Source organism: Cervus canadensis, chromosome 30 (assembly GCF_019320065.1).
Source record: "Cervus canadensis isolate Bull #8, Minnesota chromosome 30, ASM1932006v1, whole genome shotgun sequence".
Classification (NCBI taxonomy): Eukaryota; Metazoa; Chordata; class Mammalia; order Artiodactyla; family Cervidae; genus Cervus; species Cervus canadensis.
The window spans coordinates 21,462,366-21,750,723 of record NC_057415.1 but is presented as its reverse complement, the minus strand read 5'-3'; the positions used below and the strand labels follow the sequence as shown (position 1 = coordinate 21,750,723).

The window sequence follows — 288,358 nt, the reverse complement described above, 5'->3', positions numbered from 1 at the left end:
GACTTTCCCATTCTATTGTTTTCCTCTATTTCTTTGCACTGATCATTGAGAAAGGCTTTCTTATCTGTCCTTGCTATTCTTTGGAACTCTGCATTCAAATGGGTATATCTTTCCTTTTCTCGTTTGCCTTTAACATCTCTTCTTTCCTCAACTATTTGTAAGGCCTCCTCAGACAGCCATTTTGCCTTTTTGCCTCTCTTTTTCTTGGGGATAGTCTTGATCACTGCCTCCTGTACAATGTCACAAACCTCTGTCCATAGTTCTTCAGGCACTCTATCAGATCTAATGCCTTGAATCTGTTTCTCACTTCCACTGTTTAATCGTAAGGGATTTGATTTAGGTCATACCTGAATGGTCTAGTGGTTTTCCCTACTTTCTTTAATTTAAGTCTCAATTTGGCAATAAGAAGTTCATGATCTGATTCACAGCCAGCTCCTGGTCTTGTGTTTGCTGACTGTATAGAGCTTGTCCATCTTTGGCTGCAAAGAATATAATCAATCTGATTTTGGTATTGACCATCTGGTGATGTCCACATGTAGAGTCTTCTCTTGTGTTGTTGGAAGAGGGTGTTTGCTATGACCAGTGCGTTCTCTTGGCAAAACTCTATTAGCCTTTTCCCTGCTTCATTCTGTACTCCAAGGCCAAATTTGCCTGTTACTCCAGGTATTTCTTGACTTCCTACTTGGCTTCCTACATTCCAGTCCCCTATAATGAAAAGGACATCTTTTTTGGGTGTTAGTTTTAGAAGGTCTTGTAGGTCTTCATAGAACCATTCAACTTCACCTTTTTCAGCGTTACTGGTCGGAACATAGACTTGGATTATTGTAATAATACATAAGCATCTGTTAAATGACATACCTCCCAGTGCCATGAAGCTCCAAGGTTGACCATAAAAGGCCAAAAAGTGGGCAGTTGCCCAATGCCTGGGAAATTTCTGCCCTTTCCCCAAAATAATTGGAATAATCCTCCCTCTCAGCCTATGAAATTATCCAGCCTATAAAAACTAACCACGCCATATTTTGGAGCCTCTTACCTTCTCAGATGGCCTACACTGTCCCTGTGGAGAGTGTTTTTCTCTAAATAATCCACTTATTACCTATCACTTTGTCTCTCACTGGAATCTTTCTGCCATTAGACATGAAGAACCTGAGCTTCATTAAGTCCTGAGATGAGGTTGCTGCTGCTGCTAAGTCACTTCAGTCATGTCCAACTCTGTGCGACCCCATAGACAGCAGGCTACCAGGCTCCGCCGTCCCTGGGATTCTCCAGGCAAGAACACTGGAGTGGGCTGCCATTTCCTTCCCCAATGCATGAAAGGGAAAAGTGAAAGTGAAGTAGCTCAGTCATGTCCGACTCTTCGCGACCCCGTGGACTGCAGCCTACCAGGCTCCTCTGCCCATGGGATTTTCCAGGCAAGAGTACTGGAGTGCGTTGCCACTGCCTTCTCCGGAGATGAGGTGTGTAATCTCAATTAACAGACAGTGAGTTCTGGCTGGGTTCAAGTCCCGGCCTGTGGATTCAAGCTCCGTCTGAGTTACGCAGCTTCAGCAGGACATGTCATATTTCTTAGTAAGTATCTTTTGGGGGGGGGGGGTTGTTTGTTTGCCACACTACACAGCTTGTGGGATCTTAGTCCCCCAACACAGATTGAACCCAGACAGTGAATGTGCAGAGTCCTAACCATTGGACTGGCAGGGAATTCTCAGTATCTTTAATACTGGATTCAATAAAGATACTCTCCTTTTTTCTACCTTCCATGCTATCTGTTAGCTTTTTTGTTTTTCCTGTTTTATTTGCTTCTTCAAAAGTTACTGATGAGAAAAACCCACATTTAAAGATAACACCTTTCTAGCTCCCCTGTCCTGAGACGGGCCAGTCTTCGCCCTGAGCCCCAGCCCACTGCCTGCACCCTACAAGCAACCACGTGCTGCAAGTGACCCCGTGTCAGCTTTTAGGGATCCGGTGAGCCTGCTGCCAAACAGTTGGAGCTTGAAACCTGGCACTGGGGGAGGATTTACACTGAGAAAATAGCGGCAAATGCTGCTAGCCCCTGGAGTCGGTTGTTAACAGTTATTAACACTTACAGTACCATTGCCTACAAACCTACAGCAAAAAAAGAAAGGAAGGAGGGAAGGAAGAAGGGAGGGGCAGAAAGAAGAAAGGAAGGAAGGGAAGAAAGAAGAGAGCTTAGGAGGGAGGGAGGGAGAGAGAGGGACGAAGGTAAAAAGAAAGAAGGGGAAAAAAGGAAGGAAAGGGAATGAAGGAAAGAGGAAGGGAAAAAAGGAAGGAAGGAAGGAAAAAAGAAGAAAAAAAGGGAGGGAGAGAGAGGGAAGAAGAAAAAAGAAGGAAGAGTATCTCTGAAGCCAAGGTTTATAAACATGAGGAGCAGCAAGCCCTCTTGTGGTTGTTGCCAGAATTGCAGAGGATGAGGGGCCATGGCAGCATGGTCGATTTCATCCGGAACACATTTTACATTAGGCTTCAGAAGGAGAGTGCTGATCGTTTAGTTCAATGTCATCTGTCTCTGAGCAGACTTCTCTGAGCAGACTCCTCAAACCACCCGAGGACGTCACTTAAATATTCCTTTCTCAAGAGCTGGAAATACCTTCTTATGAAGAGTCAGCTTTCCTCTGTGTTAGTATAGAAGGACTACATTACTTCTTTTTAAGAATATGAATTCTCTGTTGTTTACTGTTGGCATGTAGCAGCAAAGCAGTATGCCCTGAAATTGTCTCTGACCTTAGCTATCCAGTGAATCCACGTGAGGAAAGCAAACCCCACCAGGCCACCCCCTAAGCAATCAGTTCAGTTCAGTCTCCAGTAGTGTCCGACTCTTTGTGACCCCATCAACTGCAGCAAGCCAGGCTTCCCGACTGGTGAGTCCATTACCGACTCCCAGAGCTCGCTTAAACTCATGTCCACCAAGTCAGTGATGCCATCTAACCATCTCATCCTCTGTCATCCCTTCTTCTCCTGCCTTCAATCTTTCACAGCATCAGGGTCTTTTCTAATAAGTCAGTTCTTCACATCAGGGGGCCAAAGTATTGGAGCATCAGTCCTTCCAATGAATATTCAAGGTTGATTTCCTTTAAGATTGACTGGTTTGATCTCTTTGCAGTCCTAGAGGGACTCTTAAGAGTCTTCTCCAATTCCCCAATGGTTTCCTGCTGTATCTAAAATAAAGCCCTAATTCCTCACCAAGCCCTGCAACTCTGGGTCCCATAATGCCGGGCCTGCCGGCTAGATGAACAGGTCAAGGACGCAATCACCAGTGCACCTGAGAAATAAAAGACTAAGAAAGATGGGGTTGAGAGGGACGGAGTCAGCTTGTGACTGATTCCGACGACTTTATTGAGGGGTAACATACATATATATACTAACAGGATTCACCAAATTTTAGATCAAAGACTTGCATACGTGCAGAACTGTAGATACTAGTTTTAGGAGTTTTATCTTAACCCCAGCAGAGCATGGCACCAGCGTCTTACAATCAGGTAAAGACTACCTAGACATAAGCCATTCACAGGAGCTTATTCACAGATAATCTTATCTGAGTCAGGAAAATGGGCAAATGGTGGCTGCAGCGATTTCCTTGAGGGAGGTGAGGAAGGCCAATTTGCACTTTAACAAATCAGGGGTGGCGGGACAGAGAGGGACCTTTTGATCTCTCTCAGGGCCAAGAAGGGGCCTGAGCAGTCAGGCCGGCTCCCCGCACCATAAATTCTGCTGGTGCTCATCTCCTACCCTCCCTGCCCACCCCTCCCCTACCCTGCACTCTCCTATTCACTAGGCAGGTGTCTATTCCAAGGCCACTTCTCAGTGGGGTGAGGACCTGCTTTTTTCTGGGGATCTGCTGTAAGCAGTGCCCACCCACCATCTGTCCCTCAGTCACATCACCAGGTTAGTTATCCTCTATCTGTCTCTATCTGGAATCACCCTGATTGTTTCTGCGTTTAACTGTCTGACCACCCAGCAGAATGGAAGCTGGAAGCTCCGTGTGAATAATGCCTTTGTCTGTCTCACTAGCAATGTTTCCCATATGAAAGGCCCTGGCATTGAGGAGGCAACAGATGTTCACAGACAAAGGAACTGGAAACCCTGCAGGCACCCAGCCTCCCACCTGGGTGGGTGTAGAGTAACCAGCTTTCCCAGCTTGCTTGTAGCTGTCCCTGTTTTCACTTGGAAAGCCCTTATCCTGGGCAACGTCTCAGCCACAGTCATCCTCTAGCTGGGTTATATATTTATCTAGAATTACCTTCTGGAGTGATTGTGAAAAGTAACTTAAAAGACACTTATATATATTTTTTATATAAAAGCTTCCTCGGAAAACAGAATTTAACTTGCAGATTATCCTTTAATACTCTGTGAAAAGAAAAGTTATTCAAATTAATACAATTAACCTATCTTAGTATATTCATTTGTATTTGCCTTAGCACTTAAAATATAAATGCACCATACTGTTTTTTAAAAAGGATCATATTGCATTTCCCAGGTAGTGTTTTTAATTTTAAATGTCACTGCAGAAATAATGTGTTACAAACACTGCACGCATGACTCACGGCTGGTAGGATTTGAAATTTCCCACTTGAAGTCACTTACATTCTTAAAATAAGTTTATTCCTATGTTTCTTTTACATTCTATCTTCCTGATAAGAACCCAAAATATTGCATTCTTTCCCATTTAATTTTCCAAAGAAATATGCTTTGGCGTTTCTATTTCTCCTTGAAACTGAAAGGAAGAAGTGATGGTCTTCAGAGACAGAAGTGATTACACGGAAGACACTGGCTAAGCTATCAAAGTTATCTAAGTTGGGAAAGGATTTGTTGGCCTTCTGCTTATGTTTATCAGAATGATGCACTGAAGGCGCCAAACTTTTCAAATGGTAAATTTAAAATCTCTAGTGAATTAAAATGCAACCATGTGCAATCTGAGACTGCTCAAAGTGTGCAGAAGAGCTGTGATCTCTACCACGTTGCTGAAAATGTGTTAGAGGCCAGAAAAAATATATCTGACTGTTGTTTGTATCAACCAGTAGATGAGGAGACATCTACTGGTGAGCAGGTGAAGAGAGATCAGAGACCAAGGGCCACTGAGGACATCGGGGATAAACATCACCCTCCCTGCTCTTTCCAGTCCTCACCCTCACCCTTGTCAGTCTGTCCACCTGCCCTCTGAAAGCAGGAAGAGCCAACAGGTGGGGAGGGAGCGCAGAGGCAGTTTGTGATCTGCTCCAGTCTACATCGACCTTTAATCTTGCAGAAGGAACTGTCTCTCCCATGTCCCTCCCCTACTGCTGGTCATATTCCAAGGCCAACAAGAGACTTCCTAAGAGACAGTCTTAAGTGACTTACTAGACAAATCTGTGAAGTTACCGCCTTAGTCTACACCCATGGAGTTTCTTACGTGCAATCCAGTGAGCACCCACACCCTGAAATCACAGAGGAGCTTTTTAAGAACACAGGTTCCTGGGCTCCACTGAATCAGAATCCCTGGGAGGGTCCCCGGGAACCTGTATTTGTAACATGATGGTTCTGGTACACACTAAGGTTGAGCCTCAGTGATCCTTGATCTTTAGAGCAGAGCTAAGTTTCATAAATCCCTCTCCCCAAAGACATCTGCCATCCCAGCCCTGCCCATGGACAGCTCCCTTCCGACCGCCTTCTCTGTGGGATATACCCCTGGGTCCTGAGGATCTGAAATGAAATGCACACAAAAGTGCTTCTCTGGCCTCATCTCCTGAAAAGAAGAGCCTGTTTCCTGAGTCAATGTCACATATAAAATAGCACACATGTCAGTCTTCTCTATAGGACTTGGGCTTCACTCAGACTTGAAGAGGTCAACTCAGTGTTTGCCTGTCCTTGAGCCTGGTTTCTCTGGCAGACAGACCATGAGCCACTTGACAGGAGGGACTGTCTCTGTCTCTTGCACAAAACCCAGACTCACAAGCCAAACTCAAAGCTGCCTGGGATGGTGCCGCTCTCACACTCCTGCTGACATTCTTTAGTTTGGTAGGACCCTGATAAGTATTTTTGAAAGTAAAGCTTCATTGGACACTGAGAAAAAGTAAATATTAAAGCATAACTAAGTTTAGCAATAACTAATTTATTATATGTAACTATGGCACAGAATGATGTCAGATACATTAACATATTATATAGCAGCAGACTTTAAAACACACACAAAAAAATGGATTTAGATAGAAGCACTGCCTAAGTGCAAATAGGGCTTCTCTGATAGCTCAGCTGGTAAAAAAAATCTGCCTGCAATGCAGGAGACCCTGGTTCAATTCCTGAGTAAGGAAGATCTGCTGGAGAAGGGATACGCTACCCACTCCAGTATTCTTGGGCTTTCCTTGTGGCTCAACTGGTAAAGAATCCACCTACAATGCAGGAGACCTGGGTTGGATCCCTGGGTTGGGAAGATGCCCTGTTGAAGAGAAAGGCTACCCACTCCAGTATTCTGGCCTGGAGAATTCCATAGACTGTATAGTCCAAGGGGTCGCAGAGTTGGACATGACTGAGTGACTTTCACTTTCAAGTGCAAATAAGTTTTAAAATGTGTGCAATTTAAACTACTATATGGTGATTACAAATAGGAATTAGATTGTTGTCTTTATAAATGTTCCTAATTACTTTTCTGGTTACCAGAATCAAATTTTGGACCAGCTTATTTTGGACTATCTCTAAATGCTTCCCTGGTGGCTCAGCAGTAAAGAATCTGTCTGCAACGCAGGAGCCGCAGGAGACACAGATTCAATCCCTGGGTCAGGAAGCTCCCCTGGAGGAGGGCATGGCAGCCCACTCCAGTATTCTTGCCTGGAGAATCCCTGTGAACAGAAGAGCCTGGTGGGCCATGGTCCACAGCGTCTCAAAGAGTTGGACATGACTGAAGTGACTTCGCACACATGCACGAAATGCCACAGCTGCTGTCAGAAAAGCACCAAGAACTGTAACAATAAAAACAGTGAACAGGGATTTCTCTGGTGGCTCGGTGGTTAAGACTCTGTGCTTCCATCCCTGTAGGGGCCACGGGTTCCATCCATGGTCAGGGAACTGAAATCCCACATGCTTCAAGGCATGGCCAAAAAAATTAATTAATTAAACAGTAAAACAATGAACACTGTCTGGGATAAAAGAAGGCCCTCAGCTGACATCAAGGGCTGCCCACCCGCCTCCATGACACTTAGATGATGGATTTCCCATTGATACTACCTGGGAAAGGGCATTGATCTTCAAAGTTGGCTCCAAAGAGATGACCATCCTCCCCACAGGGCACCTCTCCCACCTGGCTGCTCATTACAAAGCCCAAACCAGCTCTCTCCAGTTTGAGAGCAGCCCCAGCAACTCTCCACACTCCCAGAAGGTTCTAGACTGGCAAATCCCAACTAAGCAGCAAGCTGGTAGAAACTCAGAGTAAAAGGCATCATCTGGACTGTGAAAATAAATAGTACGAAATTCTTGTACTTAATTCATCAGAGTCCCTCACAGCCTTCCTCAGGGCACACTGACTATTCTCACTTAAATTTGTGTAGCCATTTCTGATCACAAATAGTGTTAGAAGGAAACGTATAGATGGGGACCAAGGAAACTGCTTAAATAATAAAAATAAATTCGTCAGTGATCAGGCAAAGAAAAAAACAGGAGATATTCAGTACCTACTACAAACCAAGCATGGTGTTGGCCCTGGAGATACAACTGAGCCGATGAAGTCGTCACAGGATAGAACCTCACACATGTTCTCCGCCTGCGTTTTGTCTGTAGAAAAACTTAAGTCAAGGAATGAATTTAATCATAGAAGTGAGAAAAGGCAGAAAGAAAGGAAAACTGTCAAGCATGACAAAATAATAATACTCTAGGCATTAAACAAAGTCAAGGACTTTTAGTTCTGCCTTGAGGACTGTGGGTAATATTCTGAGACGTTCTGTGAACAGTTTTGCAGATACAGACACTCCCACCAGGTGGGAGGAGTTAACTGTGTGCTGCCCACAAGCACGAAGGCTCCAGACCAGTTAGAACCAGAAGGTTGGAGATGCTGGCTCCCAATTACCTCAGTTCAGTTCAGTCCAGTTGCTCAGTCATGTCCAGCTCTTTGCGACCCCATTAGCTTTAGCACACCAGTCTTTCCTGTCCATCACCAACTCCCAGAGCTTACTCAAACTCATCCACCACGTTGGTGATGCCATCCAACCATCTCACCCTCTGTCGTCCCCTTCTCCTTCCACCTTCAATCTTTCCCAGCATCAGGGGCTTTCCCAATGAGTCAGTTCTTCACATCAGGTGGCCAAAGTATTGGAGCTTCAGCTTCAGCATCAGTCCTTCCAATGAACATTCAGAACTGATTTCCTTTAGGATGGACTGTTTGGATCTCCTTGCAGTCCAAGGGACTCTCAAGAGTCTTCTCCAACACCACAGGTCAAAAGCATCGATTCTTCAGCCTCACCTTTCTTTATAGTCCAACTCTCACATCCATACATGACCACTGGAAAAACCATAGTCTTGACTAGACGGACCTTTGTTGGCAAAATAATGTCTCTGCTTTTTAATATGCAGTCTAGGTTGGTCATAGCTTTCCTTCCAAGGAGCAAGCATCTTTTAATTTCATGGCTATAGTCACCATCTGCAGTGACTTTGGAGCCCAGAAAAATAAAGTCTGTCTACTTCACCCAAAATTCTGTCTCTGAGATTTAACCTAGCACTAGCACACAGAGGCCAGATTTCGGCAACAGAGAGACAAAAATGAGTAAGGCCTTGTTCGTGCCCTCATCTTAGATACAATCTGCATGTTAAGACCAACACACAAATGATTAACTGTAAGGATGTATATACTCAACTTGCTCCTGTCTTATAAGAATGTCTTCAGTCAGCGGGTGGTGGGTGCTCACTGGTGCTGAAGAAAGTCTTTAACCTCTGTTTGGTCTCTTAATTCATTCCCCCCCCCCCCCAAGAATAGGTCTAGGTCTAAAGCTCAGACCATCTTGTTTTGCAGGCTCAGTGGATATTGAGATGTTCTACTCAAACATTGCCTATTTGGAAAACATTTGTTCGTCTCTGTTATCCATCAGAGCTGCCTAAAAGGGATGCAGTGCTTCAGTTGTGCATTTCTCTTAAGTGCAGCCATATCCTTATACCGTATTGCTTTATTTTTCATTTATGATTCTCCGTCAGTCTGTCACAGGACCATATGCTTTATATGTTCAGACTGAGAGAGAAAGAGTGGAAATTCAGGCAATCTAAGAGGTCTAAGAGGGGGATCAGGATGATCCCATGTCTTCCAGAAGCTTCCTTCTGTTTTCAGGGACTCAGCAGGCCCAGCTTAATATTGACCACCTCCATGTGATGCTGCAGTGTTGCTGGAAGAGGTCATCGAGAGGTCATGGCTTCTGACTGATGTGAGAGCAGGACCCTGGCAATCAGAGCTTCCTTACCCCTTCCCTGTCCTTGGAATGTACGTACACTCCACCCACCATTCCCACGGTTGGAGCTGTTTCAGAGACTTAGCCTTGAGAAAGCAATGTGTTGTCAAGACCATCTGGACTAAATATGAGGCTGAACCCAGATAAGGCTCCTCTACAAACTCTTAAGATTCTTGTGGGCAGGTTGAAGCCCTACTGCTCTGTGGCCACGTGACAGCATCCTATGTAAGTTTCACTGATTATTAAGGCTGTCAACTACCAATCTGGAATGGTCTGCCTCTTTCTTTGGTCTTTCCTTGCCCTCTCTGTATGGGGTCCACTTTGCAAGCCAACAAATGTTTCTGGGCACCATATGGCCAGGTGAATCAGCTGAGCTCAAGTAAGGATGGTAGCTTGGAGCCCTGGGATTCATGATCAGAGGGGAACTCCATCCTGACAACAGGTCCGTGTCTGTACGTTATTATTCTGACCTTTTACATTCCTTCCTATATATTTTATGCCAGGATTTCTGGCCCTGTAATGTCCCTTTGTTTGAGCCAGCATTTGGTCTAGGCTTATGTTAGCCAACACAGGAAATTATTGCAATCGTAACCAGCTGCAAGCCAGCAGTTGAAAGCAGAACTCCTGGTAAGAGCATCCATATAAGCAATGTCAGTACTATCCAAAATTAAGTTTTGCCCTTCTTAGCCTCCCACCCTTGAAATTTCTTTCCTCAAGTATAAATTAGTAAACTCCTGCAACTCCTCCTCTTTCTTACTCTGGTTCTGTGACACACATACCCACACACCACACCATTTACCACACCCTCATCACACACACAAAACACAACATACTCACACTCCAGGCAGGTGAAGTATGAATCCTGGGAAGCTAAGAGCAGGAGGATACTGTTTTTCTGTAGGAGAGGCAGCTTCTGCAAGCTAGAGAAGCACAGGGCAAGGTCGTACCTGAGAGGACTTGGGGTCCTCTGAGTCTTCCAACTAAGTCCTGATGACACCAGTACTAATTTGGGGAACCCACCCTTTCCAAATTAATGCTATAACTGTCAAGGAAGAAACGCAGTGAGATAGCAGATTCAACTGGCACTTCAGTTCAGGAACCTATAAAACCCAACCCTGAGGTTTGGTTTCTCAGAGATATCAAAACCAAAGCATCAAGGATGCTTCCAGGATCCAAAGAAAGACCCCCAGGTTTATCTCCTGCCTCACCGGGGAACTGAGATTCACAGTGTGCTTTTCTCATTTTAAATCAGTGCCTGAGTCCAAAACAATCCTGGAGCCCTGTGATCTTGGCAGTTCCCTTCTCCTTTCATGGGTCTCAAGTTCCATCTGGAAACCCAGAGCCTCGGAGAGCTGCAGGCAAAGGCTCAACAGGCCAGCTTTCCACTGTGCACTGCCATAATAAGTAAGGGTCAGCTTCACAGAACAGGAGCCAGGGCAGAGACCCGCCTCAGGTAGCTATCAATTCTGATGTCTCATATTTCCTCCACGCTCCCACAGACCTGTAGTGCACTCCAGCCAAAGCCCCCCCTTTTTTTTTTAAATTAAAAAGTCTTCATGGTTGTTTGGAGCCTAAATCTATAAAACTAAATGACTGCCAGGTCCCTCGCAGGATCCAATAGCAGGAATGGGGCAACCAGCGGTTTGGGGAAAGACACCCAGCCTCCACAGTGGGGACATCACCACTGGACAACTTGCTTCACCGGTGTTCCGTCCTGCTCAACATCCAGAGTCCAGGAGACAGGATGACTTGCTCGCGTAGGGCCATGTGCTCTTCAGGCAGTTGAGGGGTGGGGTTCTAGGTTCTGTAGCCACAAATACAAGTTGTGATGGGACTAGTGGGAGAGAATTAATAGAAAGGTCTATGGATACAGAAAGAAAAGACTACACTGATCCCACTTGGCTTAGAGAGAGGAGTGGGAAATTGCCAAACAGGAAGGAAATTGGGACAAACACCTTCCTCAAGAAACTCAAGTAATAATCCTGAGACCATGGGTAATAAACCAGTCAGCCCGAAGCGAGTGATCAGAACCACTATGAATATGGGGAAGGGCACACTCCCCACGTTGGTGTGTCCCATGGGTGGGTGTGGGCTATAGACTCGAGCAGCCCGGGACATGGAGTTGACAAGTTTTCAGTCAGAGCTGCTCCCTTAGCCTGGCCTGGATCAGACACTCTGGCAGCTCCCTTGGGGACGCCCTAGCAGGGTCAGAGCGCAAGATGACAGATAACATGTCAGGGGGTCACTAAGGATCCACAGAGGGGTTCTCCTACATACAGGGAAGGGGGGGAGGCTGAGATCATTCTGTCCTGTGGCTTCCTCATTTCTTCTTAGATTTATTGTCATTTATTGTCATCCCACTGGTGACAGAAGTCAGGGTCTGCAGACCCAGAGCCTGTCCAGGGAAGCCAAGTGCTTCCATATTAAATCTCCAAAATCAATGCTAGCTTTTTGGTTTTTGTTTTTAGCTGTTCCATGTCTTAGTTGCAGCATATGGGATCTTTAGTTATAGCAGACAAACTCATACTTGCAGCATGTAGGATCTAGTTCCCTGACCAAGAATCAAACCCAGGCCTTCTGCATTGGGAGCATGGAATCTTAGCCACCAGACCACTGGGGAAGTCCCTATGCTAGTTTTAACTTAGGAACTTCTAGGGTCACATACAGTGACTTTTATTTTTTATAAAACCATGCTCAAATGTATAATTCATTCTGATTTTTAAGAATGTTTTACCTTAAAATAACTTCAAATTTACAGGAAAATTGCAAGAATAATATAAAAAAACTCCCCTATTCCCTATATCCCCAATTCATTATTTTTAATTACCCCAAATCACAATTTTTCACATTCAATCATATTTGTTTTATCATTTTCTTTCTCTTTCTTTATACACTCACAGACTTATTAAAGAACGTCCTCATACTAAGGAAATTACTGTGTTCATATGTATACACTTACAGTGTTTTATATACAAAATATACATAGCATGTAAGATATGTAGATAGAGTATGACAGTACATGCCTATTTAAAATTTTTTTTATTTATTTCTTTGGCTGCACCAGGTCTTAGTTGAAGTATGTGGGATCTTCAGTTCTGTCTTGCAGGACCAAGTTTTCTCAACAGGGGTCGAACCTGGGCCCCCTGCATTGGGAGCATGGAGTCTCAGCCTCTGGACCACCAGGGAAGTCCCAGTACATGCCTAATTTTGAACCATTTGAGAGTAGGTTGAGGACATGCTCCTTTATCTTTAACTGAAGTATGTATTTCTTAAGAGTGAGGATACAATTTACCTAACCATAGTGAAGTGAAGTGGAGTGAAAGCTGCTCAGTCATGTCCTACTCTTTGCGATCCCATGGACTATGCAGTCTATGGAATTCTCCAGGCCAGAATACTGGAGTGAGTAGCCATTCCCTTCTCCAGGGGATATTCCCAACCCAGGGATCGAACCCAGGTCTCCCACATTACAGGCAGATTCTTTACCATAGTAAAAAATATTCTAACCACAGTATACTTATCAAATTCAGAAACTTTAACATCAACACTTTTTATGATCTACCATCCTTCAAAAGTCTCAAAAACGTCTTTTGCAGTCTTTTTTCTTTTTCCTGATTCAGGATCACATACTGCATTTAGTTGTCATATTCTTTTGGCTTCTTTAACGTGGAACTGTTCCTCAAACATTGTCTTTCATATCAACATTGTAAAAAAAATTTTTGGGGGGTTTATTTTTGGCTGTGCTGGGTCTTCACTGATGCATGGTCTTGTCTCTAGTTGCAGCAGGCAGGAGCCACTCTCTAGTCTCAGTGTGTGAGCTTCACTGCAGTGGCTTCTCTGGTGGAGCATTTACTCTAGAGTTCAGGCTCAGTACTTGTGGCACACGGTCTCAGTTGCCCCACAGCATATGGGACCTTCCCCATCCAGGGATCAAACCCATGTTTCCTGCATCGGCAGGTGCATTCTTTACCACTGTGCCGCCAGGGAAACTCCATATTAACTATTTTTGATACTGTTGTTCATTTATTTTAAAGACTACCCTTCCATTTCCTTTTGATGTTTCCTCCCTGGGAGATTTAGGCTGTGTATTTTTGGCTTAAGTGGTGGCGTGACCTTCTAGGGGTCGCACATCTGAAGACATGTAATTTCCGTCTGCTCTGTATGGGTGATGCACCTTTGATCACTTGGTTAAGGTGTTGTCCAGTCTCTTCACAAGTAGAATTTCCATCTTCATAAGTAGAATTTCCCCATTTGAAATTAGTTAAGTAACTTATATGGAAAATTGTCACACATTTTACCAAACTGTCAGAACAGATAAAGAAAAACTTTTTGCATATGACTCGGTATGCAAAAATGACTTCCCGAAATACCTAAGAGATTAAGAAATGGGGACATCACTGCATCCAGGTCGTGGATTCCCAGAGGCACAACTGTAGCTCTCAGTGCTGTCCAGAACCTTGTAACGCTCAGATAAATGAACAATCACCCCAGTCGTCATCCTCCTCTTCTTTTTAAAGGTCTTCACAGTAACATGACTGAGGTCTGTTGCTCATGACCCCAGGATTATTGGGTCTTTTGCATTTTCTGAGGAGAATGTTGGTCCAGAATTTTCTTCCACTTAGCAAATCCCCACTCCTCACCTTGGAAGCAGCAGACATCACTTTCTCCCTGAAGTTTACCTGAGGCAGTCCCCCCTCGACTCCAGGTAAGATAAATTTACTCCTCCTTCCTCCCCACCTCCAAATCAAAACCTATGTGACCATGCAGTACAATATTTCAGCTGGGAACTAATAGAAAAATCTGTTTAACTGAGGGCACTTCTCAGCCTTCATATGTGAAATTTTTCTGTCTTGAGGGAAGATTTGCATGAGTTAACATAAGATACATCCAGTACCTGTGCACACAGCCTAGCAGTCTGCATGCAACCAAGTTCCAGGAGGCTCTGCCCACATAGAGCCTGTGCAGCTCCTGGGCATGGAAGCCTTTCTGTTTCCTCATTTCTTGTTTATAGGGAATAGACTCCATCCTCCACGACCTTCCCTGAATCCCAAAGGGTGAATTAGAACAGTTGCTAATCAGGGAAGGGAAGGGATGCAGAGACAATGGTGGGGCAGCCAAGAAACAATAGTGCAACTCTGGGGCAGGGTCCTGGTTCTACCTCAGTTCAGTTCAGTCACTCAGTTGTGTCCGACTCTTGCGACCCCATGGACTGCAGTACACCAGGCTTCCCTGTCACCAGCTTCCGGAGCTTACTCAAACTCATGTCCATCGAGTCAGTGATGCCATCCAACCATATGTCATCCCCTTCTCCTCCTGCCTTCAATCTTTCCCAGCATCAGGGTCTTTTCCAATGAGCCAGTTCTTCGAATCAGGTGGCCATAGTATTGGAGTTTTAGCTTCAGCATCAGTCCTTCCAATGAACATTCAGGACTGATTTCCTTTACAATGGACTGGTTTGACCTCCTTGCAGTCCAAGGGACTCTCAAGAATCTTCTCTAACACCACAGCTCAAAAGCATCAATTCTTTGGCCTCAACTTTCTTTATAGCCCAACTCTCACATCCATACATGACTACTGGAAAAACCATAGCTTTGACTAGAGCGACCTTTGTTGGCAAAATAATGTCTCTGTTTTTAATATGCTATCTAGGTTGGTCATAGCTTTTCTTCCAAGGAGTGTTTTTTAATTTCATGGCTGTGGTCACCATCTGCAGTGGTTTTGGAGCCCAAGAAAATAAAGTCAGCCACTGTTTCCATTGTTGCCCCATCTATTTGCCATCAAGTGATGGAACTGGATGCCATGATCTTAGTTTTCTGAATATTGAGTTTTAAGCCAACTTTTCCACTCTCCTCTCAAGGGATACATATAACAATATATTTGAGTTCTTTATAGAACGAAAGGGGCTTTCCTGGTGGCTCAGATAGTAAAGAATTCATCTGCAATTCAGGAGACCAGGTTTGATCCCTGAGTTGGGAAGATCCTCTGCAGAAGAGAATGGCTACCCACTTGCCTGGAGAATTCCATGGACAGAGGAGCCTGGAGGGCTACAGTCCATAGGGTTGCAAAGAGTCAGACATGACTGAAGTGATTTAGCCTGCAGCCCAACACAGAACTAAGAGCTCCACAAGTAAAAGATGTTAGCACTACAGAGAAGACCACCTGAGGCCAGATTAAAGGAGTGCAGGCTCTTCACACAGCCGAATCCTTATCAGCACCTCCTTCCTTGAATGATTGCTTTGAAATTTCTCACTAAATCCTCCTGGGTTGGTACACACAGTTTTTCAGGGCACAAGTCTGTGTCCCCCCCTTTGCCTGGTAAAGCAATAAAGGTATTCTTTTTCACTTCACCCAAAACTCTGTCTCCAAGATTTGATTTGGCATCAGTGAACTTAGACTTGTGGTCGAGTTTTTGTCATCAAGACCGTGAGGGAAAGGGTGTCCAGGAGCTGTGCCTCATGGCTGACCACAATGAGATAGCTCTACATTCTAGTAGAGATTTTTCAAATGTAAGACATGTACAGATCCTATTTGAAAGTAAATAAATCCCTCTGACTACCAGTGTTAACTTTACATCCATTATACTAGGGAAAAAAAAAAACAACAACACTTTTATTATAATGTTACTTAAATACACACAATAGAATAAAGATTAGAAGTTTTATACAAATAAAACAAAATATTAAATGCAAACTAAACTAACTTCAGTTTAAATACAAATTAAATTGACTTAAAAATGTGATAATGTTTTGCTGAAACCAATCATCACTTCAATACACTATGATAGTACTTAAGATGGGTTTTTTTTTTTTTCAGGCCAGCATGATTTACCAATCCCATTGGGCTTTTAATACTTCATATTGTGATACTGTGATTTATGAAAGCAATACTTATTTGATCTTTGACCCTATTCCTGGCACAGATCTCCTAAAACCCTAGTACTTGCCATGAGAACCTCATGAAGTGTATAAAAGGCCAAAAAGCTATGACACCAAAAGATGAGTACCCCAAGTCTGAAGGGGTCTGATATGCTACTGGGGAAGAGTGGAGGATAATCACTAGTAGCCCCAAAATGAATGAAGGAATTGGGCCAGAGTGAATACAATGCTCAGTGTAGATTTGTCTGGTGAAGAAAGTAAAATCCAATACTGCAAAGAACAGTATTGTATAGGAACCTAGAATGTTAGGTTCATGAATCAAGGGAAATTGGACATGGTCAAGCAGGAGATGGTAGGAAGAAGCATCCTAGAAATCAGCAAACTAAAATGGATCGGATGGGTGAAATTAATTCAGATGACCATTATATCAATTACTATGAGTAAGAATCCCATAGAAGAAATGAAATAATCCTCATAATTAACAAGAGTCTGAAATACAGTACTCGGGTGCAACCTCAAAAATGACAGAATGATCTTGGTTTATTTCCAAGGTAAGCCATTCAACATTACAGTAATCCAAGTCTATGCCCCTACCACCGATGCTGAAGAAGCAGAAGTTGATCAGTTCTTTGAAGACCTAGAAGACCTCCTAGAACTAACACTTAAAAAAGATGTCCTATTCATCATCAGGGATTGGAATGCAGAAGTAGGAAGTCAAGATACACCTGGAGTAACAGGCAAGTTTGGGTTTGGAGAACAAAAGGAAGTAGGGCAAAGGTTAATTGAATTTTGCCAAGAGAATGCACTAGTCATAGCAAATAACTTTTTTCAATAACACAAGAGATGACTTTACACATGGACATCACCAAATGGTCAATACCGAAATCAAATTGATTACATTCTTTGTAGCCAAAGATGGAGAAGCTGTATACAGTCAGCAAAAACAAGGCTTGGAGCTGACTGGGGCTCAGATCATCAGCTTCTCATAGCAAAATTCAGATTTAAACTAAAGAAAACTGGGAAAAACAATAGGGCAGCCAGGTATGACTTTAATCAAGTCCCATATGAATTTGCAGTAGAGGTAATGAAAGGATTCAAGGGACTACACCTAGTTAACAGCGTGCCTGAAGAACTATGGACAGAGGTCCATAATATTGTAAGGGAGGTGGAGAAGAAAACCATCCCCCCAAAAACAAAAAGCAAGAAGGCAAAGTGATTATCTGAGAAGGCCTTACAAATAGCAGAAGAATGAAGAGAAGCAAAAAGCAAGGAAAAGAAGGAAAGGTATATCCAATTTAACAGAGTTCCAAAAAATGGCTGGAAGACACAAGAAGGTCTTCTTTAATGAACAGTGCTTAATAATAGAAGAAAACAAAAAAAGGGGGAAAGACTAGAGATCTCTTCAGGAAAACTGTATATGTCAAGGGAGCATTCCACCTAAAGATGGGCACAATAAAGGATAAAAGTGGTAGAGACCTAGTAGACGCTGAAGAGATCAAGAAGAGATGGAAAGAATACATGGAAGAACTGTATAAAAAAGATCTTAGTGAACCAGATTACTATGATGTTGTGATTAGTTAGCCAGAGCCAGACATTCTGGGGTGCAAAGTCAAGTGGCCCTTAAAAAGCACTGCTGTTAATAAAGCTAGTGGATCCAATGAAATTCCAACAGAACTATTCAAATCCCTAAAGGAGGATGCCATCAAGGTTTTGCATTCATTATGTCAGCAAATCTTGAAGAACCAGCAGTGGCCACAGGACTAGAAACGGTCAATGCTCATTCCAATTCCCAAGAAGGGCAGAACCAAAGAATGTGCTAACCATCGGATAATTGCACTCATCTCCCAGGCTAGTAAGGTCAGTATAAGTTCAGTTCAGTCGCTCAGTCGTGTCTGACTCTTTGCGACCCCATCGACTGCAGCACGCCAGGCCTCCCTGTCCATCACCAGCTCCTGGAGTATACTCAAATTCATGTCCACTGAGTCAATGATGCCATCCAACCATCTTATCCTCTGTTATTGCCTTCTCCTCCTAATTTCAATCTTTCCCAGCATCAGGGTCTTTTCAAATGAGTCAGCTCTTTGCATCAGGTGACCAAAGTATTGGAGTTTCAGCTTCAACATCAGTCCTTCCAATGAATATTCAGGACTGATTTCCTTTAGGATGGACTGGTTGGGTCTCCTTGCAGTCCAAGGGACTCTCAAACGTCTTCTCCAACACCACAGTTCAAAAGCATCAATTCTTCAGCACTTAGCTTTCTTTATACTACAACTCTCACATCCATACATGACCACTGGAAAAACCATAGCCTTGACTAGATGGACCATTGTTGGCAAAGTAATGTCTCTGTTTTTTAATATGCTGTCTAGGTTGGTCATAACTTTTCTTCCAAGGAGTAGCGTCTTTTAATTTCAAGGCTGCAATCACCATCTGCAGTGATTTTGGAGCCCCCCAAAATAAAGTCTGACACTGTTTCCACTGTTTCTCCAACTATTTGCTATGAAGTGATGGGACCGGATGCCATGATCTTTGTTTTCTGAATGTTGAGCTTTAAGCCAACTTTGTTACTCTCCTCTTTCACTTTCATCAAGAGGCTCTTTAGTTCTTTTTCACTTTCTGCCATAAGTGTGGTGTCATCTCCATATCTGAGGTTATTGATATTTCTCCCAGCAATTTTGATTCCAGCTTGTGCTTCATCCAGCGTTTCTCATGATGTACTCTGCATATAAATTAAATAAGTAGGGTCACAATATACATCTTTGACTTACTTCTTTTCCTATTTGGAACCAGTCTATTGTTACATGTCCAGTTCTAACTGTACCTTCCTTACCTGCATACGGATTTCTCAGGAGGCAGGTCAGGTGGAATGGGTGGATTTAACTCAGATGACCATTATATCTACCACTGTTGGCAAGAATCCCTTAGAAGAAATGGAGTAGCCACCATAGTCAACAAAAGAGTCAGAAATGCAGTACTCGGATGCAGTCTCAAAAATGATAGAATGATCTCTGATGGTTTCCAAGGCAAACCATTCAATATCACAGTAATCCAAGTCTATGCTCTGACTAGTAATGCTGAAGAAGCTGAAGATGAATGGTTCTATGAAGTCCTACAAGACCTTCTAGAACTAACACCCAAAAAAGATGTCCTTTTCATTATAGGGGACTGGAATGCTAAAGTAGGAAGTCAAGAAACACCTGGAGTAACAGGCAAATTTAGCCTTGGAGTACAGAATGAAGCAGGGCAAAGGCTAATACAGTTTTGCCAAGAGAACACACTGGTCATAGCAAACACCCTCTTTTAACAAAACAAGAGGACTCTACACATGATAGTAAGGTCATGCTTAAAAATCTTTCATGCTAGGCTTCAGCATTATGTGAAGCAAGAACTTCTAGATGTCTAATCTGGGTTTAGGAAAGGAAGAGGAACTAGAGATCAAATTGCCAACATTTGCTGGATTATAGAGAAAGCAAGGGAATTTCAGAAAAACATCTATCTCTGTTTCATTGACTACACTAAAGCCTTTGACTGTGCGGATCATGACAAACTGTGGAAAGCTCTTAGAGAGATGGGAATACCAGATCATCTTACCTGCCTCCTGAGAAGCCTGTATGTGGGTCAAGAAGAAACAGTTAGAACCCTGTGTGGAACAACTGGTTGGTTCAAGATTGAGAAAGGAGTATGGCAGCGTTGTCTGCTGTCACCCTGTTTGTTTAACCTATATGCTGAGACATATTAAGAGAAATGCTTGGCTGGGTGAATTACAAGCTGAAATCAACATAGACGGGAGAAACATCAACAACCTCAGATATGTGGATGATACCACTCTAAAGGCTGAAAGCCAAGAGGAAATAAAGAGCTTCTTGATGAGGGTGAAGGAGGAAGAGTGAAAAAGCCAGCTTAAGACTAAATATTTAAAAATCTAAAATCGTGGCATCTGGCCCCATGACTGCATGGCAAATAGAAGGGGAAAAGGTGGAAGTAGTGACAGATTTCCTTTTCTTGGGCTCCAAAGTCACTGTGGATGGTTACTGTGGCCATGAAATCAGAAGACGATTACTTCTTGGCAGGAAACCTTGACAGTGTGTTGAAAAGAAGAGACATTACTCTGCCACAAAGGTCTGTATAGTCAAGGCTATGGTCTTCCCAGTGGTCACATACAGTTGTGAGAGCTGGACCGTAAAGAAGGCAGAACACCAAAGCATTGATGCCTTCAAACTGTGGTGCTGGAGAAGACTACTGAAAGTCCCTTGGACGGCAAGGAGATCAAACCAGTCAACCTTAAGGGAGATCAACTCTGAATATTCACTGGAAGGACTGATGCTGAAGCTGAAGTTCCAGGATTTTGGTCATCTGATGTGAACAGACAACTCATTGGAAAAGTCCCTGATGCTGGGAAAGATTGGGAGCAGAAGGAGAAGAGGGCGTCGGAGGATGAGATGGCTGGATGGCATCATTGATGCTATGAACATGAATTTGGGCAAACTCCAGGAGATGGTGAGGGACAGGGAGGCCTGGTGAGCTGCAGTCCATGGGGTCGCAAAGAGCCAGGCACGACTAGGCAACTGAACAACGACATTGTGATACTGTGATTTTTGAAAGCAATGCTTATTTGGTCTTTGACCCTGTTATGGAACAGAGATCCTAAAACCCTAGTAAATTACAAAAAGTGGTGAGCAATAAAGATGTCTTATGTTAACAAGATGCCTTTGGAATACACCTAAAGATGGGGGTTGGTGACCAGTATAACTGGACATCTAACTAGAGGGTTGGAAATTTCAGTCCCACTTACTGATCTCTGGGAAGAGGAGAGGGACTGGAGGTTGAATCAGTTGCCAATGGTCAATGATTTAGTCAATCATGCCTGTGTGATGAAGTCTCCATAAGAACCTGAAAAAGATGGGGTGTGGAGAACTTCTGGTGGGTGAATGTGTGGAGGTTTGGTGAGAGCTCTGAGAGGGCATGGAAGCTCTGTCCCTTCCCTATGCCTTGCTCTGTGCATCTCTTCCATTTGGATGTTCCTGTGCGGTGAGTGCAAGCTTGCTAAGTCACTTCTGTCATGTCCTACTCTGTGTGACCCTATGGACTGTAGCCCACCAGGCTCTGCTGCCCATGGGATTCTCCAGGCAAGAATACTGGAGTAGATTTCCCTGCCCTCCTCCAGGGGATCCTCCTGACCCAGGGATCAAACCTGCATCTCTTTACATGTCTCCTGCATTGGCAGGTGGGTTCTTTACAACTAGCACCACCTGGGAAGCCATCTTGAGTTGAATCCTTTTATAATTAACCAGTAATCTAGTATGTGAGATATGTATACATGTACTAAGTAGGGCTTCCCAGGTGACTCAGTGGTAAAGAATCAGCTTACAATGCAGGAGATCTGGGATTGATCCCTGGGTTGGGGAGATCCCCCGGAGAAGGAAATGCAACCCACTCCAATATTCTTGCCTGGGAAATCCCATGGACAGAGGAGCCTGGCAGACTACAGACTATGGAGTCATGAAGAGTTGGACATGATTGAGCACACAGGCATGTCTGTACAAATCTATTAATAGTAAAACATTTCTGAGTTCTGCGTGGCATTCTAGCAAATCAACTGAATCTGAGGAGAGGGTTGTGGCAACCTCTGATCCATAGCTGTTTGGGCAGAAGTACAGGTGATAACCTGGACCTGCAGTTGGCATTCTGAGTTGGAGGTAGTCATAGGAATCTCTAGTTTGTATTTGGCCAATCAAAAGCATGGGTAACAAAACTGGGCTTGCAACTTGTGTTTGAAGTGTGTGTGTCTGTCTGTCTGTCTGAGCGGTGGGGCTGGCAGGAGCAGTCTTGTACAAAGGAGACTTAACCTGTGGGATCTGATCCTATCTCCTCATAGACAGTGTCAGAACTATGCTAAAGTGCAGAACACCCAGCTGGTGTAAGAGACCTGCTTGCTAGTGCTGGTAAGAGGAGACCCTCCACTCACCCACCCCCAATACTCAGGAATTTGTGATCAGGAACAAACGACAAATAAATCTTTTATTAATTTAACAACTGTAAAACCTTCCTAAATTTCAACTTTTGTTTCCCATCTAATTCTGTTAGTTTCTCATTGGTCCACAACTAAAGGAAGACTAATTGGAACATTAAAACTCAACAGAAAACTAAGATCATGGCATCTAGTCCCATCACTTCATGGTAAGTAGATGGGGAAACAATGGAAACAGTGACAGACTTTATTTTGGGGGGCTCCAAAATCACTGCAGATGGTGACTACAGCCCTGAAATTAAGACACTTGCTCCTTGAAAGAAAAGCTAAGCAATCTAGACAGCATATTAAAAAGCAGAGACATTACTTTGCCAACAAAGATCTGTCTAGTCAAAGCTATGGTTTTTCCAGTGGTCATGTATGGATGTGAGAGTTGGACTATAAAGAAAGGTGAGGCTGAAGAATCGATGCTTTTGAACTGAGGTGTTGGAGAAGACTCTTGAGAGTCCCTTGGACTGCAAGGAGATCCAAACAGTCCATCCTAAAGGAAATCAGTCCTGAATATTCATTGGAAGGACTGATGCTGAAGCTGAAGCTCCAATACTTTGGCCACCTGATGCGAAGTACTGACTCACTGGAAAAGACCCTGATGCTGGGAAAGATTGAGAGGAGGAGAAGAGGACAACAGAGGATGAGATGGTTGGATGGCATCACTGATGTGATAGACATGAGTTTGAGCAAGCTCTGGGAGTTGGTGACAGATGAGGAAGACTGGAGTGCTGCAGTCCATGGAGTTGCAAAGAGTCGGACATTACTGAGCGACTGAACTGAACAGGAACATTAAAAACAACAACAAAAAATCCATGCTTGGGCTTTGAAATTAAGAAGTCATAGAGTGAGACAGAATGAATTTGCCCTTGGATTTAAAATTCAAAATTTAAACATTCTGGCAGGGAACTTGAGGGTCCTTCCAATCTATAGAATCTAACTAAAAAAAAAGGAAAACTGCTCTTAAAAGCTACTTCTTTCACAGCTCATTCTCTTCTTCATTCACATCCTTTGGTAATCTTTAAAAGAAACATTCCACAGTAATAAGTGACAAAAATCTTGAGCAGAACCCATTTTTTCACCTATGAAAAAGTGACAAAATGTTTCAATAAGAATAGTTACAGTATTAGGTAAACTCACACTTTGCTTTCTTAGGCAGCAATAAATGCATTAAGTTACTTTGTTTTGTGTGTGTGCCTGCTCAGTCTTGTCAGACGACTCCATGGGCTGTAACCTCCAGCTTCCTCTGTCCATGGTATTCTCCAGGCAAGAACACTAGAGTGGGTTGCCATTTCCTTTGCTTTATTTCCAATATATAAATTGCCTTGAATTTAATTGTACTCTTTCATTCAGTACTCTGTGAACAGTAATCCATTTTCTTCTTGAATCCAGTGCTGCTTTTGAGATTGCTGCTGTCAGTGTACTCTTGTTGCTTTATAGCTTGGCTACAAAGATCTGCAGCTTGGTTGCTTCTTCTCCCTGGAAACTGTCCTTTGTCTTTGATATTCTTAAATTGCACTACAATCTTTCTCCCTGGTTATGTTTTTCTTAAGCATATTATTTGGCACTTTATAAGCCCTTGCAACCTGAAGTCTTTTTTATCTTTCCTTGAAACTCGGAGGTTCACATCCATTATATTTTTGTATTTCCTCTTCTGTTTATTTTTTCTCTCACTTTGAGACTCTTCTAGTATCAAATGTTGTCACTTCTCCGTTAGTCTCCAGGTCGTTTTACTTCATATTTTCCATCTGTGTATCCCTAACTGACGGTTTCTGGGACTGTTACCCTGCCTTCTGGGTCACTGATTTGTTCTTTATTAGTATCCACAATGCTTTGTTTACCTATCTAATATTTTAACCATTTAGTTTTTGATAATATTGCCATTTCACTCTTCCTTAAGACTGTACTTACTAATACCCTTTAATCTCTTATGACATTTACAACTAACATATAGTCATAACTTCAAAAAAAATTAATCAAATGTAAAAAAGTTTTACAGTATTTGGTGAACTGCAATGTCAATTTATGATAAAAAAAAAAGTTAGCAAACTAGGAATAAAAAGTGTACATACATCCTCAAAATGAAAGAGTATATAGAATTTTGACAAAACTGCAGTGAACATTACACTGGGCTGGTTATTAATATTACATCTCAAAGTCAGTTTGTGTGTCCAGTTATCTTAATTTTTATAAGCCACTGCAACACTGTCTGAATTACTATCAGTTAAGTTCAGTTCTGTTGCTCAGCCATGTCCGACTCTCTGCAGCCCCATGGACTGCAGCACACCAGGCTTCCCTGTCCATCACCAATGCCCAGAGCTTAATCAAACTCATGTCCATTGTGTCAGTGATGCCATCCAACCATCTCATCTTCTGTCGTCCCCTTCTCCCGCCTTTAATCTTTCCCAGCATCAGGGTCTTTTCAAATAAGTCAGTACTTTGCATCAGGTGCCCAAAGTACTGGACTTTCAGCTTCAGCATCAGCCCTTCCAAAGAATATTCAGGACTGATTTCCTTTAGGATGGACTGTTTGGATCTCCTTGCAGTCCAAGGGACTCTCAAGAGTCTTCTCCAACACCACAGTTCAAAAGCATCAATTCTTCAGCACTCAGCTTTCTTTATACTACAACTCTCACATCCATACGTGACTACTGGAAAAACCATAGCTTTGACTAGACAGATCTTTGTTGGCAAAGTAATGTCTCTGCTTTTTAATATGCTGTCTAGGTTGCTTAGCTTTTCTTTCAAGGAGCAAGTGTCTTTTAACTTCAGGGCTGTAGTCACCATCTGCAGTGATTTTGGAGCCCCTCCCAAAATAAAGTTTGTCACTGTTTCCATTGTTTCCCCATCTACTTGCCATAAAGTGATGGGACCAGATACCATGATCTTAGTTTTCTGAATATTGAGTTTTAAGCCAACTTTGTTAGTCTCCTCTTTCACTTTCATCAAGAGGCTCTTTAGCTCTTTCTCACTTTCTGCCATAAGGGTGGTGTCATCTGCAGATCTGAGGTTATTGATATTTCTCCTGGCAATCTTGATTCCAGCTTGTGCTTCATCCAGCCCAGCATTTCTCATGATGTACTCTGCATATATGTTAAATAAGCAGGGTGACAATATACAGTCTTGACATACTCCTTTTCTTATTTGGAACCAGTCCATGTCCAGTTCTAACTGTTGCTTCTTGAGCTGCATACAGATTTCTCAGGAGGCAGGTCAGGTGGTCTGGTATTCCCATCTCTTGAAGAATTTTCCACAGTTTATTGTGATCCACACCAGTCAAAGGCTTTGGCATAGTCAATAAAGCACATGTTTTTCTGGTATTCTCTCGCTTTTTCGATGATACAGAGGATGTTGACAAATTGATCTGGTTCCTCTGGCTTTTCTAAATCCAGCTTGAACATCTGGAAGTTCTTGGTTCACGTACGTTGAAGCCTGGCTGCAGAATTTTGTCCATTACTTTGCTAGCATTTGAGATGAGTGCAATTGTGTGGTAGTTTGAACATTCTTTGGCATTGCCTTTCTTTGGGATTGGAATGAAAACTGACCTTTTCCAGTCCTGTGGCCACTGCTGAGTTTTTCAACTCTGCTGGCAAAATGAGTACAGTACTTTAACAGCATCATCTTTTAGGATGTGAAATAGCTCAGCTGGAATCCCATCACCTCCACTAGCTTTGTTCATAGTGGATTACTATAGGCTCTTAATAAATCATGATCTGCTAAGAGTCCATTACGTGTCTTTGCTATTCTTAGCCATTTCCTTATTCATATTGTTTTGGAGTCAAGTAAGTCCTTTGAAAGTGGTACTTTCATTGGAATTAGACTAACTCTACAATCAATTTGGAGATAATTTATATCTTAACCATACTGAGCCTTCCTAAGCATGAACACAGTATATTTGCCCATTTATTCAAGACTTCATTTATGTTTCTCAAAGTTTCATAATTTTGCATATCCTTTGTTAGGCTTATTCCTAGGTGGATGACATTTGATGCTGATAAATTACATTTAAATAGGTTTTCTAGATGCTGTTTCTGGTGTACAGGAATGCCAATAGACCTTGGATATTAATCTTACACATACAGATGATTACATCAGTTGCAAACAATTTTTGTTTCTCTCTTACCAATTAATTTGTCTTAAACCTCTCTTAACTGTGCTGATTTTCAAACACTGTTCAATCTAGTTGGAGATAGAACATTTTAAAGAGAATGCACCCAATGTTTTCTCATAAGAATTATGTTTTTTATAGGTAGCTTTACAAGGTTAACAAAGCTTCCTCTTACTTCTAATTGCTAAGAGTGGTATCACCAGTGAGTGGTAGGTTTACTAAGAGTTTGTATTATAGGAGTAGTTAATTTGAGCAATTTTTTTTTCTGCATCCATTGTTGTTGAGTCTTTAACTCCTGTCCGACTCTTTTGCGACCCCTTGGACTGTCAATGGGATTTTCCACGCAAGAATACTGGAAAGGATTGTCATTTCCTTCTTCAGGGGTTCTCCACACAGGAATTGAACCTGAGGCTCCTGCTGCACTGCAGGTTATAGGAGCATTGAATTTTAGCAAATGTTTTTTCCTGCATCCATTGGGAGGATCATTTTTTCTCCTTTACACAGTCAATGTGGTGAGTTTGATTAACAGATTTTCTAATATTAAACTATTTTTACATTTGGAGATAGTAAAATCATCCTTTTAAGAAACACAATAGGATTCAACTGGCCATTGCCTAATAAATTCTTATAGAGTGGAAGTTTATTCTATGAAATAAACTCTTGGTAAAACTTGGAAGCTTGGTAAAACTTTTCTGTAAAGTCATATACGTCCAGCGTTTGTTTTTTTTTTTCTTGAAAACTTACATTTGAGCTGAAATATTCATGTACCATACATACAGCTCACCCTCTCAAAGTATATGGTTCAATGCTTTTTCCTGTTCGCCCTTATGCAGCTGTTATCATACAGCTGGACTTTCAATCACTGCTCTAGATTAATTGACATAGGACTCTTCAGTCTTTCTCTGACTTCTTGAGCCAGTACAGGAAGACAGGCAGGGGGAAGCAGATGAAGGAAAGATATACCAAGTAGAAAACAACTATTAGAGACAAAAGAGGAATCACAAGTGTAGAAATGACATGGTGCTAAAATATTTTTAAAATTTTCCTCGAGAGTCTATACCGTGTACAGATATATACAAGAATGTATTATTTCAGACTGAAATGACATTTGGGCTCTCTTTAAAGATATTATAGGGAAAAGGGAAAGAGATGAAACAAGATGGGCCAAATGTTAACAGCTGAAGGTGAGCAACTAGTCTATGGAAGCTGATTTTATTACTATTCTGCTTTTCTGAGAGTTTTCACAGCAGGCTCTTACATATCTCTTTGTAAGATTTTCTTTCCTAAGTTCTGCCTTGGGATTTCCTTAACCAACTCTCATAACGGTTTATTTACATCTTTTTTGGGGGGGGCGGGGTTGATGTTTGGCATGGGTAGGATCTTAACTCCCCCACCAGGGATCCAACTCCTATCCCCTATAGCAGCAGCTCAGAATCTTAATCATTGGATCGCCAGGGAAACCTCTTCTCACCTTCACTATTACGGCACATTATTATGTCTAATTATTTAGGCATACATTACTTGAAAAGTAATTGTTACTTCAGAATTAGGGAGTGGAGCACAAGGAACCGTTACATGCTGGGTACAAAGTGGTGAACAAAACATACATGCCTACTACGCTGGTTTATTGGAGGATATGTTATAGCGCAGGTGGGGGCACAGTACACGACCGAGCTTGCAACTGCTGGGCAAGGACGGAGAGGAATGGGGAAGGTGGGGATTTCCTCCGAATAGGTGATGAAAACGACTTTCAGAACAGGGAATCCTTAGGCTGAGAGTCAAAGGACAAAGTGACCATCCTGTGGCAGGGAGGCAGTGGCAGGACAGTGAAGCTCTTACCGATATCGTGCTGCACTACAAAAAAAACCACAAAAAACAAAAAACCCCACACGCTCATTGTGGAAAAAGTGAAAAACACTTTCTTCTTGGCCACGGGGCTTGCGAGATCTTAGTTCCCTACCAGGGATCTAGCTAGGGTCCACGACATTGAAAGCGCACAGGCCTAACCACTGGACCACCAGGGAACCCCCTACAAGTACCTTAATTTTAAATTAGGATTCAAGGCTAACAAGCCAAAGGAATTTTTACAAATCACTATTAATACCGTTGTCCTCTACCAAACATCATTATTTTAGTCATTTTTATTTTCCCATACGCACGCACACACGCCTATCTATAGAGTTGTCAGAATGTGCGAACGGCGCGGGAAGACAATTTTCTCCTAACAGAGGTCTCTGGGCAACGGCCTAGCACCACCACCCCCGCAGCACTCTGTGGCGAGGTTCCGGGATGCTCCATGCAGCCTCGCCGCGGTGGGGTATTCTGACGTCTTCCTCAAGTCCTGGCACAACTTTGGCTTTCCGGATACCTACTCCACAAAAAGGCTGGGCGCGCCCCGGGTAAGACTTCCCAGGCCAGGATTTCCCTCAGTCTAGGGCTGCCGGCCTTCCTCACCTCCCACGTACTTCAGACACGCAGCACCTGCGGCGGACGGTGAGCCGACAAACTGACGACAGTTCTACAGGCAACACCCTCCCACTCCCGGGCCTCGCCAAACCTCGCGATACCGTACCCCTCCCGCAGGTTCGCAGTCCAAACGGCTCAGCGGACCTGGAACCTTCTAAACTCCTGCGCACGCGCTCTATGGCCCTTAACGTCCCGGTTCCGCCCTTCCCTGGCCACGCCCTTCTCGTTAGGGAGCTCCCCGCCCACACGCCACGCCAATCATCACTTCTTTCCTGGGGCGACCTCGCAACAGGCCTCTGATTGGCTGATCTTGTGCGAACGCCGCAGAAAGGCGGTGACGATAGGCTGGGAGCCGGTTGCAGCCTTCCCGCAGGATGCGCGGAAGGTGATTGGTCGACACCGTTACCCAATCAGCGGCGGACTGTCGGATTCAAACCTGGCTCGTTCGGCTTACTGTCGGTTGGTCTCAGTTGAGTCGTTGCCTTCACCTGACGCAGACGTGCGCTCACCTGCGCCCTGTCTTCGCGCCGCGTCGCTCTAGTCGGCTGCTGCCCACCGCCAACCAGCAGGATGGCCCATAAGCAGATCTACTACTCGGACAAGTACTTCGATGAACACTACGAATACCGGTGAGCAGGCCTGACAGCCTACCTCTGCCGCGGCCCCGGGCGAGCCTGAGCTGGAACTCCGGCCAGGGGAGAGAATCTAGGACCCAGAGTCGGGGTCGAAGCGCCTCGGGCTGGGGTTGGGGACGGGGTCCGGAGGTCAGGTCAGGGGCCAGCCGGGAATCGCTGTTGTGTTGGGATCGGGCCGCCGGGGTGGGAGCGCGCGCGCCTCTCCTCGTCTGGCGGGCCGCCGCGGCCCGCTTCCGCTCTTTGTTCCCGTCTGTGATGGGTACGAAGCTGGAGCGCAGAAGGGGCCGCTTCTGGTGCAGAGTTGCCGCCTTAAAAGGAAGGGGCCGAGGGCCTAAACGGCCCCGGCGTGGCCGAAGCCTGACGCGGAGGGTCCGAAGCCTGTACAAAAGCGCAGCTGTTCCTAAAAGCTTCGGCCTACCTGGCATTCAGGCAAACGCCCCCCACACCCACCCCCAGTCACAGCGGGCGAGGGGGTGGTGATTTTGGTCAGGTAACGTCGCCAGAGACACACTTCTCTTTTGAAGTTAATGGCACTAAAAATTACTTTGTGGGGGAATCCCCCCAAAACGAGCTTGCTTGGGATTTGAATGTGTAGTGGGTATGGCGACTTTGAGCGGGTGCTGGTGCGTGGTAACCCTCTTGGGTTAATAATTGAAGGGGCTTCCTTTTGAGACTAAATTGAGAACTCGAACGGAGTTGGGGCATTTTTTTTCTGATAGTTTATATCGGCCAAATAATTTTTTGCTTTGAGGCATTTTTTTGGCTTCTGCATCATTATGAGATGGGACTAGAGAGTAGTTCCTAAATGTGTTAGATTAGCAAATTGGATTGAGAGAGGGAAGGAACTCTTGTAACACTTATTAGCCTTAACGCTTGCCGGAAACTTAACTAGGGTGTGGCTTCAAACACCAGCTCCGCCCTGTCCTCCTGGGTGGTGACTAGGACGCTGCATCCTGGGAAACTCCTGACGTGTAGGCGGGCCCAGTGAGCTTTTCTGTCTGCAATCCTTTTAGATTTCCAAGAAAGCTATTTGAGTTAGAAAGCTTACATTCAGTAACAGTGGGTGGGTCTCCTTTTATCCCCTCCCCCTAAATGTCGTGTAAATCTGTATTCTCTGGAGAAAAATTGATGATTTCTCTGGGCAGCCTTGCAGATTAGTAATACCTAATTGCATTGGAAAAGTCTCTTTGAAGTCAATTGTCTTATCTTTACATACTACACAGTTCTAATCCTGTAATGTGTTGATAATAATGTTCAATTATGTGATGCTGACCAAGAATTCGGCTGGGGATATGCAGTAATGGACAGAATATAACCACAATCTTACTAAAATCTGGATTAATATCTAATCCAGTATTAATTAGAGCTGTTGTTTCTTGACCAAGCCACTTAACTTTTATGAAACAGGGCAGTAATCTCCAGAGAAGGGAAATTTAATTGTATCCTGCAGTGTTATCTTAGTAGCTCCTTTGTTGTTTGTACTGTTAATGCCTTCTTTACCTCTTCACCCTCCTTGAAAAGCACTTGGTACTGAAATGTTAACTTTGGGGAATAATTCTCCTTATATGTAGTTAGAAATATATATAGTTTTGAAAGTGTTAGTCGTTCAGTCCGTGTCCAACTCTTTTTGACCCCATGGACTGTAGGCCACCAGGCTCCTCTGTCCATGGGGTTCTCCAGGCAAGAATACTGGAGTGGTTGCCATTCCCTTCTGGAGGGGATCTTCCTGACCCAAAGATCAAACCTGGGTCTTCCACATTGCATGTAGATTCTTTACCTTCTGAGCCAGCAGGGAAGCCCAATATAGAGTTACACCCATGCAGGGGGGGAAAAAAAAGTCATGTAGACTCTCCATCTGAGATTGAAGCTACTTATAAAGTTTTCCCTTGTAATCAAACCTTGATGATGGCTAGCCTGTTTCCATGGTTTATGGAGAAGGTAGGGATGTGACTTCCATTTAAACATAAAATATTGCTTAATTTTGTAGGGTATACATGAATACAAAAGCACTGTACATTTCTCTTGAGACTAATCAACAATTAGGTAGAAGACAGAAATCAGGTAACAGGTTATTTGCAGCTCTTACAATCAGGGACCATTCTCAATTTATAATCACTTCTGTAGTCTTAGTGGAGAAGGAAATGGCAACCCACTCCAGTACTCTTGCCTGGAAAATCCCAGGGATGGGGGAGCCTGGTGGGCTGCTGTCTATGGCGTGGCAGAGTCTACACAACTGAAGCGACTTAGCAGCAGCAGCTGTGGTCTTAGATGACTTCTCTTGCTCCCGTATCACATCAATCTGCTTCATAACCAACAGGAAGGAGAAAAACAGAAACTGGGATTCTTTTCAGGATGCTTTCCCTAAGTTGCATATTTTCTGCTTTTATCCTATTGGTCGATTTAGTCATGTGACCAGAGATAGCTGCAGGAGAGGCTGGGGTGTTTTGGATAACCATATGTCCCACTTAAGTTTTTGAGGTTCTATTTCTGAAGATGAGCAAGCAGTCTCTATTAGGGAAAAATGTTAATCGTAAATAAAATGCTTTCTACTTTCGGACTACATATTCTAATCTCTAATTTGAACACAGGCCATCAAAAATCAGAATTAAAGGTGGTAGAACTACTTAAGTAGTTCTTAAAATTGATGCCAGTGATAACTAACAGGGTTGCTTTTTTAAGTGTCCTAAAGATGCATGTGTAAAGTGACCATAATTGTGGGAAAGCCATATTCACATATAGTACTGATATTTGGGTATATTTTTTTTTAAACAGACATGTCATGTTACCCAGAGAACTTTCCAAACAAGTACCCAAAACCCATCTGATGTCTGAAGAGGAGTGGAGGAGACTTGGTGTCCAACAGAGTCTAGGCTGGGTTCATTACATGATTCATGAACCAGGTAAGTTTTGCTATTTAGAGAAGCATTAATTGACTGAAAATAGTGGTTGTTGAGAACGTGTGTGTAATACTGATGTTTCAATGATGTCCCTAAGTTAAGTGATAAGCTTGACTATTTTTGAATGACTTTTCCTTCCTAGAGCGGGTTCTAATTTTGTAGTAAACAAAAGTTTACCATAGTGAAAATAATGCATTCTTCTATCTGCAAAAATAACCTATGAAGTAAAAAGAAAAAAAAAAAACCAGGTTATTCTGTTTTATTTTAAAATGTGTGTCATTGCTAGTAGTATCTTGAAGTATTTTGCCATAAATATATTTAGAATTATGGTGTCTATTTGAAAACTAACTTAAGATTGTGTGTCTGGAAGTTCTGTGTATAGAAACCGATACAATTTGAAGTGATTTGAACAGTTCTCTAGATTATTGGTAAACTACTAGTAAACTAGACTAAGAAACTCTGTGGTGTTTTGGGGTTATCAATAAATCTAACTTAAAGGATTTATATTGCTTTGAACAAAATTTGAAGGCACAGAAGCTGAGTTAGGTGTGGTAGTTTAGTCACTCAGTCATGTCTGATTCTTTGCAATCCCGTGAACTGTAGAGTGCCAGGCTCCTCTGTTCATGGGATTTCCCAGGCAAGAATACTGGAGTGGGTTGCCATTTCCTTCTCCAGGGAATCCTCCTGACCCAGGTCAGGAATTGAACCCAGATCTCCTGCACTGCAAGCAGATCTTTTCCAACTGAGTCATACCTTAATGATATAAATTAGGTAAAGCTAAAGCTATCTTGATTTATACTTTAAAAGAAAAGCATTGGCAGCAAAAACTCAAACTTGTAACTATCTTGGGATCAGAGCATGTAATTATATTAAAAAGGTCTTTCTCCAGATAATACAAAGCAACTGAGGACCTTACCTGTAGGTTCCTACTCAGTCCTCCACCTTCTGAAACAGAATCTACCAGGAGGGCCCCTGGGACCTGTTTTTTAAATGAGGTGTTAACTGTCTTTTCCCCACAACAGATAACCTTTTTCTTTACTTTTCATTGGAATTGAGATTCTAAAGATAGAAACCCTTCTCCTCAAACAACTTCTTTACTTTTTCTCCAGAGTGTGTAAAATTAACTGGGGGGATATTCTCATTGTTATGTTGATTATTTATTATGTTTATTATTGATAGTGACTTAAAAGCAAAATTTCAGATACCTTAGTAAGTAACATCAGTTGACTGTGGATTTATTTTATTTTGGTTCAATTGCGAATCTCTTAATTTTTTGTTGAATGAAAATTAACCATATTAAAATAACATAAAACATTTTGTTTCCACAGAACCACACATCCTTCTCTTTAGACGGCCTCTTCCAAAAGATCAACAAAAATGAAGCTTATCTGGGGATCATCAATTAAATCTTTCTCAAATTTAATGTATATGTGTATATAAGGTAGTATTCAGTGAATACTTGAAAAATGTACAAATTGTTCATCCATACCTGTGCATGAGCTGTATTCTTCACAGCAACAGAGCTCAGTTAAATGCAACTGCAAGTAGGTTACTGTAAGGTGTTTTAAGATAAAAATTTCTTCTAGTCAGTTTTTCTTTTAATATAAGTGCCTGTTTGACTTTATCTGTTACTTTTGTTAAATAAAGTTTGTATGTTGCATTTATTACTCTGAAGTTAGTGAGGTTTGTTTTCTTAAGGTTAACTTGTGACTGTTGAGGATGTTGGATGATTTCAGTTTTATAGTCCTGAGGAAATAAAATCACTTCAAAGAAATAAAATGTTAAGTGGGTTTAAACCTATCAGCTTGGTGTGATTCAGGGTACAATTTAAATTCACTTACGAAGATACTAGGAACCAGGGATAAGTTTAATAGAGCCAAGGTAGATTTTATAGTTCTGTTTAGTTCCTAGAGAATTATCTAGAATCTCCAACTGAACAAAAAAGAAACCCAACTTAAATAAGTGAAGTAACCCAGAGTATTATGTAAGTACTGCCTTGGGAGAAACCACTTAACCCTATTTCTGTTCTCCATGTGCCAAAGGGGGATACAGTTTTGTATAAACTATCACAGCATTTTTAAAACTTCTAACATGGTGTGCATTTTGTGTCAAATTGCTTTAACTGCTAAGGAAATAGTTAATGCAAACACAGGCTTTTTATCATCATTGCTAATGCTGAAGAAACCTTTTAGCTAATCTGCCAATAAGCATAAGACCCCTCAGTATGCTGGTCCTCTGTATGCTCCTCTCTTTGAAAAAGGTAATGCTTTCACATAATAAGCACAATAAATATTGAGGGCGGTGTGGTGATCGGCAAGAGCCTAGAACTTACCCCTATCCCCATGGGTCCATTGGCTATAGGTTCAGGGTTAGGCCAACAGAAAGACGTCAGAATTGTTAAGTAAACTTGATTGTATTTAGCACAAACCAGCATACTGCATACTGCTCAAATCTCCAGCACTGCTTACTGTGAGATCCCAAGCCTCATTCCACTCTGGAGGTTTAGATGTGTTTAATTGACCTGTGGGAGGCGCACAGAACACCAGGAGATGAGCTGGAATTGCCTCCATTTACTGCTTGAAATACCTGGTAGTCACTCAACAGAGGAAACCTACAATTAGCCTCCAGTTTAGGATGTTCAATCTTATTAACCTCTACTGGTCAAACAGCTCCCATTTTACACCAAGTAAGCAAGAGTTCTAGGATCTGCGCTCCCCCTCCCTCACTCCGTCTCCCAGGCACTGCCCTCCATTTCCCATTCTACCTAACACCACTGCCCTAGGATTGCTTACTTCCACCCTGCTTTTCCATCTCTTCCTCTCCCAGCACATTTCCTAGTGGTCAGCAGCCCTTTGTCGAACTGAGCAGTTTTGAAATTCTTTTTCGTTAACTGCTCTAGGTTCCTGGAAATGTAAGATGCCAGATGTTGTTGACTTGCTCCCTTTGTAGATCCACAAGGTGTGCGGTTTCCTTAAGGCCCCCAACTCCCCACAGACCCTTCTCCAGGTGCCCGCCACCCCGTGCACCTACCCCTCGTGCGGGCCTGTCTAACCACATCCCGCGTTTTGTCCGCTATCTTTGCGGAGAAAGTCTCATGTCAACTCCAAACTACACGCGCGAGGATACAGCTTCTCCAAGTACTCACCACGCCGGGTACCTCGCGCAGGCGCAGAGCCGCCGCCCCGTGCATTTCCGACCGGAAACAAGGCGGGCCGAGGCGCGTTTTTGTGACGCACTTCCTGGCGTCCTCTCCGAAGGTGGAAAGGCGGGGAGGAGGACTGTCGCCCTTCGGTCCCGCCAGCCGACGGGGCGGCTACTGGCCTCCCCAGCCGGACCTCTTCCCAGCCGCCCGCCATGGCATCGGAGGGGCGGCGGGAGCCCGCGGCCGAGGTGAGGATGGCGGCCCTGGGCCTCCCAGAGTGTTGGCCTTGCGCGGATGGGGTGGGAACTGGATTGGCGTGGGCGGGAGGCTGGTTGGGGACAGGGCGGGGGGCGGCGGGCCGGGCGGCCGTGACCTCCAGCCCCGGGTGCGTCCCCACGGCCGCAAATGAGGAAGGACTCCGTCGACGGGAAACTGCCGCTAGTCCCAAGGCTGCGGAGGAGCTGAGCGACCGTGTCTGCTTACGGCACTCGTGAGCAGGAACCACTTGTTTAAAGCTTGTGAATACGTTTTCTGAAGCGGAAGTCTCTGCTCGACTAGCTAAGAGTTACCTCTAGCAGGAGCCCTGACAATCGCAAAAACTGGCTTTCACAGGAATGAAAAAACATGATTATAAGTTGCTCGTGAAAGTAAATTTCTCAATACAGATCTAAAAACGGAAATAAAAACCAAACAAATAATTTAGATTCATATTTCAAGGGCTCGTGGCGATACAAAGATTTTCTGGCAAAGCTTACTTTTGATTTTTAACAAAACAGCCTTTATTGGTTTGCTGAGTGAAAAACAGCTGTTCTAAGTTCTTTGAGAAATTTAATAGAACCATAAAGGCTAAGGAGCATGTGCGTTTTGAGTGCTACAGTTAAGTTTGATAGTTTGTTATCCTTTCACTCAGCTGAGAGGTAAACTACTGTATTCTACGTTAAAGATAAGGAAAGGTCACTTGTAGTTCTAACTCTACAGTCTGGGTTGACTTTTATTCTCACTTTAAGTGGTTGTCCTTATTTTCCATTTTTAATATTTGATAGGCTGGTTTTTCTAGTGAAAGGGGGTCTGGGGAGATATTGCTAACAAATTCTTGTCTTTGCTGGGCAGATATATTTGAACTGCAGCACTGGGATGAGCATTTCTGGGGCTTTGAGATGGGAGGGACTCTTTTTGTTGTTTTTTTCCCCAGTTGGTTGATCTTAGAAAGTTTGTAGCCATAACCCCCTTTTTCTCCTCAGGGCATCAAGTTGTCAGCAGATGTCAAACCATTTGTCCCCAAATTTGCTGGGCTCGATGTGGGATGGTCAGAATCTTCAGAAGCACGGGCTTTCCCCAGCTGTGCAGCCACCCGGTACTATCCATGTGTCCAGGAGCTAGCAGTGCCTGAGTATGTATTCCCATCATCTTGCCTTAACATGGGGACCTTGTTGCTTGGCTTTAATGGTAATTAGAGTTGAAATATTCTGCAGCTATCAGGTTAACGTTTCCAGAGCAACTAGAGAAGATGCTCCTCATCCAAGAAGGAAATGTACAGCACAGCTTAGCTGTGTAGCACACCAAAAACTGAAGATTCAGCTCTCCTTTTTTATCTCCATATTCATTTGGTTATTTGGGGCAGAGAAAGTATGGAGATTCCATTGCATTTATTAGTGGGGAGTGCAAGTCTATTATGCCTACAGTTTAAAACTGCATCATGTATTAATGGGTGATGAAATGGCAGGAACAAGTGGGTCAGAGCAAATGGGGCAAAGAAAAGCCCAAATAAATAAATAAAAATGCTCCTCAGTTTTAGGGTGTAACACTGAAAAACGCTGCCCAGTGATGGAGTGGGGCTAGCAACTAGGGCTGCCTCTTTGTGCAGATAAGTGTTTGGAAATTGCTGAGGTTTGCTTTTAACCGTTTTACTTTATAATTGTCCTGTGGAGATGGATCCTACAAATTTTTGGTTATAAATTATTCTAGATTTGAGCTGAAAGGCTTATTTTGTCCTTTAAATGTTGTTTTTCCTCCACAGGATTTATTCTCTAGGTAGTTGCAAAATGGTTTCCATTTATTAGCTGAAGTTAGAAAAATAAGTGTTAAGCCTTTCACATGATTGTATGGATTACTTGTAGATTTATTTTTAAGGCATGAATCACCTTTATGCTTACGTGAAAATCCTTATCTTTATGTTCTGTTTTGGGTCAGACTTGTTACCTTTTCCCCCCACACCTGCATAGTGTGCTTGAAAATAGTTTATACTTCATATAAATTCTAGAGGTTTGTTCACAAAAATAAAAGTTGGAATAAATAAGAAAATCATTGGTTTGTCTGGTGTATTTAGGAAATAAGAAAAGTTATATTTTTTAACTGAAATTGAAGTCCTGACAAAATGTGCTTGAAGGTCTTTGGTAGGAATGCCAAGGTTTCCATTGTAATTTCTTCCTTTGTATTAGGAAGGTTGCCATGGGTCTCAGTTAAGTCATTTCCTACCTTGAGTGGGCTCACATGATAAAATACAAGCTATATCTCACTCTGTGATAAAAACTCTTAAGCCATCTGCTTGGTGAAATTCTAGTGACCTAAAATAAAGGTGGAAAACAGTCATACAGCTAAAGCAGCATTCTAGCTGTAACACGTTGAGACTAATCAGAGGCTTAAGGACGCTCAATGCTGAATTTTTAAATTATGCTTTTTTAACCTCTTAGTCCCTTATAGCTTTGATTTTTTTAAATATTTATAACCACTGAAAAGGTTGACTGACAGTATTCCTGCCTGACAAGAAAATGATTAAGGACAATGGAGTCAGGAAACCAAAGAACAAGCTTAGAAAAGAATGAGAGCCTTTAAAGTGGGGATGAAGTGGTGAGACTTTACACAGTGAAAAAGTGATTATCTAGTTAATTCTAATATAAGTTAAGAATTGTTTTGCTGTTATCAGATTTTGTTTCAATGGAGATCTCTTGCTGCCTTGAAAAAAGGACTGAAATTTTCTATAACAAACATGTCATCTTTTCTACTTCTTCCCCTATAGCAACCTAGTTCTCTGTGTCCTTAAAGGAAGTGAGTGACCTTTTGCTGAATGTCCACCTCTAGTACTTCTAGCAGTGCATGCCAAAGGATCTATTCATTTGGAGTTCATTAGCTAAAGGCTACTGTATGGAAAAGCACTAGTTCCTAAGTTGGGGAAGGCCTGTCTCATGAGCTAAGGTGAAGATGGAAGAAAACATACTCCCAATCTCCTTCAAGTTTATGTTATAGGCAGTACAAATATCAGTAGAAGTATCCTAGTATGTAGAATGGCCCTGTTTGGGAAGTACTGAGTATTTACTGGTATAATGAACAAATAAAGGTATGCAAACAAAGTAAGTTCTCTGTTGCCAGTCATCCTCCCCAGAAAATGATTTTGTTGATTGTCATAGTATGTGCTTTGTGACAAATCCTGTGTGACAGAGGGGTGAAGAAGTGTGTGTTTTATTTGGGAATTACTGAATACATTCATTTCATGCTTGCCAAAATCCATGAGTTTGGCAGGGAGATGTAGTGTTATTACTACGCAAGAGAAACTGAGGCTACAAATGCTTGTCCAGGATTTCTCCAGGAGGTAGCACCAGCACCAGACTTAGCATTCAGTTCTTCTGACCTGAGTTCAGCTGCTCTTGCTGTTGATATCTTGTAGTATACTGTGAAAATTACAGTGCCAGTGGTTGCTTGTAGGTTAAAATTCTCATTTGTGAGAATTGGGGCTTCCCTGGTGGCTCAGTGGTAAAGGATCTGCCTGCAATTCAGGAGACCTGGGTTCAGTCCCTGGGTCAGGAAGATCTCCTGGAGTAGGGAATGGCAAGCCACTCCAGTATTCTTGCCTGGAAAATCCCATGGACAGAAGAGCATTGTGGGTTCCATGGAGTCTCAAGAGTCAGACCCGAGTGAGCAACTAAGTACGCACATACACTGTGTGAATTAGTAGTTCTCCACAGAGTGTGGCTCATGTTGGGTGGGTGGGTGGAGGAGTGACTGGATTCCTGACAGGTCAGAGGGGACCAGATGCAAGAGATGTTGGGGAGACAGTAGAGAAGTAAGGTCCCATTGCTGGAGATAGCCACTAGTCAACTGGCCTAACTGGCCTACGTGGTACAGCTGAAACGTTAGGTTTGTTGGGTAGGAAATAGAGAACTTTGGGAGTGTTTTGGGAGGGATCATGATAATCACACCTGGTTTCTGGCTCAGCTTTAAAGGAGAGGGACTTGAAGGTTTTGATTGGGGGGGTGGTGGTGGTGGTGGTTGTTTAGTCCCCAAGTCGTGTCCGACTCTTGTGACCCCATGGACTGTAGCCTGCCAGGCTCCTCTCTCCATGGGATTCTCCAGGCAAGAATACTGGAATGGGTTACCATGCCCTTCTCTACTAAACAGGGCTTAATGGCGACCTCACTGGGCTGTTAAGGGGCTCAAGAGAGACAGAGACTCCTAAAATTCTCGACACAAGGCTTGGTACCCAGGAAGCTTTCCACACGCAGTAAGTTCACTGTGAGCAATGATCAGGAACACTTGGGGGCCTGCAGGATTCCGATTGAGTTAGGCACTGGAAATAGAGAAGAAAATACAGGGAGACCTTCTGCAGGAGGAAAGGGTTCATACGGGTTTTGGTGGGAAAGATCCTAGGTAGTTCCAGTTGAATACATGGAAAGATTTGGGATCGTTTGTGAGAGCATAAGTTGGCAGTGGGGCTAGTTTGGGGATCATATGTCATGTTTTGGATCTGTACGTACTGCTGCTCCTGCTGCTACGTCACTTCAGTTGTGTCCGACTCTGTGTGACCCCCGTCCCTGGGATTCTCCAGGCAAGAACACTGGAGTGGGTTGCCATTTCCTTCTCCAGTGCATTAAGGTGAAAAGTGAAAGTGAAGTCGCTCAGTCATGTCTGACTCTTGGCGACCCCACGGACTGCAGCCTACCAGGCTCCTCCGTCCATGGCATTTTCCAGGCAAGAGTACTGGAGTGGGGTGCCACTGCCTTCTCCCTGTACGTACTAGATGGGTGGAAATGACCTATAAGTTGGAGATAGAGGCCTACTGGTGGTAAAAGTGCTGGAATTCAAGTATGTTGAAGTGAAGTCCTGAGCAAAATGAGGAGAGGTTCTGTCTCAGAGTGGGTCTGACCGGTGAGATGGGGGAGTGTAGTGGGGACCATGCCACAGAGGGACCTTTGGGAGATGGGTGAGGGCAGGAGAGGGCAGAGGCTGTCACGTCCTGGTTAGAGGGGCTTTTCAAGCGGTGAGACAGATGTGGGCGCCACGTAGCAGAGGTCAGGGAGACTGCCAGGAAGGAGGGCACGGGAGATGTGGCAGCCGTCAGTGTGGTACAGGCCTAGCCTGTTTGTAGTGACTCCTTTCCTTCTTCGTTGCAGACTCTTACTTGTAGCAGAGTAGAAACAAAAATTCTGGTAGTTGGTGCCTATGCTTGTATCTCCTGACATTCGAACAACTGGAAGATCACATGTGGTGTTATCCTTAGCTTTGACTCTTCCTGCCTTTCAGTGGACCCTACACTTCAGGATTCCACTGATCTGCTGCAAGATAATTCAAAGTCCTGGAAAGTCATGGAAACACCTGCTGGTGCTTATTTGTGGGAATGAGAATACTGTGATTTGTATTAAGTCAGTTGCTTAGCATTTATCATTGTCTCAACCTTCATTGCAGAATGGTTGAAACCTCTGGCCTTATACTAAATTTGCTTAAAAAAAAAAAAACAGTGTTAAATTATAGTTCGCTCTACCCTCGCGACTTGAGCAAGTTGAGTCAGTGGCCGTGTTCACAGACAGTTCCATCTTATTAGCAGGACATGTCGTTCCTGCACCACGTTCTGCATGGTGTTCCCAGCCCCCTGAGGCAGTAGAGCGCAGGATGTGGCGGTGGGCTTGGAACAGGAAAGGGGCTGGGCAGGCTGTCTGGGGGCGCCCAGAGCCCTCAGGGAGCAGGCCCTGGAGGTTGTCAGGGTGGAATTTGGATGGGCAGTGGGGGCTCTATAAAAGCCCTCTCTGCCGAGAGAGTGGTCTAGATGGCTTAAATTTTGGTCAGGGTTGCTGCGTGAGGCATTTCCGGATATTTGACAGCATGAGAGTGGAAACCTGCTGGAGCATCCTTGGGCTTTTCTAATATTCCTTATCATAGGATCCTGTTATGGAGGTTCCAGCTGCGTAATGAAAAAAATGGAACTAGGTCAGCATCTTTCTTTGCTGGTTAAGAAGTGCTCAGAGGTTTTATTTGGTTTTTAATTAGAGGTATTTCAGTGCTAGAATGAATGACCTCAAAAATAGTATGTTTAAGTTTATTATAAAATATTAATCATCTTGGTTTGTGGTATGAAATCTTCAACTAAAATTTACCATTTTTATTTAGACAGAAACTCTATACTGACGAATTGGCTTTTGGAGCTTCAGCTTTTCCGTCTCAGTATTTCTCTGCTGAGATCCCTCTTCATCCATATGCCTACTCTCCCTACACCCTGCAGTCACCACAAAATGTTTGCCCAGTGCCTGGCTCCCCATATGATGACAACCAACCCAGTTGTTTTGGAGGTTTTCAAACAGTGAAGCCACGAAGTGAGCATACGTGCCCTCTCCCACAAGACACAAAAGCTGTGTTTAAGGTCTGTAAATGCCTTGATGTTGTTGGTCACTTTAGCGTTTAAAACATAAAGAACAGGCCAGTTCTTGCATGTTATTTAAGGTATTTAAAATTTGATATGGTCTACTCTAACCTTTTAAAAAAATGATTGAGTTGTAATTATGAATTTGCAAATTCAAGCCTTTTTTATAGTGATTGTGTTCTTAGAATAAAAATGTTATTTTTTAATGTTTCCTGCAGAAGAAAACCTATGGTGAACAAAAGTTTGACAGTAAGAAGGCTGATGGACCTCTATCATCTGATTTAAAATCAGTCAAAAGTTCACCTCGTGTGTCCATTCATGCTGAGGATAGTTTGAAATCAGGTAAAAATAACACGCTCTGTATATTATATTTTTCTACCCTGTCTACTCCCAGAAACATTTCTGTTCTGTAAACTGTTTTTGTGGGCTTATTCATCATGAAAAACTGAGGCCATCAAGTTTCCTTTGGGATCCTGGAGTTTATCCAAAGATGATATTACATTGTCTTATGCAAGAACTTCTGTAAAATCACATAGCAAGTAGGTGACAATCACCCACCTCAAAACATTTGTTAAATAGTGAATTACAGCCATGTCCTTGTACTGTATTTGATCGTGTTGATCCCTAAAATAGCTTCTCTGGTTTTCTGTTGGGACACTTTTCAGTAAGGGAGAGAGTTGACTACAGTTGAAATCCCATCCTGAACAATACCAAACCCAGGGCAGGATGGTTATTCAAAGGACATGTCTCTTGTGGGCTTAAGAACTGCTGTTCCAGTCTCTGGTTGAAAGTTAGTGATTATACATGATACCTTGGTTTTTTTTCCTGTAAATTATTTATTGCACCTTGATCACAGCCATCATCTATTTATGTAATAACTTAAAACCTCTGTAATAGTGTACTTGGAATGATTTGTCATTTTATTTACATGTGTAATTTACTGTTATTTGATACATAACATTTTCTCTTTGTGTTGACGTCGTTTATAAACCTTCTGGTACATGGTAATGTGAAAGAAGAGTTGAACAGTTAACTGGAATAACTCTAGCCTTGTAATTAAACAATTTTTAAAATGCTGGGGCTTTATGGCATTGTAACCTATGGCATCATTCATTTGCATTTGAAGGAGAAAGGTGGGAGAGAGGTTATAAGTTTAATTCTATTAATACTTGTTTTCCTCTAGTTTGTTCCAGCAAACTAAAATATGGAAAATTTATTATTTAAAGGAAATTCGCAAGAGTCCCCTTAATCTCACAAAACTGTAAAGTGTGTTTTGAGAATAATTGAAATGCCCAGCTGCACAATCAGGTTAAGGTAACTATTTCATCCAGTTGAGAATTACTCCTAAGATTTGCAGCATGTTGCTTTTTTCTGCTTGGTGACCCCCATGGTCATTTATGTTTTCCACTGTTTCAGAGGTTAACAACGCTACCAAAAATTAGGCTGTTTGGACAATAATATGTTGTTGCATCAGTAGCAATAGACTTTCTACACTGCAACTGAATTGTGAGTACAGGTCATCCAATAACCTCTAAATTTTTACCCTTACTTTTAATTCTGTAAATGCAGATGGTTATTATAAACGAACAGACAGGAAATCCAGAATCATTGAAAAGAGTGGATCTGCCTCCAAACCTGAGTTTGGATTTACCAGGTTGGATTTTCCTGAACTGCAGAGTCCGGAGAACAGTGAGATATCAGAGATACAAAAGCAGCCCAAGTGGGGGCCTTTACGCTCCGCCCCTACTGACATTGCTCTTCTCAGAGAAGTGGGGACACCCTCTGCAGTGTTATCAGGGGTGAGTGCAGCCTCCTGCTCTTTGTTCCCCTCTTCTCTTTCTTCTTTTCTCCTCAGTGATGGACAGTTACGCAAGGACATCACCTGGAACACTACATACACTTCACATCGTGGGGTGGCAGGGGCCTCTTTATGTGCTTAGGTGACTTTCTCTGTCATTGGAGCTGTTTATGGTCAGACTGTAACACCTGGTGTTGCTCTTTCCAGAAAATCACTCAGCAAGTGTCTTCATGTCTGGTGGCTAGAAAGCATTGCCATGCCTCAGGAGGAGAAGATTCTAGCGTTGGTTCAACTAAATTCCATAGCCCATTGTGAAAATGTTGTTTCTACCATTGCATTCTGATAACACTGTTTTCAATACAGAGAAAAGTATTTTTTAAAATCAAATAGTAATGTTAGAACTGCACAGTGTAACTTCTGATTTTCCCAGGCAGTTTATCTGCACCTCTGTCCTGTCAATGATACAGAAAATCTCACTGCAATCAGTGTTAAATTGCACTGTATTCAGTATTTGATCTCAAGTTTTAGTCCATCAGATTGAAGCATTTTCCTCTCAGACAGATTTTGAGACTTCCAGGAAAAAGTTTTGTTGGGTTATAGTTGCTAAAATGGCTTGTGATAAATTGAGGCCCATCCCGGTGTAGAGGCAAGGAGAAAGAAGAAACAATGAGGAAAACAGAGCTTACCAGTTCATATACCTTTTGAATGGAGAAAGGATTTACATTTCCTGTCCTAGTGCTTCTTTTGGGTGCCTGGATATTGAAGCCTCTGAAGGCTTGGTGGTAGTGGCTTATATAATGTGTAGTGGCTTATGTGCTAAAAATAAGTCATTCCCAACATGTTGAGCCTTAGCCTGTCACACCTGGGTGTTTTCCTTTTACATGGTGGTGGTAAGTAAGGCTGATTGACTGATGTAGAAAAATCACAGTTTCATTTAGCTGTTGAGTGACTTTTCTGGGCCCTGGCTGGGTGTATGGAATAGCTGAGTAGTTGAGGGGCTCCATGCCTTCGTCGTGGGTGGTCAGTGGATAATTCCAAGCCTGTGAGCTCTCACAAAAGTAGTGCAGGGTACAGAGGGTCCAGGGTGGGCAGGGGCATGACTGACACTTTGTGTCATTGCTCACTTGTGTATGAGTACTGCGTATGTGGACAAGTAGGACACTTCATGCTGTGTGGGGAGATTTGCACACTCAGTGCCTTATGTATTCACACTCTGGAATTACATGTGGAGTTGTTTTGTTTTGTTTTTCTTCAACTTTCCCATAAAAAGAAACTTTTTTTCCTCATGATGTTAGTAACATAACACCAGAAAAGTATTAAGAAAAATAAACTGTCTAAAGTTGTACAACCAAGAGCAAACCATGTTTGGCACTTAGTCTTTTTTTAATATTACATTGTGGGAATTGAGGGGCATTCCCTTCAATTAAGAATACATATGTATAACTTTGTGTTTGAATTATTTAAAACTTTTATGGTAATCTTCCCATGTCATTAAAATAGTTTTTGGACATATAACTTGCGTTGAATCTTTGATATCGATACATGTAATTTACTTAATCATTCTTGAATAGGTAAGCCATTTCTAGTGTTTCATTGACTTTCGTGAGGATAAAAGTTATGTTTACTCAAAGAACAGGCTGCATTTTAATTGTTTATTTTCTCATTTGACGGATTTTTTTTTTTTACTTGTTTACTTGACATGTTTATATACTGTGTCTGTCTGGAATCTCCTAGAGAACACAGCAGTCTACAGATGGGGCCAGAAGAGAATTTGTTGCTCAGGGTATAGCCACTTCCACAAAGCTGTGCTGATGCCACATCACCTCCTCCAGAACTAGCCCAGTGTTTTGGAAGCTGAGAAAAGTGCCAATAGAAGGGAGAAGGGCATCTTTCTCTTTGCCTAACTCCGTACCTCCCCATGCCTTTGGAGTTTCCAGAAATGCATCATTTGAAAGTAAAAATTCACTTCCCTAGTGGCCATTGTCTTGCATTTATTTGAGGTAGCTTGCTGAAATTATCGAGATCCTATTCAGAGGTGGGGCCTCAGGCCTCCAGCAGATTGAAGCAAACAGCTCCACACTCCCTGGAAGGGACAAGCGCTCTTAGGTGACACCTCCTGCAAGGTTTGTATGCTGTGTCGGGCAGTGATTTGGAATTTGCAGGTTAGCAAGTGACACCTGCCAACACAGGAAACCATGGTTGCTCTCTGGAGGGAAGTGGTGGGTCCTTGCCTGGGGAAGCCCTGGGGCAGGAGGGCCCAGGGCGATGTAGGCATTTCCAGGCTCTTAAGTGAGCTCTGCAGTGGGGCCAGGAATCAGCGGATGTCCCTTGGAGGATTTTGCTTTATTTTTGTTTTTAACGAAAGTGGTGGCTTTCCGTCCTAGTTACGGAGCATGTTCTTTCCATGGTTCTGAAGCAGCTCTTTGAGGTTGCCAGGTTTCTACTACCTAGGTAGAGAAATGGCCCAAGGCATATTCAGCAGTCAGCAGTTTAAGCTTCTGCACAATTTGTTTTTTTAACTAAACTTAGATGAAATGGTAAAATGGGTACATTTTTGAAGCATATGAACTTCAGAATTTATTTTAAAGCCACTTAGTTTGAGTTTATCAGTTTCCTTTCACCTTGGGTGCTGCTGGTCACTTTGAGGTCTCTCTTAATGTAGTCTCTTGTTCCCGAGTGTCATTTGGTTCCTCTTGTTCCATGCATGATGCAGCTTTATGTCTATAAAAAGAAGTACACATTAGAAGACTTGTTTTTGTGGACATTTTCAGGAATTTTTGTTTGAGCTTTGGTGTGGGGGTGTAATGGAAAGAGCTTTTCCTTTCACAGCAGGCACTTTGGCTTTTAAGAATCTTTGCTGACTTGGAAATTATTGTTACGTGATACTATGTGTAGTGTGATCCCATTATTGAGATCCATTTAAAATGATACACAGATGTTTATCTCTGAAGCCATGAAACACTAAAATGCTAGTAGCTAAGCTGTAGATGGGTGGTTTTTCCTCTGGGGAATGAGATTTGGCAAAAGAAAGTAATTTAACTTTGCATGTTATATACTTACATGTTTGGAATTTTTAATTAGCATATATTTTGCAGATTTTAAGAATGGTGAAGGAGGCTATATGTTTTTAAAATAATGATTATTTTTAGTTTGAACTAGTAAGAAAACAACTGGTTTGCTTTTTAGGGTGAAATAGTGGTGAAAAATAATAATCGGACTGAGTCTGTAACCGATAATGCTGTTACCAATCCCTCTTCATGTATGAGAGGTAAGAGTGGCTACCAAATACTATTTTAGAAAATCAGTTGTCTGTTTTCTTGGTTTATTTTCAGGTTAGTGCTCTTGAAATGTTTCTGTTTTAAAGCCTTCTTTAAGGCAGTTGATGGGTTGTTGATAAACTGGCATTGTTGTTAGAAGATTGAAGTAAGTGGGTAAGATCCCACTTCCTTGCAGAAGGAATGTAAACTACATACAAGTAAGGAATTCTCAATGAAATGTTCATCGGGCTAAGGGAGACGTTTTATGAACTCAGGAATGACCACTTTCTTAAGCATTTCATATACCAGTGGTTCTCATAGTTTTTGGTCTCAGGACCCCTTAATACCCTTTGAAACCCCTAAGAGTGTCTGTTTATTTGGATAATTGTCAATGTTTGTAACACAAAGTCTGAGGGTTAAAACTGAGAAATACTAAAATACTTATTAATTTACTTAAAAGTAACAATAAACTTATTACAGGTTAACATAGCACATTTTAATTTAAAAAGGTAGCCATTTCCCAAAGTTAAAGTCAGGAGAGGAGAGTAGCCTTTACATTTTAGCAACTCTTTAACACCCAGTTCAGGAGATCTGCTTCAGCATTCAGCTCTTTGACTGTTCTCTGTCACAATGTCTTAAGCCCCACTGTACTGTACCTCTCTGAGCAAGAGAGTGGGGAAGGCAGATTACACATTCCTATTATCAGGAAAACAGTTTTGACGGTGGACCCCTGAAAGGGTCCTGGGAGTCTCAGAACTTTGAGAACTGCTGGTCTGTCCTGGCCTGGTGCAGAAGTGAGATATTCAGAATGCGTTCAGTAGGTTCTGCTTTTGAAATTTTTGTGGGTAACTTGTCCTAACAGAAGATCTTTTTACACAATTACTCTAGATTGATGCACAGCTGTGTTTCCTATGGTGTTAGCATGTTTGGTACATACATGATTCAATACAAGATCCTCACTTGAGGAACTGCTGTGAAGATATGTAGCTCTGTGGTGACAAGAACAGTCTGTCTCCTCACTGTGGGGTGGCCGCAGGCTGCTGACGTGACCTGCCTGTGTCCTGATGGATGTCCTTTTGTTTTGTCTGTGTATAGAGTTTCACGGGCACCTAAGGAGTAGTGTTGCTGTACTTAAGCCTGTGTTCTAAAACGAAATAAATTACCAGTTACTTTGGTAGCTGAAGTCTAGTGATCTTTGACTTCTGATGTTTAAAAGTACACATCAAGGTTAGTAGGGCCACAGTTTGATCTTCAGCTCATTATTTCTGTGTGTTTGCCATGTGGATGTATTGTGGATTATTATTGTTTAATGGAAATTATTATTTGTTTACTGCCTGCACCCCCAAGTTAAAAAGAGCAGATCCTAGGATAGTCAGTCCCCCTTTCAAGTTAATTCAGCCTGCATGTTCCAAGAAGAAAAGTAAATTTAGTGGAAACTGTAGTTTCCTAGAGTGTTCTGAACAGTACCTTAATTTAACTGTGCTCTTGAGTACTTCATGTAGTGCATGCTTGGAATTTCTAAGGAATTTCCTTTTTACTGTTGGGATTGTTCAACAATTTTGGTTATCTTTGAGCAGAATTATCTTGGACACCAATGGGTTATGTTGTTCGGCAGACATTATCTACAGAACTGTCACCAGCCCCTAAAAATGTTACTTCCATGATAAACCTAAAGATGATTGCTTCACCAGCAGATCCTAAAAATGATAGTATGTCATCTTCTGAAGTTTTATCTTTGGAGCCTTCCTACAAAGAGAAACACGTTGTCCACCTTACTGAAAAGGTATGCGTCACACTTTGTTCATGTTGCTCTCCTCTGCCACTGGATAGTCTTTCTCTCTCAAAGCCTCACTGAAGGTGTTTCATTCGGTACTATAGGCACTAATCTGAGTTGGTTGTACTTGAGGTCTTATTCTTTTTTCAAGAGGGACACAAGTATTTGAGGGGCACGAGTGATCCCTAACATGAGTGAGGATGTATGTTTTAGACCTGTGGTCTTAAAATGTCAGTGACCATTTTGAATTCTTTAAAAGAGAGATGCTGGAAGAAACTTACGCTTTGGTATTTAAAATACTGCAGTCTTTTGTCTGTTCAATTTACGTTGCTACAAATACTGATAGCAAAATAATTTTATGCCCCATTTTGCAGTCATCTAGTATGCTAATTGATTCTTGGTTACTTGCAGCTTACTTACTGTAAGATAGCATTTCAGAATTCATTTTTTCCTTTCAGTTCAAATAATTTTAAGGTGTTAGTTTTCAATCTCTAGATTTGTTTCTTGAAGAGCGTTTTGTAGGGGAGGCTAGATTTTGTTCTTGATTTTCTTACTATACTGATACATTATTTTAGATTGAAATATGGGGTAGTATTTGTTTTGTACTGGTTTCCTATTATTTTTAGTATTGGGATACTTTTCCATATCCAAAGTGTCTTAGACAGTCCCACACAGAAAAGAACTGTATGTTTATACTTGGTTGATTGAGGGAATCTGCGCTGGTGATAATTAATGGTGAACTTAGACTGGCGTGCCTGTTCCCTGCAGCTTCATGCGCATACTTCAGGAACACAGGAGGCGGTGGTGAGACCCACTCCAAGTAGACAGAGACTGGCCACCTCCGAGGCCCCATCGACATTTGGGCGCAGGTTACACAGCAGGCCACCACTGTACCATCTAAACCAGCATTTAGCACTCTAAGAGTTAACAGATTCTGTTTTCATTTTCCTAGCATCTTTAAAAATTTTTTTTTTAATTTTTTTTTTATTCTTTTAATTATGAAATTATGTTAACACGTTTACAAGAGACTAGGAAAATACAGAACAAAGTTACATGTGGTTCCCACTATATATTGCAATTGTTTGTTTTAAGTAGATAAATTAAGATTTTTAGTTGGAGTTTCAATATCAGACTCTCAGAAATTAATGGAATGAATGTACAGAGAAATAAGAGAATATGCTAGACCTGAGTAAAAATTATTTTTTAATTAAAGGTGTAAGAGAAGTTTACTGTTCAGAAGTTCCAAAATAAAGATTAGAAAATGAAGATCTCTGGTAATCTTATGACCCAGATCACTTTGCGTTGTGGTCATAATGTTTTGATTGTTTTTTCCCCTTCCCTCTAAAACTTTGTGTTGTGACTTTCTATTACTGAAAAAGCACATGTAATATTACAAAGATCTAGTTATGGAAAAGGTCCTTGTCCTATAGTCCTGTGGTCCCCACCCCTCCATGAGCCTTCGTTAACAGCCTGCTGTCTGTCCCACTTTTGTTGTGTTGTGGTCGCGTCTGATTCTTCACGACCCCACAGACTGTAGCCCACGATGCTCCTCGGTCCATGCGATCTTCCCAACAAGAATACTGGAGTGGGTAGCCATTTCCTCCTCTGGGGAATCTTTCTGATCCAGGGATGGAACTTTCATCTCCTGCAGTGCATGCAGATTCTTTACTGCTGAGTCAGCTGGGCAACCTTCTATTCCACCTTAGGCTCTTGAAAACATAAATAAATAAAGAAGTTTATTTGGTGTTTTTTTTTTTTTTAAGAACAGAAATGGGATAATTCTATACATATTACATATGAAAGTTGCCTTTTTCACTTAACAGGCTACCATGGTTGGCCCCTCCGGGTTAGTAGATAAATATTCTTTTTAATAGCCATTGACACTTCTTACCTCTGAAGGGTGAGGTCTTATTGGAGCAAAGCAGCATCTCAGACATTGAAAATGTCCCATCCTCTTAGAGCCGCTATTCTCATGGAGAGAGACTAGCTGTCTACAGACCAAGACAGAGTTTGTCAGATGGGGATTAGTGCTCCAAAGAGGATGGAGAGTGAGAGGTTAGACAGAGGTGGGATGACTCTTGAGCTCAAATGAGGAAGTGGATGGGAGTCTAGATCCAACTATGTGAGTGTTCAGTGCAAAGGGCCTGAAGCTAAAGCGCACTTGACCTGACTGAGGAAAGGCCAGGGGGCTGAGCAGAGCGTGACGGTGGTGAGGTCAGATTCTGCAGGTCTGGGATGAGCCCAGACAGAGGTCCGATTCACCGGCTGCATTGGTGATCCTGCGGTACAGTCAGGTTTAGCAGCCGTTGGGCTGTGGTGATGGAAGTGGCTCACCTGGACTTATGAAAGGACTTCAGGTTGAATCAGTAGAATCATTATCATGACCTTCTCAAGCTGAAAGCTTATGTCCAAATCCACCTGTTTCAAAGCAGTTGGATGTGGCATCTGCTTTAATGGATTTTTTCCTTCAGAATCATTCTACCAAATGCTGGCTCTTTGGAAAATAGGGAGTAAATCTGAGTAAGGTTGCCATGTGGTTGTACAACTTGATATCTTAATTTTATTCTGATGCATGGAATTAAAATGTGATTGAATTCTCTAAAAACCGTAATTTTTACTTTGTTTTTTTTTGTTTTTGTTTTGTTGTTGTTGTTCTAGTCCAAAGCATCACACGGTGGCAATGCTGAGCAAAATGAAGCCTCAAGAAAGAATAAGAAAAAGAAAGAAAAGTCTAAATCAAAATATGAAGTCCTGACAGTTCAAGAGCCACCAAGGATTGAAGTACATTTATATTTATTACTCACCTTGTATGATATAATAAATCGGTCTTCCTTAATAGAAATAGAGGTTCATACTGGTTACCCAAGTAAAAAGTCTCTAACATTTTTTAAAAATAATTGTTTTCCTAGTACTAAAGAAAATAGCTGTCAGCCACTTCTTCAATTTGGTGTCTCCAGCACAGTGCCCATCTCAGAGCAGGCACTCAGTAAATATCTGAAAAGAATGAATAAATGGTCTAGAGACAAAACAGCTTATATTGAAATTTAGTGGTGTATATGCCATACTACTAATATATACCACATCCCCTCAGTGTCTTCTGACCTGTTTTTCCTTTGCTTTGGCATGCTTGCTTCTGCAGGGCCTCCTTTTCTATCTAGATGTCTTGCTATAATGTGCTCCACTATAGAGAGAAACTTATAATACCATAAATCTGTTGTGGGCCCTGGGCAAGAAGAGAATATCATGAGCTTCCAAAAGTGTGCTTTAAATTATTGTTCTGTGATAACTCTTAAGAATGTCCTTGTTCTCCAAGGAGCCATCCTGGATTCTGATTATGTTTCTCCTGGGTCAGGAAGTACCAGACTCAGCAGCCTGGTGCTGACAGGAAGGGTCTCAGCAGTGCTCCCTAGGCCATCAGCTTAGGGTCAAGCCTGAGGTGTTCCCACAAATTTGAGTGGCTCCCAGGGCTTTTGAAACATTCCCTTGAGAATAATGGGATTGCCTGTTTGAAAACCTGCGACTGTATTAGAGCATTATTGTTTGGGCCAACAAATAATTCATGTTTCCGCCCCTCATTTTTCACATAATTTCTTCAGGGTGCCTAAAATATTGACAAAAGTACATAAAACATTTTTACATGATTTAAACATTGTTTAGAGACTTCTTTTTTCTAGCCTAGGGTCAGCACACAGGACCGGATGCTTAAATCTCCTGTGTCCAAGTTGATGGTTTCCCTAAAGAAAACATAGTTGAAGGATGTGCTTGAATACTCTTGTGTCAGGATGGTTAGAGGCAGTTCGTAGACTGCTTGGTGAACCCATCCTTGAGGCCCCACACTCTCTGGGGGCAGGGGCATTCAAACTGTGGTCTTTAAGTTTGTTCTAAAAATGAAATAAAGCCAAAGCAGGTACATTAGTTGTTTTTTTTTTTTTTTTTAAATAATACCTTTGAGCACTTCTATAGGAGATTTTTATAGAAAGAAAATATGAGCGAGGGAAAGATTGTAGTTGGGCTTATTTGATTCTTGTGATGTGTGAAGAGCTAAAGGGTATGTGGTTTACTTAGGATGCCGAGGAATTTCCCAATCTGGCAGTTGCATCTGAAAGAAGAGACAGAGTAGAGTCACCGAAATTTCAGTCTAAGCAGCAGCCACAGGTAATCTTTAGATTGAAACCACAATTGCTTTAGGCTTAACTTTTCTTGCTAAACTAAACTCTCAAGAAAACCTCCTTTCCAGACTTCTTCCTTTATGGGCACAGGTAGTTTTGTTTTGATTCATTTCTTCATTGCAGAACCGCATCCAGTATGTTGAAACAAATTTGCCCTTAAGCCAGAACTACTTTGTCACTTTTGAAATTAGATGACTGATAACTGCTGTTGCTATATCAGAAAGGAGGGGACCACATACTGCTCATCTAAGTTTGATTTAAAGAAAAAACATTGACTTACTGTATTCAGGAAATTGAAGAATCCTTTTGTGAGGCAGTTATGTCTGACAGAAGCATTGTCAAGTAGTCAGGGTCAGAGAAAGAGATGAATCTCCTTGTATCTCAGCCCCCACTGTGGATTCAGGAATGAGTTTGTAGTTCATAATCTAGATGGGGAACTTGCATACTTTGGGCATTTTCATTGTCCCTTTGCCTTTCAAAGTGGGGTGATTATTTTCACATTTATGAAGAGTAAGATTCTTAACCCTGTAACTTAGCATTCCTATGTTGTAATTTGGCCATCTTCCATCCCTGCAGAGGTCTCTGTGGGCGCCGGTGCTGTGCTTAGCATTCCCCTCTTGCTGTGAGCCCTCACCCAGTGTGACTCTGGCATTAGGGAAGAGAAAAGTGGCTGGAGGGCAGGAGTGGAGGCACTAAAGCACAGGAGACGGCATGCCATCCAGCCTTTATAGTCTCAAGACCCGTATCACGGTTATTTCAGGAATAGCGTTTGTTTAGAGGATATCTGACCTTGTGCCTAAATTTAGTACTTTGGACTTGTGTACATTTTTGATGTGCCCCCATGATTTCATGGTTGTTAGTTTTGCTCACTTAGGCAGTTGGAGAGCAAAAGGTGCTAATGAGGCAGTAGTACGAACCAGCTAGCCTCACACAGACTTTGTAGCCAGGGACTTTATTCCAGCCTTTGTTCCTTATCTGTAGATGTATGCTGTTATTTATTCATAATGGAGATGCAAACAGACATGTAAGTGGTTTAATTAAACGAGTGTAATGAAAGGAGAAGAAGGAAATAAGCAACCTTGGTGGTAATATTGGCAGATGATTTGAAATTGATGGGGCTTTTCTTTAATTACTTTTAATTTCAAGATTTTTAGTCTCTGTATCTGTCTTTTTTTATCCTTAATTATATGGCTTTTTGTTATTAAATGAAAAGTACAGTTTGTAAAATAAAGTATTATGAGTAAACTTCTGATTTTTAACTTTTTAGAATAATTTTAAAAGTAGTAGAAAGAAAAGCCAGATTCCAGTACAGTTGGATTTGGGAGGAATGCTAACTGCACTGGAAAAGAAGCAGCACTCCTCGAATGCAAAGCAGTCCTCCAGACCCGTGGTATTCTCAGGTAAGAGAGCTCGTTCATTTCAGATGAATGATTGATGTCACTGTTTTGTGACAGTCTTCTTCGGTAATCAAAAGTGGAGTGAGGGAGAGTCGCTCAGTTGTGTCCAACTCTTTGCAACCCTGTGGACTATAGCCTGCCAGGCTCCTCTGTCCATGGAATTCTCCAGGCCAGAATACTGGAGTGGGTAGCTGTTTCCTTTTCCAGGGGATCTTCCTAACCCAGGGATCAAACCCAGGTCTCCCGCATTGCAGACGTATTCTTTACCATCTGAGCCACGAGGGAAGCCCAATCAAAAGTTATTGATATGTAATCAAAATAGTGTAGTGCTGGAATAAGGATAGATGTAGACCAGTGGAATAGAATTGAGAATCCAGAAATAAACACACATATCTGTGGCCAGTGAATTTTTGATTAGGAGTGTTGAGTTTATTAAAAGGACAAAGAACAATCACTTAAAAAAATGGTACTGGGACAACTGTTTTAGCATTTCCACATGCTAAAACAATAAAGTAGTACTGTTAACCTCACACCATATACAAAAATTAACTCAAAATGGATCACATTTTAAATATGAGCTAAAATCTTGAAACTCTTAGAATAAATAAAACAGGATAAATCTTCATGACCTTGGATTAGACGGTGAAGTTTCAGATAGGACTCCAAAAGCACAAACGACAAAAGCAAAAATAGGTAAATTGGATTTCATAAAAATTAAAAACTTGTGTACCAAATGATGTTATCAAGACAGTGAGAAAACAATTTACAGAATGGGAGAAAATATTTTATAAGCATTTAATTTACAAATATATAAGAATTCTTAAAATTCAGTTAACTTTCTACAAAATGGGCAAAGTTCTTGAAAGACATTTCCCCATTAGAAGATATACATATGGCCAGTAATACATGACAAGATGCTCAACACCATTAGAGAAATACAAGTTAAAACTACATGGAGGTAATTCTTCAAACTTCCTATGATAACTAATCAGAAATGTGGAAAATAACAAGTGTTGGTGGGGATTTTGAGAAATTGCATCTTGCTGATGAAAACATTAAATGGTGTACTTGGAAAATAGTTTGGTGGTTCTAGAACGCAAAGTAGAGTTGTCACGTGACCTAGCAGGTGCACTCATCTGAATGTATCCGAAAGAATTAAAAACAGAAACTCAGTCACTTGCACACCAGTGTTCATAGCAGCATTATTTGTAGTAGCCCAAAGGTGTAAGCAGCCCAAATGTGTATCAACAAATGAATGGGTATATACATTCAGAACAGAAGGTGGTATATACATATAATGGAATACTCAACCTTAAAAAGGCAGGAAATTCTATCATAGAAAGAAGGTAGATTAGAGGCTACCAGGGGTTGAGGGGAGTAGGAAATGAGGAGTTACTGTTTAATGAGGACAGATTTTTATTTCGGGGCATGAAAAAGCTTTGGAAATGGGTAGTGGTGATGGTTGCAACAACGTTTTGAACGTAATTGATGCCACTGAATTGTGAAGTGAAGAATGGTGAAAATAGTGGTTTTTATGTTACATGTATTTTACCACAAAAATTTTAAAGTTAATTAAGTGTGATGGTTTTAAGAAATAGGTCTTATTAAAAAATGGGTTTTCCAGTTGATGTGATGACCTGCTGAAAATCTTATGATGTATAAATGCCCTGTGCAGGTTATAAAGCTGCATTTGGTAGAAATGAATTACATGCTTGTCCATGGGAACACAGCAGGTGGCAGTGTTAGCTCCTTAGTGATGTAGTCATTTTCTCTGAAACATGCCTGAGAGCCAAGACAGTTAAAATTGGTAATATGTCATACAAAGAAATAATGCTCATTTGCCACCATAGTCTTGTAGATATGTTTCCCTCTGAGGTGATTTAAAAGTGAAAAATAGGATCCAAGAAAATGATGAAGGTTACTTTTTTTTTTCCTGAAGCATTTTAAAGCAATTCATGGACATCATGTAATTTTACTTATAAACCCCTCAGTCTGGTGATAATTTTGTTGTGGCATCAATCCTAGAAAGGATAAACATAATTTGTTTCCTCAAGGGAAGGGAAATGGAATATTTGTTTTTTCTGAAAATTTTCAAGCATCTGGAAAAGCTAAATAAAATCCTTCAGTGAATACCCATGTACTCACTACCTAGATTGTACAGTTGTTCCTAATTTTTTTCAGTCACATAACTTTTCCAGAGGTCAGCCAATTATATCCTGCTGGCTCTGAGTGTGTATGTGTGCTCAGTTGTGTCTGACTCTTTGCACACATACGAAGAGTATGGGTGTGTGCACTGTAAGCTCATCAGGCTCCTCTGTCCATGGAATTTTCCAGGCAAGAATACTGGATTGGATTGCCATTTCCTACTTCAGGGGATCTTCCCGACCCAGGGGTCAAACCCATGTCTCTTGGGTCCCCTGCATTGGAAGGTGGATTCTTTACCCCCACACCACCTGGGAAGCAACCTGGATGCTTGTAAAGTTTTATTAGAACACAGCCAACACACGTTTATTTAAGTATTGTCTGTAACTGCTTTTGAACTAGAATGGCATTTGAGTGTTGGCAATACGTGGAAGCTCATTAGCTTAAAATATTTACTCTCTGGCCCTTTTTAAGGAAGTTTGCTGACCCCAATCTATCTGTCAATTTATCCAATACCAATTTATTTGTATTCATTTTTGCTGCATTTCAAAGTAACTTGCAGACATCAGTATATTTTACCCCCAAGCATCCATATCATTAACTAGAGTTCAGTATTTGTGATTCTTATTTTCCTTTGGTGGCAAAATATGCATTTCATGACATGCACAGATCTTAAATGTATCACTTTAGGAGTTCTGGCAGATATATAACTTTGTAACCCAGACTTCTGGCAGTGTAGAACATCAGCAGCACCTCTGAAGTCCCAGCCCCTTCCCGTCCCAGTCGGTCCCTGCTGCTACTTGCAGGCAACCAAGGGTCTGATTTTTTTTTCCTGCCATAGACTGTTTTTTCCTGTTCTAGAACTTAATATAAATGAAATCTTGTTTGTTGGTGGAGGTGGGAGTTTTTTGAAGCTGAAAATTCTAAATGCTGTTTCTCATGTGGATTGTTTTATATGGGCTGCTGAATGGTATAGTCAGCAGTTTCCTAAATAGCCTTCTCATAGGTATCGCAGAAGTAAGTCTTAGTGAGTTTCATAGTGACCTTAATTAAAAGCCCAGAGTACAAATTTAAAATGTGTGAATGCAGTTAATTTAGTCCAAGTATACAGTGACTGAGGCACCAGTTGATAACTTGTCCCTGAACCCAGTATTTCTTTTTCATGCAGTATCCCCAGGACTGCCAGCAATGGCACTGCTGGGAGCAAGCTGAAAGTGCAGGTTCTGGGAACGCCTCTGATGTGGTACACTTAGAACCACTTGGTATGGGATGGGCGATAGGTGTTTTTAACAAGCACACAGTGGGACTTTTGGTTTTGTTTTGTCCTTGTTTTTCACTTTTCATGGTGGAACATTTAAAACAGAGTCAAAAGCAAAATATGATGAAGACTGCCACCATATGCCCATTACCCAGCTCCGTCATTTACCAACATTTTGCCAGTCCTGTTGCATCTGGAACTCTGTTTTTTTTCCCCTAAAGTACTTGTAGATATCATGTCATTTAACGTGTAAATACATCAGTCAGTATCTCTAATTGATGGTGATTTTATTTTTAATTGATCCATTCTGCCATTCTCCCTTCTAATAATAATAAAGATTATTTTTTTGTTAGCATCTTGTATCCAGTCTGTATTTAAATTTCTTCTCAATGATTTTGGTAATTGTTTTCATTTCAGGATCATACATCACATGTATGAGTAATTCTTAAATGTATCAAAGCTTAGGATCACGGCCTTCTTAGGTATTCCTCCTTCAATGTTACTTTGCTCAGCATCTGTTTGGGAAAGGTCTACAGTGTTGGCTTTTCCAGAAAAATCAAGAAAGTGCTTGGCCAACCTCTGATTGTGAAAAATGTAGCTTCTTGGGGAGCCTGCAGGGAAGCATGTGAGCTACTAACTGAATGTTCTAGACCTCCAGCCAAAGGTAAAAGCAAGAAAAATGAGGGAACTACCTCTGAGGCTATATATATAAGGTGGCTCTTTTGCAGCTAGATTCAAGTTGGACCTTTTAGATGGAATTGTATATGAAGTCCGAGACAATTAGGCAAGAAGTAGGGGCCCTCAATCAGATGATATTTTTAAGTAGCTTGAGGTTGTTAGATTGTAAGGTTGGTTGTTGGATTTTGGTAGTATCGAAAGGATGTTTTGGCCACAGATCCCAGTAATGCCCAGATACTGACATGTCCATTATCTTCCTTTTTGACATCAGTAATGGAACCATTCTTACTAGAAAAAGTAAAAATTAGCTAAGAGGAATTCAGAATTTCTCTCTATTTTTAGATTAGCGAGTACCAAATACTCCTACAAGGGACTTTCTTGCCAGAACACAACTTAAAGGCCTTTGGTGACTTATATCTATTCTGGAGCCCAGGTTTGGCCTTCCCAACTGGCTGATCAGATTAATGAGGAGGTGAATGCTTTTACCAGCAGCATAAGGAAGAGTAGCCTTGGCCACCTACTGGTGTCTTTAAGATGTGTTTCTGGTAGACAGCTTATTGTTGGAGCTTTCTGTTTAATCCAGGCTAAAATTCTCTTCCTTGTTGAGTGGGGTGCTTTGTTCATTCAGGTTTAATGCTATTGTTACTGTGGTTGAATTTACTGCTGTTAGTTTTTTTTTTTTCTGATTCTTTCATGTCTTAATTTATTCCTCTGTTCCTCTTTAGCTGTTTTCTTTTATGTTAAATAAATATATGGTACCATTCCTTTGATTTTTTTTCCTTTATTTTAAAAAAAATTAATCTTCTTAAAAGTAAGAAAGTAGTTGCTTATAAATAAATCAATCAAGCAACAAATTCAGTCCTTGTTTACCTAGAAACATCTATATTTTCGATTTGTTTTTTGAAGGATAGTTTCACTGGATATAGAATTCTTGATTGACAGGTTTTCCCCCTCACTTCTTTGAATGTCATTCCATTGCCCTCCTGCCTCCATTGTTACCAGTGAGATGTCAAATATTACTTGTCTTGTTGATGCACTTTCTGTGATGAGTTGTTTTTCACTTGCTGTTTTTGTTTTGACCTTCAGCTGTTTGACTATGATGTGTCTATGTGGGAATCTCTGTATACGTCCGTCCTACCTTTGGTTGAGTGACATTTATCTTATTTTGAGTTTGTCAATTGAAATATTCATTGAATTTGGGAAGTTTAAGGTCATTATTTATTCAAAATATTTTGTCTTTTCTCTTTCCTCTCCTGGCACTCACATTATATATATAGTGGTACATTTGTTGTTGCTCCACAGGTCTCTGGAGGCTCTTTTAAAATCTTTTCTTTAAGTCGAATGGTTTCTGTTGATTTATTTTCAAGTTCATTGATTTTTCTACCATCTCAAATCTTCTGTTGAGCCTCTCTCCTTTATAATTTGTATTTATTGAAATTCTGGGTTTATTTCTAGTCTCACAGTTGCCTTCATTTCTTGGTCAGCTGGGGGCACTCAAAGACAGTTTCTGTAACTTCCTGTTTTCTTTAGGGTGGGTTACACTTTCTTGTTTCTTTGAAAGTGTCACAATTTTTTGGTGAATATTGACTTTTAGTTAATACATTGTAGCAACTGGGTATTTTGTTTTTTCCTTCTGAAAGTAGTGATTGTGATGGGGTGTTTTTTGTTTTGTTTTGTTGAAGGAACTGCCTGGTCTGAATCTGGTGGCTGCCTTCCCCACAGTGTGTGGTTGCTGATTTCTTAGCTTAGTTGTTTTTTTTTTCTTTTTGGGTTGACTTTCCAGGAGTCACTCCTGTGTCTATGCAGTACTTTAAAAACATGTACCAAAATTAAGGAGGGTGGGTAAAATATATTTGGAAAAATACTGATGGTTGTTGAAGCCGGACAGTGAATACATGGGTTTGTTGTTCTACATTCTCTTTATTTGGTGTGTGTTTAGAAGTTTTCCTAATTAAAAAGTTGGGGGAAAGTAAGTACAAATTAACTATTCCCTTGGAACAGGAACAAGGTGGGAAGTTGAACAGAACCACAGGGTGCAGTGGAAGTATTAGGACCAGTGATGGTGATCATGTATTTACTGTCTGCAGGGAATTTAGGAATGTATGTCTAGAAAACTCAAGAGAATCAACTCGAAATATTGCTAGGATCTTATATGCCTTTTAAGATAGTGAGGTAGAAGGTATACCTGTATATACATGAGGTAGAAGGAACCCAGTGGCCAACTTCTGCAAAGGCAGGGTCAGCTGAAAATGGTGGAGTAAAAGGGGCATCTTAAGTACAAGCTACCCGGAAAAGCTCTTCATCAAAAAATGAGACCCAAACACATCATCAGACTTAGCTGGAAAATACAGGAGGTTTGATTATGGGGATGGGAACCTGGTTCCCTCAGGGACAGTTTGATGGGGACGAGGACGGTTGTGGGGATGGGTGGGCAGCATAGGGAGCCCCTGAGATATGCAGCAAGCCTGCCTCTGGAGCCTGGCAGGCGGCGGGTGGCAGCCTGAGCCCTGTGTCCCTACTGTGTTGCAGTTGGGGCAGTGCCCGTCCTCTCCAAAGACTCCATGTCAGGGAAGAAGGGCCCCCGCCTTGCCCAGGTGAAGACCCCACACAACCCGCTAGACTCCACTTCCCCCATGATGAAGAAAGGGAAGCAGAGGGAGGTCCCCAAGGCCAAGAAGCCGACCCCGTTGAAGAAGGTGTGTGGCGTTTCGTTTGAAATCGGGCATGAGTGAACTTGTAGACTGCTGCATCCGTTCTGCTTTCGACTCGTAGGGTTTTAGAGTTTTAACATTTACCCTCATTTGAACCTGCTCTTAATCAAGATGCATGCACGCTTCTCTGAAAGATGATCCCTCGCTCTCCCTTCATGGTCTACAGAGCACCTCAGCTGCTGGAGGGGGGAGGCCTTATTTATTTATTCATTCCATACTTTGGAGTGACATGGACAGAAATCCAGAAATGGGGGGAGTCTGTTCTCATTTACATTTTTTACCCTCATTCTACCCCGAGGCATTGTGTCTGATGCTCTGATGTGGTAAATATTGGACACTTCCTGCCACATGTGTTTGATTTAACTCTGAGAGCAGCCTGTGGGGTATGGTGAGGCTCAGAGGGAGGAAGGCATGTCTTGCCTGGGGCCAGATTGAGCTGCACGGTGGCACCAGAGCCCAGGTCTCTCATGCACTGCTCTGTTTCCCCAGGGGGCCTGCTCTTCCTGGGCCATGGGTGAGAGGGTTGGGCTGCCCACAGGGTGGGGGCAGGCGGCGGGGGATAAGGGCACAAACAGGTACAGTGCCAGCCAGCTGAATGGGGGGGCTTACTTCACAGAAGAGCTTGTTCTCAGATGCGAGTGTTGAGGTGTTTTAATCATTGATTTAACTTTAAAGATTATTTTGAAAGAACGGCAAGAGAGAAAGCAGCAGCGTCTCCAAGAAAATGCTCTGAGCCCAGCTTTTCCCAGTGACGATGTGCAGGATGTGCAGGATGAAGAGAGCGGCGGTGACGACCAGGTCCTCAGGCCACCTGACGTCTTAGGTATTGAGTTCCGTTGGTTTGCTTCTCAAGGAATCCCTCAGCGAGAGGAGCCGTGTACAAAGGCCATTTGTCTGGTCCCTATGTAGTAAAAGCAGGTAGGCCTTGGGCCTTGGGAATGCAGATAATTTTCAGTGTCCTAACTTGACAGTAAGAGGACATCCCTGTGAACAAGTGGAGCTTCTGGTGCCTCTGCTTCTCGGGGGTGGGAGACACAAAGGGCTGAAGCCCCTGAACTTGATGTGTGTGATACTGGATGGTCCTTGCAGTTTGAAATGGCCATGAGAATTAACACCGTTAACTGCAAAGTGGCTTGCCCACAAGTGTGTGAGACATGGTGTCATTCCAGAAAATGGGTTAAGTTAGCTTTTTATTGAATCACTCTTTTGGAACAGTGCACAGATCATACCCAGTTCAGAAGCAGAACAGCCCCCAGCCCCCGTGATTCTGGTCCAAGGCCTCACCCCTTTCTGCAGTTCACCCATGAGCTTTCAGGCTGCATTCCAGGGGAATCTTGTGTGGTCTGGCCAGCAGTATGTCTGTGGCCTGTGAAAGTAGTTCTGACTGTCAGTGCAGCGTAGCATTGAGGTGTACAAACATGCCAGGCGGCACGTGGGTGTTACCGGAGTTTCCACATGGCCTCAGTTAGAAGCAGAGATGCTGTGGCAGCTTGGGGTGTATGTAAGAAAAGTGAGCACACTTCGTGCTTGCATTTCCCCCTGGTGCATCTACAGCCTACAGCCTACAGGCCCCTGCCACACAGGCTGCCCAGGGTTTTAGGAGCTACACCCATGGGTGGCAGAGGGGCCAGCCACTGAGTCTGGGTGCTCGGGCGACGCTGTCGCATTTCCTGCCCCAGGCCCCTCCGTCTGTGCACCGAGCCCTGCAGGGGCCCTGCTGTGACTTCTTACTCTGAAACTCCAGGGGAAACGAAAGAGTCTGTGTCCTGTGTTCCTGTGGCGGAGAGCAAGTCAGAGGAGCAGCTGGGAGCTGAGCCCCAGAAGGAGACGGAGGCTTGCCCCAAGATCCACAGCCGGCGGTTCAGGGAGTGAGTGCGCTGGGGCGTTGGGCTCACTGTGGGACCTGGGGCGCTGTGCTCACTCTGACCTTGGGCCTCGAGTTCTCTGCCCGTCGTGCTCGGCACAGTAAAGCGGCCAGGCTGGGCCGTGGTGATTGTTTCCTCCTGGTGGAAGGTGGCTGGGACCTGGTCCTAACACATGCCAGGGCTACATAGCCTGCTCGTGAGAGGTCTCTGTCCTTGTTCGTGATCCCAGAGGGGCCCTTGAATCCACGTTTGTGACTGGGAACGGGCAGTAAGGTGACAGCTCATGGTCTGAGGCCCCGTTCTGTGTGTAGTTTCCTAGGGCGCTCCGCCGCTTTCCCTCCCCCTTTTCTTCAGGGTAGACTGCAGATGTTTGTCTTCATGAGGAGAGGTGCCCAGGAGTGTCTGCCCTGGGGATGTGGGGCCCACAAGTCTTTGTCCCTTGTGGTTGGGGGTGGGGAGGATGCCTCCATCCATATCTTTTAAATTCTGTCAGTCAGGAATCCTACCTTCTGACTGGCATTACTCATCAAAGCATGATTTGCCCACACCTCATCTGAGGTGTGCCAGGAGCAGCATGCCAGAGTGTCGCAGCCAGAGGAAAGGTGACCGTGTCTAATGTTCCTTTCAGCTACTGCAGCCAAATGCTCAGTAAAGAAGTTGACGCCTGTGTTACGGACCTGCTGAAAGAGCTGGTTCGTTTCCAAGATCGTATGTACCAGAAAGATCCAGTCAAGGCTAAGGCCAAACGCCGACTTGTATTGGGGCTGAGGGAAGTCCTCAAACATCTGAAGCTCAGAAAGTTGAAATGCATCATCATCTCTCCAAACTGTGAGAAGATACAGTCGAAAGGTAAGGGTGCCGTGTGGTCCCTGCTGTGTGGCTCCTGCAGTGCACGCCCTCTGGCCACCACACACACGTCAGCCACTGGGGGTTGGGGGCCTTGGAAGTGCAGTTCGTTTCATTTTCTTTTAGTTGAGTTTTTTTTTTTTTTATAATTTATTTTTAATTGGAGGATAATTGCTTTACAGTTTTGTGTCACACATCAACATGAGTCAGCCATAGGTATACGTATGTCCCCTCCCTCCCACCCCCCACCCCACCCACCCCACCCCTCCCACCACTCTGGGCTGTCACAGAGCACCAGGTGGAGCTCCCTGCGTCACACAACAAATCCCCACTGGCTCTCTGTTCTACATATTTGTTTTCAAAGTTTGTTGGATCACCAGGTGATCACTCTGAGCAGCTGGGCCCCTGCGGTCCTCATGACATGATTCAGGCTGGTCCACGCGGACCAGAGGGGGTGTGTCACCCTCGTGTAGCAGGCGGGGTGCAGAGCCGCTTTCCTCTGGAGCTTTGGGGGGTGGTCCTTCATACCACAGATTTCATGACCGGCAGCTAGGCAGTCCCTGCATTGGGCTTTTCCTCAGTGTGTGACTGACTCGCCTGTCCACTTACGAAAGGTGTGGGTTTGTCCAAGCCCTTGGCCATCTTACTGATGCTGGAAGGTTGGTTCTCTCTTTCAGCATGTGATGTGCTGGGTAAGGTGACCAACAGACGGATGTCTGACGTCTCCCTGACCCTCAGCTGACCCACTCTGTGGGCCGCAGAGCCCAAGTCCTCCTTGGGCTGCACAGTAGGGGGCTGTTAGGAGCAGGATGTCGTCACTCAGACGGCAGTCCTCCGTCTCATCTTGACATTCAGACTCCTCCTCTGGTCCCGTTGTTCTCTCTCATGGTGTAGAGTTCCACTTGGCTGGAACAGCGCTTTCAGGGAACTGGTCCAGATCCCCGTACTGAATCTTTCCGGTTGCTGTTTGCAGTCTGAACACTTGAGGTTTCCTGACTTGTCTGCAGCATCCAGGGGCCCTTGGGCAGCAGCTGGATCTGCTCATGGCCAGCCCCGTGGACTCATCCCTGTCCTAGCTGGAGGCAGATCCAGTCCCTGCCATCGGAAAGGGCTCTCAGGTTTGTCCCTTTGGTTGTGCGCTGCAGTGTCCCGACCACAATCCCATGGCAGATGCTGGGCTTTACACGAATCACCCCTCAGGCTCTCAGCCAGCTGCCTGAACCCCCCCTTAAAGTAGTGGTTGCTTCAGATGTTCTGCAGCTCCTCCTCTGGGGCCATTCTAGCCCTGTGCCTCCCATGCAGCTGTCATCCCGGGGATGTGTCTTCTGGTGGGCTGTGGTGGTCGTTGGCTCTCCCATACTCCTTTGTCTTGGGGCGTGTGCATCCCCCTGTCAGTGGCTTATGAGAAAAAACTGCGGGACATCTAGAAGATGGTGCTTGAGATCCAGTCTTTCCAATTTCTCACCTTTCTTTCTCTTCTCCCTTCTCTCTGGAAGCTTGTGGGAACTTCCCTGTGCCCAGGGTTCTGGGAGGTGGGATGGCTTACAGGCAGTGTGCTCAGTTCTGGGACATGCTGCTGAGTTTGTGCTCTGAATCTCTCTCCTGTTGGCCCTCTCTCGGCTCCCCCTAGAACCGTGTTGCTCGGATGCTGGGTCTCCTGCACCGTCATCCACCTGTCAGTTTTCTTCTTTTCAGCTCTTCAGTTCTGTTTTCTGTAAGGATTCTTCAGTTATGCTTCTTAATATTTCATTTCTGCTGTTATTTTTTATTTCTGGGAGCTATTTTTTTTTGTTCTCCAAAAGTTCCTGTGTTTGTAGCAGTTGCTTCGTGGATGTGTTTCCTCCCTGAGAACCATAGTGATGTGAGGGTCCTTTCTCCCTGCACAGCCTCCCTGCCCAGGTGGTTTGCTTTTTGGGCTCATGGTGGAGGTTTCTGCAGATGCCCAGGTCTGCTTGTCTGTCTTTAGCAGCCGCTAAAGCTGACTAGGGACTTCACTGGTGGCTGAGTGAATCTCCCTACCAGTGCTGAAGACTTGGGTTCGATTCCTGGGTCGGGAAGATCCCCTGGAGTAGGAAATGGCAACCCACTCTAGTATCTTGCCTGGGGAATCCCATGGACAGAGGAGCCCGGTGGGCTACAGTCCAGTGGGTCACAAAGAGTTGGACTCAACAAGTGACCAAGCAACAACAAAGCTGACTAGAATTCTGGGGGTGAGGCTAGCACTTAAAGGCTTTGAGCTGCATTTGAGAGCAGTGGTTCTCCAACTGCAGTGAGCATCAGAGTCACCTGAGAAGCTGATGAAAACATAGATTTCAGAGTTCCTCCCTGAGCAGGTCCAGCGGACCCCCAAATTTGTATTTCTCGTAAGTTCTTAGTTGCTGCTGCCACTTCAAGGACCCAAGGCTAGAACCTCTGCTGTGGGATGGCAGCTGGGCTGCTGCTCTGTTGGAAAGCACCGTACGGGGTGGGTGCATCTCTGATGCCACGTTTCCGGGGGAAGAACTCTTACTTTCTGCGGGGAGTCTGGGGTGAAGGGTGGAGGCCCTGACCTCTACCCTATGACCATGACCTTATCCTGACATTCACAGTTGGAAGTGTGGGCCCAGTGTCCTGCAGACCCACTGCCCTGCTGCACCACAGGCCCAGCACCGGGTGTTGGTTGAGTGAAGCAGTTCCGGACACCAGCTTGCTATCGCCTCGTCTGATCTCCACACTGCCTCTCAAATGCCCGGCACTGCCTGTTAGCTGCCAAGCTCTGGGGGAAGAATTCTAGGGTATAGATGTGTTCCCACTGTTGCTTCTGGGTATTTCCCGCTGGTGGCTTAGGGCAGCTGACTCACCTGTTTGTGTTTCAGCTTCCAAAATCTTTTACTTGTCTAAGAGTGTCCTGTGGATTTTCGTCTTTAAAAGGCAAACCGGGAATATGTATATTCAGTTGGTGGTCCGCCTTGCTCTTTCTCTAAGCCCCCACTCCTCTGATCATGCCAGAGAATGGAGCTGAGAGGGCATCTTAAGGATTTGTTAATGCATTTAAAATCCGTTGTTTACTTATTTGTTCCTGCCTTTTTTGTTTGTTTTTTGCCTTGAGGCAGAAGGAACTTGATTACATGTTCTAGGAATGTTTCTTCCTTGGTAAAGACAGCCAATAGATTGTGGTCATTTTAAAGGTAAAATTGAGTATTATGGCCTGGGATTATGTTGAAATACTATTATTTGCTCAGAGTGGCATTTTGCCTAATAATTCTGAACTTAAACTTTAAATGGGAATTGTTGATCGGATATAGCATTTACTTGTTTGGTCTCGCTGTGAAATTTTGAGAAGCTGGCACTTGGAGATATTTTTCAGCTCTCACAAGTGACGTTGGCTGGGAACAGGGCTGAGCAAAATCATTGAGACTTGGCTGCTGCGTCAGGGAAAGCGGTGCACACCTGCAACATCCTCTCTGGGGGGAGTCAGATAGGACAGGCTGAATTCACCAAAACGAGATGCAGTGACACGTGTAAAGTGTCATGTCATCTACCAGGGAAGCTCAATTGAGATGAGCACTCAGGATTTTTATTGGGGCTGATCACAAGGACACCCTCTGCCAGGCAGGTCCCCACATTCCAGACTTATAGAAGGAAAGCCAGTGTTGAGTGTAATCTGCATATGCATTTTGGGAACAGGAGTCACTCTTACCAGATGGGGTCACAGGGGCACCCCCAAAGCCCAAGTTCAGGCACCAGCCAAAGGTCAGCCAAGTAAGTAAGCTGGCCTTTTTTAGGAGAGCAGCCATCTGGCCAGTCTTATAACTCTTTTCTGCACACTGCTCAAATACCCTCTGTGATCAGTTCCTGAGCTGGGGTGGACACAAAGCCGAGTCACCCTTGAGTGAGAGACCACGGAGCTGACGTTTAGGAGAGTCGTCAGTCTCCCGTTGGAAACATCTCGCTGTAAGTAACGCAGATATCACCTGTCCTGCCTCCCCCTTTCCCCCACCTGCCTAGGAGTGAATTTTCTTTAAAGTTCATATCCCCAAAGTTGCTTCCTCATCACCTTTGATCTCTGCGGGTAGATCGGGGGAGGGGATGGACAGATTAAAATGATGTGGGGCTTAACCATTAATTCCCTATTAAATCAGCTGTGGAATGAATTCCCAGTTCCCTCAAAAGCAGTTGTTGTTCAGTCATTAAATCATGTCCAGCTCTTTGTGACCCCATGGACTGCAGCACGCCAGGCTTCCCGGTCCTTCACCATCTCCCAGAGTTTGCTCAAACTCGTGTCCATTGAGTCAGTGATGCCATCCAACTGTTTCATCCTCTGTTGCCCTCTTCCCCTCCTGCCCTCAGTCTTTCCCAGCATCAGGGTCTTTTCCAATGAGTCAGCTTGTCATAATCAGGTGGCCAGAGGATTGGAGCTTTAGCATCAGTCCTTTCAATGAATATTCAGGGTTGATTTCCTTTAGAGTTGACTGGTTTGACCTCCTTGTTCTCAAGGGACTCTAAAGAATCTTCTCCAGCACCATAGTTCGAAAGCATCGATTCTTCAGTACTCAGCCTTCTTTATGGTCCAACTTTCTGGATAGTTAAACTCTCACATCCATACATGACTACTGGAAAAGCCATGGCATAGCTTTGACTCTATGGACCTTTGTAGGCAGAATGATGTCTCTGCGATTCTTAGTACACTGTTTAGGTTTGTCATAGCTTTTCTTCCAAGGAGTAAGTGTTTTTTAATTTCTTGGCTGCAGTCACCATCCACAGTGATTTTGGAGCCCAAGAAAATAAAAATCTGCCACCTTTTCCACTTTTTCCCCCTATCTATTTGCCATGAAGTGATGGGACCGGATGCCATGATCTTAGTTTTCTGAATGTTGAATTTTAAGCCAGCTGTTCTACTCTCCTCTTTTCACCCTCATCAAGAGGCTCTTTAGTTCCTGTTCGCTTCTGCCATTAGAGTTGATACCATCTGCATATCCAAGGTTGGGTGTGCATTTGAGAAGTTGTTCTTTTGAAAGAAAATTAGGTAATCATATGTAATTAGGTACCAGGTGATAAGAGATCTTAGGAGATTTTTTCTTTCTCCTGTAGATGTTGTGTGTTCCCTCAGGAATGGTCAGTTTGCAGAGGAACTGGGGTGGGCCACCCTGCCTCTAGGGGACACCGCAGCCCCCACAGACGGGCATGCTGCCTCCTCCCGGCCTCCCCCGGTCTTCAGGTGATTCTGTTAGCATTCTCTGTGAGGCGAGGCTGAGCATCTTTCCACTTGTTTAAGGGCTTGGTATTTTCTGCGAATTGTTGATTATTTGCCCATTTGTCTTTCAGGATGTCAGTCTTCTATATTCACATATACTTTTTTTTTTTTTTTAATAATAGCCACTTTGGTTAAGAATTGTGAATGTTTTTCCAGTTTGTCATGTGCCTGTTTTTCTTTAAGTCTCAGAGATTGGGTGTGTATGTGGATATTTTTTATTCGTGTTTTTATTACATCTAGGTTTTATGTTATTCTTCAACCTTCTTACTCCAGGGTTATTAATTTTTTTTTTAATTCAGTTTTTTTCCTTGTTCTTCTATGGTTTCATTTTTATTTAGGTAGAATGCATTTCAGTCTGAAATGGATTTTTGCAGAGGCTGACCCCGCTGTCTCTTTGCACCTTCTGTGCTTCAGGGGACTCTTGCCAACCTGCTTAAGTGCCACACATTCGGGTGATTTCTGGGCTTTCATTCTGTCACCCTGTATCCCATAATTTACGTTCTTACAGTTCTATAACAAGCTTTAATATCTGCAAATGCTAACCTGACACTAATTTCCTTTTTCAAAAGACCATTCTCATTTTGTGTATTTTGTATTTCTCAAAAAATGTCCCACTTAGAGTAAGTTACAGTATAAAAAGTTTTAGGTTAACATAGCATTGACATATGATCATATTGGCTCGTTCCATCCAAGAGCATAGATGCCTTTGGCTTAGATTTTGTGTTTCACTAGCATGTTGAGGCTGCTTTGTAAATTGCTCATGTTTCTTGCTACATTTATCCTCACCTGTTGTAGCCTTCGGTTGCACTTGCACGTGGAATCACCTCTCCCGTTCTGCGTTCTAGCTGGCTGATGTTTGCACGTGTATGGGTGGTTTCTATGTTACTCACGCACAGATGCCCGGATGTGATTCTCTTGTCGGTAGCAGCTTGTCAGTGTTGCTGGGTTTCCGACTGCGTGAGCATCACTCACACACACAGCTTCTTCACCCTCTCTGCTTGTGGTGCCACCCCTACCCTTCCACCCTCCTCCTACCAGGCTGGTGTCTCACTGGGAGGCAGGGTAGGATCACTCCGTGACCTCCCTGGACTCCGGGTTTCCATCTTTTTGAGTGGGTACCACCTCCCTTCTCAGGGTTTTGTGAGGATATAGGAGCCAATCCACCCGAAGCCATTAGACCCAGACTGGCACACAGTATTCAGTGAACATGGCTAAGGCTACCTTGTCCTGTTTCACACGGCTCCAGCTGCTGACTTGATGTGGACGTATTTTATAGTGATTTATTGCTTTAGACGTGTCTCTTGAACAGTTGATTTCTTCCGTTGGCCGAGGGTAACAGTGTACTTGCACTGCAGTGACTGGCTTTCCCAGTGAAACCCAGCCTGGGACGCTGGCTCGAGTGAGGAAGTAGCCAGGAGTGTCACCATCCATCGGGAAAAGCTCTTGGCAGCTAGTGTCGCCAGCGCGCTCCTGGGATGCCCTCCCCTGTCATTTTCCTTGTCCTCCAAGCAGGTGGGCTAGACGACACCCTGCGCACCATCATTGACTACGCCTGTGACCAGAACATCCCCTTCGTGTTTGCTCTCAACCGCAAAGCTCTGGGGCGCAGCCTGAACAAGGCTGTTCCCGTCAGCGTGGTGGGCATCTTCAGCTACGACGGGGCCCAGGTGAGGCGGGAGTAGGGTGCTGGCCTGTCTGCTCTGGGAGTGAGTCACGGGGGACGGTGGTTGTCTGCGCTTCACTGGCAGAGTAGCCCTGAGCCCCAGGGGCCCCAGTCTTGAAAGCAGTAGCCTCGGGGGCCTGGTTTCCTTAAAAACCCAGAAGTGTGATTCCAATTTAGCTCTGGGCTCACTGGTGCCACAGAGGAGCCTCAGGAAGGCCTGAGGGCAACACCCCTGGTACACAGGCGGGCATCCCCCATTTCCCGGTAGTGGGTGTCTTCACCAGCTTGCAGGGGACCTCATTTGTACTATGGTTTCTGCTCAAGGACCAGTTCCACAGGATGGTGGAGCTGACGATGGCGGCCCGGCAGGCCTATAGGACTATGCTGGAGAGTGCACGCCAGGAGCCGCTGGGCGAGCTCGGCCCCTGCACCCCCGCCAGCCCACCCAGTCAGGGCCCCAGCTGCCCTGCGGAGGACAGCCCCCTGGCCCCCACTGCAAAAGAGGAGCCACACTACAGTGAGTGCTGGGGGCAGTGGGGTTGGGGCCCATCGTCCTCTAGGTCTTCATTGATGCTGATTGAACAGGGCGCACAGGAGAGCGGCATGGCCACTGTGGCCAAACGAGCTGCAGAAGGCCCTGTTAAGCCCTGGCCCTTGTTTAAGAGGTGGTCTCAGATGCGGGAGGGGAGGGCTGGTCAGTGGGTGTCTCAGACAGACCTTCCTTGGGTCACATGGCACCCAGAGGGCAGCCGTGAGGACAACTGTATCCCTGGCGGGTGGTTGTCAAGGCTGGCATGCACCGACCTGTTTGATCCTGTTCACGAGGGGAGGTTGCATTTGGGGATTTTTGCTTGAGTCCTTTCCAGGCCCCACTCAGGGAGCCAGGTTGCTGGGCAGGCTGTGTGCTGCTTGTTTTCCAAGAGACTTCCCTGACTGTGGTGGCTCAGATGCTAAACAATCCGCCTGCAATTCAGGAGACCTGGGTTTGATCCTGGGTTGGGAATCTTCCCAACCCAGAAGGAGATGGCAACACACTCCAGTATTCTTGCCTGGAGAATCCCATGGGCAGAGGAGCCTGGTGGGCTACAGTCCATGGGATCGAAAAGAGTCGGACACAACTGAGCGACTGACACTTTGCCTGGCTGACACTGCCTGTCTGTTAGTGGTGTGCTTTCTTGTTTCCAGTTGAAGTCTGGAGAAACCATCTGGAAGTGTACAGCCAGTGTGCCCTGGAGCTGGAGGAATCGCTGGAGGCTTCAACCTCTCAGATGATGAACTTGAATTTATAAGAAGAGTTTGTTCCTGTGTGTTTGTGTATTTGAGGTGGGGGTGGGGGGGTTGAAAGACTTTGGGGCCTTTTTCTTCTCATTTTTTTGTTGACCTACTTGTGTTGTGTATGGTTGTTCAACTGGGGAAGTAACCAGCAGTGTTTGTAGCTGTCCAAGAGCTGCGAGTCCTGCAGAGGGGCACTCGGTAAGCTGGCGGAGACCCTCTCACAAAGCCTTGGGATGCAGCCTTGGCTCTCTGAGTACTGTGTGAGTCTGGAAGATGCTGGACAAGGTGGTACTCGGAGTACTCTGCTGCTGAGGAACATCTCTCCACTGCAGGACAGCTGAGCCAAGTTAGTTTGTGGAAAGCAGCTGCGGGCTGAGGCGATGTGGCTCGGAAGGCGGGGTAGTTCACCGCGTGTTCCCAGCCCCGGTGACCCGCACAGCCCTGCAGAAGCCGTGGGGGTGGGGGTATGGGGAATACCTTTCTCAGGATATGGCTTTCTAGCCAGAAGATTTGGGGATACTTGGAGGGTCTGCTAAAATGAGCCTCAGAAGGAAAATCAGTTCTCTAACCTGTGACCTTTTGACATGAATATTCCTTTTATTGTTTATTTTTCAAAGAAACGATTTTGAAGTTCCTAAATCTCAGTTTTGATAATTTAAGAATATTTTCTTCTTTTGTAAATGAACATATTGCGAATGTGGTTTCTTAGAGGCCAGAAGGATAGAAGTTTACTTTCGTATTTTCCTGTAAGTAAGAGGGCTTATTTATTTTGAATAAAGAGTGATTATTTAATTTCACTGGAGACTGTGGTCACCTTCCTACATCCTGATCTGTATTTTGGGGGCACTCTTCTTTGAGCTGAAGGGGACCGAGCAGGAAGAGGTTTGCTGCGCTCATATCTCTTGGATCTCGAAGGTAGTGACTGTGAAATCCCCAGCCCTTAGAGATCCTGTTGCTGGACCTACCTTGGTCCAGCCTGCTGGTGAGCTGGTCACATGAGAAATGGCAGGATCAGACTTGCACTGCTTTGCGTTTGTCAAGCAAGCAAGGTATCTTGTGGGCTTTGCAAGTGCTGTTAGTTGAATTCAGTCATGGTAGATGTACTTTGGTGAGTGAGTGGCCTGTGGGAAGCAAAATAACGTGAAGTAATGAGTTGGAAGGGCTTCCTGCATGGCTCAGTGGTAGAGAATCCACTTGTGATGCAAGAGATGCAGGAGATACGGACTCAGTCCCTGGGCTGGGAAGTTCCCCAGGAGGAGGAAATGGCACCCTACTCTAGTATTCTTGTGTGAAAAATCCCATGGACAGAGGAGCCTGGTGGGCTACAGGCTGTGGGGTCAAAAAGAGTCAGACATGACCGGGGTTTGAGCACAGCACGGTGAGTTGGAAAGAGCCTGCTGTGGCCAGGGCTGGCGGCGAGGTGGAGGCTGTCTGTGTAAAGTACTAGTCTGTCTTTTTATCTGTTGTTCCCAGTGAGTGCCCTGCTTTCCCTTTAACTTTCTGAGCTGTTTCAGTGAGGAACATGCGATTTGGTCCAGCAAGCCCTCCATCCTGTCACAGGTTTCTCCCTCAGGGCCACCAGAAGGAACAGCAGCAGGGAGGGTCCTCGCCCCACCATCCCCATCAACTGTGGTAGGTTTGAAAATAGATTATTTGAGAGTAAAGTTTCCATAATGAACTTACAGGCAAAGTTAACTTGTCAGCTGTATTTAGCAGTCTAGAACTATAAAACTGATACATAAAAAAAAACAAAAACCCACATTAAAAAGTCTCTGCTAGAGATGCAGGTTGTCTGTCTAGAGCCCCCGAGGCCCCTGGGTCTGTGGTGGTCAGATTAGCTGAACAAAGTAGGTGGGTTTTAACATCACATTCAGCTGCTGAGAGGGTTCGCTTCTCGTGTGACTTAACGCTGGGTTGCCCTGGCAGCCAGGGCATGGTGTCACTTTCCTGGCAGAGGCCACTGCCGCAGGTGACACAGTGACCTACTCTATGCTGATGGCACCGCGGGAAGCAGGCAGGTGTCCCGAGTACAGACACTCTTCATGGAGCAAACGTTTCAATGGAACTCTTTTATTTTTTTCCCCACAGTTCAGAGAATCAGATCTCATCCTCATAACTACCTTTCCCACCAGAACCCTGCATGCTGATGTTACAGTAACTGCAAGTGTCTGTTCTGATCCTAGCACCAAGGAGAAGGCCCTGCCCATAGAGCAGAGCAGCCACCCCACAAGAGAGCCACAGTGAGAGTGGATGGATGTTGTACCAAAGGTCTTGTCACAGTGCATCGTGGGTGACCTGTGAGCCAGCTCGGCCTCTGTTGACAAGGTGGATTGGCAGCTCGGGGGCAACCAGGATGACTTTGACCCCGAAACCAGCCATCCTCGGAAGCCTTGTTCACAGTGGATCCTGGAGGTGACTGGCTGGAAACGTGTGCTGCTCTTGAACAAAGGCAATCAGCTTCAGAACAAGGAGTCTGGAAACAGGCTGTGGTCATTAGGCTGAGGAGACGTCCATTTGCTAGGGTCATGGGAAGTACCACTTAATTTAACAGAGATTTTGGTTTTATGATAGATGAGCATTCCACTAAAAGCAGTCATTCTGCAAACAGTGCCTATAAGGTTCCAAGCTGAAGAGCCTCGGCCGCCACATTACACACACGGCAGTCTGCAGGTGCAGCGTGAGTAACTTGGACAAATGGACAGAGTAGCCTCATTAGACCCGTACCGCCGTGAGCAGAGTGACCGGGACCCGGGAGATGCTGATCTGCTGGCTTTTCCATCAGACAGGCTCGACACCTGGGCCATGGCTGCGAGTGGACAGGTGCGCACTTGGAGCTTTAGGAAACAGGCTCTGACATTAGTGAGGAATAACACAAAGTCTCCCATCCGAGTCAGCGCCTGAGTTTGGACCTCAGCACTGAAGGTTAAAGGCAAATTCTGGTCACCTGGAGCCTTGTCCTTCCTGCCTTGTCTCTTAGAGTTGAGCAGCTGAGTGTGAAGGGGGCTCCAGAGCAGTAAAACCAGCAGTCACAAGAGCTAACACGGCTGTGTGAAGGACGACCCGTTGCATGACATGAAATTAACTCAGACCTGTGGAGTGTAACAGCAGTGCTTGTGGAAGAGGACCCGGCACGCACACTACTGTCTTAACCAGAGTTGTGTCTAGCCTGTTAACCTCCGTTTCCTGCTTCTGCCAGACAGGCCGTTCTGTCCCATCTAAGTTCCTGAGTAAAACAAGTTCTGGCTACTGTCGCAGGCCCTTCAGGGCTCCGTGTTCTCCGCTAAGCAACCCAAAGAGCTGTGTCCAGCGAACAGGGAGACAGCCCACTGCTCTGAGGCCTCTGGGACTGCGTGGCGGTGGCAGCACGGTCAGCCTGGTCAGCACGGCTTCCTGTGGCTAGAACACGTCCTGGTTACAGCTTTCCTGAAAGAACACCGTGGACTTCAGTTCTTAGCAGAACAGAAAAGCCTGGAACCTGCTTCCCATGTGCTCCCCGGGGGGTCCAGGGTCCTGAAGGAGGGAAGCCTGGGCCTACTAAGCTCTGGGCTAAGGGTCAGAGTAACTGTGGGGGGCTTGTTGGAAGCAGCTGGCCCCACCTAACTTTGGGTTCCTGTAAGAGCCCCTTTTCCCTCCCCGCAGGCTGGAGGGCAACAGGTAGAAGGGGTGTGGGTTTCAGAAAGCACAACTGATGGGTGGGCCAGGAGAAAGCACATGGGGCCCCCTGGCAGGATGGGCCCCCAAGAGGGACAGCTGTCATCCCAGACCCCTGCCCTCTTTCGGGCCCGGCCACGTACCCACGCCTTCTTCCAGTTCTGCATCATGCGGTCGTGCTCCCCAACCACGGCCCTCCAGCTGGCGAGCTCTCTGGTCCACCTCTCCTGCTGGGTCGCCTCTGCAAGGTAGAGGGGGCGCTCCAGATCTCAGTTTCCAGGCCTTCATGGCCCCCGGAGTGGGGGGCCCCCTCCATCCACAGAGGCTGTGCTGTGAGCCGAGTGAAACCTCTCTGCTGGGCTGAGCCGAGTGGGCTGGGGTGAGGTGTTTACTCCTCAGGCCTTCACTTCCTGGCTGGGGGGGGGCCTCCCCAGTCATGTCCCCTGTCTGCCATCCCCAGGCCCACCAGCTCCTATGGCAGCTGCTCCCCAAGGCCACACTGGCCCTGTCCCCCACATCTCACTGGCACCTTCGGTGCAGCCAGGAGAGGGGCTAATTCCCCACACCTCACGGGGCACTGCACTCATCGTGGTGGGCAGGGGCCGTTGCCACCTCCCTCAAGGGAGACTGGTCACCAAGGCTCCGAGACCATTCAGTCCCGTTACATCACCTGCCACTCGCGCTGCACCTCCTTGCGTGTGTTTGATCATTTGACTTACAGATACAAGGTCACAATTTGTAAGGCACTTACTTTCAGTTGCAAAGTCTGACTCTTCGCAACCCCATGGACTTTCATGCCAGGCTGCTCGTCCTCCACTATCTCCCAGAGTTTTCTCAAATTCATGTCCATTGAGCCAGTGATGCTATCTAACCATCTCAGCCTCTCACAAGATAATTCATCTTATCTTGACCAAGGGCATTTTACAGAAATGAATGGAAGTTATAGGTGGGAGAGAGTATCTGTAATTTCCTTTTCTCTGGTAATTCCCACTCAAAAGGACAAAGGACCTTTTAAAATATGCACATTTACATATAAACTCCATCTTGAAAATGGATGGAGAACAGGAGAGAAAACTGAAAACCTGGGAGTTGAGAAGCAGAGGGGCCAGTGGAAACAGCCTCGGTAGAACCAGCAGACCCAAGCAAGCATGCAGGGTCCCAGGCCGGCAGTGGGGAGGCGGTTGGGACCTTGGGGGCTGAGACGGTAGGCTCGCAGGCCGCTTACAGGCTGTGCAGAAGGAGTGCACAGCCCCCAGGCCCTAACTGCTCTGCACAGCCAAGATGCTGCCCTGTGTCTGCCCCTGAAGACTGGTGGTCTTGGAGAGCCCAGGACCAGGGGCCTGGGAAGTACCTGCACTGAAGGCAGACCAAATGCTGGGCTATGGACTAAATGATGAGGCCCCAGCCTCTTGCCACCTGGTGTTCTCACTGATAACCCAACCTGAGCCATGTGGGCTTAGCTAGGGCCCCTCCATGCAGCAGTGGAGGGGTGCAGGGCAGACCAACTCCCTAGTGCACGTAGGAACTGCCTGGAGAACTTGAGATGCCCCCAGGACTTGGGAGCGGCTCTGCATTTCTAAGGAGCTCCCAGGTAGATGCTGCCCATCCAAAGGCCACACCTTGGGTAAATAACTGACCATCAAGGGTCCCAAGACTTGGGAGAGAAACAGAACGATCAAAAAAGGGGCAGCTGAGAGGGAAAAGAACTGGAAAATCCTCTCAATAACCTTAGAAAGGGGAGAAGATACTACATCCATGAGACGAGAAGAGAATGCAGTCATGACAACAGAATGAAAACCTCTGAGTAGTGATGGTGTGATAGTGGGACAAAAATTCACCAACAGGTGAGAAAGTTGAGAAAAGCTAACAAGTAGAGGTGACAGGATAGAGAAGATGGACAGAGGGCCAGGCCAAGTAGCCCAGGATCTAGGAGAACAGTTTCATGGAGACAGGAAATGAGAAAAGTGCTGAATACTTCTGATAGTTGAAGGGCAGAGGCTACCATGTGTAAGGGGTCTGGCCAGGCACTGATTGACACAGTGCTCAGAAAGACGGTGGTCACATGGGGTCACAGGGAGACCCTCAGGAGCAGAAGACAGAGCCAGCATCACACACTAGGGAATCGTTTTCACATCAGAATTGTCCACCCAGCTGGATTCAAGTGTTAAGATGGAGAAAAGACATAGGCTCTCAAAATGCTCTCCCCCTGCCCCCTACCAGACACCCTGAGTGTGCCAGAAGAGACACTTAAGAGAAAAACGGAGAAAGTCAAAGGAACACCAGAAACAGGTCATGAGACCCAATACCAGGGGAACGGAATCGCCAGCCTCAGCAGGAAGGGCTGGTCCCCAGGAGGCACATGGCTCCTGGTGCAGCGGGTCTGGGGAGCTGACAATAGGATCCAGTATGTCTGTGCTGATCAGGGATTTCACTGCAGAGTCTGGGTGGCAGTAATGACAAGTATGAACCAAGCAAAACAACAACCAGGAACAACGGACTGATTCAAAACCAGGAAAGGAGTACGTCAAGGCTGTATTGTCAGCTTGCTTATTTAACAACTTTGCAGAATACCCTGATAGCTCAGTTGGTAAAGAATCTGCCTGCAATGCAGGAGACCCCGGGTTGATCCTAGGTTGGGAAGATCTGCTGGAGAAGGGGAAGAGCTACCCACTCCCCTATTCTGGCCTGAAGGTCCATGGGGTCCCAAAGAGTTGGACAGGACTGAGCGACTTTCACTTTCATTTGGGATTCCCTGGTGGCTCAGACAGTAAAAGAGTCTGCCTGCAATGGAGGAGACTCGTTTGATCCCTGGGTTGGGAAGATCCCCTGAAGAAGGAAGTGGCATCCCATTCCAGTATTCTTGCCTGGAAAATCCCATGAAGGAGGAGCCTGGGGGGCTACAGTCCGTGGGGTCACAAAGAGTCGGGCAACAACTGAGCAACTTCACTTTGCAGAGTACATCACATGAAATGCTGGGCTGCATGACTCACAAGCCGGAATCAAGACTGCCTGGAGAAATTTCAGTTACCTCAGATATGCAGATGATACCACCCTAAGGGCAGAAAGGAAAGAGGAACTAAAGAGCCTCTTGAAGGTGAGAGGAGAGTTAAAAAGCTGGCTTAAAACTCAGTATTTAAAAAACTTAAGATCATGGCATCTGGGCCCATCATTTCTGACAAATAGGTGCGAAAAAAGCAGAAGCAGTGACAGGTTTTATTTTCTTGGGCTCCAAAACCAATGGATGATGACCACAGCCATGAAATTAAAAGACACTTGCCCCTTGGAAGAAAAGCTATGACAAATCTAGATACCGTATTATAAAGCAGAACCACCCCTTGCTGACAAAGGTCTGTATATTTAAAGCTATGGTTTTTCCAGTAGTCATATATGGATGTGAGAGTTGCTCCATAAAGCTGAGCAAAGAATTGATGCTTTTGAACTGCGGTGCTGTAGAAGACTTGTGAGAGTCTTTGGACAGCAAGGAGATCAAACCAGTCAATCCTAAAGGAAATCAGTCCTGAATATTCATTGGAAGGACGGATACCGAGGTTGAAGCTCCAGTACTTTGGCCACCTGATGAGAGTGGGACTGAGTCATTGGAAAAGACCCTGATGCTGGAAAAGACTGAAGGCAAAAGGAGAAAGGGGCAGCAGAGGGTGAGATGTTTAAATCACTGACTCACTGGACGTGAATCTGAGCAAATTTCAGGAAATACTGAAGGAGCAGGGAGCCTAGCCTGCTGCAGTCCATGGGGTCATAAAGAGCCAGATACGACTTAGCGAGTGAACAAGAAAAACAACAATGAACCAAGCAAACGGGTGGGCACAGTGGTCGGTTATGTGGGAAACAGAAGTACAGAAGGGGAAATCACAACAGCGTTGTTATCTGGCCCTACAGAGTTGGCCATCCGAATAACGTAACAGAGTCTAATGTTGGGAGGACGGGATGGGCAGCCACCATGTGTGCTCATGGGCAAAGGTGTGTTTGTGTGCAGGTAGGCACACACAGGCATGCAGCTGGGAGATAAGACGGTGAAAAAGTAACTTTCTGTCTTCGTGAAAGCCGATAGGTAATCCCCAGACTGAAGCGTCCCCATACAAGCCTGCTTGCTGCTCAAGGGACAAGGGTAAACAGTGAAGCTCACTTACCGAGCCTGGTCACGGTGACCCGCGCCCTGGAGGTCTTGTTCCCGGCCCAGGAGAGCGCAGAGCAGCAGTACTCGGCGCTCTCCTGGAGGGTGTCTCGCAGCCAGCTGAGCACGAGGGCCCTGCCGTCGGGCAGTGCGTGGGTCTGCGTGGGCACACACACCTCCAGCTCGCGCCCGTTCTTCTCCCAGAGGAAGTGAACGTCTGCAGGACCTGGGGATACACAGACCATCTTCACCCCTGGGTGAAGGTCATGAGAACTAGGGGTCATGAGAACTACTCTGGTATGGGAGGCAGGGTGTGGGGGCTTCCCAGATTAGGGGCCTCGTCCCAGCTGGTCCCAAAGTGACAGGACAGCTTCCTCCTAAGTCTCTGTCCTTTCCCTGGAGGTGGTTCCCCACTGTGGTCCCCAGTGACCCCTGGGAGCAAAGGGGTACAAACACTTCACCACCTCGTGCTTCGTGGCTCCCTGCTCCTTGACCTTGCTTGGGCGCCTTTTTCAAAGCACCCTTGCATGGCCGTGTCCCCAGGACACACACACGGGGACGTCAGAGTGAACCTCCTTTTCCTATCTTGCTGGGCTGTGCACCCCTGTGAAGTGCTCTGGAGAGGGTGTCTATTCCGCACAGAGGGTCTGGGCCTGGGAAACTCATATGCCCACTGGCCCTGCTGCCCCCACCTTTGGCCTAAAGCTCTGCCCCTGCAAGCCTGCTCCCTCTCCTTGGGGCATCAGGAGGTCAGAGCTGCCTGCCCCTTGGGGCCTGGCAGGGCCTTCACGCCCAGGGGTGGGACTGCCGCCAGGAGCCCCAGGCGCACCGGGGTGCTGAGAAGGGCTGACAGCCTGTCTTACAGAATAACGACTTGGAGGACAGCGGACTGGAGGCGGAAAAGGGCCCAGGCCGAAGCCCCCTTCCTGAAGTATGCCAGGGCTCCATGCACCATCACCCCCAGATCCCATGCTCATTAGAGAGAGGCCGGGGGGTGCGGGCCTTGGGGACCAGTGTGTGGAGAGCGTGGGGCAAAACTGGGCTCTGGCCCCAAGGCTGGAATCAGCCTCACTCAGCACGGCACCTCCTTGATGGGGCCCCCGTCCCCCTGCACAACGTGCGGCTGATGAGTCCGGGGTTTCAGGCTTCACCCCGGGCCCCAAGGGCTGTGCTGAGTCAGGCCCACCTCCCGTCTCTACTAAAGAACAAACAAGCCGGGGCATCTCCCCGGCATCTGATAAGACACCGGCTTCCACTCTAATGTGGGCCAAAGGCAGGACAAGTCACAACTGAAACACCCAGCAACACCCCGGCTCCTTCCTGGGGTGTGCACAGCCCCTGTGGCTGAGCTGAGCTGTGACGGAGCACAGGACAGTCCAGGCGTTACAGCAGCCGCCGCCCACCCCAGGCACCCGAGGGGTTCAGAGCCGGGCAGGAGGGGGAGGCAGGCCCTGCTCCCTGAGGGCTCTGGGGGACACCCACGCCCTCTGTTCCGCTGCTCCCAGTAATGGAGCAGGGGGCCGTGCTGGGGCTGTTCCCCCCACTGCCTGTGCCAGCTGAGCACCCCAACCATGTGGACCAGGGGGTCCTAGCTCCCTGACAAATGCCTGCAATTCCGTGTTGACTGGACCACCCTGGGCAGCAGGCGGGCAGGTCAGTCTGACCTAGACCAGAGCAGCCCTGCCTGAGAATCAGCTTTCAAGAGCTCAATTCCCTCTGAGATGCCCACCAGCCTGGGAAGGACATAATGAAACATTTCACACAGGATGCTCAGGGGTACCGGGACTACGTCTATCTGTGGCTGGAGTTCACCGAGCAGCCGATGATAGAGCCGAAGGATTAAAACACCTGCACGGAAACAACAGGCATCTGGCTGTGCTTGTGAGTGGGGACATGTGTACACGGTCAGGTGCAGGCGGCTGGCTGAGATGTTTCTCTGCCACATGCTGGGCTTTTTACAAGGGGAGAGACGTCTAGTTTAGATAAAATTACCTTTGACGGACTCCTAGCGAGTCAGGTCCCCGTGTGACCCGCTGGGGCCTATTCACCTTTGACCCACCACGTTCAGGATCCTCAAAGATGTGATTTGATTCTGCTCTTTATACTTCCCTAAAGTTTCAAATTCACTACAAGAAGCAAATATTGCTTCTACAACAAAACAGTGCTATGTGGAAGAAAGACATGAGCCACAGGCTCTGGAGGGAATTCTGAAAGGTGTTCAGAAGTAATTCACAACGGCAGCTCCCTGCCGTACTGGTCCCATGGGGACCGTGGGGTCTGTTCACTTGTTTTCTGGGTGGGATTGTTGGTGTTTTATTCTGTCACCCTTGTATGTGTGCTCAGTCATGTCTGACACTTTGTGACCCCACGGACTGTAGCACGCCAGGCTACTCTGTTCAGGGGATTCTCCAGTCCAAGAATACTGGAGTGGGTTGCCATGCCCTTCTCCAGGAGATCTTCCTGACCCAGGGATCGAACCTGCGTCTCTTGTATCTCCTGCATTGGCAGGCGGGTTCTTAACCACTGAGCCAACCGGGAAACCATACTTTGGTACAAGGTACATTTTTGTATACAGAACATTTTGTACCCTGCCCACAGATAACTCCACTCTTATTTTCAGATATGCATGCTTATACATATATGCAGATCCACACCTACAGGTACACACACCCATGTCTGTGACACCTGCTGGGTGCCTGCCTCACTTTAACTGAAGGCTCTTCATGACATCGTGCCCCATTTAGTCATTCCCCGGCTGGTGGGCAACTCAGGGCGGTCAACTCTAAAAGCTGCTACTCATAAGCCGACTGGTCAAAATGCAAAGGCTTCTCAGAACAGACAGTAAGGTCGGTTCTCATCTTCTCGCCCTGCCCACTGATGACACGCATCGAATCCCCAGGACGGGAGCCTCAAACATGGGTCACTGGAGCCTCAGATAGGTTCTCCTGACCGACACCGAGACAAAGAACCCAAGTGGCCCGAGCTGGGGACGATTCGTCACCCTGAACCATACAGGCCAGGACCTCTCAGGAGCCAAATTCTCCTTAGACCCACAGTCGTTGGGGCACAAACAACATGAAAACCACTCCCGCATGCACCTTTACCGTGAGTATAGCATGAAGCACCATTAAATGTTCTCTAAATGGGGATCTAACCGTGTCAAGTATGAAAAATGTTAAAATACTTACGTTCCATTTATTCTTTTTAAAAAACTATCCAACTCATTCTGAATGCAGAAGAGATTAAAGAGAGAGGGAAAGGAAGTTAAAAGTTAAAACCAGTCAGCAGGGCCAGTACACGATGTCAGTGGGGACCTAGGGCAGCAAGCCAAACCCACCTGCCCTGTCTCCCAGGGGCCTGCTACCTGGAAATTTGGGGTGCTGGGCCCACCCCTCACAGCCACCGTGGGCTGGGGCTGCCGGCAGTCTCGGGCCCCAGCCCCCACTTCAGGTTTGTGGGACTGTTGGCTCCACCCTGACCCCACCCTGTCCAAGGAAACCGCTAGGCAGAGTTGACTATGTGTTTTAGTTGCTCAGTTGTGTCCAACTCTTTGTGACCCCATGGACTGTAGCCCGCCAGGCTCCTCTGTCCATGGGGTTTCTCCAGCAAGAATACTGGAGTGGGTTTCCAATTTCCTTCTCCAGCATACTCCACTGTGTGACAAAACCAGAACTCCTCTGAGCAACGGCCCCTTCTTGAGGAAAGCCGACCCATCCTAGAGGCGAAGGGCCTGAGAGCCCCCAGCTGGAGGGGGGTGCAAGAGACCACCCCAAGTCATCGGGCCATGTCCCATGCAGCTCCAGGCATCCCCCTCCCTGTGCTCAGCTCCCATACTCACGCAGAGTTCTGCAAGCTACTGGACGGCCAGGTGCCCCCATAGGGGTGCAGTTCTGGTCTCTGAGCACCCAGAGGCTCGGAGTACGCACCAAGGACACTCACTCCGGATTCCCCCACATGGCTCAGAGTCCGCATGTGTGTGTGCGCTTAGTCTCTCAGTCGTGTCTTTGGGACTCTTTGGGACCCTTTGCACTGTAACCCACCAGTCTCCTCTGTCCATGGGATTCTCCAGACAAGAATACTGGAGTGGGTTGCCATGCCCTCCTCCAGGGGATCTTCCTGACTGAGGGATCAAACCCACTGTCTCCTGCATTGGCAGGTGGATTCTTTACCACTGAGCCACCTGGGAAGCTGTCCAGAGTCCACAAGAATCCCATGGACAGAGAAGCCTGGCGGGCTACAGTCCACGGGGTGGCAAAGAGTCAGACACAACTGAGCAACTAAACAGCAAAACTTTCTGTGTGTATACACATGCATGTGCAACCACATGATCTGCACAGACATGCACACGGACATATCACCAATCGCTGTGATCTACACAAGCTTGCTTTGTTTGATTGTGCTTTGCTATATTGCACTTTGCAGAGATTATGTTTTTTATAAATCAAAGGTGTGTGGCAACCCTGTATTGAGCAAGTTGATTGCTGCCATTTTTTCCAACAGCATTTGCTCACTTTCCGTCTGTGTATCACACTTTGGTAATTCTCACTGTACTTTGAACTTTTTCATTATCATTAATACAATAATTCTATGGTGACCATGACTGGTGATCTTTGTTGTAAGTGCCTCAGCTTGCTGAAGGCTCAGATGACCATTAGCATTTTTAAATTAAGGTACATAACGCTTATGCCATTCTTATGTAAGTTTTAAATGTACTGGGAAAGGAAAAAATTCATGCAACTCACTTCATTACAATAGTTGCTTTATTGCAATGGGTCTGAATCTGAACTTGCCACACCTCTGAGATGTCCCATATCTTTATATTTACAGGCAAAATAAAGTGTGCTCACATGCACATAGTGGAAGATCTCTTTGCTTATCTGTTCTAATTTTGCCACAAGAGCATGGATTTTTTTCAGAAAAGAAGAACACGACTACATGCCTTCATGATTTCTCCAGCTCAGAACCCCTTTTCTCCATTTATCGGTATTTTCCTAACTCCTAACTTTCAAATGGAAGACAGCCAGCAGGTTGGAGAACCACCCCCAAACCCAGAATTCATCCTACCCACACTCAAGTCTCAAGGCCTTTGAATAGAAGCATGGCCACAAGGCACAGTTGTGCAGAGTGCTCTGCACCAAATAGAAACACATTCACACACACGGGTGTCTGCATACATATTCATGCAAGAACACACAGACATAGAGGCACACGTGTGCACACAGATAGGTCAGTACACAAAGCACATACATGTACCTATGTACACATACACGTATCGACATACAGACACCCAAGCACACACACATTCCACCAGCATAATCTGGAGATGCAGAGAAGCCCCTCAGAGTCACTCAGCTGCAAGGCTGTCCCCACTGTGAGAAGCTGACCTGGCCTTAGCTGGGCCAGTGCTCTAGCCACCGTGGGACAGTTTGGTAAGCCCAGCTCCGCAGTGACACCCAGGCCAAGGCCAGGTGGGAGCAGCCTGGACAGGGAGGTGCCCGCAGGTGGAGGCAGGAGCTGACACCTATGCAGAGCCAGAGCCTGCACTGGCTGATGGAGCTCCGGCGCCTGCCACCACCTGGGGGAGGAGCTGTCCAGGGCTGCTGCCTTCTTAAACACCGTGCACTCGAACACCCGCACTGCGCAGGGACCCAGTGTGGGCTCATGGGCTAGATTTAGGAGAAAAGGGCAACACCAGCCTAGATCTGGATGTATCATGGGGGGTACCCAACCCAGCCACCTGCGGCAGGAAAAGCCTGGGGACAGGCCCCCAGCACGGCCTCAGCAGAGGAGAGGTGCTCTCGTTCACTCCGCCCCTCACCAGCAGGTTGCCCTCGGGAAGGGGAGGTCCCTGAGTGGAGACGGAGTGAAACTGCTCCATCGAGGGGTGGGCCCTCACAGGCCATCTGTGGGGATCCTGAGGCCTGCGTCTGTCAGCAGGGAGCCTGGAGACACCAGTACCAAGTGTCTCCGCCTTCCCACTGCTGAGTGATTTCCCCAGCGTGGCTGTGAAGGATGCTGCCACTGCGGGCCGGGCCAGGGAGGGCTGAAGCACTTCCCCAGTGCCTGCCCAAGGAGTCAGGGCTAAGAGCAGCACCCAGGTGACCTGGGGCCACATGGACCCAACCCTCGCAGGTCTGTTTGCAAGCATCTCCTTCATAGACAACTTCCCTGTCCAATGCTTGGGGCCCAGGCGGAGCCACCAGTGGCTACAAGTGCAGGGTCACAGTGGACATGAAGGCTCGTGAGTCAACCCACAGGGAAGTGGGTAGCAGTTTAACACTTCCCACAGCTTGCTTAAATTCTCCAAACAGTGAAAAAAAAAAAAAGAGATTTGCTTTTCCTCCTAAGCTTATTCTTGAGCAGGCCTGGAGCATGCTGTGTGTTTGCAGCTACTAATGAGTTAGAAGATGGCAGCAGGGAGACCAGGCTGCCGAGTACTGCCCAGAGCCCCCATGGGACATGCTCAGCACAGAGGCATGGCTGACACCCCATCTCGGTGTTGTCCAGCATCGAGCCAACACTGCCTATGGCTGAGGGCACACTAGACTTGACACCTTTTCTGCATTTAAACATCTCAAAGCAAATTGTTAAAACAATTGAGCCTTCTGGAGGCTCTAAAGTTCATTTTTAAATCTCCAGATGCCAAGTCTATTAAACCCAAATTGTTAGCCAACACAGAAGTAACCTTATATACCAGTAACTGGCAAGCTGCAGCTCGAGTGTGCAAATAAATTTGGGTGCATGGCCACACCCACCCATTGGCAGCTTTCAGGTTACAAAAGAAGAGCCAAGTAGCTGCAACAGAAACCATGGCTTGCAAAGTCCGAGTTTGGTCCTTCATGGAAAACACTGGTTGACCCCTACTGTCCACAGGAACAGCTCTGGGGTCACGGTTAAGCATCGCTGGAGATTACTGGAGGGATGCAGTAAGGAAGGCAGTGCTCCTGGAGGAAGTCCCCCCCACCCCCACCTGGACAGGTGCCCTGCTCACCTGTGGCCTGGCAGAAGAGATGGAAGGTTCCCAGGGCATGCACGTGCTGGGCCTGGTCGCTGAGGAAGGGCGGCAGCAAGGTGACCTGCAGGCGGCTGTCAGGCCCTGGGCCCGAGGCCGGCCAGGGGCTTCGGGGAGAGGAAGATGAGTCAGGGCCCAGACAGGACAGGGAAGAGGACCCCGGAGGAGGGAAGGGCAGAGGAGATGAGGCTGCGAGACAGAGGACAGAAAAGAGAGAGGGCTCTGAGGAGAAGTCATCAGGAGTGCACCGCATGCCGGGGGAGGAGAATGAAGCAGAGGAGAGAAAAGGGGCCCAGGCCACGCGGGGAGGCGGCGGAGGAGCCGCAGAGAACCACGGGCCCGCATCAAGGATATAAGCTTCTGTTTATTCGGTTACTTTCCAAATGTATACAATTCAAAGTAGAAAAATAAAAACAAAGTAAATCTTATAAAACACAAATGTTTACACCAGAACGGTCAAATCCTATCATGCTGGAAGATGACATCGGCCACACAGGCACACACGCTCAGAGTTTATTGCTCTTTGCCACGGAAAGAAAGCCTCCTCTTGTGGGCGTCTGGAAAGCAGGAGGTGGAGTGTGACGTCGGTGATGGTAGGACCGTGCAGCCCACGTGCACCTTGACAGATGGCGCCAGGCTTGGCAGGTCTGCGGCAGCAGCATGTGGGGGCTGGGGGGCTGTGGTCACTGGCCTGGCTGCCCCCTGGCCACCCAGCTCTTTTCCAGTTGTGGACAGCTCAATTAGGCCAAACAGAGAGTCTGGGCAGGCGGAGAGCATGAGATGGAAGCAAAATGGAAAAGGAGATGTTCAGATGACCAAGACATCCTGGAGAACATTCTGCCTGAACAAGAGGTTTTCACCAGTGGCCATGGGCATTAGATTGTAACACGCTTGTCCTCTCAGCTCTGGGCTAGCCCAGCTCCATCCAGAGCATGCTGGGGCCCGTCCCTCCCTCCAAACTCTGCCCAGTGTCATGGGATGGTCCCCCACAGCCTTTTCCTTGAAAGAGTTAAGACAAGAGTAAAAAGGTACAGAAAGAAAAATCTCTGAAAACGATGCTTCCCTCAAGGAACAAAATTTTAAGAATAATTAAAAAAAGAAGTGCGATCAAGAGATGATTCTGTCTACATTTCTAAAAGCGGAAAAGAATGCATTTAGCAAAAGTAAGTTTATCCCTGAGAATCTTAAGCAACGTAAGCCATACCTTTATCCTAATATACAACAAAATTCAGAAGATGTACACCTTCCAAATATTAAAACATCTGCTTTAGTAATTAAAAAAATAAAATGACCCAACACGCCAACATAATTAAAGCAAAATCCTACAAAGTAATGACGTGGAAGGAAAGGTCCGTGCCAACCTGGACAACAGGTGATAAGTTACCAATCTGATAAACTAAAATGTCATTTCCAATCTGGAATTAAATTATCTTTCAGTGGCTGCTACGAGGAGGGGACGTTCACAGACCTTCTTCTCAGGCCAGTGGCAGTCTGGCCGTCTCTCCGCCGCAGAGCGGCCATGGGTGAGCCTGCGGGCCCGACTCCAAACGCCCCACCGACCAGGGAGGCCGGACTCGATGCTCGCTGTTTTCCAAAAGGACAAAGAGAAACCAAGTCACAAGCGCGACCCAAGAGAAAAGACACAGAAGACGGAGGTTTGCTGACGACGGCTACCTACGCAGCACTGGATGGGGCGCTGAGGTGGCAACACAAGGGACCTGTGGGCGGCCGGGGCCTCAGTCCCCGTCCGCGTCCGAGTCGGCGAACTTCAGCTCGCACTTGACGTCGAACGGCCGGTCCCTGCCCGGGAGCTCGTCGATCTTCTGCGAGTCCTCCCGGTCCGTGGGCAGCCGGCTGGCCATGGTGTCCTGCTCTGTCTCGTAGCCGGTGTCCAGGGCCGGCTTGGGCTGTCCCCCATTCTGCTGGGAGAAGCTGCCCTGCTCCACCAGCGTCTCCTTCACACTCTGCTCAAAGTCTGAGAAGTCTGACGTGGGCTTCTTCTTCCCGAGGAGCATGGCCGAGCGGAATTTCAAGCACTGTCCGGGCAGGTAGCCCTTATAGCAATTGTAGGAGATGAGGCAGAGGAAGAGGGCGAAGAAGAAGAGGAAAAGAAACATGAGGAGGCGGTTGTCACTGGACTTGAGATACAGTGTCTTCTCCGAGTGGACTTGCGGGACCGTGTTAATGACGATCTTTGGTTCGCAGGACGTACTGGTGGGTGCCACGGGGCTGGATGGTGGGGGTTCAGCACCCGGCGTGGTGACCCGCACAGCTGGGGTCTGGGGAAAGGAGACTGGGGTGGGCCCCACTGACACTCTAGGGGTGATCCGACTGCCTTCTGTCCGTGTGGCCGGCGAGGTAGAGGCCACTGTGGTTCGCGGGACTGTCTTGACCTCCAGAACATGCTTGGCCACCACCTGCAAGATTGTCTTGTTCTTGACCCTCTCCTCCGACAGGCACTGATACACCCCGCTGTCTCCTTCTGACAGGTTGAAGATGAGCAGGTTCTTTCTGCCTACCAGGCTGTACTTGGGGCTTTCGGCCTTGAGCACGCCATTCTGGAACTTCCATACCACCCGGGCCAGGTTGGACTTTTGGGAACATTTGAGTTCTGCTGTGCCGCCATGCTTGAAAAAATGCTGCAGGTAACTTTCTTTAATTTTATCTGGAACATTAAAATAAATGTGCACAGCATCAACAACCCCGCTCAACACGTCTCTCGAAAATAGGTCAACATGTACAAAGAGGACACAAGAATTTCACCCAGTGGAGCAACATGGAATCTTCCAGAACAGCTAAGGAGATAAAGACATGCGTGACCAAAAAGCAAAGATGAGCTCCCAGTGGCAGCCCCGGGGGACGGGGAGAACTCCCCAGGCCAGGGAGGCCGCAGAGAAGCCAGCTGTGCCTTCTGGTGGCGGTGCCAAGGCAAACACATCAGACTTCTGCTAGCAGCTTGGCGGGCCTTGCCACCCTCCTCCTAAACCTGTCTTAACTGATGACATCTGTCAGGTTAGTGATGGGAGCCCAGGGCACACCTGCCTTCAGCTGAGACATGCCTGACCTCCTGGCAGGGGTGGGATGACCTAAGGGGAATGGGAACTAATGTCTCCTGAGTACCTCCCTCCGGCTCACAAGAGGTGTGTATGCGTGTGTGCTCAGCTGTGCCCGACTCTTTGTGACCCCGTGGACTATACCCCGCCAGGCTCCTCTGTCCATGGGATTCTCCAGGCAAGAATACTGGAGTGGGTTGCCATGCCCTCTTCCAGGGGAGCTTCCCAACTCGGGGATCAAACCCATGTCTCCTGCATCTCCTGTATCGCAGGTGGATTCTTTATCCACTGAGCCACTGGGGAAGCCCCACAAGAGGTGTAGCCCCAAGCTAAGCGGAAGAGAGAGGCGTGTCAAGAGTGGACATCACAGTTTGGGATGAGAGTGCCTCCCAGTAAACACACTCTGCATGGCTTCAGCATCCTGTTTTGTGATACAAGGGACAAAGAAACATCACGGGGGTCTGCCACGAGATACTCGACCTCTGTTCCGAGAAAGAAAAACAAAACGTGCGAAATGCTACAACAGCAAAGCGTCATGAAATGGTTAAGGAGACCCGGCCGCCCCTAAAGGGGGGGTGGCGGGGATGGGCAACTTACCAGGGCAAGTGGATGCGTCCCCGTTCATTTCCTGAATCAGGCCCCTGCAAGATAACGGGGCATGGGTTACAGGGTGCACACGCGTCAGGCCATGGGGCTGGGCAGGGCGCCCACATGCCGCGCACGCTACCTGCTGGGGCCGTCAGTCTGGTGCAGGGCGACACAGGAGGCCATGGCCGGGCTCCAGGCGCAGTAGGGGTCCCGGGCGAGCACGCAGTCCTCGCAGGTGCCATGCTTCCCGCAGAAGGCCACAGGGGCCTGCACCACGCCCGAGTTGGAGCCGGCGTAGACAAACTTCCTGCCCTGTGGGTGTGAAACAGACGAGAGCGGTGGGCACGGGGTGGGGCAGCCTTCAAGGGCTGGCTGCCTCTCTAGCTCACAGGGAGGAATGGTGACAAGGCATCTCCCCAAGCTTCTGGAGGAGGAAGTGGTACAAGGCCAGGTTAGATCCTAGACAGATCTGCATAGCAGCACTGTGACATCATGGGCAGCGCGTGGTTTTGCGGGCTGGGGGGAGCCCACAGACTAACTCAGAGTACACTGGGCCTTGCTCCAAACCCCCCCCTCCCCTTCCAAGCGCCCACCCTCATCCTACTTGCCAGCAGTGCTTCTCTGCACCTCCTCTGCCCACTCCGTGTGCAGGAAGGTGCGCTAGCCTGACACTCCCGGCTGCCCTCCCAGCCTCACTAGGCCAGAGACCACAGCCTCCAAAACCCATCTCGTGTTCCCACACATGGACACCAGCACATAGACGACAGTGTGTGAATCCAGCGAGGCCGCAGGGAATGCTGGAGGAGAGCAAACAGAGTTTTACTAAACAGAGGAAGACAAGTGAGGAGGCAGTCACTGCTCTCGCATCTACAAGAAATGAACACAGCTAGGGAAATGGAGAGCCACGCGCAGGGTGTCTGTGAGTGTTAGTCGCTCTGTCGTATCTGACTCTTTTGTGACCCCGTGGACTGTAGCTCGCCAGGCTCCTCTCTCAATGGGATTCTCCAGGCAAGAATACTGGAGTGGGTAGTCATTCCCTTCTCCAGGAGGTCTTCCCGACCCAGGGATTGGACCTGGGTCTCCTGCAGACCCAGGGATTGGACCTGGGTCTCCTGCACTGCAGGCAGATTCTTTACCATCTGAGCCACCAGGGAAAGTAGCAGAGAGCAGAGCAGGCTCCTCCATGCTCCGCAACACTGGGCCTGGGACATCTCCCTCTCAGGCCGATGGCCCCAGAGCCCGCAGCACAGAAGGAAAACTGGGTGCAGAGGCCATCGGGACAGGCTGATTGTTCTCACTGAGCTCAGCTAGAATGAAGGCTGCCCTTCGGCGTCCACCGGAAGCCCACGAGCAGACTCAGGGCTGGCCATTCAGAAGCTCAGCGTTTTCTCTCTCCCTTGCTGGTGAGTCACTCTCACCTTGACATTCTAGAAAGGGCTTTATTTAATGTCAAAAGATTGCCAAATTTACACGGCGCTTCCTATTTGAGACTCAGATGAGACACAGCCCCTGTCCTCGGAAACCCGTTTTCAAGTAACCTGTCTGGCTGGAGTGCAAAGTCCCCGTGTGACCCCAGATCCCCTGGCCTGTGATGCCTCGAAGGCCCAGGGGTCACAGACCCTCCGTGTGTGAGCATAGCCGAGAGAGAGGGCAGCGCGCCTGCGACGGCGTCATACTGTGAAGGCAAGTGACAGAGCGTCAGGCCCAGTGCTGGCCTGTCCGCGTAGGCAGAGACCTGGGCACTGAGGCCAGGAGCACCCTGTATTCATAAGAAGGAATTAGGACGACATCTCAGATCACAGTTGGGATCATGTGACTCGGAAGAGAGAAAAAGTTTCCTGGGGTGATTGGCCCAGTGGGCAACTTCAGCAGGATCCTATAGAAGGGCCCTGGCGAGGGTGCGGACACTCATGTAGAGCGGAGCAGGTGGCCTGGGTTGGGGAGGGGGGCAGCCTGTCCCAGGCTGGCTCCATCCCCCCGCCCTACAGCCCACTCAGCCTCCAGCCCTTGCTCCCCAACAGGGCAGGGCTGAGCCCCCATGACTGCACCTGACCCACTCCAATGAATGTGGAACAGTAAAGTGGCCTGAGACCTCATAGCAGTGACCGCAGCAGGCAAGGCCCACGGGTGGACACAGAAGTCAGTGGGCAAGACGGAACCGTGTGTCTATTTAGCCTCAGAGCATTAGTCGCTCAGTCATGTCTGATTCTTTGTGACCCCATGGACTGTAGCCCACCAGGCTCCTCTGTTTATGGAATCCTCCAGGCAAGGATCCTGGAGTGGGTTGCCATTCCCTTCTCCAGGGGGTCTTCCTGACCTAGGGATCAAACCCAGGTCTCCTGCATTGAGGGCAGCTTCTTTACCATCTGAGCCACCAGGGAAGCCCATGGTTGCCCATAACTAAGTGTCAGCCACTGCAGGGGCTGAATGTGGCCCCCAAATTCTTCAACCCCTCCTCGAGGAGCTGGGGCTTGGCTCCTGGCCCCCTGGGGTGGGCTGCTCCCACTGACCACAGAGTGTGGGGATAACACGGTGGTCCAGTGGCTAAGACTACATACTCCCAATGCTCCTGGGTTTGAGCCTTGGTCAGGGAACTATATCCTGCATGCCACAATGAAGATCCCACATGCTAAAAGTAAAATTGGACGCAGCCAAAAAAAAAAAAACCAAGAGGTCACACTGACTCCACATTCCTGAGACAGAGGTCATCTCCCCAAAATGCTCAACCCCTATCTAAACACAACACCAGGTATGCCCAAAACTCAATCAAGGGCATTCCACGAAACACTGACCAGTGCTCTCCAAAAGTGTCAAGGTCACCAAGACGAGGGCAGATGGGGAGCCCTCCAGACCGGGGGGACTGAGGAGAGGTGCCAAGGCCATGTGTGGCCCTGGAGTCAGAAAGCAGGTTGTGGGAACGTGGGCATCGGGCGTGTGGAGGGGAGTTAGGGTGCTGTTGCCAGGAGACCTGCTCGGGTTCGATAGGAGCATGGGGGAAGGGCTGCAGGACCACCACCATCTCAACTCTTGCATGAGAGAAGACAATCTGGCCGGGTACCACCTGGCTCCTGAGAGATGTGCTGAGTATGCACACGCTCAGGCCCCCACCCTCTGGGGGACTGTGCCCTCAGCTGCAGCACTGGACTCTCCATGTCCGGGTCCACGGGTGGGTGGTCGTGGGTGGACGCGGCCAGAGCTGGAGGGGCTCCCGCCTTTGCTGCACAGGTGGCATCTCACCATTACAGAACTTCCGCAGAAAAACCACACTTAGCCTGGCCCCGGGACCCAGAGCACGCCTGCCACATAGGGCTCCCCATCTGCCCTCGTCTTGGTGTCCTTGACACTTTTGGAGAGCACTGGTCAGCATTTCGTGGAATGCCCTTGAGTTTTGGGCATACCTGGTGTTTCTTGTGTGGGCACGAGAGATGAGAGCAGGCCTGTTCATGCAGCAGGGGAGAGACAACCCCAGTGTCTACCAGGGGGTGAATAAAGCAGATGTGGGGTATGCACACGATGGAATGCGACTCAGCCCCAAACAGGAAGGAGATCCTGTCAGCTGCTACAACACGGATGAGCCTTTAGGACATGATGCTAAGGGAAATAGGCTCGTCTCAAAAGGACGAATGTTGTCGGATTCCAATGACATGAGGTTCTTCTTAGAGTAGTCAAAGACACAGAGGTGGGACGCAGAGGGGTGGGTGCTAGGGGCTGAGGAATGGGAGGAAGGGGGACTTAGTGGTTAATGGGTATGGGGTTTTAGTGGTGTAAGACAAGATGTTCTGGGGATGGATGGGGAGGAGGGTTTCACAGTGTGAATGTATTTAATGCTTCTAAGGTGTACACACAAAAATAATTAAAACGGTACAATTTATGAAGTGCATTTACCACAATGCCCTTGCTGTGAGGGGACGGGAGGTAGTGACAAGGAGCTCTGCTCCCTGGTGGAGGCTGTGTACCGGCCGTTCTGTGCTCCCCCAGCCCTGTGGTGCCTGCTCATTCGCTTTCTGCAGTGAGGACCAGGCATGGCTGACCCAGAAGGGCCTGCCGCTGGGGAGCGGGGAGGGAGGAACTGGTGTCTTTTTACCCCAAAGAGCCGCTTCCTGCTGCCATGGCAGCATAGCCAGCATTCCAAAGCCACCCTGAGCCCACCAGCCCAGGAGGTGTGGGACCCCATGATTGCACAAAGCACTTCCACCTGTCCTAGGCAAATGAGCCAGGCCCCAGCGCAGTGCGGGCTCCTGTAGGGAAAGGTGATTCCCTCCCCGGGGCGCCAGGCTCCCTCCCTGGCCGCTTGACCATTCCTGATGGCAGGGAGTGAGCAAAGGACTGACCTGTGAGACCTTCCAATGGGCGATCCTGCCCCCTCCCTTCTCCCCTCCCTCCCCCATCCCTCCCGTGGGATCAGTGCCCATGAAGACTTGGGTCAGGATGGCAGGGCCAGCTGGGTCCAGCAATGACGTCGTGGAGCAGAGCTGAGCCCTGTTCTCACCACATGTCCACACTGGGGGCCCGGCCTTGGTTCTGATGAGTATTTGACCATCTGGAGGCCTTACGCATGCTTGTCCCAGCTTGGCTGAAGTATCCGAGCAACATGGCGGTGGCCAGAAGGGCCCCTGGGTTTCCTTATTTCAACAAACTGTTCAGGAGGGCATGGCGAAGGGTGGCCAAAAGCACCTGCTCGAGAGGCACAGATCTAAGTCTGTGAGCCTAACTCCACCAGGCTATTCTGTCTTCCTTCCCTTTCAGACCTGGAGGGAGAAGACACGCACTGCAGGGGCCGAGAGGGGCGGGGACCCTGCAACAGGAGACTGAAAACCAGACGCAAGTCCTCAAGTTCCTGATGAAGGGGAGAGGGTGAAAGCCCACGTGCAGCATTTGCAAATACAAGCATGACTGAGACATCGCCTTCTTTTCTTTCTCACATGCCTATCAGGGGCCCAATCCTGGCTGCCCACAGCCCTGGGGCTGAGGAAGGACTGAGCCTGGGCCCTACAAGCCAGGTGTAGCTCCCACCAGGACCCAGGGCAGGGAGGATGTTCTGGGAGGCCAGATGAACAATCTCTTTCCAGCATGAAGGGAGGAAAGCTCAGGAGGCCAGTGGGTCCAGAGCGAAAATCTCAACAGGGCGACGCCTTATGAAGTGGGGACAGGCCAGCCTGGTGCCCCTAAGCCAGGCTTTACAAATGGGGTACAGGTGGGAGAGGCTGAATGATGGGGGGCTGCGGCAGAGGGGAATGTGACGTGTGGCCAGGTGGCCAATTTCTGGTGCTGACCAGAGTCTATCAGCCCAGGGGCCACAGCATGGGGGGCGTCACAGCACAGGGCCAGGACCCTGCCAGCGGCTGCCAAACTTCACTGCACAGAGGAGGAAATAGAGGCAGGACTGGCCTGCCCAGGCTCACAGTCACGCACCTGGAGCCAGATGTGGACAAGGTCACATGAAGCCCGCCCCATGCTCCGCTCCTCACTCTCCACCCTAGCGGTAACCCAGGAGGCACATTTCCCAAAGGCCACTTGGGATGTACAGCTGAGGACAGCCTGTGGACTGCAGGGCAGATCCAACCCGCTTGCTGCTTCTAGGCAGCCCACCCACTAATAACAATTTTCACATAATTCAAATGGTTGAAGAAGAATCAAAAGACTAACATTTTGTGACATTTGAAAATTTCGCAGACTTCCTTGTGGTCCAGTGGTTAAGAATCCTCCTGGCAATGCAGGGGACGTGGGTTTGATCCCTGGTCAGGGAACTCAGGTCCCACAAGCCATGGGGCAACTAAGCCCACGCATCGCAACTACTAAGACCGTGTGCTGCAACTAGAGCCCGTGCGCTGTAATAAAAGATCATGCATAAAAGATCTTTTTATGCACAACAAAGATCCTGTCTGCCACAACTAAGCCCTGATGCAGCCAAATAATTAAGAATATAAAAGTAGAAAAGAAAGAAAATGTGAACTGCAAAGCTTGGGGCCCATAAATAAGGCTTTGCTAGGGCCTAACAGGACTCACTTGCTTCTGGACTGTCCATGGCTGCTCTCAAGCTACAACAGCACAGCCTTCAGAGCCTCCAGCGTTCACTCTCAGCCCTTTATGGAAGAACCATGCTGCCCTCGGTGAGGAGACAGCACCCTGTCTAAGGGGACTTTTCAGCATGTCATCACTTAAGAGGACGGTTTTCTGTGCAAATGAGGGAGCTGCATGGATGGCACCCGAGGATGAGGTCTCAGCCTCACCAAGTTCCCACACGAGGATGTGTTTCCATGGCCCAGCGAGCCCCTGACAGCACTGTACATCAGTCCCAACAAGTCAGGGAGGTTCTTCAACTTTTAGGACACAGTTTGCCTTCCCTAGTGGTTCAGATGGTAAAGAATCTGCCTGCAATGCGGGAGACTCAGGTTCAATCCTGGGGTTGGGAAGATCCCTTGGAGAAGGGAATGGCAACCCACTCCAGTATTCTTGCCTGGAGAATCCTCATGGACAGAGGAGCCTGGTGAGCTATAGTCCATGGGATTGCAAAGAGTTGTACACGACTGAGTGACTAACATTTTCACTTTCTTTGCCTTCCCTGTACCCCAGAGCTCACGGAAGAACTTTCTGTAAGAGCCTGAAGGTAGGTTCATCTGGGCCAGATGGAAGACAGGGCCTGTCTGGCCCAGCCGGGGCTGTGGTCACTGAAATGTGGGGCTGCCCTGCCAGCCCCCTGGGGACTTACCTTCTTGGAAGACAGCAGCAGGCTCTGGATGGGCTCGAAGTCCTGGAAGAGCTGAGTCTCCTCAATGATGTGGATGTCATTCTCGAGGCTGATGGCTTTGTGCAGGGCACCCCGGTCTGCAAGGTCAAAGCTGCAGGTCAGTCCTCAGGAGGAGAGGACGATGCTGGCTGGCTGTTGGCCACAGCAGCAAACAGTCACCCTTCTGCCTCCCACTCCTTCCCCAAACAGGAGGCTTAGAAACAGATGATGTTTTTGCATTAGACCCACAAAGGGAAGAGTCATCGGCAGAATAAACAACTGGACACCCAGCTGGCATGGGTCATCCCCATCTTTTTCTGAAAAATAAACAGCTCTTTGTTAAGTCCAATACTCCTCATCAGAATGGTCGACACTGTGTCATCCAAATAAATGTGACGTGGTTCTTAGGCACCACAGGCCTCTGGGGGTGCCAGCCCACCAGGAGCCCCAGGCAGGGGAAGCCAGAGGCTGGGTAGCACCCAGGACTGACCACAGGGCCTGCCCGCTGCTGCTGCTCCTTTGCCTGATCACCACCTCCGTTCCAGGAAGCTTGTGTTGGCGTCTACAGGCCACCAGGAGAGGTGTGCCTCCCGTGGCAGGTCAGGACAGGTCTCGAGACCAGTTGTTCACTCAGGGAGGCAGGACGTGCCTGTCTGCAGCTTTCAGCTCGCCTCCACGGCACCACCTGGCCTCCCTCTGCACCAGCCCTGACCCATCAGACCTGAATTTCTAGATCCGGGTTAGGACCTGCATTTTTAACTGGTGCCCCAGGTGTTCTGATGGTCACAGAGATCTGAAGCCACCCAGGTGTGGGGACTTCTCAGAAATCCTCCCACACACGAACAAATCCTCCCACCACGTGGGCACCTGGGCGAGACGCTGGCTCCATGTGGCAGAGATTAGCTGGACTTTATTTTTGTTTGGCTGCTCAAGTCGTGTCTGACTTTTTGCAACCCTATAAACTGTAGCCCACCAGGCTCCTCTGTCCATGGGATTCTCCAGGCAAGAATACTGGAGTGGGTTGCCCTTCCCTTCTCCAAGGGATCTTCCCGACCCAGGCATCAAACCTGTGTCTCTTGCATTGGCAGGCGGATTCTTTACCATTGAGCCACCAAAGAAGCCCTGGTTGGACGTACCCATGTTCTAACCCAGGGACCCACCTGTGCTGACAAACATGACATCATGGATGGTTCCATCCAGGGCCCGGGTCCTGTCCACCACAATCTGCGTGTAGTTCACGTCACCTTTGATCAGCCGGGGCCTGCTGTCTATCGGGGTCACGGACTCATCCATCAGAGGGTGGTCTTTGACAAACTGCAGGGTCTTGTCCGGCAGGTTGAGGGAGCTAGAGAAGTTGGCCGCCCGTGCCTCCCGGTTGATGCACTGCAGGAAACAGATCAGCCATCACCATGGGCACTTGGGCACACAGCACGCGCTCACACAAGAGTCGAGGCTTCCCCGACGTGTAGAACTTGGGAGTACACTGTGGATTTCTTGCCAAGACGGAAACACTGAGTTGACCTTTCCCCAGGAATCTAAAGACACAGTTATAAAGCAGGTAGGAAATGCAACTGTCTTCTTTTTCCACAGGACACAATGGTGTCTCATGATATGTAGTCAATGAAGTCATTTTCATCAACTCATAAATGAAAAAAATCGTGTCAGACGTCTGGAACTGAAAACCACACATTTCTCTTTTGCTAGCTCTCCCAGAAGAGAAGCCTGGAAAAATGGCTAAAAACAGTCCAGTTATAAATATAAACAGCATAAAGGTCGAGAGCATGAAGGTTCTTTTTTCTGTCCTAGCTCCTAATGTGTGTACACCAAAATTCACGCCCACAGGTAAACACCTTTTGCTTAATGACATGCAGGAAAAGAGCTGACCCGTCAGCAAAGGTGCACCCACAGAGGGGATAGTCCTGGGAGGGAGCTCCAAGCCTCAGGCCACTCTCCCAGGTCACAGTCCCACCCATGGACCATGTACACGGCCCGGCTGACCAGGCCCATCATAAATGGATGCTGCCACATCAGCCTAGATACCCACACCGATTTCTAGATCAAATTTACCACTTTAAGGGAAATAAAAAATGTGACTCATATTAACGAATGGAGAGAAGCGCTCATCTCTCTGCCAAGAAATCATGTTTCTCTGCAAGCACAGAAAACGAAACAGATCTAATTCTATTGTGCAATGTTAATCCCACAAAACATCCGGTGCCAGCCAGAACACCTTCTCGTTCGGGCAGTTGACAGCAATGGCTGTGACACAGCACGCTGATGGGAAAGGACCCAGGAAGCGGACAGCGTGCCCCCAGCACCCCCGCTCCCAGGGGGAAGCCCGCGCCCACTCACCGCCCCAGGCCGCGGCGTGGGCACAGCCCCGTTGTAGCGCACCCACTTGGTGTGGGACTGTTCCACCGTGGCGCTCTGCATGTACTTCCCACGGGAGAAGACCGCCTCGGCCGTGGACAGGTTGTAGGCGCACACGGCCGACAGCCCCACGTTGTTCCTGGGGAGGAGGGGGTGATGTGACTGCCCTGAGGTGGGGGGCAGGGTGCGGGGGGGGCGGTGGGGAAGGAGCCTGCGGTGCAAACACCCCACCCCCGCCCGCCTGGAGCACTCACAGCTGCGGGGTGAAGACCCCGTAGAACACGGGCTCCTTCAGGTCCGGAGACCTGAGGACGAAGACGTCCCGCAGCACATTGAAGACGAGGTTGCTATCCGGCCGGGAGCAGATGAGCCTGGCCTTCAGGAAGGAGGTCCACTTCTTCTGTAAGGTCCTCAGGCCGCCTTGGTCTCCCTGGAACCCCAAAGACAGGTGAGGTAGGGGGAAGGCAGGCCGCCCTGGTCCTGCTGGAACCCCAAAGACGTGTGCAGTGAGAGGAGGGGAGGCTCCCCACAAAGAAGAGCCAGTGATGAGGGATGTACTCCAGCCCCGAACAGCTCTGCCTCAGTGAAAGGAAGCTGAGGCCAAAAAGGAAAGCCAGCTGCAGACCACCAGTGACCCCAGCAACCCCTTCCCTGCCAGCTCAGGTTACGGATTAAAGCACAAATCCCAACCCACAACAATAGCTCCACGAGCAGTCACCCAACTGCAGACAGAACAACTGTTGGACTCTGCCCACCCTCGGCGTCACAAAGCAGATGCCCCATTGTCCTCCTGCGCGGTCACCGCTTTAGCCCTTTGGCTCACATCCACCTCCAGACTCAAGACCCATCTGTGAGTGACCAGCAGAGCCGGGGTCTGGAGGACACACAGGCTCTCCAGTCTGTCTCTGGCCAGTGTGGCATAGACGAGGTCTCCCCTAAAAGGCATTCCTCAAGGAGATCAGATTTTTACTTCCTTCCAGCTCTTGAGTTATCTGCCGAGATGCTCTGGACCTTTCAGGTTCCCCAAAGCACTTTTTAGTGAACAGAGCACTAAGCAACAATCATGGAACACTCCTAACATGACTGGGTCTGGACAGAAGCACTGAAACTCTGAGAACTGGACACAGAAGATCATGAAACTGAAGTGTCTGTACTCATTCTGGACACATTAACCACCCCCCCACCCCTTATGTTGGAATGGAAAAACCCCTGATTACAATGTGAAAGTGAAAGCGTTAGTCATTCAGTCACATCCAACTCTTTGTGACCCAAGGGACTGTAGCCTGTCAGGCACCTCCGTCCATGGAATTCTCCAGGCAAGAATACTGGAGTGGCTGCCATTCCCTTCTCCAGGGGATCTTCCCGACCCAGGGATTGAACCTGAGTCTCCCGCATTGCAGGAGGATTCTTTACCGTCTTGAGCCACCAGGGACAGATTTTGGTCAATACAGTGCAGGAAAACTAACTTCCCATAAACTGGGAGAGGTTTAAGGAATGTGTTAAGAACAGAGCCCTGAGGACAGAAAGCCGGTCACTCTCACACACGGGCCGGTGCTCCTGTGGTCCCCAAGGTGACCTGCAGGAAGGATGAAGGCCGGGCCCGCCAGCCCATCCACACCGCTGTCTGTGGCGTGGAAGAATAAGCGGTAGGGGACGGGCACCTCAGAGGAAGCGTGGAGCCAGGTGACGTGCTCTCCCCAAGTGCAGGGACCAAAGAGAACAGCGGGCGTGGGCTCACCTTGCAGACCCTCGCTATCCGGGGGATCATCAGCTTGAAGACAAACTCGTACTCCACAGACACCTCCGTGAAGAAGAAGTACACCCTGTCGTCCCCGAGGTCCTCGCCCTCCGGGCTCTCTCGTACCACGTCAGCAAACACGAAGCTGGGCTCTGCAGGGACGGACGCTCTGATTAGCCCCAGAGGGCCCGGGTACCCCCTGTCAGGACGTGGGAGGGTGCCTGAGCCACACCTCACACAGACTCCAGGGCCCAGGAATGATGACGGGGCCCATCTTGCCCTCCTCGGGCTAAGGAGATGCTGGAGGTGGGGCTTCTGACACATAGCCTCCCAGTCCAGCCCAAGAACTGAGGTCTGGATCTCTAAATTGGCAGGCAGCCTGGAGGCAACAGAGAGCCAGACGCCACCATCCCTAGAGACTCACTGGGGAATACGCATTCGCTGGTTTAAACAGCCCATCCCTAAGAGACAAACTCCTGACCACCAGATCCGGGTGCCCCAAGGCTCTGGCAGGCTGGCCAGTGCCCAGGAGAAAAGTCTCCAGTGAGTAGCCATGAGCCATCTGATTGTGAATCCAATGTGGACACGTGACATGCAGAGATAACGGTATAACGTCACGTGCTGATCTAACGAGCCCGAGTTTGTCAATCTGAGCCCCCCAGATCTATTTTCAAGGAGGGTAAAGGCAAGGTTAAACCAGCTCACAAGTGGCACTAGTGGTAAAGAACCTGCCTGCCAATGCAGGAGACATAAGAGACACAGGTTCAGTCTCTTGGGTTGGGAAGATCTCCTGGAGGAGGGCATGGCAATCTACTCCCATATTCTGGCCTGGAGAATCGCATGGACAGAGGAGCCTGGTGGGCTACAGTCCAGAGGGTTGAAAAGAGTCAGACGTGACTTAGCACACAACCAGCTTACTTAGCAGAGAAGAAAACAAGCCCCCAGATGCTGGCGGTGGAGCCCCGAGTGGTTCCAGGAGAACCCCCACCTCACTGGGCCTGACGTGAACCCCACGACACAGGAAGGTGAGGCACGGACGCCTTCCCATGAGGCTGGGAGTCGGCAGAGGGCGAACTAGAGCGGGGGCTCTGGCAGAGAGGGAGCCACCCCGAGCACAAACACGCCTTCCACCATGCGGCCCGCTTCTTACCGTTAAGCCAAGGAATCGCATATTCTGTCCTCAGAGGACTGTGGGTGGAATTTCGGGAGATGATAGGTTCACTTCCCAAAAAGTTATACGACGTCCCGGAATAAAGCTCTCCATCTTCAGTGATGCAGGAAGAAAGAGGAAAAGGGGATGAACACTAGTGTTGGTGACACGCTGATGCCCCAGCACCACTTTTCCTCCCAACTGGACACAAGCCCTCCCAGGAAACAGAGAGACCACCATCCTGCTTCTGGGTGCGTGTTTCTGTTTCCTGAGTCTCCTGTTTTATTTCTGGACATGGGGGGATTTTGTGCTCTGTGCTAAACTGTCTGGGGCCAAGAGCAACACAAGCAATTCCTGCATCCAGTAAAATGACAAACACAACAGTGGGTGCACACGGGGCTCCTGGCTTGCTTGCCTTGGGTGTGCAAGAGCATTTCAAGGCAGGCCACGGCTCAGTCACAAACATCCCTTGAACAAAAAGCATTCCCTCAACCTGACCGACTCATCCAGGTGATTTGCACAGACGACAGATACAAAATAATCTTGTCCCCAAATCTAACTCAAAGACTGCGGAGGTGGCCATTTATCCTACTGAACGACGAATCCAAGAGCTCTATAGAGAGACTCCTGGACCTTCTGTGAGGACGGTGAATATGGGTACTAAGCAGAGGGGATCACCGCAGAGGAGGAGGAACGGGGCCGCCTGGGTCCAGTGGGGCCAAGCCGGGAACAGACACCAAGAGCAGGACTCACCGACCATGACAGACGTGTAACTCTGTGCTGGGTCAAAGGGACACCTTCCTTTGCCATCTTCATTTTTCCCCAGAAATTTGAAGGATGTTAAGTTCTATAATTGAGCAGAAAGGAAGAGTATTATAAAATGTCTGAAATCCTGCAGTCATCCTGATCATGCATCTTTGTTGGATCGTTTAATTTCCAGACTTGCTCTTCTGGGGAGATGGAGGGGATAGCACATATGCTGTTACCAGCTGGTCCCAGGTCTGGAGGCCAGCACCTTGGCACCTTCTATCACCCTGGCACCCTCTGACACCCTTGAGAGCACCTCGAGGTCCTGGAGCCTCAGTTGACTCCCCTGTAAGACCAAGATGGTCAATGCTGATGTCTCTAGGGTCACAGAACAGCCAGGGCAAACCAAACACAGGATGTGCTCCGGAAGGAACCGGAAGGCCACACACAGACTTTTAACATCAATAAAGATGCCTTCAAAGCTGTGGGGGAGCAGGCTATCCAATGAACAGATAACAGAAAAAAGGAGCAGAACCTCCACCTCATCCTACCCACCAAGATACACTCCAGATGGATTGGTGATCAGAGTATTAAAGATGGAAGCATGCTGCACTAGTGAAGTATGGATGACCATTTCAATCTTGGGACCATCTCTCTGCACCTGGCGAGAGAGCTCAAAGCCAAGAAAGGGGAAAAACAGACAGGTCCAGCACACAGAGGACTGGACGGGGTCTGTCCACTGAAAGAAGGAGACAGATCAATAGTGACCAAGTGGGGGACACGAGAGCAAAATGACAGACAAGGTATGTCCATCCCTGAATATGTGAGAAGTCTATACAAATGAGTAAGAAAGCATCTCAGGAGGAAAATGGTCAAAACATAGCAAGCTGGAGAAGAAAAAACCCATCAGGCACTGCAGACCAGAAAGGGTATGTGTACTGCCGGCAACCCAGGAAGCACACGGCAATGAAAGGGTTCCATTTTCCACCTGACAGCCTGGAGATTAAGAAGATGGACATCCCAACTGTGATGGGTGGATTAGCGGCCTCGATGTCTGTCAGAGCCAGGGAAACAATCACAGTCACAGAGAAGAAAGGGCTGGGGGCATGGAAAAAACTGTAGTTACATTTCTAACAGGCTGGTGGAAGCAGTATTCAGATTTGCCACCTCCCAGGTCAGGAGCTGTGAACGGGGGAGACAGTGCATTCAGTGTGATTCACTGACTGCATTTCAGCAGGACGGCTGGGGAATCTGAATGCGGACTGGAGGTTAGATCATGTTCGGGAGACAGCACTCAGGGATCACGGGTCACAACTCAGCATGTCCACACATGTGCACGTACATGGATGCTCCCAACTGTACAGTCTACTGTATGCATGATCAACTTTTCCGTTGGCTTGAAATTTATTTTAAACACGGGAAAAATATGTCTAAGTTGTTTTTTTTAAAGTTTATTTATTATTTATTTGGCTGAGTTGGGTCTTAGTTGCAGCACAAGGGATCTTCATTGCTTCACAAAGCAGCATGCAGGCTACAGAGTACATGGGTTTCAGTAGTTGCGGAGTACAGGCTTAGTTGCTCTGAGGCATGTCGGACCAACCGGGGATTGAACCCAAGTGTCCAGCATTGCAAGCTAAATTTTTATTCACTGGACCAGCAGTGAAGTCCCTAGGTCTAGGTTTAAGTGAAATACATGATTCCCCCACCTCCACAACCAACATGTTTATGGAATTTTTTATACTTTGAGCATCTGCCCACTCCAGTATCCTTGCCTGGAAAATCTCATGGACACAGGAGCCTGGTAGGCTGCAGTCCATGGGGTCGCAAAGAGTTGGGCATGACTGAGTGACTAACACTTAACTTGAGCATCTGACTAGCAGAGTTGAGCCATGAAATCCTTCATATGCAAAATGTTTCTGACTAGTAAGACTTAAGCAAAAAGAAACCAAGTTTGTCTCTGAGGAGTGAAGATCTCAACACCGTGGAACACCCCTCCACCCCAGATCCCAATCCTAGTTGCCAGAGTCTGTGGACACAGGCAGTGAGGCAAACCCATGCCACGTGTGGACCCCTCCCCAGGGGTCTGTGTACTAATGCAAGGTTTTCTAAGCAGGTCCTTACCTTGCCTAGACTTTGTCCTGTCATTCATCTCTGACTCAAGTTTGGAAAACATGGGCGATCGGGATGGGGAACACATGTAAATCCATGGCTGATTCATGTCAATGTATGGCAAAAACTACTACAATATTGTAAAGTAATTAGTCTCCAACTAATAAAAATAAATGGAAAAAAAAATGAAATAATAATTCTTATCTTCAAAAAAAAAAGGACAAGGAATTTAACATAACAAAATAATTATAACTACAGAATGGGGAATAGAACAGAAAACATATTTTAAATTTCAATGAATTTAGGGTTCTAGCAAACAGTTTTCTACTCTAGCATACTTTATACTTGACAGGTACTCACTAAATCAGGAACAAACACTAGAAAATGTGCTTCATTTTCTAATCTGAAGTGCATTGAAAACACTCCTCTCCCCTCTCTGTGGTTGTTCCAAATGACTCATCAGATCATCTGAGTAAAAAAGAGTGTCTCTCGTGAGTCGCTGCTGCCCAGTCTGCCCTCTCCTTCCCGTTTATTGTCAGCAAGCAGGTCAGGAGTGGTAGGAGGGCAGCGGGAGAGTGGGGGCCCCTCTCCCAAGGACCCTAACACAGCAGAAGGTGACTGACGAGACTCAGGGAGAGGCAAGGAAGGACATGACGTGGGTGAGGGAGAGATGGGTCCTGCTTTTAAAGCTGCTCACCCAACTGGCATCATGTTGTCACTGCCTGGAGGGGCAGACTCCAGAAAAGAGGATCAGGGAACAACTTGCACCTCGACAGCCAACACTGGATGGTGGTACCCCAAGACCACAGTGGCAGACGTGCTGTCCCAGTGAGCCCGGGCCGCCATGAAGACCGCAGACCAGGGGTGGGGCTGCAACCACACACATTCGTGCCTCATGGATCTCAGGCTGCAAGTCTGAGATCAGGGTGATGTTGGCAAGGAGGGTTCCTGGTGAGGAACCTCCTCCTGGCTTGCAGACAGCTGCCTTCTCACTGTTCCTCATGTGGTGAGAGAAAGAGAGAGATTCTGGTGCCTCTGTCTCTTCTTCAAAGGCCATCATCCTATCGGATTAGGACCCCATCCTCATGACATGATTTAACCTTAATTACCTCCTCACTGGCTGCATCTCCAAATACCATCACATTCAGAGAATTAGGGCTTCGACATTTGGATTTGGGGAGACACAAACATTCAGCCCGTAACATACATGAACCTAGCACACAGGAGCGAAAGTCCTGACTGTTCCGCCTGACCACGGCCCCTGTCATACATGCTTCCTCACAAAATGCAAAATGCGTCAATGAGAAATAGGCAAGATGCTGGATCAGGGCATGATGGTGCTTCTCCTCGTCAACACTGGCCTCCCCAGAAGGTCACCCCACAGCCAGCCCCACACTACGGCCCAGCGGCCCCATGAGTCCTGCCCCATCCACGCCTTCAGTCATGGCGGTTTATAGACAGGAAGGCTTAGAGGAGGCTGCTGAGGGGGTGGAGGCCTTGTGGGGAGCCACAGCTGCCCCCATTCCCACATGGGTGGCAGGAGGAAAATCCTCCCCGATTGCAGAATAGAGACCACTCAGCGCTGCTTCGAGCCCCACTCCACTTCAACCACCGACCAGGGCGCCCGCATGTCTCACCAGGTGGTCACAGGCTGGCTGGAACGCGTTGGTCCCGCACACGTAAAGGGCGCTGGTGCTGAGCGGCTGAAGCACACGGATGTAGTTGAGGCATTCTGTCTACAGGGAAGAGAAGCGCACGGGTCAAGCACTGAGCAGGTTCTACCGGACGCCCTCCACGACCCCAACGGCTCACCCTGCTCACTCTAGAACAGGGACCACGCCTGACAGCAGCTCCTCACAGCTCGCTGACCACCTCGGGCCTCAGACGCTTTCCATCTCCACAGGCCGGCCCTGCTCTGCCCGGCATGGTGGGGACAGGCTCCCTGAGATCTGATCCCAGACCTGGGCAATCCTACATGTGCAGCTGGCCTGCATGCTTCAGTTTCTACAGGGTTCACGGGCTGCTACCTCAGTCACTGATCTATACTCAGCAAAGACATGCCGGCCAGAAAGCAAGGAGAGCTGACCCTGAATCTCAGTGGACAGCCAGCACAGGAAAAAATGCGTTTGCTCTCAGGAGCAACACAAACCATTCATTGTGTTGGCAGACCCACGTGGGGGTGTGCTGTGCAGAATTCCCTCTGCTTTCCTTTTTCTCTGGGGGACCCTACCCTTGACACCCTAATGCATGCAACTGGAAACAGTGCTGCTGAGGAGAGGGGTGTGCCCAGCCCGCCCAGCTCAGGGGAGAGGCAGGACTAAGGAGGGGCTCCCAGCCTGGCTGCACATCAGAGAGGCCCATCAGGAAAACCAGATGCCACTGAGGAACCCACTGGCTATTCTAGGCTGCAGTGTACTGGGATTATATGTGTTAACATCTGAAATTATCTCCATTCAGGAAAGGCTTCTTTGGCCATAACTGTTTTTAAACTGGTTGGAAGTAATTCATACTCCGTGAAAGAACTGGGAGGGACCCTTGTCCGCTGTACGACCTCCACGTGGGCCCAGCCCAAGTGCCTGTTGTAACTTAGGTCTAAGATAACTCCCTGCGACACCTCTTATTACATTGCAATGCCTGCATTTTCCCTCATTTCCAGTTTAGTGACTTTTGTGACAGTGCTTAGTATTTTGCTAAAAAAAAAAGGTTAGCCAAAATTTCTGTTTTTGTTTAAATTTTAATTGTTTTGAAATTAGCCACCAGCTACTGAAACTGACCATAACTGAGCTGTCTTAACCAACGACCAAGGAAGATGAGGCTTTTATACTCTGAGACTCTGACGTTGGTTCAGCGGGTGGGGGTAACCCAGAATTCTGGAGGGAGATGGACATTCAGCCCAATGTTCCCCAGATGGATCAGGCTGTGCTGAGTAGCTCAACTGTGTCCAACTCTTTGTGACCCCATGGACTATAGCCCACCAAGCTCCTTTCCATGTGATTCTTCAGGCAAGAATACTGGAGTGGGTTGTCATGCCCTCCTCCAGGGGAATCTTCCCGACCAAGGGATTGAACCTGCATCTTCAGAGTCTCCTGCACCGCAGGCAGATTCTTTACCCACTGAGCCTCGGGGAAGCCCCATGCTGAGGTGCCCAGTATCTCCTAGAGAAGGAGCAGAATCTCCAGGAATGGGTAGATGTTGTCAAAAATCCTGTAGCAACCCCTCCAGGCCATTGCTGTTTAGGAGAAGCACAAGGCCTCCCTGCGTTTTACACCTTTAGCCGGCAAGCATCAGACATCATTTTCTACAGTCAAAGTTTCAGGCCATTTGGACCAATTAAACTCAGATCAACTTTAAAGTAATTTTCAAAAGCCGCGTATGTTTGGCACTGGCATTGAGAGCCCCAAGCTCACCACTTGGGAACAGAGAGGTGACCTGCAGGATAAGCAGCAATGAACACTCCGGGGGCTACTTAGCATAAGTCGGGGTACTGGGGAGAGTAAAACAAGTAAGCCGTTCCCCGAGTGGTCTTTGAAGCTTGCAAAATAAATTACCTGTTTTGATTTCCCCTTTTCTGCACATCTTGCTTTCTTATCTTCTGAGGCCTTCCAATAAGCCTGTGAGGAAGAAGGAAAGAGTCCATTTCAGTGCATGTTCCCCCTTTAATAAAAAGGACAGACTGGTATATAAACACACAGTTTACAAAGCACACATTGGTATTTGAAACACAGGTATTCCCCGAGGCATTAAGATCTCAGATTACAAAGTGAGGCTCAGAGCAGACACTGCTGCATGTGAGCAACAGGGGCTTCAAGAGTGTTCTGTGATCCTCACCCCGCACAGCCCGAAAGGGGGCCTGGAAGAAAGATGACCACTACTCACTGCAAAACAACTTCAGAAACAAAACAACCGGAAGTGGAGAGAATTAGTCATCAAAACCTAAACTGTAGGCATTCTCTCTCTTTTTTGGGGGAGCGAGGCGTGCACCACACAGCATGGAGGAGCTCAGTTCAGCGACCAGGGATGGAACTCCCGCCCCCTGCAACGGAAGCGCAAAGTCCTAGCCACAGGACAGTTGGGAAGTTCCTAAATAAACTGGAGGCACTTTCAAACATCGAGTGGGTTTTTTCAACCATTCAAAAGTGATTTTCGAGTCCAGTAAAAAGTCTAGATATTTACTTGCTCAGCGGAACAGCAGGGTTACGATGCTTTACATTTTATGTGATGGCAGCAGATGAAAGAGATGGAGCCACATGGCTTCCTCAGGTCGAGCGTCTTTCCGCTGAGACCTGGGTTCCTGCTCCTTCCACACTAGGTGGACGGGCAGTCAGGCCGGCAGGTGCCTTGGCCCCTCACCCCCCAGGGAAGCAACAGTCTTGCCTCACTGAAGGCTCCCACACTCCCGCCTCACCGTCCCCAGACGCCATATCTGCCCATGTGATAGTCCATCTCTGACACCAAAATACATTTCCCCCCAGAGAACCGAAGTCGGCTTCAGGCACTCGGGGGTCAGGAAGCAGCAGGAGGAGCTTCTCCACAGCAGTGACCTGAACCCCCCCAGTGACATGTCTTTAGAGAAATGGGGGCCCTCATCAGGACCAGGACGCGTGAAAGCAGAACAAAGTCCCATTCCAAACAGTAACTTTCTTTTGCAATTAAAATGTACACAATTTCGTCATCTACAGGCAATGCCTGAGGACTCGGGAACATGAACTCTGACAGGCCCTTAACCACGTTCTCGGGGGTTTCACTGAGGCTTGGCCTGGGGTCCTTTCACTTTTTCTTCTCTTTCACATCAATAGGGCCCAAGCTTCTTGGTCAGTTTGAAGGGCCACAGTCAGGGAATTAACAGAACAATGCAGGCTCTGACTGAGCATCTATGTGCCTGGTGGAACCAGGGAGCTCCCAGCATGAGATTCTGAAAGACAGTGTTGGCCCGAGTTGTCGAGGAGACTGGGGTTTGACCAACACCGGGAGCAGGGGCTGAGAGGGAATCAGGCTGTGAGCACCCCTCTGCTCTAAGCGCCTTACAATTTTAAACACTTTATTTTCACAGCATAATGACTGCAATCTCATTTATGTGAAACAGAAACTAAGTACTATGCCTGCCTCTGGAGATGAAGACAAAAACAAGAAAATAAGAGAGGTCTGGGGCAGAAAATGCATGAGATGAGTGTGGGCCAGCTTGATTTCAGAAAACAAGAAAATTACACCAACCACTTGTGCGGTGTTTAAGGACTCAGGAGCCAAGGAGAGACTGCCAGAGGCTAGGAGGGGACAGTCTGAGCACTGAGGGAGGGTCTGGCTGCAATGGCTTGAGACACTTCAAACGTTTGAATCCATGAGTCACGGTCATACTAAAAACAGTCTCCACACCTACTGTTTCCCTTCGGAGTGAACTTACCCATTATTTTGCAAACTAGTAAAGAAAGGCAAAGATTTTAAGCTCTGATCCTGCCATTTCCACAGGAACTAGCCTTGGGAGATGTGAATAGCTGGTGATGGGCAGTCCCCCTTCACAGATAATATTCCAGCACACAGATGGAGAAAGTAGAGGCAAAACGTCCCATTCGGCAATTCTTGGTGTGCTCTAGGCTGTAATGGTCAACAGCAAGGAGAATGCCCACCTGGGAGGAGGGTCCTGCCTTTCACAGGAGCCAGCCCAACACTGGGGGCCTGACAGGACTGAGAGCAGCTTTCCCAGCAAGCGGACCGAGGGCAGCTTCTAGAAATGGAGATTCGATGGCAGAGTGCCCGGCCACATAGACAGTCTGATTTCAACCCAAGCAAACTGAATAGTTAAACATCATTAATGTGAGAGTCCATGAAATTTGAACACTATTTGATGACATTAATTGTTAGAATGCAATAATGATATTTCGGAAAAAAAGAAAATAGGAGTCCTACCTTTAGGAGATGCTCTGGGAAACTTTTGGGGATGAAGAACGTGTGGTTGGGACTTGCTCCCACCGGGAGCAGAGGACAAGGACAGGGATGAGAGGATAGGGGTGAAGCCTTGTCCTGCAGGAGCCTCGAGGGGGTACTGCTGCTGCTGCTGCTAAGTCGCTTCAGTCGTGTCCGACTCTGTGCGACCCCTTAGACGGCAGCCCACCAGGCTCCGCCGTCCCTGGGATTCTCCAGGCAAGAACACTGGAGTGGGCTGCCATTTCCTTCTCCAATGCATGAAAGTGAAAAGTGAAAGTCAAGTCGCTCAGTCATGTCCGACTCTTCGAGACCCCACGGACTGCAGCCCACCAGGCTCCTCCGTCCATGGGATTTTCCAGGCAAGAGTACTGGAGTGGGTTGCCATTGCCTTCTCCGTGAGGGGGTACAGGGGTCATCATATCACTCCCTCTGCTCCCGTGTGTGCCTGAGATTTTCCGTAATAAAACAGTCAATAATCCAAGATAAAAAGAGGGTGATCCCCGGGTGAGCTGCCAGCCTCGGGAGGACGGAGGCTGCCAGGGCAAACACCCGGAGATGGGGCTCGTGGACATAGGGCAGGAGGGGAGCTTCTGGATAACAGTGCCCTAGGCCCTGGTGGGCAGGGAGGCTGCTCGCTGGATGTGCAGGACGGCCCGTGGGACCGGCCACTGGGGTGAGGCTGCACAGCCAAGAAAGGGACCGCCACCCCAGGAAGAGCCCAGCGCATGGACTTGAGGAGGAAATGCTGGAAAGAAAAAGACAGCAGGGGCACAGGGAGCCCACACCATACCTCATGCTGCTTCTTGGAGATGTTGTGTGCGTTTAAGGCAAACACGGCTTCCCGGGCACCCACGAACAAGGTGTCCTCGTCCTCACTCAGCAGCAGGGCCGAGTAGTTGAAGATGCCCGGCTCGTGAAACTGCACCAGCTGTACCTCTGGGGAGGGCAGGGCAAGAGGAGAAAGTGTTAGGTATTTCTGAGCCTGGACATAGCCGGAGCACCCAGTCTCCCTCTAGCGCACTGCCGACCCACCAGGGCCATGCCTGGGGTCTGCTGCCACGGTGGCCAGGCCCAGGCCAAAGCCAGAACTCAGGCACCTTTGGGTGCAACAGACCCGCTGAGGCCACCACCAAGTGTGAGGCCACCATGGACACATTTCGCTTGACCAGTGTTGTGGCATAACGTCCCTTCCTGCTCCCTCCAGCCCAGCTGAATTCCAAACCCGGCAGTGTGACCTCCCAGGATCGTGACTTCCCAGGAATGTGACCTTGTAGGAACACGACCTTGAGGCAGTATGACCTTATGAGCTCCCAGGGACCTCAGGCCAGATACCTTAAACTGCTGACAACTGGGGTTCCCTCTGCATCCCATCAAACTCTTATCTCTTGTGTATTTAATCACCCACAGATGAGGTTTATAAAGAATAAAACTATTTAAGATTTTCTTATTCAGGAAAAAATCATTTACCTCAAAGTCTTATACAAAAAATCTATTGCAGCATTTTCTAAGGATAACCACCACAAACTTACAAAGCAGAGTAACAGGTGACTTTTTCACTTACTAGGTAATTGCATCAATAGCTATTTAGGAATATGAGGAATTTAAGGACTAGCTATTTAGAAATAATATAAATGTACTGACACTCTTTCCTAGGGAGCTGTTTCTTCTTTTTGACCATCCCAGCATCAATTTTAAACTTGGCTTTCCATGGATCACCAAGTTCTGATTTTATTGAAGCATTAGGTGTTCTCACTTTCTCCTCTTCTAATTTTCCCGTGTTGAAGAAAGATGTGCTAGGGCAGAGGCTCTCCCGGCACACAGTGCCGGGAATTCTGCACAAGACAGCTGAGTCTTGCAAGCACAGCTCACTCAGGACCACGGAGTCAGAAAGACTGGGGCGTCCCGAGGCAGAGCTCCCAAGACAGAAAATGACAGAGAAACCAATAAACAGCAAATGGAAACAATTAGCCTGAAGCTCAGCTCCACATTCTGCCTACTACAAACACTACTGTGGTTTGTGTCCGGGCAGTGTGCACCAGAGGTCATCAGGCACAAAGAAGATAAACTTCCTTCACGCGTGCCCCCTGACTTAGAAACCAAATCAGAGGGCCAAGAAGAAGCCCTGCGAGTGTCTCCAGGTATCGGAGCATCTCCCCAAAGCGGCAGTGCAGGCCCTCTGTCCACACACAAGGGCCAAGAATACGGACCCAGCAGCCAAGGGCACCCATGCTTCTCCACACCAGAGCAGGGTGCAGCGTGCCCATCCCCGTCAGGTACTGCCAGCACCTGCCACCGTTCTGCCCTCACCTCTGTGCTCCCAGGTGATCCTAGGTACGGGAGCAAACGCCACGGCCGTCCCAAACACCACGGCGAGGGCGGTGAGCAGCCCCCCAACAGGGGCACACATCCTCATCAGTCAGGGCTTCAGCGGGGGCTTCAGCAGCAAATGCTGGCGGGCAGCGGAGCCCACAGCGGGCGTCACGGTGGGGTGGTAGCCGCTCAGAGCCGCAGCACAGCCCGGAGCTGGTGGGCGGCACCAGCCCGCAGGCCCCGCATTTCTCAGCGCTCACTCTGGGTGAGGTCTGCCGCTCTCACCAGGGCAAATGTGAAAGGCCACCTGGTTCTCAAACAGCGCGCTGCTCTACGGCCTTCTGAAGAAATTCTGGAAGAAAGTGCAAAGGAAAGGATGCAAGTCAGGATGTGTGGCAATAACGCCTGCTTTCTGTTCTCTCGACATCACCCCCGTCCCCGCCCAAGGCTCTGCTTTCACCACAGCCTCAGCCACGGACTCTTCTGCGGAGGAACAGAGAGTGGGGAGACGTAAGGGGCCTCCTGAGGGGGACAGCCCCACACAGACACTGCACCCCAGAAGCTGCTACAGGGTCAGGGCTTCCTGCTCCTCAGACTGGCCTGGAACACAGGACAGACAGGGACCCGACCAGCGGGACAAACGCACGCCTGGCTGCCCAGCTTCTTCCCTGTGTGGGCACTGTGTGCAGCTGGTAAAGTGATGGGAAGGAAGGGAACAGAACTGGGGTTTCAGTTTCCCGTGGAGACTCTGGCTTCCCAGTTCCTGTAATACTCATCAAGGATGATGGCCAGAGCTAAGACCAGAGAGCTAGGTGGAGGCTGAAATGTGTAAGCACACTCACCCGTGCAAGCACACATGTGTGCTTAAGTACAGACATGTACACACACACCACATCCATACACGCAGGGCCAGGTCGTGCAGGAACAGCTGATTGCCTGCAAGGGACAGGGCCACCCTGATGCCACCTCATGGCAAGAACAGGCCAGTGCTTAACAGAGAAACTTGGGGCTGGGGGTCCCCAGGTCTCCTGGCGCCCACCCTCTGTCCCTGCCCCATGACCACCTGAGTCCGGCTGCTACCTGCTCAGACTGTGCACCATATGTGAGGTGAATATATGATGAATATACCCGCAGGTGAACCTGTGGATATCAGTGGATTGGAGCAATTATCGGTAACACTGGGGTCTGCCTCTGACCCAAGGCCCCACCAGGAACCCAGTGAACCTCTGAGATGGACTCATTCCCGGCTTCTCAGGAAAGGTTTAAATGAAAACACTGGCCTGAGCAGAGGCAGGACCCTTGCCAACCACACGTGGGGAAGAGAGTGCAGCGGGACCCCTGCATTCTCTACACGCTGCCCCCAGGGCCCCCCAACGCAGTCCACAGGTGCTCAGTCTCCTCCTCACGCTGAGTACCCTCTTCTGCAAAATGGGGGAGCAGCTGCCTCTCCCCTCCCCCACGCGTCAGTCATCCTCACCTCCTCCTCTTCCTTCCACCCCCACCAAGCCAGCCCATTTCCACGTCTACCAGTCCAACTGACACCCCGAAGCCCTCCCTTTCTAGAACTTTCACCTTGCCCCCATCACTGTCAGCCTCCTGACCACCACTCTTCAGGGTGTCCAAGGGACAGCCAGCTCCTCACTCCCTCTCCAGCGGTCCTCTTCCGGCTCAGCCTCCCCAGACCTCCCTCAGCTTGCCCCAGGCCAGTGCCTGACCAACTGTGCTCTGACATATCAGAGCAGACCAAACCACTCAAGAGGGTCTGGGGAGACGTTTTGGCTTCCTGTTGCCCTGGTTAAGTCACCGCCTCCAGGAAGCGCTCCTGGCTCCTTCCTCATTTTGCCTGGGAAGTTATCTCTCATACCCCTGGTGGGCTTGTCTGGCTCTACAAAGCCTCGCAGGGAGCACAGCTCACCCTCCACAGTACTCTGGGTGGGGGAGGGTCTTTTTTTAATTGCATTTGCTTTTTATGTGTAATAAGGGGCACTACCACCCCGGCTCCACTTCACTAAGGAAGGAATCACAGGGGACTTCACGGTGAGCACCTGCCACCTGGGGGATGTTGGGCAAGGGCCAGACACCAGGAGCCAGGCCACATCTGCCCGCCCAGCTTCCCTGCTCGGGCCCCACTCTGCACCTCCTCCTCCAGCCCGAAGGCTGCCTGGCCAGGCTCCCTGCCTCCACCCAGTGTCTGTTCTCCATCCCGACGTACCTATTAATCAAGGAGTACACCGAGTCTGTTTCCTCCAGGGACTGGCCCATCCTAGGTGGAGGCGGCACCTCTTGTCAACAAACAGCTTAAAAGGGCATTATTTTCAGCTTTTTGATTCCTGGAGCCTCTGTCCCAGGTCCTCGAGCCTGGCAGAGTAGCTCGAAAGCAGCCAGAGCTGACGCATGAATGGAGCATGGCTTTGCGCCAACACAGCTATCAGAGGACGGGCCCTGGGCTACAGGCCAAGCCCACGGGGATGTAGCCCAGACACCCAGCGACAAGGGCGCAAGCCACACTGAACGCAACATCAGATACACCAGGAGGCTGAGGAGGCTAGGAGGGGAAGAAGAGAGGGCTGCCTCACGAGGAGCCAAGTCTTGGAGAGGCCCATCACGTGGGTCACATGTCACCCTCAGCCTGGGCCCAGGGTGGGGTCCCTGCTCTCCAGCCTTTAGTAGGGAAGTGAGGTACAGGTGGGTCCAGAAGCCCAGGCCAGGTGAGAGGCTCCGAATGGGACTCATTCAGCAATCCCAGAGTGTCCAGTGAACACTAAATATACCCACAGAAATCCTACGCAGCTGTAGGATACCCAGGCCCTGGGGGAGAGCTGTCAGCGTGGATGATGCTACCGGCTGGGGATGCACCAGATGCAGGCTGAGCTCATTCCCAAGTCCATGTCCACCACTACTGGTCCAATAAAAGCAACGCTCATCCCCCCACCCTGAACTCTCCACAGCCTCCCACGCCCTCACTTTTGCTTCTGTTCTTGCTTCCTGGGGTAGAGACTGCTGGCTTCCTGTCCCAGCACCCATGTCCCTCCATTCTCACTAATAGTATTTTGATTTTACATAGGAATGGCAGTTTGGCCAGTTTTCCTGGTGGCAGTTCTGAACAAAGAACTGTGAATAGAAGTTAGAGAAGGTAGGAATTCCAGGAAAGTTTTTTTTTTTTTTTTTGTCATACATTGATATGAATCAGCCATAGATTTACACGTATTCCCCATCCCGATCCCCCCTCCCACCTCCCTCTCCACCCGATTCCTCTGGGTCCTCCCAGTGCACCAGGCCCGAGCACTTGTCTCATGCATCCCACCTGGGCTGGTGATCTGTTTCACCATAGATAGTATACATGCTGTTCTTTTGAAATATCCCACCCCTCAAAAAACTTTCCTGGATGCCCATCAGCAGATGAATGGATAAGGAAGCTGTGGTACATATACACCATGGAATATTACTCAGCCGTTAAAAAGAATTCATTTGAACCAGTCCTAATGAGATGGATGAAACTGGAGCCCCCTTATACAGAGTGAAGTAAGCCAGAAAGATAAAGAACATTACAGCATACTAACACATATATATGGAATTTAGAAAGATGGTAACGATAACCCTATATGCAAAACGGAAAAAGAGACACAGAAATTCAGAACAGACTTTTGAACTCTGTGGGAGAATGTGAGGGAGGAAAGTTTTTTAAAGGAGGCTGACTCAGCTTTATTTTGGTTTTTTTTGGTTTTTTTTTTTTTTGGCTTCAGCCTTTCCTCTTTTTGCTGCCTGGAACTCAAACTTGATGGCTGGAACTCTGCCAGCCACCTTGTGAACATGAAGGTACATGAAGATAAGAATCTCATTCTAAGAACAGCCAAGTAGAATTCCAGAAAAACTGAGGACCCTCACAACATACTAAAGACTTTACACCTGCTTTCTTCTGCCTACCTCTAGACTCGATAATAAATTATTTAGCTTTTTAAATTACTGTTTTTTTCTTCTAGATCTGTTGCCAGCAGTTGTATATAATTACAAACAGACACAACCTCTTTGTAACACATTTACCAAACAGAAGCAGCAGCCAGAATAATGTTTTTAATGTAAATCGGAGCATATCATTTCCCTACGTGGAATGTTTCTCCCTCAGATTAAACCCAAGCACATGGACTTGGCTGACCTTCTATCCAGCCTCTGCCATTTCATTTTCCCTTCACCTTTTGGTCCTAGCCATTTCTGGATATATGGAGCTGCAAAGAGTTGGAAATGACTGAGCGACTCACAACAACAACAAGGGCCACCTGCCTTGTGTCCCCAGATGGCCTTTAAAAAAACCCACATGAACAGCCAAAGGTCAGGAGGGTCCACGTCACACAGAGTTGACTCCTCTTGGGGGAGGGAGTGTGGGGGCCAAATGTTTTACTTTATGATTTGAAAGGGTTTGATGTTTGCTCTTTTTCAACAAGCATGCATTGTTCTGTATAATTTTTAAGTGCTAAGCAAAGCACAGGGCACACACACACAGACACACAGCCACGGTGCACTCAACCAGGGACACGGACTCTGAGACTGCTAACAGGATGCTGCATTAAGAATCAAAGCCTTAATGTTCAAATGGATACAACTGGACCAAGCGCCCATCCTGCCGGCTTCCATGGGTGTTTCTGCTGGGAGCCGAGGCTCTGGAGTGCACACTTGGCCTCCCCCATGTCAAAGTGTCACACTGAGACAGGAGCCCATTAGAAAGACAAGGTCAACACAATGTCACATCCATTACCTGCACATAATTGTGCTGCTGCAGCCGGAGTACACGACCCCACTTTAAATGTCAGGAGAATGGAACCCCAAGGGGTCTCTGAGCCCATCCCTCAGGGGCCTGTCAGTGTCTGTCACACAGCAGCCTTCCACCCGAGTGACTGTGAATCATGTCAGCGGGTGGGACAGAGAAAAACAGGCTAAGGGCTGTTTCAGGAAATCATGCACACGTCTGTGCATGTGTGTGTGTGTGTGCATACATGCATACATGTGCACGTGTGTATCAGCGTATGTATGTGCTGTGTGCACATCTGTAAGTGTATGCGCTCCATGTACTGTGTACATACATGTACCTATATTTATTCAGGTTCATTCATGCATCTATATACCTTTAGGTATGTGCATGTGTGTCCATGTGTGTACATGCATGCCTACGCAGTATGTGCAGCACACAAGTCCTGATCTAGCACTGTGTTCCCAGATGTGCCTAGTGACTGAAGGCTAGGATCCTACCAGGAAGGAACTGTGGGCCAAGGGTGTTGTCTGAGGTCTGTCCTGCCCACACCGCACCTCGCACGCCCGTGGGGGGAGGGACCAACCACCTGTGCAACACCATTCTACACTTCACATGTGGACTGTCTCTTTGGAAGGTGTGCGGTGCCCAAGCATAGCATGTGCACCTGTCTCTGAGCCCAGATAGTTTAACGCTGGCTAAAAGAAGATAACCCCCACCCCTGGCCTGACTTTACTGGTCGGCCTGCCTCTGGGGAGGAATGTGTGTCCTTCAGGGTTGCTGACACCATGGGGAGCTCGGCACAAGATATGCTCCTAGGCTTGTTTCCCCAAGGGTCAAAGGATGCTGTGTGCACTGGGAGATATTTGAAATGCCACTAAATCTGGTGTTTCAGTCCTCACTTAGACCTACAGAGAGAGCAAACTTAGATAAATGACACTGTTGAAAAGTTCTGCCTTAAAACGTAATTTATTTGCATTCTTAATTTTCTCCTAATCATATAAGACTTTCCTACCTTCAAAAGTAACTCCAAGGGTTCTTAACTCTACTAATAAAGAAATGTAACTTAAATAAAACACCTAAACATTTCCCCATGAGGCAGAGAGAAATTACTTCAAAAGATTGCAGTTAGAGGGTGCTGGTGGGGCTTCCCTGGTGGCTCAGATGGTAAAGAATCTGCCTGCAATGCGGGACACCCGGGTTCGATCTCTGGGTTGGGAAGATCCCCTGAAGAAGACCATGGCAACCCATTCCAGTATTCTTGACTGGAGAATCCCATGGACAGAGGAACCTGGCAGGCGACAGTCCATGGGGTCGTGAACAGTGGGACACGACTAAACAACTAATGCTTTCAGTTTTCAGGGGTGCTGGTGAGGTGGAGGATTTCTGACGGCAATTCTGAATTTCCAGACGGCTCCGACTTCCTAGTGATTCTTGGGCAGCAATCCTATGGACCAACCCAGTGTGCAGAGCTACATGGACGAGGACAGGCCCGTCACACTGAGGGCACAAGGGCATCTGGAGGGATGCGCCTCCGTGGGGGCTGGTTAAGAGACACGTGCAGGGCACTGAGGCGGCTCCGTCGGAACTGCCAGAAAGCACATGGCATCTCGACCGTGTGGAAAGACAGGCATAGAGCAGCAGGCCAGGGAGATCCGTATGTGTCCAGGCAGGAAGCACCGGTCTACTCACACACACACAGATACGCACAAAAGACACACACAAAAGGACACACACAGGGACAGAGGTGCCCAGTCTGTGCCGGGCTGTGCTGAGTCGCTCAGTCGTGTCCGACTCTTTGCGACCCCGTGGGCTGTAGCCAGGCAGCTCCTCTGTCCATGGGGACTCTCCAGGCAAGAGTACTGGAGTGCGTTGCCATGCCCTCCTCCAGGGACAGGTACCCACGGAAACATACAAAAGGACGCAGGCATGGCCACAGACACACAGGTGCACATACACTCATATGGACACAGACACACGTCCAAGAGTTAACACTGATTATCTCTGGGGAGGGGGAACGGCCAGGGGACTCACATTTTATGTTTGCTTTCAAAACAATGAATTACACTTTATACTGCTTTGCAAAAACTTAATATATTAAATTTTTATGTCTCCTCTATACTATATTCAAGTCAGTGAGAATATATTATATCGAGAACATTAACCTGTGGAGCTGTGTGTAATGTTCCACAACCCAGCCCATTTCTTGGTGTTTACTCTTGCCAATTTTTTTGCCCTTTTTTGCACTTACATAAAAATGAGAAGTGGCTTCTTCTCTTGCATGCTTTTTATGACCACAAGGTAAAAGTAACAGGAATCTACTCCTGCCATTCCTTTGACCTTTTTACATTTACATAAAATGAGAAGTGACTTCTTTTTCCTGCATATACTTCGTGCTATTATTATAATAGATCACAAGGTAAAAGTAACAAGAGACTCCACCCTCTTAGGCCTTTACATTGGAATTCTCCAACAACTCAATGTAGTACTGAACAGAGGAAACACTCTTACTTTCAATTTTCCTGTGTCTCAAAATCTTTCTTTAAAACAAAGTGTCCAGCAAACAAAAGACAATCTATGGGAAAATACTTGGAAAAAAATACTTATAATATAAATGCCTGGGACTAGAATTCCTAATAAGTGCAATTATTCCTAGTAACTGGGCTTCCCAGATAGCTCAGTGGTGGATTCTTTAATCCACCTGACAATGCAGCAGCCACAGGAGATGCAGGTTTGATCTCTGGGTTGGGCAGATCCCCCAGAGGAGGAAACGGTAACCCACTCCTGTATTCCTGCCTGGGAAATCCCATGAACAGAGGAGTCTGATGGGCTACAGACCATGGGGTCACGAAAAGTCAGACACAAGTGAGCACACACTGAATACAAACACACACTCCTAACAACTACAGAAAGAAAAACTCAAACTACAGAGCTCTGGCCCAATAGAGCAAATAATTTAAAATGTGCACATACATAACCAGTCAATACACACAGAAAGTGCAAAGTGTCCCTAGAAGTGAAGCTGTGTTCATTAAAACTGGCGCCCAAGCTGGCACAACTGGTTCTCGCGATTGCCACGCATGGCAGATACCAAGGACCATCCTGGCAGCAGGTGTATCGAAAAGCCAGAGGAAATGACAACCCTACTTGCTCATCCACAATACATGAATAGCATAACAGGAAGAAAGGGATGTGAGGGCTTGCCTTTTGTTTTTACCAATTAAACTGGCATATCTCTGTCCTCTAAAGCTAGAGGTACATGGCTGACCATGTATTTACCAACAAAAATTAAGACTGATCACAAAATGACTCGATTTCACAGCAGATGACACAGACAGTGCTCTTTTCACACCAGACCTCATGATGACCCCCACGTGGGTGTGTACTCAATTGTGTCTGACTTTGCGACCCCGTGGACTGTAGCCCGCTAGGCTCCTCTGTCCATGGGATTCTCCAGGCAAGAATACTGGAGTGGTTGCCATTTCCTTCTCCATGGGATCTTTCTTGACCCAGGGATGGAACCCACATTCCTGCATGGCAGGCAGATTCTTTACCACGGAGATACCAGGGAAGCCTCCCTGTACTCCCAAAAAAAGAAGATGGGGCCTTTCAATGCCTAGACCAGGGGACTGCATTTCAGAAAGGGGGCAGGGGAAGGCGCACAGGGTGGAAAGGCGGCTGGGGCAGGGGGAGGAGAGAAAAGAGAGGCAGTGCCCCTACTGCCCTGGGGGCTTCCCCTTAAGCCAGCCCCAAGGGGCAGTGGCCAAGTCCAGATCTTTGCCCCTAACATCTCACAGGAGGACCAACCTCCAGCTGGATCCCACTGAGGCTTCTATAAGGTGTTAACTCGGCTAAACTGCAAGATACATTGAGAAACAAAGGGGATTTTACCTGTATCTTGTGCCTTCTCGAAACTTCCCAATGGTTTCTAGAAGTCTTCAGAAATCTTGGCTCTGAAAATAATGGGAAACAAGAATATTTAAACACTTCAACTATCCACATAAACTCAACAGTATTTCTGAAAAGGCCCCAAAAAGAAACTCCTGCCTTCACTTCCGGACCCCCGCAGCTAATTCTCTGACCCAGGACGGCTTGGCATTTGTGCACTGTGCTGGCAGGAGGGAGGGAGTGTGCAGTCACTCGCCCATGAACAAAGGAAGTACAGCCTCTCAGTCACCCATGTTCAGATCTGGTCCCCAGCCACTGACCACCACCATTTCCCTGCAGAACAAGCCATTCAAATATGAGCCAGAGTCACTGTCAGCTGAGAGTCCATCAATCAAAAGGGTATTATCTATTGTCTACTGACTTCAGATATGTATTCTTTAGAACTCACCTTCATTGAAATCCAAAGGCACCAGGCAATGAAGGAAAAACAGATACAGAGAACATATTTACAAGAAAATGATTTCCTAAAGGATCCCTTTAATTCATTTTTTTCTTTGCTTTTCATTGTTTTTAAGCCAAAACAGCAGAATTTCCACAGCTGTGTAGCCAGTCTCTATATTATACATTACCCCTTCCCAGTGTAGGATGGAGCCCTCAAAATAGGAATCCTCAAATCCAATAAGATCACTGACTCTCAGATAAAGAGAATCAGAATTGCAAAACCAAAGGTCACCGTGTAGGATTAAAGAAGGTTTAGAGGCTGGTTACATGGATGCTGACCCCTCTATGACTGCAAACGATCCAACATATTTTTTAAACCTCAGAATCAAACCCTAGCAATGTGTATGGTGGGAATTATTTTTTTCTTTTGCTTTAAGGGTTGATACAATTCCTGCCATTTTTCTTAAGACAGCTGAGAAGTCAGAGATGCTCCCTGGAAACGCGGTTACTGTCTCATCTCTCCCACACAGCCCCCGGGGAGTGGGACCATCAAGTCTGCAGCACAGAGATCAGTTTGTATCCCTCTCTTACATATCCACCCAGGACACATGATTTCCAGGGCCACCCAGGGCCCCCTCTGGTGCTCAACAGCTTGGGTCAGCAGATGAGACCTCAAAGTGACAAGCAGAGATGATTGGGATTCACCCAGCCCCACTGTGCTCTGCTGCCTACCACTGGGTCTGGGTCTTTCCTATACCAGCGGCTGCTTCTGATGGCCGATTTACAAGCAAAAATATCTTCAGATGAGCTAGCAGGGAAGTACCCCTGGACACAGTTATATCCATCCAAGACAGGGAACCTACATCCCCTGTTTAAATGCTGGGGGAGGGGCTGGCACAACTGATGGACAGGTGGTGGGCAAACGCAATGAACCGTGGGATTTACCTGTTCACACGGGGCTTTCCTATCACGAGGGCAGGCGGGGCATAGCAGCCACCTGGGGACCGCTGAAGACACTTCAGGGAACAAGAAAGCGAGTCACCCGTAAGTAAGAGGTTTAGGTAAACAACGTGAATACCAAGAATTATAAAACCGAAAAACTTCTCTCTTCTAGAATTCAGTAAGTCTTTGTCATTTCAGTAAACAGAAGCCCAGAGGTGCTCGTTCTGTGGTTGGAGGACAAGTCGCGTATCATATTCACTCTAATTTCACAGTATTGAGCAACAGATGAAAGAAAGCAGGCGAGGGTAGGTGTGGGTGGGTGTGTGTGTCTTAATCACCTCACACAATGCACTTGGATGCCGGCACCCTCATTTTCCACCTTCAGGCCAAGTCTCCCTATCTCCCCTCTGTCAAACAGCTTCTAGCCCCCATGTTCCTGAGTGAAAACACTCACTAACGGCCCAGTCAACTGCGAGGCCCCATGGGGCCCCCGTCGTCTGCACCCTTTACCACAGCAATTTTTCTCTTCTCCCAACATAAAACCCACAGGCTATAATTAATTATCACCACACTGAAGAAGGCAAAAGACAAGCTCTATATGCAATTACTAACCACATCATTCTTGTCCTCCCCCAAACTTGAAACTTTTTACTTTGTATTGGGGTGTAGCTGATTAACAATGTTGTGGGTTCAGGTGAAGAGCAAAGGGACTCAGCCATACATACACATGTCTCCATTCTCCCCCAAACTCCCTCTCATCCAGGCTGACACATAATCCTGAGCAGAGTTCCATGCGCTATACAGTAGGTCCTTGTTGGTTATCCATTTTAAATACAGCAAACTCCCTAACTGTCCCTTCCCCCTGGCAACCATAAGTTCATTTTCTAAGTCTGTGAGTCTCTTTCTCTAACCATTATCATTCTAATTATGCATCTCCTCTGACTATGCATGTGTGTGCCTGCTCAGTCACTTCAGTGTCTGACTCTGTGGGACCCCGTGGACTGTAGCCGGCCAGGCTCCCCTGGCCACGGGATTCTCCAGGCAAGAATACTGGAGTGTGTTGCCACCCACTTCCCGACCCAGGGATCGACCCTGTGTCTTCAATGTCTCCTGCACTGCAGGTGTATTCTTTACCGCTGAGCCACCGGGGAAATCCCCCTGACTCTGCATATGTGCTTATAATTCACATAATGCACAGTCCATTTGCAGAAGAGAGGAATGAAATAAATCAGGAGAGAAATGTTTCCCTCTCACACTGGCAGGAGAAACTTGACCTTCAACTCCCCCCCAACACCACACCTCCAACCCTGTAGGAGGGTGTGGGAGCCCCAGTGACCATGCCCTGAAGGCAGCTGTTTCAAGACTGTTCATAACAATAGCACAGAGCCCCGGTGAAGGGGGTCTTTGTCTTGCATGCATCTTGCCTACATTCTGCCAACATGATCTCACCTGAAGGCCCCTTGCCTCAGCAGTAACCCAGTGTTCTCTTTAGCGCATGGAGAAGACACAGGTACATCCCAGGCATAGGACTCTATGGTGAAAATGGCCTTGTTCCAGGTCTGGCGTCTCCATTTCCCAGCTGTATGTCCTTGGGGAAGTTACTGGACTTTTCTGTGCTTCTGTTTCCTCATCCAGAAAGTAGGTCTAATAATAGTACCTATCTCATTTGGTTGTTGTGAAAATCCACGAGTAATCTATATGAAGAGCCTGAAACAGTGTCTAGCGGCCAGGAAACTGTGAAACTATCAGGTAGGACTCTCCCTACCTGTGAAGCAGAGCCAATTATTCCTAACTTGTTAATTACCTACCTTGTGAGATATATATTGGGTAGGCCAAAAAGTTTATTTGGGTTTTTCTGTAACATTTTATGCAAAAATCCGAACGAACTTTTGGGACAACCACAAAAATATTAGGGTTTGGCCCCCAGCATGTGTAAGCACATTCCCCACACCCCCTCAATCAGGGCTCTGACAGCCTCCTCCTGTCACGGGAAATTGAGAGCTCAGTGCCTGGGTGTGCCTGGGGCCACGGCCACACTCTCCCGGGAGCAGGACCCCTGCTTCTGATGGTTGTGGACGGGGACGAGCCTCGAGCCTCATCTGCTGAACGTCCTCACTTCAGCCCAGAAGCCCACCCTGGAGGTGCCCAGGCACTTCACTCACACGCCGTCTCTAGGGGCAGCGTTCACACGCAATGGGGCCACGGGGTGACACCCGCCAAGATTCCAGGTCCAGACCCTCTGACCCAGCAGTTTTCTACCTGGAATTCAGCTGGGCACACCCTCACATGTACAAGATGCCCAAGTATGAGACTGCTGACAGGAAAACTCTAGAAATACCCAGAAGTCCATGGTCCATCTGTTCATGTGCATGTGTGCATATATGTATGTGTTTGTATGTATAAACGTGTATTATGTGCTACATATGTGTAAGCTGATTTGTGTATGAGCTATGGCACATCTACAGGGTGTGCAGCTATTAAAAAATAAAGAGGTCACTGAGATGAAACGATGTTCATGATACTTAGTTCAGTAAAAATTAAGGTTCCCAACAGTGTTATAGTATGCCTCCTGCATTGGGAGTGCAGAGTCTTAGCCACTGGACCACCAGGGAAGTTCTGGGTGTATTTCATTTTTGATGATGTGTATTCTTCAGTACTATTTGAATTCCTACCACATGCTTTCCTAATTAAAATATTTAAAATCTGATATTAAAAGCAAAATGTATTAAATGTGAAAAACTTGGAAAATAAAAAGTCGAAGAAGAAAACATTCGTGGCAATTTCAAAACACAAGTTATTATAACTATTAAAAACATGAGTCCCTTTTTGAAATTTACTACATGCACTTCATCAAAATGGAAGTTTTCAAGAACAGTAGCAGACCTGACATCATCTCCAGCCTCTCCAACATTTTGGACATTTTGTTGGCAATGTTTATCCTAAGAAAACTCAGATAGAGGAAAGCATTTCGCTGCAGGTGAGTGCCCCAGATCCCAGCCTCAGCTGAAGGACCCTGGGAAGTGGGAGGGGGAGGCTGGCAGCCATGCGCAAGAGGAACAGAGAATGGAACTCAAGAAAGAACAAGGGACCTGTGGGCGGTCGGGCTGCCAGGTGGGAGGAGGAGAGGGGAGAGGAGGGAGGAGGGAAGGGGGGAGGGGAGGAGAGAGCGGCCCAGCAGGAACTGTGCCCCATCCTACCTGTCGCAGGCTTCCCCAGCACTGTTGCATGTTGCATAGTTAAATATGATAATGCTGGACATTCAGATCGTTTGTCAACTTCCCACATAAAATTCACTTTTAAAGACTGATTTTCTTGTTTAATTTTTAAAAGACTGATTTTTAACAACCAGCAAAACTTAAGCAAGAAGGCTTTCTTTCTAGAAGGCAGCATCTATCTGCAGAGGTCAGGGGCCACACGGAGAACACCGGGAAAAGACTCAGCCCTTAACCTATACGGCGGAGGGGGCCAGTGGGGGTGGGGCAGGAAACAGGCTCAGAACTTATTCACCACGTTTGTTTCCTTCTACTGGGAAATATTGCACGTAACTTGCATGACTTATATTCATTTGATTTGACTCACTTCTCAGTTTTCTATTAGTTAAGCTGTTTTTGAAAAGGTGTGTTTTCTATGCTATTAAACACAGTCAACATCTAGAGCATTTTTTGTACTGCTTTCAAGGCAACTAAATGCCTTAATTCAGCTCATGTTTATTCTCCCCCTAACGCGGAAGGCTGCAAAGTGTGGGGGCCAGAGTCTAGACTCTGAGGCCAGCCTGCCCAGGTTCAGGCCTGGTGCTGCCACTTCGCAGCTGGGTGACCTAGAAAAGTCACTACCCCGCTTCTCAGCTACTCCCCCAGCCTCTCCACTCCCCTCAGCTACTCCCCCAGCCTCTCCACTCCCCTCAGCTACTCCCCCAGCCTCTCCACTCCCCTCAGCTACTCCCCAGCTACTCCCCCAGCCTCTCCACTCCCCTCAGCTACTCCCCCAGCCTCTCCACTCCCCTCAGCTACTCCCCCAGCCTCTCCACTCCCCTCAGCTACTCCCCCAGCCTCTCCACTCCCCTCAGCTACTCCCCCAGCCTCTCCACTCCCCTCAGCTACTCCCCCAGCCTCTCCACTCCCCTCAGCTACTCCCCCAGCCTCTTCCACTCCCCTCAGCTACTCCCCCAGCCTCTCCACTCCCCTCAGCTACTCCCCCAGCCTCTCCACTCCCCTCAGCTACTCCCCAGCCTCTCCACTCCCTCAGCTACTCCCCCAGCCTCTCCACTCCCTCAGCTACTCCCCAGCAGCTACTCCCCCAGCCTCTCCACTCCCCTCAGCTCTCCCCCCTCCCCCTCCACTCCCCTCAGCTACTCCCCAGCCTCTCCCTCCCCTCAGCTACTTCCCCCAGCCTCTCTCCCTCCCCAGCCTCTCCAGCTACTCCCCCAGCCCCGCCACCTCACTCCCCCATCCCCACTACTCCCTCAGTTCCCCACCTCCTCACCTACTCCTTTAACAACCCCTCCCCCCCAACCCCTCAGCTACTCTGCTGAGGAAGCTGCATGAATGAGGAATTTAACACGTGCCCACCACAGGAGTATACTGTAGTATATACAGTGCATGCTACACCGAATCAATGTTAACACAGAAACAAAACAACACTGCACTGTTGTGATACAAGTGGGGACACCCCTCAGTGGGGGCAGAGATCCACCAGAACCTCACAGCCACACACAGTCACCCTGTAGCAGAAACAAGTGTCGGGGCGAAGCGGGTTCCTCAAGCCAACACCAATCCCCACAGTGGTCTACTCTGTGATCTAGCCGGCCCAGACTGAAAGCTTCTCTTTCTAAAACACACTGTCGTGACATCAGCTTTTACTACCAACCCCTCGTCCATGAACCTGAAAAGCTCTAAACTCTAACTCCAAACTCCATCACGTCCTTTCTGCCGAGGTCCATGCGCGGGGCTGGAAAGAATTTCCAGACATGAGGCAGAATGAGAAGAGAATAGAGTTCATTAGTGCTGTTAGAACATCGGGCTGGCTCAAGGGAGAGCCGACCCCCTTTGAAGGCTAGTAGCCAATTTTTATAGCCTCACTCCCCACCCCAAAATTCTCTGGAATTTTCCAGAGAAAATTCCTACTGGAATGGCGGCATTAGATGATTGGTTAGGATGCTCCAGGGTGGGGCAACAGCATCAGTATTTTACCTAATACAGGGTAAACTGGTAGTTTACCTGGGAGGCTCAGAGCAACAGCTGCTATGGGGTTTGGTCAGTTCCAGAGATTTTGTCCAGTGACCTTGGAAAGGGCTCCACACTCTCTTTCAGAATTGGACTTGGCTGCCCCAGAGTGACCTCTACCCTCTGTTCACAAGATATGCCATGGCGCCACCCAGGGCCCCCTTCAGGCCGCACCCCTCCCACCCTCCTTCAGGGCTTAGAGAGCGCACAGTCCAGAACCGCCCCAGACATTCTGGCTGGAGCTCCCTGTGTCCCCAGAGTCTGCGTGATTTCAGGGGCTGAGAACCAGCAGAAACGCCACCACACTGCCTGCCTTCCCCAGGGTGATCCTGCCTTTCTGCTCCACACATCCCAGCTGCACCCCACTGGAAGCATCTCCACCACACTCATCCCCCCAAATCCCGGTGGTCACTGCAGTTTGGCTCATGGGCCAGGGCAGCCTGAAAAGTGCCCTCAGAGAGATGGATGGCTGGATTTGGCTGAGATTCACTTACTGGGTGTTGTGAAGAATTATAAGCAATAGGAATAATGAACATCCTACCAAAAGGCCAAGGTGAGATGGTGGTCAGAAGAGCAGTACAGGCACTCCTGACAGATTCTGCCAGCATTGCTCACAGTGGAGATTTCTACTGCGCTTTGCTGGGAGTGCGCTGTGAGTAACCCAGGGCATTAGACCCTCACCACTGTGAGTGAGTCAGGGAACCACGTCCCCCGTGGGCAACTCCGTGGAGTGTGCACATGCCTGATCATAAACACTGGCCACCTAGAGGGGCCTGTGGGGCAAGAGACTTGGCATTGGACGAGGGACACCACCAGCCGCGTGGCCTCCTGCTGTCTCTGGGAGTGGCAGTGACCTAGTCCCCAGCGAACCCTGGGGAGACAGGCTTTGTGTTGCTGCTGTGGAGGAGAAACAGACTCAAAAAAATGCAATAACTGGTCTGGAGCCACGATCAGAGCTGGGACTCCCTCCCTCCAGGATCTCGCAGCACCCAGAGGCCTTGTCAGCACCTCCTGGGCTCTGGGAGGGTGTGTCAGAGCAGGGCAGAAACCGCTCTGGGGAAGCCCTGTGTCTCCAGCTGGAAATGATGCCCCTTCTGCCCTGGAGCCAGCAGCTCCCACCCTTCCTTCTCCAGGAACTCGAGGCAGAGACGAGGGGCCATCCCAGCCCCACAGCGAGCACTTCAGAAACAGTGGTTCCTTCCCTTCACCATTCGGTGAAGATGTCACAGAACCTGCCCAGAAAGAATCATCTGGAATCTGGGGTAGGTGGAGGACTGCATGCAGGGCAGGGCTGCATGCAGGGCTGACCCCCAGGTGGTCACAGCCCCCTCCAAGTGTCCCCAAGGAAGGAAGCACCTGTGGTTGCACCAGGAGACTGGACTCCTCTCGTCCTGCATGGGGCCCCCAGACCCAACCTGGCTGCAGAAGGACAAGAAGGTCTCTGACGAGGCAAGAGGAACTGGCTTGGGAGCCTCACCAAGCCCAGGCCCAAATGGGGATTTCTTTTTTAAGTCCAAAACCACAAAATGCCACTCTCTTTGCTTCATATCTAGTGATTCCTTAAAAATATATAGCAGAAGTACGAAGTGAGGCCAGCTTGACCACAGGCCATCATCCAGATTGAATGGGCAAGGGCTGGAGCCAACATGAGGCTCTGTCCTTTCAGCCTTGCTGCCTCCCTGGACTTGGCCATCCCTCCCGGCTTGGCAAACCCATCAGGGAACCCACATTCTTCTGCAAAAGCTCCGTGAAGGCCCAGGTCACCTCACCCTGGCAGGACACAAAGGAACAGTCATCACCCCATCATCTCAGGTCCAATTCCACCTCAGGAATTTGTGCACACACCATCTGCACAGACCTCTGAGTCTGATTCGCTGGCTTCCACACCCCTTCAAGGAGACTTCCAGGAACGTCAACTCGGCCCTGGACTCAGCTGAGCACCTTGTCGTAAAGCTTGTTATTTTGAGACTCTGCTGCTTTTGAACCACGTTCAAACCACACCAGCTACAGCCAGGCAATGGTGGACCAAGGGGCCTCTGTCTGTCTGAACGCAAGGTGCTTTGGAAACTGCCAGGAAGGTCAGAAGGGTATGGAGCCCAGCTAGATGGCCAGATTAGAAAAGGCCTGTGTCCCTCCGGACGGCAGGAAGGTGCCTGGGAGTCACCTCTGCTAGAATTCCCAGCGTGAGCTTGAGTCCAAGTCACAGTGAGGATTTGACTCTGCCGCCGCCACGGGGAACAGACCATCACAAGCCACTGCTGGCCGGACCCCAGTTCTGTTAACCTTCAACCTGCCCAGAGCCCAGCCTAGTGGCCCCCGGGGCCCGCAAAGGCCCTGTTTTTCCAGCAGATGGAATTCCACAGTGGGCGGGGCATCCCTTTCTGAACCCTGAGTCACGTTCCAGATGATTCAGAGCTTGTGAGACGCGGAGAAGTGGCAGCTGGTGCGTCACCATCAGGCTGTCACCTTCCAGGTGGAAAACCCCAGCTGAGGGGTTAATCTGCCTCACTCTGTCCTGCAGCCCCCAGGAGGCACCTCTGCCCTGAGACCACAGCTAGGGGGGAGGTTAGAAATGAAGCAGGAACAGAGGCTGAGAGAGGGGTCTCTAGCCAGGAGGTCTATCCTCCCAATCCATGCGAACCAAAATTAACTGAAAAATCTAAAAGACATTTGGCTGTTGTTGTTTAGTCGCTCAATCGTGTCCGACTGTTGCGACTCCATGGACTCCATCGGGCTCCTCTGTCCGTGGGATTCTCCAGGCAAGAATACTGAAGTGGGTGGCCATTTCCGCCTCCAGAGGATCCTCCTGACTCAGGGGTTAAACTTGCTTGTCTCCTGCCTTGGCTGGTGGATTCTTTACCACGGAGCCACCCGGGAAGCCCCAGAGATATTCTAGGACATTCTTAAACCACACAAGGTGGGCCGCCAGTTCCGCCCCCTCTAGGGTTCTGCCACCCTATCTCTGGGGAGGACAGCATCTTGGCCCAGAATGACTGGGCCCAGGGGCAGGGCACCTTCCTCAGCATGGGCCATGGTTATGCCAGGCCGTGGTTAAGCCAGGCCCCTGGTCAGGGAATGGCCTCTGGGCACTGCCCACACTCGCTACCTCACACAGGCTGAGCGTCCTCATCCAGAGACACAGGATGCGGAGACAGGATGCAGGGATGGAAGGAAGCGGCCCCCAAATATGGGTCTGGAACAGCGCCGGCCGGAGGAAAGGGCTCAGTTTTCTCACATTTCAGAATCCTTGGGTAAGATGCATGTGGTTTTAAGGGCTGAGTCAGTGTGAATAATCGTGCTTCACTAATCTCTTTTCTGACCGTCCGACTTGCTCAGCTGATAGAAAGCAGGGCTGTGAGCACACATCAAACATCCCCGTTCTGTGGAAGGTGACACAGCTGGGAGGCCTCACTTCCTGCAGAACTGGCCCTGGTTTGTGGCCAGCTGGCCGTGCCTTCCGCCACAGAACATCCTCCTCGGGCACCCCCTGCTAAGACCGACCCGAGGCCTGGGCAAGGTGCTGGGCTCCCCGTGAGCATGAGGGATGCAGGGTCTGGCCTTTCTCGTCCAGTGGGGACCCCTGATGACCATCGCCCCCAAGGAGGTCCACCTGACTCCTGCTCTCCTCACGCTGTGGGACATGGAGCAGGAACTCTAAGGGGGCAAATGTTCACCGTGGAGGGTCCGACAGGTGGACCCACTGGGTCCCTCGGGGTGGGCTGCTGCCCCCTGGGGTGGGAGAGTGTGCCTGGTGGGCTGACCTCAGACAGAAATGGCATGATCCCTGGTCCTAGGAACGGGTTCTTCCCTCGTCTGCAAAGCTGGCTGCGGGCCAGCCTCACCCAGGCACTTCTGCTTTCCCCGTGACCACACAGGAGGACGTGGTCTAGACAGATGGCCCTGGGCAGTGTGGGTGCCACTTCCCACAGAGGCACTTCCTTACAATCCCAGCCGTCACAGGCTCAGGACGCTGCCGCCCCCAGGGCCACAGCTTCCCTCTGGGCCCCAGGCCCACTGCCACCATCAGGTCTCTGCTGGGGAATCCTGAGTCATTGCATGCCAGACACAGCGAGGGGCTCAGGCTAGCTTGTGAGCACCTTCTGAGGGCCAAGTCTGGGCACCGTTATGGGCGTTAGCCACACCTGCAGGTGCCCAGGTGGGCACTGGGCAGCAGAGGAGAGGGTGGGGATCCTGGGCTCTCGGAGCTGCGCAAATGTCAACCCGGTGTATCCTCCGAGTTTCCGAGACTCTGGCCCTTCATTCCAGACAGGAGGGAACTGAGGCACTGACCGCTCTCAGTCCAGGCTGGCTCCCCCTCCACCAGGACCGTGCTCCCCCTGCACTGGGACCCTGACAGCACTCACGCCAGCCCTGCCTCCAGGTGTGGGGTGATGGGAGCCCCCAGGGAGGAAGTGCTCCCGGAACAGCAGAAAACCTCCAACCACAGGCTTCCTGTGGGGGCCCAGGAAAAGCAGAATTCTTGTCCTGAACCTTGACCCTGTCAGCAGCCAATGCGGCTTCCCTTAGGGCTGGTTTGGCCCTGCCCTGCCTACCTTCCATCAGTCTCTCAGCATCCTTCTCAGCCTCAGGGTCCCTTCCAGCCCCTCAAAGTTCTGGGTCTGGAAATTGATAGGGAGGGACCCAGGGGTGAAGTCATCCATCGCAGGCCCAGTAAGCAGTGACTCCCAAGGTACCAACAGTCAGGGTGGCCCCAGCTCCCAGGGACCAGACCACCTGATGCAGGCCTGCAGGCAGCTCCCCCCACCCCACCAGAGCCACCCCCTGTCCCTCTGGTTACCTGTAGCCTCAGCCTCACTCGAGTCACTTGTGAGAAGCCAAGCAGACGCACAGCGGAGCACTGACTTCCCCATCATCACTGCTTGCACCTTCTGGGGGTGGGGCCAATAAGGGAGTGAGTCAGGCCGCCTATGACCCCAGGAATGTACCAACATCTCACGGGGATTCCTCTTTCCAGCAACCACAATCATCATCAGATATTCGCGGATAAGAACACCAACGAGGCACATCAGTGTCGACCAGTGGGGTCAAGTGTCCGAATCCCACTGTCTGACCCTAGGGCTGCTCCCCACATCCCCTTGCAACTCCTCAGGGCTGCAAAGTGCAAATTTCCCCACTCCAAGTTGCAGCATCTGACCCAGGTGGACCACAGGGCATTAGCAAACACCTCTGGGCCTAGCTGGGCTCATTTAAATACAGTTTCTTATCAAAACCTCAACTCATTCCAAGTCAGGAGTCCAGCACACTTTGGAAAAGATGGTTTGGGCTGAGGACGCCTGCATCTGAATCTCCAGGCCATTCACTTATCCCTGCCTCCGGGTGATGCCTTTCCCCAGGGAAGTCGAGGAAGCAAGTCCTTTCCAAATAAATGCTCTCTGCTAACTAGGCCAAGCAGGAGTGCACACTACCCATTTTCTCTTGCTAGCTTAAGAGAAAGGCATAAGAGTGAAACGAAATAATTTACATAAACTGCAGTCTGCAGAGTGAATGAAGAGTGACATTAGTTTTATGCTCAAAAGAATGTGGTTTCTGTTCAATGTCAAGTTGTCTCAGGACATTCTGAAGACTCAACTGATGATACAACCTCATTAAAAACTTCGAAATTACAAAAGCTTGGGAAAGTTGCTGCTTCACCCCGTGCTCAGAGGGGAGCCCCCAGTGGGTAGCTCTGCATGGGGAAATAGTCTTGCCTGGCTGCCCAGGACAGGTTCCAGGCTTGGGCGGCAGCCACATCTAAAGCATCCACAGGTGATGGAAGTTTCTAGAAACATTTCAGCCACAGGGCCGGGGATTACTCAGACGCCAGGACACACGTAACAAGGCTCTCCCAACTTGCAGGCTGGAAACTTGCAGCACCTGCTCCAGCTTGTCCAGCCCACCCCTTCTTCCCAGCCCTCTACCCTGCCAGGTCCCTGGGGCATCTCTCTTCGATCTCAAAAAGCCAAGAAGAGCCACACTGGGTAACCCCCACTTCCCTTCCACCCCACACTGCTGCAGGGAACCCACTGTCAGTGCAATACAAGCCCCTCAGTCTCTAGTGGGAAACAATTTACTGCCTCCCTGGTGGTTCCTATTGCCAGGCTGCAAAGCCTCCTCCACACCCCCCATCCCAACCCTGGCAAGAGCTGGCACCTGGCCAGCAGCCCGGCCGACGGATCATTATCATCCCAGGCCAGGGGATCCACAACAGTTATCACTCACTGGTGAGGGCGGAGCTGGGCCTGGCTTTCTGGAGGAGTCTGACAAGCTCTGCCACACGGGTTTCCTTGGACTCAGCAATCCTACAAGTTCAAAAGGATGCCAGCCCAGGAGTGTTTATCTCCACATCGCTTTAACGAAAGTAAAAATTCAGAATCTAAATGTACACTCATCAGGAACTGGCTAAATAAATAAATACTACAGCAGCTCTGCAGGCAGCACAAACCATCAAGTTAACGCTTGTTGACAAGTACAGATAAACACAATATATCATTAAATGCAAAAGAGAGATGATAAAACAGCACTTAAATGTAAGCTTATTCATGTAAAGAAATTGCCAGGAAGGCTCACACCCAGAAGGGTGTGAGCATCGTGGCTCCAAGCACAGGCTGTAGTTCACTCCCTGATCCCAACAGGGAAGCCTTACCTGTCTCCACAGGTGAGCTCACTGGGGCCAAGCACCTGATCTTGGGCCATGACCTAAGATCATGGGGCCTAGCATGTTGGCCATGACCACCTGCTGCAGGCAGAGGAGGGGCACCAGGTACGGGCAGTATGCAGTTCAGGGGCATCTTTAATTTTCTTCTTCGGAGTATTCTGCATCTTCTAATTTTTCTACATTAGGAAATGCACTTTTCAGTCCTTTTCTTACAAAACAATCATGTCATTTCCAAACAACAACCGTTTCTCCAGATTCTTTCAGTCTTTTTGCCCCCAGGCCACTCCACATTAAAGGAGAGGTAGCCCCAAGGGCCCCCAGGAGTGCAGTCCTGCCATCCTTGGGGTGGCTTTCCAGCACTTCCTGTCCTCAGCCAGACTAGAATCTGAACTTTCAAGTCCCCAGTCCGACCCTGGTTACTCGTGTCTCCATCTCTGAGTGTCACACCGCATCAACCACCCCCCGCCCCACCTGTGCTGCCCCATCAAGCTGGCCCCATCCATTTACCCACCAGGAGAGACATAAATCAGTCTGGGTGCTGGGCCCAGCTGCCTGGGTTTGAGCTCTGGTCCCCTTGCCAGCTGTGTGACCCCAGGCCAGCCACTTAACCCCTCAGCCCCTCAGAGTCTGCAGATGCAGCTGGCCTAAAAGTACGTGGATTATTGTCACACATATTATTGTGGATTATTGGCATGATAGATGATACCCACTCACATTAGAGATGACATTAATATCTACCACGGAATGCCCGGAGCCATTCACTAAGCCTTTAACGAGATCATTCGTAGCAGTGAAGCTGCCTAATCCTGCCAGGGGCAACAGCTGCAAGAAAAACAACTCTTGGCCAAGTTTCATATTTTGCTCTTTCTACAACAATTTTTCCCAAAGAAACTGATCAGAGGGAAAGAGCTTTGTCCTTAAAGTCTGCGGAAATCCACCACTTCTACACACCTCCGAGCTGCTCTGGTCTTGGCCTGTGACTCTGACACCCTGTCCTAAAAGATGTCAACCTGCGGGGTTGCACCAGCTTACCCGAGGACATCTGGGGATAGGTGTTAGTGATGTGAGCAATTGCCTCCTTCAGCAGCCAAACGTTCATATTCCAACATAAAGAATAAGAAGATCCAAAAAAAAAACCAAAAAAAAGAATAAGAAGATCCATGGAAGGGAGGGGGAGGGCAGTCAGGGTTGCCCACAGCCAGCCTGTGAAATCCAAGCAAGGACAGGCAGCCTGTGGCCCTGCCCATGCATGGGAGTGAGGCCCACGCAGGGACAGCGGGAGCAGTGCCCAGAGCCGCCAGGTGCCTTGGACACCTGCAGTGGCTCAGTAATCACTGATTTAACTCTAAAACATTCAGTCACTGGGATGAGTCAGCTGCAGTTTTCAGCGAGAACGCTCTCAGAGAAGATAAATCAAACAGCCCTCTCCAATCTTGGAGGTGGCTGCCACGGGATCACCCAGGTCTTCAGTGGTTGCAGTAAGAGCCCCTGAAGAGATGAAGAGCCATTAGCGTCCATAATGGGAGAAGGGCTGGCACAGAGCCGTCCCCGACAGCCAGGAACAGGGCCACGTGAAGCTGCCACCACATCTTTCTCCGTTCCTCTACCCCCACGTGTGAGGCTGACCCAACCCACAGCCCCGATCCCATAACACTGTGGTCCAGGGGGAACAGAGCCCTGCTCGGCGGTCACCCAAGGACCCAGACGCACATGCCCATGGACTCTGTGCAAACAAGACAGAATCAGAGGGCAGGGCCAGCTGAGTGCGGTCAGTGCCAACCAGGCAGCCCCCCATGCTGCTCTGGGTACTGTTTCCCGCACCTGGAGAGCCAGGCGGGGACCCCGGGGGCACTTGGGGGCCCAGACCTGAGGACCTGCAGTCACGCCACCTTAGTGAGAGCCCTGGAACACTTAAATATGCAAGTGAACACCCTCCAGTGTCCTCTCCCGTAACAAGAATGTGCAACCAAGAGAAAGAGGGCTGAGCGGTGCACCCCAGGACAGGTAAGCCCAGAAGCGAGATGACTGGAGCATACACACCCACCAGGCCAAGTCAGCCCTGAGACCATGGCTACCAGCTTCCTCTCTTCAGGTCCTGCCTGCTCCACGGTTCAGCTTCCCACGTCCCCGGCCAGCTCTGCCCCCTTCACCTGTTAGGGGAAGCACGCTGATTGAAACCACCCACCCTGGCCAGGCACCATGGTAACCATTTGCATGAGTTGCTTTATGACAGGAGGTCCTGGTAAGGAACAGGGAACTAGTAAGCCTCCACCAACCAGAAGAGTTCGAGAAAGGTCAAAAAGAGACACCACCTGTTCAACTACCTCCCAGAATCCTTCTCTCTGGTACCCATCTTGGCTAAACAAGACGTGCACCACCAGGAAGGACTCTGAGTCAGAATTATTGGCTAAGAACAACCCGGACACTAATCCCATCACCATAAAACCCGAGGCTGCAAGCCATGTGACAGAGCAGTTCTCCTGGGCTCCCTTACCCTCCTGCTCTCCGCCTGGGTGCCCTTTCCCAATAAAATCCCTTGCTTTGTCAGCACATGTGTCTCCTCGGACAATTTATTTCCGAGTGTTAGACAAGAGCCCAATTTCGGGCCCTGGAAGGGGTCACCCTTTCTGCAACACACCTAGGAGCCCTGGCCATGCCCCTGCACAGCCAGGCGGCCCCCTCAGGGTGCCCATGCTGTTTCCTGCCCTGAGAATTCTCCAGCAGCCGTAAGGAGCAGCAGGGGGCCTCTGCTCACAGCTCAGACCTTACCTCTGCAGTTCCTTAGTCTCCCAAGGACAGTTCATTCCCACGGGAACTCTGCTGCCAGGGTGAAGATGAGGAGCTTGAGTCCTTCTCAGATGAGAGAAGGACCTCAGGAAATAGGGTGCTGTCCCCTCTCTACCGGATCTCCAGCAGCTTGCAGAGCCTGTCCCCTCAACCCACCCCCAGGGGGCTCTGAGCAGCCTCCCAGGCAAGAGCTTGCAAACACCCTGCACAGAGCTCCCGCCAAAGCTGTCTGCCCATCCACAGGGGACTCCAAAAACAACATGAGGCCACAGACACGGATTCAAAAGGACCAGACACACACGTGCACACAGCACATCATACCTGCCCACGTGCAGCAGAGACCGCGGAAGTGGGTGAGAGTGGGGGCCAAGGCGGGCAGAGCCCCCACGGGCGCCACGCTCCTGCCTCACATCAGGGCTGCTGAAGGCAGCACATGGGCAATGAGCGGTCCTGGCAAGAGTGAAGCTCCAGTCCTGGAGGTTCAGCCTGATTTTCTCAACCTGAAAGGCCCCAGAACTGTCAGCTGAGTGTTCTTTTCAACCATGCCCTGGAGCACAGTCCCCAGCCAGCCCATGCTGCTGCTGCTGCTGCTAAGTCGCTTCAGTCATGTCCAACTCTGTGCAACCCCATAGACGGCAGCCCACCAGGCTCCCCCATCCCTGGGGTTCTCCAGGCAAGAACACTGGAGTGGGTTGCTATTTCTTTCTCCAGTGCATGAAAGTGAAAAGTGAAAGTGAAGTTGCTCAGTCGTCTCCCATTCTTAGCGACCTCTTGGACTGCAGCCTCCCAGGCTCCTCCGTCCATGGGATTTTCCAGGCAAGAGTACTGGAGTGGGGTGCCATTGCCTTCTCCAGCCAGCCCATGGCCAGGTCCAAATGTTAACTGAGTCCAAGCTTGCCATGCTCACCACACAACAAGCCAATGAATCCAAGAGAGGTGTTGAGGCAAGGAATATGACTTTATTCGGAAGGTCGGCAGACCAAGAAGGCAAACTAATATCTCAAGATAACCATCTTATGGGCTTTGGGCACCAGGTTCTTTTATAGAACACAGGGCGGGTGGGGGTGGTGAGGAAATGTAAAAGAGGCAGAATAGAGAGGCAGAGGTAGTGAGGAAGTAATAGTAGAAAGGGCCCTCAGTCTTGCAAAACATCTCTGAGAACGCCTGTGGAAGGGATGTGTTAATTTCTTCTTTCCTGCAGCCATTCATGGGTGGGCTGGGTTGGATTATCTCCCTGTGAGCTGAACAAAGGTACTTTAGTTTAACGGTTAAGCCGAGGGGCAGGGTTCTCCAAGGCAGGCCATTAGGGTATGATCATAACAAAAGCAAGGAAAAGCAAATCAAAGAAACAGTTCCAACAGGGAGTCAAAATTGGTTCTCCTCTGCAACACAACCCCGTGCAGGGCAAAACGGGGCCACACTGGCCTCACACCCACCACTGTGCCCTGGCCTCTGGCTCTCCTTCCTCTTTGTACTCCCCCTGAGATGCCCTCTGGGGATTCGTAGGGCCTGAAGAATAGAGGTGGATTTGGTGTTGCAGAATGATACTTAGTAACCACGCGAAAATTAGGTGAGTTTCCAAATTGAGCCTTTAATTAAAGCAAAGACATACTCCTTAGGATGGTTACAATAAAAACAGAAAACAGGCATGGGTGAGAAAGTGGAGAAACGAGCCCTGGGGCCCTGTTGGTGGGAATGTGAAACCGCACAGCTGCTATAGGAAAGAGGGTGGAGGGTCCTCAAAAATTAAATACAGAATTGCCATAATCTCTTAATTCTACTTCCATTTACACACCCAAATGTACAGAGAGTGAGGTCTCAAACAGGTTTTTTGCACACCCACATTCAGGGCAGCATCATTCACAAGCCAAAGGAGGGCAGCACCCGAAACATCTACTGATGAAGCAGGTGTGAGATACCCATACACACAGTGCAATTATATTCCACAGCAGGGAAGAGGGCTTTCAGTGAATATGCCTCAGACACCCCCAACCTGCCGCCCTCCAAGATGGCCCAGCCAGTGACACCATCACCACCCAGCACTGCAACTGCACCCAGGGGTGCCGTGAGCCAACAACGCAGTCACTCAAAGGTGTACAGAGCTGGAACTGTCAAGAAAACACCAGCATCTAGGGCTACTCAGCGCTCAACCATTCACGGCTCTTCTCTCCAGGACCTGAGAGAGACAGGAGAATCAGAAGAGCGCCCCTGCACAAGGAGAGTGGTGAGGCTCAGGGGCATCTGGGAGCACCTGAGACAGCGTGGGAGCACCAGGAGCCCCCTCCCCTTCTAGAACCTCTGCCCTCACTGACTCGGCCCTTCCTCCAGGCTCACCCCACTGGAACAGACATACGCAGGTGGAGAACTCACATAGCACTGCCATGCATGATCACCACGGGAGCCGTCTCTAACTGTCTGAGCTCCAAGACCTTGGCCAGGAGACATAATGACCCTTCCAAAAAGTGGGCTCTGATAGCCTGCACAGCCAGCCGGGCCTGTCCCAAGTCCACTGGTTCCCAAGCCACGGCTACCCCATCCCCACCACAGGCTGGGGAAGCCGAGTTCCAGGCAGGGTCAGGGGCCACGGTCCTGGTGACAGCCAGGCTCCTGGAGACTTCAAGAAGTGAGGATGTCCACAGGAAGTTTCTGGTCATCTTGTGGACTGAGGCGCATTCTCCCCACCAAGAACTCCCAGCCACACACGCCAGGTTGACAGAGACCCACGGTCAACTGGAATACACGTCTGTGTGTGAGTGGTATGTGTAGTGTGTGGGGGTTTAGGGGTGTACATCTGTTTATATGTTCTGAAATAAAGTAAGAGATGATTGAGAACCCTGGAGATCAGGGTCAGAGCTGACAATTGTGTTAGACCAGGTCACAGTTCTCGTGGTTTGTTGGGAAAAATATTCCCCTCAGGGTAAAGTCCTGGATGGTTCAGACAGTAAAGGATCTGCCTACAATGCAGGAGACCCCAGGTCTGGTTCCTGGGTAAGGAAGATCCTCTGGAGAAGGGAATGGCAACCTACTCCAATAATTTTGCCTGGAAAATCCCACGGACAGAAGAGCCTGTCAGGCTACACAGTCTATGAGGTCGCAAAGAGTCGGACACAACTGATCAACTAACAAGGTCTAGAAAAATTTCTAAGGCAATTTTCACATGAAATGGGACAATGTCAGCAGTACGTCTGGTGGAAAGTATAACCATTTCCGAAAGCTTGTTCCTGCATTAAACCCACCTCTCTCATACAAACAGCTAAGAGGATAGTCAAATTCCAACCCAGAGAGGGCACTTCTACCAAAACCCAAGTTCACCAAGTCCAGAAGTATAGCATATGCAGACCCAATCCAGTAAGAACAGGTAGGATATGAAGGGGGAGTGGGCAAAATACTCAGAGCGTCTAACTTTCAGGAACTATCATAGAACCAGCTAAAAGCATCCATAGAGGAAATAAATCCGTTGGTCTTGCTTACACAAAGCTAAACTAGAGCTGCACAGATGCTTCTCAAGACCCATGGCCCCACTGTGGGCCTACGATGCTGAACCCAGTGGAAATACATAAGCTGGAATAGATGTGCCCCGAAGTCCTGAGCCACAGCAGAAGAAGGAGCTCAGATCTCAAGTCCAAGAGGGACAGTCCATTGAATTAAAAGGTCAGTTGGCCATGCAGAAGTTCAACTGCGTTGAGGGCAAGGGCACACAGGAGACCCGTGACAGGACATAATGCAACCAGAGACAAGGCCGGGACCAGGAACTTGGGGGTGTGGGGTTGGGGGAGTGGCTAGTCCAGAGCCAGGCTGTGGGGCTCCTGAAACCAGCAGCCACCCAGCGAGCAGCGAGGCACGGGGAAGCCACGCCTCCTGGCCTGTTCACACTGTCCTCTGTCCTCTCTGAATCGCGAGCCCAGAGCTCATGGCCGCTCACCTGGCCCCGAACGCATGTGTGCCTCATGCATAGCGCATGCCCAGTCAGGCCCCTGGGAAGGAAGGGATGCTGGACAGGAGATGACCGCTCCTGCCCTCCCGGTGTAGCTCAGGCCCGGCAGAGCACCAGCACATTCCTGCTCCCACCTTACCAGTCCCCAGACACACCACCTCCTCTTCCCTCCTGTTGTTAAATCCTACCATCCTCTGCAAAGGGCTTCCCTGGTAGCTCAGTGGTAAAGAACCCACCTGCCAATGCAGGAGACATAAGACACGCGGGTTCCATCCCTGGATCAGGAAGATCCCCTGGAGGAGGGCATGGCAACCCACTCCAGTATTCTTGCCTGGGAAACCCCATGGACAGAGGAGCCTGGCAGGTTACAGTCCACAGGGTCACAAAGACTCGGACACAACTACTTAGTGACTTAGCATGCACGCATGTATCCTTTGCAAGCCAGCGACTGCCACTCCCTTCTGAGCTCCTCTAAACTCCTGCAGCAGCCGTGGTCTAGAACGTGATGCAAAGTTCCATGCCAGGCCAGCAGGAGTACCAGCAGAGTCCTGTCCTCTGGGCACATTCTCAGCCCTCCACAGCCCTCTGAGTTTGTACAAGCTATATCTACTTAGGCCCTCCAGGTGATCCTTACCTGAAGTTTGAGTATCACTGGCCCACATGATGCAGTTTCACACTAAATCTTACACTTTCTTTGCTGCTTGGTGATGGTTTCATTTATCTTGTCTCTGTAAGTGATTATGAAACTCCTCTTGTCATCGAGTCCAAGCTCGTTCGCTGACCACACAACAGGCCAGTGAATCTGAGGGACGAGGTGCTAAAGCAAGGAAAACAACTTTATTCAGAAAGTCAGCTGGCCGAGAAGATGGCAGACGAGTGTCTCAGAGTAACCATCTTGTCCGAGTCTGGATTACCAGGTTCTTTAGTAGAGTCAGAGAGAAAGAAGCAATAAGGAAGTGAAGTCAAAAGGCAGAATAAAGAGGGAGAGGCAGTGGGAAGTGAAGTGAAAGGGTTGTCAGTCTTGCAAAACATCTCCAAGGGAAAGGCCAGCCTTTGGAAGGGGTGTGTTAATCTCTTCTTTTTGGTGTAGCTATTCACAGGTGGGCATAGTCAGATTATCTATGAGCTGAACAAAGGCACTTTAGTTTACAGTCAGGCAGAGGGGCAGGGTCCTCTGAGGCAGGCCATTATGTATGACTGTAATAACAAAGGCAATGAAAATCAAGTCAAACAAACAGTTCCAACATGGAGTCAGAACTGGCTTCTTCTCTGCAACACTCTGAGCACAAAACCACATCTTAAGTGACCTACATTGGTTTTCTATGGCTGCCGTAAAGTGTCACTACAAATTTGGTGGCTTAGAACACCATAAATTTGTTATTACAACTGTTGGTCAGAAGTCGGACATGAGACTTACTGGGCTAAAATGGAAGAGCTGGATGCATGCCTTCAGAAGGCTCAGTGGAAAACTGTGAGCATTTTCCAGCTTCCACAGGCCTCCTGCATTCCTTGGCTCCAGGCTCATTCCTGTACTGTAAAGACAGTAGCACAGGACAAAGAGGCCAGCTGGGCATAAGGATTCTTTTGAGCTGAAGGCAACTGAGAACAGCAGATGCAAGAAGAGTTCCCTGCCCTCCTCCATTTGCCTAAAAGCAGGACATAAATTCTCTCTGTAAAAGTAAGTGTAACAGAGATGACACTGAGTCTGCTTACTAAGCATCCTATATATGCTTCCTAGTCATCTTCCCACAATTTACTGTCCCCAGGAGCCCAACCCCCCTTTCTTTAGTCTTGTCACTTCAAAATTGGCTGCCCTTTGTTAAAATGATACATAAGCCCCAAGCCTACTGTGGTGACCCAAGGACAAAGAGCAGATAAAACCAAGAGGGTCTTGGTAAGCAGGAATGGAAAAACCAGGCCCTTACTGACCTTCCCTCCCCCACGTTGTAACTATTAATGGAACACTATAACCTGTCTCCCCGCTCAGAAGGAGAAGGTATTTGCCCTACTCTTCCCCGACCCAATATACATGCCTCATCCGATCAGCAAATGACCCACAAGACCCCGATCCCACTCTTTGTTCCTTGGGTACAAAAATGGACTAAGAAAAAAAGAAAAATTAAAGAAAAAGGAAAAAAAAAATGGACTAAGGACCTCTGTTCAATGTCAGTTTTCCCTTGAGCTGGCCGGCTGTTCTAACAGCGTCTCCCACTCTAAGAAACTTTATTCTCCTCTCTTTTTGCCTCATGTCTGGAAATTCTTTTCCAACCTGCACCCGGACCACAACGTTTTTGGTGGCCTGTTTGGGAAACTTGGGGTCTCTTCCCCACCTCCTCACTTCTCCCTTCTCCTAGAGACCCTCTGCGAACAGGCAAGTGCTGTGGAAGCAACTGAGGAACTCTGGCCAGGGTTACCCTCTGGTGTGTTTCAAAGGCCCCACTGCTCACGGCGTCCCAGTAGCTGCCTCCCGAACACGCGAGGGTCTCTCCTGTGTCTTCTTTCCAACTGAGGACTAGGCCAACGGATATTGTCTGGGCACAGGTCAGGCACTTAAAAGCCATTAGGGTGCCATGAAGACTCCCGTGTGAGGATAAGGGGGACACAGAATGGATCAGGCCACCAGGGCATCTGCCCCTAGCAAGATAACTTCTGTGTACCGTGTCAGACACATAGTGGTTGAAGCAAAACAGAGACCATTGTCCCCTGGCCACCGCCTCCCCGAAATGATTGTACGGCGGATTCCTCAGCCTTCTTGCCTGTCACTTTCACTTTTTCCTTTCGGTCCAGGTTGATTTACAGGAGCCTAGGTGTTGCCCTGAGCCTTCAAGAGTGCCTTCCATAGTTCAGGGAATCACCAAATGGTGAGTCACCCGGTTGCTCCCGGAATCTCTGTCATTCTCTGCCTGGATCACATGGTGCCTTAGCCACACGGTTCTCAGAGGTCACCTCTCACTGTCGGACATGGCTGTTGGGACAGTTGGCCATTTTTGTGCCATTATGAGCACAGAGGGATCACTGGGACCAACGGGACACCTTTCTGTCAGCCGGTGACTCTCAGTACCCCCATTCTACAGCAGGTAGGCTACGAGTGGGTTCTGGTACGTCCTGGGAGCTTCTCTCAGACTCACCCCTTGGCTATATTCTCAGAAACTGGAAAATTCTGACCCTGCAAAAGGCCTGGCCTCAATACAAACTGGGGGACCTAAAAACAAAACTGGCCTCTGAATGGCACCCTAGCCTTTGTCAAAGGCAGGGCAAGTGCTCAGAAGTTCCTTACGTTCAGTCCTTCGTGGCCCTCAGTCAGAATCCAGATTTGAGGGGCTCATGCTGCTCATGTCTTTCTGTTGCCTCCCTATCTCCTGTCCCCCTCTGTCTCTCTCCACCAGATTTCCTAGACGACCCCTACTCGACCTTTCATATCCACATGATCTCTAGGAAAGGATTCTGAGGTGCCCTTTGGTCCAGGTCTTTCTCCTATATTCAAAAGCCTGAAGGATCAAAAACTCTCCTAACATTCTAAAGAATCCCCTTCTAACTACACTTTAATCTCAGGTGGGGAGGGAACCAAGCTTCCCCCACTCCTGCAAATTCCCTTCACCCTTCAGATTCTTCTGATGGGACAAAGATCTCACTTCCCACTACAGGGACAACCCAATACTTTTATCAGCTGATCTGCCCCTGATATCAGAGTCAATTTGAGCACTATTTGGTCTGTAATTTAGGTATAAAACTATGAGTACAGAAAGGAAAGATGACTTTTTTGACACAGTTTGGCCATGATATTCTTTTTTTTTTTTTTTTGCTCTTAAGACAACTTTATTCAAAGCACGTCTGCCAATGCCAACTCCTACACCAAGCTCCAGTGATGGCTATGATCCTTAGGTTTTGTGTTCAAGACTGCCACTTTTTTTTTTTTTTTAGTTCTACCACTTTATTGCTACCAACCCATCTCCCTCCACCCTCGTGCACAAATGCTCAGTCATGTGACCCCATGGACTGCAGCCCGCCAGGCTCCTCTGTCCATGGACTTTTCCAGGCAAGAATATTGGAGTGGGTTGCCATTTCCTTCTTCAAGCATGATATTCTTTAGACCCCAGAGAAAACTAGTTAAAATGAAATTTTTTTACTGGAAACTGCAAAACTAGTTCCTTTTACAGATGCAATCAAACAACAACTAGCTTGTTAAAAAGCCTGCCTAGGAAAAAGTTTGGAGTTAACCCTTTTCATGTCCCTGAAATACACCGTCCACATTGCCTGAGATCTCAGCCTTGAGCAAATTAGAACTTCAAAACAAAAGAAGAAAAAGTGGGGTGGGTCAAAGAGAAATTTTAAATCTCAAGCGGAAAACTATCTGTCTGTATGGATTTATGTATGTCTCAGTGTGTGTCTTTTGTTATTTTTTTTTTTTAATAATACTGCTGAAATTGTAAATGAGTTCTAATTTACTTGGCTTAAAGAAAAGTAGTCAATAAAGCAGAAGTAGATGTTTTGCTGGAACTCTCTTGCTTTTTCAATGATCCAGCAGATGTTGGCAATTTAATCTCTGGTTCCTCTGCCTTTTCTAAATCCAGCTTGAACATCTGGAAGTTCATGGTTCATGTATTGCTGAAGCCTGGCTTGGAGAATTTTGAGCATTACTTTGCTACCCTGTGAGATGAGTGCAATTGTGCAGTAGTTTGAGCATTCCTTGGCATTGCCTTTCTTTGGGATTGGAATGAAAACAGCCTTTTCCAGTCCTGTGGCCACTGCTGAGTTTTCCAAATTTGCTGGCATACTGCGTGCAGCACTTTCACAGCATTATCTTTTAGGATTTGAAATAGCTCAACTGGAATTCCATCACCTTCACTAGTTTTGTTTGTAGTGATGCTTCCTAAGGCCCAGTTGACTTTACATTCTAGGATGTCTGGCTCTAGGTGAGTGATAACACCATGGTAGTTATCTGGGTCATGAAGATCTTTTTTTGTATACTTCTGTGTATTCTTGCCACCTCTTCTTAATATCTTCTGTTTCTGTTAGAACCATACCATTTCTGTCCTTTATTGTGCCTATCTTTGCATGAAATGTTCCCTTACTTCTGCCTAATTGACTATGCCAAAGCCTCTGGCTGTGTGGATCACAACAAACTGTGGAAAATTTTTCAAGAGATGGGAATACCAGACCACCTGACCTGCCTCCTGAGAAATCTGTAACGCAGGTCAAGAAGCAACAATTACAACTGGGCATGGAACAACGACTGGTTCCAAATTGGGAAAGGAGTATGTTAAAGTTGTATATTGTCACCCTGCTTATTTAACATATATGCAGAGTACATCATGAGAAATGCTGGGCTGGATGAAGCACAAGCTGGAATCAAGATTGCTGGGAGAAATATCAATAACCTCAGATATGCAGATGACACCACCCTTATGGCAGAAAGTGAAGAACTAAAGAACCTCTTGATGAAAGTGAAAGAGGAGAGTGAAAAAGTTGGCTTAAAGCTCAACATTCAGAAAACTAAGATCATGGCATCTGGTCCCATCACTTCATGGCAAATAGATGGGGAAACAGTGGAAACAGTGGCTGATTTTATTTTTCTGTGCTCCAAAATCACTGCAGGCGGTGAGTGCAGCCATGAAATTAAAAGACGCTTACTCCTTGGAAGGAAAATTATGACCAACCTAGACAGCATATTAAAAAGCAGAGACATTATTTTGCCAACAAAGGTCCGTCTAGTCAAGGCAATGGTTTTTCCAGTGGTCATGTATGGATGTGAGAGCTGGACTGTGAAGAAGGCTGAGCACCGAAGAATTGATGCTTTTGAACTGTGGTGTTGGAGAAGACTCTTGAGAGTCCCTTGGACTGCAAGGAGATCCAACCAGTCCATCCTAAAGATCAGTGCTGGGTGTTCATTGGTAGGACTGATGTTGAAGCTGAAACTCCAGTACTTTGGCCACCTGATGCAAAGAGCTGACTCATTTGAAAAGACCCTGATGCTGGGAAAGATTGAGGACAGAAGGAGAAGGGGACAACAGAGGATGAGATGGTTGGATAGCATCACTGACTCGATGGACATGGGTTTGGGTGGACTCCTGGAGTTGGTGATGGACAGGGAGGCCTGGCTTGCTGTGGTTCACGGGGTTGCAGCCAGTCGGACACGACTGAGCGACTGATCTGAACTGAAGAGTCATTAACACTAAGCATAGTATTTTCACTGTGCCTAGGTTTATTATAAGTTAAATATTGTTATATCTGTTGCAAGTTTGTCAGCAAGGAAAGTACCTGAAGTGAAGAAATTAAAAAAAAAAAAAATGTAAATGAGATATGAGCTTTTAGATAAACTCTATTAAGAATAATTATACTTTAGAAATGTCTGTCTGAAACAGTCTCTCTAGATTTTGGTAACCTGAATTTCAAGGGTTGTGCTAAACTAAGTGACAAAAGTTTATTGAATAGCTAGGACATTTCCAAATAAAGTAAGATTCTGAAACATTCATTACTGAACACTAACTTCCTCTTACAGAGAAACTAGATATTTTAGACTACTAATGAATAATGTTTGATGCCATCCTGAGATGTTCTCTAGAATTTTTTTTAGAAATTGTCACTGATATGTATGCTAACCAATCTATAGACTGCTAATATAAAGGTCAGTTCTTGGTTGCTTAAGGAAAGCATGATGTGTGTTTTCAGTAAAGAAGGTATGAGGAATGAAACTACATTTTATGAAGGGAAAAGGAAGTAGGTCTGACTTACAGGTGGCTGTTTCAGGATGGGAGAACAAAGTAATGGGTACAGAACGTGATAAGAAGGTTTTATGGAAAGTGGACCCCAAGGGAAGAATTTTGTGTATAAATACAAGTTTTCTTGAGATGTCAAACTGCCTTTGATAATGGATTTTATATCTACCTCTGAAGTGATCTGTTCTATGTTTACCTTTGAAATCTTCTTTGTTACTTTGGCTAAGTGAATATATTGTTTTACAGTGATCTACATGATTTTATCTGACTGAGTATTATAAACCCTTTCAATGTTTATCAACAAAATTTCCTAAATAACTTGACTTCTAGCTGACTTTGGGATGCTTCAGAGGGCCCCTGAAACATCCCAAAGAGCTATTAAACTACCTGAGTTCATTTGACATGTTAAATTACATGGGAAGTATTTTTAGAGGAGTGATGAATCTTATCAGGTTGTACTGTATAGTTGATGTTACTAATATAGATATCCTAGAAATTATGTGAAATTCATCAAAATCTGATATGTCCTGGTAAAATGTTGTCAGTTATATGTTAAAGTGTTATAAGTCATAACAATGACCAGGTTACTTTGTCAATTGCAGTTTAGTTAGATTTTAAACAGCCCTCTATGGTTTCACTCTGATGCCTTTGCAAGAATACTGCTACTTCAAGATTTATGGAAAAAACTTCTAAGATTAAGCGATAAACAAATTTTGTTTGTTCATTATCTGGTAAACAGGTAACAGACTGGAATTTAATCTACTCTGTATGTTAAGAGAACAAAGTTTTCTTAGAATGAAGCTTTCAATAACAGATTATGAATTTCTTTGCCTTTAAGTGATTTATATTTGTTTTTAAAATCTTTCGTTACTTTGGTAAAGTATTATTTAAGATTATGGTACATATAAAAGCTCATTCTGCTTCTACAAAAAAATAACCCCTCACTGTTAGATTTTTGCCATTCTGATGTCCTTAAAACATAGCAACAGTCTACTCCTAAATCGGGGAGTTAAAAATGGGTGAATGATAGCTGTAAATCAAAGAGTCAGGGGTATGGGAAATCCAAAACGGCCAGTTGGTTTTTCCTGGCTCCCTAACAAACCTCACTTTTATTTTATGTGTTAAAGCCTTCCCTGGCTACAGGGTTAATGCCCTCATAATGAAAAAAATCATGTTTCACTGAATATTAAGTTTTGTTAATTGTTAAACTAAGTTTCTAGTATTGTTAACTAAGGTCTAGTGTTTACTCAGAGGAGAAGGCAATGGCACCCCACTCCAGTATTCTTGCCTGGAAAACCCCATGGACAGAGGAGCCTGGTAGGCTGCAGTCCATGGGGTCGCGAAGAGTCAGACACGACTGAGCGACTTTACTTTCACTTTTCACTTTCATGCATTGGAGAAGGAAATGGCAACCCACTCCAAGTTCTTGCCTGGAGAATCCCAGGGACGTTAGAGCCTGGTGGGTTGCCGTCTATGGGGTCGCACAGGGTCAGACACGACTGAAGCGACTTAGCAGCAGCAGCAGCAGCAGTGTTTACTAAGACTCACTTCTGAAATAGTTCCTTGTTAAGTTATATTGCTAAAAGATTTAATTAAGTTATTAAAAAGGACACTCTAAGTTTGTTTCTGAAGCTTATCTCAGTAACCAATCTTTGGATAAAGATCAGATGCTCCATGATGTACAACCAGGAGATTAACACCAGGCTATAGTCATTTAACAAACCAAAGTCAGATGACCTGGGGTATACTGGGCTCTACCTAATGAACGTTCTTGACTTATAATTCTTACTTGTGACCTCACTAATAACTGCTAGCTGTATTATTCTCTGTGTCACTTGTTTCAGAAGATTGTTTCTTATGTTACCAAATGTGTGACTGAGCCTGTGATAAAATGCTGATATGCAGTTCCATATGAGATCAATGATTGTAATAATGTAACTCTAGAAATGGGAAGAAGCAACAAGAGGGAATATTTTCTTGGACCAAGAGGCAAGTAATACAGGTATGGTCCAGAGACTTTTGCTACTCACAAGGCCTGATCCAATAACAGCAAACTGAGTGACCTATCAATGGAATTTTCGTTAAACCTGGGCATGAGCCTGCCCAGCACCGTGGGACACAATGGCCATGAAATGCCCCCAAAGCACGGTCAAATATGTGGCTATGAACGGATCCTGCTGACTGGAAGTTGGCACCTGCCAGCTGCCTCTACAAAGATTACATCATGACCACTACAAGCTGCCGACCTTCAACAACTTCTGAAAGGAGTTCAGGGCGAAGGTCAGAAATAGGGCACTCTGTGCTCTGGGAAAAACTCAGAAGAACCAGCCTTCAGATAGCCAGAAGTTTTCAGGTAAAGATTTTATGAGCCCAAATTCTTGCATCTTCTCATACCCAGAGAAACACTAATGTCACAAACCAGTGTCTGGTCCTGGTTCTCCTGGTGGCCCCTGAGCAGCTTTTCTACTTTGATTAATCTTTGGGCCACGTACCTTTAACTTTCTTGCTGAGTTTGTTTCTTCTAGAATACAACAAATCTCCAAGTGGTAGTATGACAAGAATATTCCCTGACCAACACTCAGACAATGCTGAAACAAGTCACCTTATCATTCCATGGACTCTCCTCTCCCTCCGTAAATGCACCCTGACAGAGAGCAGGCAAAAGGAACCCAGAACCCCATGATGCTCCTATAAAGCCTGAAGAAGTCAGAGTGGTCATTGCCCCTTTTCCTTTGAGACTGGGTTCCCAAATGCCTGAGAAGGGAAACAGGTAGATTGTTAGACATGAGCAGGGTATCAAAAGGGGCCAAAGAATTGGCCCTAAAAATAAACAGAGGGAGGAATGTGGTGACCCAAGGAGGAAAGAACAGATAAAACCAAGAGGGTCTTGGAATGCGGAATGGAAAAACCAGACCCTACTGTCCTTCTCTCCTCCATATTGTAACTATTAAAGGAACAGTATAACCTGTCTCCCATCCTACCCTAGGGAGAAAGTATTTGCCCTACTCTTTCCCCACCCAGTATACATGCCTCTTCCAATCAGCAAATGACCCACAAGACCCCGATCCCACTCCTTGTACCCTGGGTATAAAAGGACAGGACTAAGGACCCCTGTTCAACGCCAGTTCTCCCTTGAGTTGGCCGGCTGCTCTAACAGCATCTCCCACTCTAATAAACTTTATTCTCCTTTCTTTCTGCCTAATATCTGAAAATCCTTTTCCAGCCCGAGCCCAGACCACAATTCCTACTTTACTTCTTTTGTGTGAAGCCTCTGTGCATGTTAACAACATTAAATGTGATATGCCTTTTCCCCTGTTAATTTGTTGTCAGTTTAATTCACAGGCCCCACAAACAGAACTGAAGAGTAGAGGAAAAGTTTTCCTCCCCTACACCAGCAGCATAGCATCTTCTCTCTGTCCTCCTGACTCTTTCATTAGGAACCTCATGATTACATTTAGGGTCTACCCATGAGGTCACAAGGGCTTCCCTCATAGCTCAGTTGGTAAAGAATCCACCTGCAATGCAGGAGACTCCAGCTCAATTCCTGGGTCGGGAAGGTCCGCTGGAGTGGGAATAGGCTACCCACTCCAGTGTTCTTGGGCTTCCCTTGTGTCTCAGCTGGTAAAGAATCCACCTGCAATGTGGGAGACCTGGGCTTGATCCCTGGGTTGGGAAGATCCCCTGGAGACGGGAAAGGGTACCCACTCCAGTATTCTGGCCTGGAGAATTCCATGGACTGTATATACAGTTGATGGGGTTGCAAAGAGTTGGACACGACTGAGTGACTTTCACTTTCACGAGATCACAAAGAGTCAGACACAAACAACTTAGTTACTAAACAGTAGCAACAGTAGCTGATAAACCAGAATGATTTCCCTATCTCAAGATCCTTAACTTAATCATACCTACAAAATTCCTTTAACATATTCACAGGTTCCAGGGCTTAGAATGTGAACATCTTTAGGGACTTGCAGACTCCTACTGCCGTTCAGTACTGAATAGGTGTAACTCTTTTGATTTTTCTCCTAGAAAAAAAAATTAGAATTTTAGGTGGTCTCCTAATTTCTTGACACTGAAAAATAAAATATACTTTTTTAATCCTGGGAAGTCCAAACAAGACCTATCTGCCTATGAGGGCTGAGTTAGCCAGCTGGCCTGAGAGCTAGGCGTCCACCTGGGTGCTGTGTTGAATGGGGACCATCACTCCTGCACACCCTCCATGAAGATAGACAGGATGGGAGATGCCAATGCAGAAATCCAGGCTAGGAAAAGTCAGGATGAGGGCAATTGTAAGGTAGCATTAAGAATGCTGGTTGAATAAAAAATGCAAATGATTGGTAGTAGGAACTGAAAAATAAGAAGGAAACCACACATTCCAAGGCAATCTTGCCTTGATGAGTCATTCAGATGCAAATTTTATCCCAATTTTGGAAGGATTACAAGCACCCCTATTCACAGCCCTATTCCTATGTTAATTCCAACCTCAGAACTCCCTCCACAGTCCTCAGTCTGGGCACTTTCCTGCCACTGTTTCTTTTTATCAGGCCCCTAAGCACCGAGCTTTTCCAAGCTGGTATGGCAGAGTTTCTGATGTGTTTCTGGCTCTCTCCCTAGTTCCCCGCAACCCCGGCCCAGCAACCCCTCCAAAATACAGCGAGCATCCTCCCCAGTTACTGGACTTCAATACACTTAAGTTCCACTGGACTCAAGGCCCATGACCTTCACACACTACTTGACAAGCACATAGGAAAGGGAGAAACCAAGAGACCTAAGCTATTCCAAACATTAAAGGGAGGTGAGGAGCACTCCTGGCCCATGCCCACATTATGATCCATCCACAGGGATCTCAATCAGCTGCTCAAGAAAAGGACCGTGGAGCCTCCCGTGGCCAGCAGAGTGCCTGCCCTGAATCACAGCCTCAGCCCTGGACACTTGCTGGCCTGCTGGACAGACAGATGCACTTCTCATAAGCAAACTCCTCTGGTCCTTGAGATGGGTCATCAGTCACTCAGGCCCTGGTCACTCGGGTCAACGGACAGGACACCTGTCTGCTGACTCAGCCCACTCCTGTTCACCTGAGCCATGAGACCTGAGAAAACAAAAACCCATCTGCACAAATAATAAGAAAATGCTGGGATGCACTAAGTACTTGGCCTCACTGTACACATCTCTGTGTCAGTGAAATGGGGATGACTGTAGGTCACCCGATTATTCAGAGGGTTAAACAAGGTCTCTGGAGAGGGCAATGGCAACCCACTCCAGTACTCTTGCCTGGAAAAATCCCATGGACGGAGGAGCCTGGTGGGCTGCCGTCTATGGGGTCGCACAGAGTCGGACACGACTGAAGCGACTTAGCAGCAGCAGCAGCAAACAAGGTCTCACATGGCAGGCACTCAGAATACTCCAGCAGGAAGTAAATCATACCATCGGGAAAAAAAGAAAAGAAAATGCTAGGTTTCTTGGCAGCAAACCCTAAAGAGCCAAGCCCCTGCCACCCAGCCCAGCGGCCTTACCTCTCCGGGGGGCTGCACTCGCCGATGGGCTCACTCACCCCGCGCTGGTCACAGGGTAGGACAGTGCTCAGGACGCAGTCTGGCCCAGCCACCCTGTCCTCACAGGGAGCTCTGCTGCCCAGGGGGGTCTGTCCTGACACCTTGGTCTCCAGGGTGCATCCTGGGTGGGGCCGGGGGGACAGGCCATGGCAGTGGGGTCCACAGGGGCCACGACAAGGAGCCGTTCAGCAGTGGGACAAGGCCATTGCAGTGAGCCTCCCTCAGGCCATGGAACACGCTTGCCCCATTCTCGTCCCTCTCAATGGCCAGCTGTGCGCCCGCGATGTGGACCCAATTGTTCTCCTGTGTGGGCTCATTCAGGGGCACGGGCAGGGCTGGCTCAGGCCGAGGGAGGAGCCAGGAGCGCCTGTCCCCAAGGAGAAAGGTCCTTAGAGCCGCGCAGGAGGGGGGAAGGGGACCAAGCCCCTTGGTGTCTCCAGGGATCACAGGGGCCCAGCCACAGGGTGAGGGCCTCGGGCTCCGGGTCGTGAACAGGGAGCTGCCTTTCAGCCAGGCTCTCCTGCAGGGGCCCAGCAAGCCCCTAAGCCTCTCTGAGTGTCGGCGTCCAGCCTTGAAAACAGGGAGAGTCACAGCATCCGGTCCAGTCACGGCTGCATGGTGGCAGCGAGGGTGAACGGGGACGTGCTGTGTATAAGACACCTCAGCACCGCTGCCCAGAAACCACCTCGGGAAGAAGAGCTGGCAAAGGAGCGCCTCTCTGCCCCCTGACTATACTGCCCATCAGGACATCCTCCCGAGAGCGGGCCTAGCCCGGGGGTCACCACGCTACCTGCAGAGGCGGCTGGATGGGGGCACATGAGTGCCAGTGCAGAGTGGCCAACGCTTTGCAGGGCCTGGAATGGGGCACAGCGTGAGGATGGTGAGGCCCGCAGCTGGTCGGGAACCATCCTGAGGAGACGGGCAGACACCACAGGCTCAGCCCCACCAGACACGGCCTCTGACCAGCACCCAGTACCACCCTCAACGTCCCCCTCCCCCCAAAAAGCAGCGCCTACAGCTCCACCACATGTGTGCTAAGTGGCTTCAGTCCTGTCTGACTCTTTGCGACCCCAGGGACTGTAGCCCGCCAGGCTCCTCTGTCCATGGGATTCTCCAGGCAAGAATACTGGAGTGGGTTGCCATGCCCTTCTCCAGGGGATCTTCCCGACCCAGCGATCGAACCTGCGTCTCTTCTGTCTCCTGCGCTGGCAGGTGGGTTGTTTACCACTAGGGCCACCTGGGCTCCACTGCTGCCGTGAAAAATTCCACACTCCATGATAGGAGGACCCGGGTCTGGGACACAGGCATGGACCCTCATGGCTGCCTGCAACGGACACAGACTCCTGAGGTCCCCCTCTGGGCACCAGGACAGAGGACTGGCCGACACATCCAGTGAAGGAAGCCAGGCCATGGGGTAGGCAGACATAGCCATGTGACTGCCACAAACACCGGGTGTCTGGGTCTTGGTAACAAGCAGGATTGAGGATGGCTGCACCCATCTGATGGACAGAGCCATGCTATACGACAGAGCCTGCCCCTGCAGGACTGAAACTTCTTCCGTCACACACCTCAAGTCTGCTGCTGTTGCTGCTAAGTCGCTTCAGTCTTGTCCGACTCTGTGCAACCCCACAGATGGACACCCACCAGGCTCCCCTGTCCCTGGGATATTCCAGGCAAGAACCCTGGAGTGGGTTGCCATTTCCTTCTCCAGTGCATGAAAGTGAAAAGTGAAAGTGAAGTCGCTCAGTCGTGTCTGACTCTTAGCGATCCCATGAACTGCCGCCTACCAGGCTCCTCCGTCCATGGGATTTTCCAGGCAAGAGTGCTGGGGTGGGGTGCCAGTGCCTTCTCCGGACCTCAAGTCTAAAACCCCTTAAATCCAGCAACCAGGTAGGTCCATCCCACCTGCTGACCCACACACCGCGCAGGCAGGGGCAGCATGCTGGTCTTTGCCCCTTCTAACTGGAGGGTTCTAACGAGCCACAGAGGTGGCGGGAGACGGTCAGTGTGCGTGGGATGCTGCAGGACTGCGACAAGGGGTGACAACACAGACTCTGCTCCCAGGAGTGGCCCCACCAGCTCCGAGGCACCAGTCCAGTGACCTCCTGCACCTTCCTCTCCCTAGGAGCCTTTGGTGACAGCGCCCTGGCTTGGAGACAAGATGCAGGACAGGCAGGACAGCCACAGTTAGTGCTCAGGTGGGCTCAGTGGGAATGCCGTGTCCTGGGATGGCGTGGGGATGACTTTCAGAGCTGCCCAGGGCCTGTGACAGTTCTCATCAGATGTCCAAGCAGGCGTGCTCCGTGACTTGGCCGAAAGTGCCAGGGAACTGCGACCCTCAGTGGCAGAGCTGGGCTCATGAAATTAGAGAAAATATTAATCCATCCCCCCTTCAAGAGTTAAAAGCTGCTTCTCCAGTCAAACCAGCATTATGAAAACACTTTATTCTGTCATTTATAAGAAACAAGAATGTTTCCAGCTTTCAGGGTATTTTGAGGCAACAAACTGAAATGTTCTTTACATTCATTGACTAGAATTATATATAATTGAAGTATTTTAAGACTTTCAGAAAATAGGCAATATGGCTTACAATTCTAAAATATTTTCATAGATTTTTAATATATGAGCCACCTGTTTTAAAAAACAGAGTTTCTTTGATTCACTTAAGGTCTAGCTGCTGAGAGTCAAAACCACTCTGTCTATAAACTGCCTATGAAGACAATTAGCTCTGAAGGCAATTTTCTTAAAGCGACGGTAATATTAAAAGAAACACTTGGTCCAACTAATAAAAATAAATAAATAAATAAATAAAGATTAAAAAAAAAAAAGAAAGAAACACTTGGGGAAACACTTTTCTTCTGTGATTAAAGATTTCACCCAAAAATTAAGGTACCAAGCAGAGGCTCAGGGTTTCAAACAGCAGCCTTCACCATCCACAGATAACAAGACATAAAATTTAATGCGGCTTCCACCGCAAAGGTGCTCCTCGGATCAGCACTAGCTCAGCAGACCCATCTCCAGAGCTTTGCAGCCCACCGCAGACCTCAGGACTCAGAGTGCATCAAAGGGTCAATTCAACTTGCAGTAAAAAGCAAGAGAAGTGTCTATTTTTAAAAAACCTATCTACACATACTTGCACTTTAAAAAAAAGTTAGCAAAGAACCCACTGCATACATTTTGGTCAAATGAAAACCAACTGACCCATGTTCAAGCTCACCACACCTTCGCACCAATTTTAAGCATGAATTCAACCTTATTTGGCTCTAGAATGCACGACGTTAATAATTCTCCAGTTACAGCTTGGCCTTGGTCATAGCTGCCAAGTGCCAGACAGCATCAGGAGAAAAGCTCCAGGGACAGACGAGCCAGACTTCAGTCTCACCAAGTTCAGACAGACAACAGAGGTCCAGTGGTTCATCACCTGCCCTCTGACCTGACCCTCATCTTGTGGGCCACCCAGGACACGGGGCTTCTCTCCCACTGCCCCTTTGCCTAGACACACCCTACACACTACTGGCCCCAGCCACGCTGACCACCTTGGCACTGTCCTCTGCTCCAGCATCTTCTACCCATCAGCCACTCAGGGCATCCTCCACACCTTTCAAATGTGCCCAGGCCCCTCTGGGTTATAAGCTCATGATCTTCCAGGAAAAAACAAAAAAAAAGTAAGGGACCACGGATGGACAGATCATCGTGGGGGCTCTCGGGGTGGGGGGCCTGCTTTGTCATCTTAGGTACTCTCAGGGGGTGGGTGCGGGTCTGTGCAATGGACAGGATCCCCAGGGGACTCATGGGGGTAGGCGTGGTGGATGGGCCATTTTCCAGCTGGGGAAAACAAGTTGCCAGGCAGAGAACCCAAGGGTGCTGAGGCGAGAGCCCAGCATAGTGGGTCCAAGGCCAGAAGAGAGATGTGGCCAGAGTGCTGTTATTGGAAGGATGACCTTGAGCTCTGACCACAGCGTCAGGAGGCCCTGGCCATGAGCAGGGGGCAAAAGTGGCCCAGAGCCAGGAGCAGGGAGAGAGCACCGATCACCCACCGCCCAGAACTAGAGACTCCTTCTCATGCCTGTAGGGTCCCCAACACCCGGCGCCCTCGGCCCACTTGCCATCAGGGCTGCTTTCTTTCTACACAGCCCCTGGGTCCCTCTCACCACTTCCACCTCCACACTAGGCCAGCACTTTCTGTTTTCCTTCCTACACGGGCCTGCACTAAAATCCAGTTAAACTGTGGACTCCGATCAGAAACTCAGCGCCAGACTCCGCTGTTAAGACAAAGGCCTGGGGGCTGGCCGGATGGTGAACGCCGCATGCAGGGGACAATCACCCCACAGGGCAGGGAGGAGGCGGACCCGGGGTGCTGACAGCACCTCTCACGTCCCACAGCTGGGTGTTTAAACGTCTCTCTCTCTTCCCCACTGGGCATGCACCTCATTGTACACAAGCCCGAACTGTGCAGGCAGGGACTTGCAGACTGACACGGGTGAGGCTGGTGAGCTCGTTTGTTACTAATGCCCCTTCCCCAGCCAGGCCACCGGAAACACATCACACATCCTTCCCACCCCTGCTGGCCACAGACCAGCCTCTGACTCGGTCTACTTCCCCTGTGTGGCCTGGGTCACAGTCACTGCCAGAGCAGTGGGAGGGGCTCCTTGGGTTGGAGGCCAAGGGGCTGTCCGGCGCCCAGCCACAGCCCTGCTGGCGTGGAAGGGATGGCCTCATATTTTCAAGCTTTCTGGTTGTCTATTAAATGCAAACAGCTCTGCAAGGCACCCTGAACTCCTTGCTGGGTTAGAGCAGCACACGAAGTTATAAGGAAGCCAAGTGCCTGCGGAATTTCAGAGAAGCAGGGCGCAAGCTGCAAGGAAAGGCAGGCGCTGGCAGGATCGGACACATCAGAAGAAACTGCCCGGCCAGGGCCACCTCCTGCACTGGCTGGAAGTACAGAGTCCAGGTGAAATTTGGAAAGACAGATGATTTTCACTGGCAAAGGAACCGCTGGCAAAGGACCAGCACCACAAAGCCATGCCCCTCCAGCTCTTGTGTCAAAACCCACTTGTGGGGATTGATGATCCATGCAGGCCTGGAGGGGATCAGTGCTAGACACCGCTTTGCACAACCGGGGTCCTCGGCCCATCCTGCTTACCCCTTCCCAGGAAGGAAGCAGACAGACCACCAGGCACAGACCCTGGGCCAGCGCTGGGACCTGGCGCCAAGTGCGCCCAGCCAACACCCACCCCACAGTGCGCAGTGAAAGTGGAAGTCACTCAATCGTGCCCGACTCTTTGTGACCCCATGGACTATACAGTCCACGGAATTCTCCAGGCCAGAATCCTGGAGTGGGTAGCCTTTCCCTTCTCCAGGGGATCTTCCCAACCCAGGAATCGAACCCAGGTCTCCCTTATTGCAGGCCAATTCTTTACCAGCTGAGCCACCAGGGAAGCCCAACAATACTGGCATGGGTAGCCTATCCCTTCTCCAGAGGATCTTCCCAACTCAGGAATCCAACCGGGGTCTCCAGCATTGCAGGTGGATTCTTTACTAACCGAGCGATCAGGAAAGGCCCGTGGTGCGCCAGGCCCGCCTGCAATCCCCATCACAGGGGCCAGCCCCACGTCTAGAGGACCTGAGTGGTCCACATCTACCAGTGGGCAGACGTCACCCCTGAAGCAGCGCCACCTCCTCCTCCTTCCCCCATGCACAGGGAGGCTCCCGGTTCGCCTTCCACTGTCAGCAAAGCAAAGAGCCTCCAGTCACCCAGGTGTCCGGGGGACAAATGAGCCAGCTTGCAAGTGCATCCTGGACCACAGACCACCCCCACCCGAGAAGCAGGCCGGGCCACCAGCAGCTGCCAAAGGAGGACCTTTGCAGGGCAGAGCGACAGGACAGCCCTGAGCCTGCGGCGCCTACACCCATCCCACCCCACGCCCTCTTCTGCCGCACCCAGCTTCCTTAGGTGAGATAGCTGTTGTCCTGTGTGGGCTCAGGGGCACGCAGCTCCAGGCACCCCTCCACCTGCATTGTGGGTGGGGCGAGGGCCCCAAGAGGATAAGCACTGCCCTGACCTCAGCAGGTTCCCAGTGTGGCTGGAGCCAGTCCAGCTTGAGCAGCACTGTGGGAGCTTGGGCACAGAGGGCGTTTGGGGGACACAGAGGGCATCTGGGGTACACAAAGGACCCTGTGGAGACGGCACGGCAGCCCATAAGGCCCTAGTCGGTGCCCAGATGTGAGCTCCTGAGGGCAGCTCTTGGACACAGGGTACCTGGGAACGGCAGCATTCATACATGCCAAGGGCACGTGCACCCCGCTAAGTACACACATGCCCCACCACATGCAGAGTAAGAGCACCCATACCCAGAGAACACCTAGGCTGCTGCAAGTCCCCAACACGACGGTGGAGCCAGCACCGTTATGTTATCTTTCCATGATAAACTTGTTCTCTTTTAGTGCCTTATTCCTTCAGCTCAGTTCAGTTCAGTCACTCAGTCGTGTCCAACTCTTTGTGAGCCCATGGACTGCAGCACGCCAGGCCTCCCTGTCCATCACCAACTCCCTGAGTTTGCTCAAAGTCATGTCCATTGAGTCGGTGATGCCATCCAACCATCTCATCCTCTGTCGTCCCCTTCTCCTCTTGCCTTCAATGTTTCCCAGCATCAGGGTCTTTTCCAATGAGTCAGTCAGCCTTATTCCTTGAATACTGCTGTTTCACTTGTTCAATTATCTTGAAAAATTCTGCCTATGCAGAGGGGTAATTTTACTCAATGCAAAGGTCTTTGTGTCCTTTTTCACCTGGCCTCCTCTCCAACCTTCACCATACCTCCCTGCCCCCTGTCCCTGGCAGCACAAACATCGTGCGTCCACCCACATCTTCCTCTTCCCAGCAGCCATGATACACGTTAACGTGGATACGCAGTCATGAGTGCATTATAAGAACAGTCCTGTAACATCTCATCACACACATAGAGTTCAGCAAAGGGGGTTCCTCTCAAAACACACCATACATACAGCTGCTGCCAATGTAAAGTTGGCACGTGGAAGACTAACAGGCCAGTGGGATGGATTGGAGAATCCCTTAAGGGAACCAGTTTACATGAGACCATAATATACTACAGAGCTGAAGTTCAATTCATTGGTCAAAGGGCTGATCACTGAATAATTCTTTAGTGCTGGTACACTGGAGGGAAATAAAATTACACTCCCCTCCCTCAAGCATCTTACTCCCTATTATGCAAAAGCAGTTTTAGACAGGCTCAAGAGCAGAATTTATACACAAAACAATAAAACACCTACCAAGAAGTCAATAGAGAGCCCATGGAATCTTTCTAACAAATACAGTTATTAATACTTAGAAGTCATAAAAGAAACGAGACACATTTGACCATATAATGATTTAATCTTGATGGCAAATGACACCTAAGTAAAAGTAATTAGCAAACAACAGAACTGTTTGTTTTCAAGACAGAAAACCATCCATTCCTATAACGAATGAAAAGCCCCCACAATAAGATTTCTCTGGTGGTTCAATGGTAAAGAATCTGCCTGCCAATGAAGGAGACACAGATTCGATCCCTGGGTTGAGAAGATGCTCTGGAGAAGGAAATGGCAACCCACTCCAGTGTTCTTGCATGGAGGATTCCATGGACAGAGGAGCCTGGTGGGCTACAGTCCATGGAGTCACAAAGAGTCGGACACAACTCAGCGACTAAACAACAACAACAAAAGGATACGGGAGGGAGAAACACCCTAAGAAAAACACAGGCAAAGAACCCAGATGGGCAATTCACAGATGGAGGGACCTTTGAGCAAAGATCGTAAACTCACCAGATTCAAGGAGACACACGTCAAGCAACAAAGCTGCCACTCTGGACTTCTCAGACCGACAGAGTCAGAAAGACCGCTCATGCCCACCACTGAGAGAACCTGTAGGATTAGGGTACACACCCATCCATGCAGGAAAGAGATGGACTGCTAGATCTTTTCAGAAGGCGACCTGGCACGGTCTATAAAACAAAGAGACACACACCCTGGCCCAGTGGTGCCACTCCCTGAAATCCATGCCTGAATAACAGCTCGTGCGTGTGGCTTGGGTATTTACGGGAGCACTGTTTACACTGGCCGTGTTCTTTTCCTGTGGCAGCTCTAACAAATGACTCTAAACCGGGTGGCTTAGAACAACAGAAACCTATTCTCTCAGAGTTCTGGAGGCCAGGAGTCTGCAATCAGTTTCTCTGGGCTGAAATCACGGTGTCAGCAGGCTTGCGCTCCCTCCAGAGGCTTTGCGGGAGAGTCCTTCCTGGCCTCTTCCAGCTTTCAGTGGCTTCTGGCACTCCTTGGTTTGTGGCCACTGTATTAGTCAGCACCCCCAGAGAAACAGAATCGATAGGATGTGTATACACAGAGAAAGGGATTTATTCTAATGAATCCCATCACGTGACCATGGAGGTTGACGGGCCCTGAGATCGGCAGTCAGCACGCTGGACCCAGGGGAGCTGACAATGCAAGTTCCATCTCTAGTCCTAATCTGAAGGCAGGAGAAAACCAGTGTCCCAGCTCAAAGACAGCCTGGCAGAGAGAGGGAATTCTCACTCCACCTTTCTGCTCCAGCCAGGCTCTCAACTGATTGGATGAGGCCCACCCACGTGGAGGAGGGCAATCTGCCTCAGTCTGCCTACATATTCAAAAGCTAATCTTGCCTGGACACACCCAGAATCAGGTTTGACCAAGTGTCTGGCACAGTCAAGCTGACACATAGAATTAGCCACCACACCCACATCACTCTAATCTGTTTCATCTTCACATCACCTTTCTCCCCTTATCTTTCACATCTCTGCTGCCTCCCTCTTGTAAGGACACTTGTGATGGCATTTAGGGCCTATCAGATATAGCCCAGGACCACCTCTGCGTGCAAGATTCTTAATTGAATCACATCTGCAAAGATTCTATCTCTAGAAAAGGTACCACTCAGAGGTTCCAGGAATTAGAATCTGACTTCTTTGGAGGCCATCCTTCAGCCTGCTACAAAGGACCAAAAACTCAATCTGGAGCCTGAGTGAGTAGCTTCGAGTAGCACCTGATCCAAGTTCTTAATGACCACTGATCAGTCAGTAATTAAGCAACATCTTCCCTCAACATGGCCGAGAAGACAAAGACAAGGACCCCGTTACGATAATGAACACAGCTGGGCCTCTGTCAGATTCTAGTGAGGACCCTTTGCTTCCCAAGGCATTTCCCTGAAAAACATGAGTGCCCCTTTGACTCAAAGGCATAGGCTATCCGAGCCCCTGGAGAGCCGTGTGTTTCCAACGAGGCAGCAAAACAACCAGCGAAGCCATGAAGAATATCCATAAAGGCTTACACAGAAAGATGGAGGCACTTCCTTTCTAAACTCGCCTCCTGCTCTCCAAACCATGCTGTGCAGAGTCTGCCAGCCCGGCCCAGCCAGGGATGGGGGGTTCTGCCTCACCCCACCCCTGCCACTCTCCCTCCCCACCTCTAGACACATTAGGACCCCACCACTCATGCCGAGGGGCTCAACTGAGCAGGACTTGCATTCCCACACGCCACCCACATACTCTCCTTTCCCATCCAGCCAGCTGTCCGAGTCTTGCAGCGAGTCCGATCTCACCCCATGGGCCCATCCTTGTGTCCCGCACAGGCCAGCCTCACCTGATGAACACAGGGTGGAGGGACGTCCCCAGGCCACACAGCCTGCCCTCTGGGAGTTGAGGGACCCACCCCTCAGGGCCACGCCTTGGACGTCTCCCTGACTCCAGGTGGAAGCTCCCAGGACCTCCTCCCCTCCACACTTCACGTGCCCCAAACCATACTCCTGGGATGCCTCCTAGACAGCCTGCGTGGAGCTGGCCTGTAAGTGGGCCCTCTATCCTTTCAGCTGCTCAGCCAAAATCTCAGTGCATCCTCAGCCCCCCACCCCACCCCAGATCCAACCTTGAGGCAAGTCCCCTCAGCTTCACCTCCAAATAAATGCCCGATCGGGCCATCCTCCCACCCCTACTGCTGCACTCTGGCCCAAGCCACCACCTCTCCCCCTGATCACCTCACAGCCTCCTAACAGGGTGCCCCATCCTGCCTTCCAGGGTCCATTCTTCCTAGATGCCAGCAGTCCTGTCCAAACGCTTGGCTCCCAGGGCGCCCATCTGAGCATCTCTGAGCACCACAAGCTCACCATCCACACGTGTCTTCTCTCACCTGCCCCTCCTCGACACCTGAACACACTCCTGCCTCAGGGCCTTTGCACCTGCTGTCCCCTCTGCCTGGAACACTATTCCCGAAATCCAGGTCCAGATCTCATCTTTTCTCAACCAACTGCCCTTTCTCCACAAGGCCCTCCCAGGACCCTTTCTCTGCTTCCTTTCTCTTCTTTGCACCCAGCACCTCTTCACCCCCACATCTGACTTACTGATCCCCTTTGTGATCCATCCTCCCCAACAGTAGAAAGCTTCTCCAGTGCCTAGAGTGTGTGGAGCACAGCTCAGGAGCTCAGGGCACTGTCAGAGTCATGGGGCCTGGAGGCTGACGGGGCTCCACGCCCCGGGGCCAGCCATGCGCCCCAACACCAGAACGGGGCTGCAGCTCCACCCAAGCTCTGTGTGTGCACATGCACCACAGCACAGGGCAGATGTGGAACCCTGAGGCCTGTGCGTGCCACGAAAACGTGCCAGACACACCAGAAAGTCATTTACTGAAAGGCTCACTTCACTGGCCCTTGCACTTGACAGCATCGCCACAGGCCCCCTCTTTTCAGAGAAAAACAGGCCTTTGTGGGATATAAATAGCCCAGCCAGATGTGAGAAGGCCTGCGGGGCTCTCCCAGCACTCGGGCCACGTGCCCCGCAGCTGCTCAAATGGCAGCCCCCATTCAGCAGATCATCGGCGGGGCTTCTGGGGGCAGGAGAGGGTTAAACGGTGGTCCCTGCCCCCCATCAGATCAGTGGCACGGATTCACCAAGGCCATTGCTAACTCACAGGCTCAGCACGCCAAACAGCGTGCACAGACCACAACTGTACCTGGCAGACCAAGCCGGACGCACTGCACGTTTCTTTATCCACGAAAAACAGGGAAACCGAAGCCCAGGCAATGGCGACCCTGGATAACAGGGAGCCCGGATAAAGGGCAGCCTGATCAACAGGGAGCCGGGACCACCCTTCCGGGGAGCAGCATGCTCACCAAAGCCGACCGCTCGGTTCCGTGTGTAAGAGAAACGCCATCTGAGCACAAAACCCATTTCTTGGCTGAGGCCTGGAAGGCCATGTGCAGCCTGAAGGCCCTGCACAGTCCCTGTCTGCAGAAAGGCAAACACAACTGCACTCAGAGCTGGCTGAGCAGTATTCTCAAAGCCTGACACTTCCTCATTCTTTGAGCCCCCTAGTCTGTGCCTCCCAGCCTGTGGGCCCAGCCTTGACCGAAGGAGAAATTCAAATGCAGAGGGCACAGTCTAGACTTGTGCCTCCCAAAGAAATACCAGGCAGGTCACACACGTGAGCCACATGTGTGATCTCAGATCACATGTGTGCCTACCAGTCACACTGAGAACAAAACCAAACAGGTGAAGTTTGTGTTAACAATACACTTGACTGAGCCCAATACACAGCCAATCCCTCCAACACATAACTAATAGAGTCATGGACAGAACATCTTCCTGTCGCTTCTGAGTCTAGGGCCTCCCCAGGCACCACACCGCCCGGCTCTGACCGGCCACACGTGGAGTGCTCCTCGCCCTGAGTGGTGTTGGCCACAGTGCTGGACAGTGCGGGTCCAGGTGTGGCTGCAGGTGTAGAAGCTTCCACTCACTATAAAGGGACCCAGCAAGATCAGAGTTGGGTGACGGCCATGGAGGGAGGTCCTGGACACAGCCCTCTGTCTACCCTAGTCCTGGCTCTTCGGAGCCCCGTCCTCAGCAGGACAGAGGGGCACCAGTGCCTTGCAGGCTGTCTCTCACTAGAGACTGACGGGGGTGCCCCTGAGCTGGGTGGTGCTCAGGCTCCCCCATCATATTACAACAGCTTTTGGACACACACCACTCTGTGCATGCCTCTGTGTGGGTGACCTGTTGCTCCTGCAATATAATCTATACTGTAAGCCTTAAAGGACACAACTGAGCTAACATCGTACACAGATCAGCATTAGAATGAAGTGAGTCATGTATACTTTTTACATTAACAAGTCCCTCAGGTCTAAAAGCTCAGACCACTCATTTTTGGTTACAACAGCACCCCAGGACTCTGTACACCCTTGGGAGGTGGTCCTGGGAGCTTGTCCAGGTAACAGCCTTACAGGACCTCAGCCGGTGGCCAAGAGTGCCCTCCCAGGCCTTCTGACACACACACAGGAGTAACTAACTCCCATTCCAGTGTCACTTGATTACATCTGGTCTTCCCAGCGGTCACATACGGATATGAGCGTTGGACCATAAAGAAGTTAGAGTGACAGAGAATTGATGCCTTTGAACTGTGGTGCTGGAGAAGACTCTTGAGAGTCCCTTGAACAACAAGGAGATCAAACCAGTCAATCTTAAGGGAAATCAAACCTCAATACTCACTGGAAGAACTGATGCTGGAGCTGAAACTCCAGTATTTTGGTCATCAGATGTTAACAGCTGACTCAATGGAAAAGACCCTGATGCTGGGAAAGATTGAGAGCAGGAGAAGAGGGAGTCAGAAGATGAGATGGCTGGATGGCATCATTGATGCAATGGACGTGAACTTGGGCAAACTTTGGGAGATGGTGAGGGACAGGAAGGCCTGGTGTGCTGCAGTCCATGTGGTCACAGAGAGTCAGACACGACTAAGCAACCGAACAACAATTACATCTACAGTCATGCCACTCTCAGCTCTGCAAGACACTGAATGCCACGTGGTGAAAATAAAAGCACACCTCTTACGGACAGGTGGCCTATCTCACGCCTGTGGAGCCCCCTGCCTCTGAGGGCCACCCTGGTACCCAGGCAGCACTCACAGGGCATGCTTGGTAAGAGTAAGACTGTGTGGTTGTTAAGCAGGCATCACCAAAACCAAAACAGTCAGAATAATTCACTTCCTTTACCCGAGTTCTCACTAGAAGCAGGAAGGCTTTAGGAGTTTGAGTCTAAGAAAAAAAAAAAACCACAGGTGAGACATAAAACTGTACCCCCAGTCAGACATCCACATGAACCCGATCCTGGGAGGCTGCAGACTCCCTCATGTCCCTCCTGTTCCATGCTCCGGGGAAGCCCCAGGCAGGTGATGTGCCCAAGGTGGGCACCCCAGTGTGGACCTTGAAGCTAGATCACCTGGTGCCCAATCTCGTGGGAGAACACACAATCTCAGCGGTCAGCTCCTCGCAGAGGCTGCCCTTGGTTCAAGCACATCCCCAAGACTCATAGAGACAGACGGACCCGCAACAGCAACAGAAGGACATACCTGCCCCATCTGCAAACAAGAGACCATGCCCACCCCGCCAATTTCTATCTGAACCACTTCAAAGCAGCAAAGCTGATCCCGGAAATGAGTTGTTTTCTTCTCTTCAACACAGGTTCTAGAATACTTTTTAATCTTCCTAAGCTTTTCCCTTTCAATTACCTTTTGTAAACCATCTGTTTATAATGTGAAAGGTAAAGCCAGGGGAAGATTCCTAACATGGGGGTGGGGCAGTTCCCAGAGTCGGGGAGGCAGGGCTGGGCCAGGAGCCAGCCTGGGCACCAAACCCTGACGTCTCCCTCAGAGAACAATTCCGCCAGCAGGACGGGTACCTGGAGACGACGCGGTATTTAAATGTCCTGTGTACACACTGCAAATAAAAGTTACTCCTGGAAACTCCGTCTGACGCAAGCACGTCTGGACAGACTTTTATTCCAGCTCTCTCTCCGGGACACGCACAGATGTCTGCGGGTCTGAAGTGGCCGTGGCCTACCCGCTACCTCCCCAGCTCGGGGCGGGACTGACGGGGCGGGCACCCGACATTTCCACCACCCTCCTCCACGGCCATGTCCAGAGCTGCCAGCTCACAAAGTGAGCTCTCTGGAAGCTTATTCTTGGGCTGCTGGCTCCCAGCCCAAACAAACGGAAAGGCTCCCTCAGAAGCTCTCTTCTCTCCCGGCTCATTCAGAGCAAGTAAACGCGATGAAAGCTCCAGATGGAGCCCCAAGGTGGACCCTGAGCTGAAGACGGCCCTCCAGGGCCATGGCAGGTACCAAAGGTTCAAATCCAGTTTAGGTATGACTGTCAGGGTGTGAGACTGGAGGTCCTAAGACGCTGCCCACCTCCCCTCAGGAGAGCAGCATCAAAGACAACGATGGATGGGAAGTGAGGGGGCTCAGAGCTGGCACTGGTGCCAAGGCTGGGCAGGGACTCCACTCTGTAGCCCCGGCCCTTCCCCTCCTGCCCAGGGAAGCTGGCGCTGACCACACACACCCCACTCCTGGGCCAGCCCCCACAGCAGCCCTCCTCCTGCCTTGGTGTCTGCTGCCGCAGCCCCCACGCAGACTGTGAGCCCTCCAGCAGAGTCACCTGAGCCTTCTGACACCAGCTTTCCTCCTCTGCCTTCCCATCACCAGCTGGGGCCAGAAATGTAACAAACAGACAAAGCTGCTCACTGACAGGAGAAACACCTACGACCAGACCTGCTCAGGAGCCACCTCTAAAAAGAACCGCACTCTGTAGGCAGATTTCGTCCCTTATCTGATGATCGGCATTATCAAACATATCAGCAACTGGGATGCGGCTTCTTCCTACCCACTGGGATGGCAGAGTCTGAGACAGAGAAAAGGGGACGCATTAGCAGGCAAACCGTGAGCCGGAACCCCTTACCCGCCAATCCTACACACAGACGAAATGCCATGGACACTCAACAGGCCCCCATGGCTCAGTCATGGGGCATAGCTCACCTGGCCAGGTAAGACCAGGTAAGGTCAGTATCTGCATGAGCAAAGAGTGTCACCTGTACCCTGATTCCATCCATGACACTCCCTTTGGCCTCCTGAGCACTTAGCATGAGCTCCTGGAGCTACAAAAGGAGTGGGGGCAGGTCAGGCCTTGCCAGCAATGGTGTGAGTGCTAACAAAGTAGAATTAACAAAGCTTCCAAATGGGTCCCTGATGGAGAATCGTATAGTAAGAAACTGTGGGTGAGTTCAAGGTCAGTATGTCAACAGTGTTTACATTTTCGTTTTTAAAAAAGAATTTAACAATGTTCAAATTGTTTAATGTTTAATGTTAAACATGGCTTAACAATGTTTAAATCAGCAGGGAAGCCTGGTGTGCTGCAGTCCATGGAGTCACAAAGAGTTGGACACGACTGAGTAACTGAGCTGAACTGAACTGAAGTTTTAAAATGAGTTATGGATGTACAAGGGTTTCCCTGGTAGCTCAGCTGGTAAAGAATCTGCCTGCAATGCAGGAGACCTTGGTTCAATTCCTGGGCTGGGAAGATCCCCTGGAGGAGGGATAGGCTACCCACTTCAGTATTCTTGGGATTCCCTCATGGCTTAGACATAAAGAATCAGTCTGCAATGCAGGAGACCTGGGTTCGATCCCTGGGCTGGGAAGAACCCCTAGAAGAGGGCATGGCAACCCACTCCAGTGTTCTTGCCTGGAGAATCCCCATGGACAGAGGAGCCTGGAAGACTACAGTCCATGAGGTTGCAAAGAGTCGATACAACTGAGTGACTAAGCACACGTGTATGTAAAAACCAAAATCAGAAAAAAAGAAAAGAGGGGAGGAAGAGGGGGAGAGTCAAAATGAGAAAAAAGAAAGGAAGAAACCAAAACAGTTCTGGAATTTGTGAGAGTGAAGAAAGGAATAGGCTACCCACTCCAGTATTCTTGTCTGGAGACTACAGCTTCACATTACGGCTTCCCTGGTGGCTCAGATGGTAAAAGAATCTGCTTCAGTGCAGGAGACCTAGGTTCGATCCCTGGGTTGGAAAGATCCCGTGGAGAAGGAAATGGCACTCCAGTATTCTTGCCTGGAGAATCCCATGGACAGAGGAGACTGGTGGGGTACAGTCCATGGGGTTGCAAAGAGCTGGACATGACTCGGTGACTAACACTTTCATTTTAATAACATTTAAAACAGGGTGGGCCTACTTTAACTGTCTCCCAGTCAGAGCTGAGGAGGAGTGAGATGCTGAGGAGGCCCTTTGCAGGCGCGCCTTCCTTCCACAACCTCAACCCCGCTGACCAAGCCCGACGATGCAGCTGGCGGACCCAACACTGCAGACGGTCAGTGCCCCCTCACCTGGCCCTCTGTCCCCAGAGCCACTCCTGTGTGTGGCAGGCCCTACCAGTCCATCACAGCCCAGTTCAGATTTGCCTCCCCTGGAAGCAGGTCCTCGCGGGAAAGGCCTGAGCGGGGCAGGCTGAGGTTTCAGGGCCCGGGTGGTTGCAGCACGGAATCCAAGCAGCCACCACCCGCAACCACCACAGACCATGCCCTGCAGAGCTCCGCCTGGCAGACTTGATTGCACGTGGCCCTGCGATCGGCAGGTAGACAGTCCCGTCCCTCTGTGATGCAAGAAGGGCTCACCACACAGGACTCAGACAAGATGGAAGCCACGTTCACCTGAGACCAGGTGAGACACAGGCACCCCCAATTCCATTCTGGGCCTCGTCCAGGATGGGCTGAATGGTCATCCCCACAGATCAACTGGAACGAAACACTTGTCACCCGACTCTGCTTCAGCTTCTCTTCTTCCCCCAGGCCTCCCTGGACCCACAGCCAGGCTGAGTCCTCAGACAGCCCCGCTGAGAACAGGCCAGCCTTGGGGGACACATCCTCCAATCTACCACCCCTCACTCTTCATCCCACTGCCCCACACCTGGGTCTTACAGACTGTCTAATACCTCCCTACAAAGGAAAAACCCAGAGTGCCTGATCCCTGATGTGCCTGCCATGGTCACACAACTCTCCACGGCAACATCTGTCTCCACACATCTCTCTACCTCCCTGGCTCCCCCACAATAATCCTTTCAAATAAAGACTCTTACTAAGCCTGGCTTTGATTTACATTCGACCACTGATTACAAATGACCTGAAGCCCAAAAACACATGGATCTGACAGACAGGTGAGACCTCTGATTTCCACCTTCCTGAAGACTCTCAGGGTTCCCTAAGGTCTCACTAGTTCCGGCTCAAAGTACAAACAGGGACTGGTTCGAGAACCCGCTCAGAAGCGTGTCTGAGACCTTAAGCCACAGATGCTTCTGGGGGCTGGCGAGCAAGAGAAACAGGGGGAAGCGACATCAAGGAAAATCAGACCACTCACGCATGTCCAGTGTCCCGTTCACTACGGAAACTCTGTGCTTCCTTGGAAACATCACACACAGCACACAGGGAACTTCCCTGGTGATCCAGTGGCTAAGACTGTGCTCCCAATGCAGGGCGCCCAGGTTCGATCCCTGCTCAGGGAACTAGATCCCACATGCCACAACTAAGAATTCACGTGCTGCAGCTAAATATCCTGCGTGCTGCAACTTAGACCAGGCACAGACAAACACATGAATAAAATGTTAACAAACAGACAAAAAACAACCACAGCACACGGAACCCTTTGCTTAAGCTGATAGCCCTCCAGGAGGTGTGCAGGTCTCCACGGGGCCATCCAAAGCATAACACACAGTGAATCCAGGCCCCCTGCTCCCCACACCCCTGCAGGTAGAGAAGTTCTGGGTGGGGAACACTTCCACCACCAACAAATGCTTTACTCTCATTCTCCCAGCAGGGGGTGAAGGGGTAGCGGGTGGGGCTCATTGGGGAACCTTCACTGATCGACTGAACACGCGAGATTCTCTTTCAGTCAGCAAAGAATCTGCCTGCAATGCAGGAGACCTGGGTTCAATTCCTGGGTCAAGAAGATGCCCTGAGGAATGGCAACCCATTCAGTATTCTTTCCTGGAGAATCCCACGGACAGAGAAGCCTGGCAGGCTACAGTCCATGGGGTCACAAGAGTCGGACACCACTTGGTGACTAAACCATCACCACCATTCTTTCTAAATATGCTGCTACCAAATGTGTGAAAGGAAATGTTCATCTCGCTGCTGATCAGAAAAATACAGATTAACACAAGATGCCATTCTCCCCCTACAGAAGTAACAAAGAAAAAAAAAAAGATAAGGTTCAGAGGTGGTGAGGAGGTGTGGGCCCCTTCCCACGGTCAACAGGAAGTCTTTTCTAGAAGCAACATCCGGAACCTTCCAAATCAATGCTAGCTACAGGTAACAATGTTCTCATCTTGTATTCACACACAGAAGTTCTCATCCAGTAGCCTCTTGATAGCAATAAAAACAGAAAACATCCCCAAAGACAGGATTAAATGAGCATCTAAAGGACCAGGCTGGCACCAAAGTGTGGGTATGGTCTTTCTGGACTGCTGTGGTTTCGAGTCACACCTTCTCAGCCAACCCAGGAGGCAACGGGGACACCCACTGCCCTACCTGAGGCATGTCAACACATGAGAAAAGCCGTCAAAATAAACTTCTGAAAGTTGCATCCATCTGAGTTTTGTTCCCACCCCAGAGAGCAGCATATGGATAGAAAACCGCGGTGTACAAACCACGGAGAAGTTCCTGGGATCTGCGTGTGTTTCTTCAGTAACAAATGAAATAATGAATCAGATCTAACAGAAGGGGAGGATGCGTTTTGGCAAACTGCTTTTCCTAGCAGCTGATTAAACTAGGTTTGGGTTTTAGGAAGGGAAGCTCTCGGGCTTTGCTGAGACCCAGACTGCAGAGCTCAGTGCTGACATATTTCCCAGCAGCTGATTAAACTAGGTTTGGGTTTTAGGAAGGGAAGCTCTCAAGCTTTGCTGAGCTCCAAACTGCAGAGCTCGGTGCTGACATCACACACACGCTCCACCAGGGCAGGGATGGTCTCTGCGGAGCCAGAGGGAAGTGCTTAGAAACGGCTCCCCACCGCTGTGCTGCAAACTCTGGAAGCTTGATTTCTCACGAACGCAGATGTCGGGACATCCCACTAACTTCCCTCCTAAACATGGATACGGAGCCATAATTCCTCACAGAAACATCATTAGCCATGCGTTTTTTTTTTTTTTTCTTTTATGATAGAAAACTCATAACTTGGTTGATGCAGAGAAGTGGGGACTCCAAGGGAAGGGGAGACCCCATGCTTTCCTCTGGTGACAACACTGGTGTGAGTGGCAACAAACAGCCATCTGACCGGACACGGAGATGTTGTTGCCCTGGGATAACTCATGTAATATGAGAGCTGTGTTTTCTTTACAAAACAGAATTTTTTGGTACAGTGATGCAATGCCTTAAATCTGAAGGAGTGAAAATGCCCCAAAGTATCAGTCAACAGAAAACAACAAATGCCTATCACTTACAAACAAGTCAACGATATAGGTTATACATCTCTTTGATCTCAAAATCATACAATTGGATGCTTTTGATTATGAGATTAAAATATGGAAAAGATGAGCACAAAAAAAAAACAACAACAACAACAAAACAAGCCAACAATAACTTCAGTGGAGAGCCATCCTTGGCCATTTACAAAAGCACCAACAGCCTGCCCTGAGTTGGAAATCTTGAGCTCACACCAGCCGTCTTGAGTCTAACAATCCAGCCCCCTCTAAGGACAGGAGTTTGTCTTTGTTCAACAGGACTACTCCGGGGCTTCCCACAATCAAGTCTTGACCTTCCCCTTTCTGCTCAAGGTCACAACTACCTGCTTACTGCGGTTGGCTTTGGACAGCAGGGACAGGCCCCTCCCACATGGCTGAGGGACCAGGAAAAGCCATGGTCATGGAAGGCCAGGCTCCAACCCGAGGTTTCACCGCAGTGAGGGCCCGACAAGGAAAAGTGACCAAGACTCGGGCCAGTTATGAGTTCAGTCTTCACACTCGGAGGGTGTGCTTTAGGTCTGCCAGGAACACGGGGTGCCAGGGCGTCCTCAGCTCCTGGGGGCAGGCTGGGCCAACTCCTGGCCATTACCACGGGGCCCAGAGTGCTCATGGGGTGAGAGTCCTGCTCTCTGCTCAGCTGATGCTGACGACTATCACACAAGGCTGTGGCTCCAAAAGTATGGGATTTATTTCTTTATTCACTGCATTTTTGTTCTTGGCACTATGCCCTCTCCACAGCTAAAAACATCTGGCTTGCTCAACACAGCACTGGACTTGTGATAATTAATCAGTACATGCTGATTGACCTGGCAGGGCCCAGAATGCCAGCCCAGAAAGACGAATTCTTTTCAAAATATCATCCAAGAGCCCCAGACAAGACCAGGAAAGTCCACATGTGTTCACTTACCCTCCATGACCAAATTCTCACTCTAAAAAAAAAAAAACCCCAGCCCATTGCGTCCCACAGAGGACAGACAGGAGGTGCCAGAAGCCGCTGGAAGTCAGCACCACCCAGTGAGAAGGGCTGGCCGCTCAGAGAACCTCAAATTATATGGGGTAGGCTGAGGGAGGAGGAATGGGGGTGGTACAGGGTTTCTTATTGGGGTGACCAAAAGTTCTTAGAACTGTGACACAGGTGGTGGTTACACACACTGTGAATGACCTAAATGCCACCGAGCTGTTCACTGTAATGTGGCTGAGATTATGTTATGCTCAATAAACAAACACATACATTTACATAAATATAAAAAAAGGAAATTGAAATGAGCTTCCAATGGGCACAAAACTGGATTCTTCCACGCGAGGAAGATAACTGCCCCGCCACTAGACAGAACCCATTCGCCTGTCTCCAGGCGAGGACAGTTTGCATGGCCATCAACTCTGTACAACTTGCAGAGCTGTATCAAGACAGACAACTCCCACAGGTTCCAACGTGCCATCCAAAGGCTGCTCATTCCAAAGTCTAAAGACAACAGAAGGGAGAGGGGAACTGTGAGATTCAGGAGGGAAGGGGGCTCAGGGCCAGGCAACAGGATAGACAGAAATGAAGGGTGCAGTTGCGCCAAGAAGGACTCCTGCATTTCTAGAGGGGAGTGGGTGATGGGGAGAAGATCTGGGGGGCTGGGAGTGAGGAGGAGGCTTGCCCATGATGTCAAGTAAAGCACCGCTGTCCGGGGAGAAGCCTGCCAGTGTCCCAGCAGCGCTGCCTCCCAGGCGGTGGGACGTTCCCATGAAGGAACTGCAGCTGCCTGGGGCATGAACCAATGGAGCCCACACAGAAAAAGGATGAATGGTAAGACAAGTCCCCCTTATGCAAGTGAAAATACACAGTGACCACGTAGATCTGTGCTCACACAGTCTTGAAAATAAGGAACAGGGATGTCAATTCACTTTCAGAAATGCCCTTTTTTTCCCCTGCCAAATAAGAATTCTTGCCACGGTTTCTCAAACATCCCTAAGAACCTATATGGTCAGAGAGAGGGGGCTGTCTTGGGCCCTTTCCTTCTTTGAAAAGAATCACTGCTCTAGGAAGACACCTGTGTTGACCCCAGGTATGCCCAACCCGAACACCCCTTCCAGCCTGCACACCCCTGTTCAGAGATGCAGATATCAAGCAGCCCATTCCTCAGAGGTCACTGGCCACCCAGGGACTCTGAGATTCCTCCTGTATAGAACACAGTGTCTTGTCGAGACCGTACATGTTTCTGTCTCAAGGCCCAAGCAGGTCACACACACACACGAACTCCTCAACGACAGCCAAACTATACTATTCTCACTGTGATTCTTGCTCATTAATCAACACCCCCGTATCCAGTCCCCGGACAGGACACAGGTCTGCGGTCCTGAAGGTGGATGTTTTCAGGTGAGTTCTCACTGACAGCAAGGGAGGTAACTGCCAGGACGCAAGGACTTCTTGCTGGGTTCACATGACGATGAATTCACATATGAATACGACCTCCGTTACTGGAACCTTCTGCAAGGATGCTGCTCCTCTTCCCCTGCCCTCTCATTACTGTGTAACTGTTATGTTCTAAGCCACAAGCTCCAGAAGACATGACCCAAAGAGAGGGGTTTGTTATTCTTTTAGGAGCAATCAGAACAGAAACTAAAATGTCAGCAAACAACTGGAAAGGAACGGAATGACTAATCTCCAGAGCTAACCACCACAGTGAAGAATTAACAGGGGTGCCCCCTCTCAGCTGTCAAAGCTGAAGGCTGTCTATGAAAAGAAGTGGGCACGCCTTCCCCGCCATACCCCACCCGCGCCCACCTCTGTCCTGGCAGCCACGCGCAGACGAGAACAGGACATCGGGAACTCAGTCCTGGGACAGCGCTCACTTTCACACCCTCACAGCCTGGCTGCCCATCTTCTGAAACCTCAGAACTAGACGGTCTCGGGAACCTCACGGAAGACACCACGCCAGCATGTGGTCCCTACAATTCAGATACAGATGAGCCTAGGGCTGTGGGGGCTAAAAGGAATGTACACCCCAACTCCCTCGGAGGAGGGGCTGACTTTAATTCCCCTCCCCTCTATACTTCCTGGGCTTCCCTTGTAGCTCAGTTGGTAAAGAATCTGCCAGCAATGCAGGAGACCTGGGTTCGATTCCTGGGTCGGGAAGATCCCCTGGAAAAGGAAATGGCTACCCTCTCCAGAATTCTTGCCTGGAGAATCCCATGGACAGAGGAGCCTGGTAGGTTCCCAGTCCACAGGGTCACGAAAGTCGGACACAACTTAGCAACTGAACAACAACCCGACCTACTGTTTCGGCACCCTGATCTCAAATGTCTAGCATTCAGAATTATGAGAAATAAACACCAGCTGCTTAGAAACCACCCCAGTCTGCGTTATTTTTTACAGCAGCACAAACCCCAGAGCCTTCATCATTTTGTACTTTAGGATTCGTGACAAAGGAAGATTAAGCCTCATACAGAAGGATGTGCTATCAACTATCTTGCATCCTCGACAAATAAACAACAACCAATCTCCGTTTAAACCTCTGACTAAAACATACCACTCCACTAGCCTTAATTTACCACGGTTTTCAAGATAATCCAATTTGTGGCCTTGATTAGCAATAGACAAAACATAAATTAGTACTACAGACACACCACTTGGAACTGTCCCCTTAAATACTATGAACAAGAGGGGAATCTCTTCCACGCTTTAGGGAGATTCCTACCACCCATCTCCTGCCCCACCATCTGAAACTGCTCCCTGGCAGCAAACTGATGCTTCTGGAAACACATGAAGACATGCAGGTCACTGGGATGCTGTGTATTAACTTCCTACCCCTGGGCACCAAATGCTGACCCAGAGGCTTCAAAGCTTTAGTGTTCCTCTGAACAAACCTCATTTGCTACTCCCTCTGGATACCATGGGTACCCCCAGAATCCAGTCAGGGAGATGGGGCAGTGCCTTCAGCTAGGATGCTGGCCCCACTCCAAACAAAGGCTGCATTTCAGACACTGGGTCTAATACATTCCTCAAGTACCAGAACCAGGACAGAGGGGTGTGATCGCTGCAGACCCATAGACAGTAATGGATAACAAGGAACACCATGAACAACTATGCTTATAAGAAAAGTCAACAACATAGAGGGAATGATCCAATCTCTCAATCACCACAAACTGTCACAATGTACCGTGATGAAATAAACAAACTGAACAACACTTTAAAAATAAAATTCATAGTTAAAAATCCTTTTGAAACAGCTATCTCCAGGTCCAGATGATTTTATCAGCAAATTCTACCAATGAATGAAGAAATAACAGCAATTCTACATAATGATAATTGCTCAGTCATGTCCGCCGACTCTTTGTGACCTCACAGACTGGCGCCCACCAGGCTCCTCTGTCCATGGAATTCTCCAGGCAAGAATGCCGGAGTGGGTTGCCATTTCCTTCTCCACTATTCTACATAAGCTCTTCCAAAACACAGAGGAGGAAAAACCGTTTCCCAACTTAAATGAGGCTAGCATTACCCCGATAACAAAACCACGCAAAAACAGCCAAAGAAGACTGCAGACCAATATCCCTTGTGAACACAGATGCAAAAATCCTCAACAAAATATCAGCAAATTGAATCCACCGATATACTGGATTGGTCAAAAAGTCTTTTCAGGTTTTTCTGTAACACCTTCCAGAAAAACCCAAACAGACTTTTTGGCCAAACCAATATATAAAATGTTATACCACAACCAAATGGAGTTCATCCCAGAATGCAAGGCTGGGTCAGTGTGTAAAATCAATCAGTGTAATCTACCATATTAACCATCTACAGAAGAAAAAACACAAAAGCCTAACAATTTATGGCCAAAAAGTATTTTGAAAATACTCAGCATCCAATCATGATAACTCTCAGCTAACTAGCAATAGAAGGGAACCCCGACAGTCTACTAACGAATATCTATGAAGAAACCTATAGCTAACATGATACTCAGTGGTGGAAGGCTGAACGCTTTCCCCAAATGACAGGGACAAGGCAGACATCTGCTGACACCGCCTCTATTCATCACTGTACGGGAGCCCTGGCTAGTGATGAGATGAGACAAAGATATAAAAGGTATACAGATTAGCAGGGAAGAAATAAAATGGGCTTTTCACAGCATGATTGCCTCTGTTGAAAATTCCAAAGAACCTACAGCAACAACAAAAAAGCTCTCGAGATTAACAAGACAGTTTAGCAAAATCACAGGATACAAGATCAGTAACAGAAAATGAATCATCTTTCCATGTACTCCCTATGAATGATGGTAAATTGGTAAGTCGAACTTCATCACTATTAAAATGTTGCCTTCTGTGAAAATCTTATTGCAAGAACTGAACGACAAGTAGTAGACTGGAAGAAAATGTTTGAAAACCCCAACTATGACAAAGAACTTATGTTCAGGAAAAATTCCCAAAATTCAATAGGAAGAAAAAAAAATCAACCCAATAAAATACAAGATACTTCACCAAACTAGATACAGGGATTGCAAATAAGTTCATGAGAAAGTATTAAATGCCATCAGTCACTAGGAAATGCAAACTAAAATCACAAGGAGACACACAGTATGCAAATTAGAATGGTTAAAAGAAATAGTGCAGCCACTGTGGAAAACAGTATGGAGGCTTTTCAAAAAACAAAAGCAGAATTACCATATGACCCAGAAATTTCACTCTTAGTTATATATCCAAAAAACCTCAAATCACTAGCTCTACAAGATGCATGCACCCCAGTATTCACAGCAACATTATTTCTAACTATCAAGGTAAAGAAGTAACCTAAGTGTCCATCAATAAATGAATGTATAAACACGACATTTTATATACATGTATATGTATGTATGTAAAATGGAATATTAGTCATAAAAAGAATGGAACTTTGCCATTTGCAGCAACATAAATAGACTCGGAGGGTACTATGCCAAGTGAAATAAGTTAGAGAAAAACAAATACTGTATATCACTTATACATGGAATCTAAAAATACAACAAACTAGTGATTATAACAAAAAAGGAGCAGACTCACAGATACAGAGAACAAATCAGTGGTTACCAATGGTGAGAGGGAAGTAGGGAGGGGCAAGATAGGCACAGGGGATTAAGAGGTGCCTTATTATATCAGGTATAAAATAATATAAATATCTTATTATATCAGGTATAAAATAAGCTACAAGGACATACTGTACAACGTGGGGAACGCAGCCAATATTTTATAAGAACTATAAATGGAGTGTAACCTTTAAACACAGGGAATCACTATACCGTACACCTGTAACTTGGGCTTCCCTTGTAGCGGCAGTTGGTAAAGAGTCTGCACTGTCTATCAACAATATTCCAATGAAAAACCAATTAACAAAGCCAAGTATGAGTGAGGATGTGGAGCAACTCGAACCCTCACAGGTTGTTGGTGAGAATGTAAAGCAAGACAGACACTCCAGAAAATACTTTGCTGGTTTTTATAAAGTTAAACATACACTTACCAAGGGGCCCAAAAATCTCATTCGTGAGTATTTATCCTAAGTAAATGCAACCATGCCTTCACAGAAGAGCTGACAGACAAATATTTATGGCCGCTCCATTTAAGGGTACAACAGAATACTACTCAGTGACCAGAAAAAAAATCAAATGTCGATATATGCAACAACTTGACTGAGCCTCAAAGGTGTTATCCTTGGGAAAGAAGCCATCCTTAATAGGCTATCTACTCTCTGGCTCCATTTATAGGACATTCATAAACAAGTAAACTACAAGGACAGATTAAGTCAGTTTTCAGAGGTGATGAGAGGGTGCAAACATAAAGGGTAATACAGGCATACCTCATTTTACTGCCCGTGGCAGATACTGCTTTTTATAAATTGAAGGTTTGTAGCAACCCTTCTTCGAGCAAGTCTACTGGCACAATTTTTTCCAACAGCACTTGCTCACTTTGTGTCTTGGTGTTACATTTTGGTAATTCTCAGAATATTTTAAACTTTCCAATTTTAATTGTATTTGTTATGGTGGTCTATGATCAATGATGTCTGATGTTACACTACAGCTTGCTGAAGGCTCAGATGGTGGTTATTATTCATAAGCAGCAATCTGTCTTTGCCTTTGTAAACAAATTTTTATTTTATTTTTAATTTTTGTTTTATATTGGAGTATAGTTGATTAACAATGTTGTGTTCTTTTTAGGTATATAGCAAAGTGATTCAGTTATACGTGTACATGTATCTATTCTTTTCCAAATTCTTTTCCCATTTAGGTTATTAGAGTATTGAGCACAATTCCCTGCGCTATACAATAGGTCCTTGTCAGCTATCTAGTTTAAATATAGCAGTGCATATGTGTCAATCCCAAACTCTCTAACTACCCATCCACCCCACCCTTCCCCCCTTGGGAACCATAAGTTTGTTCTCTAAGTCAATGAGTCTGTTCTGTTTTGTAAATAAGTTCATTTGTTAGGCAGACCTAAACAGACATTTCTCTCAATACAAAGAAGACATACAGATGGTCAAGAGGCACATAAAAGATATTCAATAATACTAATTATTGAGAAAACACAAATCAAAACTATATTGAGATATCATTTCACACCAGTCAGAAAGGCTATCATCAAAAAGTCTACAAACAATAAAGGCTGGAGAGTGTGGAGAAAAGGGAACCCTCGTACAATGTCGGTGGGAATGCAAATTGGTGTAGCCACTAAGGATAACAGCATGGAGGTTCCTTAAGAAACTGAAAACACAGTTACCATATAATCCAACAATCTCGCTCCTGGGCATATATCCAGAGGATAATATGGTTCAAGAGGTTACATGCACCCCAGTGTTCATTACACTGCTGTTTACAATAGCTAAGACATGAAAGCAATCTAAACGTCCATCAGCAGCTGAAGATAAAGATGTGGCTTGTGTCTATGTTAGTCATTCAGTCATGTTCGACTCTTTACAACCCCATGGACAGAGCCCGCCAAGCTCCTCTGTCCGTTCATCTGGAATTCTCCAGGCAAGAATATTGGAGTGGGTTGCTATTCCCTTTCCCAGGGGACCTTACCGACCTAGGGATCAAACGCAGGTCTCCTGCATTGCAGGCAGATTCTTTACCATCTGAGCCCACGAGGGAAGCCCCAAAGACGTGGTACCTATATACAATGGAATATTATTCAACAATTAAAAAGAATGAAATAATGCCATCTGCAGCAACAGACGGATCTGGAGATTTTCATACTAAGTGACCTAAGTCAGATAGAGAAAGACAAATATCATATGATATCTCTTATACATGGAATCTTTAAAAAAGATATAAATAATGCATTTTAATGCATAAATTATTAAATGCATAAAATTTTAATGCATAAATTAAGGTACATATACACTGTTTTTTTAAGACACAGTGAGATTTCACACTTAATATGCTATAGTATAGTGTAAATATAAATTTTACATGCCCCTGGAAAAGCAACAATTTCATGTGATTTGCTCTATCGGGAGATTCATTGTATCGTAATAATCTGGAACCAAACTTGCAAAATCTCTGAGGTTTGCCTGAACCGAGAAAAACTTGGGGGGATGGAATTATTCCATCCTGTGGAAGTGGTTACACAAATCTATACATGCACTTAAACTCACAGAACTGTATACCAAAACAATCATTTTCACTGTAAAATAATGTAAAATATGAGGGAAAAAGAGTAAAAGAACTACATTAATTTGACTCAAATGTTTTTAAAAACACCTTTGCTCTTAGCCAGATACAAAGGGGCAATACTCTATATAATTCCATTTGTTTGAGGTGCCTAGTATAGAGACAGAAGTAGACACAGAAGTAGAATGGTGGTTGCTGGGGGAGGGGGATTGGGGAGTTTCAGTTTCAGAAAATGAAAATGTTCTGGGTGTGGAGGGTGGTGATGGCTGCACAACAGAGCGAAAGTACTTAATGCCTGAACTGAACACTTAAAAATGGTTAAAATGGTAACTTTTATTTTAAAACACTTTTATCAGAAAAGTAGATTTACAAAGGTATACTTGTATGGAAATAATAAAAGAGAGTTCTAAAAGCAGGAAGTTTTAACTGCGGATCACTGTGCAGATGAGTGCTGTTTGGTTTGGCTTGCGGCTTCCAGACTTACCCTACATGAACCATGCACACAGGCTCCATCACCTGTGGGACAGGGCTGTTCATACTGTGATCATGGACCAGACAGAGACCCTGAGTCAACCTGTCCAATATTTTGGACTTTCAAAGAATTATGCTTTTGCTTCCCACAAGAGGCAACCAGAAAATTGATAAAATACATCCACAGGCTGAAGAAGCATTTTGCATGTTCAGCCATACCTGGGCTGATCAGAACTTTAAATAAACGAACATGTAACAGAGGCCTAGGAGACTCTGGCCTGATTAGTCAATGACAGAAGTTTGGACCTTGTTCCTCATCTCCTCTTTGAAATCAAGCAGGCAGAGAGATAAGGGGGTTATAGCCCCACAGCAGTGTTTCTGGGTCCCCGGCAGTTGTACTGTACAGTCCATGCTACTCCATTTCAGAAAAGTTGCAGCCACTCTGCAGCTTCTAGGTAGAGGCCTTCCGCCACTTCCACTGGCTGCCAACAGGCTGAACCCCACTGATGTCCAAATGCAAATTGCAGCTTCCAAACACCTGGCATCAATAAACACCAGTAATAAACACCATCTGACTCATTTACGCAGCTCTATGTATCACAAGCTTTCAAATGGTAATTAACCTCCATTTAAACTCTATGTTGACGGTTAAGTCAAGAAATCATTGGCGTTTTGATCCAAATAAAAACACCACAAAGATTATGCTGGACAAATAAAATAAAAACCAATTTGAATGTTTCCAAGTTCTTAATTTCGAACAATATTCCCTTGTATACACAGATGAAAGAGCCCAGTAAATAATCTCTGTAAACTGTGTTTAAATTAGTTTCTCTTTCTCTGTGGTTAAGTCTCTAACCGTTGAAGTTCCCCACAGAACACAACCTTCAGCACACGTGGATCATAAACTACATACACTTCATCATCTCTTTCGTTTTATGATTCCAAGAACATCCTGACTGAGGGTAGGGCTGAAAAATTAAAAAATGATCAAATGGCTATTACCCAACCCTCTACCTACAGACATGCTTTCCTCAAAGAAGAGAAAAAAGGCAAAAGAATGTTTATTCCTGGCATGGGCTTTCCCAATGGCTCAGTGGGTAAAGAAGCTGCCTGCCAGTGCAGGAGATGTGGGTTCGATCCCTGGGTCAGGAAGATCCCCTGGAGGAAGAAATGACAACCCACTCCAGTATTCTTGCCTGGAAAATTCCATGGACAGAGGAGCCTGGTGGGCTAGTGGGCTACAGTCATGCAGTAGCAAAGAGTCAGATTGGACTGAGCATGTGTGCGCGCACGCACGCACGCACACACACGCACACACATATTCCTCCTGGCTATCCTTTCTGCAAGTGTGTTAAGACAGCAATCTGGTCTCAGGGCCGTCACTGGGGGAGCCCACGGGGGTCCCAGGTGTGGAGACTCCAGACACCCCACTGGGCCACCCAAGGAAGTTCCAGAAGGTACTTTCAAGACACGCAGCTGGTGCTTTGGAGCCTGGGAGTGGGCACAGGGTAGGGGCTGGAACTGCGGCACAGCTCTGGCCCTCGCTTTTGTCATAGGGCATCTCCAGCGCCAGCTCTCCAGCACCCCAGCTGACCTCCCAGATGGGAGAGGGTCAGCCTCGAGGCACCACAAAGGCCCTGCCGGCCCCTGAACTCAGAGCAGCCACACCCTCAGGCGTGCCCCTGGCTGCCAGGCAGACCACGCTCTACTAAGAAATAACGAGACCAGAGGGCTTTTTTGGAAGCTTTGGAGGTCTAAGGGCGGTGCACTGAGCCCCACACATCCAGAAACAAGGAGAGGCTGCGGGTCCCCAAAATCCTAGTGACGTCCCTCTCTGAGCCTCAGAGGCTGGGAAGGCTCCAGACACGCCAATGCCAGGCTCAGAACTGACATTCCCTCCTGCTGCATGCACAGATGTGAGAGTTGGACCACAAAGAAGGCTGAGCCCCGAAGAATTAATGCTGTTGAAGTGTAGGTGTTGGAGAAGACTCTTGAGAGTCCCTTGGACCGCAAGGAGATCCAATTAGTCAATCCTAGAGGAAATCAACCGTGAATATTCACTGGAAGGACTGATGCTGAAACTGAAGCTCCAACACTTTGGCCACCTGATGCGAGGAGTTGACTCATCGGAAAAGACCCTGATGCTGGTAAAAACTGAGGGCAGGAGGAGAAGGGGATGACAAAGGACAAGATGGCTGGATAGCATCAATGACTCAACGGACACGAGTCTGAGCAAGCTCTGGGAGATGGTGAAGGACAGGGAAGCCTGGCATGCTGCAGTCCTTGGGGTCACAAAGAGTTGGACACAAGTGAGCAACTGAACAACTGCCTCCTGACCCTGGGTCTCAGGCCTGGCAGGTGTGCCCCTCGGGCACCCACCTGCCACCCTAATCCCTTCCAACCTCTGGGACCAACCCACTCTCCCATTCATTCATTCACTAGCCTCAAACACCACACCGAATGGAAACTAAAAAGAGCCACCTTCCTTCATTAAGGGCACCCTGCAGTGCTCCTGCCCGCCTCCCTCCCCTTACCCACCAAGCAAGTCACTTCCAAGGCCATGTAAACCTGAGGACTAGGTCAAGCCTGCCCCAGGACACCGCTGTGCTTTTCTTCTGTCTCACTGTGATTATTTATTGTCCAATTAACAGGACGGCCCAAGAGCCTTGATAAGAGCATGCCAGGCGGACAGGTCAACTTCAGCGACATGGAGGGCAGAACAGGATGGCCAGACCATGAGCTGAACAAAGGTTTCTGCCAGCAAAAGAAAATATCAGGATGCGGAGCACCGAGCCTTTCAGCTAATAAATACTTCCATCGTGTCCACGCCAGGAAATGAAGCATTTCATAGAAAGAGGATGCAAGCATCAACCCCAGAGGCACTGAGGGGCTCGCTCAGCCCTAAGTGTGGGGACAGAGGTGCCGGAATGAAGGAGCAATCCCAACGAGGCCACAAGTTAGCCAGCATGGGGCTCAGCCCACACAAGGCCAGAGCCATGCTCCCCACGCCATCAGAATACAAGAAATGTCACCTTCCTCCACACTGGTGCCAGGCCCCATGGCCTCTGGAAATGAGACACAGCCCTGCCTGCATGCAGAGCAGGTCACCCCTCCTCCTTATACATCCTAAACAAGCTCACACACCTAACCCAGCACGGGGTTGAGGTACTTGTGGTGTTAATCAGGATGATTAATTTTACATGTCAACTTGGCTGGGCCACAGTGCCCAGATAAATGATCAAACTATTCTAGAGGCTTCTGTGAAGGAATGTTTTGAATAACAACACCATTGAAGTTTGTAGAGTTTGAGTAAAGCAGAAAAGTGAAAGTGAAAGTGTTAGTTCTGTCCGATTTTTTGCAACCCCATAGACTGCAGCCGCCCCCGGGCTCCTCTGTCCATGGAATTCACCAGGAAAGAACACTGGAGTGGGCTGCCATTCCCTCCTCCATGGGATCTTCCCGACCCAGGGAGTGAACCTGGGTCTCCTGCATTGCAAGCAGATTCTGTACTGTCTGAGTCACAGGGAAGCTCTGAGTAAAGCAGATAACCCTCCATAATGTGGGTGGGCCTCATCCAATATGTTGATGGCCTTGGTAGAAAAAATACTGATCTCCCCCTAAGAAAGACGAATTCTGCTTCCAGGCAGCTTGAGTCTCCAGCTCACCTTGCAGGTTTCAGGTCTGCCAGCCTCCCCAGTCATGTGACCAAGTCTTGAAAATAACCCCTCCCTCCCCCACCCCCCCTCCCCCCACTGGTTCTGTTTTCCTGGAAAACCCTGACTGATACAATCAGGAACACAGCTTCTGAGATACCACCCAGCCTGGGCCACCCCACTCTGGAGCAGAACCTTACAATGGAGAGAAGACCTCCCCCCCATGAGCACACAGCACCCTATGAAGGGTCCAGTGCAGTGTGGAGCACACGTGTCTAGTGCTAAGTGAAAAAAGCAAGTTGTAAAACTTTCTAAGGCGTGAACACGTCCTTAGGAAACCACCATCTATATATATGTCCTATGTATGTGTACATGTGTGCACATGCACATGTGCGTGTGCAATCAGCACAGAGAAGGAGACATACCTTGGGCACGAGGTCAAAGCTTATACTCTTTTTCTTTCTTCATTTTCAAAACAATAGAAATGCCATTAAAATAAAGGAAAAGTTAGTCAGCATATCTGACTTCCTGTTCACACTAAAGATTCAACGGGTATTTTTGTAGAAAAGCTACTTAAAAGAAAGGTCCCACTAGCAGAGATAAAAACTCACATAAAAAGATAGAAGGCCCTTTCCTGTTTCCCTTCTGAGTCAATGCAAAATTATTTAACAAAGCAGTGAGTTTCCACCACACTCTCATTTCGATAACTTCCCACGAAGTCAGAAAGTGGCCGCGGTTTCCATTTTCCTGCTGATAAAGCCTCGATGAACTATATCCTGGAGAAGGTGAATGCCTGCCAGCCCCAGCCCACACCCCCCTCCCTGCAGCTGGCCACCAAGCCAGTTCCTGCTCCACCAGGGCCACCCGCCTCCTCCCGGCCCCACTCGGTTCTTCTCTTGCCTTCTCATGCACTACTGCTGCTGCTGCTGCTGCTAAGTCGCTTCAGTCGTGTCTGACTCTGTGCGACCCCATAGACCCCACCAGGCTCCTCTGTCCCTAGGATTCTCCAGGCAAGAACACTGGAGTGGGTTGCCATTTCTTTCTCCAATGCATGAAAGTGGAAAGTGAAGTCGCTCAGTCGTTTGCGACTCTTAGCGACCCCATGGTCTGCAGCCTACCAGGCTCCTCCGTCCATGGGATTTTCCAGGTAAGAGTACTGGAGTGGGGTGCCATTGCCTTCTCCAATGCATGAAAGAGAAAAGTGAAAGTGAAGTCACTCAGTCGTTTCCGACTCAGCGACCCCATGGTCTGCAGCCTACCAGGCTCCTCCGTCCATGGGACTTTCCCAGGTAAGAGTACTGGAGTGGCGTGCCATTTCCTTCTCCACTCATGCACTACAGTCGGCGGCAAAGAACATTCACTCAGAGCTTGAGAAGTGATGTTATTTGGAAAAAGGGACTTTGCAGATATCATTCAGATCACAGTTAAGATGCCATCATCCCAGGTCACCTGGATGGGCCCTAAATCCACTGACAAAGGTCTTTGTGAGAGCATCATGAAGGGGAGACACAAAAAAGACGGCCACGTGAAGATGGAGGCAGGTCCTGGAGGGATGTGGCCACAAGCCAAGGGACACCTGGAGACAAGAGAAGCTGGAAGAGGCAGGAAGGGTCCTATCCCAGAGCCTTCAGAAGAAGCACGGCCCTGCCAAAACTTTGATTTTTGGACTCCTGGTCCCCAGAACTGGGCGAGGATATTCTGTTGTCTAAGCCATTCATTTTGTGAAGTTTTCTTATGGCGACCCTAGGAAACATGCGTGTATGTCATGATTCGATGATGTATAAGCATGTTTCCTTCATGGTCAGTTTAAGGAGAAGGCAGAAGGCCTCCCGGCTACACAGACAATGAGAAGTGCAGGATGAAAACTCAGGTAATTACCACTACTGCACCTGTTATGATTCACAGCCCTCCCTCCCACCCAGCACCTGTGTCTTGGACTACTCCTACTCCACCCCAAGGCCCCACCCACTCTCTGGGGGAGCCACCGCTCTGGTCTAGCCACTGCTGCATGTAACAAACCACCCTGGATTTGGTGGCCCAAGATACTTCCCTACGCTTAACAGTCCTTGGGCCGGGAGTCGCGACGGGCCCCAGCAGGACACTTATCTCAAAGTCTGAGGCCGCTGCTGGGGGGTCTTGATGCCAAGGGCTGAGATCACGTAAAGGCCACTCCCCTCCCAAGTCAGGGCCTGGCGAGGAGGGAGCAGAGACCGGTACTGTCCACTGCAGTCCCAGTGCTACATGGCCTTGAGGGGGTTGGGCTTCCTCATAGCGTGAGGACCATCAGCCCCTTACTTAGCATCTCAGGGCTCCAAGATCCAAGCAGTCACAAGGGAAGGCAGACACGGCATCTCAGTAACAGCAGCGTCAATGCATTTACAGCCACGTGCTTTGTTTAAACTGCCACAGCTTCTGTCCCCGCTCGGCTTTGGCTGTTTCCTGCTGTCTCTGAATTCCAGCTCAGAGTTCCCGGTTTAGACCCCTCGAGCCCGTCCCTGCTGGTCAACACCCACCCCCAACTTTCCCTTCCAGGCACACGTCCCGGGTCACTGCAGTTCAGCTGGTGGCACCACGTGCGATGGGCTCTCCCTCCACATCCCCGTGCCCTGCTGCACGCATGGTGCCCGGGACATGCCAGGCATGCCCCCTGCTCACTGAGGGCGTGAAGAGCAGCACGGCTGAGTGACGGAGTATGGTGCAGCGGGACCGAACTGCAGAGCAGAGAAGAGCCACCACATTTGAACGACCAGGGACTGTTCCACCAGGCCTTGCTGGGCCCACCAGGTGGGGGAAAGCAGAGGGTAGCAAGGAGCAGGGTGTAGCTGGAGAGACCCCAAGGGGTGAGATGGCAACAGAGGGTGGATAAGGAGGCCCAAAGCCCTTCCCGGGGAGGTGGGGGGCAGCTCCTGGTGGGGGAGGGGCTTGAAGCAAGTTGGAGCCAGGGGTACCAGCGAGCTAAGTCTGAGACCCCAATTCCTGGAGCCCCGTTACAGATGGAGGCAAGCTGCCCTGGGAAGTGGAACTACAGATAATCGAGGACCCCCAGCGTCCTCAATGGAGACTAAAGGGACAAGAATGTTTACAAGCCATATTCATAATGGACCAAGCCAGAAACCAAGCCAACAGCACAGTGAGTGCGTGAACTGTGGCGCGCGCCCCAGATGGATGCTGGAGAGCTGGGATGAGGAAAGAGCGCCGGGCGTGCAGCGGGGCCCGAGGCCACTCACAGGAGCTGAGGGACACCCACGCAGGCACTGCAGGATCCAGTGTACGCAAGTCGAACCCAGCCAGACGCACCTCCGCCGCGCTGAGTGGGGACAGCATCCTTGGGGCGGAGTGCCAGAAGGGCCTGCTGGTGCTCCGGGCGCCTCACAGTCGGGCTCCATTTGTGAGCAAAGCAAGGTCACGTGTGCATTACTGTAAAAGTGCAAACGTCTCACTGGAGGAGGAGGAAGGCAAATGGGAAGATGAAGATAGAGAAGCAAGGGCAGGCGGGACCTTCTGCTGCTGCTCTTTTGCGGGTGATCCTCCCTTGCATTTCAAGATGGGAAAAGAAGAGAGGCCACACTGCGCTGGGTGAGGGGACCCACTGCCGAGCAGCCAGTGGTGGGTGGCCATGGAAGAGGTCAGCCTGAAGCCAGGTGGCCTTTCCCGGGGGACCCGACCCCAACAAGCTGGCCCTGGCCCCGGCATTCAGAGGATGCGTGCCCTGGTCCATCGGCTGCTGCTGTTGGGGCCACTCTCCTGGAGAGAAGATGCCTCAGGACACCAGGGCTGGCCCAGGGACACACAAGGGCACTCGCCTGGGAGGAAAGTGACCGTGACCCCACAGCCCTAAGAGTACGTTTCCTTCAACAGACCCATCCCCCTTCAGCTCTGAGCAAACAGGCATGGCACAAAGAGCAAAGAGAAGCACAGGCCAGGCTGGGACAAGCTCCCGGCTGCTCTGGGAAGTGCCCAGACGTTCTCAGCTGGTGCTGCTACCAGCCGCTGCCAAGCTCATGGAGATCACTCTGGGTAACAGAAGCCACACCGCTGCTCCCCGCGCCCCCGGCCAGCAGGCTGGGGACACTGGCAGCTGTCGTGGCTAATGAAAGGAGCTGTGCTTGGGGAAAGTTTTTCCGTCTCTAGGGACTGCAACATAAATGCTAGAAAAGGCCTGAAAACAGTCCTGACACAAAACATCTTAGCAGAAGTCCAGGCCTTGGGAGAGAGCTGGTATGTGCACACGCAGCATCCTCTCCCGGGAAGAGATGAGACAGCATGTGTGTTCCGGGTCTCACTTGTTTTCGAAGCGGACGTCTGCCCTTTCCACTCACTCTAAGTGGGGCTCTCTTCCCAGGACAGAAAGTCTGTGCCCACCAGCTCAGGCGGCCACAGAGCCATCACTGCAGACCTGTGGGGACCTGCGTCTCCCAGGGCCCGCTCTCCAGGCCCTCAGCATCTATTTTAAAAATTGTGTTCCCATCCCCTCCCGGGTTGCCAGGGAAAACCAAGCCCTGCTCCGTTGGTGGTCCTGTCCACTAAGCGGAGAGGATATAAACATAAAGGAGGGGGGCCGTGCTTCCAGGGAGGCCCAAGGGAGCCCACATTTGAAACCCAAGCCAGTCCCTCAGGTTTCAAAGACCTGCGCCAGTGATCCACTTCCGAGGCTCAGGGGCTCTGCTTTGACCTAGTTTCCTGGCTCCCCCCTCCCCCTGCCATGTATGGCCTTTGAGCATGCATTCCCCAGGCAACTGGGGAAGGGCAGCTGGGGGGGCGCCCCTCTGCTCCAGGCTCCAGGCTGTGCTCAGCGCCAGGCTTAGAGAAACCACAGGAGAGGGCACCACAGCCAGTAGCTGATGCAGGAAATAAAACGACAATCCAAAGTCCTCACACATTTGCTTAATGCCAAAAGTTTAAAATGTCCATGCAGTCACACAGAAGGCCAGATGACAAAATCGGGTTCAGTATTTTTCAATCTGGGGGGGTGCAAACACAGTTTTTAACAAGATGCAATTGAACAAAATATCAGAGAGTATCATATGTAGTTAGGGGTACATGCTCTCACGAGAAAACTTTGATTTTAAGTGCAGGTGTGTGTATGTATACATAAATGTGTGTGCATGCGTATGTACACACATATAAGCAGGTTCACTGCCTTACAGAATAAATGCATGTCTTACTATGAGCTGCCCTCAGGGTCCCGAAAGCAGCCATTAAGTTTTAATATTCTAATAAAATGTTTTCAGCAACATTAGATAAGGACTGAAACCTCTCTGAAGCTTGGTTTTAAATATGACACTGAAATCTATCAGCATCCCAGTTCAAAGATAACCAAGAAGGGACATTTCACTTGTCACCTCATTTTGTAATCCCACAGCCCCCAGATGCTGCTGACCCCACTCATGAATGGTCAGGCCTTGCTGAGGCCACACACCCACACACACACGACACAAGGCTGACTCCCGGTCAAACCCAGGCCGTCCATCAGAGCAGGCTGTTGCTGAGCTGGGCACGGAGGAGGGCAGCGGGCCCACCCCCCGGGGCAGGGCTCACGGCAGCCACACATTCTCACTCAAGCATCTACTCCCACTCTATCTGGACAGGCCAGCGTATGCTTCCCATTTAAAAGTACAACAGAAAGAGCTCCCACCCGCTTTTTAAACCAGGCAGGTATAACAGGTCTATGAAAAGTGTGTGAGACTCTCAAGGCATATGACATGTGTGTGTGTGATCTACAGTTGTGTTTTTTCCATTTTTCTATTTTTCCTTTATTGCTGCAGAAAACTGGAGTCATGCAGACAAGCACCAAGGAGAAAAGAAAAACCACATTGTCAACGAACCACGTGACCCTCCCTTCTGGACACAGTCTGTCTAATGCTTTCTAGATAAATTATGGGTCCTCACTGTATGCCCTGGTTTAGGAATAGTTCCTAGTCCTTGATGTGATACATCAAATTAGTCATATTTTATACTACTATTTTTAGAGGTTGGCTAGCCTAACTGTATCTCCTCGTCTCTGACCATCTGTCAGCAGCTTTCAGCTGGTATCTGGGTTTTCTGTTTATCAACACCTGACACCCTTTCTAATAAATGCTTCTTTGCAACCATGATTCCTCAGCATAAATTTCCAGACAATGAACTGTGATGGCCGAGGGTACAGGCATCTTTAACATTTTTTAAATACCTCAACCAACGGCCACCCCTCAGTGTGTGCATCAGATGCTGTGTCTGGCAAGTACCCCTCCCGGCAGGCTTCAAGCCACAGCCCCCGCGTTCACATGCTGGGTCCACCACACCTTGGTTTCTCCATTTTCAACATCCTCACCTGTAAAAGACAGAAGAACTATCCCAATCTGATAGGGCTGTGGTTAGAACTCCACGAGGCAGGTATAGAAGGCTGGTGGCAGGTCACTGACAATAAGATCACCACGAATATCGCTGTCACTCTTTCCCATAGTGGCCTCTCTGTCTCCATCCTCATCTTTCTGATTCACAAATCAGATGTCAGAGTCAGCACTCACCATGGTTCTGATCACATCAATTACTGCTCAAACCCCTACAAAATTAGGCAGAGTGAAAGAAGCTGGACCCAGAGGCCGCACACTGTATGACTCCACTTGTCCATTATCCTGGAGAAGTCTTTAAGGATGGAAAACAGATTCGTGGGTGCTGGGAGTGGGTGGGGTGGGGAAGGATCTGACTCCAGATGGACACAAGGAAATCTGTGGAGTTACAGAGATTTTCTCTATCTCGATCTGGTGATTGTTACATGACTGTGTTTCAAAACTCATAGAACTGGACATGAAAATGGGTGCATTTTGCTGAACACAAATTGCTGTTGTTCAGTCGTTCCGTCGTGTCCAACTCTTTGCAACCACGAGGACTGCAGCACTCCAGGCTTCCCCGTCCTTCACCATCTCCTAGAGTTTGTTCAAACTCATGTCCATTGAGTCAGGGATGCCATCCAACCATCTCATCCTCTGTCATCCCCTTCTCCTCCTGCCCTCAATCTTTCCCAGCATCAAAGTCTTTTCCTGTTCTCATCAGGTGGCCAAAGTATTGGAGCTTCAGCGTCAGTCCTTCCAATGAATATTCAGGGCCAATCTCCTTAAGGACTGAATGCAAATTATCCCTCAGTAAATCACACTTAAAAACAAACACCAACCCTGCAGAGAAGGAAGTCTAGGCTATGTGGCCTGGCATTCCTTGTCTCCTGGCCAGCTGCTTTCCTTCCTATTTTTCACTGGCTCCAAAATCTGGCATGTAGAGAATGCCCTCCACACCTGCAGGTCCACCCAGGGCCCACACCAAACTCAAAGCCCCATCAAGGCCACTGGCCGGGTGTTCTCCATGCAGACCCTGTGTTGAGACAAGGCCCCTGTGTCCTTCTCCGCTCTTTCAGATCCTCCTTCTCCCCCTTCTGGGAGGCCTGCCCAGACCACCAGTAAGTAAAGATTATCCCTCCTTCCTCTGCGTCAAAGGTTCTCAATTCTGGCTGCACAAGAATTACCTGAACAGCTGTCAAAACTACACATCCACACCCTCCCTCCCATCCCAGGAGATTCTGATGTAACTGGGCGGGTGTGGGGACAGACACAGGGGTTTTGTCCTGCTTCATTTTTTTCAAGAATCCCAGGCTCAGAAATGAAAGAGGGAAAGCCATGCAAATCCAGAGGCATTAAAATGACAATAAGGAAATATTATCAACAACTTTATGCCAACAGCTTTGACAACTTAAGTGAAATGGGCAGATTCCTTGAAACACACACATCACAGGACTGACTCAAGAAGAAACAGAAAGTCTTCATAGCTCTATGTCAATGGACCGAATTCATAAAGAAAATCCAGGACAGCTTAACTAATAAATCCTGTTAAATGTTTAAGGAAGAAACAATGCCAGTCCTACAAAAACTCTCAATAATAAATGAAGAGGAAACACTTCCCAAATTATTGTGTGGGGCCAACATTACCCTGATACAGAAACCAGACAGAGGGATTACAAGAAAAGATTACAATATCCCTCATCAATATAGTTCTAAATATTCTTCACAAAATTGTAGCAAATTGAATCTAGCAATACAGAAAAAAGATAATACTATCATGACCAGCTGGGTTTTGTGCCAGGAATGAAATATTGTCTAACATTCAAAAATTAACTACTGTAATTCACCATATTTATCAAAAAAAAGAGGAAAAACCATATGATCATCTCAACAGATACAGAAAAAGCATATAACAAAATTGAACATCCACTAACGATAAAAACTCTATGCAAACTAGAAAATTTCCTCAACCTCAAAAAATGCATTTACATAAAATCTTCACCTAACATCATATTTAATGAAAAGATACTAAGTTCCTTCTTCCTAAGATTGGGAACAGGTGAGTATCCATCGTCACCATTTCTGTTAAACACTGCACTGAACATCCTAGACAATGGAATAAAGGAAGAAAAAGAAATAAAAAGCATTTAAACTGAAAAGACAGAAGTAAAATGGTTCCTATTTATAACTGTCAGGATTATCTTTGTGTAAAAATCTTAAAGGACTACAAAAAAGCTACTGAAACAAATAAGAGAATTTAGAAAGGTCACAAGATAAACAATATAAAAATCAATAGCATTTATATACAGTAGCAATTCAGTTCAGTTGAGTCATTCAGTCATGTGTGACTCTGCATGCAACTTGTTGGACTATACAGCATGCCAGGCTTCCCTGTCCATCACCAACTCCCGGAACTTGCTCAAACTCATGTCCATCAAGTCGGTGACGCCATCCAACCATACAATGTTCCAACAGTAGCAATAAACAACTGGAAAATTTAAAATTTAAAAACCCACTTGTAACATTTAAAATCATAAAATACTTATGAATAAATGTGATAAAACACATATAAGACCTACACTGACTGCTACAAGTTTCTGCTAAGAGAAATGAAGGAAGGTGAACACAGATGGAAAGACAGTCCATGGTCACTGGCTGAAACTCAGTCTTGATAAGATGCCAATATTCCTCAAGGTGATCTAAGGAGTTAATGCAATCCCAATCAAAATTCAAGCAGTTGTTTTCGTAGAAACTGGCAAGCTGATTTTAAATTTATATGGAAATGCAAAGGATCTAGACAAGATAACACAGTTTTGAAAAGGAAGCACAACTGGAAGGCTCACTACATGACTTCAAAAATTACTGTAAAACAACGGTCAGAAAGACAGCGCAGTTTTCAGGCCAATGGTGAATAAGCCAAAATGGACTAGAACTGAGTCCTGAAACAAAGCCACACAGACTCTCATTTACTCTTCAAACATGCAGGAACAACTGGGTATACACACTCAAAACAATAAACCTCAACCCTAAACTCTTTCCAGTTAAAGGGTAACTCAAAATAGATAGTAGATAAAAGCTAAGACCATAATGCTTTCAGAAGAAAACACAGGAGGAAATCTTTATGATGATGGGTGAGACAAAGTTTCTTAAACAGGACACAAAAAGCACAAACCACTAGCTAAGGACAATTGATATAAATGGACTTAAAACTAAAAATGTCTGCCCTTTGAGTGACATCATTAATCAAATAGAAAGGTAAGCCACAGAGAAAAAATATTTGCAATACAAACATCTAACAAACAAACTGAATCCAGAATACGTAAAGAACTCTTAAGAACTCAAATATAAGAGATAAATAGCCCAATTAAAAAGTCAGCAGAAGATTTTAACAAAAACCTAAAAGAAGCACAAACAGCTAATAAATACAGGAAAAGATATGCAACTAGAATATCTACGGTAGAGCACAACTCCCACTAGAGTAACTAAATTTAAAAAGACTGACGACCGCAAGTGTTGGCAAGGATGTGAAATAACTGCTCCCACATTAGCAGTAGGGGTGTAAAACGATACAACCACTTTGGAAAACAGTTTGCCAGTTTCTTATAAAGTTAAAGATACACTTACCACACAGCCTCACAGTTCTACTGGTTAAGTAGTTACTCAAGAGAAACGAAAATGCATGTCCACTCTCAGATGTGCATACAAATGAATACAGCATTTTTCATATCCTTTTTATAGCAGTAAAATACATATAAAATAAAATTTACCTTTTAAACCATTTTAAAGAATACGCAACCATCACCACTCTCTAGTTCCAAATCATTTTCATCATCTCCAAAGGAAACCCCATACATATTAAGCAGTCACACCCATTCGCCCCTTCCCCAAGCCCTGGCAAGCACCAATCTGCTTTGTTTTGTCTCAATGGATCTGCCTATTCTGGACATTTCATATAAATGGAATCATACAATGCACTTTTTGTGTCTGACTATTTTTACTTAGTCAAATGTTTTTAAGGGTCATCCATGTTGTGGCACATGTCAGTACTTCATTTCTTTAATGGCTAAGTAATATTCCATTGCCTGGATGGACCACATTTATTTATTCATTCATCCACTGATAGGTATTTGAGTTGTTTCCCAAACTGTGAATTAGCGCTGCTATGAACAGTGGTGTACAAGTTTTTGTTGGAACATCTATTTTCAATTCTTTTGTGTATTTACCCATGAGTAGGACTGCTGGGTCACATGACATGTCTATGTTTAACTTTTGGAAGAATCCCTAAATTATTTTCCAAGTCGCTGCACCATTTTACATTTTCAAAGTAATGTATGAAATTTACACCTTTTCCATATGCTCACCAACACTTACTATTTTCCATTTTTTTTTAAACGAAAGTCATTCTGGTAAGAAGGAAGCAGTATCTCACTGCGGTTTGGTCTTGCACTTCCCTAGTGACTAATGATGGTGAGCGTCTTTCCATGTGTTTATTTGTCATTTGTCTATCTTCTCTGGAGATATCTTCGCTCATGTTTTAACTGGTTGTTCTTCCTTTTGTGTTGCGCTGTAGCTCGCGGCACTTTTATTCATAATAACCTCGACGAGGAAGCAATCCAAACATCCACCAGCAGGTGAATAAATCAATAAACCATGGCACACCCACATGATGAAATAGGATTCAGCAATGAAAGACATTAAGTACAACACACACAGCAAAACCCAAGAATCTCAAAGACGTGCCAAGGGAAAGAAGTAAGACAAGAAATCTACAATACATGCTTCCATTCTGAAACTCTTAAAGACACAAATCTTCTAATAGTCTAATCTTGACAGATCAGTGATTGCCTGGGTGGAGGGTTGACTGCAAAGAGGCAACAGGGAGTTTGGGGAGAGTCAATAGGCTAAACAACCTCTGTTGCAACTGCCCAACTGCTATAGAGCTGGACAGCAGCCAGGGACGGTGGGAGCATGAATGCGTGAGGCGCACCTCACCCGCAGAGTTCATCCTCTGTTGGCCTCCATCACGATCATGGTAGCAGCTGCATCACTGGATACCTTTGTCAATACTCACTGAACAGTGCCTTTTATTGTATGTAATCATACCTCAGTAAAACTGGTTAAAGAAACATTGTTTCGACAGGTGAACATCCCAAGTCTAATGTGCCTCCAGAGTGGGCCCACTGGCCCTGCCTTTCCCCTCCAGTCTGCCCTCCAGGGTGAACTTCCCCCAAAGGCAAGCCCTGCTTGGCCCAAGCTTGGAAGTGAAAGTGAAAGTCACGAAGTTGAGCCTGACTCTTTGCAAAACCATTGTCTGCCCATGGGATTCTTCATGCAAGAATACTGGAGTGGTTTGCCATTCCCTTCTCCAGGGAATCTTCCCCACCCAGGGACTGAATCTGGGTCTCCTGCATTGCAGGCAGATTCTTTACTATCTAAGCTACAAGGATAACTGTATACCTTTGTCAAAACTCACTGAAGAGTAACCTTTTATTCCATGTAAAGTATACCTCAATAAAGCTGGTTAACAAAACACTGTTTCCACAGGCAAGCACCCTAAGTCTAATGGGCATCCAGAGAGAAGCTCTCCTGTCTGCCCTCAGGGTACACCTCCCAACCACAGGCTGTGCTTAGCCCAACCTTGGAAGTGAAAGTGTTGGTCACTCAGTCATGTCCAACTCTGTGACCCTATTGACAGTAGCCCACCAGGCTCCTCTGTCCATGGAATTCTTCAGGCAAGCATAGTGGAGTGGGTTGCAATCCGATTCTCCAGGGGATCTTTCTGAACCAGAGATCGAAACCGGGTCTCCCGCCTTGCGGGCAGATTCTTTACCACGGAGCTTCTGGTTCAGGGGTCCTGGGGGCGGAGGTGAAAACCCACACCTGCAGCCAGGTCTGGAAATACAATGCTGCTGGCATAGGGACCACGCCTGGAGACAGGCTCTCTCCCTCATTCACGTGCGCTCAGTGGATGTGGAATCAAGGCAGTGTTAATCGATAACATGCAGGCCCTGGCTAGTGACCGGGCCCTGTGTATAGGGATGCCAGGCCAACATCAAGAGGGAAATGCTCACATCCTGGGTGCGAGGACATGGCCCCACTTTCAGCCTCTGGTCCATCAGGCCAGAAGACCAGGCCCCCTTCACCCTTCTGCTGCCACACAGATGTCCTCTCAGCCAGAAGGGCATCTCTCTCTCTGCCAGGGAGCCTGGCAAACTCAGCTCTCCAGAATTCCTGTGCTCACCACCCAAGAGTGCTTCATCACCCCTGGGCACCCACTGCCATGCTCAGAGGTTCTGCTGTCACAAGCTTCCATAACCATTTTCTGCCATCCTGACCCCTTCCCCTGTCTGAGGACCCCAGGGCCAATCAGAGGAGTGGCGCATCTAAGAGGCTAATGACAGTTTGCTTGCAGGGGAACAGTGGCCACTCGTCTGTCCCCTCCATCTCCCCCACTGGAGGACATGGGCAAGGCCCCTACCCTACTTCCTTCACTCTTCCCCCTACTCCATCTTTCCCATCAGGACCAAAACCTGAAACACAACCCCTTATACCCATCAGCAACGCCCCCATCTTTCAGCCCCTTTCCCAGAAAAATTCTCAAAAAAATTACCAACTCCTGATGTCCTGAGCTCCACTTCCCACCTTCTCTTGGCCCAACACTCCCACCCCTCTTGTCAGGACACTGACAGCCTCCATGTTTCTAAGGTCAATTCTCCAAGGACAATTCTCGTTCCTCACCTGGCTGGCTCCCTCGGCCAGGCAGCCCTTTCTCTCCATGCACTCTCTTCCTGTGGCCCTGGATGCCCCAGACCCCTCTGGCTTCTCCCGCCCTGATGACACTCCTTGGTTCCTTGACCTTGGACCTCTCCTCTCCTCCATCTATTCAACTCCTCTGCCATCTTGTGCTGACTCAGCTTTAAAAACATCACTTTTGTGCTGGCAACAGCCAGACCCATATCGGGCCCAGGCCACTCTCTCCAACTCCAGCCTTGCTTGCCCAACAAGCCCCTCACCACCTCCACGTGGACAGCAGCAGAGGTTGTAGGTACCACCCTCCCAAATCCCCCAAAGCTGCTGTGCCCACAGAGACCCCATCTCAGGGCAATGCCCACTCCATCCCTTGGGTTGCCTGAGCCAAGAATCTCACCTTGGACTCCTCTATTGAGCCAACCATCCCATTGGCTCCATCTTCACAACACACCAGAATCCAGCCAGACCCATCACCTGCATGGGGCTGCTCCTCTGCTCCAGCCACACCCGCCCTCTGGACTTGCTAAAGTGCACCAGGACATCCCCCTGGTCACTCCTCACCTCCTCCATCAGCCCACCAGCCACCTGGTTTTGAATCTCAAACATCCCCAAACTGTGAGCACCTGGACCCCACACTGGCTTTCTGCATGGCACTAGGGCCCCAATACGTGACATTCGGACTTACTTCCTCTCCTTAGCCTTCCAGCACCCGCTGCTTGACCACAAGTGCCAAGTTGGCAGGGTCTTCTGTCTCTTGGTTTCTTGCCGTAATTGGAGCTCAGTAAACATTTGCTGGAGGAAGTGGTGAGACTTCATGAAGTGGAGGTGAAAGGGGCCTTGCTAAGTCACTTCAGTAGCGTCCAACTCTGTGTGACCCTATGGACTACAGCCTGCCAGGCTCCTCTGTTCATGGGATTCTCCAGGCAAGAATACTGGAGTGGGCTGCCGTGCCCTCCTCCAGGGGATCTTCCCAACCCAGGGATCGAATCCACATCTCTTAAGTCTCCTGTACTGGCAGGAGGGTTTTTTACCACTAGTGTCACCTGAGTACCTAATTTCTTTCGCTCTAAAAAGATGAATGACGGGAGCTTGCCTACAAATGACACAGACCTCCTAGGTGCCCCGAATGCCCAGACGGCACAGCTCTGTTCAGACAGGATCCCTGAGGCCTCTGGAAAGGACTGAGATTCAGAAAACACATCTGATCTCAATGGAAAAATGAGCCGTGCGCCTACAGTCTGTTCTGAAAGCAGGCAGCTCATGGCCATGGAGTCGAGACCCCAAGGCTCAGAGCACATGAGCCGTCTCACTGCGGGCCCGGCCGTGGCCTCCCCACAAACATGGAAAATACTAGTAAACAACAACAACAAACAAAACTCCCAAATACATGGTGAGAACAAAGTGGGGTCCAGCTGAGGCCCTTATTCAGAGTAGGCCTCCGGGAACGTAGTGTCCTTGCAAACAAAATCAAAAACATGCTTCAGAGCCAAACAACACCCAGATGCTAGATCAAAGCCGATTACATTCTGGTACTTGAGCAACTCAAATTTCTTGTAATAGGACAGGAAAATGGAGGGGGCGGGAAGCCCTGAGGATTCCAGGCAACTTGTACTTTTTCACTCTGTGGACTTAGCATTTTTATGGGTTTTGTTGTTGTTGCTGCTATAGAGGAAAGTTACTTAACATATCCTCTACTAAATGAAAAAACAGCAACTGCTGAAGATGAGTGGAACAGCCCCACAGTGGCAGGTCATCCAACTAGCAGTGGAAATCCACCCATGAAGGCTCTGGACTGTCACTGCTTTTGTTGCTGGGTCAAGTCCCATGGAAGGAAATGTGCTTCTCCACTTAAACCAGGACCGTGGTGGGTCTGAGCTAAGGGTCTTCCCCATCCCATGGCTCAGGGCCAGCATGGTACCTCAGCATACTGCCCAGACTGAGGAATGGCATTGCTGTTAAATTTTCAGGGTCTGGGTCTCGTCCCCCCTATTGCTGAGGCCAGGGTATTGGTGTCTCTTTTTCATGGCCCACAGAGCACAGGCTCAGAGCAACAATGGCTATGGATCCACTGACTGCCTCACTGAAGCCACATCATGTTACTATGTTGTGTAGGAACATGAATTCCTACAAGTCAAATCCATTTTGAATAAATTTAGATTTAGAAATTTAATATTTAAAACAGGCTATTCTAGGGACTTCCATGGTGGTCCAGTGGCTAAGACTCTGAACTCCCAATGCAGGTGGGGCCTGGATACGATCCCCAGTCAGGGAACTAGATTCCACATGCCAAACCTGCATGCCACAACAAAGACTGAAGGTCCCAAGTACCACAACTAAGAGCCCATGAAGCTAAATAAATAAATATTGCAAAAAACCCAGGTTATTCTATCCCCTAAGGGCTTCCCTGGTGGCTCAGACGGTAAAGGACCCACCTACAATGTGGGAGACCTGGGTTCAATCCCTGGGTTGGGAAGATCCCCTGAAGGAGGGCATGGCAACCCACTCCAGTATTCTTGCCTGGAGGATCCTCATGAACAGAGGAGCCTGGTGGGCTACAGGCCTTAGAGTCACAAAGAATCAGAGATGACTGAGCAACTAAGAACATTTCCTAATGGAGATCCCATCTTACAAATACCTTTTCTCATTACAAAAACAATCCCACTGTAAAAGGAACAAACCACATGGAAATACGTGAGGGGGTAAAAGGATAGAGTCCCCTTCCACCCCCTTCTCAACCCTCTGCCAACACCCAAGCTCACACAACTCACATGCCCACATATATCCTTCCCTCACATCCCAGTCACCAGCCGGATAGCCACTCTTGCTCGGAGCTGTATCCCTAGAGTCTGGAGCAGCTCCTGCCCTCCTCATCCACCAAGGGTGCTCTGTCACCGTCTGACACACAGTGGGTGTCATTCCAGATGCTTCTACACTTTATGACCTATACATGTGTAAAGGGGATCACTCTATACAGTCTACACTAAGGAGCAATGTTTTCACTTAACTCATCAGCACTTCTTTTAAAGTAAACGTCAACTACTCCATGAAGTGAAGGATCCTATGGCATTTGAAAGGGGGAAATGGGATTCTTAGATCATTAACTATTTTATGATAAAGACTTTCAAAGACTAAAGATAAAGATAAAGACTGAAGAGACTAACAAATCCTCAGATACCATCACCCAGAGCTAACAACCACTCAACCATGGTCAATGCTGCCCCCTCCATCACCCAACCCATCCCCCACCCATGCTAATCTGAAACAGCTCTCAAACACGGCTCTCACTTCCTCTGCAGATCACTCCAGCATCTACAGCTAAAGGGTAAAGACTGTGTGAACATAACCACAATACTGTTGTTAAGGAATATAATTATCTTTTAAAAATCACTGTTCACTCAACAAATACCCAACTGTCTCTTTAAATACCATTATTTTTGAAAGGAGTGATTCTTGACTCAAATGCTGGTTAACTGCACTTCGTTCAAAGCTGCAATCCCGAGTAATACATAGAAGTGACCAGGGGAAGGGGTGCAGTGTCCACTTTTATAGAGAGCATCTGAGACTTTTAGACCAAATAAAGGACCCAGTCCTACTGGAGGATCACAGGGCATGCTGGAAGGCAGCTATGGGGGAACGACTCCCGGGCTGCTGTGATGTCTGGTCCAGGCACAATATCACCAGGTAAATGACCATGCACTCAGGAAGGGACAGGCAACTCAAAGTGAGCCACTCCAAGGAGTTGCGATGAACCAATTTGCTTATCCCAAAGATCACCTTAATTGGTGCACTGAACAATGCCAGCCCAGCTCCAGGCAAGGCCCACTCACATGCTGTCTCCACTTGACTGAATCAGCAGATATTTCCTCCTAATAAATCTCCACTTCTCTCCATCACCTTTTGACAGCAGGCAGGCTGCAGTGGCCACGAGCTGTGCCGAGTCTCCAGTGCAGAGGAGCCTGCCTGACCGGCCCGCTCTCGGGTGACGCCCCGAGACATCCCTGAATGGCTAAGGGCCCCAGAGGCACGGGTGGAGCAGGGGAGATTGCATCTGCCGAGCCCCACAAAGGACAGCAGTCTTTCTTCCCGCAGCCACCCTCGACAGTCAATTGACGGCAAATTCATTTGTGTATTTTTACATGGCCAGCTTCACCCCATGGCCACCCTGCAGGCCTGGATGGTTAACTTGGTCACTGTTGTCACTCCCAGAAGAGATTGGGTATGGGGGGCCGGGGGCACTGGGATGCACTACCTGCCACATCACCCTCTCAGGAGTTCTTCTGAACAAATTGTTAGCATGAGGGGAAGGTTGCTGAAAATTAAGGAACAATTGGGAAGTCAATACACTTATGCAACAGCAGGGGCCTAACCCAGGGACACTGGGGACGCCTGGTGGTAGGAGGGGACACGGGGCCCTGCTGCCAATCCAGGAGCCCCAGGCTCACCACACAAGGGATCAGGAAGTGGCTCCTGGCCGCACCCATCCACCCCCAACCAGAAACAGAACCCAGAGGGAGGGGTGGGAGGCCTGAACCTGTCCGTGCCCAGTGTGGGAGAGGCAGGCTCTCTTTGGAAGCACAGAGGACCAATGAGAAAACCATTGATCTCTGCAACACATTATTGATTTCGCTATGTGCTGGCACCAGCGGATGGTCCTCCCCCCTCACTCAGAGCCAGCCATTAGCGTGCGCTCCCAAGACTGGCCGAGACATCCCTGCCTGGTGAGGGGGGAAGGCGCTTGAGATGAAACCTGCCTTGGCTAACCCACAGGGACTGGATCACAAGTGAATGATGTCATCATGGTCATCTCCCTGCCCCCAGACCCACTGGACGGCTGTGCGGCGTGGCCCTGCACCCCACTCCTGAGCTGGGGTGGATGCACCATCTGCCAGGACCCCAAAGAAGGCTGTCAGAGCATGCCCGTTACCAGCAGAGGGGTAACGCTGCATTTTCCAGCAATCATAGGGAGCCAGTACCTCTCGAATGCCAGCTCACGGTCCTATAACACAGCTCAAGAGTAGACCAGGGCTGGGTTGCCTCTCAGGGTCAGCAATTTGGTTTTCTTTCTTTCTTTGGTTTACCTGCTGTTCATAATACAAACTTTTTTTTTTTTCTTTTTGCAATCTGAAGGTCTAGCCTCTTGGCAGGGAGAGTCTTTGTCCCCAGAAATGCCCCAGTGAATCCCTTCACCATCCCCTCATGCCTACAGGCTTTCCCCCTGGCAGGACTGGTTGCCTGGAGTACTCCGAGCAGGTCTGCTTTATTCTTCTTTATTCTTGCAGACGATGTGCACAGACATCAACGGTTCAAGTGACAATCGGGGCATTATCTCTGCCAGAATCCTGGCCCCAGCACTAGCTGAGGCAGCCTGTTTCTGGGACACAGTAAACATTCCCAAAATACAGCGCCCAGGCCGCCAGAAGGCAGGCCCGAGGCCTGGGGCAGGTATGAAGTGACAGGCCACCGATGTCACTCACCCTTGGAAAGGAAACTTCCGTTCGGTGGCGCCTAGTGGATCTGAATAGACTCAGAATGGGGGGGGGGGGGGCGCCACTTGGCCACAGTCCCCAAGTCCTGGATGTGCTTAACATAAGTGGTGGTTTTCTAATCAAAAGCAGAACAACTTTGCATAGCAAACGCTCCAGAAAGCGGGGACCCTTGCCCTGGACCACAGGCCTCGTTTTTGGTGAACTGCCCACCTCCAGACGCCCACAGACCCCCATCGCCAACACTAAATGAAATAAACGAAGGGGATCACCACGACCCAACTCTCCTTTCCACCGTCTGCACGGGCAAAACCCCAGTGGATTCAGCCTCCTGCAGTTCACCAGGCGGCGGCAACAGGTGCAGCCCTGAGCTAAGGCTGCTGATTCTCCTTGCCTATTCTAGTATCACGCAACCAAAACCCTAAAGGAAGCCGAGGCCTGCAACACTCACCGCCAGGGCCCCCGACCTGCCCCACCTGTCTGAGTGCGCGGCTCGGGGTCTAGCGCCCGGGGGCCGCGGCCTCGCCGACAGAAATAGAAGCCGCGGGGCCGGGCCAGGCCTGAATGGCCGGAGTGGGGCGGGGGCCGGGCGGACAGAAGCCGCCGGTCAGGCAGAACACACCGCCCCCGCCCCGGGCCAGGGTCTGCCGCGCGCCCCGAGCCCCAAGCGTTGCCGAGCCACCTGCGCGCCGGGGCAGGGAGGCAGCCGGGGAGGGGAGGGGTCCTGGGGGCTCCTGGGAGGGGACTCAAAGAGGGGTCTGGGGAGAAGTCAGAGAGCTCTGGGAAGGGGGCTCCGGGGAGGCCCCGGGAGTCCCGGGAGGAGTCAGGGGGCTTCGGGGCGGAGGCTCCGGGCGGGCTCCGGGGGCCGATTGGGGGAGGGTCTCGCCGCCCCCGCGCACCTGCACCGCCCGCGCCCGCCCTCTACCCGCCACCCCTTACCTGGCGCGGCGTGTCCTGGCCGCGCGGCCCCGCGGTGCCGGGCCAGGCGAGCGCGGGCGCAGGAATGGCGGCGGCGGAGGCGGAGGCGACCGGCTCGGAGGCCCGGCGCGGAGGGGCGGCGCGGCCAGGCGACTCGGGGATGCTGCGGCGAGGGAGGGCGCGGAGGCCGGCGCGGGAGGGAGGGCGCGGGGCTGCGCGCAGGCCCCTCCTCCGCTCCCCTCCTCCCTTTCCCGCCTCCTCTCGCTTCCCTTCCCCCTCTCTCCTGCCTCCTCCTCCCCGCAGCCCGGCTCCCCGCCCTACTTCTCATCCCCCACCCGCTCCGTCCCTCCCCTTTTCCCTCCCCTTTCTTCACCTTCCTGCACTCCTCCACTCCCTCCATCTCCACCCGCCCCTGCCACCTTCCATCTCCACTCTTTCCCTCTGACTTCTTCCCTCCCCACCTTCCACCTTTCCCCCTACCCCCCAAGCCCCCAAAGGCTAACCTCTGCCCTGGCCAGGCCTTTGCTGGGTCCAACATACGTTCCGATGATGTGCCCAGTTACCCCCTCCTCACCACCTGCTATTGAAGCATTGCCCCTTCTGGGAGCCTGACCTGACCTCACCCTCTGGAGCCTCCACCCTCCTCCAAATCTCCAAGGTTTTGCGAACTCCCATGCTCTGATGCTGTTCTGCTGGGGACCCGACCTGCCCAATGGGTGGACAAAGCACGTGGGCTCTGAGGACGCTTGCGCCTTTGTTTCTAAGCAGATCTAATTTGGATAAGAACATTTCAAACCAAGCCTTCTGCCACTTCCCCAGGGTGAGGTGGGTAGGTACCAATCCAGGTGTTGCTGCACCCCTTCTGTTTGCCCCCATGCCAACTGTTTGCTCAGTGTTCACCATTTGATCACCCCTGGTGACACACGTTTACACTAACCCACGGGTTTGAGAACCTAGGTGCCCTCCGAAGACTGCTCCAAATCCTCTGCCCTGGAGGAAGAAGTGACAGGCCTGAGAAGGTGGTTGATCTGGCCAGTAGGCTTGCTGAGGGACGCTGTCCAGAGAAAGGGATGCAGTTCCCAGTGAACCAGCCAGGATTTCCCTATGGTAGTGTAGGCGTCAGGTCTTCCCTGGTGGCTCAGAGGGTCTGCCTGCAATGTGGGGGATTCAGGTTTGATCCCTCGGTGGGAAAGATTCCTGGAGAAGGGAATGGCTACCCACTCCAGTATTCTTGCCTGGATCATCCCATGGACAGAGGAGTCTGGCGGGCTACACTTTATAGGGTCTCAGAGAGTCAAACATGATTGAGCCACTAACTAGCTAGTTAAGAGTCAAGGCGCTCCACCCCCAGTCTTGGCTGTAGATCCCAGGCTGCAGGAACCCTCCCAGCTTACCTGAGCTCACTTTCCTGATGCCCAGGAGCTGCTGGTAACCAGAGTGAGAGTTTTAAAATGAAGCCATTCCTAAATGATCAATAATGGGACTGAGAGCCTTACTCTCTTCAGGGGCCTACTCTCTTTACATGCTGGGGCTGCCATAGGCAGACCTTAGCGCCAGTGCCCCAACACTGGGCCAGCAAAACTCAGATGGCGAAGCTAGTGCCAAGGGTGAAGGTCCGGGTGGGCAGGACTTTACTCCCTCTCCCTCTGTAGTTGGGAAACGTGACCTGGAATCTGATAGGCTCCAGTTCGAGCCTTGGCTCTGATGCTTCCAGGTGACCTTGTGAGCCCTGTCCCACCCTCTCTAAGGGTTGCAGAGCATGGAGGAGAGAATCTCAGGTAAGGCCACCAGCACCACGTGCCCCACATTCATAGCTGGAGACTTTTATGAGAAAGACACAGGGGAGATGTACCTTCCAAGCTCTCCTCCTGTGGGAGAAGTCTGTTAATCTGTGTTCCCCCATCCTCTTTGGACTAAAACCTGATGGGAAGAGATGTTTTAACAGCATCCCAGGCCCCAAGAAGGAACCCATTCTTAAGATGGATAAAAGCAAGTATTGCAAATTACAGGAGCAGGGGGCTGTCTTGTGTTCTTTACTAGTCCGACACGTCTAGAATACAGTGCCCTTGCTTGGAATCTAAGGACAGCCACCTGCAGGCCGTGGGAGGGTAGTTGACACATGGGGAACCTTCAGTCTGGAAGATCAGTGTGCAGAGCACAAGACGGCAGAATCCAAATATTTGCAAAACTGTCTGGGAAGAAGGATTACCCTGTGGGGTTATGAAGGGCAGAACGAGGACAGATGGGTGGAAATTAGACTAGAGAGTCGTTTTCCTCCCACTTGTGAATGCTGTCTGGCAGACCTGCCTGCCAGAGGAGCCGGCCACCCCTGGAGGACCATGTCCTACATGGCCAGTGTCTAGACAGGTTCTGGGGCCACTGCAGGAAATTGCTGGAGGGGGCCTGCAGTAGGGATGACCCCTGGAACCTTTTCTAGCCATTAGATCATTCCATGTTGTCTTTAATAAGGTCGCTGCACCCCTGTTCGCTTCGTCTGCAGAGTGGAGGGCAGCTCGGCAAAGAAGAGACTGACCACATGCCTGACCCAGAGTCAATGCTTCCAGCTTCAACACCTTCAACAATCAATCATGAGCTTCTCTTAGTATGTTTCCTCATTGTATAAAGGAGATAAGGGAGAATTCAATGACATGATAGCCTTTTCTCACCACCCAGCACCCAGGAGGGACTCATCCGGGTTCACACAAAGTGACCCAGTTTGACTTTTTATTCTTGTCAATGTTTTATCTTCTATTATGAGACATTTCATCACTATGAACAAAGCTAGTGGAGGTGATGGAATTCCAGCTGAGCTATTTTAAATCCTAGAAGATGATGCTGTGACAGTGTTGCACTCAATTGCCAGCAAATTTGGAAAACTCAGCAGTAGCCACAGGACTGGAAAAGGTCTGTTTTCATTCCAATCCCAAAGAAAGGCAATGCCAAAGAATGCTCAAACTGCCACACAATTGCACTCATCTCACACGCTAGCAAAGTAATGCTCAAAATTCTCCAATCTAGGCTTCAACAGTCATTACGTGAACCAAGAACTTCCAGATGCTCAAGCTAGATTTAGAAAAGGCAGAGGACCCAGAGATCAAACTGGCAGCATCCATTGGATCATAGAAAAAGAAAGAGAATTCCAGAAGAACATCTACTTCTGCTTCATTGACTGTGCTATAGCCTTTGATTGTGTGAATCACAAGAAATTGTGGAAAATTCTTCAAGAGATGGGAATACCAGACCACCTTACCTGCCTCCCGAGAAACCTGTATGCAGCTCAAGAAGCAACAGTTAGAACTGGACATGGAACAGCAGACTAGTTCCAAATTGGGAAAAGAGTATATCAAGGCTATATATTGTCACCTTGTTAATTTAACTTATATGCAGAGTACATCATGTGAAATGCCAGACTGAATGAAGCACAAGCTGGACTCAAGATTGCCCAGAGAAATATCAATAACCTCAGATATGCAGATGACACCACCCTTATGGAAGAAAGCAAAGAGGAACTAAAGAGCCTCTTGATGAAAGTGAAAGAAGAGAGTTAAAATGCTGGCTTAAAACTCAGCATTCAAAAAACTAAAATCATGGCATCTGATCCTATCACTTCATGGCAAATAGATGGGGAAACAATGGAAACAGTGACAGACTTTAGTTTCTTGGGCTCCAAAATCACTGCAGATGGTGACTGCAGCCATGAAATTAAAAGATGCTTGCTCCTTGGAAGTAAAGCTATGACCAACCTAGATAGCATATTAAAAAGCAGAAACATTACTTTACCAACAAACACCCATATAGTCAAAGCTATGGTCTTCCCAGTAGTCATGTATGGATGTGAGAATTGGACTATAAAGAAAGCTGAGCACCGAAGAACGGATGCTTTTGAATTGTAGTGTTGGAGAAGACTCTTGAGAGTCCCTTGGACTGCAAGGAGATCAAATCAGTCAGTCCTAAAGGAAATCAGTCCTGAATATTCATTGGAAGGACTGATGCTGCGGTTGAAGCTCCAATACTTTGGCCACCTGATGGGGAGAACTGACTCATTTGAAAAGACCCTGATGCTGGGAAAGATTGAAGGTAGGAGGAGAAGGGGATGGCAGAGGATGAGCTGGTTGGATGGCATCACTGACTCAATAGACATGAGTTTGAGTAAGCTCCGGAAGTTGATGATGGACAGAGAAGCCTGGCATGCTGCAGTCCATGGGGTCACGAAGAGTCAGACACGACTGAGTAACTGAACTGACTGACATCCCCAGGGGCTCGCCAGTGAAGAATCTGCCTGCGATGCAGGAGCCACGGGAGACACATGTTTGAGCCCTGGGTTTGGGAGATCCCCTGGAGGAGGGCATGGCAACCCCCTCCAGTATTCTTGCCTGGAGAATCCCATGGACAGAGGAGCCTAGCCAGCTACGGTCCATGGGGTCATAAAGAGCCTGACAGGACGGAAACAACTTAGCATGCACACTCGCACATGGGACATTTTAAACTTGTACAGAAGAGTAACCAAAGGAACCCTGTGCACAAGGATGATCATCTCGTGTCACCGTGACCCACTCCCTACCCAATCCCCCAATACTAGGTTGATACACATCAAAGGCATCCTCTCCACCAATTTGTTTTCCAGCTTCCCCCACAATACCAAATGTTTGAATACTTAGGTCACATTTTGTGAAGTCTCTCTGCCTGTCTGGTCAGAACGCTGGTTTATCTCCATGTGGATGAGCACAGTGACTGCCTAGATGATATTTAAATCCCATATGAAAGGAAGCTCAAGGTGTCAGCTTATGTGGCACCAGTACATTGGGCTTTCACCATGGCCCCATGAATGTGAGGAGGGACACCCACGCTGCTCCTCCCTGCTCAGAGGAACTTGCATGTGTTGGCTGAGAGCAGTTTTAAAACCAGTCTGAATACGGAGTATTTGAGCAAGGGAGAAAAAGTTTCCTGGAAGAGCTGGCCCTGTGCATTTTTCCTGAAGCCAGGGGTGTAGCCCCAAAGTCCAAGCCTGAGAGCAAGGGGTTAGTACATGGACTGGCAAAATAAAGGGCAGTGGCCCCTGGAGAAATGAGTCCTGGGGGCTGAGATGATAATGTCTGGGGAGCGTCTGACCCAGGTCTGGGAAAATGTCTTTTGTTTTACACCAGAATTCATTTATTTGTTTGCTTACATTTTTGGTTTTACCACCAAGAAGTAACTTGTCTTAAACTTTAATGTCGTTTTATCCCCTCACATATCTGAACTATTTTTTTAAATTGAAGTGCAGTTGATTTACAATGTTGTGCTAATTTCTGTGATTTGATTATACACACATGCACACACACACACACACACACGCACACATAATATATACATTGTTTTTTATATTCTTTTCCATTATGGTTTATCATAGGATATTGAATATAATGCCCTGTGCTGTACAGTGGGACCTCATTGTTTATCGATTCTATATAAAAAAGCTTACATCTGCTAGCCCCAACCTCCCACTCCATCTCTCCCCCATCCCCCACCCCTTGGCAACTACAAGTCTGTTCTCTGTGTCCGTGAGTCTGTTTCTATTTGTGTCATGTTTTAGATTCCACATATAAGTGATAACATATGGTATTTGTTTTTCTGACTCAGGGTGATAATCTTTAGTTGTATCCATGTGGCTGCAAATGGCATCATTGCATTCTTTTTTATGGCTGAGTAGTGTTCTACTGTTTGTATGCACCATGTCTCTTTATCCATTCATCTGTCGATGGACATTAGGATGTTTCCGTGCCTTAGCTATTGTGAATAGCACTGCAGTTAATACTGGAGCATATGTATCCTTTTGGATTATGCTTTTCTCTGGATATGTGCCCAGGAGTGGGATTGCTGGATCATATGGTAATTCTCTTTTTTTTTTTTTCCATTTATTTTTATTAGTTGGAGGCTAATACGGTAATTCTATATTTAGTTTTTTGAGGAACCTCTGTTACTGAGTCCAAGCTCACTCTGCTCACTACACAAAAGGCCAGTGAATCTAAGGGATGAAGTGTTGAGGTAAGGAATATGACTTTATTCAGAAAGCCAGCTGACCAAGAAGATGGCAGACTAATGTTTCAAAATAACCATCTGGTTGGGGTCTGGATGTCAGGTTCTTTTATGGATTAGAGGTAGAGGGAGATGAGGAAACAAAGTAAAAAAAAAAAAAAAAAGCCATTAATCTTGCAAATATCTCCTAGAATGGCAAGCCTCAGGCACAGTGATGTGTTAGTTTTTCCTTCCTGCCATCTACAGGTGGACAGGGTTCTGAACAAAGGCACTTGAGTTTAATAGTCAGGCAGAGGTGTAGGGTTCTCTGAGGCAGGCCATTATGTGTAATTACAAAAACAAAAGCAACGGAAAGCAAGTCAAAGAAACCGTTTCAACATGGAGTCGGAATTGACTTCCCCCTGCGACACCTCCATGCTGTTTTTCACAGTGGCTGTACCAACTTACATTCCCACCTTTGGAATGTGATGGAAGAGTCCTTCTGGGATGCATGAGAACAGGCCTCCACTGTTATTTGCTGTGACCGCTGATGGCATGACTGTCACCCCACACCTCATGGTTCCTCCCCCCACCCTAGAGAAGGCCCACTTCCTGGCAGCCTCCTTAAGATGAAAGGTCCTTATAGTGCCTCCACCAGGACCCTTGTTACCAGAACACCCTTTCCAGCTGTGAAGGGAATGGTTGGGTGCCCCCAGTACCCTCCTGTCCCACTGCTGTCCTGGGACCCACCCCCCACAGGAAATGGAGGGCTCCTCTCTTGAAAGCTGCTTTCCAGTAGCAGCATATAAATGAAGGCCTTGAGCTGTCCTCATTGTTCTGTGTGCCCTGAGTACTACTTTAGCTGTCAAAGCACTGAGTACTAACTTACTCTGGTTAAGGGGTGTAATCTAGCTCTCATGCACACCCTTCCCCAGCACTTTCCCTGTTGTTAAATGAAAAGGGTGGTTTATTATCAAGGCTTCTTTTGTCTTATTTTCTTCCTGAGAGCAGAGCTGGTGAAAGCCACTGAGCACTACCCCAGTTGGAACCAGGGAGAGTGGAAATTGGGGACACCGAACAGGATGCTGGCCTGCTGCCCTGGCTGACCATTAAGTTTAACCAGAGCTGGTGTCCTCAGTTGACCTGCAACAGCAATGCCTTCCTGACCCCTAAAGGCCACTTCCACCACCAGCTGCTTGAGCTGGCGCTTTAAAGACCTGTCAGAGTTGTCAGCTGGAGCATCATTTCTTCAACCCTATCCCCCACCCGCACCTCCGGGCAGAGCAGGCTGTCTCCTCTCACTGTGATGCCACCTTGCAAGGCTCTCAATCACTGCTGCACCAGGGTTTGCTACTGTTGTTTCTTGGTGTGTTTCTTTTTAGTTTGATCTTCATTTTGAGCTTCCAGAGCTTAGTGAACTCTTGACCTCTTTTCAGAATATGCTTTTAAATGCATAAAGTAAAAAATACAGGATTAGAATGGAAACCTATTGTACTTAAATCTGGTTATCAAAATATCTCAAAATGTGACCCATTTGCTTTGTTATTTACACATTAAGTAACATGCTCTAGCAGCAAGCCTGATAACTAGTAATTTTGAAGCCATGACAAAGTTGCCCAGTAATTTGAAATGTGATGTGAAAACGTCCATGACAGCTAACATGACTGCATTCTGTTGCCTGCATTGATATTTTGAATAAAATTACTTTCAGCTAGAAGTTAGTAGGGTGGGGTGGGGGGAATGTAATTCTTTCTTTCCAATGGATTCCATCTGTATGGGCTCTCTATCCAGATAAAGAATTGCCATTTTAAAGGGAAAGGACTTTGGATCCCCTGCATCTAGCACAATGCTTGTATAAAATCACCCTCAAACTTGTTCAGTGCATTCATAAAAGAGACAGGACTCTTGGTTGCAAGTGACAGAAGTCTGCCTCAGACTCTTGGCTCATTTACATTTAAAGGTGCTGAAGGGTACAGCTAGATCCAGGGGCTGAGATACAATTGATGGCCTTCCTCTTCTTGCTGACTCCTTTCCTTCTTCTCTTTGACTCTGGTTCTGCTTGCGTGTTAGCTTCACTATCCTGCCACAAGGCTAATGGCAGCCTCAATTCAAAACAATGATAAAGACTCTCACCAGACTACGAGTCCCATGGACAGACTTTGGTTGGCTCGGTTGGGTCTCATGCCCAGGGCTGGAGAACCACCAGCAGTCAGATCTGAGCTACCTGCCTACATCCTCGATGGACTTTGGTTAATAATCTCACTGAACCTCAGGGCTGGGCCAGAAACAGCACCCTAGTGAACAGATGTGCTGAGCAGACAAAAGCAACACCATCAGACTGTAGAGGAGTCAGAGGGTAACTGAGTCATCATCACAGTGTGTTCTTTGGGGAGCGGTGCTTCCTGCTGCAATAAAGAGACATAAAACACAGTGGTTTCACCAAAATAGGAGTTATTTACATCTTATGTAACATTGCCAGAAGTAGATGAGCAGACTGGGACTGTATGCAGCTAGGCCATCTCATCCAGCTGGAGGAAGGAAGGGCATCCTCATGCAATATGGCCCAGGAGGTAGCATGCATCACCTCTCTCCACACCACTGACCAGAACTCAGACCCGGGACCACACATAGCTTCAAGGAAGGTTTGGACCTGTAGTTGCTAACTGAGTGACTATATGCCCAGCTGAAAATCTATTACATTAAGGAAGGGGAAATAGGTATGGGTGGGCAATTAGAAACTGACATAAACACAGTCTAGTGTAGTTAGTGCTGTAATAAATGTAAGTGGAACACTACTCAACCACTAGAAGGTCTTGAGTCAAGAATGTCAAGTGTTGGTGGGGATGTGGAGCAACTGGAACTCTTGTACATTGCTGGTAGGAATGTAAAATGAAATAGCGGCTTTGGAAAAATATTTAGCTAAATAAACACACATATGCTGTGTAACCTAGCAATTCCTCTGCTGGGTATAATCCCAACAAAACTAAATGGATTTGTTCACTGAAAAGCATGTGCAACAATGCTCATGGCATTGCTCATGTCTTGTTGTTATGATCTCAGATTAGAAGCAATCCAAGTGGGCATCAACAGTAGAAAGACCAAGGAATCCTGGTATATTCCCACAATGGAATAACAGTGATGAAAAGGGAAGAACTCCACACATGAAAGGAAGAGTCTCTTAGATATGTGTGCCAAGTTGCTTCAGTTGTGCCCAACTCTTTGCAACCCTATGGACTATAGCCTGCCAGGCTCCTCTGTCCATGGGGGTTTTCCAGGCAAGAATATGCAAGTGGGTTGCCATGCTGCCCTCCAGGGGATCCTCCTGCCCCAGGGATCGAACCCACATCTCTTATGCCTCCTGAACTGGTAGGTGGGCTCTTTACCACTAGCAACAACTGGGAAGCCCCTCTTAGGTATAGTTCTGAGTAAAAGACATCAGATCCAAAAGAGCCCACACTGTATGTTCTGTCTGTAAATCACAGCGGGTGGAAGCATGCACTATCTGGACCTGGGTTGTGCCTAATGTATACATATGACAAAATTCATTGAGTTCTGCCTTAAGGATTTCTATATATTTGTTTGTGAGTTATACCTCAATCAGAAATACCAGCAGGGACTTCCCTGGTAGTCCAGTGGTTAAAAATCCTCCTTCCAATGCAGGGGACATGGGTTCTATCCCTGGCAGGGGAACTGGGATCCCATGTGCCACAGGCTAAATAAGCCTGCTAGTCACAACTAGAGAAGCCACCCACTGCAATAAAGAGCCCCCACACCAAAACAAAGAGCCAGTGCAGGCAAAATAAATTTTCTTAATGTAAATACAAAATGCAAAAAAAAAAAAAAATGGAAAATCATCATGTAGTTTAAAATGGTGGTAGGAATGTAAAAATGAAATAGCTGCTTTGGAAAAATATTGGCCTTGACTCTCGCTAGAGGCCAGCCTGGAGCTGGGTGAGCTTCCCACCTCCACTGGAACATTCCTCTTGGGCAGCAGGCAGAGTTGTGTCTCTGGCACTTCAGGGCTTGGGCTTCCCAATATAAACACACAGGCAGGGCATGCTGGCCTCATTTGTCAGACAGGAAACAGGGTCCGGTCCGTTTCATTCATTCTTCACCCACCTCTTCACTGAGACAGGATTTATACTCTGGCTTTGGGACTTCCTAGAGGCACTTTCTGCACACAGAAGTGTCAGAAGTTTTTGTGCAAAACCAGACACTGGCCAGACCACGTGGTGGGTAAGCCACCTTCCCTAAGAACTGCAGACTGCCCCTCACTCTCTTGCCCACCTTGACTACCCTGGGGAGAGGGAACTCTGTGGTCTAGATCCCCCTCTGATTAGTCCATGATTTGGAAGATACAAAGAATTAGTCTTCAAAGAGAAAAGTTGAAGACCTCATCGCCATTGTTCCATCCCCATGGTTTTCTCTGTCTACGGCTGTTCACTAAGGGCTTCTGGAGATTGACAGCCTTCCTCTCACAGCATCGCCAAGCTTGACTTATTATCTGTTGGAGTGAGTCTCTGCAGCTGCCTTTCCTTTTCATTCAAGATCATTCATCATATCTGATGAAAGCACTCGCTGAATACTGAGTGCACTGTGTTGTTTATTTCCCAGCAGGAGAGAGGAAATAATTCGCTTGGAATGAAAACACCACATGCCCACAAATGACAATAACCTACCTGTTATGTTCCAGTTTTGATAGATTTTAAGAAAAAGCTGAACTGGAAGATTTTGTTGTAAGAACTCTGGAATTGCTAGCAGAAGTCAAAAGTACTTTCATTTTTATTGCAGAAATAAAAGCTGTTTTCAAATCAGGCCATTGTCTAAGTATCATGAGTCCATCAAACCTGCCACCATCTAGGACTCTACCACCCGGCTGTCCAGTCCCTGAAGGGGAGCACGTGGACAGCTCTCCCCAGTACCAACGTTTCATGCCTGCTTGCAAAATGCTTGACTGGTGTTTTATTTAACAGAACCAAAATCACCTTGAAAGAGAGTATGTTTGAGAAGACTGAGTTTTAACTAAAATCAAGGTGAAATTTTCTATTATTGAGGCAAAATGCAAGCATGCATGAGATTCCAAAGAAGGAGATATTAGCAAAAACTAGTTTCAACAGAAAGCACTACAGTGTAGAACTGCATCTATTTATGCTTTAAAATTATTTTTTATTATTTATTTATTTTTGGCTGTGCTGGATCTTCATTGCTGTATGCAGACTTTTCTCTAGTTGCGGCAAGAGGGGGCTACCCTCTAGTTGAGGTTTGTGGGCTTCTCACTGAGGTGTCTTCTCTTGTTTCTGAGCATGGGCTTTAGGGCTTGAGTTGCAGCTTCAGAGAACAGGCTCAGTAGCTGTGGCCTGTGGTCTTAGCTGCTCTGCAGCATGTGAGATCTTCCCGGATCAGGGATAGAGCCTGAGTCTCCTGAACTGGCAGCCGAATTTTTTAACTGCTGAGCAAACAGGGAAGCCTGTTTCAAAATTATTATGCAAACTTCTCAAAAGGAGTCAAATTAAACAGAAGTAAACAACAATAAAAAAAAGAAATGACAACTTTCCTTCTTTCCCAGTTTTCTAGCACAACCAATTTTAGCACTTTTAGTGCTTCTTCCCAGACCTTGGTTCCCCTTAAACAAGCATGTAAACACGCACATATTCTTTTAAATGGTTTGGTATGAATTTGCGTCTTTTGGTCTCTGTTATTTATCTGTAAGTGGGGCTGTACAATTAATTTTCATTCTGCAGTTCACTCATGGGCACATTTCACTGTGCATACATACAGCCCTACTTCATTCTTTTAGACCACTATCAAAGCAACACATGTACAAGGGAAAAACAGTTTACTCCAACAACACAGAAGGACATTTTAAATAAAATTCTCACCCTACCTCCTATTCCAAACCCCAGAGAAACCATTTTTGAATTTTCATAAGCGTTAGTCACTTAGTCGTGTCCGACTCTTTGTGACCCCACGGACTGTAGTGTCGGTCCGTGGAATTCTCCAGGCAACAATATTGGAGTGGGTTGCCATTTCCTTCTCCTCCTTCAACTGACAGAAGGCGCTGTGTCTCTGTTTCCTGATTTATCAGCGTGAGATGGTAGCTAATTACTTCTTGGGGTGAGAGATTGTCCCCACATCTCTTATTGCCCCCTAGATTTAAAAAATATGTGTGCTGTTTTGAGGTTTTCTATTGGTTGTCTGTTTATTGTCGAACACAGGCTTTGAGTGTTTCTTTATTTCTTGAGGGTTTTTTTTCTCACTCATTTTAGGCTGCTCCACGTGAGTGAGATGAGAACCAAGTACCCATTCCTCTCCTCCCCCTGACCCACCATCTTTTTTCCCCACCCGCTTGCCACGGGATTGTGTTATACATTTTGAATTTTCTGTATTGGAATCCATATAGACTGATGGAAAAAACAGAATAACTAGAAGGGCCAAGTATGTGATCACAAGTCTGTAGCTGTCATTCCCCGAAGAATGAGTGATGGACAGAACCTTCCCAGGGAAGGAAATGTCATCCTGGGCCGCCGACTTGATCTTGAAGAGAAATGTCCCCAAGGCCAGGACGAGCAGACCTTGTTTTCTCCTTTGATTCATTCCTCCAAGTCCTGGCACCACTCAGCTTGCTGTTTTCCCCCAGAATTTCTAATGCTTTTTCCTTCCGAGCACATGCCTCCAGCATAGCAGAGATATTCTGTTCCATGAGTTAGATGCTGCTCATTTCTTGTGACCCTGTTTCTTCCTGAAGACGTGCTTCTCAGAGCTGTCTGCTGTCTGTCTCATTCCTGGTGTGAGGCAGGCCAGGGTCCCCCTGTCCCCAGCCCAGACTGCCTCTCCCCTGGCCTAGGTCCCCTATCCAGTAGGCCCACACCTCGCTTTCATAGCTGGCTCCCTCCTTTTGATGGTGTCCCCCCTTCCTCCCAGTGGCCTTGGCGAGATGCCTGGTCAGAGCAAAATTCTAGGTTGGACATTGCTCCCTTCTCAAGCAGCTCCTGATGCTGTGTGTGGCTGAGGCCGTCCTGATCCTTGGAACTCTGTCGTGGCCTGTTTCTCTCTGGAATGGGTTGGAATCTGCTCTTTGCCCCTGTTTCTCTGAAGTTTCATGACATACCTAGACGTGGGTGTTTTTCATGTTTCACTCTAGGAAAGCTATGAATTAAATCTTCACTAATTTCTTTTCCTCTAACTTTCCTTTCTCTATAACTCCTGTTATTCAGATAATGGGTCTTGGTGAACTGACTTTAAATTTCCCAGCTTTTCCCTTGTACTATACATCGTTTTGCCTTCTGCTTTACTTTTAGATTCCCTCCACTTTTTCTTTGAACACATCTATTACCCTTTTCATTTTGGCTATCTGAATTTTAAATTTCCAAGAGCTCTTACTCATGAAAATATCTTGTCTTTTTCATCTTTTCTCTGAGGGTCTTAATTTTAGCTTTGGGGGGAATTTTTGAATGCTATGTGATTTTCTCTATTTCCTCTTTTCCTAGGTGGGTTGATTTGTTTGTGTGTTCCTTTCAGCTCTAACGATTCCTTTGTGGTGACCCTGGGCTGCACACTCAGCCCAGGGATTCTTGACTGCCCTTTGAGAAATTCACTGTGGCGAGCTTGGGTGGTCACCTCACACTTCTCTGGGATCCTGGCTTTCTGTGTCAATACACCTTTTCTCTTTGGCTATTCATTTCGTTGGGGAAGAACCCTCAGATTTCCTACCTGGACCAGGTGGGGATAAGCCTGCTGCCCATTCTCAGGCTGGACATGGAAGGGCCAGAGGGTTTTCTTTCCCCTTACAATAGTTTTCTACTTCTGTGCCCCTGCCTTCCCTTGTCCTTAGCATCACTGAGGACAGATGGTAACAGAATGGGAAGTGGACATGGGAGTCTCACTGCTTCTTAGATTTTTGCCCAGCTCTCCTGTTATTGGTTACCTCCACATCAGAGGTCTCTGACTCCCGAGACTTTCCTGGGTTCTGTGGCAAAATTGTCTTGATCTTCTCCCTTCTGGCCTGCTAAGTTGGTACCACCCATTCATCCATCTTCTAGGTTCCAAAATGCTATTGACACCTTTCAGCTTCTGTTACCCCTTCTCCCAGGCTCCTGGTTGCTAGATGATGAACTGGATGAATGCGTGCATGTGTGCTAAGTCGTTTCAGTCCTGTCTGACTCTTTGCAACCCTATGGACCATAGCTCTCCAGGCTTCTCTGTCCATGGGATTCTCCAGGCAAGCATACTGGAGTGGGTTGCCATGCCCTCCTCCAGGGGATCTGTCTTCTGCGGCTCCTGCATTGCAGGCAGATTCCTTACCCACTGAACCACCTGGGAAGCCTGAACACACGAATATCGACTGCAAATTCCACTACTAGCAAATGACCACTCTTTTGTCCACGCATCTATTCATCTGTGTATCCAGCCATTAATCCGTCTCATTTTGAAACATGCGTTTCTAATTGCAGATACCCCTACCCGTCGCCTAAATACTTAATTATTTCAATAGCAGTTTGTTCCTTTTTCTCATTTCAATACTGTCTCCAACCTGTGGGGAAGCTACTTAGAATTTCTATGACATTCTCTTCTGTTCTCAAGCTGTCAGGGTCTCTTCATGGTCAGTCAGTTCCTCTCTCTCATTACTGTGGGTTTTCCCAGGTGCCCAGTAATTCTTGGTTGTCTGTTTATCTATTAAGAATGAGGACTGGGCTGGCTGATTTAGGCGGCTGGCTGGGCCATCCTTTGCCTTTGACTGTGCAGGTCTGTTTTACCCACAGGGAAAGGTTCCTGGAGCTAAGTGTGTGTGGGAGCATCGCATGGGTCAAGGGCTGTGGTTGTGGTATGAGTCTGGGGCATGGCTCTTAGGCCGGATTCAACCGGACTGTGGGATGGGATGACGTGATGGATGGCTATGGAGACCTCTTAGCTAAGCTTTTCCACTCTCTGAGGGGTTAGTGTGGGTCACACTGTTTGGAGACAGGAAGTGAAGCACGGAGATATGGTAAGTTTGAAGGGAAGGGAGGCAGGGCCCACCAGATGCTGGTTTGGCTCCCGGGGTAGGGTGGAGTGGGGTGTGGTCAGGTCTGCAGCTGATCCAACATCAGCCAGATCCTCCCTCAGCTTCCCCAGCCCTGGGCTGCGTGCATGGTTTGCTGTGGGATGACCCACATTGCCGAGGCTGACAGCTTGGAGACAGAAAGGTCAGGATGTGAATCAATACTGGGATCTGGGGTCCAACTCATCTGCACTCTTCTGCTTCACCTGCATCTGTCCTCTCCGATGCCTGTCCCTCCCTGAGCTTCAGAGATTGTAGCCTTCCTCAGACTCTCAGTTTGCACAGCACAAGATAAAATTATGGTACGCATCACCCCTGTGGTCCTGCATTCCTGATGGGACCCCACACCACACCTGCCTCCGTGTGCCCACCTGAGCAATTTGATCACTTGGAAAATTTAAGGATCCTTCTATTTCTTTTTGGTTTCCATCTGTTCTTTAGCTATAATATGGATGGTCTCATGCCTGTTGTCTTTATAATTAAATAAATTAAATGTACCTAATACTACTTAATGACTCAAGGCGTTTGCCTGCCAGGTGAAACTGGGGCTTTGTTTATTTAGTTGCAACCCTCCATTATCCTTTCAGAATATGAGTCTTTGTTTATTTGTTGCAACCCTCCATCATACTTTCAGAATATAAGCCTCAGGCTCCGAGCTCCTGAATCCAGAGAAGCGTCACCTCACGCTGTGTCTCATTCACAGGATCACATGCTGCACTGGGGGCATCTTTCTCCTTTCTTCCTCCTCTGGGCCCTGTCCAGATTCTGAAGCCATGAACACCCAAACAAAGGGTTTTCCTGAGAGTCTGCAAGAATTCAGGAGGCTCTGTGCATTCACTCATTTACGTTACCAGGACAATCACTTAAATGTACAAACGTAGGGAATTTCCCGGCAATCCAGCAGTTAGGAATCTGCACTCCCACTGCCAAGGACCCGGGTTTGATCCCTGTTCAGGGAACTAAGATCCCACAAGCAGCATGGTGTAGCCAAAAAAAGAAAAAAATACCACAAACCTAATGACAACCAATGGTACTGTTTCAACTGAGCACATGTGTGGACCATGCATTGGGGTAAACTCCATATTCAAGCATCTAAATTTTACCATGACATGTTTCAAGCATACTAAAAGCAGTGAAAAAGAACACAGCAAATACCTGAAAGAGAAAAAGGCTGCCAATACAGTGAAGCCCCCTCTGGTACCCCCTTCAGCTATGTACCCCCAGGGCACACCATGCATTCTCTGGTGAGTTTTAAACTTTATCGTGCTCATGTTCAATTGTGTCTGACTCTTGGCGACCCTTTGGACTATAGCCCGCCAGGCTCCTCTGTCTCTGGGATTTTTCAGGCAAGAACACTGGAGTGGGTTGCCATTTCCTTCTCCAGGGGATCTTCCTGACCCAGGGATCGAACCCACATCTCCTGTGTCTTCTGCATTGCAGACGGATTCTTTACTGCTGAGCCATCAGGGAAACCCTTTAAACTTTATAGAGACAGTTAATATATTTAGTTCAGGAGTTCTTTGAGACCCTTAGAATATACCAGGTGTGAAAGGTTGCACATTAGCTCACAATCTCCTAGAAAGACAGTGAAGCTTTGAAATAGCTCTTTCTCATTTTTCCGGGCCTGTTCAGAGGTTTCACCCCCATTCTATGCTTGTCTATTCTGACTTCTGAACTCACTGTTTAAATCTGGCCTTCTCTGGCTGTATGTGGCTTCTCTAATTATTGTTCATCAAATTCTATTTCCCCGCACCATGTCAAAATCAGATGGTGATTTTTTCCATCTGCTGCCACAATCTGTTCAAACTGTCACATTCCAAGAGCTCTCTGTAAGTTGTATAGCCACGAAAGGGAAATGAATTTGCTTCTGCCAGACTTACTATGGACAGGGTTTTGGTATACAATACTGTATTGCGATTCTTGGTATATAATATCGAGTTCAGAAAAATTGCTTTTTTCTCCCATGCCTGTAGTGAGTAACATGAAAGTCATGGTTGAGACCCAAGCAGGATTAAATTCTGACATCCTCAAAAGATTCTTTCCCTCTAATACAATAATATTTAATAAAGAACCTTCCCATCCACAGTCCATTCCTCTTCAACCACAAACATCCTTAGTCCAGACAGAACACTGAAGCCCTTAACGCTACCTCTAACATAAATGCTACACACCTGGACTTGGAAAAATTCTTGTTGTTGAAAACATGTCAAGAAAAAGCATCATTCTGATGTTGAGCTGCTCCTATTATGCAGAAAGCTATTTTCCTTTCTCATTAAGTAAAGTGATTGCAAAGCCATCCTGTGGATGTGCTAATGGCCTTAGGGTCAGAGGGCCAGAGTAAGCCTGGGAGAGTGGAGCTGGCCCCATGGCAAAGCCTACCTGCAATTTTTATTATGGATGTGGCAGCATCTCTACTCACTGCAGAGACGCAGAACAAAGCAAGAGGTTGCTCTGGAACAAATCCAGTATGGAGAGGAGGAAGCAATCAGTCCGAGTGTATTTTCCAGAAGAGATGCAGGGCTCAGGTATCTGCCCTCCCCGCCACCCACCGCCCTGGGACTCCCATTCTGCTTTGGAGAGTGGTTCATGTTGGTCCTCACCCCGAAACAGACCTGGAAGCCAAGAGGATCCCCATAATGAGACCACATGCATTGCCATTCTCCTTTATAAGTGTCAGCTTGTAATGATGAATTCTGCATTCAGAGCAGAAAATAGCTCATCCCATAGTCTGTAAAAAGCACGCATTTGGGGTTAACTCAGTCAGATGTTTTACATATTTATTTGCATTGTGCATTTACCCACTCTTCTTTCATTTAATCGAGTGAAGCTGCAGCTAGCCTGAGCCAGAATCAGGTCCCCTCTTTTCTTCCTGCCCCACCTCATTTTTCCATCCAAACGCGTGTGCTGTTGTGAAATGAGGGAATGAATGAATGGTGATCCCGCAAGGGACCCGAGGGCCCTGCTGCCTTTCACATGGTTTGCTGCTCCTGCTGCTTGTGACTTGCTCTTTCTGGTTCCTGAAGTAAGATTCCCTTCTCTGGAACATTCTTCCTTGTCTTCCTTCCCTCAGTGCTGAGGAGGACTGGGCCGCCAGGGATCATTCTGCCCAGACAGTCTGCACCCAGGAGCCCAGGGAATAGCTCTCTGTCTCACTGAGGGTTCCAGCCCCTCAGTAGCGGACTTAGAGAGGTGGGAGGACGTCCCGCCTGGGATGGTACCTTCAACCCACCATGGAGCTCGTGTCCTCAGGGCTAAGGGCTTTCCTGCTGGAATCTTACCACCTCTCTCTTGGGCAGCAGGTTTCAGCCAGGTCTGAGAAGACCCTGGGCTGTTGGGTACCTCGAAGCCCAGGAGAAGGGAGAGGGCTGGCCAGAGATGTGGGACCCATCTGCTTACGGCTGTTTCGTGTTTGGGTATCATTCATCTCCTGTGTTGAATGAGGGGAAGAGGGTGGGCTCTGCAGGGAACTTCATCTCCACCTTGAATTCTCCCCAGCCCTTGGGCTGCCCAGGCTGTGTTTTCACTTATCCTGGTTGATTTTATCCTGGTTGAATTCCTTGGAGCGTGAGGGGTGGGGAGGGATTGCTGCTCGTAGGAGAAGTGAGTGCTTTCTTCCATAAGAATCTACCAGATGCTTTCCAGGGTGGCCAGACCACTTTCACATCAATACACGGTTTCTGTTGCCCTGCCCTGCCCAGCGCTTATGCTGTCAGCAGCTCTAATTTCATTCATTCTTTGGGGGGGAGGGGGGGCGAGCGGTGAAGCCTAATAGAACACTCCCAGCATTTCCCAAACATACTTGCCCATAGGAGATTTTGTAACTCCAATGGAGAAACCATACCATTGCAGGAATGGGGATCCCTTCCAGGGCCCCAAAGGGGGCTTTTGTCTAACACTTGGAAGTGAATTGCCCAAGGAGACATACACGCTGACAAAGCAAGAGACTATTGGGAAAGTGTGCCCAGTCGGAAAGCAGTAGGGTAAGGGAACCCGGGAGGACAGTGTGCCATTTAGCTCACAATCTGGGGTTTTATGGTGATAGGATTGGTTTCCGGGTTGTCTTTGGCCAATCATTCTGACTCAGGATCCTTCCTGGTGGTGCATGTGTTGCTCAGTCAAGACGGAGGCCAGCGAGGACTCTGGGAGGTGGTAGGACACGTGGTGTCTCCTTTTGACCTTTCCTGAACTCTTGTGGTTGGTGGTGGGTTATTAGTTCTGTCTTCGTTACTAGGATCTCCTATAGTAAAATAATTCACACTAATAATTACTATGGTGCCTGGCCAGGGTGGGCAATTTCAGTCAGTCAGGCAATTTCCTACCCCAACAATACTAGGGTAGGAAACCCTGCCGAAGGGTGGCTCTGAATCTGAGATGCTCTGGTACCAGGTTTAATCAGGACTTGCCAGAAGTCTTGGGTGCAAGTGGCTCCCCTGTTTGAGGCACCTCCCAGAGAGGCTGTCCCTTCTCTTAGGCAGGAACACCTGCATACAGGGACTGTCACCTCCAGGATTACTCTCTGCTGGCCTCGGGGTGTGGGCTGCAGGCTGGTCACTGTGGTCACAACCCACTCTCCCCTTGTTGGGGAGTCATTCCCAAGGAAAGGGCCTGGCTACATAGCAAACCACCTCCCAAAGCTTCCCCACCTGAGTTGGACCTAAGGCACATCCGACCCAGAGAGTGTTCTCCCTGAACCCCATCCTGTCCACCCGTGGCTTCGGCCATCAAACACTTCTCCATCAGCATGTCCAACAGATCATCCCAAAGTGGAGGGTCACCTTGAATGGAAGAATGACTTGTTTTGAGGCCTGGTCTAGTCTCATGGAGGGACAGACATTCCACCTTAAACCCCCCTGGAAGCCTTAGCTGTGTCACTGGAAGATGAAGGCATCTTTAAGAAGCAAAATTAGGACTAACTGGCAGCTGAGATCTCTGCACGGCTGCTGGTGGCTTTTGGATGTCACTGTGCATGACTGTGCAAACCCAAACTTCTCTTTGTCAGCCTAGTCTCAAAGACACCATCATGGACAATTCTGAAACCCTGGAGATTAGAGGGACAGGTGCACTTTCTCCGTGGGGTTCAAGCCTTTGGGAGTCGGCATCAAAGACCTACTGTGGATGCATCTTCTTGCCCTTGACGGCCCCAAAGTGCTGCCTGTTTCTGGCCAGATGGTCATGGATCTTTGATATCTATGGTGACAAAATGTGGGCCTTTGGAAAGAGACTGTAAGTCTTCGATGGAAGATGTGTGGGTGCATGCTCAGTCACTCAGTTGTGTCAGACTCTTTGCAACCCCATGGACTGTAGCCCGCCAGGCTCCTCTGTCCATGGGATTCTCCAGGCGAGAATACTGGAGTGGGTTACCATGCCCTTCTCCAGGGGATCTTCCTGACCCAGGGGTCGAACCTGTATCTCTTATGTCTCCTGCATTGGCAGGTGGGTTCTTTACCGCTAGCGCTACATGGGAAGCCCCAGATGCAGGATACCACAGGGGAAAACAGTGACCACAAGGAATAACACTTTGGCACCTCTGTCCCCGGGATGAGCATGGTCGTGCACCCAACTGGCTGTACACAATGATGAGTGTGAGGCGTGGCCTGCATGACCTGGGCCTGGAGTGGCAATGTCACGGAGAAATCGCCTCGTTTTTATGTTTTGGTGAGTCTCAGTGAAGCTTAACCGCAGTTCCATCTCGGTAGGGGAAGGGAAGGGATCCCCAAGATCATCAGATATTCAGAAATAATTGAAACACTTGACGGTGAACACTGGCCTTGGGTTTCATTCTGGAAGCAATTGGTCTTTTCAGAGGCTTTGACCTCAGGGGAGAAGGTAAGCATAGTGCTGAGCAGGAAATTGGAAGGGGATGGATTTTATTCCCTTGGCCAGAACTAGGCCATCTCAACCATGCAGTCTGCAGCTGCCTCTAGAAGACCCCGTCCTCCTGGGTGTGAATCTCATTTCCTCATGAGTGGACGGTCACAGTTCTGGTCCTTATGAGCCTGCATGCTTCCCAGGAGAGTTCCCTGGACTGTGTGAGAAGGAGGAAGGTTTCAGACCAGCTGGGAGGGGTTTTTGCCCTGGAAGCAGGGGAGGTGTGATGGAAAGGATGGCCCTGGGCCTTTCCCAGAGCAGGGACACCAACTATGAGGACTAAAACAGGACAGAGAGGAGGGGCCTGGCAAGAGGTAAAAACAGAATCCTAGGTTATTTTCTATGTTAGGATGTAAAACAAACCCTGCCATTCAGGCTTGCATGGAGTGAAGGGCCAGCATAAAAGGGGTGAGGCATATCTGTTCTGAGGGCTTCCCAGGTGGCTCAGTGGTAAAGAATCCAACTGCCAATGCAGGAGACTCAACAGGCGCAGGTTTGATCTCTGGGTCAGGAAGATTCCCTGGAGAAGGAAATGGGGACCCACTCCAGTATTCTTGCTTAGACAATTCCATGGACAGAGGAGAATGGCAAGCTACAGTCCATGGGGTCTCAAGGAGTCGGACACGACTGAGTGCTCATATCTGTCCTGTCTCAACCCCTGTGCTAGGACTTGCATGATTACCTTCAATGATCCCACGTGTGGACAGGGAAATCCTCGGAGAGGCTACGAGTGGACCAGACTTGAGTTCAAAAGTGTCCTCAGTGGCTCATCACACCACATCACATTTCGTGGGGCCACAGGCTTCTGCGCCTTCTGCGCATGTTAACTGAGCACCTACTGTGCTCCTCACTGGGAGGACAAGGCTGAACGAGAGGACAAGATCCCCATACTACCTCCTCCTCCCCTGAGAAAAAAATAGGGAAGAAAACCCTAAGTGGACAGATGCAAGCAAGGGAACGCTGTAATGCCGTGTTTCAGGATGGAAATAAACCAGGAAGGCGACAGAGAATAATAGATGGGGATCTATCCAGAGATGGCCTTGCTGGGCTGGCAAAACCTACATAGAAACTCGAGGGTGGGAGGTACCCGTCACGCAGGTCAGTTTGAAGACTTAGCACCAAGTTGTTGGCAGGCCTCCCATTGTATTATGGAGGGTGGGTGCGTCTGTCCTCTCCCCTTAGATCCGGGCAGGTTCCTGCTTGCTTTAATGGATAGAGATTGACTGTGTTGGTGCTGTGTGACTTCCCTAGTCATAGGAAGCCAAGCTCTCATTCCACTTTTGTGGAAGCCCTCATTCTTGGGCTCCAAGCTCCCAAATCAGAAGTCAGGGCCCTCTTAGGAGGCCCAAGTCACCCATGAAGGAGCTTGACTCAGCAACCCTGCTGAGCACCCAGCTGGCAGCCAGCATCAACAGCCAGCCAGGGGGGGTGAGTCACCCAGACACCCGTCCCAGTTGAACCTGCAGATGGCTCCAGCCCTCGCTGACATCTTCCTATAACCTCAGGAAACACCCCACCAGGAACTCACCAGCTGAGTCCTCCGGATTCCTGACCCATGAAATTGTGGAGTATAGTATGACAAACTGGTGTGGTTTTAAGCTAACAGGTTGGGTGATTTGTTATGCATGCACGAGTTTGTGCACATGCCCGAGAGTGTGTGCCTGCTTGGAAATGACTTGAGACGGCCCTCAGCTCTCACCTTTGGCTGATCTTGAAGCCTTGTGCCAACAGGAAGTGAAGGCTAACATAGAGTTGTCAACCGTCTAGCTGAGTGTTGAAGGCTGGCCCTCAAGTGTGTAGCCCATTGGTAAAGACTGGGAGGCTTATGGATTCCAGGTAACTCAAGAGATCTCTGTCCTGTCACCAACTAACTAGTTGCAACTAATAGAACAGGGACTTTGTGGCCACATATGACAAAGAAAACATTTTTGACAGAAAGTTCAGAAAAGTCATCAAGCAACAACAGTGAACCCTGGGGAGGAGAGGAGAATGAGATTTCCAGAGTGGCCACATTATATTATTTAAAATGCATTTTCAAGGGCTTCCCTGGTGGCTCAGTGGTAAAGAATCTGCCTGCCAGTGCAGAAGACACGGGTTCAATCCTTGATCTGAGAAGATCCTACATGCTTCAGAGCAACTAAGTCTGTGTGCCACAACTGTTGAGCCTGTGTCCTAGAGCCTGGGAACAGCATCTACTGAAGCCCATGTGCCCTAGAGCCCATGCTCACCAGCAGGAGAAAGCCACCACGATGAGAAACCCATGCACTACAACTAGAAAGTAGCCCCCTGCTTGCTGCAACTAAAGAAAAGCCCGCTCCACAGCAAAGACCCAGAGTAGCCAAAAATAAAGTGATTTTAAAAAGTCATTTTCAACAACAACAAAAAATAGGGAGCACACAAAGAAACGAGAAAAGATGGCATATATGCAAGGCAATAGAAATTATTCATTAGGGAGCCCAGACTCTGACTTAATAGAATTAATAACTTAATGGCTAATTGAAATATACTTAAGGAACTAAAAAGAATTAAAAGGGAAGTAAGAGAAAGATGTCTCATCAAATAGAGAGAGATAAATTATGAATAGAAAGTTCTGAAAATGCTGCGAAGACGTCTAATAGTCTAGCCAAAAGATGTACCATGATTGTGACCACTGGGAATCAACAGATCAAAGAAAGATCTGGGGGGAAAAGCCATCACATTTTTAGAGAACAGGTGGCCGAGAAAGAGCCCGGGGTGGTGCCTCCATTTTCGGTGGGGTGGGCTGGGGGAAGAGAATGTGGATGAGACAGGCGTCGCTAACCTGCATCTGTGTCCTCTGCCATGCTGAGTTGCTGTCCCCACACATGAGCCCTCACTGTTGTCCCTGTTGTCTGACCATGCCCCAAGCATAGCAGGAATCATGGGGAATTAAGGGGGCAGGAGCAGGAGGGTTTGGGGACTTGGTAAGTTTGTTGGTGACGTAGTTTGTTTGTGGCTACACCGTGGAGGATGAGAACCAGGTTGCAAGAGGTGTTTGACTTGGCCCCTGTGTAAATACTTCCTCCTGGGGAGGATGTCCGTACTGTCCAGCCACCTTAAACTGGGGTAAAGCCAATGGCTTAGGGGCGAGGCCTGAATACTTCGGGCCAGTGCACTGGGCATCCTTGCTGAGGTAGCCAAATTCTCAAGTGCCCGGTGGGTGATCTCACTGATGAGATGTATAGGCCCTTCCGCAGGGCCTCAGTGCCAGCGCGGAGTCACCAACATCTCGATGTGAAGCCCAAGGGGCGATCACCCAGGCTTTGCTGGCTGGTTGAGCGAGGCTGGGTGCTGAAGAACCAGTAGAGATCCTGGAGGGACTCCTGGCCTCAGCGAGTGACCACTTTGACCAGCTCCAAAGACCAGTAATTCCGCATACTCTCCACTGTTGTATATCTTTTTGCAGCTGGTTGGTCACCTAGGCCATTTTTCCTCCTCTTCCTCCTGCCACCAGCCCTGCCTCCCTCCACCTGACACTTAACTTACCTCCTGAAGAGGGGCTGGGAGGCCAGCAATGCATCCACAAGGTTCTGTTATATGGTGACTGGGTAGAAACTAATTGCATCATCTTTCTTTACATTGTTAGATTTCAAAAAGAATGTATGGGATGTGGGATTCAAATATTGGGCTATTACCTACTCATGTTCTTCCTTCCTCTAATTCCTAAGACAACTGGGATTTGACCTTGTTTGGGAAATGCAAACATACACCCTGTCTGAAATAGGAAGCATTTAAATATCTGGGGACCCCCAAGGAAGACACTGCCCTTTTCCTACTCAGGGACTCTTCCTCACTTCCTTTCCCACCAGAAGAACTTAATTTTGTATTTATGTAGTAGACAGGGAGCCCTTGATCTCAGAGAAGGTAGGTTTCCCACGCCTCCTTGGTCTCAACCAGTCACAACAATCCTTGTTTCCTTTGCCACTGATTGTTCTAGGGGGTGCACGGGACCCTGTTCTGCATGATGAAAGGTAAAAAGAAATCAGCTGGAGTCTCATTAGGCTTTTTCTCTGGTCCCTCCCTTCCAGTTGGGGATCCTGGTGCATCGCCTGGAGCTCTAAGAGCTATTTTGTAAACTAAGTGACCAGCATGAGGATTAAAAGCCACTGTGTTGAGAATGAAATGGAAGGATAGGACTTGCCTGGCTCGAATGGCGTCATTGAGCTAGGGCTCCCATTCCGACTTTTTCTACTGTGACACCACTAAATGCCCACTATTGTTTCAGCCCCTGTGAGACGGCCTTTTTCATAATTGTAGCAGAAACCACTTTGGGGAAAACACTTTTACAAAATTTCAGCCTGAGTAGGTGTTACTTTACCCAGACATGTTTATTCCTTTTCAATGAACTTAAACTGATGTGGTTTTCACGCCTCTCCCCACAAATCTTGTTTTTCAGCAGAGCGAGATGGGGAGGGAAGTTGGAGAATGTCATCTGGTAGAAGAGGAGGTTGGAACCTGCCCACCTCCCCCCACAACCCCATCCCCACCCCTCTCCACCCAGCCCTTGGCCCCTGGGATCACGGAGGTGACCTGCCTGAAGGAGAAGGATGGTGAAGCTTGCTGCCCTCGTGGATCTGGCTTCATTCTGGGGTGAGGAACTGCAGTGTCAGCCAAGAGCTGGAGATGCAAGGGGGTTGGGTTTGGATGATCCACCTCTTGGGGATCACAGAGATACCTCTTCCCTGGGGCCCCTACAACTTCCTGGGACGGCTGGGAGAGTGGCAGTCTGGTGGGATTTTTTACTTAAGAATTTTTTTTTTTTGATGTGGATCTTTTTTAAAGTCCTTATTGAATTTGTTACTATGTTGCTTCTGTTTTATATTTTGGTTTTTTGGTCACAATGCGCGTGGGATCTTAGCTCCCCAACCAGGGATCGAACCATCGAACCCCCACCCTCTGCGCTGGAAGGCAAAGTCTTAACCACTGGGAAGTCCCCAGTCTGGTAGTTTTAAAACAGGCCCACAAATTCTTTGACAATCCTCCAGATAGAAAGTGGGGTCTATGCTCCCTCCCCTTGAGCCTGTGGGGAGTCTCTGTGGCCTTGTGTGACTTCTGAGGCTCTGAGGAAAGAGGCCAGGCAGCTGTGCTTGCCCCGCTCAGGTCTCTCGCTCTGGGAGTCGCCATATCAGAAGTCTGGGTTTTGAGGACACCAAGCAGAAAAACCACAGAGTTAGAGAAACAGAGAGAGAGAGATTGACAGAGACACAGACACAGAGAAATAGAGAGACAGGCACACAGATAGAGACAGACCAAGACGGGGAGACAGAAATAGAGAGAGAGCAGGCCCCGAGGATGTCCAGGGTGTAAGTGAGAGGGACCGCTCTAGCTGAGGCCTTGGGCCAGGAGGCCGGCTGAGTAACAGCGATGAGACTGCCAACTTGGGTGACTGGGAGATTTGCCGTGTCCCCCAGACAACAGGGAGGGAAGAGAGCTGGCCCCAGCCAGCATTCCGGGGCCATCTCAGATGGAAAGAACATAAGAGAAGTGAAGCAGGAAGCTCGTTTGGGACACCATGGGGCAGGGTCGGTACCTCGGGCTGTTGGGGTGGGATTGGGGGACCTTGAGCCTCACTGAGGTGGGAGAACACCAGAGCACCCAGCCCCTCCTCCCACAGCCCCGCCCTTCCAGCATCTAGAAGATACTTTGGAGAGGGCAGGGCTGGCCGAGAAAATCTTGGAAGGAGCCGTACATTCAAGTCAGGTGAACTCAAATTGCCAAACTGGACTTTGTTTCATGAATTGCTGTGTCACAAACAAATCTAAATACTTGGATGAACACAACAGCCATTTCTTATTTCTCACGACTCTATGTGTGGCTGGGTGGGTCCCCTACTGATGTTCCTCTGGGCTCAGGCAGGCTCAGCTGTTCCCAGGTGGCTGAGTGGTAAAGGATTCACCTGCAATGTAGGAGATGTGGGTTCGATCCCTGGGTTGGGAAGATCCTCTGGAGAAGGAAATGGCAAACCACTCTGGTATTCTTGCCTGAAAAATTTCATGGAAAGAGGAGCCTCTTGGGCTACAGTCCATGGGATTGCAGACGAGTTGAACACGACATAGTGACTAAACAACAGCAATAACCCTTTGACCTCGTCTCCCCCTGCTTCTCCCCACTCCTAGTTCCCCCCTGGTAGCCACCATTCTACTCTCTGTTGCTATGTACTCAACTTTCCTGTATTCCACAAATAAGTGAGTTCATGCAGTCTTTCTTCTGTGTCTGACTTATTTCACTTAGCATAATATCCTCCGGGTCCCTCCAAATGGCAGGATCTCCTCCTTTATTGTGACTCAATAATAGTCCATTGTGTATATATGTACATCACATATTTGATGGAGACTTAGGTCGTTTCCATGCCTTGATCATGATGAATAAGTCTGCAATGAACCATGGGAGTGCAGATACCTCTTCTAGATAGTGATTTCATTTCCTTTGGATAAATACTCAGAAGTGGAATTGCTGAATCATATGGTACTCTATGTTTAGTTTTTTAAGGAAACTTCATACTATTTTCCATAGCGGGTGCAGCAATTTACATTCTCATTAACAGGGCACGAGGGTTCCCTTTCCTACACATCCTCTCTAACATTTGTCATTTTTAAAGTAGTATTTTCTACTCTTTTTTAAAAAATTTATTTGGCTGCACTGGGTCTCAGTTGTGGCATGCAGGATCTTTGATCTTCGTTGAGGTATGTGGGATATTTAGTTGCGGCATGTGGGATCTTGTTCCCTGACCAGGGATCAAACCAGGGCCCCTGCATTTCAAGCCCAGAGTCTTAGTCACTGGACCCCCAGGGAAGTCCCAACACTTGTCATTTTAAAATAATGAAGATTTGAACAGTCTATCCAATGTCAGCCAAAAGTCAGAATAAATCCAGGGAGCTAGGTAATCTTTTTCGACTGAGGAGCGGGGGAAAGCCTGAATCTTCTGAAATTCAGTGAGCATACTATACCCCATCAACTTTCTCTCAGCCTGAACTGCTGGCTCGAGCCTTACTGCCCTAGGAATACTCGAAAGAAGGTTCAGGACAGAGAGAAGGAAAGAAAGGAAAGAGAGAGGAATGGAAGGAAAGACAGGACAGAAGGAAAGGAAAGAGAGAGGAATGAGACACACTGAGAAATAGAAAAGACAGCGGGATGGTGGGTATTTCCATGAGAGTAGAAATGCTTCTGGAGCGCAAGCTGAGTCCCCTGTGGTTTTGGAACTTTCTCTCCTCTGCCGATTCTCTGCTCAGTGGATTTTCTTTGTAGCCTGGTCTGCTCTGCGGGCTGCCTTCTGGAGCACATGGGATGGGAGAGGAGTTCTCACCATCTGTCCCGATGGAGTGGCGCCTTCCCAGCTTGTGCGTGAACGTTTATGGAAAGTGGGGCCATTAAACGTGTTGGTTTCGGAGGACCCAGCTCCAGGTCCCGAAACTCCAGACACTGTGATTATTATTATCATTTTTATTGGAGTATAATTGCTTTACAATGCTGTGCTAGTTTCTGCCATGCAGCAAAGTGAATTAGCTCCATGTAAATATACATCCCCTCCCCCCCTGAGCCTCTCCCGCCCTCCCATCCCGCCCATCTAGGTCATCACAGCTGAGCTCCCTGTGAGTGTTATGGCAGCTTCCCCCTAGTTTTATCTATTTTACACATGGTACTGTATATATGTCAGGGCTACCCTCTGAATTTGTCCCACTCTCTCCTTCCCCCTGGTGTCCACATGTCCGTTCTTTGAGTCTGCACAGACACTGATTATTATTAATGATTTATATCAACAGCTGGTTTAGTCTTTTGTGAGGTGTTTTCTTTGACCCACACATTCTCATTAATGATTTATTATTTGTAATTTCTGATGAGGCTGAAGATGCAAGTGGAAGTGATTGGTTCCAAAGGTTTAACCATTCCTTCACTACTCATCTTTCACAAATAATAACAGGAGGGCGGAGAGGTGGAGGAGGGACTGGGGTAACAGTTTAGATGGGGGACAGTGATGGGGAGACATCCCACCAGCACGGGCCTTCGCACCTCCAGCTGCTCACCTGCTAGGAACAGGAGCAAAGTGGTCCTGCTTCTGAGTCAATCTGTCTATCTTAGGTTTCAAAATTCTTGACTCAGGATTGGCTGACTTCACTCAGGTAAAGTCTGAAAGATTTAACTTAGTCAAGAAGACTGGAATTTTGCCGTTTCAAAAGTCTTCCATGCAATTCCTGAATACATCTGTATGGATGTCCTACCTAAATGTTACATGACTTTTCACCCATTGATTTTCTTTTCATCCATCCAGATCATCCCTCCAGAGAGAACATTAAGGTAAAACAAGTCAAAAGTTCTATTCATGGACTTTTTCCCTCAGGGGGAAAAAAAAATCTTTGGAATGTGGATCTGAACCCAGGAAGACCTGGAAGAAAAATCATGACCTGCCCTATGTGGGGTGGTTAGGGGGACATAGCACACGGTGAGCTCCAAGGATTCAGGGAAGATCAGGAATGGCTTTGCAGAAGCAGAAGCCTGGGTGCAGACAACCACCCAGACATCAGCTCTCAGGCCCCTGAATGATTTGGGAACTGATGCTCCTTCACCTCGTGGGAGCTGGAGCTGAAATCAGAGCGTGTGTGCAGTGGGAGTCCCCAGAGGCTCACTGTCAAGAATTCCCATGACCTGATAAAGAAGCTGTGATGGATTTGCACTCTACATCTTCCTGCCTCTGCCTCCCAGGCCCAGGAGATGTGGGGGTGGCTGCTACCTGCTGCGTCTGAGGTCTCTGAAGTGGAGGGTTCACATGGAAAAAATTTTCCATTTTCATTTTGTATCTACAGAATAAAATCTTGCCTGGTGCAAACACTGGGAGCATGTGCCCACCCTTGGGTGGGTGCCCAGTTAAGTGGGATTGGGGGCTTCATCTTCTCATCCAAGTACACCCACCCCCACTGAGGGACAGATGGTATCAAACTGCGAAGTGAAGATTACACTCGGGATTTTTCAGGGAAAGAGAAGACATCTGACAGTGTGAAAACATCCACTGTCTGTCAGATCTCACAGGAGGCCTCTTTCAAGATCACAAGAGAAAGAATTATGTGAAAGAGGAACTCATACCTGGAGTCATACCGCAAACCCTAACCTATTGTTTAGTCGCTAACTCGTATCTGACTATCTTGAGACTCCCTGGACTGTAGCCCACCAGGCTCCTCTGTCCATGGGATTTCCCAGGCGAGAATATTGGAGTGAGTTGCCATATCCTCCTCCAGGGGAGCTTTGGGACCCAGGGATCGAACCCACATCCCCTGTTTTGCTGTTGTTGTTGTTCAGTTGCTAAGTTGTGTCCGACTGTTTGTGACCCCATGGACTCTAGAATGCCTGGCTTCTCTGTCTTTGACCATCTCCTGGAGTTTGCACAAACTCACGTCCATTGAGTTGATGATGCCATCCAACCATCTCATCCTCTGTCACCCCTTTCTCCTCCTGCCCTCAATCTTTCCCAGCATCAGAGTCTTTTCCAGTGAGCTGGCTCTTTGAGTCAGGTGGTAGGTGGATTTTTTACCACTGAGCCGCCAGGGAAGCCCAAACCCTGCACTACAGGTGTATCGTCCACTGAGTATAATCCAGTATGGTTAAGACCAGAATTTTTAGAAGGACATTCAAAAATATCTTTTTGGCTTTGTCTTATCTTTTAATGCATTTTGCATGTGTTTTGCAATGTATATAAAATGCAAATACAGCAGTGATGTGACAATACACACACATCTGTATGCTCTCATCATTTCACTGACAGTAGTGTATGATCCGTGAACATTAGAACCATTCTTCCTGTCTTCTCCCACCTCTACCCTCCACCCTCAATGGGCAGGACAGCCTCCCACCCTGGGGTGTCCCACTTGGCCACTGCCCTTGGGCTGATTCTCTGGTATTTCCCTCCACACACACATCCTGCCTCTGAGGCTGGGCAGTTGTTGGATTCTAACCCAGTTGGCAGCATGAAGGGGCTGGGTTCAGGCCCAGGTCAGGAGATGAGGATGGAAGAGGTCCTCGTCTGGGTCTGGCCCATGGCAGCACTAGATCAAAGAGCATCACTGCTTGCAGAGTACACCATGAGCCCCAGGCACACCCCAGCCTGCTGTTAATGCCACCCTATCTAAGCAACTCACTCTGCTCCTGGGGTACCCCTGTCAGTCTCGGAGTCGCCCCTGGTGTCCTCTGCACCCCACCATCCAATGATTCATTATCCACGAGGGCCATTCTCTCCCCTCATCCCATCTTGCTCTAGGTTGGCCAAATTGTTTGGCAGATCTCCAGGAACCCATCCAAATTGTGACACTGAGGCCCACCACCTGCTCAGGGCTGGCCCCTCACCTTGTGACACTGTCCTGACTTCCTCCAGGCCGCCAGGATGGGGCACAGGAAAGCTGCAGGGGGGTCCTTTCAACCTCCTGGGTCAGCTGGCACTGGCTCTCCAGTCCATCCAATCACCAGTTCTTCCCAACCCCGCCTGGGGCAGGTGAAAATTTTTGGAGCCTTGGGTGACAAGTTACCAGGTGTTTTAGAGTCAGTTGCTGAGGATGGGCAGAGAAAGTCCAGTGCCTCCACATGAGCTCCAGTTCCAGCCTCTGTCCATCATTAGTATAAATAAGGAGCTCTCTTACACCTCCCTGCACCCCAAATCCAAAGCTGTATCCCACCTCTGGTCTGCAGGTCCTTGCCAGAGATACTCTGTCAGAGTGAACACTCCATTTCCAAGTGTTAGGTTGACTGACCAGTCAGATCACCATCAAGTTTCTCCCCAGCCCCCGAGACAGCTGCTCTTCTTCGCCCCCAGAATGCAAGTGGAGGGTGACGGAAGTCCTAGGGGGCTCAGGTTTGGCCAACGAGCCCACTCCCCAGCACTGGGACCTGCAAGCCAGATCTGGCTCTTATCTTGACTGAGTAGGTTGCTATTAGAGAGTCTGATGTTAGTCTTCTCATGTCTGGGAGTCTCTGGGAATGTGGGCGTCCACAGCCATCCAAGACCATGTTCCCTGCCAATGAGGAAATTTCTCCCAAAAAGAATGGAACTAAGTCAGGTAATCCACACACAAGGAAAGCTGCTTGCCAAGCCCTAGGGCTCTCTGTAGGTTCCTGGCCGGGAGCCATTCTTGCCTCCCCCATGCGTCCTGGCTTCTATGGTCAGGATTTGAAAGTTAAGAAGAGACTCACCCAAAGCCAGGCATTCAGTCAAGCTGGTCGTTGAGGGCTGTGTTTCTTGCCAAGTGAGAGCTTGCTATCTGACATGCCTGCACCTTCTCTAGTCTGAGCACTAATCTCCAGTTGGCTCTGGGGCATCCTCCTCCTCTCTGTCAGGACTCAGCCTGCATCACTCCCAGGCCTGGCGTGCCCGGAGCCACTGTGCACAGGGCCTGCGGTGCCTGGTAGCCGATTTCCTGCTGGTCCACAGCCTCGGCCTTTGACCTGTGCTCCACAGGGGTACAGACAGCCTGGGGCAGCCGGCACACACGGCCTCCCAGTCTCCGTGACTGGACCCAGCCAGCAACTGGCACTCACATCCTAGCCCATGAGTTCGGTTCAGTTCAGTCACTCAGTAGTGTCCAACTCTTTGCGATCCCATGAATCGCAGCACGCCAGGCCTCCCTGTCCACCACCAACTCCTGGAATTTACTCAAACTCATGTCCATTGAGTCAGTGATGCCATCCAGCCATCTCATCCTCTGTCGTCCCCTTCTCCTCCTGCCCCCAATCCCTCCCAGCATCAGGGTCTTTTCCAATGAGTCAACCCTGCATGAGGTGGCCAAAGTATTGGAGTTTCAGCTTCAGCATCAGTCCTTCCAGTGAACACCCAAGGCTGATCTCCTTTAGGATGGACTGGTTGCGTCTCCTTGCAGTCTAAGAGTACCACCTGTTTTTCTTTTTATCACTTTTTTTTTTACATACAGTTGACTTACTATGTTGTTTGCTATGTTTAGTGTATTTTTGCTGTACAATGAAGTGATTGTTATACATATATACGTTTTTTAAATATTCTTTTCTCAGGATAAGCCATACTGTTCTCCATACTGTTTTTCATAGTGGTTGTACCAACTTACATGGGCTTCCTGGGTGGTTCAGTGGTAAAAGAATCTGCCTGCATTGCAGGAGACACAGGTTCGATCCCTGGGTCAGGAAGATCCCCTGAAGAAGGGCATAGCAGCCCACTCCAGTATTCTTGTCTGAAATATCCCATGGTCAGAGGAGCCTGGCAGCTACAGTCCGTGGGGTCACAAAGAGTTGGACATGGCTTAGCAACAAAACAACAAGAACAAAAAGTACCAACTTACATTCCCAGCAACAAGAGGGTTTCCTTTTCTCCACACTCTCCCCAGCGTTTATCATTTGTGGACTTTTTAATGATGACCAATCTGACCAGGGGGCTTCCCTGGTAGCTCAGCTGACAAAGAATCTGCCTGTAATGCAGGAGACCCTGGTTCAATTCCTGGGTCGGGATGATCCCCTGGAGAAGGGATAGGCTACCCACTCCAGTATTCTTGGGCTTCCCTGGTGGCTCAGATAGTGAAGAATCTGCCTGAAACTTGAGAGACGTGGGTTCTATCCCTGGGTTGGGAAGATCCCTAGAGGAGGGCATGGGAACACACTCTAGTATTCTTGTCTAGGGACTCTCCATGGACAGAAGAACTTGATGGGCTACAGTCCACAGGGTCACAAAGAGTCGGAGACAACTGAGTGACTAAGAACAACACACATCTGACCAGTGTGAGATGGTACCTCATTTTAGGTCTGATTTGCATTTGTCTAATAATTAGTGATGTTGAGTATCTTTTCATGTGCCTGTTAATAGTCACCTATTTTAAATGTGGTGGGAACAACAACAGTTACAATGGGGTTTCCAGACGTAACAGATAAAAGTATTGTCCCATGCAATATTTGGGATGTACTTGTGCTAAAGTTTTTCTGCTGTTTGTCGGAAACTCAAATTTAACAGTGTGGTCTGTATTTAGTCTGACGGGCCTAACTGCATGGGCTTTGAATCTGGGTTCTGCCATCAAATGCCCTGAAAGCTCAGTTTTGTAGTCTGTAAAATGAAAATGACAACACCAGCCCTCTGAGCTGTGATGGGAAGGTGAGTGAGAGCTTTCTAGCTGAATGCTGGACTCTCAGGGGGAGTTACCCATCCCAGTGGGCAGGGAGAGGAGGTGAGATGGAGTTGGATGCCTTGGACTAACACTAGTTACAAAGGTGACTACAATTGGAATTCCTGACCAGGATTTTTTGCCCTACGCGCAACGGGCCCCCTGTGAGCGCTGGGCGTGTTCCCTTAATCAGGGATTGGCCACCTGACGTGAAAGGGCCTGAGAATGTCCATCAAATGTTGCCACATCCGAGCTGCTCCATCACCCCGGGGGCCCCTCCCTCACTGCACTGCACGAGGATGGAGCTGGGTCCCCTTCATATCGACCCCGAGGCTCCACGCCCAGCAGCCCTGGATGGTGACACTGACGCCTACTAGAGTTGTCTCTAGTCAGACACTTTCCTTACTTATGATGTAAATGACACTGTCTCATCTTCATCACCGGGGGCCTGGCCAGTCTGGGAATTTGCCCATGGTTTCCCAGCAGGCTGGTGACACCCCGAGCCATGCAAGCTTTGGCCGGCCTAGTTAGCACTAGGCAGCTATGCTGCTTGGGAGACTGAGCGTTTATATCGGGAGACACCTTAAGGCTGCTCCCAGGGCTCTCCTGTTTCCATGGTGACAGATAAAATAGTGGCGAGACCTCAGATGGTTGACACGATGTGGCATCTGTTTGCCATCATGGATACAGCCTGCAAAAGGCTGGGTCTTCGTGTGGTGAGTGTCTGTGGCCTGGTACCTGGAAGGGTGCAATGGCAGGTTGAGCTTATTATGGCATAAAACAGGACATCCATTAACAGCAGCTATCGTTTGAATGAAAAATCCACACAGCTGCCATTGGAGAGGAAATTGAGAAGTAGACTCAGAGGGCGGAGCGAAGCCTTTGAAATGATTCAACTAGTGATTCTTAACAGCTGTCTTCAGAGCACTTGTGTTTTATACCTTGGGAGATGATTACAAGAAATGTTTTCTACCAGTTAACCAGGTCTCCTTTCCCCCTTATTTTTGGTGCCTGAGCTATATTGGTTTTCATTTTTAACTCTCTTCTTTAATGGCTTTTAGAACTCAATTTCCTTTTTATCTTACCTTATTTTCATCTGGGGATGTTTGATGATTAATAAAATAATTTTTAATCTATGCATTTTTATGATTTGAAAAGTAATATTTACCCATTGGTGACTTATATAGAGGGGCTTCCAAGGCAGCTCAGTGGTAAAGAACCCATCTGCCAATGCAGGAGACGCAGGTTCAATCCCTGGGTCTTTAAGATCCCCTAGAGAAGAGAATGGCTACCCATTCCAGTATTCTTGCCTGGGAAATCCCATGGGCAGAGGACCCTGGCAGGATACAGTCCACAGGGTCACAAAAGAGTTGAACATGACTGAGCAACCACACTGACCAACAGCTTGTAGTGAAATAGTCCCAGTCACCCACGATCTCCATGCAGGGGTTGGGTGCTAGACTCCTGGATGTCCCCATAACCAGCTGTGGATGAGAAGAGCTGAGTTTCCTGCTTGCAGGAGAACAAGGTCCACACCCCCAGAGCTTTGTGGGCATTGCCCGAGGCAGCGAGGGAGGAATCTACTGGGAAGTGGACACCTGATTTACTATGGGCTCCATTAGGACTGGAAAAGAGTCTGAGCAGCAAGGTGAAGGATTCCAAGAATCTCAGCTTGGAAACTGTGGATGTTCTTCACCAAAGAGTTGATGGGCCTTCCGGGAAGTTTCTGTGGTGAATAATTAAGCTATTTGCCTGGAAATAGGGAAGGAATGGCTAGTGAAGATGGTGTGAGAGCAAAGCCCTGCTCACGGAGATGCTGAGTGCTGTGTGTGTGTGTGTGTGTGTGTGTGTTTGTCTGTGTGTGTTTCCAGTTCTCACGGGACATACATGAACATATGTAAACGTAATTCTGTACGCTGTTGCTCAGATTATGATTTCTAACTACAGCTAAAGTGGACAACTCCAAAAACAACATTGGAAATGGAAAACTTTGTCTTCTGCCTGGTACACTCCTTAGACATCTGTAGGGCTTCGTTTCAACCAGATCTCATCCTCCGGTTGGCCCTCAGGCTCCCGGGCCCCCAGCCCCCACCCCGCTGTGAGGCCTGGGTCTCATGCTGTTCCCTGCTCCCACTGCCTTCCTCTCTGGGCAGCACATGGTACCACCCCCTCGGGGCCAGCCCCTGCCCCCTCTCCCAGGAGCCTCCAGCTCCCTCTTCCAAGTTGTAGGGAGCATTGCATGAAGGTTGGGTCTGAGGAGCCCCATTTCCTGAGAGTCATGGCTATTCCCCAAATCCCGCTGTCTATATACTATTGCCCATGTGTGAAGTACATTCTCTCGGGGCCTGGGATAAGTACAATGGGTGTGCAGGGCTGTGTGTGAGAGTCTATGTGTATAGGCGTGTGTATAGGTGATGTGTGTCTGTATGTAGGACTCTGCATGTCTGAGTTTTATTGAGTTTCAGGGTAGAAATAAATGCAAAATAGTTAATCAAGATAGTGATAGTTTAAATTTTCATTTTAGATAAAAAATTTCAGTCTTGACACTGTGCTCTTGACATGTTATTGACGGTTGTTACATTTCTAATGGGCACATTTTTGTTCCTGGAGGATTGTGCTCAGGTGAGGCTTGTGGGTATAAGATGGGTCCTTAGTGCCCGTGGCAACCAAGAGCTCCTTCCCCAGGGACACTATGTTCTGTGTCTGCAGAGGCAAAGTGCATGCAGCGTCGTGGACATCCACACTCAATGCCTGTGCGTGCTAAGTCTCTTCGGTTGTGTCTGACTCTCTGCGACCCCATGGACTGTAGCCCACCAGGCTCCTCTATCCATGGGATTCTCCAGGAAAGAATACTGGAGTGGGTTGCCATTTCCTTCTCCAGGGGATCTTCCCAACTCAGGGATCGAACCCGCGTCTCTTATATCTCCTACATAGGCAGGTGGGTTCTTTACCACTAGTGCCCCCCTGGGAAGCCCCACTCAATGCCCAGGAAGCCTTCAAATGACCTTGGATCAGAAGAGACACCAGGTGTCCCTCACCATGCCAGGAAGGAATTCCTGAGAGGGGCCACCAGGATGTCGTAAAGTGACTCCAAAGAACTTGTAGGCAAATGTAGGGTTCTGAGGAGGTCTAACACCTGATGGGGCGGGGAACATCTTCGGTGGAGAAGAGTCTAGGCAGGCATGGGGCCTTGAGGAGAGGATGGGGCTGGAGGGGCTCTGAGAAATGCATCGATCACCCACAAAACATGCCTGGATAATATGCAGTAATGAGAAGGATGCTGGCCCATCTCTCCCTCTATGGAAGGATTTGTAGATGATTACTTAGCTGATTGCTGCTGCTGCTGCTACTAAGTCACTTCAGTCGTGTCCGACTCTGTGCGACCCATTCCTGGAATTCTCCAGGCAAGAACACTGGAGTGGTTTGCCATTTCCTTCTCCAATGCATGAAAGTGAAAAGTGAAAGTGAAGTCACTCAGTCGTGTCCGACTCAGCCTCTGCAGCCTACCAGGCTGCTCTGTCTATGGGATTTCCAGGCAAGAGTACTGGAGTGGGTTGCCATTGCCTTCTCTGACTTAGCTGATTAGGTATTAGAGTGAACAAAAATCCCAAGCAAACAAAGCCAGCAACTCTGGATAAAAGCATGAAGGCAGAGTTTGATTTCATTGGATAAAGAATGATTTACAAAAATGGTTTCAGAATGGACCAATGGGAAAAGAAGAGGCAATTCCTGAATTGGGGATTAGTTGGATAACTTATGACACATCCAGTTAAGTGGGGTTACATTGGCATTTAAACTAACATTGAAGAATTATGGGATCAAAAGATACCCATAGCCTAATATTATGTGAAAATTTAGAAAATAAAACATGCATACTGAGACATACATGCACACACCCCTCACACTGCAAGAGAGAAAGAAAGTAGACAAAACTGTTAGAAACAAGATGAGGAAGGTGAGAACATAAGCAGTATTGTTTTTCTCTCTTCTTTCTCTTTAAAATATATTTCTTTTTTCTCTTTTTTAAACATTTACTTGCTTTTAATTGAAGGTTAATTGCTTTACGACATTGTACTGGTTTCTGCCACACATCAACATGAATCAGCCACAGGTATACATGTGTCCCCTCCCTCTAGAACCTCCCTCCCACCTCCCACCCTCTTGTTTTTACTTTTTATGAAGGTTTATCTGTATTTAATTTTAACTTTTCTTTTTAAAAAACGAACATATATATGCATGAACACATCTATACATATGTCTCTGTGTATTTTAATTAAGTGAAGCAGTCTGGGAGAACCTTCAGCGCACTGAAGCCCTTGGAGCAAGCCCAGTCCCAGGGCTGCCCCTGCTTTCTCATGTAACAACCCCCTGAAATATCGGTACCTCTTCTCCTTGATGAATGGGTTTGGGCTCTTCCGGGGCAGCCAGCTGCTCAAAGCCAGGCCTCTTACCAGGCGTGCTGGCCACCGTAGTCGGCAGGGCAGGGCGAGTGCATCTCGGCCTCGTGGTCATTTTTGAGCTCTGACTTGGCTATTCTGGGAACCCAGCACCTGCAGGCTCTGCCTACCCACGCGGGCTTCAGGAAGGCCCGTGAGCCTCTGCAGACTGTCAGGTAGCACCCGGCAGGCCATCCCTCGGAGGGAGCTGGGGTCACCAGGCGCAGAACTCGGGCTTCACCCCGAGGACAGCCTTGGGCCCTCCACCTCGGCCTGTTAGAGGGACCCTCAGTGACTGTCGGCAGTGGGGTCCCAGACCAAGAAGAAGCCTTGGAAGAGACTCTGCTTTGCAGATGGCAGACAAACCTCTGTGGGGTGTTGAGCTCTAATCCAGATGTTCCTCTTGCTTCCTGTCTTCAGGGCACAAGGAAAGCCCACGTCCTTTGGTTGTAAACAGATACCTTTTGTGATTGGGACGTGAAAGACTGTGGTGTTGGGTCAGGCATGATGATCGAGTCCCCTTGGCTAGTCTGGGTCATCTCCTCTTTGTTACGGAGTTCATCATGTTGAGGGGAAAGAAAATGCAATTCCTGCTCTTCCAGAAACACAAGTGTGTTTCAAAGCCCTTGTGTCCTTTACAGTCTAGAAGAACACAGGAAGTTCAGACACACAATTTTGCCTTGAACAGCAGTGGGTTGTGTCCAAGACAAAAACTGACTCATAGGCCATAGGCCGAGTGTTCTGCATGGACACCTCTTTCCTCCCGCTGAACTACAAATGCCGTACTTCATAGCAATGTCTCAGAGCCCTCTGAAGAGTGGTCATTAAAGGGAATAGACCATTTGGAACAAAATAAGCCATTCTTTCTTTTTTTTTTATAGCTAGAATTTATTAAGCATTTTTTCTGTTTATAAAGTTTTAACTGAATATTTTTTTAAAATTTATTTAATTGGAGGATAATTACTTTACAATATTGTGATGGTTTTTGCCATACATCAACATGAATCGGCCATAGGTATATATGCCTCCTCCTCATCCTCTTATTACATGCAGACGACAGTGGACACTAAGTCACAGGGCTCTTGCGAAAGTAGCTGCAGGGCTCCCAACAGGCCTGACCTTCTCCCCCGCAGAGTAAGGGCCCCAAGGAGGAAGAGGCCTCAAACAACCGTGACTGCACAATTTGGGCCATTAGTCAAGTGGCTTCCACTGTTGTCTTGCACTTCAAGGAGCTGCCTTTTCTTTTCTTTTAGACTTTGAGCTCTATAGAAGAAAGAATCATGTTTTCCTGTCTCACCCACAGGATCCAACACTTTCCCAGACATAGTAAGTGCACAGAAGTAGTCTTTGCCACGATGCTCACCCTTCTGCAGCTCTCTCTATACATCTGCTCTTTTGAAACCATCCCCACCCCATGGGGAAGTGCACATTGATTGTTGAATCCAGGCTGCAGGCACAGGGAATCAGCTCTCTCTGGCTTAATACTCTTACAAATCAATTATGTTATATTAATGCAGGGAACAGAGATTCACCTCTAAATTGAGGCAAGTGTGTTAGTTGCTGACTCTTTGCAACCCCATGGACTGTAGCCTGCCAGGCTCCTCTGTCCATGGAATTCTCCAGCCAAGAATGCTAGAGTGGGTTGCCATTCCCTTCTTCAGGGGATCTTCCCTGGAGACCCAGGAATCTTACCCAGGTCTCCTGCATTGCAGGCAGATTCTTTACCATCTGAGCCACCAGGGAAGCCCAAATTGAGGCAAAGTCATAGCCATGTCCTTCACAATAAGCCCAGCCAAAACCTCTATTTGTCATCACAGCCTGCAGTGCCCCCTTCCCTCACCTGGGGGCTAATGGTGGGCTTAGCGGGCCGAGAGGGGCATCACTTTCCTTTTCAGTCTTTTGGGAAATTGCTGAACCTCTGCCATTTCTAGGAGATGGCCTTGAAGCTGCATTTGCTGCCCGGCAGTTGGGCTGGGTGATGAGGTCCTTTTTGAGAGGGATGGTTGGCTGGATAGTGGGTGTGTGGTGCAAACTCGTCTTCCACATTCCACAGGGGCCAGGCTGAGCCCCCAGAGGGGCAGGGGGGCTGCGGGTCAGTGAGATGCTGGGAGAGAACTATGGTCTAGAGATTTCTGAGTGACTGGCAGGGGACTATTTTGGCTCTGGTTCCACTAACATCTGTATATATAATATACAGATGTGCCTAGATGTTTATAGAGGTGGGTGCTGGGCGTTGGAGGGGTGAGGATGGAGCTTCGGTCATGAGCCACGAATGTGTAGGGACCTGGTGTCCACAGCTTGTCAGTAAGGGGAGGGGCTTGGTAGTGACAAGGTCCTCTCCTGGGCAGGGTCAGCCTTTGTGAGTCTCAGAAAAGTTGATGTGTTCGAGGGAAGAGGGTAGTCCCCCGGGGATGGAAGGTCCAGGGGACAGGGCAGGACAGTGAGATGCCAGGAGGCTGTTCACCCTCATCACCTCCTCTCCTGCTGAGACTTCACTGGCTCCTGACTCTCCTCGCAGCCTGCTTGCACCATGGTCACTGGGGTGGCTTTGGCTGGGACCTGAGATCAGATAGACAGTGTGAGGGGGGAGTGACAGGAACACTACAGTGGTCCCTCACCCCTGACAGCTATAAGATCTGAGCAGGTCTCCTCCACAGGCCTTGGATGGACCCTCAGTGAACTAGGAAGATGACATCTTTGAAGGAAGGTCAGTGCCGCAGGATACCTCACCCTGGGTGGGAGCTGGGGTCCACCACTGTGTCAGCCTGCTCCTAGGTCTGCCACATGTCGCTGCAACCCCTCACCATCAGGTTACTTCTGAGAGCTCACGCAGGGTGCAGTGGGGGAGTGTGTCTGTGTATATGCGTGTGTGCCTGAATACCTGTGTCACTTGGGTGCACATTGCATACATGTGCCTGTGTGCTATGTGTGAACATGTGCTTGTGTGTGCACACCGATGTTCATGCAAGTGTTTCTGTGTGCATGTACATGGGATTCATGTGTGCATGTATATGTGCACATGCCTATGTGTGTGGGTGTGTGGAAATATGTGGATGCATGATGCTTATGTGTGAGTGTGTACCTGTGTGTGAATGCCTGTGTGTGCATGTACGTGTGCCCATATGCATGTGCCTGTCTTCCCAGAGTTTGCTCAAACTCATGTCCTTGAGTCAGTGATGCCATCCGACCATCTCATCCTCTGTTGTCCCCTTCTCCTCCTGCCTTCAATTTATCCCAGCATCAGGGTCTTTTCCAATGAGTCAGTTCTTTGCATCAGGTGGCCAAAGCATTGCAGTTTCAGCTTCAGCATCAGTATTTTCAATGAATATTCAGGACTGATTTCCTTTAGGATGGACTGGTTGGATCTCCTTGCAGTGCAGGGGACTCTCAAGAGTCTCCTCTAGCACCATAGTTTGAAAGCATAAATTCTTTGGCCCCCAGCCTGCTTTATGGTCCAACTCTCACATCCGTACATGACTACTGGAAAAACCATAGCTTTGAGTTTCCGGACCTTTGTCAGCAAAGTTGTCTCTGCTTTTTAATACACTGTCTAGATTTGTCATAGCTTCCTTCCAAGGAGCAGGTGTCTTTTAATTTCATGGCTGCAGTCATCCTCCTTCTCTTGGGTACACATACATTTGGGTCCTCAAATCCCAAGGTGTCACCTTTGCTGACATCTTGTCATATATCTTGGTCAGATGTTCACACGTGGTCTTTGGAATGAAGCTGAGTAGTCAGACAGAATCAAGCCCGCCCCCCCCACCCCATGTGGGTGGTGAACACCATCTGAGCCACAAGCACTGTAGCATTGCTCTGGGAAGATATCTTACCCCAGTGCCTGCCCCAGGGCTGCCTTCCCCTCGGCCTCCTGCAGGGCTGGGGACACCAGAGTCCTTCCAGGACCTGCTGACCTCTTGGCATCCTGAACTCGGTGTTGACTTCTTGTGCTGATCTGTTCACAGTGTTTTTAAAATTAATGTTTATTTTTACCAAGGTGAGAGATGCACAGAGTTTTAAGAGCCACAGACTTGGAAGGAGAATCAGAAGGCCTCTGCCCTATCCCTCTGGTTTCATTTCTTCTAAGAATGAGCCTCACGTCACCCTCAGTAAGAGAGCGTGATCCCAGAGCTTAGTACGGCCTGACCCTGGAGTCCCAGTGTGTCCCCAGGTCTGACTCCTCTCTCTCAACATCATGTGTGATTCATCCAGATGGTCATGTGATCAGTTGGGTTTATCCATACGTATTGCTGAATTGCTTTCCTTCGTGTGGCTATGCTATATGCATAATATATATATCACTTAAATATATGAATATAATATACTTGTATAAAATTATGTATTATATAAAATATATTTGTGTTGTATAATTACATAATATAATGATACAGTTATGTAACAAATAATTATTGTTTAGTCTCTAAGTCATGTCCAACTCTTTGTGAACCCATGGACAGTAGCCCACCAGGATCGTCTGTCTGTGGGATTTCTCAGGCAAGAAAACTGGAGTGGGTTGCCATTTCCTTCCCCAATAATAAATAATACATATCATATATACTATGTGATATGCTATGCATTTATTGTGCATATATTTTATATGGTTATAAATAATTTACAACATAACTGATCTAATGTAATATAATATTTAATTATATATACTATTCTACTGTTCATGGGCATTTGAATTGCTTCAGTTTTTAGTTATTGTTTTTATTGAGACTTATTGGACATGTAACAATGTGTCAGTGTCAGGCTTGCAACATCATGATTTGATGTATGGATATATTGTGAAATGACCACCATAATAAGTCTACTTAGCATTCATCATACACATAGTGGCAAGTATTTTTTCCTTGTGATGAGAAATTTCAAGATTAACTCTCTTAGGAACTGTCAGATATACAGTATTATTTTAGCTATTATGAATACTGTTGCTCTGTATAAATTCTTCAGTGACTATAATCACATTTCTGAGTATACACTAGAGTAGAATGGACAGGTCATAAGGTGTGCACATGTTCAGCTTCGTTAGATATGGCCAGGGGTTTCCAAAGTGGTTGAGCCAATTTACATCCCTATCAATTTACAGAAGATCATTCTAGTTGCTCTAAATCCTCACAACACTTGGCATCATTAGTTTTTTCCATTTAGCCATTTACAGGTGACAACCAGATGTAGTATTCTTTCCTTTTGCATTTTCTTCATTATTAATGAGGTTAAGTACACTTTCATTTGCTTACCGGTCATGAAGTTTTACTGTTTTAGGAAGTGCCTATTCGAGTATTTTCACCAGCTTTCTGTTATGCTGTCTGATCTTTTCTCATTTGCTTGTCAGAGGTCTTTGTATATTTGGGTACAAGTCTTTGGTTGGATGTTCAGTTCAGTTGCTCAGTCATGTCTGGCTGTTTGCAACCCCATGGACTGTAGCATGCCAGGCTTCCCTGTCCATCACCAACTCCCAGAGCACGCTCAAACTCATGTCCATCCAGTTGGTGATGTCATCCAACCATCTCATTCTCTCTCGTCCCCTTCTCCTCCCACCTTCAATCTTTTCTAGCAATATGGTCTTTTCCAAGGAGTCATTTCTTCATATCAGGTGGCCAAAGTATTGGAGTTTCAGCTTCAGCATCAGTCCTTCTAATGAATACTCAGGACTGATTTCCTTTAGGATGGACTGGGTGGATCTCCTTGCTGCCCAAGGGACTCTCTAGAGTCTTCTCCAACACCACAGTTCAAAAGTATCAATTCTTTGGCACTCAGCTTTCTTTATAGCCCAACTTTCACATCCATACACGACTACTGGAAAAACCATAGCTTTTTTCCATAGTCTACGGAAAAACCATAGACTAGACAGACCTTTGTCGGCAAAGGAATGTCTCCGTTTTTTAATATGCTGTCTAGGTTGGTCATAGCTTTTCTTCCAAGGAGCAACCATCTTTTAATTTCATGGCTGCAGTCACCATCTGCAGTGATTTTGGAGCCCCCCAAAATAAAGTCTGTCATTGTGTCCATTGTTTCCCCATCTATTTGCCATGCGTGATGGGACCAGTTGCCTTGATCTTTGTTTTGTGAATGTTGAGTTTTAAGCCAGACTTTTCACTCTCCTCTTCCACTTTCCTCAAGAGGCTTTTTAGTTCTTCTTCGCTCTTTGCCATAAGGGTGGTGTCATCTGCATATCTGTAGTTATTGATGTTCCTCCTAGCAATCTTGATTCCAGCTTGTGTTTCATCTGGCTATGGATTTTGCATGACGTACTCTGCATATTAGTTAAAAAACAGGGTGACAATATACAGCCTTGATGTACTCCTTTCTTGATTTGGAACCAGTCTGTTGTTCCATGTCCAGTTCTAACAGTTGCTTCTTGACCTGCATACTAGTTTCTCAGGAGGCAGGGCAGGTGGTATGGTATTCCCATCACTTTAAGAATTTTCCACAGTTTGTTTTGATCCACACAGTCAAAAGCTTTGGAGGAATCAATAAAGTAGAAGTAGATGTTTTTCTGGTATTCTCCTGCTTTTTTGATGATCCAATCAATGTTGGCAATTTGATTTCTGGTTCCTCTGGCTTTTCTAAATCCAGCTTGAACATCTGGAAGTTCATGGTTCACATACTGTTGAAGCCTGGCTTGGAAAATTTTGAACATTACTTCGCTAGTGTGTGCGATGAGTGCAATTGTGTGGTAGTTTGAGCATTCTTTGGCGTTGCCTTTCTTTGGGATTGGAATGAAAACTGACCTTTTCCAGTCCTATGGCCACTGCTGAGTTTTCCAAATTTGCTGGCATATTGAGTGAAGCACTTTCACAGCATCATCTTTTAGGATTTGAAAAAGCTCAACTGGAATTCCTCCACTTGCTTTGTTCATAGTGATGCTTCCTAAGGCCCACTTGACTTCACATTCCTGAATGTCTGGCTCTAGGTGAGTGATCACACCATTGTGATTATCTGGGTTGTGAAGATCTTTTTTTCATATAGTTCTTCTGTGTATTCTTGTCACCTCTTCTTAATATCTGTTAGATCCATACTGTTTCTGTCCTTTATTGTGCCCATTTTTGCACGAAATGTTCCCTAGGTATCTCTAATTTTCTTGAGGAGTTCTCTAACATTCCCCATTCTATTGTTTTCCTTTATTTCTTTGCATTGATCACTGAGGAAGGCTTTCTTATCTCTCCTTGCTATTCTTTGGAACTCTGCATTCAAATGGGTATATCTCTCCATTTATCCTTTGCCTTTCACTTCTCTTCTTTTCTCAGCTATTTGTAAGGCCTCCTCAGACAACAATTTTGCCTTTTGCAGTTCTTTTTCTTGGGGATGGTCTTGATCCCTGCCTCCTGTACAATGTCATGAACCTCTGTCCATAGTTCTTCAGGCACTCTGTCTATCAGATCTAATCCCTTGAATCTATTTCTCACTTCCACTGTATAATCATAAGGGATTTGATTTAGGTCATACCTGAATGGTCTAGTGGTTTTCCCTACCTTCTTCAATTTAAGTCTGAATTTGGCAATAAGCAGTTCATGATTTGAGCCACAGTCAGCTCCTGGTCTTGTTTCTGCTGACTGTATAGAGCTTTTCCATCTTTGGCTGCAAAGAATATAATCAGTATTATATTCTGGTTGGGTGTATGTGGGTCTATATCTTTCTGACCTTTGTGGTCATTTTATTGTTGTCTAGGGAGATAGCTGATGAAGATCCTACCCTGTTTAGCTGAGGTCTGTGCTAATCCTCTAAGACTTGGAACCATGCTTCACATCTCTCAACCTTGAGACAGTGGATGGGAGAGTTTATAGCTTTTTTTGTTGTTGATGGATGGAGCTGTCTTTTTTCACTTGGAGAAGCACAGCTTTTCCATTTTTTCACTCTGCAGAGGATTTCTGCTAATTTTGCTCTTGGAATTCATCTCCCTGGACTGCCTGAAGACCTCCTGCTTGTTCAGTGGAATCTGCTGGAGGCAAACGTTGCCTACTTCTTACCAGGTATCAATAGATTAATGTGAGGAGATAGTTCTGAAATGTCTTAATGTGGCAATGAGTGAGGCTGGGATCAATTATTTACCTTCTTACATTGAACAGCTTGTTTCAAAGGACCACTGGTTTGGTGCTTCCTCTGTTTCTATATAACCCGGTACTGATGCTGCTGGTGCCTCATTCTGAATCCCCAGGGTCCACCTGAGTTCTGCAGCTGCAGCAGGTGGCCAGTGTCCCATCTCCAGCACCTGCATCTTTGTTTCCTTGCAGGAGAGCCTTCCCAGCATCCAGGGGAATGTCCCCTACAGGCAGGAGGAATATGGAAGTGCAGGGACACTAGCGACTCTGTAGCAACACATCTCATCACACACGCAGACCAATCCTGGGTGCTCTCCATGCAGTTTCTCAGAGGGTCCCCAGTGGGACTGAGTCCCATAATCCATGATGAGACCCACCCATGGGTGTGCATTCAGTGGCTGTTCTCTCTTCCCAGGCCCACTCCCAAGAATCACCTACCAAGAAGACTGCCAGCATCCAAGGCTGGACCTCAGGCTCTGCTTTTGGAGGAACCCAGACTCTGATACCTGCTTTCATGTAGGCAGTTTACATAATATAACATACTATATTAAATTAAATTAAAAGATGCTTGCTCCTTGGCAGAAAAGTTATGGTCAACCTAGACAGCATATTAAAAAACAGAGACATTACTTTGTTGACAAAGGTTCGTCTTGTCAAAGCTATGGTTTTTCCAGTAGTCATGTATGGATGTGAGAGCTGGACTATAAAGAAAGTTGAGCACCCAAGAATTGATGCTTTTGAACTGTGGTGTTGGAGAAGACTCTTGAGAGTCCCTTGGACTACAAGGAGATCCAAGCAGTCCATCCTAAAGGAAATCAGTCCTAAATATTCATTGGAAGGACTGATGCTGAAGCTGAACCTGCAATATTTTGGCCAGCTGATGCAAAGAAGTGACTAATCTGAAAAGACTCTGATGTTGGGAAAGATTGATGGCAGGAGAAGAAGAGGATGACAGAGGATGAGATGGTTGGATGGCATCACCGAAGTGATGGACATGAGTTTGAGTAAACTGTATATGACTTTTGCTTCCCCAGCATCTGTGAAAATGTGTGGATGCTTGTGCATGACTGTCAACAACAACAACAGTAATAATGATGATGATGTTATTGAGCAGGACCCTATGGGGCCTTCCTGGGGACAGAGCTCTCCCTCATACCCTCTGCTTTAGCTCCTCTCTGAAGTACCTAGATAATGGTATCTGATGCATATTTCCTGAGTTTCCCAGATACTAAAACCCACCACCAAATGGAAGAAATTAACTTATGATGATCATGAACACATAGCCATCAGACCTACTGGCACCAAAGGATTGCTAACACTAACCCCTGTGACCTTACTCTGGTACCTACTATCAGCCAGAGAACTGTGCGCAGCCAATCACATACCCTGGGGGTTCTCCTCCCTCACCTGGTCTTAAAAAATGCTTTGCTGAGAATCTGAAAAAAAAAAAAAAACCACATGTGTTTATGTAGCTGAATTGCTTTGCTGGACACCGGAAACTAACCCCAATGTTGTAAATCAACTATACTCCAATGTAAGATAAAAAATTTTTAAAGTGCTTTGCTGGAAACTTGCAGGGAGCTCAGGGTATTTTAAGCACAAGCACCCACCCCCCCATTCCCAGTTCTCCCTGCTTGACCCTGCAGTAAACCTTTGTCTGTTCCAAACTTTGGTTTGTTTGGCCTCATGGTGCGCCAAATGCACGAACTTGGTATTTGGTAATAATAATAACGATGATGATGATGATGATGGTGTTAAGATGTGACAGAGGACTTGAAGGACCCAGTCCAATGTTTGTGCTCCCAGTTCATTTGATGATGGGGAAAGAAATGGGCACAAACCCAACCTGAATGAAAAGGCAATTCCATTGTTGGTGTGAGCCTTCAGGGCCCCAAATAGCAAGAGGGTGCTGGAACACGCTCCCCTCCCTCTGGGCTTTCTCTGTGGCAAATGCTTGCCAGCCACATCTTTTAAATGATTTGAGAAAAAGAGAAAGATGTCTTCTTATTGCAGCCTTGTCTTGTCACTGCATGTCTTAGGGGAAAGGAGCTGGGCCAGAGGGCGCTGGACACTTGTCAGAGGTCGAAGGACCACTGCCTCTCCCGCCCCAGGCTGTGTGTCCCGAGGGGTTCCTGTTCTTCACTGTGCTCTAACCCAGATGTCTGTACCCCTGTGTCCTCCCACAGGGATCCCCCAGGCCTGGTGCCCACGGGGCCACTCACCTGTCTGAGCAATGCGGGTTTTCTGGGCAAACATCCAGGAGCAGATGGGGTTCCCAGCCCATGCTCCATGTGCCCAGCTCTTGACCTGCCATATCTTGTCCAGTTCAGTTCCTCCTTCCGCCACCCCAGCTCATGCATCCCCAGGCACACAAATCCTTCACGCTTCCTTCTACAATGTGACAACAATTTCCACTTCCGGGAACTGACTCTGTTCCTGCCAGAAGCCCTGAAGGCAGTGGTCTCAGAGGTTGCTGCAGTATTCATGGTGATCAAGGGCTTTGCTCCTTCTAGTCCATCACCTTCCCCACGCACAAGTCTCCTTCTGGGTTGCACATGGAATCCCCACCTGGGAGGAGCTGGTCAAGAGGGTCTCCTCTGAGGCCACTCACCTTTCATATTATGGTCCACAAATGGGCTCTTGATCCGCTGCTCCTTCTCTGCACTTGTAGGACAATGATGTGACCAGTCTTGGCTCTATTTCCTGGGGCTGGCACACTATCCCACAAATAAAAATTGGGATCTCTGCGTGCACAAAAGAGCAGGAGGAAGTATCTATCAATTCAGCAGCTGATAGTTTTTGTCAACCCGCCACTGAATCACCCTCCTTGAGAATCAGTCAGTGAGACCAGCTTTATATCACAGAGGCAAGCATCCATAAGACACACAAAGCATTTAAAATCAATGAAGGCTGAAACACCAATCAAAAAATGGGCAAAGGATATGAGTGCAATGAACCAAACCAAAACAAAACAAAAAAACAAATGGCCAATAAGCATATTATAAAAGGAGTCAAACTTCACTGAAGTCATGAAAAGCAAACCAATGTGAGGCCATCTAGTGTCTAACCCATCAAATTAACCAACTTTGAAAAATACTGTTTAATAGCCAGAGATAGTGAAGATGTGGGGAAATGGAACTCTCATGTTCTGCTGAAGGCAACATGATTGGTACTGCTTTTAGGATCCCCCAGTGGAGGACTGGGCTTACCATGTGACTCGTGGTAAAGAATCTCCCTGCAATGCAGGAGTTGCAGGAGATGTGGGTTTAATCACTGGGTCATGAAGATTCCCTGGAGGAGGGCATGGCAACCCACTCCAGTATTCTTGCCTGGAGAATCCCATGGAAAGAGGAGCCTGGTGAGCAGTTCATAGGGTCACAAAGAGTCAGACACGACTGAAGTGACTGAATATGCACACACGCAGTGGAGGACTAGTTAAATGAATTTGAAACATGGACACCATGAGCAGCGTGCAGCCGAAAGAAAGCTTTACAGCTGATGCAGAAATGTCCCTGTGTCTTAATGCTATGAGAAAAGAGTCAAGCTGCAGAGTACTGGGTGTAGTTGATGAATAAAAACCTATGTGTGTACATGCACAGACACGTTCTGAAATCACATCTGTCAAATCGCCAACAGCCATTACTTGCAGAAACGGGTTTGGGGGTGGCGGCTGTGACTTTGAAGGGTCCATTTTCATTTTTACTGTGTACGCTTCATCTTGTCTGAAAACTTTCCCATAAAGAAGCTCGCTTCTGCCTCTGATGCTCGTGGACGGGGTGGTTTAGATCACCTGTCTGACCAGGACAACCAGAAGAGCTGACAACGCATACAGCAGTGTTGGGGGCAGCAGGAAGCCAGCAAGTCCATGAGGCCCTGGAGGAGGCTTGGGACCCAGGGGACTGCACGCAGCTCTGGGCTCTGCTTTTCCACGGGGATATGTGAGACTCCTGGAGTCAGTGTATCCAGGGCAGGCAAAGGTGGGTGGGAGGAGGCATGGTCCATATTAAGTCAAGTAGCCCGTGCATACCTGCAGCCTAGCTCCCAGAACATCCCAGAACATCCCTGACACTGAGTTGAGTCAGGGAAGCACTGACATCCTTATTGCAGGAAGGCGGTATCGTCTTTGGTATCTGGGGGTGTCTATGAGTGAGTGGGTCTTCAAACAGAGTATTTGACAGCACACAGGAAGAGCAGGGGCTGCAGCCCTGGGCGAGATGAGGGCTGTGGGCTTGCTGGGTTCACAGGAGATCATCCCAGGCTGTGCAGTGTTAGGGATATCTAGCGCAGTTAGCTGGTCCCTGGAGTTCCCCATGGCCTGGGATCCCTCCTTACCTACTCCTTGTCAATCACATACCCTTTGATCTCACCTGCATAGATGACCAGAGGAAACCACTGCAGTCTGTTAACATTGGAAGACACCTTCAGGATGAGAAAAAATCAAGGGTCACCGTTAGGGACAACAGCTGTGTTCCTAAAAACCCTGGGAACCGCACGTTGATGGTACCACCTGGCAGCTGATCGTCAGTCAGTTCCTGTGACATCACCGAGAGTTCCCCAATGTTCAGAAAATTAAGACCTGATTGGGGGATTCAATCTAATCCTTCAGTTGAAGATAAGTTCTCTAACTGGCCAAGTAATTCTGAAGGTTTGACTGAGACATCAGAGAGTTAGCCAGGAAGAAAGAACAAAAAAGACTGAGATTCAAGAGAAGACAGCAATTCAGAGACCTGGGCCTGGATTCAGTCACTCTTGCCCTGAGGTGACTGAGCAGCTTAGCAATGCATCTGACATGCTGGAGGGAGGTCGGGGGTAGGGGGAAGGTTGGGGTGTTGGGGCACCTGTGGCTGTATCCTGTGCTTAGGTTGGCGCTTGAAAGGCTGCACTCTGGGAATAACAGTGAATCAGAGGGAAAGTGGAAAAAAAAAAAAAAGCAAAAGACAGTCTAGACAGGCTTTAGCCTCAGGCAGAGACATCCAGGGACTTAGAGAGTCTCAATATCTGAAGATAGAATTAGGTAATGCCAGATTGCTAGTTGGCCAGGAGCCTCAGAGGAGCCATGAAAATTCTGTGGGCTGCAAACTAGTTCTAGAAGTAATTTTCAAATGTAATGACTAGTAAACTATCAGATTTAGCCTGACATGGGAGGAGACGTGATTAATAAGAATAAGCAGAAAGAACTGACAATAGAAATAAACCCCAGAGGATCCAGAGATTAGAATTAGATTAGAATGTGCATAAGCTGGTTAGATAGCATCACCAACTCAAAGGACATGAACTTGAGCAAACTCCGGGAGATAGTGGAGGATGGGGAAGCCTGGCATGCTACAGTCTGCAGGGTCGCAAAAAGTTGGACATGACTCAGCAACTAAACAACAACAGGCATCCTTAACTTCAGTCCAGGCCTTTTCCTACCTGGATGGGGCAGCACAGAGGCACCACCTCCATACAATTAGTACTGTGTCGCTTCACACAAAATACAAGAAGCTTAGCTGAGAGTAATTCCATTCAACTCTTACCATCTGTGGTGCTACTGGGACCACACGTTTTACTTCTATCCAAAGTTGAAGCCTTCTGCAGAGCGTTTATTTAATGTTCCTTCTCATATCTTCCTTTCTCCTTTATTGCTCTTTCTTTCTGTTGTATCATGGAGTTTATTTTACAGATGAGAGAACTGAAGTTTGTAAACATGAAGGGACAGACTCAGACTTCCTGGCAACTACTAGGTCAGGGAGCAGGCTGGAGGGCCGAGTCTCCAGATCCCATGGATTTTTAAAAAATATATTTATTTAGTTTTGGTTGTATCAGGTCTTTGTGGCTGCCCTGGGCTTTCTCCAGTTACAGTGAGTGGGGGCCACTCTCTAGTTGCCATGGGCAGGCTTCTCATTGCGGTGACTTCTCTTGTTGCGGAGCATGGGTTCTAGGTGCACAGGTTTCAGTAGCTGGGGCACACAGGCTGAGTGGCCCTAAGACACTACGAAACTCCCCAGACCAGGGATTGAACCTGCGTCTCCTGCATTGCCAGATGGATTCTTAATCACTGGACCACCAGGGAAGTTCACTCCATGGGTTTTTATGGTTGTAGAAGAAGAAACGTTTCAGTGAATCACATTGATCCTCCAAAGCCAGCATCTGCAAAAAAGTCTTGATACTTGTCTATACTTTGCAAAGAAGACTCTTGGAATGTGGGGTTTTAAAGTAGATTTATCATCATTATCTTTTTCGACCACAGGATCAGTGTTATACTGGTAAATGTTTAGTAATTTCTTGGGTGGTGGGGGTGCTGGCTGACTTACAGAACACACAGATTTCTGTCATGTAAATACCTCCTCCTTAGTTGATTTCAGGGTTTCCTTGGTAGCTCAGCAGTAAAAAATCCACTTGCAATGCAGGAGATGTGGGCTTGATCCCTGGGTTGGGAAGATCCCCTGGAGGAGGGCATGGCAACCAAATCCATATTCTTGCTTGGAGAATCCCCATGGACAGAGGAGACTGGTGGACTACAGTCCATGTGGTGGCAAAGAGTCAGACACGACTGAAGTGACTGAGCACACACATACAAGCTGATTTCAGGCTACCAACGTGGTATCACAGAAGCAGAGCTGGGGAGAGTAGTTTACTATTATATATTTTTCACACAGACGCAATAGATGTAAGCATTCTCAGGAGCATAGATACTAGAAAAACATAATTAGGAAGTTGTGTGCTTTAGTATGATTTAATTTCAGTATGATTTAATTGTAAATTTGGGCTTCCCCGGTGGCTCAGACAGTAAAGAATCTGCCTGTGATGTGGGAGACCTGGGTTTAATCCCTGGGTGGGGAAGATCCCCTGGAGGAGGGCATGGCCACTCACTCCAGTATTCTTGCCTGGAGAATCCACATGGACAGAGGAGTCTGGCAGGCTACAGTCCATGGGGTTACAAAGAGTTGGACATGACTGAGTGACTAAGCATGATTCTAAGTTTATATAATGTAATTCTTCATGATGGCTGTGTTTAAACAACTGGCTCATGAGATGGCTGTAAATCCTCTTGGCTCTTGAGATCAGCCAGCTTTTGAGCTGGCTCCAGCACCCTGCTACATTAGACTAAACTGATACAGGAACAAAGACCAGGGCACACAATTCAATACGAGTCCAGTTGGTCAGGGTTTGTAGCAAGCTATGGTTTCTGCCGGAGAAGGCAATGGCACCCCACTCCAGTACTCTTGCCTGGAAAATCCCATGGACGGAGGAGCCTGGTAGGCTGCAGTCCATGGGGTCGTGACGAGTCAGACATGACTGAGTGACTTCACTTTCACTTTTCACTTTTATGCATTGGAGAAGGAAATGGCAACCCACTCCAGTGTCTTGCCTGGAGAATTCCAGGGATGGGGTCGCACAGAGTCGGACACGACTGAAGTGACTTAGCAGCAGCAGCAGCAGTATGGTTTCTGCTGTAGTGTTACCAAAAGATGTGTGGTCTGGCTGCTCACCACTCAAAAGCCAACAAACAGGCCAGGTTGGTGGAAAGGAAAGTTTGCTTTATTTCAGATCCCGGCAACTGGTGGGGAGGGCAGACATGTGTCCAAAGGCTAATTCATCCCACTGTGTTCAGAGGGCAGTAGCTGTCATAGACAGAACTGGAGGGGGATGGGGATGAGGGCTACATGTAGAAACAGCAGTCAGCTTTGACAGTCATCTTGAAACTGGCCATTGGTGGTCTGACCAGCACCATCTTGGTTGTTTTAGGTACAATTCATTTTCAGCTCCAGGGCTGGTTTGTTTCCATCTCTTTGAGGCCAGTTCTAGGAATTATGGCAGCTCATCTTCTGGGTACAGTCTGGTCACCATGCAGTTAACTTTTTCCACCTGGGGTTTTAGGATCTATAAGACAGCTCATAGGATATGGCTCAGAATATTACCCATAGCCCTTGACTATGCTTAATGACTAACATTATTATTGTTTTGTCTCCTTTGAGTGTTTTGCTTTGTTTCTGCACGTTCTCATTTCCCTGATCAAGCTTATTCTTTGACTAAAGTTTTCCACAGCCAGAAAGCAGGCAGAGGACATCGAGGTGGGGAGGACACTATGGCCCTGATCCATTTCAGTAGCACACTCACTATACAAAGGAGGCTGTCCGCCAGGCAGTGAACAGCTCAGGCAGGATCATTGGGGAGGATGCACCCAACGCTTACATCTTTTGTCCTGAGTCACTGAATTTCAGGAGGCAACCGCAGCTTCTGCCAGCTTCAGATTCTGAATCTGCAACCCAACCTATCTCTCCAGTGATCAGAGTTAAATTGTACTCCTGGGAGGAGGTGAGAATAGAAATAATAGAAATGGAAATCAGAATTGGCACAGAGATCATGAAAAAAGCCAACTGAGACCCGTGGATTTGCTGCTTCTGTAAATATTTACATGTACTGATTATATTTGTAATCAACATGAATGTGGAAATGTTTCACCTGCTGTTTGTTTAAAACATCAGAGAGCAACTGATCCCGTCTCCTTGTGATTTTAATTAAATGTTTAGGAGAGTTTGAGTTTGCAATCAAATCTTAGGGACATCTGATTTAACTTAGAACATGTTGCTTGCCAGCTGTGAGAGCCCTGCGGATTTACAGCAGTTGTTCTCAAAGTCTGGTCTCCAAATTCTCAGGTTCTGCCCCAGAACTGCTGAGTCAGAAACTCCTGGGGGAGGAGGGCAGCAAATGTGTTTTAATGAGGCCCCCCCAAGGAGTTCCGATGCACGGTCATGTTTGAGAACCATTGCTCTGAAGGGATCATTAACCTCTTAAGGAAAGTAAATTGGATATTAGAGAAATTACCAAAGGTAGCAGACATTGCTGTCAAAACACTAAGCCTCTTGGACATCCAGAAGACATTCTCTTCTGGAGCTTTTCCCACCAAACTCTTGGTTCTCCTCTGGCCCTCACACATTTTTTTCCTTTTGTAAAGTGCAGGATGAAGTAACCAAATAACACAGCCATTTCCTTTCTAGGTTTGGGGGTTGGAGCTCTGGGATTGAAATCTGCCATGGAGTTCACGCAGTGCCACTGCTAGGATCATCCATCAGATATTAATTTTTAATTGCTCCCTCTTCATTTCCCTCGCCCCTGTTCTAAGCAAAACATCAAGTCCTAATGTTGCTTTATCGTCTCTTGCAAGGGGGAAACTGGGCATGACTTAGAGGCAGTGGCTTACAGCAAGTGTGTGTGTGTGTGTGTGTGTGTGTGTGTGTGGTGTGGTATATGTGTGCATGTGTTTTAAATCCTGCTTTCATTAAACAGATGATGTTGGGTGGACTGATAGATGGAGGGGAAGTCCAGAGAGGAGAGAGGGTATGGAGAGTTTGGGGGTCATAACTTAGTGCAGACCCATGCCGCAGGTCTGGACAGCACTCTGCAAGGTGACAAGGCCTGAGAGGGATGGCCTGGTGCCCCAGGCAGACATGACTTCTGTCCTCACCAACGGGTGATGCTGGCCTGCATCTCAGGCTGGGTGCACCCTGGGAAGTGGTACCTGACCCTGAGTCCTTGAGACCTCGACACACCCAGTGTAGATGGAGGGAGGGAATGTAGCTTGGGGGAAGGAGACTGAATTTTTTTTTACTGCCTGTGAAATGATAGTTTGCAATCAGATTTAAGTGGATCTGGAGAAAATAAAGACACATGAGCTTTCTTGCACACATCTGAGAGTGTGCTGTGGACTTTCACTCCAGCTTCAGTTCATCTCCCAGGGTTCTTGCCTTCCTGGGAAGCCACATGTTCTAATACTCGCTTCTTTCCTCAAATGTACTACCCCAGACAAACACTTGGCACATTGAATCTGTCCCTCCCTTCTCTTTCCCTGTCTTTAGACAGAATATTATTCAACTCAAGCTAAAGTGAAAACATCGATGATGCTTGAAACCTCTTTTGGGTAAGTGCCTCCGTACTTCGAGGTGGTTCCTGCATGTTGGTGGGACAGAGCTCTTAATTCCCAGGGCCAGGGGATTTTCAGGATGAGCATGGGGCATTGTGTCTGACTCAGGGCTTGGTGAGACAGGTGGCCCCGCTGTCTTTACTCCCAGCCTTAGGTGTGGTCAGAGCCTTCAGTGACCAGGACCTTCACATTCATGTGAGGCTGGCTTTGAAAAAATGTTTGTGCAAGAAGCACAGGACGTGCTGGGTGGAGGAAGTACAATGACGATGGGGTTCTTTCTTCTTGGAATGATCAAGGTTAGTATTTTTTCTTACTGATTTCTGTATTTAAATGTTAGAGGGATGAACCCTGTCATTTTGTAGCAAAAATATATTTTGGGTTTGTCCTTTGTCTCCCTACTTCATTGGATATATTTTGGTCTTCATACAAGCAAAAACCTTTCCCAGAGTCAAATACAGTGTTTCTTGTCCTTCATGGATTTTTCCATTGCTTTTACATTTAATGAGCTTTCCCCTGCATTGAAATTTGTTACTTATTAACTATTTTTTCACCTAATAGTTTTTCATGGTTTGGCTAATATAAAACTAGGTGTCTTTTGGTGCATGCAATACAAGTCAAAATGTAAGTTTTTTTCCTCCCTCGACTACTTAGCCAATATCCCCACACTATTTGTTGAATAATCCATTCCTTTTTCATGGGTTCACTCTGCCTTTTTTTTTTTTTTTGCAAAAAGACAGCTTTATTGAGGTATAATTTATTGACCATAAAACTCATCCACTCTCAGTATATGATTCAATAAATTTTAGTAATCTGCAGAGTTATGCAGTCATCCCCACAATGGAGCATCTCTATCGTTCTCAGAACATCTCTTCCTTGTGCCCATTTGCAGTCAGACCTCACTGCTGCTGATCCCCGGGGCAACCATGGGTCTGCTTTCTGTCTCTAGGGATCTGACATTTCATGTCAGCGCAGTCATCCACTGTGTAGTCTTGTGCACCTGGCTTCTTTCACATGGTGTGATGGTTTTCAGGTTCATCTGTTCAGCATTTATCATTAGTTGGCTCCTTTTAGTCGTGGCATAGTACTCCATTGTGTGAACCCACCAGATATTATTTGTCCATTTATCAGGTGATGGACGTTTGGGTTGTTTCAACCTTTTGGTTATTGTGAATCAAGCTGCTCTGATCTTCGACATATAAATCTTTGTGTTGACGAATGTTTTAATATCTCTGGGGTAGGTTCCTAGGAGTGAAATTCCTGGGTCATATGATAAGTTGATGTTTAACTTTTTAAAGAAACTATTTTCCAAAGTGTCAGTGCCATTTTACCTTCCTGTCAGTGGTGCATGAGGGTCCCAGGTTCTCTATATTCTCACCAACACTTGTTCTTGCATGACTTTAAAAAAAATTCTTTATTTTTTTAAATTAGAGGATAATTACTTTATAATATTGTGATGGTTTCTGCCACACATGAGCATGAATCATCCACAGGCATAGGTATGTCCCCTTCCTCTTGAACCACCTCCCACCTCCCACCCCATCCCAACCTTCTAGGGTGTCACAGAGCACCAGCTTTGAGGTCTCTGCATCTTCCTGCTTTAAAAGAGGAAGGAAATGTCTTCCTGCATTAAAACTTCCTGTTTTAAAACATTTACATCTGTTTCATTTTTATATTTTAAACTGATACAGTTGCCAGTATTTTTCAAGTTATGCTTTAAGAATAACTATGTTTTCAAATCCCTCCACTGGGAGGGGAATACAATCTGGCTCTTTCCTACATAATACATTTTTATCTCAGATCATAGTAACTCCCATGAAAGTTTATTTCCCCTAAAGCATTAAAAAAAAGTATTTATTTCTCATCTCATATTTATTTCTTAACCTCTAAACAAAATTTTGAATTCAAAGTCAAGTAAATTTTGATTTTGATCTTTGAGCTTACTTCTTTGGGCTTTGGAGATGGTGAAAACACCATGAAAGTTTCCAAGTCCTTGAGATCCCCTTAGTCTGCAAGGCTTTTTCCCTTGTTACTCATCTGGGGTGGGGAGGGGGGTGGGGTCCTTCACTGAATACTTCACTCTGTGACCTTTACCTCAGCTTTGGCTCTGTCTCCAAGAACGTCTGGGCTGTTCGAACAGGACCCAGAAGGCCTGTGTCCATGCAGCGATCTGGGGCGCCCTGCCTGCCCGCTGACCTGGGTGTACCCAACTGCAGTCAGCTCTTTGCACCCTCAGAGCGCGCCTTGCCTGCTCTTGGTCATGGTGTCCTTGAAAACACCGAGTTCCTCCCGGGTGGAATGGAACTTTTTGTTCTTTGCTGTCCCTCCTCCCCGACTGTGTCACCTGACTGGAAGAATTAGGTATGAGGGTGGAGGATCCCCTGCAGGGATGACTGTCCCTCATCACCATTTCTCACTGAGAGGCGTCTCCAGGACCCTTAGATATCTTGCTGCAGTCTTGCAGAGTGCTGGGTGGAGCAGTTGTGAACGGGTGCGATTATCTTCATCAGCTGATCTTCATTTCTGCAAAGTCATTGTGGAGACCAGGCAGATGGACATAAGTGGGGCAAGAGGTGTTTCACCGCCGGAGCTCCATCTGAAGTGCTCTGTGCTCAGCGTTTCTTTGAGGATTGTGCCTGTGGCAGCACCTTTTTTCCAGAGCTTCCCGCAGGGGACCGTGGAATGCTTTGGGGAAGAATCTCATAGACTATGAAGAAAGTTTCCTCCTTTTTAAACTTGCATTTATTTATTGGTTGGGTCTTCATTGCTGTGAGAATGTTTCTCTAGCTGCGGTGTGCAGGCTTCTCATTGCTGTGGCTTTTCTTCTTGTGGTGCCTGGGCTCCAGGACACACAGGCTTCCGCAGCTGCAGTGTGTGGGCTCTAGAGCTCTGACACACAGGCTTAGCTGCTCTGCGGCAGGTGGGATCCTCCTGGACCAGGAGGATCTTGGTCTCCTTATGTCGAACTCCTTGGTCTCCTTGGTCTTCCTTATGACGAACTTATGTCTCCTGCGTTGGGAGGCAGATTCTTTACCACTGAGCCATCAGGGGAAGTCCCTTTCTCTTCCTTTTAAAAATATGGCTCACATACCATATTTTAAAAGGAGCATCCCCAGTGGCTCAGATGGTACAAACCACCTGCAATGTAGGAGACACAGGTTCGATCCCTGGGTTGGTAAGATCCCTGGAGAAGGGAATGGCAACCCACTCTAGTATTCTTGGCTGGAGAATTCCATGGACAGAAGAGTCTGGCAGGCTATAGTCCATTGGGTGGCAAAGTGTGAGACATGACTGAGCAACTAATACACACACACATACCATTACCATCTATTTCAAAGAATAAACCATTCACCCTAGCGGAATTTTAAAAATAGCAAGGTATTATATAGGTATTTTTGTTTCTTTCTACTGTGAAATTATACCCATTCAGAAAAGTTCAGAAAACTTATGAGCCATGTGGTCATTAATTATTATTATTTTAATTAATTAATTAATTTTGGCCATGCTGTGTAGCATGCAGGACATTAGTTCCCTGACCAGGGATTGAACCTGGGCACACGGCAGTGAACGCACAGAATCCAAACCATTGGCCCACCAGAGGATTCCTGCAGTCATTAATCATTAAAAACTAAACGCCAGGTGACATCACTCAGGGCAAGACCCTGCACACGGCTCACCCCTGAGGGCCCCCTCCCTATCACCATCTTCTTATTCACCCTTCAGGCTATTCAGGTGTTCAGGATGACTACTTCCTTCCTTACCTTACCCTCTCAGCGCCATCTCCAAACACCGTCATTTAGTCTTGCCTGTTTTTGCTTTCTTAATGGTCTCTTTTGATGAGCAGAAGTTCTAAGTTTCAACGCCAAGTTGTTCAGCATTTTCTTTCATGGCCAGTGCTTTTTTATGTCCACTTTAAGAAGCCCCTTTGCTGACCAGTGGTCTTGACGGCAATCTGTATTACTTCGTAACCATTGTTTGGCTTTTTACACAGAGCTTCTCAGCACCCCCGGAACGGTGTGAGGCAGAGACCACAGCTCACAGTTGATTCCAGTGCCTTGGTGTGACTCATTGGAAAGATTCCACCCAGCTGTAGCACAATTGTCCTCGGAAATCAAGGGTCATATTTGCATGATGTCGTTGTGAGCTTTCTAGTCTGTTCTGTTGGCCTGTTTTCTTTTAATCCTTGTGCTCATGTCACACTGGCTTAATTCCCAAGCCTTTATAATAAATCTCGGTAGAACAAGGTCCAGTAGAACAAGTCCTTCCACCTCCAAGTTTCATGGCTTCTTCTTCACCATAAATTTTAGAATCAGCTTAAGTTTCACACATGCACAAATGTTGGAAATTTGATTGGAATCACATTGAATTAACAGATCAATTTTTAAAGAATTGTCATTTTTACAATATTGAAAATATAAGTCCTTAAACATGGTATTACATGTCCCTCCATTCATTTAAGCCTCACTTAAATTCCTTAATGTTGTGTTTTGTTTGGCTGTATAGACTCTTGCACCTCCTTCTGTGCCCCCTGCATTGGGAGCAGAGCCTTGGCCACTGGGCCATCAGTGAAATCCCTGTGACCCAGTTTTGTGCATTTGAACACTCTGGTGTTGGAGTTTATTAGTTCCGATTAGTTTCCCGGATAGTGTGACCAATGGCCAACCCCTATCAGTCCTCGGCCTTGCAGAGTAGATACCAGACCTGGAGGGGCAGGTGGGCCCTTCCCAGTGCCAGGTAACCTGGACAGAGAATCAGGCGCTCTCACTGTCCCCACCGTTTCTGAGGAGCCAGGTCCTCTGCAGTTACTGTCTTAACTGGCTTCCTTGCCTCTGCCCCACACTCACCAGCCTGTTCCCCTGGTTTCCTACACAGAACATTCTAGAACTTTTCACAGCTTGAAAGGTCCAGGTGTCCCACAGTATTTGCTCTATGGAGTCTTTTCTCCAGAATCAAAGCCTCCCAGTGGGGGTCCAGGTGTTGAGGCATTTCTGGTGTCGCTCCTTTGGTCTCCAGATGGGGAAATCTAGACTCGGGGAATGTGTGACACCCTGAACTGTGGCTGTTTGGGGCGGACCTTGGCAACAGAACCTTCTGTTCTGAAGGAGCTCAAGTCACAGGCAAAGTGACCTGTATAGAAGCAGAGGGGATGGAAACTGTGTCTAAACACATTTCTATGTGAGTGAGGCTGACTCAGGGCAGAAACGGAACACAAGGAAGGCCAAATCATTTAGAGAAATCCTTGCAGGGGCGACAGCTGGCCTTGGGCAGTGCCCCATGTGACGCATATTTACTGGGCCTGTCCTGTGCCAGACGGTCTTCTGAAGCCTGGGACACAGCCCCAAGTCTGCCAGGCAGACGGCCGCCCTGCGGGGCCCTCATTCTCACAGGCTCAGGGACGGTACATGTGATAAAGGAGTGAGTTATGGAAAGTGACGGAAGGTGACAAGGGTCAGGGAGAAAAATACTGACAGAAGAGGTGCAGGCCCAGGGAGTGGCTATTTTAAACGTCCTGAGAAGGTATAATACAGACCAGTGTTTTCCTTCTTGAGGAACCAAGATTTGGGGCGTTTCTCGTGGGAGGGGTGCCATATCTATGGGAGGAGATTGGAGAAAGGAGAGCAAGTAGGTCCACCCAAATGTCCCTGAATTCTACGTGAAGGGGTCTGCATGCCTTAGGACACTGATTCTCCCCTACGACACAATGAATGAAACTCAGTTTGCCTAACAGACACCCATATCCTGCAGCTGATGCTGAAGGATGCTCGAGAAGTAACTTCTTGCTGAAACGTCCTGAATTCGGCTCTGACTTTCAGAGCCAGGGCAGAACATCAGACTGCTTCTCAGGTCAGCAAACACTGGGGACCGTGGGATCTAGACTGGATGGCAAAAGGCACACTGGTCCTCCTGGTTGGGGTGTTGGGAACCTGCTGCTTCCCGCAGCCCCGATCTTCTCACTTGGCTACTCTCAGAACCTCCAGGGGACCTCTAACTGATCTGTGGCAGACTGTCTCCTTGAGCAAACTCTGGACAGGCTCCTCTGGTTCCTCTCTCAACCTCGGCCTTGCCCTGCCTGTCCTTGGCCTTTCTAGCCCAGTTTTAGCACGAATCCTGCAAGTAAGTTTAGGTAGAGTCCCCCCACCCCTGATATCTGATCACCCTGGATAGCTGATCAAAGCCCTAATTCCCCACCTTTGAGGTCCGATCACCCCAACTTGTCTTCAGCAAGAGTGCTGAGTCGGTTCAGCCAGAATCACCTACCTTGGATGTCTTTTCTTAATTATTCTCCATATACTGACTTCTCTCTCTGCTCATTGGCTACAACCCTCAAGTATCTCTGCTGCATTTAGAGTTGGGCCTGATCTCTCATCCCTGCTGAAATAGTCTTCTGTAAAGATTTTCCTACCATTTTTACTCCTGCAGATGGGTTTAGGTTGAGTGAGGGGCTGAAAGTTCACCATGGACGAAGGCCAGTCTCAGGAGCTGCCCCCCAGACACCCTCCTTGCCAGAACAGGTGGCCAGCTTCCACCAAGTTTGATGTTATAGGTTTAAGATGAGAGCCCTTTCTAGAGATGTGTGTGTGTGTGTGTGTGTGTGTGTGTTAGTTGTTTAGTTGTGTCCGACTCTTTGCGACTCCATGGACTGTAGCCTGCTGGGCTCCTTCCTCTGTCCATCGGATTCTCCACCAAGAATACTGGAGTGGGTTGCCATGCCCTCCTCCAGGGGATCTTCCCAACCCAGGGATGAAACCCCCATCCCTTATGTCTCCTGTATTGGCAGGCAGTTTCTTTACCACTAACAACACCTGGGAAGCCCCATGTATGTCTGAGAACACAGACACATGTATATATCATGAGTATCTATATCTATAGATAGAGGGGTAGATTTAGATGGAAAAATTAAATTTATATCCAGAAATGTAAACTCAGGTGTACCCTGGTGGATTTGACAAATGCATTCTCCAGTGTAACCCAACCCCCTTTCATGACACAGAACATCACCCCCTCCAGGGTTCTCTCATGCCCCTTCTCCATTAGTCCCCCTTCCCCGACCTCTCAGAAGGAACTGTGTTACAACTTTTTTCATTGCAATTTAATTTTGCTTGTTCTAGAGTTTCATAAAATAGAATCATGCACTATGTGCTCTTCTGTGAGGAATTCTTTCACCTAATATAGGGGTTTTGCAGTTCATTTAGGTTTGTTCCTTTGTGTTACTGAGTAGGATTCCGTCTTGGGGATCTGCCACAATTACTTTGTCATTTTCCTGCTGAGGGACACCTGGGCCATTTGCAGTTTTAGGCTACTGTGAATAAAGCTGCTGTGAACTGTGTATCTCGCTCTGTATGTGTCTGTGTGTGTGTATGCTTTCATTTTTCCTGGGCAAGTAGCTAGGAGTGGAATTGCTCAAGCAGAGGATGATTAACATTTTTTGGATAAGAAACTCCCAGAACCTTTGCAGAGAGAAGTGTGCTGTTTCATATTCCCACTGAATACAACACCTACGCAAGCCCACCTGTGACCATGGCTGGGCTCCCTAGGTGGCGCTAGTGGTGAAGAAACCACCTGCCAATTCAGGAGACAGATTTAGGTTTGAACTCTGGGTCAGGAAGATCCCCTGGAGGAGGGCATGGCAACCCACTCCTGTTTTTTGCCTGGAGAATCCCCTGGACAGAGGAGCCTGGCGGGCTACATACAGTCCATTGGGGTACACAGAGTCAGAAACGACTGAAGAGACTAAGCAAGCATGCAGGCTCGTGACCACGGCCTGCCCTCAGCTCTGGCCTCTGGTATTCACAGTCAGATTTCATTCACTGTGCAAGTTTTGGGTAAAAGAGTTGCACCATACCCTTCAGATCCCGGGCAGTGCTCAAGACATGTTCTCTATTTGAGCTTGTTTTCCTGGGCTCCTCCCCTGTCCTTGGATGAGTACTGGGAAATATAGAGGGAGGTGAGACTGGAGAGGCTGGTGGGGTCTTGAGGGTCAGTTAAAGTTTTGCTTTATCTTTAAAAGCAGCACTGTCCAGCAGGACTTTCTATAATGAGGGAGAAATTTTAAATCTATGATGTCCAACATATCAGTCACATGTAACTACTGAGCCCTTGAAATGTGGCTAGTAGCACTGAAGAACTGAGTTTTTAATGTCAATTAAATACAATTTAAGTAGCACAGATGACTTTGCCTGCCAAATTGGACAGTGTGGCTTTAGTGCAATGGCATGCCATGTAGAATTTAGAGTGGGCAGATGACACCATCAGATCCGGGTCTGTTGTTACTTGTCACTCTGGCTTCAGTGTGACCATGTAAGGACCGGTAGCGATGTCGCCACAGTCATCCAGGGGAGAAATAGTGGTTTCTTGACCTGGGGTGTGCAGTGCCATCAGAGAGAAAAGGATAGACTAAAGAATTTGGGGGAAAGAGCATAGAGATATGACCCACTGGTCAAATGGTTCCTTGTAGGCTGCTGGCTGCAAGGAGGAAAATAGGGGAGATTCTCGTCCCTTTGTAGGCGTGTAGCTGTGGGGCTCCAAGAAAAAACTCCGGCTGCTGAAATTTCTAGGACAGTTAAAAGAAGGCTCAGATGCGTCCATGTGGAAATGCAGCATGAATTTTAAGAAAAAGCCCTGTAAAATCCACACTTTCTTTCCATCCCATAGATTCCTATTCAATATGGGCCATGGGCCTATACATCACCATCCTAGCTCACTCAATTGTAATCAGGTGTAGGAGTCCCACTTTATGCTCTTAAAAAAACAAACAAACAAAAAAAACCAAGCAGGGACTTCTCTGGTGGTTCAGTGTTTAAGAATCCACCTTCTGAAGCAGGGGATGTGGGTTTGATCCCTGGTGGGGGAGATAAGATCCCACATACCACTGGGCAAATAAGCCCACCAGCCGTGACTAGAGAAAGCTTCAGTTCAGTTCGGCCTCTCAGTCAGGCATTGCAATGAGGTTCCCTGGTGGCTCAGATGGTAAAGAATCTGCCTGCAATGCAGTAGACCTGGGTCCCATCCCTGGGTTGGGAAGATCCCCTGGAGGAGGGCATGGCAACCCACTCCAATATTCTTCCTTGGAAAATTCCATGGACAGAGGAGCCTGACGGGTAACAGTCCATGGGGTCGCAAAGAGTTGGACATGAATGAGCAACTCAGTACAGCACAGCGCAATGCGATAAAGACCCAGAGCAGCAGAAAAAACAAGAACCTTGACTCGCTGGCGGGCACATCTGCGCCTATTGACAGCATCTGCTCCAGAGTTCTTCCAGGAGTTTCGCTGGGGTCTGGGTGTGGCTCTGCCAGATTTCGTCTGGCTGCTTCTCTATTGTGGGCACTTGACTCTCCTCCAACTTCTCATTCTCACGCTTGGCCAGGTCATGGTTGGCAGGGCAGCTCAAAAGCCTGTTATCTAGAACCATGGAAATCGTTCACAGTGCTTGACCCAGTAATGTGGTGCCTGGGAAGTTATCCCAAGAAAACAACTGAAAGAAGAAAATAAGTGCAGGAAGACGCTCTTTGTGACATTCTCTATGACAGGGGAACAATTTAAATTGGCTGGCAAGGTCAACAACAGGGGCAGCAGCCCAAGTGTACGGGAGAACGGTAAAGAGGGTGGTTTCAAAGGCTGTGCAAACATGGCAAAATGCCCTCATAGTTCTAGTGAAACGATAACCACACTGTAATTACAAGCATGAAAAATGGACGCACAAAACCTAAGGAAAACACCATTGATGTCAAGATGGGAATGTGAGCAGTTTGACTTTTCCTTTGAAAAGCTTAATTTTAAGGGTACATAGCTGTCTCTTACAATATGTAGAACTCAGGAAAATGATAGTAAACAAACATGGTGCCAACTGTGTCATTTGGGAGCAGTTATTCCTCTTGGATACATTCACACTGACCACAGTCTTCAGCTCAAAATGAGTTTGAAACATTTGTTGTTGAGTTTTGTATGTGTGAATGTGTTTATAATAACCTTTTACAAATACTATTGGCACAGACAACACATTGTCATTTTGGAAAGGAATATAATTAAATAAGAAACAACATCGAGCAAACAAAATCAGAACAATCAGTGTACAGAGAGCTCTATTACTCAACACCAGGCTCCGACATTCAGGGAACATCTATGGCATCCTGATCAGGGGTGGGGCTGCCTGGAAAGGGACGCATAGCTTCTTGGACTCAAGGTTTGGGGCCCATCTCCAGCTGGCCTGCAGTGGCCAGGTCCAGAGTTGTATCTTCTGCCTTGGTTCCTGTGCTGTCCACCACGCCACGGTCGGAGGAAGTCAACCTAGTTAACTCTTCTTAGCTGTCTTGCTGAGCACTCATGTTCCTGGGTTCTCATTCCTTTGTGGTGGAATTCTGAAGAAACCAGCATCTCCAAGGTCCTTTGGTTCATCAGTCTCAAATGTAGACAGACCATCACTCTTGTGCCTCTCTCAATACTGAAGGACTGTTCGGAGAATTTATGAATGATTTGTAAAGGGCTTGGAGGGCCAGATGCAGGCTTTAAAAAGACTGAGCGTGATCTATGAGTCACAGTTACATAACTCCTTAAGGTCACAGCGGTCAATTTAATCAACCGTCTTTTCCACTTCACTAAATGCTATTTTGTTTCCTTGAAAGGTGACCAGGCTAAGGATTCATCACATTGTGGGAGGTACTCAATATTTAAATTTCAGATGAACTCTCATATTTTTCACAGCCTCCTCTAGGACAATTTCTTTCCAATCTAGTTGCTTATTTAGGCTATGTACTCTCATTTAAATTTAAGAAAAGGACTCCCCTGGTGGTCCTCTGGTTAAGAATCTGCGTGCCCACGCAGGGGACATGGGTTTAACCCCTCGCCAGGATGACTCCACATGCCTCTGGGCAACGAAGCCCATGCCCCACCACTGCTGTAGAGCCCAAATTCCTCAAGAAGAGAAGACACCACTGCGAGAAGTCCATGCACTGCAACTAGAGAGAAGCCCCCACTCAATGACAACTAGAGAAAGCCTGTGTGCAGCCACAAGAACGGTGAAGCCAAAAATAAATAATTTAGAAAATAAATTTAAGAAAAGAATTAAAATATTAATTATAAATGTGAACAATCAGAAATCTTGCTACCTCTCCAATCATATCATTTATTGCCTTCTCTTTTGTTATTCACGGGCCTGCTTATCTTTCTTTCAATGTGTGTAGCTGGGTTCTTATTTCTCCAAAGTGAATACTTTTATTAATAATTTAATACAGGATATGTATTGCGATCTGACTTGTTTTCTTTTGATATTGTTCAGCCTTGATTTAATGTATGTCAGTCATATAATTGGAGAAGGAAATAGCAACCCACTCCAGTGTTCTTGCCTGGAGAATCCCAGGGACAGGGGAACCTGGTGGGCTGCTGTCTATGGGGTTGCACAGTCGGACACGACTGGAGTGACTTAGCAGCAGCAGCAGTCATATTATGTCTCTATGCGGACAGCAAAGTTAGGAGCCAGCTTTGAAAACAAGAGATGGATGGCAGGAACATGTCCCCCACCCACACATCCTCAACACACCCATGCTCACTCACTCTCTTTCTTTTATACACCCATCTGCTTAAGTGTGTGTGCTAGCGTGTGCATGCACACACACATACATACACACACACACACTTGTGTACAATGTGAGCCTTGAATGGACCATTTTTGAGGCATTGTCACACTGTGTGAGGACTGGGAAGGGGACAACTTTTCCATTATGAGAGACCCTAGATCAAGTCACTACCTGTACCATCCAGGCTATTGGTCATACACTGTCCTGCCCAAAGTCAGGACAATTCTGAGACAAGCAACAATCTCTGGTTCATAGCATATAACATTTCTTAGAAAATTATAATTCATCAGTGGTTGACATAAAAACCATTATTTTCATATCCATCAGTTTTCTCATGTTTTCCCAGCTCCTCTCTTGCATGTGGAAATGAGCCTCAGGTCATCGTCTCTTTGTTGTGTGTTCACAGTAGCTCAGTTCTGTTTGATTCTTTGTGGCTCCACGAACTATAGCCCTCCAGGTTCCTTGGTCCATGGAATTTCCCAGGCAAGAATACTGAAATGGGTTGCCATTTCCCACTCCAGGGGATCTTTCTGAACCAGCGTATAACCTGTATCTTTTGCATCTCCTGCAATGGCAGGTGGGTTCTTTATCACCAGCACCATCACCTTCTCTTTTTACTGACCAAGTTTTCTGCAGGGCTGTCTCGGTTAGTTGTCCCTCTGCTGATGGGAAGACAAGCTTGTCCTGTGGCCTATGGAGCACCACTCTGGCCATCACAAGAAGCAGAGCAACACTGCCCTCTGCTTTTCTCTTCAACTCTGCATGGCAGGCATTGCACATGCAGAAGTGGAAATGGAAACTCAGAGATGTGAAAGGACTCACCTAAGCTGTCTTGAGGGAGACGAGGCAGAACTGAAATATCTATTCAGGACGTTCCTCACAAGCCATCCCTGTTTGTGGACATTTGATGATCCCATCACCCTTTCTTGGGCAGGAGAAACATCCTGTCCCCTCCTGGACAGGGGCAGACATACTGACCCCCCTACTTACTGGGTGAACACAGGACCCAAGGTAGCCACTCAGACTCCTCGGAGGTTTGCATTTTGAGCTGACACATGATGGCAGGGTGAGAGCTGAGCTATCCTGTAGAATATTCCAAAGAGCTGGTTTCGTGGCTTCTACTGAGCACCCCCATGCTTCTCAAGGCCTTGCTGTCCACCTTTTCCATGACTATGATCTGCCAAAATCCAATAATTTTGGCTCCTTTTAAGTTCACCAAATTCAATCTCTGTTGCCTGCAACCAAAGGGCCATGTTGATATTCTCTTCTTGCAGTAGTGTTTTCTCCCAGAGGAACTACCAAGGAGACATTGGCTCTCTAGATGGGTTTTGGAGGTGAGCCGGAGCTAGCCAGGTATATGGGAGGTGGGGTTGGGAATTCCAGTTAGCAAGAAAAGCATGCTGATAAGCAGAAGCGCTTCAGGGAACCTCAGATATTCTGGTCTGGCTGTCATGTGGTTAGGTGAATGACCTGTGTTAGTCAACAGTGAGTCAGGAACGCAATCCTGCTATGTGAGTTATGGGACAGGAAATAAGACCTTACATAGTGGGCTTTCCTGGTGGCTCAGCGGTAAAGAGTCCGCCTGCCAATGCAGGAGACACAGGAGATGTGGGTTCAATCCCTGGGCTGGGAAGATCCCCTGGAGAAGGGAATGGCTACCCATTCCAGTATTTTTGCCTGGAGAATCCCACGGACAGAGGAGCCTGGTGGGCCTCAGTCCACGGGTTTGCAAAGAGTCAGACATGACTTAGCCACTGAGCATGCACACAGTCAAGAGTGAGTCAGGAATCCAAATCCACTGTGTGAATTATGAGACAGGAAATAAGACCTTACAAGCACACAGTGTTTGCACAGGCGGACAAGTAGGGGCTTGCAGGTAGGTCCACAGTGAGACCGTGAAAAGGCGCCGACAGAGGAAGATGCAACGTCGCAGTCTCTGTGTGGCTCCCACGTGGATTTGCCGGGAGATGTCTGGTGGTCGGCAGCAGCAGACGAGAGGGAGGGCAAGCTGGACCTGTCTGGTCTTTCAAGTTTCCCTGTTACGTTATCTGGTCACACAGATTTCTGGGGAGTCAGTGGAGAGCACTAGCCGGCAATCACAGGGAAGGAGATGCTAGGGACACCACTCCCAGCCTGACCTAGTCAGCAGAGAACAGTCCATCATGAGACCTGACCAGACCTGCAGTGTCTGGAGGTAAACAGGCAGCAGAGTGGATGCTGCAGTGGGCCAGGACAGGCAGGGTGCCCGCGGGAATTACATGCATCTCTGTGAAGTGAGAGCTTCCCTCATAGCTCAGTTGGAAAAGAATCTGCCTGCAATGCAGGCATTCCTGTGTTTGGAAGATCCTCTGGAGAAGGGAAAGGCTACCCACTCCAGAGTTCTGGCCAGAGAATTCCATGGACTGTATAGTTCATAAAGTTGCCAGAGTCGGACACGACTGAGCGACTTTCACTCACTGTGAATTGAGGAAGGACAGCAGAGAGGAAGGGTGCTCTGGTCTCAGTGTTCGTGTCCCCACAAATTCATACGTTGACACCAAACTTTCAGCATGACAGTGTTAGGAAGTGGGGCCCTTGGGAGGTGATTGGGTCTAGAGGGTGGAGTCCTCATGAATGGGATTAGTACCCTAAGAGAAGAGACCTCAGAGAGTGCCCTCACCTCTTCTGTCACAGGAGGGCACAGAGATAAGTCGGAGTCTGCAACCTGGAGAAAGCTCTCACCAGAACCCAGCTATGCTCACGCCCTGATCCCAAACTGACAGCCTCCAGACTGTGAGAAATATATTCCTGCAGTTTAAGCCACACAGTCTGTGATGTTCCAGTCTATGATAATACTCTGAGCAGACTAAGATAGGGGGACAGGAGAGATGTGGGCAGTGGTATACACTGGACGTGGGTGGTCAATCATAGCTGGTCAGTGAGAAAGATGGAAGTTTCTAGAACAACCCCTAAGTCAGGCTTGGGTGTCTAGAGGGAACAAAGGGATATGAGAGGTCAGTCTCCCTGGGTTGGAAGGATGAAGGAAGCAGTCCTTGGAGGTACAGTTGGTGCCACCTCTGGGATCCTAAATGGGACAGAGCTTGCTCAGAAAGACCTCCAGATCCTGGTGGAGGGCCTTTTCTATGCATATTATTCAATCTTCTCTGAGGTCTGTTTGGAATGTGGTGGTAAACATGAAGTTTATTGACAAAAATTACAGCCAATTAGTTGATTCATAGCTTTTCAAAAATTTTTATTTTTCAGAAATAAATCAGTGTAGTGTTGTGACTGACGTCAAAGCAAACCATTTCAGTATTTTCTAATTTAGCCGGGACTCCGTGTTTTCCCTGTAATGGCAGTTTTTTAAAGGCTAATATGATTTATGAACACTATTTGATGGGCTTTCCCCCATACTTTCTTATATGTAACTTGTTCATAATGTTATTTCATGCTTTCTCATTGATGGCTACAAATTATCTCTCTGAACCAGGAACTTTCTCACGGCCTATTCTGATAAGTGTTTGACCCTTTCCACATTTAACCACACAAGTCTTGAGTAACATTTGCATCCAACAGCTGTTTCATTAACAACAAAAGTAAGCCACCTGAAATTTTTCCTGAAATTAGCAAGTTGTATGTTTTCATTGCAGGAAAAGCAAGGTATTTCATGACCAAGGTATTGCAAGTTATCCAAAATATGAAAACAAGAGGATGGGCTACCTTTGTTTTCTCCCCAAAAAACAGACAGAAGGCATACTCCAGAGAGACATAGAGATATCAGTTACTGCACTTTGGATGCTGGTGATAAGACGGACAAAGGGCAACTGAAGGGCGGAGAAAGCTGAAGTCTCGCTCAGCGTTGTGGAACCAGCTGAGAACCAGCTGATTCATATAGTGGAATGCAGGAAGGATTAGAATGCAGAAAGGACTAGGAATCAGATGCCCCTGACGGTGGGGGAAGTGGGTGCAGCCAGAGGCAGCGTGCTTAGAAAGTTTGCATGGGGAGCCATTCAAACCCTCTAGCCTGGCACGTCCTCCCAGTCTCCCTGCCACCCTACTCTGAGCCATCCTCCCTGGCCCTGGCAATGTCTGAAGGTTTGCTCCCTGCAGAGGATAAGGTGAAGGAGGCTGGACTCAGGCTCAGGACTCGCTAAGGGGGGTTGATTCTGAAATGCCGTCTCGCTTGCCTGCTTCCTCCACATGAGTCCAAGAATGTGGTCAGCCAGAGGTATGAACTCCAGGCAGGACACCCCATGATGTTCTCCTGAAAAACCCACCAGCCCAAGAAAACAGGTGACGAAAGAGCCCAGGTGACTGAAAGTCGCACACAAGAAGCCCACCAGCCTAGTCACTGTCCCTGACCCCACCTCGATTTTACAGAGACCATTGTTGCGCCTTGTTGTAAGGTGAGATGGCTGTGAATCAGACATTTGAAGACGGAGAACTTCCAGCAAAAGAAACAGAAACCAAAGTAAGTAGAAAAGGCACAGGGTGGTGGAAGTGGGTAAGGGGGAGGAAGTGGGAGAAAAGACAAATAACGTAAAAATAAAAATTTCTAAGAACTATGATTTGCATGCTTAAGGAAATAAAGGAAGATATTGCTCTTAAGAAACTGAAGAAGGTAAAAACCGAAAAGGAATGTTCATAGAATAAAAACAGGTCTCAGAAACTAAAAAAAATAGGGACACAGAAATGAGGAGTTTAGTGGAGGTGATGGAAGGAGAGGGGATATCTCCAAGAAAATAGACTAGAAAGAAAATTAGGAGGAAGATGGGAGAGAAGCATGAAGAATACCAGAAGATTACTTCAAGAGATCTGACATCCGAACAAAGGAATCCCACCAGTGGAGGTGGATAGAAGACAGACAGGAATGTAGCAAAGAAATCACCTAAAAATTCCTAGAACAGAAGGATTTGGGTTTCTAGTTTGAAAAGATTCTCTGGGTGTCCTGCAAAATGGAAGAAAAAAGAGCCTCCCCAAAGCACAGAGTCTGGAATGTCAAAACACAAACAACTGAGATCAAGATGACCCTAACATCTGACAGTGTGGGGGAGAAAAGGGACCCGAGCCCTACCATGTGGTGGGGGCAGTGAAAGACTGCCGTCCTGAGATTTCAGGGAAATGATGTCCGACAGAGACCCTAGAGCCAGAAGGGTGAGCAGTCAGGAGGAAGTTAGAAAAACAGCATTTCAGTTCTGCCAATTCTTGAGGCACTTGCTCGGCAGATACCCTTTCTCAGGAAGCTACTAGTGGATATTCTCTAGCAAAATGAAGGAGCAGATCAAGAAAGAGAGGCGAGACTTCCCTGGCAGTCCAGCTGTTAAGATTCTGAGCTCCCAATGCAGAAGGGCCTGGGTTCAATCCCTGGTCAGGGAATTAGAGCCCATCATGCTACAGCTAAAGATCCCTTGTGCCTCAACTAAGACCCTGTGAAGCCAAATTAAGAAATTCAAAGAAGAGAGAGAGAAATAGGAGGTCCAGGAAGTAAGAGAGAGGCAAAGGAATCTCAAGATGACCTGTTACCTGAAGTGCCCTGAGGGTCCTGTGAACTGAGGCTACAGAATGGGCACCTTCAGGGAGCAGCAGCAGAAGGGAGGTCCAAGAAGGACTCCATCCAAGGAAAAAAAATGCCACTGACAGAACACCAGATGCATTGAAAAGAGATTTGTATTTCTGGTGAAAGCTTTTGGAATTAATTTGAAATAGGTACAAAAGTTTGATAACCTGCAATACCTTACAATGAAACAAATAAGACCTTTATCTGGCATGAAATACTTGTTAATTTCAGGAAAAATGAGTGGCTTATTTTTGTTGTTAATGTCATGAATGTTGGATGCAAATGTTACTTGAAAGTTGTTAAAAGTTGAAATTATCAAACACATTTTTATCAGAGTTGGCAGTAATATACTGGTAAGTTCATGGTTTAAGAGAGAAACGTAATCATCAAAGCAAAAATATAAAGGAACATTATGAATTGATTACATGCAATAAAAAATTTGACAGATACTCTTGGGGACAAATATTACGGAGAATATTGATAATGCAAATGAAAAACATTTAGAAAATGCTATCAAAATCTGCAATATTTTTTATTGCATGGTTAGAAACAATTGAACATTTTAGACATGATATATTTAGTGGTCTTCAGAAATAGTGATACTGACATGAGCATGTCATTGCAATCTAAAATTTATGGAATCAGCAGTTTCCAAACTGTATCTGACTGAAATAAGAAAACAATTTTGGGGACAATTTATAAGTGAAGGCAGCGATATTTTAGCCCTTATCAACAAAACGCAAAATTTCATGGCTGAGATATGTTGTGTTAGTTTTCTCAGGCTGCCAGAAACAAACAGCACAGACTGAGTGGCTTAACCAACAGAAAGCCATTGTCTCACAGTCCTGGATGCTGGGAGTCTCAGATCAAGGTGTCAGCAGATTCAGTTCTGCATGAAAGCCCTCTCCCAAGCTGCAGATAGCTACCTTCTCACAATGTCCTATGGGGAGAGGAGAAGGGAAGCAAGCTGTCTGCAGCTTCTTACAAGGGCACTAATCCTCATCATGGGACCCCATCCTCATGAAGTCATCTACACCTAATCACCTCCCAAAGACCCCACCCACTGCTGTACTGCCCCTCATCTGCATGAGGCTGACTGGGCACTTGCCTGTGACGTGGCAAGTCTGCTCCAGATGTGTTCATGTGTGCACCAGGAGATGTGAGAAGAGTTGCACCATCTGTAATCATGAAAATGTGTTCACAGGACTACCATGGGCAATGACACAAGTACATCTCAGAGAGGTAATTTTGTGCTCAGGAAGGCATGTTGCAAAAAGTTGCATTCTGTATGATGCCAAATACACACACACACACACACACACACACACGCAATACAGCATGGTCCATTTTTTGCCCCTATATACATATGCATAATTTGAATTAGCTTCAAATATATGAACAAGTTCCAGAACAATACTGTGATGATTTTGACTTAAGTTCCATAAAATAGATAAATTGAAGAGAGAGACATACATATTCTATCAAGTTTTTCCATCAAGCAATAATATGTCTCGCTATATAAACTTTTTTGTACTCTATTTTGTAAATTTTGAGAGTTTTCTTCGTTGGGCATTATACATTGCTCTTAGAATTATCAATAGGTGTTTTCTGTATTTTTGTTGCTGCTATTTCTGGTACTATTAATGGAATATTTCCCCATTACAAATTATAGTCTGTGATTGTTGTGTTATAGAAAATATATTAATTTTACCCTTCATTCGTTATAGAAAATATATTAATTTTACCCTTTATTCATATATTTGATGACTTTATGCATTATAAAAACTTTGAGATGACTCTGTTTTCAGTACATTACTCCATATCCTCTAATTGCAATATTTTTGTTTTATCTTTTAAAATAATTGTATGTCTAGTTTCTATTTCACTTATTTTTGAATCTTCTGCATTAAGCAAGAAACTTTGTTTTGTTTCTAGTTAAAATGAGAATTGGGCTTTCCTGGTGGCTCAGAGGTTAAAGCGTCTGCCCGCAATGCAGGAGTCCTGGGTTCGATCCCTGGGTCAGGAAGATCCCCTGGAGAAGGAAATGGCAACCCACTCCGGTATTCTTGCCTGGAGAATCTCATGGACGGAGGAGCCTGGTAGGCTACAGTCCACGGAGTAGCAAAGAGTCGGACACGAATGAGCAACTTCACTTTCACTTTCAAAATGAGAATGTTTCTGAAGTGTGATATTGGTTGCCATTAAAAATTAGATTTTTAGATTTCTCAACTTTTTGCTACTAGTAGGTGTTAAATGGTATAAAATTACTTTGGAGCATTAAGTGAAACTTTTTGCTAGACCTTTTCTTGTCAGTTACCTTCCAACAGACTTTAGTACTTTAAATATACAATTTGACCACTAGATGGTGCTGTGCCCCCAATTTTTTTTTTTTTTTTTTTGCTGACCTAGCATTCTGAGCAGGGCGTGGCACAGCATTAAATTATTGAGCTGTTGTTAAAGTTTAAATTTCAACTTAATATAATCCTCAAATGAGTATACTCCTTTCAGCTCTCTTCAAAGTGACCCTAAATTAAGAATATGGTTTGCTCGTTTGTTTATTGCTTTCGTGTGGGCTTTCTCTACCTGTGGTGTGAGGGCTTCTCATTGCAGGGGCTTCTCTTGTTGCAGAGCGCAGGCTCTAGGGCGGGGGGCCTTCAGTAGCTGCAGCTCGTGGGCTCAGTAGTTGCGACTCGAAGGCTCTAGAACGCGGCTCAGTAGTTGTGGCCCAGGGGCTTAGTTGCTCTGCAGCATGTGGGATCTTCCCGGACCAGGGATTAAACCCACGTTTCCTGCGTTGGCAAGCAGGTTCTTAGCCACCGTGCCCCCAGGGAAGTCCAAGAATATGTTTTTCTCAAAAACTTTTTTCTCCCTTTTTATGGGCACTTTTATGGGGAGTGGTATAACTGACAACAGAATAAAGTTTACCATTTTAGGTCCATAACCCAGAGTTTTAACACCTACATACAGTCTTGAAATCACCTCACCGTTGTTATCTGGCAGATTTGTCACCCTGATGAGCTCCTTCGTGCAGTTTCTGTAGTCAGCCCTTTCCCAGACTGGCTGCTGGAAACCACTGCTCTACTTTTGTCATTGGTTGCCTTTTCTGTGGTTTCATGCCCATGGCATCATGCATGCAGTATGTGACCTGTTGTGTCTGGACTCTTTCCTGCAGCGCCATGCTTTCAGGATTTATCCATGTCAACTGATTCTGTAATTTGTTCCTTTTAACTGGGGAGTGGCATTTCACTGTATGGATAGAAGACAATTTTTTTAATCCATTCACCAGTTGATGGGCACTTGGGTTGTTCCTAGTTTTTGGATATTATGAATAAAACGGCTATAAACGTTCATGTACAAGTCTTTGTGCTGCCGTGTGTTTTCTCCTGTGTCAAATGAATACAGAACAAAGGAATTGCTGAGTCAGATGATTAGTGTTAATATATGTTTAACTTGATAAGATGCTGCTTTCAAACTGTTTTTCCAAAGTGACTGTACCATTTTATATTCCCACCAGCAGCGCAGGAAAGATCCAGTTTTTGGCATCTTCAGTCTCTAAAATTCTGGTGGGTGTTTAGTTATATCTCATTGTGGTTTTACTTCTTGTTTCCCTATCGTGTGATGATGTTGAACATCTTTTCATGGGCTCATTGGCCATCTGATAACTCTGGTGAACCGTCCAAATAGTTTGTTCTTTTAAAAAAAGTTGGGCTACTCCTTATTACTGAGTTGTAACAGCTTTTCATATATTCTGGGTAGAAGTTTTTTTACTGTTTTGCAAATATTTTCTTACAATCTGTGGTTTGGCTTTTCATTTGGCTTAATGGTGTCCTTTGAAGAGCAAATATCCTCAATTTTGATGAAGTCTATTTTCCTAGGCTTTAAAATATATGATTCCTGCTTCAGGGGTCCAATTTAAGAAGTCTTTGCCTAGCCCCAGGAGACCAAGATTTTCTTCTGTTTACTTGTAAAATTTCATAGTTTTAGCTTTTTCATTTAGATCTATGAGCCACTTCAAATTAGTCTTTTTATACAGTGTGAGATTTTTGTTGTTCAGTTGCTAAGTCTCTTAGGGACCCTATGGACTGCAGCATGCCTGGTTTTTCTGCCATCACTGTCTCCTGGAGTTTGCTCAGATTCATGACCATTGAATCGGTGATGCTATCCAACCATCTCACCTGTTGCCTCCTTCTCCTCCTGCCCTCAGTCTTTCCCAGCATCAGGGTCTTTTCCAGTGAGTCAGTTCTTTGCATCAGGTGGCCAAAGTATTGGAGCTTCAGCTTTAGCAGCAGTCCTTCCAATAAATATTCAGGGTTGATTTCTTTTAGGATTGACAGGCTTGATCTCCTTGCAGTCCAAGGGACTCTCAAGAGTCTTCTCCTGCACCACAATTCTAAGGCATCAATTCCTCGATACTCAGCATTCTTTCTGGTCCAATTCTCACATTCATACATGACTACTGGAAAAAACATAGCTTTGACTATATGGCCCTTTGTCAGCAAAGTGATATCTTTGCTTTTTAATACACTAAGCTTGTCATAACTTTTCTTCCAAGGAGCAAGTGTCTTAATTTCATGGCTGTCCGCAGTGATTTTGGAGCCCAAGAAAATAAAATCTGTCATTGTTTCCACTTTCCCTCCCTCTATTTGCCATGAAGTGATGGGACTGGATGCCATGATCTTAGCTTTTTTAATGTTGAGTTTTAAACCAGCTTTTTCACTTTCCCTTTTTCACACTCATCAAGAGGCTCTTTAGTTCCTCTTCGGTTTCCGTCATAACAGTGGTATCATCTGTTTATCTGAGGTTGCTGATATTTCTCCTGGCAACTTTGATTCCAGCCTGTGATTCATCCACCCTGGCATTTTGCATGATGTACTTTGCATATAAGTTAAGTAAGTAAGGTGACAATATACAGCCTTGACGTACTCCTTCCCCAATCCTGAACCAGTCAGCTGTTCCATGTAAGGTTGTAACTGTTGCTTCTTGACCAGCATATAGGTTTTACAGGAGGCAGGTAAGGTGGTCTGGTATTCCTATCTCTTGAAGAATTTTTCAGTTTGTTGTGATCTACATAGACAAAGGCTTTAGTATATTCGATGAAGCAGAAGTAGATGTTTCCCTGGAATTCCCTTCTTTCTCTATGATCCAACAGATGTTGGCAATTTGATCTCTGGTTCCTCTGCCTTTTCTAAACCCTGCTTGTACATCTGGAATTTCTCAGTTTATGTAGTGCTGAAGCTTTGCTTGAAGATTTTGAGATCACAGCCTTGTGGAGAAGGGGCTTGTGAAACTCAAGGAAGCTATGCTGTGCAAGACCACCCAAGATGGACAAGTCATAGTGGAGAGTTCTGACAAAATGTGGTCCACTGGAGGAGGGAATGGCAAACCACTCCATTATTCTTGCTGTGACAACTCCATGAACAGTTTGAAAAGGAAAAAGTGTGAGGTAGGGGTTGAATTTAATTGTTTTGTCCTGTTTTTCGTGGGGATAGCCATTTGTTTTAGCTCTTTTTGTTGAAAAGATTATAATTTTTCCATTGAATTGCCCTGGCACCTTTGCCAGAAATTAACTGGCCCTGTACGAGTAGGTCTAATTCTTTTTCTTTTTTTTTCAAACCGAAGGTCAAGTTTAAATTTAATGACTTTGGTATTAACTATACACATACTAGTAAGTGCTAAGACTTAAAATCTTCCAGTTCAGTTGTGACACAAGACAGGACCCAGAGAGGAGTTCTAAAAATCTCTTCTCTGGGTTTTATGGAGACTTTCTTTACCCTCCTGTGTTAGCCTCTTAAGGCACTGCGTCAGCCTTAAAAGGGCACTGGAAAGGGCGGAGTGGGTCTAATTCTGAACTATGTTTCTCTATTGGTCTATGTGTCTATTTCACTGAGACCCTAATACCATGCTGTCTTGATAACTGTTGACTTATAGTACATCTTAGGGCTTCCCTGGTGGCTCAGATGGTAAAGAATCTGCATGCAATGTGGGAGACCTGGGTTTGATCCCTGGATTGTGAAAATCTAGAGGAGGGCATGGCAACCCACTCCAGTATTCTTGCCTGGACAATTCCCATGGACAGAGAAGCCTGAGGGGCTGCAGTCCACAGGGTCAAGAAGAGTCTGAGTGACTCTTTTCAGTTGAAAACGACTGAGCGGCCAAGCACACAGTACACACAATACATCTTAAAATCAGAAGTTTGAAAAAAAAAAAAATCAGAAGTTTGAGTACTAAACCCTGTTCTTTCTCAAAACTGGGTTGGCTATTCTAGGTTCTTTGTATTTTCACATACATTTGGTAAGTAGCTCCTCAATTTCTATAAAAAAAGACTCCTGAGATTTTGTTTGGGATTGCACCAAATCTATTCATCAGTTTGTGGAGAATTGACATCTCAACAAGAGCAAGTCATGAGCATGATATGTGCTCCATTTATTACAGTTTACGTTTTCTCAGATTCATTTTTATCATTTGTGCATCTGTTAATGTAATAATAAACTTATTCAAATTTATGTAGAGACATACTAAAATATTTCATATTCTTTGATAACATTATAAATGAGATTTAAAATTTTAATGTTCTAATTTTTCATTGCATTTGTAATATACAAAACTTTCCAGTTTACATTGTACTCTTAGTATGTATGAATACAATGGATTTTTGTATATTGACCTTGTATTCTACAACCTTGTTATGCTCATTTGTTAGTTTTAGCAGCTTTTTGTAGGTCCCTTAGATTTCTCTACACAGAGTTTCATGTCTTTGTGAGGTAGTTTGTGAGGTAGATAAAGATGGTTTTATTTCTTCCTCTCCAACCTGCATGCCTTTTATTTAATTTTCTCACAAGGACTTCTGTGGTAGGCAGAATAATGGCATTAGAATGTGCATGTTCTAATCCTTATATCTGAGAATGAATAAATTAGTTGACATGGCCAAAGGCAATTAAGTCTGTAGATGGAATTAAGGTTGCTCACCAGTGACTTCAAGAGATTATTTTGGATTATACAGGTGGACCCAGTGTAACCATAAAGGCAAGAAGTTGGCAAGTAGGAGGTCAGAGTAATGAGGTAAGAGACTAAAGTTGCTTCTTGCTCTCTTTGAAGATAAAGGAAGGGGCTGTGAGCTGAGGAATGTGGGCAGCTTCTAGAAGCTGAAAAAGCAAGGAAACGGGTTCTCCCCAAGATCCTCCAGCAGAAGCCAGCCCTGTCCACACCTTGATTTTAGCCCAGTAAGATTTGTGTCAGACTCCTACCCTATAGAGCTCCAAGATAATAAATCTGTGTCTTTAAAATTTAAAAAAAAATTTTTATTGGAATATAGTTGCTTTAAAATGTTGCATTATTTTCTTCTGTACAGCAAGTGGAATCAGTTACACACATATGCTTATCCCTTACTTCTGGATTTCCTTCCCATTTAGGGCCCCACAGAGCACTGAGCAGGGTTCCTTGTGCCCTGGAGTTTATCCCCCTTAGTGGTCTATTTATACACAGTGGTGTGCATATGTTGGCCCCAGTCTCCCAATTCATCCCATCTCCTTCTCCCCTTGGTAACTGAAAATTTGTTTTCTATACCTATGACTCTATTTCTGCTTTGCAAATAAGTTCGTCTGTATAATTTTTCAGGATTCCACATATAAGTGACATTATATGATATTTGTCTTTCTCTTTCTGACTTCACTCTGTATGACACTGGGTAGGTCTATCCATGTCATTGCAAATGGCATTAATCCATTCCTTTTTATGGCTGAGTCATGTTCCACTGTATATATGTATCACATCTTCCTTATCCATTCATCTGTCCACGGGCATTTAGGTTGCTTCTATGTCCTGGCTATTGTAAACAGTGCTGTAATGAACACAGGGGTGCTTGCATCCTTTCAAATTATGGTTTTCTCTAGATATAGCCCAGGAGTGGGATTGCTGGGTCATATGGTAGCTCTATTTTTATTTTTTAAAGGAACCTCTATGCTGTTCTCCATAGTGGTTGTACCAATTCACATTCCCACCAACAGCGTAGAAGTGTTCCTTTTTCTTCACACCTTCTCGAGCACTTATTGTTTGCAGGCTTTTGGTGATGGCCATTCTGACCAGCGTGAAGTGATACCTCATTGTAGTTTTGATTTGCATTTCTCTAGTAATTAGTGAGGGGCTTCCTTGGTGGCTCAGTGGTAAAAAATGCAGGAGACATGGGTTTGATCCCTGGGTCAGGAAGATTCCCCTGGAGAAGGAAATGGCAACCTACTCCAATATTCTTGCCTGGGAAATCCCATGGACAGAGGATCCTGGCAGGCCACTCCACGGGGCAGCAGAAGAGTTGGATGTGACTTAACAACTAAACAACAACAACAATAATTAGTGATGTGATGTTGAGCACCTTTTCATGTGCTTTTTTTGGCCATCTGTATGTATTATTTGGAGAAATATCTATTTAAGCATTCTGCCCATTTTTTGATTGTTTTGTGTTTTGATAAATATATATGGTTTTAAGGCACTGAGTTTGTGGTAGCTTGTTACAGCAGCCCCAGGAAATCAAACAATATCCAATGTTGAAGAAAAGTGGTGAGAGCAGACAGAAGATGCTTTTTTAAATGGAGTACACTGATTTTTAAATAATGCTCATTATGATAACAGTTGAAAGGAAGGCCGTTTCCTGAATTCCGGCCATGAGTCTGATCTGTACTGAGATGGGTCTGGGCCCA

The 288,358-nt window shown here is 47.7% G+C and overlaps 3 protein-coding genes, 3 long non-coding RNA genes and 1 other non-coding gene across 22 annotated transcripts; 4 read left to right on the top strand and 3 right to left on the bottom strand.

The window, feature by feature from the left end:
- Positions 1 to 29,306: 29,306 nt before the first annotated feature.
- On the top strand, positions 29,307 to 34,074 carry CKS2 (CDC28 protein kinase regulatory subunit 2). Its single transcript, XM_043453737.1, has 3 exons — positions 29,307 to 29,504; positions 32,283 to 32,410; positions 33,736 to 34,074. Exons 1-3 carry the CDS (start codon positions 29,446 to 29,448, stop codon positions 33,786 to 33,788), a joined length of 240 nt encoding a protein of 79 aa, XP_043309672.1. The 5' UTR covers positions 29,307 to 29,445; the 3' UTR covers positions 33,789 to 34,074.
- A 730-nt stretch (positions 34,075 to 34,804) lies between these two features.
- On the bottom strand, positions 34,805 to 35,570 carry LOC122432022. The gene is made up of 3 exons (XR_006266695.1): positions 35,438 to 35,570; positions 35,200 to 35,310; positions 34,805 to 34,928 (listed from the first exon to the last, which is right to left on the bottom strand). It is a non-coding gene; the product is annotated as an uncharacterized LOC122432022 (long non-coding RNA).
- Positions 35,571 to 35,655: 85 nt separating this feature from the next.
- SECISBP2 (SECIS binding protein 2) lies at positions 35,656 to 73,037 on the top strand. 9 transcript variants are annotated; one of them, XM_043453735.1, is made up of 17 exons: positions 35,656 to 35,797; positions 36,791 to 36,939; positions 41,925 to 42,174; positions 42,393 to 42,516; positions 43,744 to 43,973; positions 47,159 to 47,240; positions 48,924 to 49,012; positions 51,662 to 51,784; positions 53,069 to 53,158; positions 54,440 to 54,572; positions 61,177 to 61,343; positions 62,034 to 62,181; positions 63,103 to 63,226; positions 63,852 to 64,072; positions 70,815 to 70,969; positions 71,290 to 71,482; positions 72,151 to 73,037. In XM_043453735.1, the coding sequence occupies exons 1-17, from the start codon at positions 35,762 to 35,764 to the stop codon at positions 72,252 to 72,254; spliced, it is 2,418 nt and encodes an 805-aa protein (XP_043309670.1). In that variant the 5' UTR covers positions 35,656 to 35,761; the 3' UTR covers positions 72,255 to 73,037. The 9 variants fall into 9 exon arrangements, with proteins under 9 accessions (XP_043309670.1, XP_043309662.1, XP_043309671.1 ...); XM_043453727.1 differs by having other exon boundaries at positions 48,807 to 49,012; positions 70,812 to 70,969; XM_043453731.1 differs by having other exon boundaries at positions 35,657 to 35,797; positions 70,812 to 70,969.
- Positions 73,038 to 74,157: 1,120 nt separating this feature from the next.
- On the bottom strand, positions 74,158 to 206,443 carry SEMA4D (semaphorin 4D). 8 transcript variants are annotated; one of them, XM_043453726.1, is made up of 19 exons: positions 206,196 to 206,443; positions 122,379 to 122,440; positions 113,744 to 114,098; positions 112,227 to 112,372; positions 109,066 to 109,128; positions 107,155 to 107,253; positions 103,415 to 103,508; positions 102,662 to 102,775; positions 101,512 to 101,663; positions 100,028 to 100,203; positions 99,756 to 99,912; positions 98,564 to 98,786; positions 97,386 to 97,501; positions 90,816 to 90,988; positions 90,686 to 90,729; positions 87,015 to 87,224; positions 80,040 to 80,249; positions 76,035 to 76,132; positions 74,158 to 75,663 (listed from the first exon to the last, which is right to left on the bottom strand). In XM_043453726.1, exons 3-19 carry the CDS (start codon positions 113,847 to 113,849, stop codon positions 75,637 to 75,639), a joined length of 2,208 nt encoding a protein of 735 aa, XP_043309661.1. In that variant the 5' UTR covers positions 113,850 to 114,098; positions 122,379 to 122,440; positions 206,196 to 206,443; the 3' UTR covers positions 74,158 to 75,636. The 8 variants fall into 8 exon arrangements, with proteins under 8 accessions (XP_043309661.1, XP_043309655.1, XP_043309653.1 ...); XM_043453720.1 differs by lacking the exons at positions 74,158 to 75,663; positions 76,035 to 76,132; positions 80,040 to 80,249; positions 87,015 to 87,224 and adding exons at positions 87,382 to 89,700; positions 123,762 to 123,832 and having other exon boundaries at positions 206,196 to 206,432; XM_043453718.1 differs by lacking the exons at positions 74,158 to 75,663; positions 76,035 to 76,132; positions 80,040 to 80,249; positions 87,015 to 87,224 and adding an exon at positions 87,382 to 89,700 and having other exon boundaries at positions 206,196 to 206,432.
- Positions 168,605 to 170,915, top strand: LOC122432025. The gene is made up of 3 exons (XR_006266697.1): positions 168,605 to 168,806; positions 169,174 to 169,511; positions 170,693 to 170,915. It is a non-coding gene; the product is annotated as an uncharacterized LOC122432025 (long non-coding RNA).
- Positions 171,039 to 171,611, top strand: LOC122432023. The gene is made up of 2 exons (XR_006266696.1): positions 171,039 to 171,188; positions 171,317 to 171,611. It is a non-coding gene; the product is annotated as an uncharacterized LOC122432023 (long non-coding RNA).
- Positions 206,444 to 285,364: 78,921 nt separating the features above from the next.
- On the bottom strand, positions 285,365 to 285,487 carry LOC122432149. Its single transcript, XR_006266763.1, has one exon. It is a non-coding gene; the product is annotated as a small nucleolar RNA SNORA26 (small nucleolar RNA).
- Positions 285,488 to 288,358: the final 2,871 nt, after the last annotated feature.

Excerpts from the sequence above, each read along its gene's own strand:
- CKS2 (XM_043453737.1), top strand. The coding sequence starts at position 29,446 with ATGGCCCATAAGCAGATCTACTACTCGGACAAGTACTTCGATGAACAC. Across the intron at positions 29,505-32,282 it reads GATGAACACTACGAATACCG|ACATGTCATGTTACCCAGAG; the intron begins GTGAGCAGGCCT and ends TTTTTTAAACAG. Across the intron at positions 32,411-33,735 it reads TTACATGATTCATGAACCAG|AACCACACATCCTTCTCTTT; the intron begins GTAAGTTTTGCT and ends TTGTTTCCACAG.
- SECISBP2 (XM_043453727.1), top strand. The coding sequence starts at position 35,762 with ATGGCATCGGAGGGGCGGCGGGAGCCCGCGGCCGAG. Across the intron at positions 49,013-51,661 it reads TTGTCCACCTTACTGAAAAG|TCCAAAGCATCACACGGTGG; the intron begins GTATGCGTCACA and ends TTGTTGTTCTAG. Across the intron at positions 61,344-62,033 it reads AGCCGACCCCGTTGAAGAAG|ATTATTTTGAAAGAACGGCA; the intron begins GTGTGTGGCGTT and ends TTAACTTTAAAG.
- SEMA4D (XM_043453720.1), bottom strand. The coding sequence starts at position 113,849 with ATGAGGATGTGTGCCCCTGTTGGGGGGCTGCTCACCGCCCTCGCCGTG. Across the intron at positions 112,373-113,743 it reads GATCACCTGGGAGCACAGAG|AGGTACAGCTGGTGCAGTTT; the intron begins GTGAGGGCAGAA and ends TGCCCTCCCCAG. Across the intron at positions 97,502-98,563 it reads TGTCATGTTTGTCAGCACAG|ACCGGGGTGCCCTGCACAAA; the intron begins GTGGGTCCCTGG and ends TTGACCTTGCAG.